The 288,358-nt window shown below is 38.9% G+C and overlaps 17 protein-coding genes, 2 long non-coding RNA genes and 1 pseudogene across 23 annotated transcripts; 8 read left to right on the top strand and 12 right to left on the bottom strand.

Moving 5' to 3' along the window:
* Nucleotides 1-1,327: 1,327 nt before the first annotated feature.
* LOC122660600 lies at nt 1,328-18,885 on the bottom strand. Its single transcript, XM_043855978.1, has 4 exons — nt 18,810-18,885; nt 17,727-18,085; nt 17,011-17,345; nt 1,328-1,597 (listed from the first exon to the last, which is right to left on the bottom strand). The coding sequence occupies exons 1-4, from the start codon at nt 18,883-18,885 to the stop codon at nt 1,480-1,482; spliced, it is 888 nt and encodes a 295-aa protein (XP_043711913.1). The 3' UTR covers nt 1,328-1,479.
* A 5,425-nt stretch (nt 18,886-24,310) lies between these two features.
* On the top strand, nt 24,311-25,097 carry LOC122659598 (protein LURP-one-related 5-like). The gene is made up of 2 exons (XM_043854697.1): nt 24,311-24,847; nt 24,942-25,097. Exons 1-2 carry the CDS (start codon nt 24,311-24,313, stop codon nt 25,071-25,073), a joined length of 669 nt encoding a protein of 222 aa, XP_043710632.1. The 3' UTR covers nt 25,074-25,097.
* A 2,902-nt stretch (nt 25,098-27,999) lies between these two features.
* LOC122660498 (dormancy-associated protein homolog 3) lies at nt 28,000-29,273 on the bottom strand. Its single transcript, XM_043855829.1, has 3 exons — nt 29,072-29,273; nt 28,748-28,906; nt 28,000-28,114 (listed from the first exon to the last, which is right to left on the bottom strand). The coding sequence occupies exons 1-3, from the start codon at nt 29,184-29,186 to the stop codon at nt 28,008-28,010; spliced, it is 381 nt and encodes a 126-aa protein (XP_043711764.1). The 5' UTR covers nt 29,187-29,273; the 3' UTR covers nt 28,000-28,007.
* A 5,450-nt stretch (nt 29,274-34,723) lies between these two features.
* LOC122659599 lies at nt 34,724-35,424 on the bottom strand (annotated as a pseudogene).
* A 27,691-nt stretch (nt 35,425-63,115) lies between these two features.
* Nucleotides 63,116-70,068, bottom strand: LOC122658634 (uncharacterized protein C57A7.06). Its single transcript, XM_043853674.1, has 11 exons — nt 69,639-70,068; nt 69,022-69,199; nt 68,456-68,931; nt 66,780-67,001; nt 66,274-66,603; nt 65,801-66,151; nt 65,629-65,709; nt 65,436-65,519; nt 64,957-65,328; nt 64,058-64,189; nt 63,116-63,782 (listed from the first exon to the last, which is right to left on the bottom strand). Exons 1-11 carry the CDS (start codon nt 69,963-69,965, stop codon nt 63,618-63,620), a joined length of 2,718 nt encoding a protein of 905 aa, XP_043709609.1. The 5' UTR covers nt 69,966-70,068; the 3' UTR covers nt 63,116-63,617.
* Nucleotides 70,069-72,228: 2,160 nt separating this feature from the next.
* LOC122659966 (O-methyltransferase 1, chloroplastic) lies at nt 72,229-74,635 on the top strand. The gene is made up of 7 exons (XM_043855131.1): nt 72,229-72,409; nt 72,515-72,684; nt 72,822-72,942; nt 73,482-73,606; nt 73,739-73,867; nt 73,969-74,133; nt 74,397-74,635. The coding sequence occupies exons 1-7, from the start codon at nt 72,229-72,231 to the stop codon at nt 74,466-74,468; spliced, it is 963 nt and encodes a 320-aa protein (XP_043711066.1). The 3' UTR covers nt 74,469-74,635.
* Nucleotides 74,636-79,806: 5,171 nt separating this feature from the next.
* Nucleotides 79,807-113,827, top strand: LOC122659964 (outer envelope pore protein 16-4, chloroplastic). Of its 4 annotated transcripts, none has more exons than XM_043855130.1 (7): nt 79,807-79,813; nt 96,332-96,437; nt 96,684-96,735; nt 96,872-96,903; nt 97,020-97,053; nt 98,212-98,279; nt 100,794-101,418. In XM_043855130.1, exons 2-7 carry the CDS (start codon nt 96,366-96,368, stop codon nt 100,926-100,928), a joined length of 393 nt encoding a protein of 130 aa, XP_043711065.1. In that variant the 5' UTR covers nt 79,807-79,813; nt 96,332-96,365; the 3' UTR covers nt 100,929-101,418. The 4 variants fall into 4 exon arrangements, 3 of the variants coding, with proteins under 3 accessions (XP_043711065.1, XP_043711064.1, XP_043711063.1); XM_043855129.1 differs by lacking the exon at nt 79,807-79,813 and adding an exon at nt 93,688-93,693; XR_006332589.1 differs by lacking the exons at nt 79,807-79,813; nt 96,332-96,437 and adding exons at nt 96,513-96,608; nt 113,816-113,827 and having other exon boundaries at nt 100,794-101,031.
* On the top strand, nt 84,346-91,105 carry LOC122659962 (blue-light photoreceptor PHR2). Its single transcript, XM_043855126.1, has 4 exons — nt 84,346-85,423; nt 88,288-88,502; nt 88,598-88,696; nt 90,982-91,105. The coding sequence occupies exons 1-4, from the start codon at nt 84,431-84,433 to the stop codon at nt 91,061-91,063; spliced, it is 1,389 nt and encodes a 462-aa protein (XP_043711061.1). The 5' UTR covers nt 84,346-84,430; the 3' UTR covers nt 91,064-91,105.
* On the bottom strand, nt 93,747-95,647 carry LOC122659961 (pentatricopeptide repeat-containing protein At3g62890-like). Its single transcript, XM_043855125.1, has one exon. It carries the CDS (start codon nt 95,579-95,581, stop codon nt 93,863-93,865), a length of 1,719 nt encoding a protein of 572 aa, XP_043711060.1. The 5' UTR covers nt 95,582-95,647; the 3' UTR covers nt 93,747-93,862.
* On the bottom strand, nt 104,906-107,528 carry LOC122659963 (UDP-glucuronic acid decarboxylase 4-like). The gene is made up of 4 exons (XM_043855127.1): nt 106,702-107,528; nt 106,441-106,604; nt 106,282-106,356; nt 104,906-105,281 (listed from the first exon to the last, which is right to left on the bottom strand). The coding sequence occupies exons 1-4, from the start codon at nt 107,474-107,476 to the stop codon at nt 104,967-104,969; spliced, it is 1,329 nt and encodes a 442-aa protein (XP_043711062.1). The 5' UTR covers nt 107,477-107,528; the 3' UTR covers nt 104,906-104,966.
* A 9,884-nt stretch (nt 113,828-123,711) lies between the features above and the next one.
* On the top strand, nt 123,712-129,026 carry LOC122659600 (pectinesterase inhibitor 6-like). Its single transcript, XM_043854699.1, has 4 exons — nt 123,712-123,869; nt 125,761-125,839; nt 125,944-126,160; nt 128,404-129,026. Exons 1-4 carry the CDS (start codon nt 123,712-123,714, stop codon nt 129,024-129,026), a joined length of 1,077 nt encoding a protein of 358 aa, XP_043710634.1.
* Nucleotides 129,027-132,662: 3,636 nt separating this feature from the next.
* Nucleotides 132,663-141,790, bottom strand: LOC122657860. Its single transcript, XR_006332378.1, has 3 exons — nt 141,719-141,790; nt 134,815-134,819; nt 132,663-132,674 (listed from the first exon to the last, which is right to left on the bottom strand). It is a non-coding gene; the product is annotated as an uncharacterized LOC122657860 (long non-coding RNA).
* Nucleotides 141,791-143,522: 1,732 nt separating this feature from the next.
* LOC122659601 (pectinesterase inhibitor 6) lies at nt 143,523-148,180 on the bottom strand. The gene is given in 3 exon segments (XM_043854700.1): nt 143,523-143,744; nt 143,746-144,147; nt 148,064-148,180. Coding segments are annotated over 3 exon segments (741 nt in total).
* Nucleotides 148,181-149,330: 1,150 nt separating this feature from the next.
* On the top strand, nt 149,331-158,761 carry LOC122657857 (peter Pan-like protein). The gene is made up of 7 exons (XM_043852651.1): nt 149,331-149,363; nt 149,468-149,644; nt 151,551-151,781; nt 156,902-156,994; nt 157,173-157,360; nt 158,027-158,220; nt 158,532-158,761. Exons 1-7 carry the CDS (start codon nt 149,346-149,348, stop codon nt 158,582-158,584), a joined length of 954 nt encoding a protein of 317 aa, XP_043708586.1. The 5' UTR covers nt 149,331-149,345; the 3' UTR covers nt 158,585-158,761.
* Nucleotides 158,762-160,008: 1,247 nt separating this feature from the next.
* On the bottom strand, nt 160,009-164,329 carry LOC122657859. Its single transcript, XM_043852656.1, has 2 exons — nt 164,055-164,329; nt 160,009-160,290 (listed from the first exon to the last, which is right to left on the bottom strand). Exons 1-2 carry the CDS (start codon nt 164,218-164,220, stop codon nt 160,226-160,228), a joined length of 231 nt encoding a protein of 76 aa, XP_043708591.1. The 5' UTR covers nt 164,221-164,329; the 3' UTR covers nt 160,009-160,225.
* Nucleotides 164,330-166,813: 2,484 nt separating this feature from the next.
* LOC122657858 lies at nt 166,814-184,921 on the bottom strand. 2 transcript variants are annotated; one of them, XM_043852652.1, is made up of 3 exons: nt 184,892-184,921; nt 171,637-172,418; nt 166,814-167,076 (listed from the first exon to the last, which is right to left on the bottom strand). In XM_043852652.1, exons 2-3 carry the CDS (start codon nt 172,361-172,363, stop codon nt 166,964-166,966), a joined length of 840 nt encoding a protein of 279 aa, XP_043708587.1. In that variant the 5' UTR covers nt 172,364-172,418; nt 184,892-184,921; the 3' UTR covers nt 166,814-166,963. The 2 variants fall into 2 exon arrangements, with proteins under 2 accessions (XP_043708587.1, XP_043708590.1); XM_043852655.1 differs by having other exon boundaries at nt 166,951-167,076; nt 171,600-172,418.
* LOC122659602 (DExH-box ATP-dependent RNA helicase DExH8) lies at nt 176,888-213,353 on the bottom strand. Its single transcript, XM_043854701.1, has 14 exons — nt 212,939-213,353; nt 212,021-212,198; nt 210,668-210,841; nt 210,124-210,271; nt 208,316-208,630; nt 191,736-191,882; nt 191,477-191,657; nt 181,570-181,853; nt 181,359-181,478; nt 181,021-181,165; nt 180,671-180,939; nt 180,385-180,579; nt 178,678-179,208; nt 176,888-177,112 (listed from the first exon to the last, which is right to left on the bottom strand). Exons 1-14 carry the CDS (start codon nt 213,093-213,095, stop codon nt 176,888-176,890), a joined length of 3,069 nt encoding a protein of 1,022 aa, XP_043710636.1. The 5' UTR covers nt 213,096-213,353.
* A 14,038-nt stretch (nt 213,354-227,391) lies between these two features.
* On the bottom strand, nt 227,392-247,925 carry LOC122657345. The gene is made up of 3 exons (XR_006332296.1): nt 247,820-247,925; nt 233,981-233,987; nt 227,392-227,423 (listed from the first exon to the last, which is right to left on the bottom strand). It is a non-coding gene; the product is annotated as an uncharacterized LOC122657345 (long non-coding RNA).
* Nucleotides 230,051-247,958, top strand: LOC122657344 (NADH dehydrogenase [ubiquinone] iron-sulfur protein 5-B-like). The gene is made up of 2 exons (XM_043852015.1): nt 230,051-230,238; nt 247,625-247,958. The coding sequence occupies exons 1-2, from the start codon at nt 230,089-230,091 to the stop codon at nt 247,724-247,726; spliced, it is 252 nt and encodes an 83-aa protein (XP_043707950.1). The 5' UTR covers nt 230,051-230,088; the 3' UTR covers nt 247,727-247,958.
* A 24,031-nt stretch (nt 247,959-271,989) lies between these two features.
* On the top strand, nt 271,990-284,819 carry LOC122659669 (NADH dehydrogenase [ubiquinone] iron-sulfur protein 5-B). The gene is made up of 2 exons (XM_043854768.1): nt 271,990-272,182; nt 284,514-284,819. Exons 1-2 carry the CDS (start codon nt 272,033-272,035, stop codon nt 284,613-284,615), a joined length of 252 nt encoding a protein of 83 aa, XP_043710703.1. The 5' UTR covers nt 271,990-272,032; the 3' UTR covers nt 284,616-284,819.
* The last annotated feature ends 3,539 nt before the right edge of the window (nt 284,820-288,358 follow it).

Consider the following 288,358-nt stretch of genomic DNA (forward strand, 5'->3'; position numbering starts at 1 on the left):
TTGACACCAAAAGCTAGATGCATCTTGCATTGTTTGCAGCAAGCGATGGCAAAAGGGTATCAAAGAATAGAGATTTGGGATGACAACGGTGAATTAATTAAGTGGTTGAATCAGGGTAACATCGGTTGGCCTTCGGACTTGTTTAAAATTATATTAACAATTTCGTCTTTTTCTTTGATGATGGATGTAACTATATACATCTCTTAAGGATGCATATTTTGTGTTAGTAGACGATAGGGTGGCCCCAAAAAGGCTAGGTCGTCTAAGTTAACAAATAATTTAGAGGATGATTTATCTAACTTCGTTTTTAGTTAACTTTTTACTTGAGAAAAGGATCATGTGCCTCCCTTTATTAGTACATATTCCTTATTACCCTTCTCATATAAAAAATAGTAGGGTCCACACTGACACACCATCTCCTGTTCTGACCATGTGGGTCCACATATGTTTAATACCATTTTCCAATCCCTCATTGGTATAACATGCTGATTTTCTTATACTGCCCTTGGAAGAAACCACATCTTTCTCTCTTTTATTATCCACAAAAAGAAAAAACATTGAATCTCTTATGTAAAAAATGTTTCATGTGGGAGAATATACCAGTACCACCCACACCCAGACACGGGGGGTTAAATGACCCCCGAAAGGTGGAAATGACTACCTGCTTGATGCTTCTGTGCGGACTCCTATTACGCACCCCCAAAATAAACACTTCACAATCTTTTTTATGTACAATTTGACCTCTCACATATCCTCTTATACAATTCCTCATCTCAGGAAATTAATTTCTAGTTTTTATTTTTATTTTTTAAAGAAACAGAAGCTCCTTATGCGCAGAAACATGCGACCCATTTGTTTGTCTTAATTTTTCTGATCTACTATGGTAGGAGATTAGCATAAACCAACCCATTCTTGTCTCATAACGAAGTTCTACTTTCATTATGATATTCCATTTTGTGCATCAGCTAGTCATTAGCCACCTGACCCGCATCATCAAATCCATTGCCTTAATATTGTGGTGTCCTTAGTTGGCTTTCAGTTTGGGAGAAGCAAAGCAATAAGTGCTTTCTTAACCCCCTTTTTTCCCAAAGAAATTTGGCACACACTTGTAAAAGAATGAGAAAAGTATTCAGACAAAAACAAATCGTAGAACTTCATTGGATGATTTTATAATCTGATCAGTTTTTCTTTATTGACAGATTCTAAAAACAAGAAGAACTTTGTGCTTGTCCTACAATGCTTTATGAAATTATATCAGTGGAAGGAAACATACAATGTATAAAAAGCTTGCAGTCTGGACATAGTTAGTGTCAAATGACACATTTTCTTGAACCAAAATTGAAAAATTAAGCTCTTAATTAATCACCGATACTGTGTAAGAAAACAACACTATAGATGATAATGAAAGATTGTAAGGCTAACCGATAAATTAACAGAGGAAATGTTTGCGGAGTGTCACAAAAGATCTCGGTGTCTTCTTCACTTCCTTTTCCGTTGACTAGTTGGAGTCGGCTGCTGGCTCATCTTAGCTTCCAGTCTCTTAGCAGTGCGAAGAATTGCTGCTTGCTTTTGGTGCTTGTTGTGGCTCTTCCTTTTGCTGCACAAACAAGCATAGGCATATAAGGAAAACATAAAACTGATTTAAATAAAAAACAAGACAGGTAAAGCTTCATCTCCAGCTTTTTCAAAGAACTGAAGGAACTTATCTGCACAAAAAGGGTAACAGTTCAATGATTGTAAGATAAACAATATAGAGGACTGAATATATATATATATATATATATATATATATATATAGAGAGAGAGAGAGAGAGAGATGAATCACAAATACCCACAGACATTCACAATAGTAGTGCCATCAATCTAATTGAATTGTAAAACAATATTCAGTAGATTTGAACTGCATTCTAAATCATCTGATTAAAAAACGGAAAGAAAATCGTCCAAAATGAAAAAGAAGAAAACTTTACCCATCAATGAAAAGATTAGCATCACCTTTTAGTCAGTCAATGAAATATAATCTCATAAAGTGAGGCTCAGTTGTATGGAAACAAAACATTTAATTTAGTAAAAATTTTATATCACCACCAACATAAACAGCTTGTTGACTAGGTACGCAAATTTCACAAGCATCAGCTCTATGACTCAAACAAGGGTGAAACCAAATGTAGGACAATTTTGACAAGTCAAACTTCAAACCTCTAGACAAACATTATCAATATCATTTTAATCATCTACAGTATATATCATTGCATAAAGTGCCTCTGATTCTGTAAGAAAACAAAGCATCTGATTTCGGAAAATTTTATATCATCACCATCTTAAACAACTAGTAATGGAAGAAAATTATGCAAGTGATGCAGATTCAAGGTTCCAATTGCAATATGCTTGCAGGAAGAAGAAGACCAGGCTTGCAGGAGGGAAGAAGACCAGGCTTACCAGAGTAGCCTGCGGTTTGGTCTGGTTTCCTTTTGAACCAATTTTTAGTTCAGTCCAGACCATACGGTTGGTGTTTTCTGGTTCTCCTCAAAACCAGAGTCTTGGGGCTATTTATGTTTTATTTCTTTTCATTTTATAGTTTACAGAAGGCCGGAATAGCAGCTATAAGTTCCAGTCATTTTTTGTCACTATAAAATTTTAATTTAAGAGTTCTATTGTGATAGGATTTCTCCTTAGCCTACGCATCTAATTCCGTTACCTCTTAGTTCTATAAATAAATAGAAGGGGTTAGTATACCCCCCCTACCCCCCCCCCCCCCCAAAAAAAAAAAAAAAAAAAACGATTTTGAAGTTCAGCATGTAAGAATTTCCAAAGTTGAAATTAATGGGCTTAATTAATTATTGCGCCTGGTCCATATGCTGGTTCAAGCGTGTCACCCGGTTATTGAGATGAGCCAAGCCCAAACGGGTTTGGACCAGCCAGAAAACGATTTCGTCTCGGTTTCGACCATATCTTGGTCGAAACCTAGGACTTTGTCCAGGCTAACTCGAACCTTGGTTTCGAGGCCCGAAAGTTGTTTTTTCGCCTTAATTCTTATTGCGTTGCCTATTTTTTACATTTTAAACTCAATCCATGCATTAGTTTCACATAGAGAACACTAAAAAAATTACTTGTGGTTTTGATCCAAGTTTGATAGTGTATATTGTTCTTGGACATGGTATCGAATGAGGTTTGACCGGAACATAACTCCTTCACTATAAATGAGATTTAAGCAATCTTGAATTTATTAGAAAGCTTTGTTTTTATAGTTTTCCAACAAGTCCAAGATTGCTTAAATCTGATTTATATTGAAGGAGTTATGTACCGGTCAAAATTAATTCGGTGTGCGCGAATGCTGTCAAAATCGCTCTGAAAGACAATATTTTTTTGGACATCAAAACAAATGAATATTTTACCGCACTTTTGGCTTTTAGCAATGTTTTACCATATTAAGATTTATGGAATTTTTAGATTTGAGAAAAACCTCAACATTAGAAAGTTGAAAATAGCACCTATAGTCGAAAATTCAGTTTTTGTTCTTGAACTGGGGGGTTGATTTTTTTTCCTTTTGGAATTTGATTTTTTAACTATTTTTATTGGATTCAAATATGGGGTATTTGCTTATTTATGAATAATATCTGTTGAAATAGGCTGCTTACCCGACCTAGTTTGATTAGGATTAGTTCTACTAGTCCTAACTGATTAGGATTAGTCCTAGTCATGTTAGGAGTAGTACTAGTCAGATTAGATTCTTTTCTTTTCTTTTATTTTTATTGTTTTACCCTCAGCCGAGTCCTATTCTGGCATTCCTAGTTGTATTAGGAATTCCTAGTAGGACTAGGACTGAGGTGTTATTATTCCTATTTGTACTTTGATCAGATTTACTTCAAGTTATTATAAATAAAGGGGCTTGGGTGATCGATTCTAATCACTCAAGCATTCATATCAAAGCTGTTTACATGGTATCAGAGCCATCTCTGATCTGAAGAGCAGCCTCCCCCTCGATTTTTTCTGGTTTTCTTCCCCAACTCTCTCGGCTACTGGTTTCCTTCTTCTCCAACTCTCTCGGACTCTCTATTTCATTCAGGGTAGCATCTTTGAGGTGATTCAATGAAGAATTAGCTGCTGCCCTCAATGACACCTCACTGAAGATTATACAAACACTGGTGTGATCTGAAACTGCCGCAGGTTTCCTCCAACCCTTCGAGATCAAGCTGCTACATTATTCAAGCTGGATTTCTGTTTTTTTTTGTAGATTGATCCCTGCACTAGCTGATCTACACCTTACATATTTCAGATTGCAGATCTGAATCCAATCCACATCTGATTCGAACCTGCAATTACCTACATTCAGATATACCTAAATTTTTTTAAAATTTAGGGCTTTTTATTGGCTCATCCAAAGGGGCCGATTTTTGGAGGGAATCTTCTCCACTACAAGGGAGATACTCGATCCTTGTTTCAGCCTGCTCTGACGGCTGAAACTCATACAGTCTCAAAACCCAGGGTTTCACTCGATACTGTAACCAGCCCTATTAGGGTTTCGTATTGCATCATCAGAATTTTCTGATTTTTTGCAGGCTTATTCTCCACCACTTGCAGGGCATTCGACCCAAGTTTCAGCGTATTCTGACGGCTGCAATTGCTGCCACTTCGAAACCCATACTTCAGATCTGATTCAGTTTTTTGAAGATTTGTTTTTTTTTTTCAAATTTGTGGATCGGTTTCTACCTAAACTATGGGTGATTCAAAGACAACTACTGCTACTTCTGGAGGGGATGGTCAGTCTAGGACATAGTCCGAAATCTCGCGAGATCTCGCCGAGATTCTCGGTTTTTTAGAAATCCGAGTTGAGATGGAAGGGGAAACATAACAGTGAAAGATCTCGGCGATATCTCGGCGAGATCTCGACTCGAAAAAGCTTCAAAAATCAGTGAAAAAACAAGAAGAAAAATGCAAAATCTCGCCGAGATCTCGGGTCGAAAAGTGGATCTCGGGTATGGGCACCATGATTTGACCCAAATGACTTGTTTTAAGTCTTAAAACAAGTCTGTTTTTGCCTATTTTGTCGACAAAGAGCTCTCCAACACTCTCTTCTTCTCTCTTCTTCTCTCAATCTTGTCTTCCCATATTCATTTTTTGGTTGGATTGAAACATTTGGAAGCTGAATTTGGGGGCAAAGTGAAGATTGCAGCTCAATTTTGGAGGAATGCTCAAGTTTGTGAAGGTTTTTTGAAAGGTAAACCCATTTTCCCTAAACCTATTTTTTTGAAAAAAATTTGATGAAATCTTGGTAGATGGGTGTGATTTTGAGTTATGTTATATAAGTTAGGCCGATCTATCACTTGATGGAGGCCGAATTTTTTTTGGGTTATTAAATTATTTATTATAATTTCTGGAAAAAAAATGATTTTTTTTCAAAAAATAAGATAAATACTTATTGTTTGGATGTGATCTTGATGTATGTTAGACTAGTTTGCATGCTCTACAGCCTCATGGAGTCATTATTTTTTTTTCACCCATTAAAAAATATATTTTATTTTTCAGATTTAATAATTATATTATTTAAATAGTTAAAAAATATATAAAATTAAGGAAAAATACCTGTTTTTGTTGGAAAATTATGCACAACAGTTGTACATAATGTCCAACTTCAAATGATGTCAAATACATCATTATGTTATAATATTTTATATTTGAAGGTATAATTATTTTTAATAAAAATTGTAAATATTATTTTTAATTAATAAACAAATACTAGGGTTAGGGAATAAATAAGAGATAGGTATTTGATTGTTCTAGTAACTTCATATTATGTGTAATAGTTATAAATACAATACTTTAAGTGTTTATTACCTTACTTTAAGTCTATAATAGTTACTAAGACATGTTTTTTTATGTAACAATGTAAAAAATCAGACAAGGGTTACACAATGGGGGATATAGCATGGTTACATGGAGTCCCAATGTCTGAGGACAAAAAGAAGTCAAAGTGTAACTACTGTGGGAAGATTTTAAATTCTGGAGGAGCAACTAGGTTAAAGGAACATTTGTCTGGTCTGGGCAAGAATGTTGCCAAATGCCAAAATGTTCCAAGCCAAGTGAAACTGGCAATGGCACAAAATTTAAGAGGAGTACGGACAAAGAAAGCTGAGAGGAAGAGACAACAAATAGCTTTCGATGAAGCAGTGCTAGAGAGGCCTGGTGTAGACATCCTTGGGGGAGTAGGAGATGATACTGAATATAGGCCTACACCTGGTGAGTTCCTATCAGAGGATGAATGGAGGATTTACCAGCAAACTTTGGCAGCGAGTAGACAAAGTTTTCATTTTGACAATATCAGATCATATGAGCAAGCAAGAGGAGCTGGTGGATCTGGCTCAGCTGCACCAGTGCAAGAAAATGAGAGGAGGAGAAGCACTGGCACAAGAGATATCCCACGGCCCCAAGCCCAACCACGAGCACGTTCCCCAGATACTATTTTTTAGCAGGATCCATCTACCTTTAGGCAACAAGATGCCTTCCAGCCAACCATCCCACAAGTGTTTGGTGGTAAACAAGAGGATGCACGGAAAGCCTTCAGCAAGTTCATGCTATACATTGGCATTCCAGCTAATGTAGCTCAAGGAACCTATTATAATGCATTCCTTGATGCTGCAGGGAGGGCTGGCCCAGGATGGAAGGGGCCTACACCATATGAGTTGTATAATGTATATTTGCCTAAAGAGGTAGAGGAGCTGAAAGAATACATAGAGGGTCTAAAGCCATTGTGGGACACATATGGGGTTACTCTTATGGCTGATGGTTGGACTGGACCTATTAGACAGTCCATTATAAATTTCATGGTGAGTTGTAATGGGAAGACTGTCTTCTTGAAGTCTGTTGATGCATCAAAGCATGTCAAGGATGCATCATACTTGTACAAGCTACTGAAGCAAGTGGTAGAGGAAGATATAAGAGCAAAGAACGTTATCCAAATTGTGACGGATAACGGTTCTAATTTTAAGCAGGCTGGAGAGAAACTGATGAACAAGAAGAGTAAGAGGATCTGCCTCTTTTGGACTCCATGTGCAGCCCATTCTATTGATCTAATGCTGAAGGACATGGAAAAAAAAGCTTTGGTGGCTGGTGTGGTCAATAGGGCAAGGCAAGTGACCACCTTTGTGTATAACCATGGTTATGCTTTAGCCTTGATGAGGGAGAAATGCAAGGGGGATTTAGTGAGGCCAAGTGTCACTAAATTTGCCACCAATTACATTGCATTGAAGAGCATCCAGTCAAAGGTGGTAGGTCTGAGGTCATTGTTTGCAAGTAACCAATGGTTTACTTGGCCAGGCTCTAGGACACAAGAAGGGAAGGCAGCACAAGAGACCATTGCAAGTAACGGATTTTGGAATGACTTATATAAAATTGTTGCCATATTAGAACCAGTGGTGGCAGTACTAAGGATAGTTGACACTGAGAAGAAGCCTACCTTGCCCCACATATATGCTGCCCTGCAAAAGCTGAAGGAAATGGTCCAAGCTGCAATACCCCGAAGTGCTCGCTTATACATTAACATCATTGATGAGCGATGGGAGAAGCACTTGAGTCATCCCTTGCATAAAGCTGGTGAGTTCAACACTTCAACATCTATACACTTTATGTGAGTTTTTACATTTATATATTCAAACCTCTAAAGTATTAAGTCACTAACAACTTATATTTGTGGTTTCCTCTTTACTAGCATACTATTTGAATCCAAAGTACCAGTACTCACATGATCTTGGGCTGGACACGGATTTGTTACTGGCAGTTGAAGCTGTTATTGAGAAGTTGGAGGTCAATCCCAAGACACAATCTGACTGCAATGATGAGGTGAGACTATGGGACTTTGGTATTTTGCTAGTCAGTAAAGGAATATAATTACTAAATAGCAAACACTGATGCCTCTAACACTGTTTCAAATTTCAAATGTAAATAGATCAAGGCCTTCAGAGAGGCCTCAGCAAGTTTCGGTCGAAAATCTGCAGTGGAGGGTAGACAAAAGTCAGACCCTGGTAGGTGGCAATGTGGCATGATTTTACATATATGACTTATAATTTTATCCCTTTACAATTTACATATTCTTAATATTCTTTGTTTATAATGCAGCTGACTGGTGGGTGCTGTATGGTACAAGTTCACCCAACCTGAGGAAGGTAGCAATCAAAGTGTTGTCACAAACCTGTTCATCCTCTGGCTGCGAGCGCAACTGGAGTACATTCGCCTTGATACACTCAAAGAGGCAGAACAGATTGGATAGTCAACGACTAGAGCAACTGGTGTATGTGCATTATAATATGAGACTAAGGATGAGGCACATACATGAAGAATTTGAGAAGAATGACAAAGAGCCCATCGAGCTAGCCAACATATTCCAGGAGGACTCTAATGAGGATGAGGATCCCCTATTCCAGTGGGTAAGGGATCGTGGTGCACCAGAGATGGATGAGCCTAGATGTAGGCCTGATTCCACTATTGCGTCCGTAACCGGCACAGATGTTGAAGACTATATGTCGCAAGAGGGGCGTGCACATTCTCAGTCACCAAGACCATTTGAGGCTGCAACAGGAACTCCTCCTGATGGTGATGGTGATGGTGATGACCCTGCTGGTGGTGATGACCCTCCTACTGGTAGTGGTGGTGGTGGTAGACGTGGTGGTGGTACTGGTGGTGGCATGCCTGCTGGCGGTTATTATAATGATCATCATGAGGGGATGCGCGACCAATACCAGCAAGAAGTGGGAACACAGCAGGACCCTGTGCGTTTCATAGGTGAGTCTCAGTTTACACATGCCACACAAGATCAAGACCATGGTGGCCACAGCAAAACTTACAAGAGAAAGACGGGTCGCAAACAGAACCAACCTCAGTATGATGACACGAGCATGAACACCATGGTAGCAAGTTTTGGAAGCATGAGTATGGATACTGGTCGTCAGCATCAGCCGTGGCAATCATATCAACCTCATTATGAGTATGATTATGGCCAGCAGAGCACCGGTTCTGAATATAGTTCCTATGGTCAGTTTGGGCAGCCAACACATGCGTATGACTATCAAAGTAGTGAGTCTGGCATTGGGTCCAGCATTGGGTCCATCGATCCATCCACATTCCAAGTCCCAGGCATTCCTCAATATGACAGTAGCATAAGCGGTGCATCTCATCCTTCATGGCAACGGTCTAACTCCACTGTGGAACAGTTATACCCTAGGTTAGGGATGTTGGCATATGTGGATGAGAACTCTTATATGAATGCTGTGGAGGACTATACACAACAGTTTAGCAACAATATGTCATGGGAAGACTATGTGGTACAAATAGGGAATGAATATGCCATTCAATCTCATTTTATGTGATGAAGTTGTAACTTGTAACTTAAACATTTGTAATGCATATTAACTTATTTCCTATTAATTGAATATTTTGTTTGAGTTCTACGTACATAAATTATGTCATTAATGTATCTATTATGCTATTTTAATATGTCGTCACCTAGCAACTAAGGGTCCGATGTAAAAGTCATATTTGGACTTTGTTTTTACAAAATCTAATAATGCCATTGTGTTTAAATGGCCTAAAATAGGCTGTGTACCAATTTTCAGACCCAACAGAGCCCTAAAACCCACCGAGATGGGCCTTCGAGTCAAAAAAAAAAAAATATTTGCAAAAACTCGCCGAGATCTCAGCCCAACTCGATTTTTTCGTGGGCCGAGTTGGCTCTGAGACCCGAGTTTTCGGACCATGGTCTAGGAATGACTTCCTTCCCTATGCTGCTGCCATCAAGCTTGATGGTACGAATTATTTAATCTGGGCCAGATCACTATCCTTGACTGTGGCTGGTAGGGGATTCACTGGCCATCTTACTGGCACCACCAAACAACCAGCTGAAGAAGGTGTTGCCCGTACTAAATGGGCTGCGAACGATGCTATGGTGATGTCATTTGTTTTAAATTCTATGACCACTGATCTATCCAGTCAATATCTCCTCCTTGACACTGCTACTCAGATATGGACTGCTGTCAAGGGAACTTATGGTCGATCAGGAAGTGGTGCTCAGGTTTATGAAATCAGGAAGACACTCCAAACCACTACTCAGAAGGAGATGTTTGTTACTAAATACTATGCTGCCCTCAAGTGTTTATGGCAACAATTGGATCATTATGCTCGATTCCAGTCTACTACTACTGCTGATATTATTGCCTACCACACCTATGTAGACCAATTCCGTGTCTATGATTTTCTGGCTTGCCTCAATGATGACTATGACCCTATTCGGGTGCAAGTCCTTGGATAGGTTCCTTTCCCCACTTTAGAGGAGACTTTTTCTTATGTTCACAGTGAAGAGACACGAAGGGCTGCCATGATGATGACTCCTAAAGTTGAGAGATTAGCCTTACAGACTGCTGGTCCCACTCCTGTTGCTTCTTCTGATAGTGTTGCTGCTTCCACTACTACTACCAAAGAGCCTGTTAAGTGTGAGCATTGTCACAAACCATATCACACTAAGACTCAGTGTTAGAAATTACATGGGAAGCCAGCTGATTTTGAGGCCAAACGTGGTCGTGCTAAGTCTAAAAACAAAGCCAATCATACTGAAAGTGTAGCTCCAACTCCCACTGCTAACATTGGTTTCTTCCAGGAAGAACTCCAGGCTTTGCGTCGTATGTTGAACACATCAACTGCCTCTACTACGTCTGCTGCCAATTCAGGTTCCTTCTTTACCCATATAGGTATTTCTTTTGCTGGTCATTGTGCATCAGTAGTATCCACTCCATGGATCATAGACTCTGGTGCTACTGATCACATGACAGGTTCTTCTAGCCATTTTAATACATACTCTCCTGCCTCTGGTAAGGATAAAGTCAAAATTGCTGATGGGTCCCTCTCCTCCATCTCAGGGAAAGGATCCATTGGTTGTTCTCCTTCCCTTACACTGTCATCTGTGTTGCATATTCCCAAATTTACAACTAACCTTCTTTCCATTAGCAGTATCACTAAATCCCTGAATTGTAAAGTGATCTTTTTTCCCACTCAATGTGTTTTTAGGAACTGGACTCGGGGAAGACGATTGGATCGGGTAAAGTGCATGGCGGATTGTACCTGCTTGATGGCGATCCTACTCAGGCTTTACCTTCGGCATCTTTCTCTTTTGATTTACATAAATGGCACTCTAAACTAGGCCATCCCCCCTTAGGTACTTTATCAAATTTATTTCTAGCATTAGTTAAAGACTGTAATAAGGAAGAATTTTTTTGTGAGCCTTGTGTCTTGGCTAAACAGACGTTTCAACTTATCCTATTTCTAATAAAAGATCCTCTTCCTTATTTCATATTGTTCATACTGATGTGTAGGGGCCTAGTCGGAAAGCTTCCCTGACTGGCCATCGGTGGTATGTCACTTTCATTGACTGCTATTCTAGGTTCACTTGGGTATACCTTATGCACACAAAGAGTGAAGTTTTTTTATGTTTTCAACACTTTAATCAACTGATTAAGACCTAGTTTAATGCCACTCTTCAAATTTTGAGGAGTGACAATGGGAAAGAGTATATGGAAGGTCAGTTCCAAAAATACCTTGCTGCACATGGAATCCTCCATCAGACCAGCTATGTCGACACTCTAGCCCAAAATGGTGTGGCTGAGAGAAAAAACCGCCACCTCCAGGGCCCTTATGTTTGCTCGCAATGTCCCTTCCCTTTATTGGGGGGATGTTGTCCTTCCTGCAGCCTAATTAATTAATAGGCTGCCCAGTCGGGTTCTTCTTTCAAGAGCCCCTATTGAGCTATTACTTGGCTCTTTCTCCTTTATAGTCCCACCTAAGGTGTTTGGCTGCGTTTGTTATGCTAGGGATACAAGGTCCCCTGGTAAACTTGACCCACGTAGCCTCCGATGCATTTTCTTGAGTTACTCTGCCACCCAAAAGGGGTACAAATGTTACTACCCTCCATCCCGTAGGACTTTTGTCAGCATGGATGTTGTCTTTCATGAAAATGTTCCATATTATGTGTCCCCACCTCTTCAGGGGGAGAGTGTAAGTGAAGACGTGCTGACTATTGACTCTCCACCTCCACTTCAGTCTGTTTACCATGAGTCTAAACCAGTTCGGCCTGCCCCTAGTACTCCCCCTGAGTCAGGGGGAGAGGTTCCTATACAGGGGGAGACCATTTCTATTCAGGGGGAGCAATCTACCCCGGTCCAGACTCCTATCCGGAGGACTATTAGTGAATTTCAGAGGAGGATTGATGCCAATAATGAGAAGACCTATGCAAGGAAACATAAGCAGGTTCAATCAACTGTTGCTCCAGTACCCATCCAATTGCCGAACCCGGATCCAGAACCTGCCTCTCCACCTGGTAATGATTCTGACTTACCTATTGCTCTTCGCAAAGGTGTCAAAACTTGCACTCAGCATCCCATATCTCATGTTGTTTCTTATGATTCCCTTTCCCCATCCTTTCGTGCCTTTGTTTCCTCTCTTTCTTCTGTTCGTATTCCTAACAATTGGCAAGAAGCTTTATCAGACGGAAAGTGGAAGGCAGCTATGATGGAAGAAATGGACGCCTTGAAGAAAAATAACACATGGGAGCTTGTGGTTCTTCCACCTGGGAAGAAAACCGTTGGATGTAAATGGGTGTTTGTGGTGGAACAAAAGGTGGATGGCACTGTGGATAGGTATAAGGCACGACTCGTGGCCAAGGGGTTCACTCAGACATACGGCATTGATTACCAGGAAACTTTTGCACCTGTTGCAAAGTTAAATATTGTTCGTGTGTTATTATCTTGTGCAGTCAACCTTGGATGGGATTTGCAGCAGCTAGATGTAAAAAATGTCTTCCTAAATGGAACACTGGATGAGGAGGTGTATATGGACATCCCACCAGGGTTCTCTTGTGACAGAAACCAAGGAAAAGTATGTAGACTGAAGCGTGCATTTTATGGTCTGAAGCAGTCACCTCGAGCATGGTTTGGCCGGTTCCACAAGGCCATGATTTCTGTGGGCTATAAGCAGAGTAATGCTGATCACACACTCTTTATAAAGAGAGTTGGTGAAAAACTCATTGTTCTTATAGTCTACGTTGATGATATAGTGGTTACTGGCAATGATGGTGATGAGATCAGACGGTTGAAGACCTTCCTTGGACAAGAATTTGAGATTAAAGATCTAGGGAAACTACGATACTTTCTTGGGATTGAAGTAGCCAGATCTTCTAAAGGCATTTTTCTCTCCCAAAGGAAGTATGTCCTAGACTTATTGGCTAAGATCGGGTTGCTAGGCTGTCATCCTTCAGACACTCCTATGGACCCTACTGTTCGACTCAAGGAGAAAGAGGGTGAGCTTGTTGATAAAAGCCGGTACCAAAGACTTGTAGGGAAGCTAATTAATCTTTCACACACGCGTCCTGACATTGCTGTCGCCATGAGTACTGTGAGCCAGTTTATGCATGATCCCTACTCTTCTCATATGGAGGTTGTTCTTCGTATCTTGCACTATTTGAAGTTAGCTCCTGAAAAAGGAATTCTTTTGTCTACTCATGGTCATCTACGGATAGAAGCATACACTGATGCTGATTGGGCTGGTTCTGCAGATCAGAAGTCTATTTCTGGGTATTGCTCCTTTGTAGGTGGAAATCTTGTCACATGGCGTAGCAAGAAGCAAAATGTGGTTGCTCGTTCTAGTGCCGAAGTTGAGTTTCGAGCTATGGCACAAGGTATTTGTGAGTTACTATGGCTTAAAGGTTTGCTACAAGATCTTGGTGTTCCTATTCGTCTTCCTATGATGCTGTACTGCGACAACAAGGCTGCCATCAGCATAGCACACAACCCAATACAGCATGATCGTACCAAGCATGTTGAGGTGGATAGGCATTTCATCAAAGAGAAGTTAGAAGCTGGGCTGATTTGTATTCCCTTTGTGACATCTACGGATCAACTTGCTGATATCTTTACCAAGGGATTGTCTGGAAAATTGTTTCATCCCAATCTAGTCAAGTTGGGCATGATCGACATCTTTGCTCCAACTTGAGGGGGAGTGTTGAAATAGGCTGCTTACCCGATACCCCAGTCCTAGTTTGATTAGGATTAGTCCTACTAGTCCTAACTGATTAGGATTAGTCCTAGTCATGTTAGGAGTAGTATTAGTCAGATTAGATTCTTTTCTTTTCTTTTATTTTTATTGTTTTACCCTCAGCCGAGTCCCATTCTGGCATTCCTAGTTGTATTAGGAATTCCTAGTAGGACTAGGACTGAGGTGTTATTATTCCTATTTGTACTTTGATCTGATTTACTTCAAGTTATTATAAATAAAGGGGCTTGGGTGATCGATTCTAATCACTCAAGCATTCATATCAAAGCTGTTGACATATCTTAAGTAAATGAAATACAAAATTCATTTACTTAAATGATATTAGACATAACTAAGTGTCTAGCCTGGTATCTGGTAGTTTCTGACATAAATACCTGTTTGTCCTAGTTTCGAGCCAAGTTTCCCCTAGTTTTGATGGACATATGTGTCGAAACCACCTCGGTCGAGTTTTTCTTCCATGACCCAAACCCATTGTGGAAGTGGGTTAGGGTTTTGGGATAGTACTATAAGTACCATAAAGAAAGGTCCCTGCAGTTACATTATTGATTATTACTTTTCTCCCACAAGAAAAGGGTTTTACTCTGGGTGAAAAACGGGAGACTACAGAAGATCTCTTCAAAGCTTGATTAGTCAAGATCTACTTGGGATTATTGTTTTATATTGTTCTTCGTCAACATACCGAAGGTGCAAGGTACATTCACTGTCTCTGTTTATCTATTTACATTAATGGTTGTGTTCTAGAGATCTATACGGGTAAATTGATTGGAGTTTTCTTGTATAAACTCAAAGATTACTAACACAGCAATGCATTGCTTTCTTTGATTCTATGAGAATCAGACCTATTTCTGTTGTGGGATTCAGTGGAGAGCCTGGTGAGATTCGAGGATTGGGGTTTGGAGGGAGATCCCTGCCTTGGAGTTCAGGTGGGGTCCTGAACATATCTTTCTTCCTCTTCTCTTCTTCTCCAATCGATCAAGCTTAGTTATATGTATCTCTCATTCCTGTACAAACCAGTTTCCAATTCTGCTTTGTTCTACTGAGGTGCTATTCTGTTAACTGACTGCTGTTCTGTTTTCCTTTCAGCTTTCACATCAAATTTCTAGTTCTGGTGTAGTATTCAATTCCTTCCATCGATTTCTTGTTCTGTTTCTGCTTTCAGTTTCTCTATTAGCCTTTTGAGTTATGTTACAGCCTTGGATTCTAAATTTTGATTGCTATTTTCTGAAGTTTCTATTTCTTAATCAGGTTTCTAAAACTGAGAACTGAGTTTCTATTCTGACTATTGGTTTCTGTTAGCTACTTTAAACTCTGTTTTCTGCCTTAATCATATTCTGGTTTTGGTTTGTCAATTCCTGCTTTTGGTTTCTATTTCTGGGTCTCTGTCTGGATTTCAGTAACCTACTATTTTTGAGACTTCTCAATATCTTGGAATCTGGCTGTCAGATTTCTCTCAAATGTTACTGGTTTGTTACCTACACCATTTAGCCTACTCAACCAGGAAATAAAGCCCTCCTGACTTGTCTTTGTTGAGATGTAATAAATCTCTGATTTTGGTCCTATTCCTAATCCCTGCAATTCTGGAATTTCTTTTGGGATTATAAAAGCTAATCTAGGAGACCTATAACCCCATTGGCAAGCATCAACTCTGTGGCTGGAGTAAGAGTGGAAACAAGTGTAGACCATTTTGTCAAGTCAAAATACAAACCTCTAGACATACAGTTTTAATCAGACGTAAAGGTTAGACCTTAGTAAGGAGGAAACCATAACCCTCCTCATTTTAAGAGAAGCTTGAAGTTCCAGTGGAGCAACCTAATTCAGGACGGTAAAGTGTCCATAAGACAGCTATGCATATTTTCAACTTCATCAGTGGTCTGTTACTACAGCCATTTTGTACTTATGACAAATTTCTCAATCCTCAAACTCTTTTATTTCCTGTGCCAAAGCAAACCCCTAAGAGGGGGAAAAAATCTCTTTCATTTCATTCCTTCTTCCAATCTGTAAATCATGCTCACATAGAACCTAAGGGAATTCATTCTAAAATTGTGGAAGCCAGACTTCTGAAGATTAAAATTGATATTTAGCATCCAACCGGAAAAAAAAAAAAACAAATTTAGTCATGGGCTAGGAAAGTTAAATCAGTTAAATCAGGACTAAGAAGAGGGTGCATGGACCATGGAGAGGAAACACAAAGTATGAGAGGGTAAAAGGCCGTACCCACTGCACAAGGCTCCCGCGTTTAGCAGGGTCTAGGGAGGGTCAGATGTTCGCAGCCGTACCCCTGTTTCCAGAGAGGCTGTTTCCAGGATTTGAACCCGTGACCAAGCGTTCAGCGAGTGAGCACTTAACCAACGCGCCAAGCACGACCAATCCAGACCATTCCCTAGATATCCAATTGTTGGAATCGCCACATCATCCTTACACATGGCACGACAAGGTGTTCAGTCAAGCCAGAAATCTATGAACAGGCCATCCAACCAGGAACCAAGCAGTTGTTTGACTGATAATTCCCAGTCATAGTAGTTTAGGGTTCTCAGTCAAAAGGATCATGACAAGGATTGCAGAACAGTTAAGAACTAAGAGTGAAAGTATATTAACAACAATAGAAATGAAATGTAGCCATGATCAGAGTGATAAAATCTCTCCAAGGAGATTCAGATCAAAGATTGAGATAACTTAGTATAAAATTCGATTTGAATAAAAGGACTCAAATGTAAATCATAACATTAGAATGTCAATCCCAGACACTTATATGATCACAACATACAGTTGTGATCTGCAGAAAAGACTTGAGGGAACAACATAAGAATAAAGAAAAAAGAATGAAAAACATCGTTAACTATGCAATTCCAAATAACTCAACAGTTAAATGATAAACCCAAAAACTAAGGAAAGAAAGGAGTATAAAAGTATGAATAAGAGACTCACCTCACAAACAAAAGTCCCGTTGTGAGCGCCATCCCTCCAACTGCCCATGATACTCTTTCACTAAATGGCATTTCCCTCAACCACTGCTTAAAATCTTCAAATAACCCTGCGTTCTCAACCTTCTGAGACACCCCAGATTGTGAAGCTTTCCATGAATCTGCAATGGAATCTAAACTGGCTTTCCCTCCGTAGCAAGATGGTTCCTCAGTACCCTGGTGGCTTTCCTCAGACGTTTTAATAGTAAAACCTGCATGTTGGCAGAGCTCTGTACCGTTAGAGGCCCACTCAGAAGCTCTACCACAAACAAAGTCACTTAATCCGCATGGAGACAGGACCTGACAACACAATGATATCATTAAATCAGAAGAAAAAATCTGTCAAGCATCTAGGAAATTCAAACTACATTATCCAGGGGTAGGATGCCAATACACTAATAAATAATGGTACTTGTTGGGCACAAGAAGGGTTAGAATCCATCACTTGATGGGTCCTGTGTCAGGTATCTCCAACACATGAATCAACTCAATCAGATGACTGAAATTATCCATTCTATGACCGTTCTCTAGAAATTTCACAGTCAACAATTCTCATTGTCCAAGAATGTGGCAATAAGGTAGTTGCTATAATCCAATCAGGCAAATTTTTAGAGTAGTTCTATAAGAACAACTATATGATGGTTCTCAGCTTCTACTAGCTTGTTGCATTTACCCACTCACCAGGGTCTTTGGATCCATAGAGAAATACGCATTTGAGCAAGCCTGAAAGACCCTATCACAAAAAGAAGCACATACAACAGGAGGTCCAGGCTGAACACCAACATGTGGATCACAGATGGAGCATTCCAAAAGCTCCCATAATTGCATGCACTCTTGGCTGGCTTCTCCTGCAGAAGCCAACCTTCTTATAGATAACAAAGCTGGATGTGTTTGGGCAACATCACAACATGTGTTCCTACGGAACACCCTGCAAAGAGTCAAATCTTTGGGACCCCTATTTACTTTTCTTGGAGGTTTCCCTTCAGATGAGAATGGAGGAAACCGGCCACCCGGGGAAATGCACACTCCATCAGGTTTACCTGTATTTCAAAAAATTCAAAGAAATATTTTTTGTTAAATCTAACACAATAAAATTGGCTAATTAATTATTGCATCTTTTTTATTTCACATCATGAACAAAAATCAAATATAGGATACTTAAAGAATGGTAATTAAAGACCCATCAAAAGCACTAAATTCTACACAAAATTCTAGCATTTTGAAGCATTAGGCTTCTAAGATAACTGAATATTTTTCATGATTACTGTTTATAATTTACTCAAACCCATTATAAGTAAGCCTTATCACAACAGTAAACAACCAGTTGTTGAAAATAATGATCCTGTTCTTCCAACTACACTATCATAGGCGCCAAGTTCACCGTTTCTAATTTCTAAACTATTAATTAAAATTGAACCCCGAATTGCTCGTAAATTTCTGATCTGTTAATATAGAATCGAACAATTTCTGCTTTGTTCTTCCAGAGTTCCAGTTTAGAATTTAGATATGTTTGAGCTAGCATAAAATCCAAAAAAAGACTAAAAAGGCATACACCCACGAGAAATTGACTGAGGATCATAGTCCCGAAATAAAAGAGAACAGCTAAAAACCAAAGGGTAGGGTTTTTTTAGCATGTGATCAACAACATCGAAAGAGAAGCTTCAATAGTTCAGTTTGCAGTACATATAATGTTTTTCTGTACGTGAAAGCCCTAACCCTTGAACACACCCACCCACACACACATACACAAACGTAGAGAGATACCTGAAGAAGGAGAAATTAGGAAGCCGAAGAGGAGCAAAGAAAGCAGAACACCAAAATCCATATTCCATAGTGCCATTCGCGGAATGGTTTAGCCTTCACTTGTTCTAGCCGGTCCTGAGGATTTGCTATTGACCAGAGAGGCATCGACCATTGACCAGTCACCGGTGGAGGTACTCCTAGTGCTTACTCTTTAGGTTGCGTTTGTTTGTTTGTTTTGGTTTTGTGAAAAAAATAGGATTAAATACGAATACGCTCTAAAATGCACCCAATATTCTTCATGCCCCCCTAAGGTTCTGACAAGTCCACACGCACCCCCTGAAAATCCCACATACCACCCCTACTTTATCCCCCTAAAACCATTTAAGTTCACACAAGTTAAATGCTAAAAAAATAACCATACTATCATTTCTTCTATTTTTTTCTAAAATTTGAAAAGACCTAATTGCCCTGACCTATTTGCTAAATTTTGAAAAGACCAAAATGCACTCATCTTCGCCAAATCATCATCTTCTTTTATAATGTAGATACCCAATACCACCATCACCACCGTGAAGGCCCACCTCCATTACCATCTCCAACTCCTCCACCCTTACCAATTCCACCACCGAGAGGGGTTCCCCCTCCCTTGCCTATTCCTCCATCAACACGGTGGAATTGGTAAAGGTGGAGGAGTTGGAGGTGAGGCTTCACGGTGGTGGTGGTGGATATTTACATTGTAAAAGAAGATGATGATTTGGGGAAGATGAGGGCATTTTGTTTTTTCAAAATTTAGCAAATAGGTCAGGGCAATTAGGTCTTTTCAAATTTTAGAAAAGATAGAAAAAAGGGTAGTTTGATCATTTTTAGCATTTAACGCCTGGTGTGGACTTAAATGGCTTAAGGGGGTAAAGTAGGTGTGATACGTGGAATTTTCAGGGGGTGCGTGTGAACTTGTCAAAACCTTCAGGGGCATGAAGAATATTGGGTGCATTTTAGGGGGTATGCATATTTAACCCAAAAAAAATAGAATTTAGATTAAAAAGACTAGGCAAAAAAAGAGAGTTGATGAGGTTCTCCGAGGGAACCTCGAATGCCATTCCTCCAGTTAATGAAGCTGTAAGTAGCCTTGTTCTATTTGAAACCATCTGTAACTTGACCATTTTTCCCACAATTGATCTTGAATATTTCACCAGTAGTGTCAATCTTGCATTCCTTCCATTACAAAAACAAGAAATGATATCAGTAAAAGTAAAACCATTTCCTCTCACTAAAATCTTTCAAACTTCATGATACACAGTCCTAAAGAAATTTCATTTTCCAACTGGTAAGTAATTTGCTTCTGTTTTCTTTTCTTGAATTAGGTAATACCTGTTTTGGTTGCAAGTGAAATTTTGAAGCACCAAAAAATAAAAAAACACTTTTGTAATCATTTTCCCAGTGATTATATCATGACATTCAAACCATTCCATATTTGATTATGAAATTTACTTTACTTTGCAAATAAATCCCTTAGATTTGGTTACCCAAAAAAAATCCCTTGGATTTGAAAAGTAAAATTTTATCAATAAATAAATAAAATTACATCTAAAAGCATTATTATCAGATATGATAAGAAATCTAAATAGTTTATACAATCATGTTGAATAATGATTACTAAAGTTCTTTTGTTAAGTTTAAAAATTTTCACTTCCCTTCGCTTTATTTCCTTTGCAACCAAACAGTCACTACTCTCTAAGTGTGAAATAATATGGAAAAGGAAAATCCTCTATAAGATTAATCCTTAAAATCTCAAATGCAAGTCAATATCCGTTCAGTGATAGAAATTTTCCAAAACATAAATAGTGGAACATACATGTAACAAGGGTAATAAAATGCTTATTTTTTAACCATAGGCAAATTCAATCTATCACATCAACAATAAACACCATATAAAACATCATGAATCTCAAAGCAGAAGAAGATGCTTAAGGAATCGATGAGACTGACTCATGTTATCGGTCAATCTACTTAAGATTGTAAACACCTCCTATGGTGCAAACTAGGTTCTTGCAAATCAACCTCTAAGATAAAAATTGTCTCGCAAGCTCCTCAATAGGTGTTGCATGTTGGGGGTCCAATGCCTTGTGTTTCGTCGCTTGCATTTGTGGGTTGATAGTGAAGCAAATCTCATCCTAATGTGGACATAGGCAATCTTGCAGAACCACGTAAATCCTCATGTGAATTGTGTGATTGTTGTTTACGATTTTCATTATTTTCTATATTGTTTTAGGTTCTCATTATTCAACAATTGCACTTTTTTTATTTTATTTTATTTTTTTCTGATGAATTAGAGTTCCACTTATTTCATGGGCCACGTCAAAACATTTCAGAGTTGTGCTCAATTGGACGTAATACAAATAATGAATAAAAAAATCCAAAACAAAACAGAGGTTGGCATTGTCTACAAATTGTTAAAAAAAAAAAAAGAAAAAAAGATACACCACCAAGTGTTGTCTCCTAAAGACATCAAACATCATATCTTTTCCACAAGACATGTCTATTAAATATTCAAAAATGTTTTCCAATAGTCATAAGTATTGATTACTTAAGTGCATATTTGGAAAAGATGTAACCCTCAAAAAACATATTTTGAATCATCAATTTTAAAAGTATTTAAAGTTCTACTATTCAATCTTCATAAACCAAAAATTATCATAATTCTGGAACTCTGGCTGGAGATTGATGGTAACCTGTTTGGGGAGTGAGCAAGCAAATAAGAAAATAAGTCCTTTTGGGTTTTTAGTACGCAAGGTTCCTTCCTATTGGAAAGTCGAGATGGATGGAGCTATGGATAATAAAGGATGCTCACATGTCAAGTTTCAGTCGGAATAGAGTTTGCCAAATGAAAAAATAATGACCACTAAGAAGCTGAATGATCATAGAGAAGATTAGAGAGTTTCAAAGGGTGGTTAATAATTATGGAATTAGGTATGACATTTTACACATGGCCCACCTAAATCGGATTAGATTAGAGAGTTTCTCTAATCCAACACAAAGTTTTACCATGAGAAAGGGTGATATGGTAATTTTGACCAATTGGATATTTAGGAGATGATCTACATTGGCTATACGCAAATTTAAATTCATTTTTTAATCATATAATAATATATCTCATGCATTTTTATCTGACCATTTCTTTTAAAAGAACTTCATTTTTTTCAGTGTACCTTCAAAGTTTTATTTCTCCACTTGAACAACTCCATTTTGATTGAAAACTTAACATGAGAAGAAGCCTTTAGGGGTCTACTGGGACACAAAATTTTAGTTATATCCAATCCGTCATAGGGAAAACATTTGTGCCATGCATGAGATATTACAAGATTAGAAAAACCTTTTAAAAAAATACATAAACTGCATAAGAGTTCATGGAACTTCATGCCAATTGTGGGTCCACGATATCATTTTCTATCATTTTTCCAAGGCAAGATCCCATTATTGTATGAGAACGTACAAGAATGGGTATGAGCCGCCCAGATAGCATCCACCATGTGAGTACGAGAATAGGAACCCGGCTCCATTTTTCCTATGTTGTGTGTACGAAGATGGGATTGGACTTGGTTGGTCCGAGTTTGGAGGGATTTTGGAGTTGAACTCTGGTATCTTTGTTCCACTTTAGAATAAGTCGTCCCACATGGTGGATGCTATCTGGGCAGCTCACACCCATTGTCGTACGTTCTCGTACGAGTACGAGAACGAAACCTAGCTCCATTTTTCCTATGTTGTGTTTAAGAGGATGGGATTGGACTTGGACTGACTCCGGAGGGATTTTGGAGTTGGATTCTGGTCTTTGGCCCACTTTTGAATAATAAGGTTCCTTAGCCCACCACCAGAGGTTCTGACTAGATGAAAGGTAGCCCCTGGAGACTTAAACCATAAAACTGAAAAGAATGAAACATTCCTGGTTAGTTCCTCGCACCCAAAAAGAATGTTGTTGCCATGCTAGTCAAAGACTCAAAGTACCGTTAACCTCTAATTACTCCCACTATACGTTGAAGAGTCTGAAATATGAGTCCGGTAAGTCTTTACGTACGTGAGCGACTCACAGCCATTCAGATGGAATATTCTTACATATTAGATTTCATCTGAACGAGTGAGTCATTCACGTACGCTCATGTGTGTAAAGATTCCCCGCTCACCTGAAATATATATAAGACGTGATTCAAATACAACCAAGTAAATACAAATGGGAAGTTAAGAGTTTGATTATGTTATACGTATGATCAATGTTCAACACCTGTCATTTATACTTTGAAAAATACCCCTTTATGTATCTTAAATGATAGTGAATGAAACATGTGTCAATGATTGAGCATACATACCGGGAAATTGGACACGAAATTTAATGCAAAATCAGACATGAGGGGTACTCTTTGATACCTCTTGAAACAGTAGCAATTGGTAAAATTTGATAACCACATCATGGCATCAGCAACTATGTATGATAATTGAGAAAGTAAGAAGAGTACTTTCAGTCGTTCTCCTTCCAGTAAACCAGATAGGCAGATATATTCCATTTTGGGGGTTGTTCTTAGTCAACAAAAGAAGCTTTATCATCCTCAAATATTAAATCTCCTCTAATTAGACTACGAAGGGTCCAAAAAATTATCTCCTCCAGTTTCCCAGTCCCTCTAGTAAAAGGGAGGGGGGGTGGGGGGGGACCTCACTTGGACAGAGTGTTCAGGTAGGGGTAGGGTGGTCATTGTGCCCCCTTGATAGGAGGACTGGGGAACTGGGTCGGGCAAGGAACTAGAGGGGATAAAGATCCACATAGCCCCTGCGTGTGCGAAAGCCAATGAGATCGTGCATTGGCATTATGTGGATGGGGTGGTCAGGATTTTATCCCCTCCAGTTCTCTGCCTTGCCTAGTTCCCCAGTGCCCCAAACAAGGGGGGCACAATGACCACCCTACTCCTGCTCGAACACTTTGCCTGGGTGAAGTCCACCCCTCCTTATTAGAGGCACTGGAGCAATTGGGCCTGACAGGAAACTGGAGGAGATAATTTTCTATAATGGTCATTTCACTCCATCGCTTTGTATCTGCCATGTGGGGGTATACTGCCAATTTGGATCCTCTACTGCCGAGTTGCCCCGTAGGACCCTACAACTAAGACACAGCAAGGCAGTAAATGACCAGCTTACCCCCACTCGGGCAAGGCACTAGGGCAGGGGTAAGGTGGTCATTCCCCACCTTGCTGTGTCTTGACAGTAAGGTCATGCCGGGCAGCTGGGCAGTAGAGGAACAGGATCCGATACACTGCCCCTACACAGAACTGTTCTACTTCAACTAATACAGCCAAACGTCATCTATGCTCAGTCGTGACCGTCACTAAGATTCCACAGAGGTCATAAGACAACTCACGTCTCCCCTTCTTTCCACAAGCCGGCACCAGTCTAAATTCCAAAATTCATCACGTGCGTTTAATCTTTACACTATAAGAGGTAGATCGTTCGTCGTCCAGTAATTGAGGAATCAACCCCCTTTAATGGTTTCTAGTACTTCTGTGACGGCCATGTCTAGTTCATCATCAGATGATCAAGAACAGAGAACAATCCTTGATTCTCTAATGGTTTTCTCTAATATTACTAATACATCTTCCCCTGCTCGCCTAACCCTTTGGCGTCAATCCTTACTCTTTAATGGAAATGGTTACACAGTCTACGATGATTTGGGTGGTAGTTTAGTTTTCCGAGTTGATAACTATGCCTGTAACCGGAAGCAGGAGATGTTCCTTATGGATTTCGCCGGCCATGTCTTGTTTACAATTTGCCGCCGTAGCCGCTGTCACCGAAAGGTAATATTGGAGGGTTGGGAAGCATTTAAGGGTGATAAAGAGGAAGGAAGATATGGTACTGGTCTTCATAAGCCTTTCATGGTAGCAAAAAAGGCTTTCAACAACCCTTGTTGCAGTATAACAGTAGTCACCGGCGATAAGTACCTAATTAAGTGGTCAGGTCGAGAGGGATGGTCAAAGATCTTCCCGGCGGCAGCAACAGCAGCAGCTACATTACCAATAGCCCAGGTAAGAATTTTGAAGAAATGGGTCCCACAGTTTGATGCATTATATTGATTCCAGTTTCATTGAAGTTAATAGAATTTATATTTTTGTGATACAGATTAGCAGGAAATTTGGGACTGCACCGGAATCTTCTTCGCTGGGAAAAGATGTCTTTAGCTTGAGTGTACAGCCAGGGGTTGATCATGCTATAGTAATGGCAATGGTTATGATCAGTGATGCTATGAGATGAGTTTCTGGCCTGTACCGAAAATGTTTGATTAATTGCCCAGCTGCCAAGTATTTGACTCAATGGGGGGCATTCGGATCCAGATCTTCTATGGCGCAGGCTGCCCGTCCTACCGTGCTGCGCAGACACAAGGTGGCACGCATTGACCGTCTTACCCTGCCCGAACGGGGTAAGGCGGTCATGAACGCGCCCCTCTATCTGTGCAGCATAGACAAGACAGGGCTGCATTGGATTTATTGTACTTTTAGTTCATTCTTTTGTTCTTTCATGTGTGAAACAAACACACCACCCAGTTTGAGAGAGAGAGGTCGTCTGCGTAGTTTAGGTTTTACTGTATTCTGTATATATAGTAGCTGAAAGCCTGAAATCTCATAATGATCAATAGAAAACTTGTTCCAATCTCATAAATAATACTGAGTATTAGGTTAATTTTTTTTGTCATTTTTAGTAAAAGATTTTTTATTTTCAAAGCGGGTAAATCCTGCCATTTCACATAAAAACTGCGTTAACTTATTTCAAATTTTTTGAAAATCCTTTTTAATGCCTTGCTCTCTTTTTCCTAGAAGTATTTGCTCCAAATTTGATTCATTGAATGCTTAAATTGGAGAGGTTTTCTGATTAATGCAAAACTTATCTCTAATTTCATGGAAGAGTATGTGTAAGCCGAAAAATTGATGAAGGTTTGGGGGTTAAGGCTTAACTCTATTCATAATGAAGTCCTCCTTCTACGTCTTGGTGGGAGACTTTTGATTAATCCTAACTCTTTACTGTGTAGAGTGCTTAAAACCAAATATTTCCCAAGATCTAGCGTCTTTTCTCATGATTTCAAACCTAAAAGAAGTTCATGGACTTGATTTAATATTACGTATATCATTCATAAGTCGATAAAGCTATTCTGCTAGAAGGTTGGGAGTGGATCATCCATCAACCTTTGGGCAGAGCCTTGGATCCCAAGATGGCTCTATAGCTTTTTATGTGATGTTATGAATCATGTTCCTTTGGTTGAGAAGGTGAATGAGTTATTAGTTGGTAGATCATGGAATATATCTCTGATTACATCTCTTTTCCACCTAATATTGCATCAGGCCTTATTGCTAAGTTACCATTTACTAAAAATGTTTATAATGATTTTTGTTTTGTCACTTATAAGAAAATGGTTTGTTATCTTACAAAATAGAAACTAGGCTTCTTACCGTTGAAACCTTACATAGTGATCCATTGGTTTCTACTATGGAGCAAAGTTGTAGGTCTTTTTGAAAATTGTTTTGGAAAGCCAAGCTACACCCAAAATTTAAAATATTTTTTTGGAAATTGTTAAATGGGGTGTAACCACTATGTTCTTAGGAGAGGGAAACAGATGGGCATTTATTCCTCTTATTCTTTTTCCAAAAGAATATGGACAATCGGGTTATTAGGTTTAAGATTTGAATGGCTCCAAGTTTCATCCTTATACGATCTTATGTGCACCTTGTTTGTTCTAATGATTCTCCAACTAAAGACACAATCCTATTTCTCTCAATATTCTTTATTACTCGTAACTCATTGCAGTCCAAATCCTCTTAGAATCATTACTAATATCTACAAGTGGATGGGAGACCAAAATCTGCTTGGAGCTGACCCTATACCTAAAGTAGATCCTTGCCTAATATCGTCTTTGTCCTTATGGGATATCCTTGAATCTACTCAACCTGATCATACCACTGTGATTTGTGATGGGAGTACGTTTTAAACATAACACCAATGAACAGGATAGACACTCATTATTATTACTCATCGAAAGGCCTCTATTGCCTACATGGATTTTGGTTATGCAGAGAGTGCGTTGGAAGCTGAAGCAAAAGTAGTGCTCGAGGGCTTACAACAAACAATGTCACTAGGAGTTGAGCATGTAGAGATTTGGACTGATTGTCAGATTTTAGTGAAGTGGATGGAACATAAAAATCAACAATGGCCTTGGAAAACCTATACGATTGTTTATGATATTATGTTACTTATCAAATGTTGTTGTGAAAGTTTGTACTATTAAGAAGACTAGAGACAGTTTGTACTATTAAGAAGACTAGAGAGTATGTTACCTTAAGCTCGTATCTTGGTTAATCATGCTAGAATATCTAAAAATAGAATTACTATATTGGACAATGTAGATGATTTCTTTCTTAGCTTTTAATATATATATATTTTTAGGAAAAAAAAAAAAAAAAAGACATATATTTGAGACGCTAAGGAAATTAGGACCTTTTAGAGGAGTTGAGTTCATCTTCCAAAAATAATCTATAACATTGAAGAAAGTCATACACACACACACACACACACACACACACACACACACACACACACGAACCTCTTGTTATCTGAGCGAGGGGGTGAATGTTCACGCACATGTTCACGTAGGTGAACGATTTACAGCCATTCAGATGGAACATTCCTCCAAAGTGGATTCCATCTGAACGGCTGTGAGTCGGAACATTCCCTGCCCTCGTGGATGCTCAGCTCAGTTCATCTTCCAAAAATACTCTATGTAAACAGAGAGAGAGAGAGAGAGAGAGAGAGAGATTCTTTTAGTTTCCAAAACATTACAAAGCTCTCAGACAACTCAGAAACCAGCCCTAAATACATACATAATATAAACAACATTACACAAGCACACACATACATCTCGTCCTATTATTTCCTCCTTTCCACCTCACCGAAGCTTAAGATTTACCACACCTGCAGTGACCTGACAAGTGAGGACAACACTCATCTATGTTATTATATTGCAGACACAAACCATGTCACACTACACTAAGCAGTACTTGAAAAATTCACATATTTATACTACAAAGCTGAGTTTCTGGTCTCGTCAAAGGAAGAATTCGCATCGGCCGGTAATTAAGAAAAAGCTGTAGAACGAGCCCTCATTATCGTCATCATCGTCAAGTAGTCTCTCACTCGTATTCACAAATCGTAAGGAGAAGGAGGGCTCCTGGCTCCATCATCCTTTGCTGCTCTCTCGTACGCATCCGATGTTGACCTCCGTCGGAACCGTTTCGATCCCCTACTTCCTGCCCACCACCACCACCACCATCAATAAATCATTCTTTTCGATTTAATCCACACTCCCTCAAACAAAGAAAATCTCAGAATAAACATTCGATTTGCATAAATACGTTCTTTTAGTAAAAAAATTAGTACTAATTTGAGATATCCCCTACTTAGGGTTTCTACATTACACATCATCATCACTTGTTCTTTCTTAATTTTGATTTTGGAAATGCGAGTTCTGAGAAACGATAAAAGAAGTTCCATCACTTCTCAGAACCAGATTCTCCCCTGGGCACTCCCTGGGTGCTGAGCTCCCTGGAGAGGAGCCGGATCCGAAGTCCGGCCGTCGGATATGGGAAAGGGGACATCCAAGGCTACCGGAGCACGTCAGGTCACGGTGCCTGTAACTGTAATTTGAACACATGCACAGGGGCAAATTTGTCCTTCTACGAAAAACCAAATAATCTACAACAGTACAATGTTAATCTAATCTGCCAATTCTTGATTCTCCGTTGACGAGCTTCCCTAAATTTGAAATACCGAAATTACCCACGATAGTATACCTCAGGCTCACTCCTTTCAGAGTTGTTGTCCATCGGTGCTCAACAGACACACCGGAAAATGGAACAACATAAAAGAAATAGCAGGCTTACCGGAAAATGGTGATATCGAAGGAGTAGATCCGGCCGGTGAAACCGGCGGTGATCCATAATTTCCAGGAGGCTTTACTATCATGATGCTGCGTGTAACCCTCATCGCTTCCTCTGTACTATCATCACCGTATAATCTTCCGTTCCCTCCCTCCGACACCTCTGCAAACCAAAACGAACCCAAACAAATCAGCAATCTAGGATCGATTTGGCTTAATATTTATAAGCTACCGAAGACGAAGTCATCGGATCCATGGATCTGAGCTGTTCAGATTAATACAGAGCTCAAGACGTATCAATCATCAGATAGAGACAGCATCTGCATACCCTTCCCGGAATTAGATCGGAAACTGAAGGTAGAGTCTTTCCGGAGCTTGCCAAGACCGTTATCCGGCCGAGGTCCGGCGACTGTGTCGTCCCAAAGCTTGTCCAAGAGACCCATGATGGATATTAGAGTGTTCCCTTTCTTCTGAGAGAGCGAGTTAGTAGAGTTCAGACCTCAAGAGTCGAGAGTGTTCTCCACAGAAGTTTCCGGAGACAGAACAAGAAGGATGTGCTCTCACTACTGCTACCCAAAATGGAGGAATGGCAATTGGCAGGTCCTTTTGCCTGCAAGCCGCAACAGATGTTTAATAGGAAACAGGCCTTAAATGTCGAACAAGTCTAAAAGGATAACAATGTTTTGGACCGTCGATAAAGATCTCTAAGGTGGGTGGAATGGTGGGGCCTTTGGATGGGACATAGACGTCGTGGGATAAGAATGAATTGACAGGGTATCCCAATTTCTTTTGAGTAAAGCACGCAACAACCCGCAACGTGGCAATTTTACGGATCTTTATCACCTCCAGTTTGCTGACCGGCCCAGTTCCCAGTTCCCAGTTCCTCTAACAAAGGGAGCTGAAATGACCTCTTTACCCATGCCCAAACACCCTACCCGGGTGGGATCCACCATCCCCCTATTAGAGGAATTGGGGAACTGGATCGATCAGCAGACTGAAGGTGATAATTTTCCTATTTTTACCCAGTAGAGGGCAAGAGGTGGTCACGTGATGGGATCCCCCTCCTTTAAAGTAGGCTTGTAACCAGATCGGATTTGGTTCAGATACGGATCGGATGTAATCAGATCCGGATATTCCTTTATCGAAAACGGATACCTTTAAATGGATTCGGATTCGGATGCGGATCGAATTCAGATTTTTAACCATCCTTCTGTCTTGTATAACCCAAACTTTTCTCCCCTTAGTGGATACAATTTACTCTCAATCCATAGTTCTAGATCATGATTCTCTTTTCCTCATATTCTAGAACCTGTTGAACCTTCAAAAACCCTCAAGATCATTATTTACTTAATTTTTTATAATTAAGTACTTGGATTCGGATTTTTTTTCCGGATATCTCTAAATGAATTCGGATGCCCCTAAACGGCTACGGATGCAGATGCGAATCGAATTTAGATTTTCGATTATCCATTTACAGCCCTACTTCTAAGTAGTGGCATTTAGGTTTAGCCCCCCGAGACTTGTGTTTCCTCCAGGCTCCGTTTGGTTGCAAGGGAAATTAAAGGGAAGGGAAGTGAAATTTTCATACTTAAAAAAGGAATTTTTTTAATCATTACCCCATGTGACACCATGTGACAATATATTTAACTCCAAATTATTCTATATTTGGTTAATAATTTTCACTTTACTTTGCATCCATTTTCCTTTGGTTTAAAATATAAAATAAATATTATATGTAAAATATATCTTTACTAGATATGGCAAGAAATTTAAGTAGTTTATACAATCACATGGGATAATGATCACAAAAGTTTTTTTTTTAGGTTTGAAAATTTTCCCTTTCCTTCCCTTTAATTTCCCTTGCAACCAAACGGAGCCCTAGGGATTTGGGTCTTCTACAGTGCGACACAGCGTGTAGCGCACCATTCCACGATCTGCAGCGTACAGATATGTAGCCCAACAAATACGTGGGTTGTTAGGCTGTGTGCCTGTACGTTGTAGACTACCAAGTATGCACTACACACTGTGTTGCGCTACAGAGAAGCCCTGCGCTTTCTCCAACTGTGGTGAGAGCAAAAGATCAGCCAGCCAAAACAGGAGGGTTTGGGTCATTTCACAGGGTGGAGCCCACCTTAAAATGACCCGAACATCCCTATTTTGGGTGACTTGATCCTCCAACTTCTGCGATGGTTGGAGGAAAGTCGAATTCCATCCCCCCCCTTGGGGAAAGATTCTCCTAACTTAGAACATTTTTTGTTAATGAAATTATTTATTTATTTTTAAATAATAATAATAATAACTCTTATGCAATGGGAGGTAGACAACACCCTAAGTTTATAGATATTTTTCCCTTCTGTTTTTTAGCAAAATATATATATTAATAGAAAGTAAGATCACTTCTAAAGAGTCAAGAGTTTTTTTTTTTTTTTTTAAATTATTATTAGAAGCACCCTTTGAGTGCTCAAAAAGTGCCATTGATGACATCGAAAGTGGTGGGTGAAGAAATCCTTAGGTCATCACAGATGGAAAATAACTCGAACTTGTATAGTATAATCGAAAAGCAGGTTTAATGATTGTATCACATAACTAGGTCTAATTAGAGCTTCTACCAAAAAACAAAAACTAGGTCTAATATTTATCTTTGTTAATATCGATCCAATGAATACGATAAAATACAGAATCCAACCAATCTGATATCGATTCCTCAAACCATGAATAAGAGTTAAAAAGTTTTGAAAAGATAAATTCAAAGATTCCTTATTCACATATTAAACTTTAATTCAATTAAAATTAGTCAAGTGGAAAAATAAAACTTTAAAATCGCAGGAGACCGAAATGGTGACTGAGGATTCTTCCATGATGAAATGGAGGGTATTACCAATCTACATGGCACACACAACAAGATGGGTTACCCCAAAGATAGTCTATGGAGGGACCATCCATAAAAAATTATCTTATTATTAAACCCTATATGGTGTAGGGTTGGGCCCAACTCAAAAAAAAACCCTCTTAGTGATTTCACTTTTTAGAGTGCCTTCCAAATTTACCTACTTTTTATTTTCGTGAGAAATTGAAATCCCATCGCTATAACACATCTATATGTATGGCCTGTATCAATTAATATTTAATGAGAATTAAATAATATATCCATATATCAAATAATATTTAATGGAAATTAAATAACATATCCATGTCTTAAAATAAACTCCCTCTATGTGAAAAAGATTATCCCTTCTGAAAAATACCTATATTTTAAGACTATAAATCTTGTTTCCAACATTATCTTTATTGGTTTGAGTTATATAATAGAGATGAATAATTTTTTATTGGTTTAGCATTTTAGAGAAGACACCCCAAACCCTAATAATAGTCATTGTCATAAAGATACTTAGAAATCTTAAGCTCATATTTTTTTATTAAAGACATGGGAAAAAGAACTCTGCTCGGGAGTGTGGTCTGCATCAGGACTTTCATGAGTTTATTTCTCTCCTACCTATATGAAAAGACATCTATGTCCCCTTGTTTTGAAGAGGAGAGAGATAAACACATGGAAATGTTAGTGTAGGTCACACTCTTAAATAGAAAACTCCTTCCCTAAAGATTTTGATAAGCCAGAAATGCAACATGGAATGCAAACTATGAAATGACAGGTTACACAAAACAAAAAGAGAGAGAGAGAATTAAAAATGTCAGTTTTATTATCTAATCAAAATCAAAACACAAATGTGAGCATGTGATTAATCATCTCAGCTGCAAATTGCAATGGACACTATGAAAGCCAACCAAAAAACAACTAACCCTCATTTCCTCATCGCCTAAAGCTCTATTCTGACTGACAATACACCTCCACAGAACAGGATCAAAGGGAGAAGTGATATTTAGAAGAAAAAAAAAACTCGCACTGGTCAGGTTTGATCAGGCCGAGTCACAAGATTTTCTAAAAGACGAGTCGGATCAGAAAACCTGATTTTTCAATTATTAAACAGTAAAATTGTGAATAATTAAATAACAACATTATAGGGAATCCGACAAAACTTTATATCTTAACTTTAAAATGGATCAATATTTTGGACAATGAAAAACCTCAAAAAGCTAGTAATGTGAGACAAAGGATTTTAATTAAAAGTTTGTGAATCGATTTTTTTCATAAAAAAATTATAGATTAAAGATTAGGGGTGTAAATTAATAGTTAAAAGCCGTTTCCGTATTCGTTTAGCACTATCCGAATCCGTCCGAAAGCTAAACGGATTCGGATACGGATAGGCTATAGCTATCTGAAAAGCAATATTTACATGTAAACGGATAAAATATCCAATCCGTATCCGTTTAGCACTATCCGAATCCGTTCGAAAGCTAATCGGATGCGGATGCGGATATAGCACTATCCGAGCTGAATCCGATCCGTTTACATCCCTATTAAAGATACGTCCAAAGTAAAGAAAATGAAAAATAAAAATAAAAAAGTAAACCAATAAATATACATACTTTAAATTTAGTAGTCCAAAATAAAGAAAATGAAAAATATATATAAAAAATTAAACCAATAAATATACATACTCTAAATATGATAATATAAATAAATAAAATACAAACAAAATCTAATAGCATGGGAGCTAAGGGTACTCAGTTGTAGAATGTAGCAAGTAAGGTGGGAAAAAGAGCTGGTCTTGCCCGTAAGAGTGGGGATGGAACAAGTATTAAAATCTTCTGCAGTACCGACGGGGCGACAGTGCACATTCGACGGCATAGCAGAGGCCATGTGTGCCATGTGTGCCACCTGGCCATTGCTATGCCGTCGGATGTGCAATGCCACCCCGCCGGTACTGCAGAGGATCCTGGTCCATGGAACAATGGCAAATCACATCCCCCTTGCATCATTAGTAGGGAAATATTTCTCCAAGTGTGCACTTGAATATCTGCCACAGGGGTGAGTGATACGATAATTCTAACCATTGAATTATTCTGAGAGCAGTGGTATCAATTGACCATGTTATAAATTTTGGAACCTAAAATCCTTTCATTCTGAATTAAATAAGGCATGCCGTTCTCTTTGGTTGAGTGTGACCCTTACACCCACGTGGGGGGCCATTAAGAATGTGCATGTTAGCCCATTGGGGGGTGAGATTTCCGCCTTCTAAGGGATAGGGCAGTTGTCTGGATGTCCACAGTACACTCCCCTACAGAGAATTTTTCTCCTTAAATTAGCTGAAATAAACAAAGACAAGCAAATTTATAGATAAAGGAAGTGGTAAAGAAATACTAATCACTTTTAATGTCCGGTCGATATCATGGCGAACAAGCCAAAGTTGAGGACTGGCTCTCCCATTCCCATTTTAATGGGGAAAATATGGTGTTGGTTGGGTGTCCCATCTCGAGACCAAAAGACGGTTCATATATGTTACCTGATGACTCGGGCCCACCCCACCCAAGACGAGGGTATTCCTGTAATCTTATCAATCTGCAATACTGCACAAACAATTTAAGAAAGGGTTTTTTACAATTATCACCCAAAAAAAGGTTTTTTACAATTATCACCCCAAAATCTTTCATATTTATTATTATTCTTCCCAAAAACTTTGAAACAATTATTATCCTTCCCTGTTGCAGACTAATAACTAACTGACCCCCACCAATCATAACGGAGGAGGTTAGTCGTGAGAGTGTGTTGTTGTCATGGATTTTCTAGAACCAAAATGCCCTTTAAAGGTGATAATTGTAAAAAACTCCCATCCCATCACCTACTTCCTCTTCTCCTTCTCCTCCTCCTACTTCCTCTTCTCCTTCTTCTTCTTCCTGCTCACATTAATCGTACAAGCCTTCACCCCCCCACCCCCAAACATCCCGTCTTGCCTATGAACTTCCATCGATGTACTTCGCTCTTTTTTCTTAATTAAATTTCCATTCATCCAAGAAATCAAAAGCTCCAAAACATCAGATTTTTAGTCTTTAATTCACTCCATTCTGTCTATACTGTGTTTGAATCTGAATATGATAACTGGTATGCATAAATATACAGATTACAATGTGTACATTAGTCACATCTTTTCAAAAAGAAAGGGAAATAAGAGAAAGGGAGGTCCACATAATCATGTCACACGGCGACAGCGGCACCAGAAAGCTGTTCCACCACCTCTTCCTTGAGCCACAGCAATTTCCTCATCTAAGTAAAACCAGATGAAAAAGGGATCTTTTTTGGTGCTTGGCTCCCTCTCATCTTTTTGCCCCAAGCTTATCTGAGTGGAACATATGGCCCAACCTTTATTCTGACACACTCAAAAATAAAAGCCAATATTCTCTTCTTCCATGAAAATCTCCCTTCAAAATCTCCATTCTCAATCCTTTTTCCCTGCAAATCAAATTGACAAACTGTGAGAACTTTTAGTACACTTAAGTATGTGAGGAAAAAATTGCTTCCCGCTGCATCAAATCGTTGAACAGCAGTAATAGGGAAATAAGTACTACTCTTCAAACGATCCTACAAAAACCTCACCTGAAAAATCTGTGAGTACCCAATAAGAATAGTAACCCTAGAAATCCAAAATCCATAACCCACCAAGAAAGGGAAATTAGTTAATTACCAACCTTAGCAGTGAAGATAAGCATCCAGGTTCTTCCAGGTGATTCAGATCCTCCAAGCATATTGAGAAATTCAGAAGGATCAAGCTTGGAGGTTCGTACGGTTAATGTGAGCAGGAAGAAGAAGGAGAAGAAGGAAGAGGAGGAGATGGGTCGGTGTTTGGGTGGGAGTTTTTTACAATTACCATCCAAAAAGGCATTTTGGTTTTAGAAAATCAGTGACAACAGCATACTCTCACACCTAACCCTTTCTGTTACGGTTCTGTAACGGTGGGGGTCAGCTAGTTATAAGTATGCAACATGGGAGGGTAACAATTGTTTCAAAGTTTTTGGAAAGAGTAACAATCAATATGAAAGATTTTGGGATGGTAATTGTACAAAACCCTTTAAGGAAAAATTACACTAAGTACTAAAAAATTGGGGTTTAAAATTTTCAATTGGCCAAATCATTCGATTCTTTTTAATCAAACTATCCAAAACTTGAACATGTGCCTAGTGCACTCAGTAGCATGTGGTGTGTCGAAGCCCATTGCTATTAGGAGGTCTGGGTTCTAAGTCTTCTAGTTCACATCTCTCCTCCCCCATAGAATAAGATAAAGTAGGATCAATAAAATAATAATATTAAAAAAAAAAAAACTCGATACCTACACCTAAGCGAATTTTCCAATCTCAAGGACAGAAAAGGAAGAAACTTTGCGCCTTTGTTTCTTCCCATGGAGAACAACTCCTCCACGATAAACTCCAATTCTACCAAATTTTCCATTTTCGAACTCAGCATTTTGGTACGTAACCATAGCGAAAAACCCACAAAAGAATACTTCTTTTTTTCTCTGGTTTTTTTTTTCCATTTATTTTGATATAACTTGATTTTCCATTTTTTAAGGAGATTATGTAAAGGAGATATATATATATATATATATTCAAACCCAAGCTTTTGCAAGAACTCGAACCATTTATTGATGCAAAGAAGCTAGCCTTAATTCATTCATGAATCAAAAAAGAGGGGAGAGGGGTGGGGAATAATTACATGAAAAAATTTGGGCCCCACTCAAAAGCACAAACTTGGAATAATCCTTTTCCCCTTTCGGTTCATAAATACCCTCTTAGGATTTAGTATTTTTCAAAATACGCTTTTAGATTTCAAATCGGAGCCTATGATTGGGATAGCATGAAGATAGCTGAAACCCAGGCAACAACCAATTTTCGTCCTCTATAATTACATGCCTACACAAGGAGATCCTAGGATTATATTATTCTTCTTTCTTTGCTCATCAGTGTTGTGTTACACTTATGGGAGATGGGGTGTAATTCAAATATTTAGGGAGGATGTAGAGTGTTTTAAATGGCTTATGTACGGGTAAGTAGTGAAGGGAAGTTAAGGAGAGAAGTGGAAAGAAGTTTGACGAGTTGATAGGGAATGGGTAGTTCGTTAACTAAGAAGTAGTTGTTATTGTATTTGTTTATTTATGGCAACGATAATCAAATAGAAGGCAGTCTTTGAAATCCCTAATTTATCTTTTAAGAGATGAAGTAGGTTTCTTCACCAAAATTGGGACATTATCTTATTCATGCAGGTATCATACGAGTCATATTATAGTATTGAACTATTACAAAGGAAGATCCATGCAAATAGCTTTTACCTGTTAAGCAAACAACCTTTCGAGTTTCGATAGAGGGATACAAAAGAAACAAAGAGATAGGCAAGGAAGAAAGAAGGAAAAGAAACACTAAAACAGACAAGGATGAACATAAAAAATTTACAGAACTATTCATTCTTCACCATTTAAAAAAAATTATAATAATAATCCTCCATTGATTGAAGCTGGTGGCCAACTCTCAATAATCTTATTTTGTACTGTTTCTACTTTATTTCTCTCATTGAAAAAAAAAAAAGAAAAAAAAAAAGAGTCCATCTACGCATATCACATCGTTCATCAATAAATATCTGTTTTTTTTGACCTTTTTAAGAATAAATATCTGCATTCACTATTGCCATAAAGATTATCAAAAAAAAACTATTGTCATAAGGATGCTAATAATGAACGTATTCTTATCCTCTCCAATTCCTAAAGCTTGACACAGCTAGGTGGAGATGTGGACACATGGTAGTTCAGACATCTAAGCACTGCCATGTGTTAGAGCTGCCACATGTAAGCATCTTCAACTAGCACTGGTGTAGCCACCAAGCTTTAAGGAATTGGAGAGGATAATTTTCCAATAATGAACAACTTTCACATCCAACAAGGACACAAAATCAGGGATTTGGATCCTCTATTGCCGTTGCCTATGTGGCCAGCATGCAGCTTCACACAGGCGGGGACGAAATGACCGCCCTACCCGCTGCCTGAGTACCTGTTCGGGTGGGGCCCACATGGGTCCACACCTGCCTGTGTGAGGCTGCACATCGGCCGCACAAATAGGCAGTAGCAGAGGATCCCGATACCAAAATCCAACATGCCACAAGATTATAAAACACGTAATCGGATTTTGTATCGCTCAATGTTGATACTGACACGGACCAATAACTGAATCAGGGTTGTATGATATATTAGATTGATTCGAGATTGAAAAGTCACTTTTGAATTTAAAAAAAGGGGGAAGTTTTCATACACAGTCGTGTCCCCTCTCACAAAGAGTTGGAAAAGTCATAATCCCCCACCCATTAATTAATGCCTTGAAACTCCCACCCTCTCACATACACGGCTTACACAACCGTGTATGAAAACTTTCCCCTTCTTAAAATAAAAAAAAAACCACTTTTTAGCCAGTACAACCAATCTGTATTGGTACCCTAGTAGTAGCGATGGATCTTCGATGATACCAATACATATCGGCCAATCACGATACCTATAACACTATCTATCTCTTTAAAGCATGGATAATAAGGGGTGCAAGTTTGGCCTAACGAGCCTGAATATAACTGAAAATTTCAGGCCTAGGTTAGGCTTTTTAACCCGTGGGCTGAGTTAAGATTGGGATTTCAAAGCAAACAGTTGGGCTGGGCTAGGTCTATTAACTGAGGCTTGGATTGAACCGGGCCTAGCATATGCATATGTTAAAATATATATCATACATGTATACATGACTCCGTGGTTTACTGGTTTAGGTATCATAGTTCATGTTTAATGTGCAACATTAACTTAATATTTCAAAGGTAAGCGTCTCTTGGCATGGTGGTGGTTGCCAGTGCATTATAGCGCTGGCCTAAGTCTACGGAGAGGTCACTTGTTCGACTCTCCCCCCGTCGGATCTATTACATCCTGGTATTCCCCTTGCCTCTGCCATAGCAAGAAAGATTAAGTTTCCCTCAACCCATAGAGGACGGTTCACCATCATCCTAAGGTTCACAAACCCCTCTTAGGGTTTTGGTATGTCCCAAAATACCCTCTCATACCCTTTCCTGCCCTCTCACACCCCTCGGTGAATGGGATCCGTGAGTGGAGGCAACAAATACTCATAGACGCAATTTCTCGTCACCTATAGTGAATAGAGAATCTTCTCACATGGATATTTGAATCTTTTGATTAGCATGGGGAAGGATATTTTTGACCTTGTACAATAAGGGTGAGAGTTAATGACGACATAAAAATCTAATCACATGGTCACATCACTAGTGAAAAAAATATTCTTCTGACACCATTGGTGGATGAGATTCCTTGGATACTGCTAGGCTTGGGCTGACTTTGACCACACTTAATCCACGTAACCATGGTTTGAGGTATCGGATCGGATGGGCCGATTTTGGTCGGATCGGATCGGTATCGGCCGAGAATGATCCCGATATCGATCCGATCTAGCTGTACGGACAGGGGTAAAAATTTAAATAAATAAGAAAACAAGGACAAAAGTGTCATATTTTCCTGAGTTTGGGCGATCCCGATCCGTATCAGCCGATCTGATCCAGCCGATACCGAGATCACGAACCATTCACGTAACACAATAAACCTTGCCCTATACGAGCTTTTTGTGCTGGTCGTCTATATCACTGGATTAGAGTAGCTCACTCAGCATTTTCCATCAGAGACCTATAACGCCATCATCATCTGGGTCCACTATCGGTTCTATAGGCCTTATGGGCCCTGAGGCCCATCCACCTTCTAAGCCCAAGGCTTAATCTGCATCTCCAAAATTCAGTTGGCCCTGTCTGGTGGCAAATACGGTGAAGGGAAGTGAAATTAGTTTGGAAAAGAAAATGAGAAATTGTATAATTATTAGGAAAAAAGATCATTATTATTATAAAATTATCTTAAACTCTTACTAAATATGGAAATCATAATTTTCAAATAGAAATTTTCTTTTACTTCTCAAAACCTAGGAATTCAGTTGCAAACTATGGCTGAGTTTGGTATGCATCGCATTCTAAAATGATAAAAACAAGGGAAAATTATATATACCTCCCCTGTACTTTGGCTTAATTACATGTTCCTCCCCTCGGTTTTCCCATCTTATATTTTGACCCCTTATGACTAACGGTGTTAAGGTGCTGTTAGTTAATGGTTTGAAAAGACAATATTACCCTTGTTCTAAAACACCACAAGTAGAATTACAATGATACCCTTTTCATCATCTTCAAACTTAAAACACCTATTTCTTTCCTCGTCCACCGGCGCCATCACCACCACCACCGCCATCACTACAGCCGCTGCCTCCTCCTCCACTGCCACCACTATCGCCTCCTCCTCCTCCTCGGACTCTTATACGGTAACACTAGAGGTCTCCTACAAAAAATTGTTGATCTCACACATGCCGGAAAGAGGGTTCTGAGGACCAGTCACCAAACAGATAATCGAATATAAATGATGAAACGAGAGCCCTGCAATTGCTGAAGTTGCTCGCAAGAATGTCTGGTACTGCTGGGAATTTTCTCAGGAAAGAGATTTCAGAGATTGTTTTCACGGTAAGCAACATCAGGAGATGATGAGAATGCAGGGACAACACGAAAAGGTATCCCTTGTTTTCATATAACTGCATTCCCCAGATAATTCACTAATTCAGTAACTCTATTGGACCGTTTTTCATTTGTTTACTTTCCTCGTTGTTGTTGTCATTTCTTTCTTTAGAATTTTTTATTGGTGGATTGATCTGGACAAATTCGGTAATAATGTCTAGTGAAGATAAGCTATTGGGATTGTAAAGTGAGATAAAGCCAGAATCTCATCTTGTGGTATACTGGTATCTCCTCCTTGCTAAAATGCTTGTTTTCTGATCATATCGGGAAAAGACCGTGTTGTAGGTGAAGTATTAGTGAAGTCACTTCAGAACACGAAATATTCAGTTGATGAAAAATTAGAAAAGAGCTTCATTACACTTTTTGGTGCGAAACCTCCTGTTTCACCAGAAGATAAGGGTGAGAGCATGTTATTCTGAAGATTGTGTTATGGATATGGTGCATATGGATGGCTCATTTGCTTCTGAGAAAGCTGAATCAGGGGAAGATGGAACAATTGATACTGACAGTAAATCTGAATCTTCAGAGCAAGGTAAGTCAGGGGAAAAACATGCAGTTGCAGAAAATGAGGTTGATGATTCTGATGAAGAAGGTGACGATGAGTGGGAAGAAGATGGAGATAAAGAGCGGCAACCTACTCCAAATTGTGATTTTGAAGAAAAAATTGAGTTTCACAATGGAAGGCTGAGGAGAAAAGCTGTCTCAGCACGCGATGTTCATGATGGAGATCTGAAGGTAATCTTTGGATATGCCTTAGGTGTTGGTTACAATTCCCGTCCCATTCCTCCCACCCCCACAATGCAAAAAAGAAAAAAGAGCCGTTTGCCTGTGATTTCAGTGTGCCTGCTTAGTTCAACTATTCCTGAGAAAATGTTATAGTTTTTTCCATTTTTGATATCGTCTCTCTCACAATCTCAAGCTCCCCCTCCATCCCAAGGGCCCTAAAAGTACAAATCGTTGCTTTGTTGTTTTTCATCATACAAATTGCTAGCTCGATAACCTTTTTATTCTAGGAACTTTGATTGATGGGTATTGATAGAATTTTAGAATTTGCAGAAATTTCGTTGCTAATTTGATCTCATTAATTCCAGTTCGATTGAACGTGATACTTACCTCTCAAGGAGTCATGAACTTGAAAACCTGTGTTGCAAGCCCTAGCGAACATTATCGTCTTCAACACTTGTTAATTGAGTTCACAGGAATCCAAGGACCAGTTAGAACGATTCTTAACAAACCCTAGAAAGCAAGATGAAATGGAATAAGGGTAATAAAAATATGAATTTATCCATGATGAGGTGGGTGTGGGTGGGGGCGGGTGGGATTGCAGCATGAAGAAGAAGAATGGTATTGTTGGGTTCAGAAAAGTTTGATTCAATGTCAAAATCGGAAGTTGCTGGAGCATGGTTGGGACGAAGTTGCAAGAGGAGGAAGAAGAAGAAGGGTAAAAGGGTCATCTCACAATGACCAAGGTTTAGTTTGGGCATTATAAAAAATTTAACTATGCCACATCAATACTTAACAGACAGATGCTAACGGCAGGGGAAGACTTAGTAATTTTTCGAAAACTACAGGGAAATCGTATGTAAGGTGCAACAATCAAGGGGAGGAATGTGTAATTAGGGCAAAGTACAGGGGAGATATATGTAATTTTCCCTAAAAACAACTATTTTTTTCATCCAAGAATGTAAAATTGACCTAGAATGCATGCATACCAAGAATATATATACCAAACACAATTCAAAGTAAACTGTAATCGAATTTAAAATATTTTGGAGTTTAATTACACAATTATGTCAAGTAACAATTACAAAATTTTTTATTTTAATGTTGACCTGATTTCAATTCCCAACCCTTTATTTCCATTGCCACCAGTCAAAGCCGTAGGGTGGTAGGGGTACCATCTACATTCTCTTATGCCTAGCTTTGAATCCCGCCTTCATTCTCCCTCTCCCCCAACCCACAGATCCGGCACCTCTCCAGCGCACTTGTGCGTGGCACAACGTTCAGCGCACATCGTACTGTTGGGGAGCTCCAATCCACACAATTGCACACATCCCTATGCATTGACGTGTGGATCGAGGACTCCCTAGTCGAACGATGTGTGCTGCACACTGTGCCGCGTAGGAGATGAGCTCAATCCCCAATCCACCCCACTCCTGCAAAGGAACAACAATAACAAAAGAAAAAGGGGGAGAGGTTCCATGTATATCCATGCATGTGACACGGTTGTGCTTTCAACCATTGGATGGATATGATTGTGTACAGTACATGATTCCTCATTCCCACCCAACGGTTGCAGGCACAGTCGTACACCATACACAATAGTGCATGAAACCTTTTGCCAAAAAACAAAATAGAGAGTTTCGCTGCCCAGGGTGAGGTGACGCAATCTTATGATTGGACTCTTGGACAATAAATTTCATCATTTAACTCCCGCCCCTTATTATAGCAAGTTAAAAATACTCTTTCTTAGTCCAATCAAGGGGTTAGATATGGTGGCTTATTAGGTTCTCTCTTCATCGGAGGTTAGGGAAAATCGATCCAAATGAAATTAGTTTAGTTAATATAAGATCAAACACTAAGAAGATAGAAAATAAGCTACATCATCCACTACAAACTAGCTAATTTTATCTCTCCTTGCCCTTGTAGCTATATTATGGGCTATAAGTATATGAGTTGGCGATCCTATTTTAAAATAGACACTAAAAAATTCTTCAAATGCATTCTTAATATCCAAAAGAAAAGTAAATACAAAATCATTAGAATTACTCTCATCACATATAATAATGTATGATCTAGATAAAAACAGCTTTTTACCAAAAAAAAAAAAAAATTCTATAAAAACAGCTCATAGTATTCAATAGAGTTAATATTATATAAGTCTTATTTTTCATACACGCTCGTGTCTGTACATGATCACCCTTTATCCTTTATGAGGGTATAACTGGTATCAAAAGTTGTCACTTCATGTCCACTGTTGACTAAAGCAACAACCGCAGTGTTCGTATAGTATATATATATATATATATATGTAACTATTTAACATATTTTATTTTTTGTTAAGAAGGAGATTTCATACGGTGCTAGAGTTAAATTTTTTTTTTTCTTTTCGAAAATCACTATTCACTAGAGGACAATTTTACACCAATAAGAAGGAAGCTAACGAATCATTCAATAAGAATGTGTTTATTGAAAACAGAAGGTGTGAGATCCATAAACTTTTCCCTTCTTGTTTTCAACTCAACTTTCATCCTTTCAGCCTTTATTTTTTTTATTTTTGGTAGACGAAATGGGATATAGATGCAAAGAGAAAAGTCAAACAATCTCTCCCACTTTAATCCACTAGTTGTCACGTGTTGTGGGCTCCTTTGTAACGCGCAATGTGAAGTGTGGGGCACATCCAATGACCTGTAGTGTTTAAATACACAGCCCAACACCGCCGCCTGTCTGTTTGACTGTCATGTATCAAGTGGTGTGGAAGTTAGTGTTTGGAAAGTCATTGTGTTGGGTACTTTTCATATTTGAAATCCAGGTGTGGATAGGACAAGTGGCATGGCCCACCTGCAGAGACACTCCTACCAGATACCTTTAGATTGGAATCTTTTTGTATACGATTTTTCCAATCTACCATCTCAACGCTCAGGGCTCTCTGTTTTTTTTTTTTTTTGATAAGACTGAGGGCTCCAAATCCGGCTCTCTCAGTTACAAGTAGGAAATTTCATAATCTGACCTCTCTCTCCTCTCTGTTGTTTCTCTCTTTTTTGGGTTTTGCAGAGCTGGAGAAAAGGCAGAAGGAAATCTATTGATTGGATTGGAACGGATTGACCAGAATCAATGTTCTCCCCAAACAAGACATGGGTGACGATTGCTTTAAATTAATCACTAAACACCCAACTACTGATCTCTATCACCTCCAGTTGGCTGCCCGGCCCAGTTCCCCAGTTCCTCTAACAAAGGGGGTTGAAATGAACTCTCTGCCCATGCCCAAATGCTCTGCCCAAGTGGAGTCCACCATCCCCCTATTAGAGGAACTGGGGAACTGGACCGGTCAGCAAACTGGAGGAGATAATTTTCCACCCAACTACCCACCTCCACTCCACAATCCATGGTACACCAATCTGTATCTGATCTGTGTAATTAATTAGTCCACAGTTATTTGATGGGGTCTCCTCTCAATATAATCCTTAGCTGCCATTCCAACGATAAAGATCGATGGACATCTACAGCATTCTTGTCTTTTCACAATGCACTCCATATGTTTGTTTAATTGCGCAGGAAACATATATTAACTAGAAATGCGTCAGAGGGCCAAAGCCAAATCTACCATAAATTTTTGAGAGAGACCTGAGAAAGAGAATCATATCAACATGGGAAGGACACGCAGGGGAGACTGGATAAGGCTTCCCTGATTGTCCAAAACAACATAACCGCAGCAGCAGGGGCAGGGCAGGGCACACACTGGCACAGCCACAGCAACTTTCATCAAACACTTGCGCCCAACACGCAACCCCCACCCCCTCTGCCCCATCGTGCAACACTTTTCACATAAATTTCTGACGCAATCCGATCCAATCCAGAGTGTCAAACATCCATAATTCATAAAAAGTACTCCACAATGACCTTTTATGGTCTTCCCGTGGTTCCACCACCACCATCATCCTCGTCTTCATTTCATCATCTTAGTGCTGAGTTGAAATGTATTTGGGCTAGGTACAACCCACCCAATATTCCACTTGTCCTTGTGATCCCACAGAAATTAATTAATATTATCACTACTAGATTAATGAGCAACTATAAAATTTAAATAAAAAAGATAAAAGGAACACTAACCGATCATTAGGCGTGGCGTGTATCTGTGCTCAGACACAGCTAATGCAAAAAGGCCGATGTATCCTCCTGGAAAGACAGAAACAGAGGTGTACCATTCTGTTCGCGCTAGGCTATGTCTGAACACAAATACACACAGAGGCGCAGCATTGATTAGCAGTCTTTCTCCTAAACCAAAAAAATAAAAAAAAAATAAAACAGAAACACCACTTCATCAACAACTGAGTCTGAAAGCAAAGACCCCACAGCACAAATTCCAAGAATCAACAATACCTGTCATAATTTTCCTCACCTACCCAATTTATGCAAGAACGTCAGACGTCTCATGCTTGTGGCTCAATCTCAAATTCTCAATCATCACACCGGGATTCTTGCTACTTTGCTACTGCAATTTCAATGGATTATGACCTCATTGGGTAGTTATCCTTACCTTTGTTTGAAAGGTTTGAATTACTGTTTTACAACCTCATTCCTCCTTTGGGATTTGCTTGGCCAAGGGAGCTCGATCAATAAGCCCTCATCTTCCCATGATTAAGATTCACTACTATGCCTTAGAAAGCAAAAGGGCAAAAAAAATAATGAAAGATATCTTCTTTAACATGTTTGGAAATGGGCTTGTGGGGGTTAAGGCAGACAAGGCTGTGGTTGTCATTTTTCCTTTAATATTTGTTTTGTATGGACTATAAAGAAATGGAGAATTCCATATTTATGATTTACTATTTGAATGAATTTTGTATAGCAAAAGTCTAAAGGAAAAGAGCAAGCACTGGTCTTCTACTCTGTTTCACTCAAACACTTAAAAACACAATACTTGATTGTTTTTTTCCGTCCTGTTATAACTTTTGAATTAAAGATAGATATCCCACTTCAAGACTCCATCGATCCTTGCTTTTAATTTCTTCCCCTGCTCTCCACTCTCCACTATGTTCAGTTCTCTACTGATATAAATAGAGAAGCTTTCTTCCCCATCTTCTCCCATCTCATCAGAATTTTGGTAATTGGGTTATTGAAGGAGCCTGGTTTTTAGTCTGCAACTTGGTGAGTAGCTCCTTGTTGGAGAAGCAGGGCACGTGCAAAGCATCCCAACCTTGCACATGCTCCCCTTCTCCAACATGGGTTCCTCACCTCTCTCTCAGCAAAACCCAGTGTTCTCTTTCCCAAACTATGGTGCAGGATTTTGTATTCAGAAGTAGAAGTCATTAGCTTGACTCATGTGGATCCATCTGATGATAAGATAACTGGTTTTGACTCCATAACTCCATTGCAGTTTCTGATCTTTGTACTTCATTTTAAAGTCTTAATTTCTAAGGCAGATTATATCTTTTATCTCTAACTGATCAGTTCTTGTTTCTAACTTTCTTACCTTTCACAGGCTGAGTTGTTCCGAGTCCCCCTAAGAGTTAATGGAGAGATTGAATTGAAGGGTTCAGATGAAGTAGATGCAGAGAATTGAAGGGGAGAGGTAGGGCCATGAGGCCATCCATATAAAATATTAAAATCATGGCCTGTGGGCCTGTGATTTAGCCATGAATGAATGAAGGACCGTAGCACCAGTGGTGAGGGCTCTGTCATCTGCATGGAGATTCATTGGTTGGACTTTGGAGGGTGTTAACCGGTTCGGTTCGGTTCGATTCGATTCAACATGCTTAGGGGATAGAAAATCCGAAACGTTTACTAAACGGTTTTATTCAAACAACTTTTTTTCTTTTTAATTCTTTATTGAGATGGATGTAAATTTAACATTGAATTAAATTGTTTATTGTTATATGTTTTTTTTTTTCAATAATTGTAAGGTTATAGTTGTTTATATATTTTTAATAAGGAGAAAAATTCTACGTGGAGAATGTACTGCCTACACCTAGACACAGAGGGAGGTGAAATGATCGCCCCACCCCCCATCCCAATATGCCAAGTAGTGCACTCTCATTGTGCAAGGGCCACATTCCCCCCACAGAGAATGTCGGCCCTTTTAATAATTATAAAGTTATACCTGTTTATTGTTTATTCTAATCATGAATTACTTAACTTACTATATATACATTAATTCATTTTAAATAATTACTTTAATGTGTTTTTTTTGTAATTACTTAAACGGTTCAGTAATAATTTTTAAGAAGTTTAATTAAATGATATCAATTTTGAAACCAAATTCTACTATTTAACGATTTCAGTTTGATTTTGACACCCTTTTCATAGGACATCACGTTTTGAGATGGCCTAAGAGAAGGAAGAAAAAAATGAAATTTCCTGTTTGGGAGTCAAAGCAATGGAGGACGGGGACATGGGTTTTTCAAATGTTAGAAAAACAAATTGAGATTTCAGGGAAGAAACGGATGAGAAAGAGAGAGAGGGGGACCGGGGGGCAGCCGAGGTTTTCCAAGCCAACCCCAACACGCAACGCAAAGCAACGCACATCGAGGAGGAACTTTGATTGTCCCGGAGAGTGGAGATGATGGGGACGAGTGACTACTGGAGAACAGAGAGAGAGAGAGAGAGAGAGAGAGAGAGAGAGCACTTAAAGGCTAAGGAGGGAAGGGTGACCACTCTTTGGCCTTTTGCTTTCACAATGCATCGTAGTCTCTTCAAAGTCCAAACTTCCAAGTTCAAAGCTTCAAACCATGCCTCTCTCTCTCTCTCCGAAAAATCCCTTTCTCCTTCAAATAGTTTCTATCAAGAAAGAGTCAAAAGTTACAGGCTACCCAAAATGAAGGAAAGCATTACCCGCAACTAACAACACAAACCAATTTGTTTACCAAAATTGCATTGTAGGTAGCCTGCCTGCCTGCCTCTCTGCCATACTGATGCCCCCATGACTGTTGGGCCGTTCAAACACAGAATTTGAATCCGGATCTATTTACTTCGAGGAACTCTCATGGTTCAGTCAAAGTCAAACACAAGTTTATATTGAAATCCTCCTTCCTTCATAATCCCATTTATGCCGGACTTGGCTCCTGTCTTGCAGTGGCGGGAGCTAGAGCGTCCAACACCACCTAAGATTAAAACACCTGGCATGTTATTTATCCAAAGATAAAAAAGGCATGGGCAATCTGTAATCCACTTTCATCTGTCACACTCTCGTTCTGCCAAAAGCCGACTCAAAAATTTTGAAACCCATCCTAGATTAAGGGCGTCTTTGGTATAGTTTTTATTTTTTATTTTTATCTTAAAAAAGGCTTTTGGTTGCATTTGGTATCATTTATAGAGCCTGTTTCTATTTAAAAAAGATTACAAAAATAAACAAAAACAAAAAATAGATCGAAAGCCATTTATGGTTTTTGACAAAAAATCACTTTTGACCATTTATGCAGAGACTTTAATGAGCACGTGTTGTTCATAGATCTAAAAATCAAAGGGTAAAAATGTCATTTCCTTGTTTAATAAGGAATATCGACCATCCTCCATTTTCTTCTTCTTCTTCTTCCTGCGACCCCATTTGCCACTTCTCATTCTTCTTATTCTTCCTGCAACTCCACCTGCCCTCTCATCTTCTTCTTCCTGCAAATCCATCACCTCTGAAAATAAAGAACAACAACTACTGCCCCTCTCTCCACCACCTATCCTGAACCCCAATGACCTCTTGCTTGCTAATCCAATCGTCTGGGATATGAATTTTCTAGTCTTATGACACTATTGTTTTCATGAATTGTTCAATTCCGGTGGAACACAATTTCATGTACATACCCTCTATCATGGGGTGAGCCCTTATATTTATGCAGAGTGTGTCGGGCTCCTGTGGTCGACTGTATTCTTACTGACATTCAGGATTATCCAAATGATGGTATTCAATACAATAGGGATTGTCTTTCTTACTGCTACGACTCGGTTCTGAGTTTATGCTTTGGGAAGGTAGAGGTGGCATCTCTCCACCCACCCACTTCAAAAAACTAATAAGCACATAGGTATGCCAAACATAATTCTTTGTCTATAATCTATTTTGAGTAGTGATTACCAAACGATTTTTATGTTTTGATAAAATAAAAAAAAAGGGAAAATATCATCCCCCTCCCCTCTAAGTTTGCCTAATATCAATCCAGTACCCAAGTTTTGAAAAATATCTTCCCCCTCCCCTACTTTATAAAGTTACTATCAACCGTACCCTAAGTATGTAACGCTGTTAAAAAAACATGTGTAAAGACAAAATTACCCTTTTTAATATCTAAAAAACCTATTGAATGTTTTCTGGGTAGGACACGTGTAAAGCAATATATCTAATGGTTACTATTGAATTTTTCAAAATTTCTTTGTTAAAAGCGGTTGAGAGAAGCAACACAAGCTGGACCGGTCAGACAAACCAAACATGACCTGGCCCAGCTCGGTTTGCACTAACAAAACCCGGACAAACCAACCGATTGCGTTTGGTTGTGTAAATTTCTGGATGTCTGCATTGATTCATATGTAACATCCATAGATCAGAGTATCTGTGGATGAACGAATATGATAGAATAACTGTTTGGTTACCCTGATTCTGAAACTTGAATCTACTAGAATAACTGTTTGGTTACCCTGATTCTGAAACCTGAATCTACTAGAATAATTGTTTGGTTACCTTGATTTTGAAACCTGAATCTACCTAAAATGTGATAAAATGTAATATGAAATAAATTATTTATACTAATTATTTTATAATTTAGTAATAATAAAATATACTCACAATTAGAATATAAGTATTTAAAAATTTTAGTATTTCTACTTAATAATTTAATTATGTGTGCACATTTTCTTCCATGCAACCTCTTTAATTAATTATATGAAATTTTAATTATATGATGCTTTGGTTGAATGATTTTAATTATATGATGCCTTAGTTGAATGATTTTTTCCGACAATAGAAGAGTTAAATAGAATTCAGTCAAACATGTTGGTTCATATTTTGGTGTCACTTGATTCAAGTACATAAAACAAAAAAAGAGGGTCTGACAATGCCTTGTGATTTTGTCACATTCTCTTCCTTCCTCCCAAGATCTCGTCCTACTTGTTAATGTTTAGTTTTTTGCTAATGTCCAGGATATCCTCCAAATCCTTTGTATGTTTTTGGGAAGCTGATATTTTTGCTTCAACAATGCCTTGCAGATAGTTTGTGTCAGGACTTGGTGTTGATGTGACAGGTGTAAGATCCTCGGTGGTATTCCTTATTTGCTGGTCTGAAGATGAAGATTCTCCTTCATCTATAAATTTGAAATATCCACAACCTTCTTTTTTCTCCTACAAACAAATAAATCAATACTTTGTAATTAATTCAAGGGTAAAGTACACGTACCCCCCTAGAATGCACCTAATATTCCTCGTACCCCCCTAAGCGGCTCAATATTCCACGTACCACCCCTCAATATTCCACGTACCACCCCTGCTTTACACCCCAAATGCCATTTAAGTCCACACCAGGTATTAAATGCTATAAAATGACCAAACTACCCTTTCTTCTATCTTTTCTAAAATTTGAAAAGACCTAATTGCCCTGACCTATTTGCTAAAATTTGAAAAGACTAAAATGCCATCATCTTCCCCAAATCATCATCTTCTTTTACATACCCCCACCATCACCACCACCACCACCATCACTACTCCAAGTTCTGAACTTCTTAATCGCACCTCCCTCCCCTCCCTCAACGGCTCAACCTTCTCAACTTTCATAGGTACCGATCTGTGTCACCCACCATAGTCCGTAATCGAGAAAATTGCCAGAATCCACTCCTTCACGGGTTCAATTCCTTTACTTCCTCAATCTCCTCTAGATTTTTCATCTTTCGAACCCCACAATCTCTTGATCATGCTCTGCAAAGATTCATTTTTTTTCCTTAAGAAAACTTAGTCATTTGCTACTTAACCCAGATCTGCTTGATTACCAGGATCAGGAAAAAATTACTCAAAAGGGGAGAAACCCTCACCTCACTATGTATTCTTCCTTCGAAATCCGAATTGAGAGCAACCGATGCACAGACTAGATAAACACCATCAGAATGGCCTCAGCGCTAGACTTTTCAAGTGGAATCGAGTGAATTTAACAATTAACACCACCCACATCCCTATTTTGAAGCGAGCATCTCAGCCCAGTTAGGTATTGTGTCTTATCTCTTCATCAAGATTCAAAACCTAACTAATTAACCAGAGATTATCCCCTAAATGGCTTTGATCGCAGCCAACGTGTCACTCGATGGCTGTTTAGGTATAGCACGACATCAAATTGATTCTCACCCACCCGGTAATATAGCATATTCGAAGCTTATCTTTCCACTTTCCTCCCCCCATCACCTGCTGCCTAAACCGCTAACTGCAACTCTGCCTGACGAAACAGTAATTTAAAAATAAATAAAAAACCACTCTGTACTCATCATTTACATGCCTTACTGTCTGAGCATAAGCATCTCAGGCAGTACTGAAAAAGATCTCTCTTTTCGTTTTCTTTCAAATTTTGAAGAAAATGGAACATTTTATTTCTAGTGTGAAAGGAAAAAAATTATGTATAAACGCAACGGAAACTGCTTCCTCTCTCTCTCTCTCTCTCTCTCTTTCTTCTTTCTATTCCTTTCAAATTTTGCACAGAAAGGTGGAGGAGTTAGAAGTGGGGCTTTACGATGGTGATGTGTTAATGGTGGGTGGTGGTGGCGGCGGCGGCAGCGCTGGTGGTGGTGGTGGTGGTGGTATTGGGTATCTACATTGTAAGAAGATGATGATTTGGGGAAGATGAGGGTATTTTAGTCTTTTCAAATTTTAGCAAATAGGTCAGGGCAATTAGGTCTTTTCAAATTTTAGAAAAGATAGAAGAAATGGTAGTTTGGTCATTTTATAGCATTTAATACCTGGTGTGGACTTAAATGGCATTTGAGGTGTAAAGCAGGGGTGGTATGTGGAATATTGAGGGGTGGTACGTGGAATATTGAGCCGCTTAGGGGGGTACGAGGAATATTGGGTGCATTCTAGGGGGGTACGTGTACTTTACCCTTAATTCAATGGGGTCTAAACAAATTATACATTATGGTAAGCGTAGTCATACCGGGGTGGATTGTGGGCAACACCAAAAATCTCGTCCTTTTCCAAGTCCTTGCTTGCACCTACGAACCTTGCATTGCCCTTGTCCACATGGGCAAATTCGTAAGTGGTCCACCCACATAAAAAAATCTTTGTGCACACGGCATTTATAGAATCGTCTTCCCGGGTTAGTCGCCTTATTCGACGTCAATATTATACATTTACGACCACAATCCTCACAACTTGTCACATTATCCATCTACATTGAAAGATAAGGTAAGACCGACAAAAATCTCAAGAGTAATGTGTAAGCTCAATTAGAAGAAAAGTACCACACATTGAAGATGTATGTGGTAAATAAATATAAGTATGAATGTGGAAGAAATGTTGGTGATGTTGGAAAACAAAAAGGACATATTCCTTATGGTATAAATCCACTTATTTTGTTGAAAGGCAAAAGAAAATCCCCATACATGAGGCACACAATGAAATTGTCCCTACTAAGGGAAAGGGGATGAGAAAAAGAAGGGGAGGGGGGAAGGGAAGGTAGCTACATCACTTGTCCTTTGAAATATTAGCAAACAGCTGTTAAAACTATTCCAAAATCCACCTATTCCTAAGGGCATCTGAACGTGTCATACCTGATCTTATTAACCAGATAAGCATCAATCAAGTGTCATACCAGATCTTCACACTCATCAGATTGTACACTCGAGAGGATTATATACCAAACTATCAGGTCTCATATCCATCCGTATATAACACCGATAAATTGAACGGAATCAGACAATAAAATCTACCTAGGTAAAGTAAAATTAGAGAGAGATAAAAAAAAAAAATGCCTTACTTCACAATTCTACACAAAATGAAACCCCCTGGTAAGATGTTATCTTGTTCTGCCTAGTACAAGCATTTCTTCTAAAAACTGAGAAGCCAATTAATCCAAACTAGGCTAGTCCTTAACATTGTAAGAGTGTGGCGGAGAAGAAAAAATTCTAAGATTCTTCAGGGTATATAACCACTAATATTTTGTTAGAAGGCAACAGAAAATCCGTCTATTTCCAAGGGAAAAGATACGAAAATTCAATGCCTCAACAGACCGGTGTAACAATAATAAAGAAAAACACACCCAGAAAAAATTTTGAGGACAACCTCTATTTCCCAAGAACAATTTTGAAGCATGACAACTACATGTTCGAAGAAAACTCATCCTTCTACAAAAACTCAACAATAAGCATTCCGGATCAAACCAAAAGATGAAACAAATTCAACAGTTCAACACCAAATATAGTATCACAAGATTGAACAAAAATCTTAATCAACCCCAAAAAAAAAAAACGAAATAATGGCCACTAAAATAATTTTTTCTTCACCTAGTCCTAGCACATTTAAAAGGCTTTAAGATTACCAAAAAGAACAGTAAAATTTTCCTGTAGAATATAAAGACAGTAAATATTTTCAAACCAAGCACATGATCACAGATCTGAATCCACATAAAGCATCTATTGTAGCAAATAAAAGAGACACATCAGTTTTGTACCAAACAGAAGAGAAATCAGTTTTAGAGCAAATAAAAAAAAAATCCACAACCAAACAGTTTTCAGCCTACTTTGTCTAGCATCTTAAACTGGCAAATATATGTCCAATATTGCCATCCTTTCTTCTTCATTTTCTTCCATTAATATGTTTGCTAAGGTCTTGTTGTCCAGAAAAAATCTTTTGGCAGCACATTTCTTGTTAAAATCTATGCCTGAAATTGCATTGATTGTAGCAAACAGATTGCTACAAAATTAGCTGGTGAGTCTTTCTTAACCATTTTATTGATTGCTTTAGCTATTGCCTTTAAAGGACTAGCTACCTTATCAGCTCCCCCCTTTTTTATTCTTCGCTTTGCCACTTGTGGCATCTGAACGTGGCCTACGACCACTACGATTGCTACTTCCCACTGGAATTCCACTGGCATTTAGTTGGGCTTGACCGTCTTCATAAACATCAAAGTCCATGTTGTCTAAACCATCAATTGGCACAGAATCAATATTATCATCATGAAGTGAATCAAATGGGTGAAAAGAACCACGCCGTGTCGCAATCTCATTCCCCATCCAAACTGCAACATCCAAATGCCGTTGAAGCACTCTATGCTCTCTCCAAAATTTTTCTTTCTTTCTCGGCCAAGAGACAATTGGGAGATAATGTTAATATAATATAATACAGTAGATTATGACCTCTGAATCATGCATAGGAAAATATCCAAAACATGTTCAAATGATTAAAACTTAATTACAACCAAATTAGAATATATGAAAATGTCCAAAACATGTTCAAATGTTTAAAATTAAGATTACATCATTAAAAAAAAAAACCCCATGAAATAGTTCAATCGTCAACATCTGTCATATAATCATCATCATCATCATCTCTTGCATTCCAACCAGCCCACATGTTGTCCGCCAATTTCTCTCGATATTCATCCCAATGATCATCACCAACAACAACCCCTTCATCATCAATGGGAACAATATCATCATCATCATCTTCTTCCTCATCTGTTTCATCATTGCTGCTAGAAGATTTATCATCGCTGCTCTCGTTTTCTAAAAACTCTTCTTCTTCAAGAGTATTTTGAGTAAGAATATGATTATGAAGAAGAACACATGCTACTACAATCATTGTTTGCGTCTTAAAAGGATATTCTGCCTGATTTTTCAATATCTTGAATCGTGACTTTAGTAGAGAAAAGGCATGTTCAATTATATTGCATAGCGAAGAATGACGCAAGTTAAACAATTCCTTTTTATCAGTTGGATGCATATTAGAGTTTTGCCACTCTTTCAGATGATACCGAACATTACGGTATGGCCTCAGGAACCCCCTCTGATTTGCAAACCCAGCATCAACAAGATAGTATTTATCTGGAGGGACCACCATCTTTGTTTCTCCATTTCTGCGAAGGGCTTCATATAATACTCTAGAATCTGATGCTGATCCTTCCCAACCAGATAATATGTAAGTAAACCTCGTGTCAAAATCACAGGCAACTAATATATTCTGAGATATATTTCCCTTCCTATCGTAAAATGTCTTATGTTTATCTACCGAAACCCACGTTGGGACATGTGAACCATCAATGGCGCCAATGCAATCCTTGAAGAATGGGTAGAACCTTCTACTACCTGATATTCGATCATGAATTCTTCTAGTTGGAGGCTTCAATAAAATTGGAGCCAATTTAATTGTTGCACCCAGCACAATATTGAAGTATCGACTGATAGTCTCGCCTGAATGGCCTAAATCATGTAGAACCTTACGGTTCTTAAGGTTGTGGCCAATTGTTTGTAAAAAAATTACCAGCTGCTCCTCCACTTGCATTGATCTGCTATCTTGTAGAAGGCCCCTCTCTCGCATCATTTTACTTAAACTAAAAAATGCTCTTCTGCTCATTCTTGTAATGTTTCGACATGTGGTGTCACATACCCCTATGATTCTTTGTGTCTCAAGATAGCCACGGTTTCGCTCATCACGATATGATTGTCTAACCAAATACGTTCTTTTATAATACTCCGCTCCTAGAACAGCAGCAACAGTTGCTAATACAATTATTTTTTTCTTGCGCTCTTGGTAGGCCTCATCAGTCTCATGTACAGTATCCATGTAATATGTATATCTACAAATAAAAATGTAAAGACACTAGAACTCAGAACTATCCTCATGCAAAACTCACTGTTTGCATTAGAACTCCTATAGGTGGATGTACTTCATATTGGACTGATTGGAGGATGATAAGAGAACAAAAATATACATGCAAATTCAATAAAATTGCAACCCAATCATAAGGCTGTTCAATACACAATGTTTCCACAGAGTTTTGACTTTAAATATGGTTTATATTCACCCAAGTTACAACATGAATTGCAATTTCAGTACACCACACTGAATTGATCTTAGATATGCATATGGTTTCTTAAGCATCAAACTATTCAAATAAGAAATAAAAGAGTTGAAAATTACAGCAGAACCATTTAGGAATGGACCTCTCATGAGCAATACAATTGCATATGAACAAGCATTTAAGAATGAACAAGTACATAATTATGAGAGGTTGATGGGTTTTAAACACCATAGCACAAGCCTCAGCTGCCATTTATTTCTAAGGCTACATCTAAGATGCAAGGAGGAAGGAGCATAGGACTCCTCCCCCCACCCCTCCCTCCCAATCTCCCTTATTCTAGGTGTCTAAAGGCTGAAAATAAATCTGATAATATGACGCAGACCAATGCTGCACAACCATATGTAAGATTCCAACCACGAAAAACATGACGTGATCATAAATGATGGCTGGAGGCAACAGAGTACCAATTTTGATGATGCATTAATAGTAGTTAAAATTTCGTCTGCATCATTGATTTAAAAGTGCCAGAAACAAGCCAATGAAGCAATGATTTGGAAGGGGATGCTGCAGCTAGCCAAACCATATTTAGTCTGGAAAATGTATTAAAACAATTGAACAATTCTGGAAAATGGAAATCCTAATATTTAATCTTCAGTTTTCTCCTATAAAGTGATGCCTCTCTTTCTCTGATGTTCGGTTTTCTCCTAGAAATCCTTCATTCTTCGGTTTTTTTTTTTTTTCTTTCCCATTCTTGTGTTTCACAGAATAAATCATGAAACACCATTACTCTATCTTGGGTAGTATCTATTTTAGTAAGGTTATTTTCATGGACTGATGAAGTTAGTATAAAACGAAGGATGCTGGCAATAACATGTTGAGATTAAGAATAAATAAATTGAATACAAAAAATTTCATGAGAGTTCTCTGAGTTTCATCTAATGACCCCCAAGCATGAGGTACCGAAAACCATTACAATGTATAATCCCCAACATAAAATCCAATCCAACATTAACTACCGAAAAACATTACAATCAGCAAAACCACAAAATACTCAACATAAAATTCAGAAAATCATTAAGAATAGATGAAATTTGTGAGATTTATGAAATCTAGGGTTCAACCATGAGAGAAGAACGAAGGGAAAAATGGATTTTTTGTGCAGATTTCGAGTCAATAATGGCAACAAAACTCGCAACCTTCTGTTCATCGTTGAACCCTAAAAATTTTGTGGACCAAGGAACAGGGTTAGGGAGAAGACGGGCGAAGAGAGAGTGAGGACCAAGGTTTCGAAGCAATACTTGGAGAGTTCAGCAAGTCGATCGAGTAGCAGAGAGTTCAAAAAGTTGATTGAGTAGCAGAGATTAGCCTGGGCTTTGAGTTCCATTGAAGAAGATCTTCCCAGAGAGAGCGAGACAGAGAGAGACGGACACAGAGAGATACAGAGAGTGAGAGCAAGAGAGAGGAAGGAAGTACCTGCTCAGGTCTTGCTTGCAAATCTTCGAACGATTGCTCTTCAGGTCTTCGCTTGCAGAGATCTTCGAACAGTAGATTTTTAGGTTTCAAGAACAATCGATTTTTTACCCGATAATTTCTGCATCTTCAAATACATGACTTTTTATACCCTGCCCCTGTAAGTTGTGCATCTTTAGATTTCATCTATTGAGGTGGAATCTCAAGATTCTAATTTTTACACTAAAATGATACATCTCAAGATTTTGTGTATCTCCGGCAAATCTATTTTTTCAACCAAACTGGAAAAAAATTTGAGATTCATACATCTGCGGATATAACACCTACAGATTTATGCAACCAAACGCACTCTTAGATTTTCAAATCCTTAAGATTTTCAAAATCCAGCTCATCGTCTTCTTCCTCTGCTATCTGTGGCTCTGCTTCCTCCCTCTCCATGAACCTTTGGAACTTCAAATCGTTGTGGTTTTCTAACATAAGCCCTAACCCTTTCTCTCCCTCTCTCTTACCAAACCCTCTCCCCTCACCGCTCCTCTCAGCTCTCACGGCGACGGTACTGTGTGCTCGCAGGCGACGGCGAGGGCTACGCCGATGGTACACAACCTACTTCCTCTCTCATCTACTCACCCTGAACCTTCGTCATTGCATCTTTCGACTCAGGTGAAAAAACAGCCTCAAATCCGCCTAGTAGGATGATCGGAATCTAAAGTTGCAGCAGAGTCGGCGGGTTTGATGGTGGGAGAGAATGGGTTTGATGATTGTGAGATAAAGAAAATGAGAAAAAAAAAGAAACAAAAAAGAAAAGAAAGAAGACATTAGTAGAAGAAGAAGTGCATCAGTCGTTCATCCATTTTTGTTGTTGACATTCCTTTTTCCCAAAATGGGTGCTCCTCCCTTGTGGACACCAGGAACTTGATCAGGGATTAATAAATGAATCATATTGGAAAGATGTAGTCCATTTATCAAATTTATATTTACTTGATTAAGTTCTATCGACTTGAAAACTTACAGGTTGCCACCTCTTCAATTCATATCAGAATCCTATTTGCAAATGGTGATGTGCAATTAATCCAACCATTAGAAAAATAAGAAATGGTTTGAGTTGGCCACATAAAACAAGGAGAATCTCATATTGGACTTTAGATCAAGGAGGAAGGCATAATACTGCCGGCAAGTTGCAGTTAGATTTCAGTAAAACTTATGATCTGTAGCTTCATTGTCAGGAAAGCTTAAAATCATACAAACAGAGCACTTTAAAACAATTTAATTAGGGAAAGCAAGAATTCAAGCAACATCTCCCAACCTCATAATCATTTTCAAAGCCTAAAACCTATTCACCCACTTATGATTCTTCTTCATAACCTTTCCCAGCCTTAAGAAAAGGTCCCTGAATAACAGATCATTTTCCAAAGAAATGGCTACATTTACACCAACAGCTTTTCAAGCCTTATTTATCATAAATTGCATGCATCCACAAGAGCTCTTCTGATATACCCAATACGAATCATAATGGCAAAAACAATGGCGATTTAACTATTCTGAAAGAATGAGATGTTGGTGATAACAACATCTCTTAAAATGTTAAAACTGCAATATCTTTCTGTCCTAAAGCAACTTCTATACCCTACCCTACTGGATACTAAAAGTCCAACTAAACCAAACCAACAATAATTCCTTTTGGCATCCCATTGACTGAACCATGTTTTCCTTGATCCCTACGTCTGATTGATCATCATCCATCACAGAAACAATCACAAAAACTTTTAGTATAAAGCTTGGTTGAGTTGAGCCATTAGTTTCACCAAAAAAAAAGTTGAGCCATTAGAATGAGATAGAAGCATAAACCAAAGAGCGAGGAATATGTTAATAGCACTTGAAATCTTGTGGAGTTCACAAGCAACTGATTTTAAATACATTTAAGGTACGAACAAAATATTACAAATTACATAGGAATTTTAACAGGGGAGGGGAGAGCACCCATTTCGGGAAAAAGGAATTTTAACAACAAAAATGGAAGCCGAGACAATGTTGCCGGCCATGGACGAACGACTGCTGCACTTCTTCTTCTACTTCTTCTACTAATCTCTCCTTTCTTTTTTTTCTTTTTTTTCTCATTTCCTTTCATCTCACGATCATCAAACCCATTCTCTCCCACCAACAAACCCGCCGGCTCTGCTGCAACTTCAAATTCCGATGATCCTACCAGGCGGATTTGAGGCCGTTTCTTCACCTGAATCGAAAGATGCAACGACGAAGGTGCAGGGTGAGTAGATGAGAGCAGCAGCAAGTCGTATACCGTCGTCGTCGCCCTCGCCGTCGCCTGCGAACACATACTACCGGCGCCGTGAGAGCTGAGAGGAGCGGTGAGGGGAAGGGTTTGGTAAGAGAGAGAGAGAGAGAGAGAGAGAGGGAGGGTTAGGGCTTATGTTAGAAAATCAAAACGACTCGAAGTTCCAAAGGTTCACGGAGGGGGAGGAAGTAGATCCACAGAGAGGAGAGGAAGAAGACGATGAGCTGGGTTTTGAAACTCTTAGGGTTTTGTTAGTGCAAACCGAACTGGGCCAGGTCAGTTTTGGTTTGTCTGACCGGTCCAGCTTGGGTTGCCTCTCAAGGGGATTTTGGGATTGGAGGGGTAAAAATGAAATTAAAATAAATTAAAGATAATTTGGGGTTTTAGATAAAGCGGACCTGTCCACATCATCAATTAATGGTAGTTTTTAACTGTTTGGGTACGGTTGATAGTAATTTTATAAAGTAAAAAAGCGCGAAGATATTTTTCAAAACTTGGGTATTGGATTTAGAAGGCAAACTTAGAGGGAGGGGGATGATATTTTTTGTTTTCATTAATGATTTTTGTTAAATAGGTAAAAATAAAAAATACACATGATACCAAAGAGAGCCTAACACCTCTCATTTTTTGGTTTCTCTCGGCTCTTCCCCTTTTCTTTTTGATAGTCTCCATCTTCCCTGGAGAAATGAAGCTCAAACCCTAGGCGAAGGACTCCATCTTCCCATTTGAACGACGAATGGCGACCGACAACGATGAGGCTAACCAGGTAAGCTCTTCTCCTTTTCTCTCTCTTTCTCATTTTCGTTCTAAAACCCTAACAAATGGATTTTGTTTTTGGTACAATATGCATGTCTTGAAGCCTAAATACTCACCCAAGAGGCTAGAGGATTCACTCAGTAAACTGCAGAAGGGAGTGTACGATAGAACAATTTTTACACTTATGAGGGCAACAAGGTCATTTCATTTGAAAAGAAAAACAAAGAGAGAGTACACGGTTTTGGATCGGGTATCAGTCACCTTCAAAATCGATACGAATTGATCCATATTGGACAGTTTTGTCCCTGGTTTTTCTGAAAAATCGAATTTTTTATTATTTTACCTTGATCTATACCATTTTACCAATATAATATCAGCACGACATCGGGATCAATGGCTAACGATACCCATACAAATCATCTGATACGGGTGATCTGATATCAATACCTCAAACCATGCCTCCCTGGCGTCTTAGAGAATCTTTTCCCAATAAATAAATGGGTGAGGATTCCCCACAACATCAATGTGGGGTGGGGGGGGGGGGGGCAATCTCCCAAACCACATAAATGGCAGCATAGATAATGGTATCACACACATGGAGATGGAGCCCATAGGTTGAGACAAGTGAGAAAAAAAACTCATGTAAAAGGACTGTAATACACTGGCATTGTGAGGAATTTTTTTCTAAATAAAAATACATTCAATAAAATGAGATAGACATAGACCCATGAAAAGGGTGTGACCCCAGGGAAAATTATCTCATCAGGTTCTTTGCCCGGTATACTTCCCTAGTGCCTCTAATAAGAGAGGGTGAACTCCACCCGGGCAAGGGGTAAGGTGATCATTTCTGCCCCCTATGAGAGGAACCGAACAAATTGTACCAGGCAGGGACCTGAGGATAAAGATCCGTGACCCCAACAGTTTGTAATACCATACGGTGATGCCAACACATTTTCCTAGATGTGTATACAAATGTTTCAATTTCAGAGCAGGTACTATCTGATCCATTTAGATCTAATTATAAAAATATGAATACATAATAACTTTAGGGGGAAGTTTTCATACACGGCCCTGTAAGTATGCACGGTCATGTCCCCTCTCACAAAGAGTTGGAAAAGTCATAAACCCCAACCCATTAATTAATGCCTTGAAACTTCCACCCTCTCACATACACGGCTTACACAGCCATATATGAAAACTTTCCCCATAACTTTATAAATTATGTTTTACAATACTAAAATACCCTTATACAAGACATTAAATAAGAAAAAAAAAAGATTCATGTAAACATCTATATAATTTCAGATGACACTTCAACACCAACCCTAATGAGGTATCAATTCAGATAATGAGAACCAAACACCACTTTCTAGATGTGCAACTCCACTCTCCAATCTCCACTAGGGATATAAATAGATAATCGAAGAACTGTATTTGATTCATATTTGTAATTATTTAAATGAATCTATATTCAAAAAATTACGATTCATAAACTAACATAATCCACTTAACAGATAATCGGATGGAGATACGCGGTATGTTATATTCAATTTGAATTCGATCCATTTACATCCCTAATTATGGGGACTGGGATGGGGATATGTGCAAGATTAAGCACACCTGAGGATTTTTATTCGATTTATAAGTACCATACAACAATTCAATTGGGATCTGAATTTTGTCGACATGTTCAAATTAGCTTCTATCTATCATCAAAATTTTAAGGGAAAATCCAACATCCCTACGTACAGCAAACCTAAAAAAAGAAACTTTTGTAATCATGTTGGATAATGACTATAACAGTTTCCTCTTTTAGATTTGAAAATTTTCACTTCCCTCCCCATTAATTTCCTTTGAAACCAAAGAGAGTCATTAATGAGAATTGCATAAAAAAAATCCCACACATATGACACAAATGTTTGACATTAAGTCACCAAATTCAATTGTTTACCCTTTCACCTATCCTATACCCTCCAATGCACCCTCTAGTTTGTCCCACAGTTTTCAATTCCTAATTTTACCACTTGCCAAATTTCGATCATGGTTTAAGGAATCAATATCGGATCAGCAAGATCGGTGGAGTCAGACCGATATTGATTCCTGACCAATCCCCGAACAGATAAAAATGTAAAAAAATTAATAATTTTTTCAAAGGAAACAAGGATAAATCTGTCCAATCCGGACTGATTCAGATCGGTATCAACCGAGACAGATTACTAAACCCTGATTTCTATTGATCCAAAAATTGACATAAGCAAAATTCCTTAGGATCTATCCATTCACAAAACTACAACCTATCCAAACTGTCACCACACAAAACTGCGTCCATCCATGGGTTCCTTGGTGAGGTGGCCATAAGCCAAAATCGACCTATATATAACTCCAATTTCTAACCAAATTTATGAAAATGCATTAATTTTATTCTTCATACACTTCCAATATTTGTTTGGGGAGAAAACAACAATGCTGTCCATCCCATGGATTTGGTGAGAGAATAAATGTAAACAAGCTTTGTTTAAATTTAGATTTCCCTGAAATGGATGAAATTTCTAGTTTTCTTCCTTAAAAAATTGACTACTAAAACTGGAAATGAAAAAAGAAAAATTTAATATAATGAACACTCCAAGATAAGATGCCAAGTAGATGCATAGTACTCAATAGTAGGACTACAAATTTAAAAAATTGGCGTGTGTTGTTTCAACAATTTTAGAAGAGAAGATTTGCAAAAACTTTTTCAATTTCTTGAAATACATAGAGTGGCTCCATGGTTAAATTATTGAGCTACAAGAATACAACCTTCTTTTCTTTTTCATACTTCTAGACTTGTTATCCATATCATTTTTGGATTTAAAGGATAAGAATAAAGCTGAACATATTTGAACTCAGATAGCTCTTATCACATACGGCTGTAATGATTACCTGAGTGAATTGAGATGGTTAGTCATTACCTTGATCAAATTGTGATAAGCATCAACCACCAAGTATAGCAGACAAACCATCAGAAGGATTGATTTGGAGCAAAAGTGAAGGGGAAGGACATACTGGATACGGGCACCATCAGCAGAGCATCCTCCTTACACCTACAGTGAGCTCAATTTGAGAACGAATAGACCACATGATGATGACTTCAAGACAAACAAGATTAGAAGCAGTCAACTTTTCTTTTTCACTTGCATCTTGGTGGCTTTCTCACCCCGACTTTTACTTCTCTTCGCCTTGGGTGCCCGTCCACTTTTCTTCTGTTCCTCACCTTTCTCATAAGGATTCACCTCCTCAAACTTAATTGGTTTGATTATGACACCAGGTCTCTTCACCACCTGAATTTAAGGCACCCATAGTGAGAAATGTAACAATGTACAACTCGATACAAACACCTATGTTTCCAAGGAAGCAAGTTATTATTACTGATCATAATAATAATAGTAATAAAAGGGTCATCATGAGTTCATAAATTTAAAATGCCCTATGTTTTTTCCCTTCTTTGTTCTCCCTCACATCTTGTTTGTTACATGCTACCATTTATTTCCATTTTAATTTGGTGGAGTAAAAGCAAAAGAAAGAAAATTCAATTCCAAAGCTCTAACCCACTTACTTCTGGCCGATTAAGTGCACCAACTGATGTTGCTGGGTTGAACTCAGGTCCAATAGGCATTCTAATACTCTGTTCGAAAACTTCCTTCGATGTGTATGGATAGGGCAATGTCTTTGTAAGCAACTTCTCAGCCTGCCAAATAAAATAAAGCAACCCTCAACAACTTAAATGTCATGCAAGAGAAGAGCAGTAATGCACATGAAGCAGGATATCAACCAGTTTATTAATAATATTTATTAGAAAAGAAAAGGATGAACTGAACTAGAGATCATACACATAGTTTGCATTGTGATATTTATTGTCCCCATAGTTTGCATTGTGATAAAATGGTCAATGTTGCAAGAGAAATAAGGATGAAATAGTTATAAAGAATCATTTTTTTAACTTTATTGGATACTAAAATCTGTATCACAATTAACCTCTATGCCAACACTGAGAAAGAAAAGGAGGATGTTGGGCAATCATTTTTCTCCATACAAGACTGCTATTTCCTATTTAACTTCTAGACATATGATACAATGCTGAGTTTAGCGAAAATCTTAAACACTTAATGAAACATAAAACTTGATATTCTCATTGGACTGGATGGTAGATAGGCATTGGCTACTGAAAGTTAAAAGAGACTTTCTGTTAATCTAAGCTCATTTAACTAGTTTCAAGTTTTTGGTTTTTAACCAGGCAGAGGCAAGTCAAATTAATAACTTTAGTAGGCACTGGAACCTGTTAAAGCAAAGTAATTCTTTCTTTTTGGGTTGGGGAGGGGGCGGTGAAGCAAGTAGGATTAATGTAGTCTAGACCATTAACAAATTGTTGACTATAGATTTTGGGGTTTGAAAGGGAAAGAGGAGCACGAGGGAGAAAACAATGCAAATTCAATTCTAAAATCTTAAACTACTCACCTTCTTGTCAATCTTTTCAGAGATAATAACATGTTTAAGATGTGCATCCTTCCTCTTCTTAAGGGCTTCTTCTCTCTTGTTTTTGGCATTTGCATGCTCTTCAAGCATCCAAGGAGGCAAGCCTTTCTTCTGCTGAATATGAGTCCATTGGCCCCAGCCTGGAAGTAATACTGGCTTTTCAGGTTCTGGATTCTCCTCTTTCAGAATTTCCAGCTTATCGTTCTCAAACTCTTCCTCAACATTGTCACCAGCAAAAGCACGGTGTATAAGATCTGCTTGAGATGGAAGTTCATAGCTAGGTTTTGCACCAGAAGATAGAATCCCATCCACCATCTCTTCTTCACTCTCTGAATTGGTGTCCTCATCTACCTCCTAAAGATTTAAAAGAAGAATAAAACGAAACAAAGGTAAGAGGAACAAATAAGAGAGAAGTTAACCATAAATTATGCTGTTATGTAACTAATGGATGAAGGTCAGACCTTCAGCTCCTGACGAGGCAAACCAGGTTCTACCACAACCGAAGACTTGCGATTATTGCCATCTACCTCTTCTCCATTTTTCATCTGGTGCTTATATTGTTACGAAATGAGCGTTTTTAAAAATTAAAAAAAAAAAAAGAAAAAAAAAAGATATTTGTTGCTGAGGAAAAATGAAAGATGAGGTGAAAGCAACCTTTCTCCAGGAGCCTGATGCAAAAATAGCCACTTCAAATGTAGTTTTGGGCCCAGGGTCTTTAACAATATCATCAAAACTCTGTGGATCAGAAAAGCAACAGATATTTACATAGGTGGGGGGACAATGCAAGACAAAGAAAAGATGAAAATAACTCAGAACTCAATATCACCTTAAACACAGGCTGCAGACCAACACCAGACTCTTCATGAAGTGAATTTGGATCAATTTGAACATCCTTTTGTACAAGACTAACATTGTTCTGACCCCCATCAATGTTTTCGTCGGCCTCTAATTCGTCTTCACTGTCAGTGTAATCACCTATAGTCTTTGGTTTCTTATTACTTATTTCTCGGGTATTTTTACTAGCTGTTCCAAATAGCCGTCTACCACTTGAGGTTCCTATTTTTGGATTTTCTGACCCAATAGTATCATCAAGCTGCTCTACCATGGACTCACACTCTCGAAGAGTGAGTTCTGCCTCTCTATAAGCTTCTGCCTTTCTCTTTTTATCTGCATTAACCTGCATAGAAGCAAATCAAAGATAGTTATGGAAAAAGACATCCATGATAACAATCAAAGCCACAGAATATGCCAGGTAGAATCAAGTGAAGTTGAGAGAGGTGAGAATAAATAAACTTTTACCATGAATGGCATCGAAAGCACCCCTGATTTAGGCTGCTCCGCATCTTCCACAAGTTCAAGTGTCTTCTCTTTCACCTTGGTTAAAAGCTTGGATGCCCTGTCCTGACCTGAGCTCAACAAAAGATCATCATCCTCCTCCTCATCCTCATCACTACTACCTTCACTGTCACTACTATCCTTCACAGAATTCATCTTTCTGGTCAAAAGTGCATGTTGATGGAGTTGTTCAGAAATAGCGGCTCGAGTTCCTTCATCTTGGGTGTTTAGACCACGTTCCAAAATACGTTTTGCCCACTTGGAACTGTTTTTGTGTTTCAGCGTCATACGTTCCTGCATTTAATATTAAAGAATAAACATGAGTGTGTATGCATGCACGCACAAAAGAGAATGAGAGGAATAAGAAACTGTAAGCATGATGAAATTTGGCCGAATATTGCAACTAATTATGTAGGATGCAACTAATGATATATATATATATATACATTCTAGACAGAATGTACAATCACCTCAGCTCGTTTAAATTCTTGCTTAATTGCTTGTTCCTTGGCAGCTTCAGGATCCATTTCCATTCTAGCAGATGCTGATTTCAGTCTATCCTTCTTCAACAACCGATGGTACACCTTGGATTTAATGTTCTTGATGTGTTTTGCCTTCATTTCATGACGGAAAAGAAGGCTACGCATTTTAGCAAGACGGTTTTGACGATCTTTTACATCTTTGACTGATATCTGCCACGCATCAGCAGCCAGAGCAGCAAAGGGAAGCGTCAATAACAAGCATATTGTGCATAATACAAGTATCACTCAGAAAGGTGACATAAATCATCCAAAGGACCTAGGAAAGTAGACATCCACACAGAACAGTACTTTAAGGCAGAAGTTCAAAGATCTGATAAAGAAGATTTAATAAACTTTAAGTGAGTTCCTTCATAAACAATCACAAAGGTTTTCTCTCACAGTACTATAACCAAATAGGATAGAGTCTATTTTTCCTTTCATTTGGTTAGGGGGCGGGGGAGAGAAGAGATAGAGAGTAAAGAAGGTTGTTCCAAATAGGCAAGCGTCTGGATTTGTACTTGGGAGATAGACTGTCCTGGAGTATCATCACGCTTGGAGGGAACTTAATCAACCAGTGGATTGCATTGCCTCCAAGATTTCAAAAAATGGAATTGGGAATCGAATCGGTCAGTGCCGATTCCGATCCGAATCGGCTAGATCATTCACGGCCAATTCCAATCCAAATTAGCCGATTCACAATTCTTAAAATTGTGATTGCATCTATGCCTTCTGGGGATGTTAAACTATCATTTACTCTTCTGATTTTCCAGGTGGCCTTTGTAAACTTCTTACAAATAATTCTGCCCAGTGTATTTATTACCGAATGTAAAAAAAACTTCCCTCATCAATGAAATTATCCTTACCCATCCAAAAAAAAATTTGTTCCTTTTGAGAAGCTAAAAAAGTAATACTATTACATATTTCTGATTTTAGCATTTAAAAAGCAGAGCAATTGAATTAGTTGTTTGTTAACAACCTCGCCCCACCCCCCCAACCCAGGGAAGGAAAAGCAGAACACAAAATTTTCCATTTGTCATTTCTCTTCTCTTTCCCATCTCTTCATTCCCTTTTTCTTGTTTTGACCTCAGTTTTCCCTACCTTGTTTTGTTTGGATCCATGTAGCCGACCCCATTAAGTTGGGATAAGGCTGGGTTTGTCGTTGTTGTTGTTGTATTGTCTCAGAAGAAAAAGCAGAACAACAAATGCAAATAACAGAAACATTCTCTTCTTTTTCCTCCTGCTCCTCGGAAAAAGTGGACAGATGTGACTTTAAAAGAGTATAATAATTTGGCAGTGATGGCCATCTAAACTTCCCAAAATTCCCGAGATACTCCTCTAGTATCAGAAAGAACTATTTTGTGAATGTAACCAGACAACTAACAATCGATATAATCAAGTTTTACAGAAGTGCTTTTGTGCTAAAGAAGATTTACCAGAAAGCGCATAGAATATATTATCTAGAAGGAAATAAAAAAAGCAACTGACCAACATTAATTGGTCAACAATTCAAGACTACAAGTAAACAACAGAGGGGCAATGAAAAATTATCATTATGAGACAGATATCATATACTACAATTCTATACAGAAGATCAGAAGAAATAAATTTTTGACGGAGCTCCATACCTTGTTGAGCTCAAGAAGCCTTGAACCATCCTTGTTGTGCGCTTCCATAACCTTGGCATCCTGAACTAGGGAAGCAATCTTCTTCTCAAAATCAGTTTTAGGTTCAAATTCAGATGCAATTGCCCCCACAGTCGAATACCCTACATTTATATCTTCATCAAAATACAGAGTTGGCGCTTCCCGATGCTTTTTGACTAACGGCTCCCACTTAGTGATCTCCTTCTTTGATTGTTCATACACAACTTTCCTCTCCACCCTCTCGCGATCAACTTTTGGAAGAGGAGCCTTAACAGTCATAGACTTTTTGTCCACTTGATGCACTCTCTTTCGGATCTTGCTGTAGCCAGGCATCCCCTGGATACTTTCTAATAGATCCTCAATACTTAAGTTTCCATCACCATCAGTAGCACCTCTGCTCGGATTGTACTCTGATTCTGGGTGTGCCTCCGATACAACATTGTTCTTCCTTTTTTTACCTGAAAAATATTTATATATCCTATTCTCCTCAGGTGTCTGATTTTATATAAGAGGACCCAAAAAAAAGATACATCTTTACAACTCCATACCTTCAAAGGCCTCACTCGAGAGTCCAGTAATTCCTTGCAGCATCTTTGCATGCCTTTTGTCGTCATCTTCTTCAACTTCATCATCCAATCGATCTGAACTATCTCTACTTCTACTCCTTTCACCATTATCATTATCCTCATAATCCTCATCATCATCTTCTGATGGCAAATTCTCATCCTACATAATGTGTACATTGTCAATGAATAAACAGAGTATAAAAGAGCATTGAACTATATAGAGGAAATGTTTTAAGGATCATTTACTGTTAGTTTACTTCAATCAATAACAGATACTCCTTTTTGGAACAAAGAAGCCAACAATCTTATTTTCAATTTAGTGAGCAATTATTTCTTTCAACTGATAAACCACCATTCCATAAAAATCGTATTGTAATTAAATCAGCATCCTGACTAAGCATAAATATAAGTAGAGCAAAATATTCACGCAGATGGAAATCAAGCGATCTCAAAACTGATAACTTTATCAACCTTCGGTAGATGAAACTACTAGAGAGAGAGTTTTAATAAAAGGGTTATGTAATCAATGGCGGAAAACCTGAGAAAACGGGATAAGAAAGTAGAAAAGGAAACAGACAAGGAAGAAAACCCTAGAGTACCTCAAATTCGTCTGGAAGCTCGTATTCGAGGTTATCAACAGGATCGAATCGCCTATTCTTCTTTGACTCCTCTTCTGGCTTACGCTCTTCGTACTCATACACATCATTATCGACAATTCCATCTGAATCAACCTCTTCATCATTATCGAGCTCACGTTTCAACGCAGAGGGCAAACGAGGACCAGTCTTTTTGTGCTCATCCTTCTTCTCGTTGAAGTTGCTATGCTTCTTCGGTCTCTTCTTCTTATCTACAGTTAGAGATTTGGCCTGTAACTCATTTCGCTTCTTATCGCTCGCATCCTTCCTCTGTTTAGTATCCTCTCTCATCCTTCACTTCTTCTCCACCATTTTCTGTGTACGAACGGCCTTTGGCTCCGACGGCTGCGAAAGGAAGAGCGAACGAACTGTTTTTCGGCAACAATTCTTCTCTTCTCAGGCTTCTGCTATCGATGCTTGGTTACAGATATATGTTTAACCTGATGGATCAACTGGCCTGATTAGAACGTTCCCATTTGTGTAAAACGAATTTTAAAACGTTATTTAACCTATGGGTTTTTCTAAAACCCATCCCCAAACCCTAGTAAGGTCGGGAACGGCAATCAAACGGATTCGGATGCGTATTGATATTAAACGTGGCATATGCGTCATAGATGTAGTTGGAATTTAAGCTAAAAAGTACCCATGCATAATTTCTTGGGGCCACCCGCCTGAGGCTCAGTAGGGCCCAGAAGCTCCCGGTTCGTGTGTGGTGCGGGGGTCATATACGAGCTCAGGGGGGATTTAGTCTGTCTAAAGTCGGATACCCCTCCTGTCTCCAAAAAAAAAAAAAAAAAAAAAAAAAAAAACCCATGAAGTTGAAACCAATCCTAAGGTTAAATAGTGCTTGCATATTAAAAGCATTCTACACAATCACACGAGGGAGAGGATCCCAAAGAGAATCCACCAGGGCTGCAATAGGATCGGGTTGGACCGGGTTTTTTAAAACCCCAGCCCAACCCTGAGTCTCCTTAGTAGAGCTAGGCCCGGTCCGACCCTGACTCAGGGCATGGAAAATTTTACCTTAACCTGCCCTCATGGTCAGGTCGGGCTAACCCTAATCATGGAGTGGGAGAAGGGAGAGATGCATGGCTTGGACTGAGTTGGACTAGATCAGTAAAAAAATTATCAATTTTATATAAAATAACACTATAATAAAATTCTCATCAAAAAAAAAAAAACACTATAATAAAATATATATCAATTATTATCTTCATATATAATATATTATATAGCAAAATACAAGGCCATTTAAGTTTATAATATATAAAGTATATCAATATATATTTTAAAATATAACTTAAAATAGGATCAGACTAGGCCGGGCCGAGTTCATCCCGAAACCTCAACCCTGGCCGACCCAACCCCGACTCAAGGCCACAAAATTTCCAGCCCTGACCTGTCCTCAAGCCAATATCTCAACCTAGGCTCTGTTTCGACTCAAGGCGGGCCAAGACGAGTTCGGGCTGACAAGGCGAAACTTGTACCCCTAAAATCCACATTCCAACTCAAAAGCCAACATTGTCACCACTTTTACTCCCTTTTTAAAGCCTACATTGTCACCCCCTTCAACTATGTCCCTTTTTCATGTACACCCCCTCATCTTTAAAACCTGTCAAACACACCTCATCATCGATTGAAAGCATATAAATTAGTTCATCAAACTAACTACCATTTAGTTTTAAACGACAATACTCACCCAACCATTTTTTTAGGATTAGATTGCCAAAATTAAAAGTTTGAAGATGAAATATAAATACAACTACCTTTTCAGTTTCTGTTTTATAATTTTGAATTCTAATAGAAATTCTAGGTTCCTAATACTAGTCTGACTCTGAAAAAGTTTTAATCATCAAGAGATTTTTAATTGATTGCTGTTCTGAAACCTGAATGCCTGCATCGATTCTGAATTTTTTGGGTTGAATATAGTTTCCTAGTTCGAGTAAGAATGCCTCATAACTTGAGATCCAGCCATCAGATCTGGATCATGTTTTGCAACCTATTCCACCTCTTGAATAGACCCTTCGAACAGAGTTTCAGATTCATCCAATATATCTTGAATAAGATATTCACATTTCTCTAAATCTGTTCTTTTTCCCTTTGCTCTGGAAATTGTCATATTTTGAACAAATCTAAGACTTGAAAATTAAGAGGTGAACTATAGAAGTCAGAAAAACCTTCTTTTTTAAGTAAAACAGAGAAGGATTTTATTTCGAAAATGCTCTTGTGCAGCACCCTGCCCGCGCTGCACTTGCAGCGCCAGACACAGCAAAGCATGCAAAGACCGCCTTACCCCTGATCGGGCAAAGCGCTCGGGCAGGGGTAAGTAGGGGAAGTGGATAGTGAATAGTGCTAACCAGGTTCTGACCGGGCCCGGGTACGGGTAGGAGAACTGCGGCTATTGCAGTACCGCTCAAACGCTAGCCGGCTCCAGCTGCCACCACTCGTCCACTCATGTGGGCTGTGCGTACTGGGAGCGCAAGGCTGAGCTCCCGAATGGTTTACAGAGAGCAGAGTAACTGGATTGGTCACGAGACTCACGACTCACAAGCAAATGGAGTCCTTGTTCGTCCTCCCGGCAGCGGCCGTTACTCTTGTGCGACCCCAACTGTCTCGCCTCTCTGCAAAGAAGAGGCATGGCCGATTGACAGCCCAGCTCAGAAACCATGATGATCCACTCCTCCAAGCGGCCATTGACGCTGCTTCTCTTCGATTTGAAGAAACCTGTAAACCAGGTAAGCGAAACGTTTTCATATAATTTGCGAAAATTATATACTCGCCTTACAAGAATCAGCCTTATTCTGCTAATCTAAACCTGTAATTACTCCTTGCACTTGCAGAGCCTCTGTTTCTAGACCCATACGCCGGTTGCTTAATTGCTTCTGATACGAATGAGGATATGAAGCAATCCCCATTGTCTAGTGCATCCCTCCACCACTATTGCCTATCTACAAAGTTCATTGATGATAAGTTGCTTACTACTATCAATCAGATGGAAGGGCTTAGACAGGTACCTCTGCCTATCTATCTTCTCTATCCAACGTCCTCGTACAGACTGAGTTGCCCAAATCTTGCCATTACATATCTGCATAGAAATTCATAGAAGAACATGGTTACGTCTATGATTTCTGTAATAATATCCTGCAGATTGTTCTGTTGGCAGATGGTATGGACACACGGCCGTATCGGCTCAATTGGCCAAATTCTACCATAATATTTGACGTATCCCTGGACAGAGTCTTCCGAACAGCTGCTCAAATGCTTGAAGGTGCGTGCCTGTGTGTGCGGGTGGATGTCTTTTCTGATTGTGTTTATTATCAAATATTTCCTTCCTTGGTTTTTTCTTCTTCCTTTTCTTTTGTGACTGCATCCTTAATTCCTTGCCTTCGGGTGTTATTTAATTTAAAGTGGGTCTGGAACTTCCTTCATGACCCGTGGAATTTCATCTTACTGCCACTTGGTATTGCTCTTCAGTGTTCCCTGCATTTCTTAGAAGATGGCAGCAGAGTCCAAGCGTGTGCAGCCCTTTTCTCTGAAGCTATTGTAATGTGTATATTATCCAATCTGATAAAATTAGATCCTTATCCCATATACCCTTCCATCAAATTGTAAATTTCCACCTTCATGAACTTATTGAATTGGGAGATCATCAACAGAAATATCCTCCCCCCCCCCCCCCCCAACCCCCACTTCATCCCCCTTCAACTGTTTTTTACTTATTCAACTTGTGTACACTTCCTTTTAGGCTTTTCCAAAGAAGTCATTCAACACATCCTCACAGTTTCTTTTCCACGAAAAATAATTCAGGTGTTGGGGCTAAGATTCCAAGAAATTGCTTGTTCCTCCATGTTCCGTATAAGTACCCTGATATACAAGAGATCTTGCAAGGAAAAGGCTTTATGGGTAACCAGCCTAGTTTGTGGATATTCCAGGTAATCAAATTCATTGTCAACACCATCAACTAGTAGTCACCAAAGTCTTCTTCCAAGTATCTTTCTTTGGTTGTTCAACAGTGTAGAGTATGACTAGATGCTTAAGTGGATTTTTGTTAAATGATTTTGCAGGGATTGCCTGTGTTGAACTTGGCAAGTTTTAATGAGATTTTATTCATTATCAGTAGTCTAGCGATGAAAGGAAGCCTTATTTTAGGAGAACTACCCATTTGGTTGACTGAAACTGAAGTTGGAACCAAGGTTAGCTGGCAGGAGGCCCACTACAGTATTTTAACATTCTATTGCTTGCAATTCCTTTTCAGAGAACGACAATATCTATTACTTTTACATGTCTAATGCAGTCTACTACGCAGAAATGGATGGACAAGTTGTTCATGAGCAATGGTTTCCAGGTGGAGATGATCAGCTTTGAGGATGTCGCAAGGAGTGTGGGCAGGGATCCACCATCAGGAGGGTACAAGAATATACTTTTTGTTGCAGAACAATTGCGGTTGTCTGATGATCAGGTAAAACTCATGGTAATATTTAGATGCAAAAGCATCATTAGTTATGGTGGTCGATAGAGGAGAAGATGGACAATGGAGGCAAGAAGAACATGCCTTATACAAGGCTGGCTGAATGCTTCCTCAAACCCATGCCACCTGAGTTTTGCCATATTTCCTTTGGTCATGGTGGCTAGTCCTTGGTCCTTAGTCTAATATTCCACAGATATGTACTGATGCTTACGCCTTTTGTTTATGTCTTTGAGTGATGGTTGTTCTCTGTGCAGATGGAAAGTTGGAGAAGAGAATACCACAGGCTTGAGGAACAAGCAGATGAAGAGGGTTTTGAGGAACTGTGATTAAGATTGTGAGTTCCTTATGTGACACTACAATTTTCCTCTCTCCCTTTTTATCTAGAATACATAGCATATTTATATATGCTTGATATTTCAATATTTCAGGCTGATTACTTTTTTATTGTGTTAAAAAATTTCTGGTTTAGATAACTGAAGAGTTGCAATTATAATGGCATGGACCAAAATGAAATGAAGCTAGATTATTCTATTAATGATCTTAATTGGTAACAAGAGAAGTCGAGGAAGTATCATGGAACAGGATAGCACATATTCCCATTATCTTTGCAATTCTCAGCTATTTATAAAGATGGGTGAGTCGAATGTCACCTCCCTGTTGCATGATCACATAGCATTTGTCAAGGCTGAAAATTTAGTGTCAGATTAAAGAAGCTGTTCCATTATATGACCTTCCCATGGGTGATCACATGGCGTCAAGTTGGAGGTCATGTTTAGGTCAAAAAAAGCTCTCTCCTTTTGCATTCATGTGTCTGTGTTTTGAGATGGTTGAATGGAATATATTTCACTTGTGGACAGATGACGTATTACAGTTGAAAGTTTTGTTTTGGATTAGGAAAGCTCTACCCCCCCGCCCCCAACCCAAAAATAAAAAAAAAAATCCCCAGTGTGTAACAGTACCGACACAAACTAAGAGAGCACATAGAAAATCAAAACATGAAAGAGTGCACTCCTACAAACTCATCTTCCATCATGTGAGGACCTGAAGATCAGGACCATTGGGGCCTGATACCATTCTAAAATAGGTAGTGAAAACCTAAAGTTGTGAAGTGTTGGGTGATAAGCCATGTCCTTCATTGGTGTTAAAATACCCACCTTGTTGCCTGGTCTACTTGCATTTTAAATTGTTAAAGACCAGACACAAGTAGTCTTGAGTTATAGGGTTGATGGTTACATTTAAGTCCCATTTAGTCTACCACTGTTCGTGTGGTTATTCTGTATTGACCAAAGCACCTCCATTTTAATCTCCTTGGAGCTCTTGTTTAGTTGTTTCTTTCAAACAGCAACCTTTTGGGGCTTTGGCTTCTGCAACTGCTTGCGGACTAAACTGCCTCATGTTCACCATGGTGGTTAAACATTTTCTGCCATGGAATACATGTGAGAGAGAGAGAGAGAGAGAGATCTGTAGTGTATGCTTCTAATGTACCGAAAAAAAGAAGAGAGCTTTGGGCTGAGCTCACCAGTATGGCAACTGCTCCTGATAAAGCTTGGGCTTTCCTCGTGACTTTAGTTGTGTTAGTGCTACTTCAGTCCCTAGAAAATGAACCCAGCAGCTTGATACACAGATGTAGATGTCAACAAAATGTCGTCGTATTTTTTTCCTGCCACTTTAATTGGCAAGTCTTTTAGAATGCAAAATTGCATTGCAAACTCGCTGTACAACCAATATCGCTAAGCTATTAACCGAAAAATCTAATAACATCCATGTCACTCCAGGTATAAATAATAAATAATTTCCCAGTTAGGCACACACACTCTCGCTCCATGTCACAACCCAAAGCACTGCCAGACTACCATATTTTGTCCATTGGAGAGGAAACCAAGGAATCATTGCTCATCCGCTGATACACCTGCGACAAATGAACAAACACAAATTTGCATCAACCTATTGGTGCATCATCCCAGGTCATAAAAAATGCAGGCATTTGTAATTTCATATCATTGATGCAAGAGGGGAAGTGTTGGATGGGATCTAACAACATTCATGGCTCCCCACACAGTTCTGTTGAGCATTTTAGTTGTACTGAAATGGATGCTGAAAGTAGAAGCATCTGCAGGCACCAATGATATAGAATTACCTCAAAGAAGGAATTGAAGTTCAGGCGCAAGAGGAAACGTCTTAGAAATGGGGTCCGCTGACTGCCAGCAAGTCTGCTACTGCGAAGTATAGTGTACAAGGAATTGGATTTCTTGCCGAACTCTGAAAAGGGCATACAAAAAATTAGAAAGCTAATCAAACTAGAGGCCCCAGGAAGAGTCTACAGAACATGAAAGAGCTCCACTTGAGCAGCTTGGAATTCATAGTTACAACAATAAAATGTAACATAAAATAGAAACCCTGCATTATTAAGTCTAAGTATCCCAAACATTATTTTGAAACATTACACAAATATAAGAAAGAAAAGGAAGGGAAAACACAAGCCGATGGAGGAAAAGTAAAATATATTTTAAAACATTTTTCCATATGAAATAAGTATGGAAGTAACTTGTAATCAATTACCATTACTCTATACTACAGAAGTAACTCATTGTCAATTACCATTACCTTTAGGACCATGATTCCAGATCCTCTCCAATACAGTACATAGGGACCATTGCCGCAAGGCACAGCATGAGACTGAGTACATCAGCCAATGTAATCTAGATTGTATACAGTGAGTGATTATCATGATATGGATTGATCAAAATATCCTCAGATGTTTCTGGCCTCATGATTGAGCCCATTGTGGTAATTCCCATGTACTGGATTTGTCACCCATCAACCATGTATAACAAAAGGCACTCTTAACATGCCTCAGTTATATGTTCCAGTTCAAATGTACTTGGACTGCTTCCATGTTTTCAGGATTCCAGCAGGACTACAGGCAAAGTTTCGTTAAACTGTCTAGTTTTCCTGAAACAGATCCAATGCCCAAGAAAGATTGTGAAATTAATGCTGATAAGTATCTGCATATATGTCCAATGTCCACAAAATTTGTAAGCGTTCACAACCAACACCAGACCTCAGTTTAGTGTTATGACACTATAAACAATTACAGAAATACCAGCACAAAAAATGGAGCAAAGGTAGCTAAATTTTGACATTTATTTTGCAAAAGGTTGCTTGTTGGAACCATTTACAAGAAAACAATGAGAAGTACCGTATAATTTACCAATACATCACTATTTGTTCTGAAACCAGATTTCAGTGATTTTGAAGCCTGAACCAGATGAGAAGATGGGACTGTCAACCAGCCATGCTTTCAGGTCAGCCCGATAACAAAATGTGAAGTGCTCCAAAATTTGACCGAACATGATCCATCCAGTTTTTGCAACAAACGTCTAGGCCCAGACAGTTGAACATTTTCAGTCAAGTTACTGTTCATTCATATGAAGAACAATTCGAAAACCTGTTTATGGAAAAGGAAAGAATTTTATGACATCATTTAATGAGTGGACAAAAATGTACGGATGTCATGAATTGGCTTTGAGTAAATGACAAAGAATGTATACTATCCCCCCCCCCCCTTTCATATCAAGTTGAATCGGATTGGCTTTACCTAGTTTTCTTTCCAGGTCTGTTTTCTGGCCAGGTTATAGAACAATGCAGAATTCTATTATCATAGTCCCAGCCAGTTAATTCTTCTTATGGCATCTTTAGCGAGGAATTATGAATCATTGAGACTCCTTTATACAGGATATCACAATAAGGTGATGGCAACTAGATATTTTTGGCATGACATCGGTGTGGCTATCATTTTTCCGAAGGGTGTCCCTGCTATATTTGATATTTCCTATTGATAAGTAGGTCCAGTGGCAATTACATCATCTGGCAGTCTAATGGGAGAAGTTGTGCTCAACAGTTAGGGGGAAAAAAACTAAAATAACTAGGTGATGAAGACAGTATACTGCTTTCCTAGAGTTGCTTGAGAGTTGCTGGTGCAGCTACGAGGATGATGACAAGAGGATACGGAAATGGGAGGGAAATGGGGCCTACACCATGAAACCTCCATTGCCATCATTAAATCAAGGAGATATCCCACCTGATCTGATACAGGCAAAGGACATACCCTGTGGTTGCAGTTCAGACAACCTACAAAAATGGCATTCCCACTATAAACCATTAGATTTCCTGAGTTCATGTGTTTCCTAGTGTATGCTTGTTTTGTTTAACGGATGCTGAGAGCCCGAGACATTTTTGCTTCTCTGTAGCTGTCCTCTTGCTGATCAGGTATGGAGGGAGATATTGCTTTCACTGTTATTGTTTGGGTGTATTCAGGGATCTTTTTATTTTTTCCAGATATGCAGAAATTACAAAAGAGTTTGTGAACTTACTATTCCAGGGATTATTATTTAGTGCCACTAGGAAGCCAAAAACAACAGGTGTTCAACCACCTTGATGTTCCTGTTCATGTAATGGTTAATTGGATTTAGCATAACCACTCAATGTAAGCTTTATAACTTCAAAGTTTGGAGACGTAAACCTTCCATTATTATAATCAATGCAGAGGGTGTAGCTTGGTGCGATGGTAAAATGACTGGGCTGCCAGTGTGCATGATGCAGTATCCAGCTGCTGGTAAAAAGAAGAGAAAGAAAAGAACCTGCAGTTCTGGTTTGTGTTAGTTTGGTCCAGTTTTCTGTTCCAAACCTGGCATGCGGTCCAGATCTGGTTCATCCAGAAATCTCCAAGTTGTGGAGTCTTGTTTGGAGTCTTTATTTTATTTGCTATTTAAGTGTTATTAGTTGGCTGGATTAGGGAATATAATTCCAGCCTTGCATGGATTATTTTATTCAATTGGTTGGTATCTTTAGAATACCCAAACAGTTTGGGCAATGGAGGAGGTTTCCTTCACACTTGGGGTTTTATTTTAATTATTTTCTTTAGTATTTGAGTCAGTTAGGGAGTCTCCAACATAACCTGCAGTTGGAGAGTCCTGGTCAGTTTGTTTTTGTCTGCTTCTTTCCTGTTTTGAGTCTTTATTTTAATATGTAAAGGCTGAAAGCCTACCCCACAATTTGAATGAATGAAGATGAAGCTTTGGCTCAACTGTCTGTGGATTTCAGACTTTCTTCTCTGGATTCAGAAGATGCATTTGTGGATTCAGGTGTGAATGCTGTGGATTCAGCAGGGGTACTGGTGGATTACATGTAATACCCTGTCCCCAGAAAGGTATTTTAATTATTTATATTATGGTTTACAGGAACTTGACGGATTCGTTTTGACGGAATCCGGTTTGAGTCAGCCCAACAGAGAAGTACTGATAATACAGGTAAATATGGATTTTCACCAATTACAAGCATTAAGTAAGTTAGAATGAACCTAGGTATAGTGTGGACCCTACCGGTGTTCCACATCAAAGAGAAAAGAATGGAAATTGTACAGTTTTAGGTGAAGTGTTGACTTCATGCAAGTTTTAGAGGACCTTATAGTCTGAATTTGGGGAAGCCCAAAACATGAAAAACATAGGTAGGGTTACCTGCATTTTGGAAAAGAATCGGGTCAAACGGAGTTAAGGCGAGGAAGTTATGGTGTAATCTTCAGACGTAGCATGGTAGCTGGATTCAACTGTGAATGTACTTCAGTTAGGTTTGAACCCAATTTCGAGAACCTTACACTCCATTTGGGTCAAAAGTATTCTTCTTATGAAACGTAGCCCTTCGAGTCTTCTTTCCAACACAACTAGAATCGTATCGTTCTGAGTTTGAATGAAAGAGACATGTCCATTTGAAGGAGCGGAGGTTGGGCTGCAGAGCCACAACCGGCTAGCCAAAAAATTCATCTGGCGAGCCGGATCAGGAGCGCCGGTTGTCACTGGAACTTTAGTATTCACCTCCAGAAGCAACCAGCTAGCCGGTTGCAGGATCCGGCGAGCCGGTTTGGTGAAAAGTAACCGAGTTTTGGCTTTTAAAAGGGGCTGTTAGGCTTGTGATTTGGGTTGCAAGCAAGGGGGAATCACACTGTTCGACAAGAGGATCAAGATTTTGAGTTGGAATTAGGTTTTGAGCTTCGAAATGGTAAACCCTAAGTCCCTTTTCGATTTATTAGGTGTTTTGTAATGATTTGATCCGTTAGAAAGCTCCATGTTAGTGTTATGATTGTATTAAAATGAATTTCATAGAAAAGGGATAAGATCCCACAAAGTTATGGAAGAAAAGGTAGTAAAACCCTAATTTAGAGTTTAGGTTTTCCTAGTTTGGACCACTAGTTCGATCAGTGGTGCCTAAATGCCCAAGTAGGGCTATAGAGATAAGGTTAGTCAAGTATGGGTGGTGGGGAACCTTACCCACTATTCCAAGAGTATAAAAGAGAAACCTAATGATTATTAAATGTCGTGTAGGAGTCCAGTTTGATCCGAAAGGCGGCAGTAGAGGTACTATTAAGTATAGGTGAGGGGAATACTATCATATCTTTCATTTTTTCCTAGTATTCTTTATATTATCATGCCTCTGAGATTGTTTATGTTTTTATATAGAAATCAAATGTTGTTGTTTTTATAAGTTGTTGAGCATAGTGAGGCATGATAAGAAAAGGAACAGTAACGTACAGAAAAGAACTGAAATTGAAGGTTGCTAATGTCTGTTTCAACAAAAGGAATGAGAGGGACAATATAGGGTCCCTCAATGTCTACTACACAGTAGGGAGGGGATAGTAGGGATTCTATCAATGTCCAGTCTACCCTGGAGTTATGATAGATATTGTGGACCAGAAGTGGAGGTTAGTAAAGAACAGTAAAGGAGCACTTGTGCTCGAGTAAAGTAAAGTACAGTAAAGAAAGTAAAGGAGCACCAGTTCTCGAGTAAAGTAAAGAATAGAAAAGAAGTACTAGAGGGTTGAGAATAGAAAAGCAAAGTAAAGAATAGAACAGTAAGACCCTGTGACTGCCAACCCTTTCCAATAGAGGTTTAGCTATTGGATGAGACATAGATATGTCTCCCTTCCAGCATGTGATGACGATACGTAATGGTATGTTGGGGGCGTACGGTGATGATACGAAACAACACGAGTGAGATGTGTCTCTAGTATGCGACGATGATACGTACGGTAAACTGGGGATAGCTATCAGGGTGCGACGATGATACTTAACAATACACTGACAGCGAGACAAAGACTTCGTAGTTATAAGATACATAGTGGCAGGTCACTGAGATAGCTGGCCAAACTTAAAAATAAAGTAAACGACAAGTTAAGCAAAAGACAAGTAAAATGTGCATTGTTTTAAATGCAAGCATGATAGTTATATGATCAAATATCATATTTCAGATTTATAGTATTATAGTAGCATGTTCATATCATGATTTGCTAGCATAGCATGATTGTTTATATTCATGAGCATGATATGAATTGTATTCTTTCTCGTTGAGCTAGTTAATTCACCTCATAGATGTGATTCTTTTTACAGAGCATGTGCATATGGAGTGCAAGTGTGCAGAGGGCCAGGGGGAAGGATGTCAGACCCTCTGAGTAGTTGATGAGAGAGATCACTACATTTTGTGTAGATGCACTTTTTGAGTAGTATACAGTTTTCATTGTCTTTAGCTGTAATTAATAGCAGTTTCAAAAATGTAACAGATGACACATGATATAGTATGCGATGGTCGAGGCCAGATGTTTGTAGATGTTTTATACAGAGTATTTACAGTTTTCCATGGTGATATTGACGTCTCTGATGCTATTATAGTTTCCGCACATAGTAAGTAACAGATTCAACAGTTATTTAATGGCGGTTGTGCGGGCCTGCTCCATATCCTTAACCCGGATTTGGAGGCGTTACATTACAGACCTACATGTCAGGTGGATTCTTAATCATATCTTTTCCCTTTCTTGTGCTATTCTCCATCAATTACTGGTCAGTTTCTGAACTCAATTATTTCCTTTTCTTTCTATTTGTGGTCTTCTTTGGTTCTAAATTGTTTTGCTGGTATGCTGTCCTGATTCTCAAGTTTCCATCTCATTTAGCTTCAATATTCTATACTGACTTCTTCTTCTAGGTTTTTGCTTCAATTTTTCTTTCAAAACTCCTAAAACATATTGATTTTGGAGTTCTTACTGTAAGTATACTTCTTCAAATTCCCAGATTTCAATTCTGTTATTTTGGATACGATTTCATAATACTGTTAAGACTTCAGTATGCTTTTATTGATTAAAATAGTTCAGTCATTGAATCAGTTCAGAACCTATCAATATCTGCAATAGATTGCTGTTCTCAGTGTGAATTTTAGTTTCCTATTTCAAGAAGGAAAACTCCATCAGTTTTCAATCATCTTTTGCAGAACTCTTCTATTGCTTGGATAGAACTATTGGCCAGAATTTCATGCCCATCTGATTTGGTATCATTGAATTTCTCTGATTGCTAATTTGGTTCCTAATTTCCTACGATTCTGGTTTATTGAGGTTTCTTAACCCAAAAATTCTTTGTTCCCTAGAAATCCCATTAGTGAAGACACAGGCTTGCGTCTTGAGAGCAGACACTTTGTGAAAAAAAAAAAAAAGAAAGCCAGATGTCAGTATCAATTCCAATCGCCGTTTAAAAAATTAGGATCGGATTGGTTGAATTGGCTGATTTGGATTGGAATTGACCGTGATCGATCCCAATTGTGGACGTTACAGAATGGTCAATCTAGGGTTTTTGGGACTGGATCGTTGTGTTAGCATTTTAACAGAAAGAGTTATTTTGGGTTCAAATTTAGCTCATAATTTAGGGCAAGTCCTGCCCAACTTGCACCTGCTCTATATCTATCAGAGAAAATAGTTGACAAAACACTACATCCGTGAGGCCTTGAAGGGGATGAACATAGAGGTGATGACCCGTGATGATATGGCCCGGTTAGCAAATATCATAGTCCGACCATTTTTCATGGATAAAATCAAGGCAAAATAGAACGAGGATCAATTGTTGATAAAAATCAAGGAGGAGGTGCAAGATGGAAAAAAGAAAGATTTCGGTATTAGTGTAGACGGTGTACTTACATCCGGGATGCGAATTTGTGTTCCGGTTAGCAAATATCATAGTCCGACCATCTTTCATGGATGAAATCAAGGCAAAATAGAACAAGAATCAATTTTTGGTAAAAATCAAGGAGGAGGTGCAAGATGGTAAAAAGAAAGATTTCGGTGTTAGTGTAGATGGTGTAGTTACATCCGGGATTCGAATTTGTGTTCCAGATGATCACAAGCTAAAGGAAGGCCTATTGAGGGATGTGCATCATTCCCCATACATAATAAATCTGGGGGCACCAAAATGTGTAGGGAAGAGAACGCTATTTGATCACGCAGCCCGCCCCTGCATTCTGACACAGGGTGTGATGCGTGAAATGACCACCGCACCCCCTAGAACCTCGAAAATGATCAAGGGTGTAGTGGTCATTTCGTGTCCCTTCTGTTAGGGTGTAGGGGTGGCGTGCATTGTGTAGCTTCTCCCTTTAAAAATTTATAAATTTTATTCGATTTTGGTTTCCAAAGTTGGAATATTTTGTAGGTTTGGTTTGGTTTTGTTTCGATTTTATACCTAAAACCGTTAAACCAAATCGTATTACCTATTTTCAAACCAAATTAGGAACTGTTCATATAAAATTATATTCCTTTTTAATTATTTTTTTTGTTTTTTATTTAATCAAATGTAGATGTCTAGATGATAAATTCTTTTCCATTTTTGTTTTTTGGAAAAGTTTGATGAATTATGATCCTAGATGTAAAAAAATTGGTCAAACATTTAAAATAGAATCTAAATCAAATTAAAACTCACTAAGAAGTTAATTACAAAATTACAAAACTGAATAAAAGTAGAAACTGAACCGAACCTAGTCGATTCAATTTTGGTTTCGAAATGTATTCCTATTCTCGGTTCAATTCTGGTTTTTATATTTTGTTTCTTAAACCGAATCAAATAACTGAAACCCAACCGTTTGTTGATCCTTTGGCATATACGCTGCAGTGGCAAACAATGGATGAATGGACGGCCAATTGCTTTGGCCTCAGATTAAATGGAAACGAACGGTCTATGTTGCAAGACAGCAACATCCTCGATATTGATGAGAAGTTGGAGAACTACCGTCTGAAATCGGATAACGAAAATCTATAATTTAACGATTCTAAGGGTTGGTGCGTGGTGGTCTGGTGGGGGATTGGTATTCGGTAGCAGGTGGCAGCGCCGAGCACTTCAGACTTCAGAGTGAAAGAGTGAAAGAGAAAGGGGAGAAGCAAGGAAAAAGGGAAGTTCTTCCAAGTTCCATTGCCGAAGAAACCCTTAAAATGGATGCCAATCTACGAGCCGTAGAACAACTGGAGACCAAGGTGGAAGAAGAACAGGAAGAAATTGCACATTCATCCTCTAAAGCCGCCTCTGTAGTTACTCCTCCGTTATCCACAGCTTCAATCTCTCTCTCCCTCTCAACCATCCTCCCCACTCATCTCCTTCTCCCTCCCAAACCCTCCTCTCTACTCCCTGCTCTTCCCAACAAAATCAAAATCCCCTCTCAGGTATCCTCTCTGTCTCACCTCTCCCTCTCTTCCTCCTCCCAATCTCCTCCCAAGTCATCCTTCCGCTCCACCTTTTCGGCCTCTCCACTCCAAGCCCCTCTCCCACGCGCCCCCCGTCGGTCCTCTGAACCGTCCAACCTCGCTGGAGTCCGTCGTTCGTCCATCGTGTGGTTCCGAAATGACCTCCGTGTGCACGACAATGAGTGCCTCAATACTGCCCAGAACGAGTCCATTTCGGTCCTTCCCGTCTACTGCTTCGACCCTCGCGACTACGGCAAGTCCTCCTCGGGATTTGATAAGACAGGGCCCTACCGTGCTACTTTCTTGATTGAGTCCGTCTCTGATCTACGGCGAACCCTCCAGTCCAGAGGGTCCGACCTCGTGGTCAGGATTGGGAAGCCGGAGATCGTTTTAGTTGATTTGGCGAAGGCTATTGGGGCCGATGCCGTTTATGCACATAGGGAGGTATCACACGATGAGGTTCGTGCTGAGGAGAAGATTGAGGCTGCAATGAAGGAGGAAGGTGTGGAGGTGAAGTTCTTCTGGGGGAGCACCTTGTATCACCTCGACGATTTGCCGTTCAAGCTGGAGGAAATGCCGTCCAATTATGGTGGGTTTAGGGAGAAGCTGCAAGCCCTGGAAGTGAGGAGTACAATTGCGGCTCTGGATCAATTTAAGGGTTTGCCAGCCAGAGGAGATGTAGAGCCCGGTGAGATTCCAACCTTGCTGGATCTGGGGCTCAACCCAACTGCAACAATAACTCAGGTTCGGCTGCTCAGTTTACTTGATTTCTCAATTTCATTCATTTTTAATGAAGCCGTACTTTTCCTTTTTCATTATGTTAAGTTTTTTTTTTTTTTAAAAAAAAAAAAAAGAGGAAATCTGGTTAGTGGTATGTTTGATTGAGGTCAGACTGGACTGAACCCAGATTGTGATACGATTGGACACTGACTTTACCCATTACCGACTTAACAAAGTTGCATCTTCATAAACAGTGAGGAACTTTCAATCTGGTATCATGCAATGAAAGACATTTTTTTTTTTACAAAAAAAAAGAAGATTCTTAACACCTACACTTACGATTAGAGCAAATTAGAGTTGGTTTAGTCATGTGTCGAATCCATACTTTTTCTAAGCCAGTGTGCAATTTTCTTATTTCAAAATCTTTTAGTTGTGGTTTGAAACTTTCATAATACCTGCCAGTTGGTATAACTCTTGTTGTGTTATGTGATATTTAAATTTGCGAGAACAGGGTTGATTGTAACAATTCCATGTGCAGTAGAGCGTACTTACTACTACTTGGTCAAAATTTATACAATTGCTGCATATTGTCATCAATCCATGGAACACAGAGTGTGAGCAAGCATGTGAGCGCTTGTGATTGAACTATATATAAATCTACTCCAAGACTATGATGTCATTAAGGCGACATAAAATATACACTCGAAGCAGAACGGACAGATAGGATTGGAATAATTAACAAGTTTTTGGTATGTAAAATCTTCTTGGTGATTCCATTTATGACATGTCTGGATCCAAAAGGTTCTACACTAATTGAATTTACAGCCTCATATTGTCATACTTTTGATTGTAAGAAATGCCTTGTGGATCCTAAAGGCTCGGGGAAAAAAATTTCATGATCAAAGCATTATTTCATTTAAGCTATCAATTACCTACTATCCACATGATGTATTTTCTTTATCAACTTTGAACTGCCAAATCTATGGTTTCTATCTACTAGATATCCGGACCTAAGATTATCTTTACTACATGACCACAACTATTGAAAACAGAACTATTATATTATCAATTACGCTCAAACTTCAAACATGTTCTTTGGTCTTTGACCATAATCATATATGGCAAACTGAATTGTCTGACAATTTCATGATCACTTATAAGTTATAATCATCGTTTTGGATGTTACAACTGCTTATCTCAAAAGCTCGGGCTGTTAAGTAAGGGCCACAACAATGTATATCAATACACAACAACCCCCACACGTGAAGGTACTAAAACTCGGAACTCGGTACCAACTCGGCCCTTAGAAATACCGAGTCTAGTCGAGATCTCGATCTCGCCGAGTTGGTGTAATTTTTTTCTTCCGACTCGAAGCCTCAACTCGGTGGGTTTTAGACCTAGTTTGAGTATGAAACTTGGTATTCAGCCTATTTTAGGCCATTTAAACACAATGACACTAACAAATTTTGCAAAAACAAGTCCAAATATGAGTTTCACTTCGGACCATAGGTTGTTAGGCAACGACGTACTAAAATACCCTACTCTACACATAATTTAGTAATAGAAAACAATCAAAACATTCAATTAATTTAAAACAACTTAAATAAGCATTAGAAATGTTAAAGTGTACTATACATCAATCTTTAAACAAATGTTACATAAAATATGATATGTTAATGTAATAAGTTCCAATACGATCCACATAGAATTCCCATGTCATAGTGTTGCAGTAGTTTTGCATATAGTTTGCCACAACACTTATATAAGTGTTGTCATCAATATATTCCAAGTCCCCTATTCTAGGGCACATGGGAGGCGGTTGCCATGAGGCGTGAGATCCACTGCTACTATCATATTGAGGCATGTATGGGTATTGCTGGTTTGGGACTGGGAATATGAGATTCCGTCAAGTGATAGATCGTCCAAAGTTATGTAACATATCTTAAAATGACATGAATCTATCAAGGATTGAACAATTTTTTTTGAAAAAAATAGATTTTGGGGAAAAATAGTTTACCTTTGAAAAATCCTTCAAATTTGTGATGAATCTTGAAGATGTGTAGTTGAATCTTCAAATGTGAAGCTGAATCATCTCTCCCGAAGTTAAAGTTTTGAAATCCATAGGTTAAATGAAGGAGCTTCAAATGGGGAAGAAGCGAGTAGTTTTGGGAGTTTTGGACAGAATTCGACCGAGATATGTCGATTTCTGTCGAGTTAGGTAAGTAAATAAACCAGTAGATGGGTAATTTTCTGGGTCAACCCGAGATCCGAGATCTCGACCCAAGATCTTGTACTATTTTATATCATATTCCAACTTGTCTCGGTTTCTCAAAAAAACGAGAAACTAGCTGAGATCTCGCGAGTTCTCGAACTATGCCACACGTGCCCACCCCCCCCCCCCCACCCAAAAAAATAAAAATAAAAAATACACACTGCTTTGCATGTGACACCATCATGTAGTACGAAGGGGGCGCAATGCGTAGAGACACAAGCACAACAACACATAACACAAACCCCTCGCACTTTTCAGGGATCGAACACCCGACCTTCTAGCTCTAATACCATGTTGCAACTGCTTATCCCAAAAGCTTGGGTCACAACAATGTATATCAACACACAACAGCAATGGACATGCTTACACTTACCCATTGTGCTATACTAATCAAATCCAAGGTATAGTGGGACATGAAATATTGAAGACTTGGACAATTCTGCATGCTGTACGAGAAAATACTTTTTGGGTTTTAGATATTACCACAGTAAGTGCTGAGTATGATTTGTCATTGATAAATCAGCACTCTTCTTCCATCCAGGATGGAAAGAGAAAATATTTTTTTCTACTTTAGCTAGTATTGCTATAAATGATGTGGTTGGTTCTTGTTAAGCAGGGTGGAAAGCCAGCTGCGAACGCTTCTCTTGTGGGAGGGGAAACCGAAGCATTACAGAGGCTTAGAAAATTTGCAGTGGAATGTCAGGTACAGCCAAACAAGGGAGATAGTAGCATATATGGTGCCAACTTTTCCTGTAAGATCTCTCCATGGTTGGCCATGGGATGCCTATCTCCTCGTTACATGTTTGATGAGCTAAAGAAATCTGCCACCAGGTGCTGTAGTCTAATATTTCTTATGTATACAATTTTCTAATTATATCAGAGTTCCACAAAGATTTTTCTAACTTGAACAAAATTTTGAATTCTAGAATAATTTCTGCTTCAACCCGGAAAGATGGTGGTTCTGGCCCATCTGATACTGGAATGAACTGGCTGATGTTTGAGTTGTTATGGAGAGATTTCTTCAGGTAACTGATATATCCCGAAATCTGACCTTTCTATAAAGTGGGTTTACTTGTGCCTGTGTCCCATGCAATAGGAAGCAGGTATTTTCTCCAAAAGAAGTAGTGTTCATATGCCTTGACTATGATTTTTGGCCATGAGGAAATCTAAGATTGCTGTCCGCCTGACTGCAGAGGCAATCTCCCTGCAGCATATCAGGGAATGTTGTTCAGCTTCAGTGAGGAGGCTGACAGTGTAACATGTCCCACCTCTAGGATACCTGACGTTCCAAGCTTTTTTACCTTTCTGGTTAAAGGTCCTGTGCTTTTCTGATTGACCAGAGGTGGTTCTTGCACTATTAAGCCTATTTAAAGGCAAGATATCCTGGGATCTGTGCTCCTAAGTTGTATGATATAGTCGCAAACCTAGACATACATCAAATAGGGACTCTTTCTGAGTCAAATTGCTATACATATTCCATAGTTATCTAGGCGACACCTAGGTGTCAGGCTCCTTGGGCGCCTTTGCCCGCCTTGTTGGTGTCGCCTAGATTTTGGACCCTCGCCACCGCCTTGGTCGCCTTGCCGCCTTGATAACTATGATACATAATTACATATTTGGTAAATCAGAAGTGATACTTGCTCTATTATAGCCTATGTATTGGCCAACTGTCTTGGGATTGGATCTCTAAGTTCGATATATGCCAAATGACTGATAGAGTGCCTCATCCAGTGAATTGAAAAAGAATTGTCCTGAATCTCCTTTAAGGCACAGCTGATTAAGGACCGAGATAAAATTGATCCAGCTGGTAAGCAGTTGCAATGACATAGAACTGAGTTATTTTGGTTCTACTTTAGGGAAGCTGGTGTTCGTTTACCTTCTGCTCTGATGGGGGTGGGCCAACTCACTCCACTAACAGGATTGATCTCTGGTCTGAATGCTAGAACATTGATTACATGTACTAACCATATGATTGATACTTGATAAATCTGGAGGAGTAATTGAACCTTGTGTGTCCGTCCTGGACCAATTTGGTTTCCAAGAAAAAGACATTATGGTCTTAAATGAAGAAATAGCATACTTGGGTGCTTAATAATGGAGAAACATATGATTGAACTAGCAATTAAACAAAGTGGGCCGAAGTGCAGGTTGATGATCCTGAGGTTCAAGCTGGATGCAGAAGGATCAATGGAGGATTGGTGGAAAAGGATGAGGATGGTGGATGGGTTGCGGTCAAAATTTTAGGAAGGGTAATTATGCTGACGAAGATCTTAGGAAGGAAATGGAGGACTCGATAGATAAGGCAGAAGGCATAGGATATCAGTGACCTTTCTGATTGGATGTTTGTATGGCTTTGGTTTTATAGTATTTGCACCTACCTGAAAATTTCATCTAGATATTCAAACAAGCAGCAGTGAAAATCTTCTTAAATAAGACCTGTATGGTGAAGAAGGGTCTGAGAATGTTCCTAGGGTTAACTCTTTAAAATTCAACTAAAAATACACCACTTCATTCCCCGTGCAGATATTTTTGAAATTCTCATTATTTGCAGTTAAAATTAAACTTAAAATATGTCAGTAAATTGCTCATGCACGTAATAATGAACTCTCAAATTTATAATCTAGGCTAACTTAGTTTTCATTGAAGCTGCTATTACTAAACTAAGCTCACTTATTATTATATTTGCAGTCATACAATAACAGTCTTCTTGCTATGGAAAGAAGAATTTAGCTAAGAGTAAATAAAACTGTATTCTGGTCCCTGGACCATTTCCTAGATACTAGTTTATTAGTTGAGATTTGTGAGATCGACACAACTATATAGGACCAAGGATGGCAGTGGATGAGCCAACTTCTGTAGAACCATATCCCAAATTGGATTTGGTTTATCAATCAGGTGAAACATACCCCAACTTGTGGGTACTTGTTGGGTTGGGAGTTTCTTTAGTAAGATTTGGTGTTAAGTTGTTTGAGCTGTGGTGTTCAATCTTGACCTTGTTCTGTTTTTTATCAGGTTTGTATGCTATTCTGAGCCCTCCATTATCAGTCTGGATCATTGGGTGAGTATAGGAATGACCACCATTGCATGGTCAGTAGCACTAAGGTTCATAGGTTGTCCAGCAGTTGGCGAGAGTAAATCTGACAACCCTACTTTAGAGTCTAGCCTTTGCTTGTAATGAACCCCATGACCATGCCCTGATTAAGAACCAGCCAGGGTTCACAACAACTTAAAACATGCTGTTTCGCAGAGCCATCTGAGGTCTGTTTCGCGGGCTTTCTTTACTCATGCTTTTCTTTTATATTTAATTCAGATTCATCACCAAGAAGTACAGCTCTACCAAGAAACAGCTTGTTGGTTCTGCAGCTACAGCTTGCACTGGTGCCCTTGCTTGAGGGAGAACTCTCAATAGAGTTGGAAGGAAATTTCAGATGTGAGTTGAAATTTTCCCTTCTATGTTAATGATATGTCAAGGAAGGGTAGGGGAAATGCCACTATTCTGTTTCTGTCTGAAGACATTTTGTAACTTTGTATATCCTCACAATAAGAAAATTCTGGGATCAACTTGGGGGATGCATGGCACTTTACTAATGAACTTTACGTTCTTCTCCATTTCAAGTTTATTTCTTAACCCACCCACCCCCAAAAAAAAAATAATAGAAAAAAAAATAAAGTTTATTATTGTGTGTCGATTTTCTGCATTTGTTGCTGAAAGGGATCTTTCTTTAATTACCAGTGAGAGGTCAGAAGCTGCTCATGAAATCTGAATGATCCATGTTTGTGCATGCAAATTCTCTCTCTCTTGCTGAGTCCTTTTTGTTGTTTGTTAAACACTCCCGATATCAACGAATTGTAATATTTAAGACAGCTTTTGATATTTTTGTGTTTGAATGATGTTCTAAGTATTACTTAAAAGAATCCACACAAAAAATTACTTAGAGAAATTAAAAATACCTGAAAATCAAGAATGCTTGTTATTGGCAAAGGATCGTGCACCTCATCCTTGTGTGGGTCTTGGCTTTTAAGAAGGATGTTGATAATAGAGAATTCAGTTAGGAGTCATTCTTCCTTTTTATATTTTTTGGAAGAGATCGTTGTCAGGTTGTGCAGTTGCATCGATGCGGGGGCCAATGAGAACGCATGCAAAGGGATTTGTCTGAATGAGACTTTTTATTTTACTAGGGGTTGAATGGTAAATTCACATGATCCTGTGTTTGGGTGCAGGTATCACGTGGCCAGTAGTTTTTTTTCCTATTAAAAAATTGGACAAATAACTTGCGCATCACATTAGCAGCCTGATATTGGTCAGTCGGACGGTGGTGGCATTTTCAGCATGCAACTTGTTCGCACCTTTAGAGGACTAATTTTGTGCAATAGCAAGCTGTTGTGACATAATGGTCACGGGTTTGAGTTAGAAACAGTCTTTCTGTGAAGTGGGGATAAGACTGCTTAATTATGAACCTTTCTAGACCCTGTAGTGGAGGGAGCCTTATGCGCTAGTTACATCCTTTTAGTTGTTTTCCACCCTTTTCTAGTCCATAACCTAACCAAAATCGATCTCTTGGTTGAACCATTTATCATTATGTGGGTGGTACTCTTTTTTATTGTAAAAATCATGCTTTAATTGTTATCTGAGAACTGAATTGGTTAGAATGAAAACCCTATTTTGATCCTCTCTTTTTTCCAATGCTTTTGCTGATGGAGTTGGTTTTCACTCTATTTTCATCGTTCCAGCATGGCTTTGATTTGGCATGTGGTGTCGGTTCATCTCGGATGTCTATAACAAGGTTATAACCTCCAGCCATGGGAAATCATGTCATATCTCCGATCAAACAGCCCACCATGACACCATCTATCCTGGCCATGCTCATTCCGGTAGTCCCCTTTGTGATTCCTGTTGATCTTCCTCGCAACATCCTCCTCACTCACCCTCTCCACTTTTATCGAGAGAAACCCCACTTTTCTTGCCGTGGGGCCGAGATTTTTGTAATTGTGGCGTGAAAACAATTCACCATTAACGGGGTGAATTTTGAAAATCAGACAAAGAATCCTCCATCGCTCCGTTGCGCGCATGGTTTTCTTTTCTTAACATCCAAACACAGTCTAATGTAAAATATGGACATTCATATCCTATTTTCAATATACTGGAAGCATCATCGTTACTTCACGGTAGAGCCTAGCACAGAGAATTATAAGTTCAGTACATGCAAAAAGGAGACGGACTCTCATCAACTTGATTGTTGAACAGACTCCGGTTTCAAGATGGGATGTTAAAAGCTAAAACTGCATATCTTACGGATGCTTCGGTTGAGAGCTTCATCAATGAGGTTTCTGCAACCGAAACTCATTCCATTTTGACTTGCCCATAACTGCCAAATTTTGCACAACTTTCATGATGAATTCTGAATCCTCTTTCAGGCTTTGTTTTGCGAAATGCAAATACAGATGTTGGATCTATACATCTTTACATCTTTGTTACAGATTTTCTTAGACCATTCCAATAGGCAAAATGGCCTTTGAGCAGCCCACCTAGGAAGGCCTTCCCCCATGCCATTCTCATTGTGCCACATGAATGTATAATGCAGCTGTTCCAAACATTTGATATTGAGGACATCATCTGGATTAGCCATGTGTTAAATTTCATAGCTCTAATTCAATCATCAAATACCCACCATGGGAGTTAATCCCACCAAAAAAAAATAATAATAAAAAATTCATGCATCCCCATGTATGTCCATGCACGTTGACTATACTCCGTCTAGTAATGTGCACTCTCCCATAGCCTGATTTTTCAAAAGCTCTGTTTTTCCAATTGACAAACTCTGTTTGAGCTGCAATTTGACATGTGAGCAGGGGACCATAGGGTCTACCGACTACCGGTCCACAAAATTTGGGCCCAACTAAGCTGCTGCCACATGTTAGATTATTGGGCACCCCAGGAAGGCCTTCCTATGTGGGCCCAACTGAGACCCTGTTTGATAAAAAACAAGGGTGCAGGCCTCCTATGTGGGCCGTGCAGGAAAAAGTGCCTCATCTCAATATCCTTGCTACAGTTTGGTGAAGAATGAAGCCAAATATTCAACTATAATATGATTTGGGTTGCTCTCCTCATTCTGCTTTCTCCGCCGTAACTGTCTAGTGTCTCTTTAAAGTCAGAAATGAATCCCCAGCCCCCTGGAGACTGGTAGATGGAATCACCAATAATCTTTACAAGAGCATAGACCATGTGTGAAGTAGTGAAACCGATTGCAATCTCTAATAATGACCTCTCGGTCAAAAATCCTAGATACCATCTTAATGAAATCATGACAATCACTGCATATCCTGAGGTTCTTAACAATACGTATTGGTGTACCAGGACTTGTCTTCAGAAAGGCGAAGGCAACTGCCAGCTTCTCACTATGGAAGGACAGGGCTAATTCCCTTCCTTCCTCATCCAAGTCCAGCAATACCTCCCCAGTTTTTCCTACATAACCTTCCATCTTCAACCTTTTCATCATCTCCTCAAGCATCAAATAGATCTCACGGGCTTCTGGGTGTGATTCATCTCCAACAAGAAACTCATGTAGGATACCTCCCACCTCAACCAGGCTACATCCAGGGAGCTTCTTTATCCCCTTTGCTTCCATTTGATCTCTCACATATCTTACATCTTCCCACCTACCCATCTTTGCATAAACATTTGATAGAAGTACATAGGCTCCACTATTACTGGGTTCTAACTTGATCAGTTGTTTGAGGGAAAGCTCACATGTCTTGATGCTACCATGCATCCTAGAACTACTGAGAAGGGCTCCCCACACAGGGACATCAGGTTTCATAGGCATAGATTTTACCACATTCAATGCCTCATCTATCAGCCCAGCTCTTCCATAAAGGTCCACAATGCAACCATAGTGTTGGATCAGGGGAGTAATACCAAACTCCTCACTCATCCTCTTAAAATAGGCCTTCCCCTCACTCACAAGGCCCCCATGTACACAAGCACAAAGAATACCCAGGAATGTTACAGCGTTAGGCCTTATCCCTTGATCTTGCATCCTTGAGAATATGGCAAAGCACTCTTCTCCCAACCCATGCATCGCCAACCCTGAGATCATCGCACTCCAAGCCATCACATCCTTCTTAGGGCCCAAATTATCAAACACAGACCTTGCCTTTTCAATACTTCCACATTTTGCATACATATCTATCAAAGAAGTTCCTAACACCACATTCATTTCCATTCCACATTTGTCGATATAAGTATGTGCCCACTTACCATGCTCTAGAGCACCTAACCGTCCGCAGGCTGAAAGAACACTAGACATGGTGAACTCATTTGGCCGCACAGTATCCAATTCCAAAGACTGCATCTCTCGAAATAATGATAGTGCTTCTCTATATTTACCGCATCTCATATACCCATTTATCATACAACTCCAAGAGATTACATTTCGTTGAGGCATTCTGTCAAAAATCTGCCGGGCGGTACTAATAAGACCTATTTTGACATTGGATGCAATGATGGAATTCCAAGTGGGCAAGTCAGGATTTGGAATTTCATCAAAGACTTGGTGGGCATAATTTGAATCGCCACAAGAGGAATACATACAGATAAGAGAAGTCTGGATGAAGGGGTCAGAGACGAGGCCCAAGCAAAGAATGTGAGCATGTACTTGCCTTCCAAAGTGGAGATGAGAAGGAGAATCGAAAGATTGAAGGAGGAAAGGAAAAGTATGGAAGTCGGGTTCGACGCCATGGCAGCGCATGCGCATGTAAACGGATAGGGAAGAAACGGCAGAGATGGCCGGTCGATCCTCGGATTGGGCATGGGCTCGTATGAGGGTGTTCCAGGTGAAGGAATCAACGGTCGGGTGGGAAAGGTGGAAAGACGGGTGAGTCAATGATACGAGCTTCGCGTATACTCTCATTGCAAGCTGTGGAAGGCGGGAAAGTTTCCCTAACAGACTTGCAAAGGGCAACGGTATTTTGAAATCAGAAATACCGCTTAGAGAAGTTGCTGTCGAAGGTAACGGTGATCTTGGTCTTCTCTCGGGAGACGGTAACGGTGTCACCAAGAACGCCAGCCTTGCCGCCAACCTTTATCCTCTCCTGGAGGAACTTCTCTAGAGAAGCAATTTCCATGATCTTATCCTCTACCGGCTTAGCACAATCAATCGTGAAAGTCGTTCCCTTCTTCTTTCCCTTCGGCCCCGGTGCACTCCCCCGACTCATAGTCGTCTCTCAATCAATCCCTACCTATCTGTTCTGCAATCCAGAAAAAGAAACAGATGACCAAACCCTCGTTAGCTTCGGTCTTCTTAGCCACTCATTTCCGAAATCCAAAATGCTCTTCACAGTTCAGACTTCAGATACACACACACACACAGCGATCTCTAGCTCCAACGTGCAAGTTTGTCACGGCAGTAATGGAGGAAAGGGAGTTAAAAATTGCAGGTTAATAGGTTAGGGTTTCTTTAGGGTTTTAGTTTCTGAAGAGGTTAGGTTGAAGAGGACAACTTAGGATATCGAGGACAAAGAACGTTTCAAGGTGTACCTTTACCAAGTACTACGATTCCTGCAACATCTGACCTGTGTGTGATGATACGAACGGCTCGGATCTCTTACATTCAGTGGGACCCACATATAAATAACTCCTTTTTACGATCTAACTGTCGTAGAGGGTCGAGGAGGGCTAGCGAGCCAAAACGGAGCATGGAGGAAGAATTCGAAGACGACATTCCCTGCTCTGCCATTGCTGTTGATTCCATCACTCGTTTGGCAACGGTAGCGATTTTTCCATTTTCTTCCTCTTCTTTGTGATCTTATTGCCACTCGAATGAAACTGTGTTGGCGTTTCAGGCAGGAACCGAGCGAAAACGGAGCATGGAGGAAGAATTCGAAGACGACATTCCCTGCTCTTCCATTGCTGTTGATTCCATCACTCGTTTCGCAACGGTAGCGATTTTTCCATTTTCTTCTTCTTCTTTGTGATATTATTTTCACTCGAATGAAACTGTGTTGGCGTTTCAGGCAGGAACCATCTGGGGTTTGTGTATAGGTCCATACGATGGTCGGAAAAGAGGTAAATGAAACACCGGTGCTCTTCGATTTTACAAATTACGGTTTTTCCGCTTTTTCTTCCTTCTTTGTCTTTTTTCCCAGGGATTCCATTTTTCTGAATATATGAGATATGAAATTACTTTCTGTTTTGGTTTTAGGTCTCGCTGGCGTTGCTCGGGCATCTTTTGTGGTAAAGACTCTTTCTGATTTCAGTAGTTTTGCAACATTATGTTCCATTGCAAACTTTGATCATTTATGAACTTCATATTTATCTGGGGGTTGCCCTATGTGACCCAACTTTTACAGGTAAAGTCAGCTGGCAGATATGGCCTACAATCTGGTAATTCCATCACCATAGAATCTTGTAATATAGTGATGTGGTTGTGATTTGTGAATTTCTTTTGGTTTTTGTGCTATTGATCTCAATTGTAATCAGAAGTGTCGTACTTGGCATATAATTGGGTATCTTACAGGCATTTCTGATGCTGCCTTGTAGAAGATTTTTCGGTGGCAGCAGCTTAGCATTCTAGAGTTTTTTCTAGTTTCTGGTTTTGTAACTAGGTTTCTATTTCTGTTGTTCATGTTCTAGAAGCTTGTTAATAGTTCTACAGAGCTTTCTTCAATTGCCATTGATGAGGTCAGTCTTCTTTCCATCCCCAGCAGATGCACTATTTTTTGGCAAGTTTTTGTCAACCTGCAACTCTTTATTTCTCTCCCAATCATGTTCTATTTAGCCTGAAATGTTACCCATAATCTCTGTTTACCTCTCCTCATAGTCTCTACCAGCGAACCTTTTGATTTCAACTCTGATTTCATACCCATCTCATTTTCTTGCTCTGTTCTGGCCACAAGGTATCTTCAATCCAATCGCACCCTACTAGAATCCTCTGTTTTCTTTAATATTTCAGCCATTAATCCATTCCTCCAGAGCCTCCACTTGACTGGAAAGTCACCCTTTTCTGAACCCTAATTTGTGAATTATAAATTTTCTCCCATTGAGACTTAGTTCTGCACTTATTCCAACTCTATTGAATTCCCGTGTTTATGTCAAAAGAGAGGAAACAACAAAATATCTAGTATCAAGAACTGTGTTGATATTTAATTAATACTTACATAGGAGTTAAATTTTCTGAACCCTAGTTTGTGATTAGCTGATGCACCATCGTTTGTGCAATATGTAACTAGTATGATATGTACAATAAAAATAATAGGCAACTGAATCAAAATCAATGAGAATCTTTGTTGATATCCATTAGGAAGCTTAAGCGATGTACAAATCCTCTTTTCTAATGTTCTCCCACTTCCTTTAAATCCTTCCTCTCGACTATGTGATTAATCTTTTGCTTCCATGCATCTATGTCAGTTGCTAGTTGCTCCTAAAGTAGTTTCAGCTATCAAGTTTTGGTTCTTTTGTTGTTGTCTTATTGGAGCCTATGTTAATCCCTTTTTTACTTCCCAAATTTGATACTATGATTTTCTCTTCTATGTTTGATATTAGGACTTTTTGCCGGAGTCTTTTCTACTACACGCTGTGGGATTCAACAATACCGCAAACGGAAGGATTGGGTCAGCTTCCTGGTTTTATTTTCCCTTCTTTGTAAACAATTTCCTTATTGCCCAATATGTCCTATGAAATTTTAGTAATTCCACATTGGTTACAACTAATGAGTTATGCTATCACATGTTTTGAGAATGAATGTTTTTTATGGTAGGCTTCCATGTCCTGTTTAATTTGTGTTAATCCATGAATTTTCTATTTTGTGAGGTGAATTTAATGGATCATTTTTCCCGGAGTTCAAAGATAATGTTCCCATGTTATCAACATTAAAAAACTTTACCGACTTCATCTACCAGGATATTTTTTTATTTTTTTTTACCCATTCAATCAGAATTTCTAGATATTCTAAGTCCTGACAGTGGTTTGGCTGTTGAGCTACAAACCTGCAACAGTGTCTACATGTTTCTGCTTCACTATATCAGGTGCCTCAAAATATTTTTCAGGCTGAAAGAGTACTACAACCTTTGCTTCCTTGAATGGCACCCAGTAATTTGAGAATTTTAGGGAGGTTTTGTTATTTAAAAAAAGAACAAGAAGTATGCTTTTCTGGGCCTGAATGGACTAACCAAAAATATAGGAGAGACTTTGTAAATCTAGGTAGAGATTGGGGGAAAATAAAAAGTTCTCACTTTATTTTATTGTATAGTGTTTAATGGCCAGTGGTTTTCTGGTATTAGCTAATGCTTTCATTCAGATGGCCAAACATTATGGGAAGATTTGTTACATAGCTTGCTTGCAAAGAGCCGAAGATGGGGATGCAACATGCAATAATGGTCATTTCACTTCGGAGCGCATTGTGTTTGATCACAATATTACTAGCTTGGGAACTGGACAAGTGTGATATGAGCTGTATGGTATTGCATCTGTTAGTAGCATGTATGAGAAAAGTTCTGATGATGCCTTGCATCCATGAATGTAATTTCTCCATGATAATGTCTTTTTGAGGGGACTATCACTATAACACATAAGTATGGGCATTGCAGGATGAAGGGTTGATGGTTGTGGATTTTGAATTTTCATATTCAAGTGATCTGTAATTAGAACCAAGAAGAAGGAAAAAGATCAATTCAGAAAGAAAGCCATAAAGAAAAAAGATTGGGGATTAAAGATTTGGACTTTCTTATTTAAAGAAAGGGAAAGAAGAGGCAAGAGAGAGGTAAACAGAGGAAGTTGTCAGTAACTACTCCACACTGGACGCTAAAGTATCAATCACATGGGTTAAGATAAATTATGATGCACCGCTCTTTCTCTAAGCACTGCAACTAAGATTCAAATATAGCTTTTAATTTGGATGATTTGACTCTTCTAACACCATGGAAGCATTGGTGTCCAAATACCATATGAAAAAAATTTGGAACATAAATGTTCATGAGTAAAATACCCTGCTTTAAATAGTTGCATATGTGGGATCTGTACCATTGTTTGCTATCCTCAGCAATGAGACCCATTGTTCAATTCGATCATCCCGGGTTCACATAACGGTTCCTAGCTCATGAAAAGATTCCTCTCTTGTTCAAGTTTCTCCAGGTTGTTACTGGAACCAAACAAAGTGGCTAAAACTGGCAGATGAAGAATGTGAGCTTTACTTGATTTTCCTTCTTGCAAAAGAGATATAGTGCTGTTGCTTGAACATAGTCATTACTAGGAAAGGTTGCTTACAGAGTATGCAGTACTTTTAGCTTGGTTACAACGGGATAACAGTCTTGTAGTGTGAGATATTTGACATGGTTGTTGAAGATAAATTCTGCCAACCACCAGGAACCATATTGTGTTCTGAATTCATATGGTGAAATTTGTTTTAAATCTGGAGAAAAGAAATTGCATGGGTAAAAATAGTCTATCGTGTTTCCATGTCCTATGATGTGAATTAAATGAGGTTGGAGAAAATATCAATCGCCTTCTTGGATAATTACAGCATCATGCTACCTGGAAAGCTTGTATTTGAAGCATGGCAATTGTCTTGCTACAAAATCTCTTAAAAAACAGATTAAACTATTTGATTTTAAGGTCTCTGGCTCATGTAAATAGGTTCTTGCAATGGAAGCTGACCAGAAGGAAAATGGAATCATAGATCATAGCTCCAGTTTTACCTTTTTGTTATCCAATGCAGCATGAAACATGATAAGATAATCTTTGCGCTCTCAATATGTGAAAGTCGGTCTAGCTTTTACCTACTGATTGCATTGCATTCCCCCCTTCCATTTTTGGTGTTTTCACATTCAATTATCACATGAAATTCACTATTTGATTGAGAAATGGAGAAACTTGATTCAGGTTCTTCAGTTTATCCTACACATGTTTTCTGGCCTAAATGATCTCTAATCTGAATCCATCAAATACTTATTGCTAGACCAGTCTCGTAGATGGATTGGCTAATCAAGGGGCTTCCCACATTGGAAAGGTGGGTGGCCCCACCCACATTACCTATTTCATATATTTTTATGTCGTTATAAGTCATCATCTTTTGTTTGTAAGATGGGGCTTGATGTTCTGCTAAGACATGTCAAAGTTTCCTTTTACAGGTGAATGCTTCAATCGCGGGTGCCATTGCTGGGGCAGCTTTTGCTGCAAGGACCCGAAGCTGGATTCAAGTATTTGGGATGGCAGCTCTGGTGTCCACCATATGTTCTGCCGCTGACTACTCAAAAACAAGCTAACTCATCTCTAGCTGGGGGGGTGCCTAAGGTAGGAATGAATGTTGCCCATCCATCTCCTACTCCTTATTTCAACTGTTCATCCCTATGATCTGGCAATCACATGGTACTACTGTAGAAGTGTAGATAAGAAAAATCCATATTTTACTATATGCTTCAATTTTTCACCTCTTGGTAATTAAATTTAAGAAGTTTATGTCTTTGGACTTTTGGAGTTGTTCTGAGTTATTTATTTTGGCCAGCCCAAGTTCGAAATCTCCCAGCTCTTCTCCTAGCTCAAGACTGCAATTGTATTATCTAAACCAAGTTATGAAATCTTTTGAGTTGTTAAAGGGGAAGTGACTCTGGTCAGAATCATGAAGATCATTTCTATTTTGTTTAATTGAGAACAATAAAATTTTAAAGACACTGGTGATATTCCCGCATACAAAGTGGGTCACATGGTTGAGAACTTGAGATGCATTGCAGAAGTTGGCTTTTAGCCTATTCAAAAGTCCCTGAGCGTATGGTAGGTGAGGCGTTGGGTTTGAAATTAGCTTCAATTTGCTATTGATTGTTGTGCAACTACTGTTATTATCAAACCAGATTGCTTGAGCTTGGTAACAGCTTTGAATCTATCACAGCACCCTCCTAGAGAAATCCTAGCTACTTCTCAACTTTCATATTGTGCTTATTCTAGTTAAGCAGAGATGTAAGTGTTGAAGCCAACAGACTTTCAGAGGGACGGCACTAAATCGTTGTAATTGTTAAACAAAATTGTAGAAAAGAATATCACATGATGAACACAAAAGAATCTTTTTTGGGATTGGGGGGGGGGGGGGGGAATGTCCAATGAGACAACGAGGTTCCTGTGTCCCCAAATAAAGCAAGTCGTAATAGCCATCACACTAAACACCCATTTCCGATTAGTTTTATCTAAAGCAAAGGAAAGAAATAGATTAATGAAGAGAAATTGAGAGAAGTTGTCGGAAATTAGATTCTCGAAGAGTGTTACAAAGGGGTATTCAAGTCAATCCATTTAGAATTTTAGATAAGAGTAGTTCGAACCGAAATACCATTGTTAAGAATTCTCCAAATAAACATCTTAAATTTATTTTGGATGGATATTCAAATTCCAAAAGAATTTCCACCAATTGGAAGAGTGAGTTTTCAACATAGGAATTTCAAATATTGTTCCTTTGATGGGGCAATATTTGTCTGAGTAGAGAGCCTGCATCATTCCAATTCACAATGGATGCCACTGTAGATTGACCTAGACACTTTAGAGACTTTTTGTCAATTTATTTGTGAAGCCTTGCAGAAAAGTGTCCAAAAGGTTCAAGAAACACAATTTGATCCAGGTGAAAGATTTTCTTCACTTGGATTAAAGAGATTCTCTCTTTAGTGATAGTGATTTAACATTGTCCTATTGTCCAAGGTCTAAAATATCATTTATTAGTCTAATTGATCTTGTGGATTAAGAGATTTTCTCAATATCATTTTCTAATCTAATCAGAGGGTCAGATCTTGTGGATTAAGAGATTCTCTTTTCATGAAGAAGGAATACTTGTTATTTAAAATAAAGGGTTATTTTCAAATGTCCCTCTGAAAATGGCCAAATTTACAGTTGTCCTTCTGAGCTTTCATTAATTTTATGTGTACCCCTGCTTTTCAAACTAAGTACCACTATAGTCCCTGCCGTTAGACAAAGACGTTATAACATAACAGATCCTAGTTTTTGAGCTTTGATGGACCATTCTGCCCCTGGATAAGGTAAAATGACCAAAATGATCTTACCTGAAAAAAATAAAAAAACTGCAACTCATCTTCCCCAAATCATTTAGGGTAAACGGTTTGATTTGGGGAAGATGAGTTCTTCAATCAAAAATCAAATTGATTCCTCCTTTCGTTTCGCCTTCGTTGGGTTACCAAATCCATCAATTTCAAAACTTTACGGTAAAAAGTCGGGTGATGGAAAAAAATATATACCAAAACGAGAATCCAGGAGATACAGAACAAGGCTTCCAACAAATCAAACAGTAAGCGAAAAAAAGACGTAAACCCATACTTATTCGTCTGCTCTATTTCCAATCAAGCAGAAATGGAACGTCGAAGCCTTGTGATTCATCAATTGAAGCGTCAGAAAACCTAAAACACGAAAACTCATACTCCCTTTCAAATTGAAAGTGAAATTATGCAATCAATGCGTCAAACCAGAGGTCTCACGTATCTGCAAATTCAATATTCATCATTTATTCTTCTACTCTATTTCCAATCAACCACAATACAAATGTTGAATTAAGAATAAGGTTTTCTGACCGGTTTCCGTCGAAGATTCTGCAGTTTTCCAGTTGTCAGAGACGTGAAGGAAAAGCCACACCGAGTGAGATGCAGATTGCAGAGGATTTGCCGATGTGGAGGGCGATGTAACTTGGAAGCATAGGGTGACTGTTTCAAAATCTAATCTCCACGATTCGTTTGACCAACGGATCGATTGCCGTGTTCTTGGTTTTCTTGAATTAGACCTTTCCTGCTACCACCTCCTTGCTCCCATCCTACATGTACAGTCTAAGTTAAATCACTTCCATTCGTGATTTCCATTCTTGATTTCTGATTCAAGAACTCATCTTCTTAAAATCTTAAACAATTTGGGGAAGATGAGTTGTAGGTTTTTTTCTGTCTAATGGCAGGGGCTATAGTAATACTTAATTTGAAAAGTAGGGGTGTACATGAAATTAATAAAAATTTAGAAAGATAATTGTAAATTTAACCATTTTCAAGAGAACATTTGGAAATAACCCTAAAATAAAAAGGGGAAATCTTCCAAGTGTGGATGTTTGGATGGCCTGTTTTTGGCATTTTCCCTTGGGCGGTCAAGTGATGATCCGTCATGCTAATGACACCTGATAGTTCCATGGACTTCCCCGAATTGAAAAACATTTTTAGAACCATTGCAATATACTTAGGATCTAGTGCTTTGAGTTTGCTTTGTGATCTAGTTTATCAAGTCGAAGGTTTTAACAGTGCAACACACAATAGAGATGTAAACGGATCGAATTAAGTCAGATAGTAACATTATCATATTTGTATCCGTTTATATTCGGACAGATTTGGATAATATCCTATCGATTTTTGGACGGATTCAAATAGTAATTTTTTGAATACTGATTCTCCTAAATGTATATGAACGTTGATCGAATAACTATCCATTGACATCTTTACCGCTTTTATGATGAGGATTAGGGTTGAGACTTGAGAGTTCAACAACTACCCTTTCTTCTACTTTTTTAAATCTTTGATTTTTTCACATAGATATGTGATTCCATGTATCACATTGCATAAAACAATATATATATAAACCAATAGAAAATATAGAAAAAAAATCACATTATCTTAACTTATAAAATAAAAAAAATAAGATAAAAAAAAAATCCAATAAAGTAACTTAAAAGGGCAGAAGGATATAGAGATATATTTCAAATATTTTATTACCATCGGATTACTAAACGAATCGGATAAGAGGATTATCATATTTGTATCCGATTAGTTTCGGACGAATTCGGAATCTCCTAAACGCATAAGAACGCGGATCGAATACGGATTTTTGAATATTCATTTACATCTCTATCTTCGCCTTTCACCATTACATATCTAAGTAATGATCTATCTGGATTGAACTAGTATCAAAATTTAGAATCAAATTCAATAATATGGCATTCTTTTTTTCTTTTTCTTTTTCAACTATCCTCGCAGGAAAATTTGGCCAATTGGCACTCTTGGAAGTATGCCAACTATGATGATGATATATAAAAAAAAATATACCCAGGAAAAAAATTACAGAATAATGAACGAAAGATTAAGGAAAATAAATGTTATAAAAGAACATCTAGAAAATTAGGACAGGGTGAAATAGAAGAAGATTCAAAGTGAAAAACTGATGCTGTTGCTGCTACTACCACTGCTTCTAGTCTAGTTTAAGCCAGAGAGATAGAGAGAGTCTTAAAAGCTATGAGCAAGAGGTGTCGATGATGCTCATGGTGATAATAGTGAAGAAGATGATGATCAAGCGGACATGTTGTTGCTGGTGTCCTCCTTGTGGTCGCCGAAGATGCGCTGACGGAAGTCGGAGACCATGAGTGGGAGACCCTTGCGGAGAGGGATGTTGGGCTCCCAGCCCAAAAGCTCCTTTGCTCTGGAGATGTCAGGTTTCCTCTTGTGTGGGTCATCCTCGGTGTTGGGCCTGAACTCAATCTTAGCATTTGGGTCTATGGTCTCCTGCACCACCTGTGCCAGCTCCAGCATTGTGAACTCCCCTGGGTTACCTAGATTGAATGGACCCACATGTTCCCCTTCCATCAGCCTCATCAACCCCTCCACCTGTTCTCATCAAACCAAACACCACAAAAATCAACAAATACCCACATCGTCACACCACTAATAATACAATTTTTTTTTTCCTTTTTCCTTTTAACCCCAAAAGAACTAAGACCTTACCACCAAACCAAGGGTGGCACCTCAATTACTAATATAAGTTTGGAAATTGAGACTGCTTTATACATACAAAGGATCTGACCCTCTCTGATTAGGATTGGAGAATAAAAGTCCCCACCATCACCTGTCTTTCCAAACAACAGGAGAAAAGGCGCCTCCCCCAAGTCTCACCTGACCAACTCTTCCCCCCAACGTCCCTATTCTAAGCAGCCTCCACTTTGGAAGGAATCAACTTTTGGTTTTTTGAAATTTAGAACTGTTTGGATGTTGACTTCTCATTGTACACCCTTCCCCCTGTCTCTCCAGCGTACCAGTGAGTGCAGTGAACAATTTGGTTTTTGTTGTTTTTTTAAGATCATAACACCTTATCAATCAGGTTTCGATCTGGGACCTGGTTTTCCTGCAGTCATGGCGGGAGCTGGAGGATCCAGCCCAGCCAAAACGGGGGGAATTTGGTCATTTCGTAGGGTGAGGCCCACCTGTGAAATGATCCAAACACCCCTGTTTTGGTTGGATCCTCCGGACCCAGCTCCGCCACGATTGGAGGAGAGATTTGACCCACTCAATACATTCTATCGATTAAAAACTAAAAATTCTTTTCCATTGATAAATTCAATTTGAACTAAATTTTCCTTCACTCACGGCGAACTTCCTTTGTTTCAATGCAGGGCTCGAGATTGCTAAGATGGGACTAGGGTCTTTTAGATCCCTAATTATAAGGGGAGTAATATGATGGTGGGGAAACTCCTCAACAGCCACAGCCACAGCCACAGCCACATGTGGAGGAAAGCTGTCCCCAATTAAAAGGAAATTTAGTAATTTACAAAGAAATAATAATGGAGATAATAATGAGAGGAATAGAAGAGGTTATTGTGATGTTACTCACCAGATCGGACACGTATTGGAAACTCCTGGTTTGCTTCCCGTCGCCGTACACCGTCATTGGCTCCTTCCTCAGTGCCTGCTTGCATCCGTCACAATCAATAACAAACAATACGAAATTTTGAGAGAGAGAGAGAGAGAGAGAGAGAAGCCAGTTACCCACCTGAGCAACAAAATTACTGACGACACGACCATCGTCGATGCACATACGAGGACCGTAGGTGTTGAAGATACGAGCAATCCTGACCTCAACCCCTGCTCCTCTGTGGTAATCCATCGTCAATGTCTCTGCTGTTCTTTTCCCCTCATCGTAACAGCTCCGTACACCTATTGTTGTTGTTATTGTTCCACAGTGTTAAATTAATCTCTTTCAAGTAAGGATTAGAAAGAGAGAGAGATAGATATGGAGAGACATGAGACGTACCAATGGGATTAACGTTTCCCCAGTAAGTCTCAACCTGAGGATGTTGCAGAGGATCACCGTAAACCTCACTGGTGCTGGTGAGGAGGAAGCGGGCACCGACCCTCTTGGCGAGCCCAAGCATGTTGAGGGTTCCCACCACATTCGTCTTGATGGTTTTGACAGGGTTGAATTTGTAATGAACAGGGGAAGCAGGGCAAGCCAGGTGATAGATCTGATCTACCTCCAGAAGCAGTGGCTCCACCACATCATGCCGTATAAGCTCGAATCTTGGGTTCCCAAAATGGTGCATTAGGTTCTCCTTCCTTCCAGTGAAGAAATTGTCCACCACGATCACGCTATCTCCTCGATTGATCAACCGGTCCACCAGGTGACTCCCAACGAACCCTGCTCCACCCGTCACCACGATCCTCAGCCCCTTCCTTTTCAGCCCTAGCGGTACCTTCCCTCCCGAATTCACCATCCCAAAAGCCCCTTTCTGTTCGTAAGCCACCCTGTGTGAAGCCAACCCGTTCGATCCCGATCCCGATCCCGTCGGGAAATAAACATCATGGATCGGCTCATACTTGTGGCCGAATTGCGATTGGTTTGAGGATGGCAGCAGCGTGAAGAAGAGAGTTGCGATTGCGATACCAACGAGAACGAACACCAGGCGCTGCTCCCGAAGCATGTACCTGATTGGGCGAATCACCGATAGCCATGGCTTCGGCTGCTTCGGCAAGTAGACATAAGCCTCAGGTTGGCTCTCGTGTCCTCTAAATATCAACTCCGAACTCATCTCTCTCTACTTCTTCTTCTCCTCCTCCTGGTTCTTTCTTCAACAATTTCTTCTGAAAGGAAAAAAGGGAAGAAATTTGAAGGGTTTCTGTAGAAGATCGAAAGAAGAGGAACCCAGAAACTGATCTGAAAGAGGAAGATACAGATCCCCAGAACCCTTTTATGAGGAAAGAGGGATCTGGGGGGAGTTCAGATGAACTGAACCTACAGGCACATCAGGCCTATTGCAGAAAATTTCGCCGGAAAATCGGTTTACCGCTGCGTGGCGAATGCTTCCTTCTTCTCTTTTTGGCATTTAAACCTGTAGAAACCTTCTTCTTAAATAGTAACCTGGGTTTATACTGAATTGACCGGAATACCCTCATTTATAAATAAATAAGGGCATCGGTGTCCATGTTCCTAATTTCAAGTTCCAACTTTACCAAAAAAAAAAAAAAAAAAAAAGTTTCAAGTTCCAACCTTGTTGGGCCGAAATGACAGGGCAATGTTTCCTTCGTTGGGTACTCTGTGTTTCCATGGGTATTTTGGTAACTGACACCTGACAGCTTCCTCTTAACGAAACAGCAGTTACCTTACAGATAAAAATAAATAAATAATACCAATTAAGAATAAAAAATTAAGGCCAAGTTGTCCAAGTCCCAAATGGCAAGGATCCATGATGGTGCTCTTTTGAACCGGTCCAACCAATATCAGATGTAAATTATAAACTCGATCATATTTTGTATTATTGGTGAAGCCTCATTTCAACTTAAAATTCAAAAAGTATTTGTAATTCTCCTTAATTCTGTATTTTTGGGGGTTAGGGTTTTTCTATATTATTTACACAAGATGCCAAATATAGGGGGATTAGGATTTATATTATGATCATCGAAATAGTGGAACTCAATTTATTGCTCGACCATAAACATAACCCACCTTGAGTGAATCACTTAAATTTGTGTTTTATGCGTGTGTGATCTTCTTCTATGGTTTTCTTTTGCAAATTATTGTTCTGCTACGTTGTTAAATATTAACATATCAATACTTAGAACTATGGCTTAACCAAAGTGAAAGGGTCCATCCATGCTTGGCTAGGTTTCTTGTTAGCCCAATTATAGCACAAGTTTAATGGCTCTTTATGATGCAACGTGGAAAGGCCAAAGATAGAAATGACACTAGAGTCTATTACAATTACATGGTATTTTTATAATTTTGAGAAAAAGATCCCTAAGACGCCAGAGTGGGCATTCCTTTTCATGTTCTCTTACATAATAAGTTGTGGGATCCACACTAACATTTTCGTTCCATTAATTTGTTTTTAGTATCTCTCATCAGAGTTGTTTTTCACTCTAGTGTCGTGGGCAATCTCTGCCCTACAATTTTATTCAACTTAATAATTCTACAACTCTTCAAAATATGTATTAGGTTAAAATTTGATATGAGATGGTTGTAATGTCCTTTAAAAACCAATATTATCTGTCCACATTTATTGTGTGGCATTAGAACATGAGTATTGATTCGACAATGAGAATGAAATCATGAAATATCAATAGTCCTTGTTACAGGTAGTTTTTTCCATATTTTGTATTTTAAAAAAAAAGAAATTAATAATTGAGGATTTATTCACAATGTTTTGGATACAGTCTCTAAGGACTTATTAGCCCATTTATCAGTTTTCAAAATAAAAGATTCCAATCATATGGTTTATATGGATAATTTTGTACATAGATGATAATCAGTCATTTTTTACCATGAATATAGTGTATGTAATATTAAATTAAGGGAAAAAGAATGCTGCTCGATCACGCATCTCTACGCCGAGGCACAGCTGCACAGGGGTGGCAAAATGACGATCCCACCCTCATGTTGGATGTCTGGGTCCTAGCTAGGCATGCATTCACATTAAATTAATCAATGAAAAGGAAAGGATATTTTGGTCTATGGGAAAATCACAATGACATTAAGAGATAATTAAAACTCTTTCCTAGTTAACTTGGGAATATTATGGGTTATGTGACTGTGGGCCTGTGGCCCTTAAAGGATTAGTTATATTAACATTTAATGTTTAGGACATCATTAACACTAAAAGAGGACATAACTAATGAGGGATTTTCTGAGGACATCCTCTAATTAATGTGCCAATTAAATGCAACCTTACTCTTTTATTCTTTAGTGGAACATTTTTTCGTAGTGAGGTTAAATCCTATCATTTCAAATGTGTACTCGAAATTATACAAAGACAATGATAGTATTTGAAAATGACATAATAACAAGTCAATTTAAATTATGGGAGAAAGAACGCCACCTGGTCGTGCCCTGACATAGGAGCACACGAAATAATCGCCACATCATTAGTCATTTCCGGGGTTTCAGGGGGTGTGACGATCATTTTGAGTGTTCCTGTGTCAGGGCGTAGAGGCAGCATACACTGTGTGACCGGATGACGTTCTCTTTCTGTTAAATTATTTTGAAATCCATTTTTTACTTTTAACAAACTTTTACAAATAAACCAAACAACAATTAAGTAAAGTCATTAGAACCAAGTGCCGAATAGTGAATAGTGTAGCTCATTATTGTACGAGCAAGGCTGGATCCTTGAATGGAAATGGGGCCAATGGGGGCAAATGGAGCCTGGCCCCGTTGTGCTGTGTCCATGAACCATGGCTACAAAAAGTACATACTACAGTTGGTGTCCCTTGTCTATTAACATAACGTAGATATACACACTCCAAGAGTGAGTCCTAGCCTGGGCCAAGAGTGTCGTGGCAATTGGTTATATTGATTAGTATAGTAATGGGATCTAGTTCTCCTACTTGAATTTAGCTCGTTGTCAGGGAGCCCAGCACGCCCAGGGTGTTGCCAGCCATTGAGCTATGCCGTACACATCCCTAGGTGTGTGCCGAGATGTGGGTAGCACAGCTCAACCGTTGGATGCCCCCTAGGCGCTGAGCTCTTTAGAGACGATCCTAATCCCTTCTACTTCACCTGGGAAAAGTAAAGTGCTCATAGTTAAATATAAGGAAGAAGGTTTCCCACAACATCTGTGTAAGAAAGAATCAACACACTACACCAATTAGGGTTTGGAGAATATTATCATTCTTATGGGGTTCACATGATCAAAATATGAGAGAGTGTTAGTGTGGGCCCTACTATGTATTTATATATTGATACCTTCTTTTAAATGAATTTGGTTCCTCTGCATGTACATGTAGGTGCACATACATGTGAGAGGCAACCATCTGTCTTATTTTTACCATTTACAAGGAGAGGAGGGGTATTTATGGAAACAAAATAAACATATGATTGGTTCTGAGATGTACGTTCACCTGCACATACGTGTAGATGATCCATGTTACTTTTAAATTGCCTTTTGTCTTATTTCGAAAAATGTTTTTGAGATTAGCATAAGGATTTTCAATAATAAGCTGAAAGTGAGGTGTCATTATCAGACACATTTTTCTAGCATCCTATAAAATGACATTAGAGGGCGGGCCTTGCTGATGCAATGTTAAGGTTGCTCCATTGTGACCAAATGGTCATGGGTTCGAGTCTGAAAACAGTCTCTTGGCAAAAGCAACGGTAAGGTTGCGTACATTATTACCCTCCCTAGACCCCGCAATGGCAAGAACCTCATGCATTGGGTACGTCTTTTACTATGAAATGACATTATTATCTTCATTTAAAAAAATGTGTAATGCCATAAAGGAAAAAAATTAAGATTACAATCTATTTAACACATTGAGGGATGTCAATAAAAAAATTTCATTAAAAAATATCTTCTAAATTTGAAATGCTAGGACCACACACCAAATAATGTGAAGATGCAATTCACCAAGTAATGACATTGTGACAACATGCAATTCACCTCTGGGCTGGGATGGTGGGATTTCACACCCACAGACCCACTTGATACCAAGCTCCTCTTTCCTCCATTATGCTTCTCCTTTGGTCTACACATGTACAACAATTGAGTGCAACACGTGTACCGAGATTTGTATATTTCAACCTTAGTAAGTTTTATATTACATGTCAAATATCGACTTAATTGAAGTTTATCAAGTGATAAAATAAAGTTTTCAAAAATCTAAGGACCATCAAGAAGGTGACTATCAAGAATATGCATGATAATACATGAAAGGGCATATGATTGAGTTTAAGAATAGAATTTTGTAAGTGACTAATCTAATTCAACTCTAAATGTCTAATGGTTAAAATTGCTATATCACCATTTATATAGCACAATTAGGAGGGTTACCCATAGATTCTCTGTGGAAAGACTAAATATTCACCCTCATCAAGACTTTTTAACAATGCTATGTTTTTATGGAGAAAATTTTCCTTGACCACACGTACAACAATCAATGGCCAAAAATATCTGCCTGTATTTATGAATGGTTGAAAAATACGTCATCCCCCCCCCCACCCCCACATTATTACACGATACCCTGTAGGCATCATCTGAACCCCTCAATCCCTTGATTGTGGGTAAAGGGTAAGTCGGTCTTATATTTATTGGGGGATAAACCTATACACTAAAGTTGTATATTGACATTGGATATCCAAATTTTTATCCTCTCTTGTTAAAGCACGGTGCTGTAATGCATCGTGCGACACTACAGAGGCCATGTGGCACGGTGCATTACAGCACTGTGCTGTACCAGGAGAAGATAACGATTCTAGATATCCTATAGAGAAAATCGTCTCTCTAGATTGATATCAAAGTGAGGTCACAAATATTAATGATGAGAGAGGAGAGAGAATGTGTGAATAGGTGTTGCGTATACATTGTTTTTTCTATTTTATTTCTCTCACCGCGTAAGATTTTCTTAAGGCCCAACCAGGCATGTTTCACCATATTAACCTAGGTTCTTTATTGTGATATTATATAGGATTAATAATTATGGATCGACTATTTACCAAAATATTTTTTTTATTATTGATTGAGGTTATAAAGTTTCATTGTCTGATACTCTGATAGGATGGAACTCCATATTTAGGGTCGACCTTCTTAGTTCGTACAATAGTAGTTGATGAGAAAATTTCTCCAATTATTATCTAATAAAATACCATCTAGAACTACTTATGCTTGATAGGTATCAATTATGTACTCTTTTTAAATTTCCCCTTATTTTTTTTAAAGATGAACCCAAGGTATAAGAAATTACAACATATTAATGCATTTAAGAATAAATAAAGTAGTATTAGAAGAATAAATAAACAATTACAAAATGTTTAATCATTAATTAATTAAAAAGAAAAATTAGTAAAGCATGTCCATGTGTACCATAACACTGCATTATGTGGATAAATTATTTAGCTAATTACTCGTCAAGATGTGACACTTCTCTGAGGAAAGTGCAACTCCTGACACATACATATTTTAGTTTAGGCAAAAGTTTTCCTAGACCAGTCAACTTCGAGAGTTTTTCTAAGCTGGCCACCTATTTCCACCATGTCAATGCGTGATCTAGCAATGTCAACATTGGATATCGAAGGAATGGTTTAGAATTAGATTGACTATTTTTTTAATTTTTAGACTCAAATTCAATCAAATACCCCATATATTTCCAAAAGAATATCTATCGCATATCACTGTTCATGTGAGGAGGTGATATATCATAAATGTCTCTCTCCCTTTTATCAGATTCCAAAAAGAGTTCCCTTATTGGTCTGAAACTGCAATTGGGCAGTATGGTCTATTTATTTCCAATCACTTGCATTTGTCTAACAATACCCAATAGGTCCTTAACTTGTCACAACCCTCCAACATATCAAAATATCTTCATGGAATGGGACCCAAGGTCTATAAAACCAAGTAAACATCATTATTTTGGAACATATTTAAGCCCAAGGGTTTCTACCCCAACAATGTGGAAAACCATTCCCACTCAGTTTTGGCCTGAAGTGTCTCTAATGGGACCAGACTCTATAAACATGCTGTCCGTATCATTACCTAGTTAGAGGTGAAATTATAAACCAATTTAATTTTTTTAAGTATTAATATAGTGTTTTAAAAATACTTAAAAAATTAAATTAAATTTGTTTAAAAAAATTTAATCATTTAAGTGGTATATGATTAATTAGAATATTGAGATGAACCACCAAATTTGACATTTAACTTACCTTGTTAGAATGTCAAAATTACTATCCATGTGATAGAACAATCTGTCCTAGAGGAATAACTCTCAAACTTAGATAAAATTAATAGAAATAAATAATTTTAAAATTAGGTATGTAATATGTTTATGAGTTTTCATTTTTCTCTTATATCATTTTCGTGGGTACCAATAAAATATCTTCGTCCTCCTATTTGTCTCTCTTCTCTTACCCAACTTTTTTTTTTTTTCATTTTATTTTGCAGTACAAATATAGAGGTAATAGTAATACTTCTTTGTGGGAAGTGAAAATATCATTTTAAAAAAAATAAAGGGATGGATAGAGTTACTTTGACTTTTTGATCACTTTGAAAACATTTGTTAGTACTTAAATTTTGTGGGTTTTGTCCATTTAATTACGTGTTAATTTTCAGTTTAATTTAGTAATTTCACAAGATAGGATACTGCAATAACAATTATTTGAAAGAAAAAAAAAAAAGAATTGTTGAAAAAGGGTTAAAAGAAAAATGGGTAAAACCCTCTATACATGATGAATTGTCTCCTTAAAATGAGATAGGCCACAAACATTTGTTAGTACTGAAATTTTGCCGGCAATGCAGTTGTAAGGACTTTTACATAAGATGCATTGTAGTCTGCAGGTGGCAAATTTTGTTCTTTATGCTATTATGTCGCAGCACAGGCTGCGCTAGGCTCATGGGGGTGGGCGCAATGACCACCCTACCACCCTGCACAGGCTGCCCATGTGCCTGGGCACAACCTGCACTGCGGCACAGAGAACATTCTCCCTTAATAATAATAGGGTAAAACATTTCTACTTGGTCTCATGGTTCTACACTAACGTTTGGGGCAATAGGGGAGCACGCCAGGGTATCTACCCAAGGGGTAGAGGCATCTCTCACAGTGCCCTGTGAGAGGTCATAGGAAACATCACCAAGTACAGATCTTTTACCCTAATAAAAAGGTTTCATCTAAAAAGACGAAGGGAAATTATTTTATGACCTGCTAAGGGAGGGTATGTTAGCACCTTCTCTCCATCTCTCTCATCCTCACATGAAATGACCTCCGTTCTGTCCAATGTTTTGAAAATTAGAATTGGATAGGTTGATGTTGTCAATCCCAATTCTAGGCGCTTCAGAGCAGCCGATTCTAGGGTTTTTCGGGATTGAATCATTGGGTTTCAAATCCAAGGGGCCAGTTTTTGGATTTCCAGGACTAATTCCAAGTTCAAATTGGAATCAACAGATACCGATTCGATCCATGATTCCAAGTTTAAAATCCTTAGTTTCATTGCATCTCATTGGTACGTTCCTCTATATCATTTGTTCAATGAACCCTCTCTCAAAGCTAAATTATAAATGGGAGGGGATCCCTCCCAGACTGCATGACCCTTGTACCAATACGGGAGTCAATGAGAATGTGTGCAAGGACATCCAACATGGTTAGGATTTTTCATTTCATTAGGAATGGGGCAATTATTTCATCCTTCCATTGTTTGTGCACAGGCTCCACACAGCCTTGGCAGCCTTCTTTTCCCATTATAAATTAACCCCCTTCCATAAAAATAAAAATAAAAATAAAACTAAATTATAAATCCATATTATTTTAGAGAAAACTTCCTTGTCTACATGCAAATATGCAATTCAAGTGATTGAATGGATGTAGGTACTGCACTTGCAGAGCATATACAACAAAAGTGAAAAATCTTGTTGGTTAAGAAGAGTGAGAGAATATTAAGAGGGTAGCTTGTTACAATCAATAAATTGATCAAACTATAGTTAGGAGTTTGGACTAGTTGTGCTTTAATTTTTATTTATTTGGGGAAGGTTCTATCTGAAACCGAAAAAAAATTTAAAAAGCATCCGCAAAGGGTGGCAAGCAAGTCAAAACTCAAAAATTAAAGAGAGTGGCTTTACTGGAAGTATAAGATTTTAATAATTATATGATCTCTTAGGTATCAATCAATTACATTGTCTGGTTCTGCTTGGAAGATTTGAAACGCTTTTTAACTATATCAGACTGATCGAGACTTGATGATCATTTCTAATTTGTTTTTATTTTTATTTTTATTGAGGAGGAAATAGTAGAGAGAAGTGTCCAAGACGAAATCGTTTTTATTAGCTTCATGGAAACGACAGCCCCTGTGCTTATGAAGCCATCTCTCTCTCTCTATCGACCCAAAAAAAAAAACTCTCTCTCTCTCTAAAGATATTTTAAAGCAATTTGGATCTTCTACTGCCAAGCTGTTCAGTAGGACCGTGTTGCTCAGATACGGTGTTGCATGCAATGTTCGCCTTACCTTTGCCCAAATGCCTTGCCCGAGTGGGGGTAAGGCAGTCATTGTACGCAGCATCGTGTCTGGGCAGCGTAGTCCTGCCGGGCAGCTCGGTAGTGTGGGTGAATCCCAACTCACTTAATGCAGGCTGGTGGCCGGTTGAAGTAGGGGTGTCAACCGGTTGGGTTCGGATGGTTTCGATTGGGTTTAATCGATTTTCAGCAATTTAAGGCCTTAAATAGGTAATCAACCTCATAAGCCAGGGCATAGACACATTTCTTTTTAGTCAGTAAACATGCTAATTGACTAATCGGGCCATGAACGGTTTTTGAACAGGCTATAATATGGCTAAATGGGCTTAAAAAGACTAATTGGGCTGTAAATGGTCAGCTATATCTAACGTTCACAGTATTCAATCGGTCCCTATCGGATGACTATCGGGACGACTACCTTGCACTCTATTCTTAATTAGTAGTTGTTTGAGCTTGACATGTTTAAGTAATTGGTTGGGTTCGTCTTGAGCTTCAACTGATCGATTAAGATTGGGTCTATCAATGCTGGACAAAATTTGACACCCCGAGGTTGCAGGTTTCAAAAATCGAGATCAAATTGATTAGATCAATCAATTTGGATTAGAATTGGCCAAGGCTGATCCTGATTCTGATTCTGGCCTAATACAGCTTAGGCAATCCTCTTCCAAAACAAGGGTTAAGGCATATTCTTATAGATGCATCATCGATCAGGCCAGAACCAATCTGGATCTCGATTCTAGGTTTTTAAACTCTGGCCCGTTCTAATACACCACTCCAAACTAAGAAAGGGAATTGATTTGGATGCTAATCCAATGAACATTAAACATTGGTGGGTGAAACTAAATAAGGTAACAACCAGGAGATTTGAATTCGAGACTTTCCAATGACCATGGACATGAAACGCACCACAATTCACCAACTGCACTAGGCAGCTGTTGCTAACATATGATTAGTTGGTGGTGAGAAATGCTAACCTCACGAATCTGTGATTCTATGAGGAAGTTTTTATGCCAAGGAACCTTCCACCAGGCATTCATCTTCGTGGGTGAGGTTTGGAGAGAGAGGGTTAATAAAGAAAGAAAGAAACAAAGAAAAATTAGACTTTTGGGTCTGAATGAAGCGACGTTGACGCTTCACCCTACACGTGCCAACACAACACTCAAAAGAGTATCTTTTAGTCCCCACTGTTTCCCACTTTAGACAGTTCATACTTCTCAAGCCACTCAAGCCATTCACCGACAGTGGAATGGTTTTGAGGTGCTTCATGGGGGGAAAAGGATTCTCTCCAAGTGTGGCGAAATGACCATCCCACCTTTGATTTTGCTGTTGTTTAAAAGGGACTGGACGATCCAGCTCCCGCCACTGTTGGATAGGAGTCAGGTCTTTCATGGGAAAGCTATTTTCCTACTTGAACGGTCGAACCCACAACAGTTGGCTCACAATGGAGCAACATTATCGTTGCACCGATGAACCCGCAACTGTTGGCTCACAATGGAGCAATATTATCGTTGCACCGATGTCATCCCTTTATTCATAAAAAAAAAAAATAGGGAAGTAGTTTTCTGTCCGGGAGTGTTGGCATAGTGTCTATCTCTCTCCTCCTTAAAATAAGGGGGTAGAGGTGTCTTTTCACATGTGGAGGAGAGAGATAGACTCATGAGAGTGCTAGTATAGGCCATACTCCCGGACAAAAACCTTTTTCCCAAAAAAAAATTAGTCAAATTAAGGGTAAAATCATCCGATACGACTGATTTGCATTGATATCATCAACCGAGATTAATATAGATCCCGATACCCATTGTTAAAATCGTGAATTATTTTTGTGAGCAATGGATACTAAGTGCGATCTTGTTTAAGGTCTCAGCTTGACATAAAGGGTGACAAAATGTTACCATGGTAACATGACGGTTCAGGTTAGAGATGTTAATCCACCGTTTGGTAGAGTTTTAGTCAGGCTGAATCGGTTTTGGGGTGAGAAAGGATGAATTTGAAATCAAACCAATAAGAGAATGTTTGATTTCGGTTCGATTTGAATTCAGTTTATTTCAGTTTTCTTTTATCGGGTTGTTATCAATTTGATATCAAATTTGGTCCGCTTTACGTTGGATTTGCCATGTATATATACATAATTATGGGGGGACAATATGTTCTTTTAATGGTTTTTGGATTGTTATCAATGTCTTATTGGTTTGAATTCTATTTGGCTCTGATTATCCATGTTTGGTGTAATTTTCAACTGATCGGATGCAATCTGATTTTCAACCGGTTTCATACTAAAACAAACCAAAGACGACCGAATAAAGAATCAATTCAGTTTAGTTTTGCCTTTTTCAGTGGATTTTGATGGGTTCAACCAATTCAATTTAGGGTTTGACACCCCTAGTTCAAGTACCATCCCCTAAGACTATAGACTTAGGGAGGCTGGATCAGGTTCGTATGAGAACCATTCTCATACACTTAAGGGCGCGCAAATGGAATCCAAGACAGTGTAGGTGTACAAAAATGGTTCTCATACGAGAACTTGATCCAAACTCGAAAGATATAATCCATAAAAAAAAGATAAGGGAAAGAGAACGTTTCCTGATCACGTTTTCCTGTACTCGAACACAAGTAAGTGAAATGACTATCATACCCCTCCTATTGAATGCTTCTGTGTGCCCCTCATTGGCCCCCCACTAGGGCAATAGCCACACAAAAGGGTAACAAACCTTTCCCAAAAGATTATTGTAAATGAAACATGCCATGCCTTTCCCATCAGTTCCCCAATAAAAATAGGTGAATCATATTATTGTCATTCGTTTGTTTGTTTGTTAAGATGATACTTGTAATTACTCCTAACAACCACAGAGGGATTCATGATTCATCAGGTGTAACTAACTTATTAGCTTAAATATTTTCTCTGTTTTTTTCTGTTTCAACCGTTTTGTTTTCGAACATTTTAATAAAATTAAATAAAACTAGACATTTCGTATCTCCTTTAAAAAAAAAATGAGATATAATTAATAATGGCACGAGAATCATGCATCTGATTTAAATAATAGCCAAATCACCTCTTTGTGTTAATTGGCATCAAACCTGTCTTACCATGGAACAATCTTAAGTGTCTTAAGGACCCCCTAAAAAAAATCATAATTTGAAGAATAGAATCTTATATTTAAGAGAATCGAGTTTCCTTTCATCCATGATTAAAAAACAAACTACATTAGGTAAAGTTAAGGTGAAAGTGTAATGATGATATAAGACTTCAATTTTAAGGTCACACAATTTGGATCCTCTACTGTCGAGTTGCCCGGCAGCACCCTATTGCCAAGACACAACAAGATGGTAAATGATCACCTTACCCTCACTTGGGCAAGGCGCTTGGGCAGGGGTAAGGCGGTCATTCCTCACCTTACTGTGTCTTGGCAGTAGGGTCCTGATGGGCAGCTCGGCAATAAAAGATCAGGGTCCAAGGTCACATCACTTTTATGAATGCAGGAAAACCTAATCATGTTTAATAATTAGATAAGTTAATTGTTAATCCATGAAAGTGTCTTACAAATTGTTCCTTTCTCTTGTTGTTAAGGTAGTGTTTTGTTGGATACAAAATGAAACATCGTTTACACCGACAATAATCGTGTAACTAACCAAAAGATTTATTAAAAATAGTAATTAAATATTTCAACTAAATTGTGAAGTTTTTTAATTCAATAGGTTTAGAGAACTCTAGATTGGCACAAAAATCTGTCACGTGGTAGATTGGAAAGAGTTAAAATTTTGTGAATCAGTGGTTGGTGGTCGGTGGACCTCAGGGTCCCCTACTTTTATGTTAAGTTTCACCCAAAACATAGTTGACATAGTGACAAAAATAAAATTTGAAAATCTAGTAGAAAAATGAAACTTTTCTAAAAAAAAAAGGACGGCTAAAATTACAAGGAAATATGTCAATATATAAGTCTGTATAGGGTGTAAATAAGTTTGAATATGTTAATACAATGAGAGGATATTTATCTGAAATTTAACATGTGCCTAATGTAGATTATTTTCTAGATATTCATATTGCCATATCACCCTTCCATGGGGCAAAATTGCAAAATATGGTGTTAATCTAAAAATACTCTATAGTCTTGCCAAACTAGAATAAGTATTACAAGAGAAATAGGATGTGGAAAAGAGAGAAAATATTATTTTACTTTTTTGGAAAGAAAGAAAAAGAAAAGAAATTAATTCAATAAAAATTGAAAAGTTGGAGAGAAAAAAAAAAAACATAAATTAATTATTGTTTGCATCATGATTTTGTCGTTTTATGTTTTTTTTTTCCCTCTTACCATTCAAACAAAGAAAAATTATCAATGGTTGTATGCAATTTCAAAGTTGACTCCTAAAGAGTAAGAAATTGGAAATGACCATAATTTCCCTTCGTTTCTTTTCTAAATGCCTATTTAGTATGATTTATAGGGATGGAGGGGGGAGTCAAAACCCATATATCACCCAAGTTTTGATATAAGTAGGGGTGCAAGTTCGCCCGAACTTGCCCTGAGTCCGAACAGGGTCTGGGCTGAGATACCTAACCCTGAGGGCGGTCAGGGCTGAAAATTGCTGACCCTGTATCAGGGTTGGGTTGGATTAGGGTTGAGGCCTCGGGTTGAGCCCACAGAAAATGCACTTTAGATACCTGATACCCTCTCTGCTTCTACTGCTCTTCTTCTCCTTCTTCTTGTTGCCACAGCCACAACCATTATCGAAATCATGACTACAACCCACATCCGAGGTAAATCAGTCACCGTACGGAGGTTGGACCATGATGAAGCTTCACCAGAGCTTCGTGACCGTTCGCCAATCATGTTCATGGCTGGAATCAACTCTCGTAGGGATTGAAATCGAAAATGTTGTTGTGGGCATCGGTGCTATTGACTAATATAACAAACTGTAATAAACCTTTTGATTAAATCAAAAATCCTAAACCAAAACCAAAAAAAATCAGGCTAGTCGGAAACGAAATATGGCTGGAGGATCATCCATCAAGAAAACCCTAAACCTTATATTTTTCAAAAGCCCAAGAAGCAAGAACTCCAACTTCCCCAATCCACTTCAAATCCCATGAATTCGATCACTCTCTTGTCTGGAATATTTTGCACGGAGCCCATAACTCTGAGTATGCTCTGCAATTCTTCAGATGGGTCATTAAAGACTGGTTACTGCCATGATCGATTGACCCACCTAAAGATGATTAAAATCTTGGGCCAAACTCGGAACCTCAACCATGCGAGGTGGCATTCTCTTTGACATGCCCAAGATGGGTGTTGAATGAGATAAAGAGTTTTTCATTATTCTAATTAGTAGTTGTGGAGAAGCTGTGATTGCTCAGTTGGCCTTCTAATGACATACTAAAAACTTCAACATTATTTTTTGTGAACAACTGTGTGTTGTTGCAGGTTAGATTGAACCCTTTTCTATAACACTTTTGATCTCCAAAACCAAATGGGTAGGGAACTGAGATGTTGCCACATTTATCTTGGCAACTTGCAAGAGCGATTGATGAATCGAAAGCAGATGTTGTAGCTAGCCATACAACGATGAGGAGGAGCTCGTAAAGTACCACAACATGACCCATGGCTTAGTTCTTCATTCTTATGATTTTTCTCTGGTTACCTAGTATCTATATTTTTGAGTCGGTTTCAATACAAGAAGAGCAACTTCTTGATCTGTAAGCAATAGTTACAGGGATTTCTTCACCAAATAGGGAAAAAGGGATTTTCGGGTTTTTTTTTTTTTTGTTGGGGGTTTCACCGGTATCTGAGGCCAAGGTTATGACCGTCGGACCTTGTCGTTCGCCATGTCTGAGCTTGGCCGCCGACCTCTGGTTTGGTCACCGTAAGAGACTGTTGTGGTGGTTTTCTCCATTTTTGGTTTAGCTATTTGGGGAAGAATTGGATATTCCCTCTCGGATTCGTTGTTTTAAAAAAAAAGTAAGACCTCACATATATTTTTAGGGTTTTTAGATAAGGGTAAAAAAATAACTTTATATGATCAAGCTGGGTAGTTAAGGGATTTAAAAATATTTAACTAACTGACATCATGACTTAATAGTATAAAATTAACGGTAGGGACTAATTTGTCAAATTGGGGCCTAAATCAAGGGTGATTTGAGTATTTTTAAAAATTAGGGGGTGATTTGAATTTTGTTTGAAAATCATGGGACGACGTGTAATTTACCCTACTTGTTTTTAGGAGTTTTTGTGCACAATTGGTTGCAAATGCCTAATCTGATGCAGCAGTGAATATTAAAGTAAATCTCTAGAGCACTTAATGGAAAACTTTCTAAATCTAATTTTAAGAAATAACACAGCAACAAATAAACTACAAAGCCAAAGCCCAGAGCAAAAAGAAGATGCAAGAAAGGAGAACAATGGACTCCGGCGCCAGAGGTACATAGAAACTATCAATAATAGGCTCCAAAGGTATTGTGAAACTAAAATGCTAGCATTAGGTTGCACAAAGACTAATAAAGATGGACATGTATCAATTATAATATCTGAAGTTAAACGTGTATACAAGTATATGAACGAAGACCCGAATTGATTTACCCTTCAAACTATAACCCTCATCTAAAAACTTTTAGTAATAGGAAAACCGGTTCTAAACATTTCCCAAAATTGATTTTCCTTTGTAAAAAAACACTGCACACTGCTAGCATAGCATGACTGATTGTCCCGCACAAGGCTACCCAGCATGATTGCACTGCCACATACAAAGTTGGGCTATGCGCCATGCCGGTCGTAGTCATCACCACCTAGAGGCAGACCCCGATAACAATTACTAACCTTGACTTAGCCTCTCTGACCCTTCAGACATATCAGGTGCTCCGTTTACCCAACACTTAAAACCCTGTTGGTAAAGATCGTAGCATAGAAAATAAAGTCCTAACTGCAGTTATATTACATGCTTTCTAACATGCCGAAAGATAACCTGACCTTTTTTATTTCCATTCCTTTTTTGTGATAGTAAAAGGATAAAGGATATCATCAGATCAGATGGACAGAGACAATGACACGGTTCGTTTCCCGACACCACCCAAGCCCCCATTTGGCTACGATTCCAACAACTCCAAACAATGCAGCATTTCAATGAAGCGATTGCCAATAGGGCCACTATTTCACCGGCATAACAACCAAATTCTTTTCCCTTCCAATCTGAGACACGCCAGGATTAGTTCCAAGAAGAGAAACTTCTCACCCAAAACTCATTAACAGCAAAAGAAAAGCTCCTGCAGAACTAGCAACAGCAGCAACAGTGGAGTGGAAAAGGCTTACTCACCTCTTTCGAGGTGAAGATAAGATCCACTAGACAACAAACTACAAATCCACAAACATAACTATATGAACAGAAGAAGATGGATGGATAAAATAAACAAAAAAAAGAAAGACAGAGATAGAGAACGAACAGTTGTGAGGAAGATGAACAAAACCATCCGAAGGGATTTTGAAAAGTGGGTTCGGCCTGGATTCAGATCCTCTACTGCCTAGATGAGTCCTGCCATCGTCGTGCCATCTGCGGTGAGAGTGACATGTGGAGATTCCTTGATCTAACGGTGAGAGGACATTATGAATTTTTTTTTTTTACTTCAGCTATAATTTTTAAAAAATCTAGGTTTACAATTGCAGTTTTTCTGTGAATTGATTCACCAGAGCTATCTGGAAATGTTTAATGTACAGAATGTGGCCCATTAAGTAGTTGGATTGCATTCAGGCTTGTGTTTCAGTAAAGTTCTTTTAATGGTTTCTTCAGATTTTACAAAATCTTTCTTAAGTCAATCAAAATTCTGACACTCGTATTATACTAGTTGCATTTGATCTTCATGGGGTTGCAGCAGCGCCCTTTCACGGAGAGGAGAGATGGAAGCAGAGCAGGAGGGGAGACTGAGAAGAAGAAGACGATGGATCGGTTTCACACTCGACTTAGGGTTGGTTGCAGCGGCGCCCTTTCACGGAGAGGAGATATGGAAGCAGAGCAGAGGTGAGATCGAGAGGAAGAAGACGATTCCATTCTCGACTTAGGGTTTTGTCTTGGGATTCAAGATCGATTCGGTCCTTTTGATCTGTTCGAACCGGTCTGTGTTGGTTTGGTAGGAGAACCCATCCTTTTAAAGGCAATTTAAACCTCCCCGTTAGATCGTGGAAACTCCATGTGTCTCTCTCACTGACGATGGCAGGACGATGGCAGGACATCATCTAGGCAGTAGAGGATCTAAATCCTTCCATCCACATTAACGATCTATGTGAACCCCTACCATTAAATATCGACGCTCCAATTGTAAGCCATTTTGGCGTTCCCCAACCGTTGATGTTTCTCCCAAGTACGCAATTCTCCTTTTTTTCTACATGTTATCCCCAACCCGAAGGCCCAACCCACCTTTCTAAATCCCTTCGGATTGCTTTCTTCGTCTTCCTCTAAACTGTTCTTTCTCTATCTCTGTCTTTTTTTTCTTTTTTTCTTTTTTATTTTTATCCATCTATCTTCTGTTCTGTAGTTATGTTTGTGGATTTGTAGTTTGTTGTCTGGTGGATCTTATCTTCACCACGAAAGAGGTGAGCAAGACTTTTCCACTCCACTGTTGCTGTTGTTGATAGTTCTGCAGGTGCTTTTCTTTTGCTGTTAATGAGTTTTGGATGAGAAGATTTTCTTCTTGGATCTCTGGCGTGTCTCAGATTGGAAGCGAAAAGAATTTGGTTGTTATACCGATGATGTAGTAATCTTTCTGTCGAGGTAGAGCTTTGTTTTTTTGGGTATCATAAACCCATATTTTGAAGCAAAAAATGAGAGCCGTATTGCCAATCGCTTCATTGAACATGTTCCACATTCCGTTTGGAGAATCATAGTCAAATGGGGGTTTGGGTGGTGTCGGAAACGTACTAGTAAAGTGAAGTTAAAAAGCAGGTGCTTGTATTCTCAACCCAATTTGGATTGGTGGAAGCCCAACTGCTGTGGGAAAATACGAAAAGTGCTTGAAACAGCAATATAAGTTTTCTCTCCTTCCAAAAACTTCATCAACCTCAACAGACGCATACCTTCCACCATCACAAAGCTCAAAATCCTCAACACACTCCTACGAACAATCTCTCTGGTCAATCCCTTTTTTACTCGGCTAACCATGTACTTGTGTTTCTTGTCCCCATTCTTTATGTTTAAAAATCGTATTGTTGAAAAGAATTTGGTTGCACTCAACTTAAATCTATAGTAAAGCCTTCTCTATACAAGTGATATATGCATTGAAACAACCCCTCCACAAGGGCATGCCAAGATTAGAATCAAGGCATTCCATCTCTGTTTATGAATAAATGGAAACAAGAAAAGAGACTCTGTTGAAGCTTGTAAGGATTGATTTCAATTCATTGCAGTCAATTCACAGGCAGGAGCTAAGCAAAGATGGATTCAATTCATTGCAGTCAATTACATCTCTGTTTATGAAGAAATGGGCATCCTTATTATCTTTTTCCCTTTTTTTTTTTTGTGTGGTTTGATACATGTATCTTTCTATGTATATATTTATTATGAGCATTAGTCATGTTCATATACCCTATTAATGCAGATGGTGGAAAGAATTGGACTTTGCAACTAAGCTCCCTTATGCTAGAGACCGAACTCGTGGAATGCTATTTTTGTATATGCTTTTACTCAAGTGTAAACTAGTGTTCAATATAAGTTGAGAAAATGGCCATAGTGGTAATGAAATCAAATCCGTTAGCTCCATGTTGGTGTCAATGTCTAAGAATGTAAAGGAATCTCCTGGAAACTCATCCATGTACTTTGAATTACAGAGCTTCTCAGAGAGAACCCAAAAGGTGTTTAAATAAGGAGTAGGGGAGTGTGTGAGAGCAATTTGTATTTGTTTTTTTTTTTTTTATAGATTACATACACACTTGAAGTTGAGAAAAATTGGGCGATTGCAAGGAGGGCATGTGGGTTCTGTTCCTAATAGAGCCCCTGTAATTGTTTAAAATTTGCTGTCAAATGGGTAGCTTCCAACTCTCAATTATGTGGTCAATATTTCATCCCACAGTCATGATATTTGGTCCCTGTAACTTCACAGGCCGTTCAAGCTCCAACTGGTCCACCTACCCAAGCAAGCAGTGGAAACTTGTATGGGCAGTCAGTATTGACAGCACCAGTCGCCTCACAAGTAGCACTTCAAGCTCCGTTTGGAGCATCTGTTCAAGCTCTATTAATGAATCAGAATTGCAGACCTCTTGATTTTGACATTGTTGCCTACAGTGTAAGAGTGGTGTTTACAGTTCATATACAAAGAAGTATATGCTTATTGGGTGTTTATATGTTTTGACCAGATTAAAGCATATGTAAAAGGTGAACCACCATCAGAGCAGCTTCTTCTATGTAATCACATCCTGGAATCAATAAACATTAAAGCTCTAGAATTTCAGGTTTTTCTTTTTTTTTATTTATTTATTGTTTTCCCCCTTCTAAAGCTATTCTGGAATTACCAACTCTCCCAATCCCAATCATTTGCTGTGCCATATTTCCACAAGTTTTGAGATTCATCCAAAAGCTACATAAGTGAGCTGATCCTTAACAAACATATCCTTGTGAATCATTTGATCCACCATAATGAGTCCCAACTCATAAGGACTTGGTTCCAGAGCTCCAACTGTCCACACTAAATAGCCTATTTCCTCCCAACCTCTGCATGTTTGGGTGAGGCCTTCTTGGGAGAGGAAACTTAAGATGGCTCATAAAGAGCCAACCCTGCATTATAAGCATGTAAATCAATCCTGCGTAATCAATATGTCCTCATCTGCAATCAATGCAAGGAGAAGCTACTCAGTCTAAAATGCAACACAAGGAGAAGCTACCCAGTTGACATAATTTACCAATTTTTTGACAAATATTACAGGACAGTCCATTACCATTTGCATGGTAAACCATTATACCTAAATTGTGACTGCTCAACAAGTCTTGATGGACTCGAACCATCATTTCCTGGGAAAAAAACCCAGGTGCTCTTCTTTTTTGAGCTAAAGACTCGCTTACCTCCATAAAACATGTTAGATTAAATATAACTAGTCATAGGTTTTTCTTTTCCTATAGGAATTAAATAAAACATTAAAAATACCAAAGGATGGACGCAAAGGGTAACTCAAATCTGGCTAACTAAGCAATTCAAACATGTAATAATAACCCAACTGAGGCAAAGGAAGAGTTTAGATGTAAAATAGGGAATAAGAAAGGCATACTGAATAGGACTAATATATGATCTTCAGAATAAAGCAGTGATCTAAGGCTCAGATTAAGACTAATTAGCAATTATCTGTCATCATGGTTGGCTGGTGGTTGGACTTAATTATCTCTATTAATTAAGCTCCGTAAGGTGACAAGGATAATTATCCAGACTTGACAATGCTCAAGACTTATATGCAATGGTGTTGTCACTCTGTTCCAGCAAAGATTAATTTCATAATTTATTCCATTAGTTCCAACTGAATGCATTAATGGCAGAAGAGTATAGATCTCTGAACCCTTATTGCAGGGGCAACTTACACCCTTCAATTGAACATAAACCATAAACATAGTTATGCCGGTCAATAAGGCACAGTATCAATACGGTGCCACTTGTCACACTCTCAGGGTGGAAATAATAGGAAATAACCGATCATGAGGAATAGGATTTCCTGATCACTCTCTTTCTCTCTCACACATACACACATGTTTTGGTAACATTGCCATATCCATCCCAACATCCTTATTTCAGCCGCAATAATTCTATGTATATGCGGTTTCTTGACAGCCCAAAGCATGAATGTTCTTATTAAATCTTATGGGAAAAAGAACGCTATTTGGTCTTGTGTGGCATGCGGTCTACATCAGACAAATGGCCGTGCAAAATAACTGTTGAGTCTTCAGGGATTTTCGCATTTTAATGGGGGGCACGGCGATCATTTTACATAACCCTACGTCTGGACTCAGGGTTTACGCGCCGCACCGTGCCACACACGACCAAAGTAGCGTACTTTCTCCCAAATCTTATTTACAAAAAAAAATGGAAGAAGAAATTGATTTAAAATGAATGAAGTTTCAAAGCAGATAGAATAGAATAAAAAGCACTTGATACATAACAGATTGTAACAACTATCACATAATCTGACAGCTCTCTCTGGCTCTGTCTCTGTCTCTGTCTCTCTCTCACTCTCACACACACAGTCTCTCGGATGTTCTGAAGTTCTGTCTGAAGTCTGAACTTCACGAGGTACTCACCTGCCCATTCACATCTTATGTAACATATCATATCCTGACCCTCACCTATTTATTCCAATCCCCCACTCTCCTCTCCAAAATTAATTTCCTTCTCTTTATTACGGTCACCACTCTCTTGCCTCTGTAGAACCTCACCTGCAAATTAAAAAAAAAGCCACCGTTTCTGAGCTACCCCAAACTCCAAACCCTTTAATATATATAGTCAACACAATAGAAGCTCTTTCCAACTGCAAGGAAGAATCAGAACCAATTATGTCTCTTTCCTTCCTTCCACACTTCTTAGTTTCTTTACTCTTCGCGTTCCATCTGAACGGCTGTGACTTGTTCACTTACGCTCACGTACGTGAACATTCCCTGCACTCGCAAGCCATAGCTCGGTCCAATAGATGCGGAGATGACTATGTCAAAGAAGCATGTAATGCGACTCGCTACAAAGATCTCTGCATCAATTCACTCTCACCCTTTTCTAACTCGGCGAAAAGAGACTCCCATAGATGGGCACGAGCTGCTGTATCAGTCACAGTGGGTGAGGCTAAGAGGGTTACTCAGTACTTGATCAACCAGAAGCAAAATAGGATTTTAAGAGGGAAGCAGCGAATGGCTCTCTTAGATTGCATCGAATGCTTCCATGACTCGCTGGATAACCTTTACAAATCGCTTGGAGAACTAAGGAGCTTGAAGTTTAGTACATTTGATAGGCAGATGGAGAACGTTGAGACATGGGTGAGTGCTGCCTTGACTGGTGAGGATACGTGCTTGGATGGCTTCAATGGTGGTAATAAAGGGAGGGAAGTGAAATCTCTCATCTGTAATAGGGTTTTGAATGTCACTTACATGACAAGTAATGCATTGGCTTTAGTGGTCAATCTCGCATCAGCTGGTGAAGGGAACTTTACCGGTCCATAGAATTAGATGATATGTAAGCGTCACCATTGCAAAAACCTCTTAATGAATCGTTGTATGTATGGGATATATAAGCTTGATTTTCCTACTCCTTTTTATCGGATGATACTTTATAATTTCCGGATCCAGATCTTCTACGGCCCAGTTGCCCGAGCAGCCATAGCAGCACAGACCATGTGAGGTGTGTTTTTACCACCTTACCCCTGCCCGAGCACCTTACCCAAGTAGGGGTAAGGCGGTCACTGCACACCTCATTGTGCCTGTGCTGCTATGGTAGCTCGAGCAACTGCGTCGTAGAGGATCTATTTCCATAATTTCCCTAAAGCTTTGTTTGGAACGCAATATATGAATTGAACAAAAAAGAAGAGTAGAATAAGATGAAAGTAATGAGTACCATAAAACAAAAAGATGAAAGTAATGAGAAATGTATGTCTTTTTTTTTTTCTCCATTCCAAACATAGCCTAAACACCCTCCATCTTACCATGGAGCCAATTTTCTTTCATCCACAGTTAAGGGATTCTCCCAAGGGTTTGGACGGTGTGCATAAGGTATAGAGAAAAAGTGGAGGTATTATCGACTTCATATAATATTGAGGCAAAGCATTTGTGACTTCACCCATAGTGTAGGAAAGCTTTTTCTTTTTACATTGTGAAAAGATGTAATATGATAAAATTGCATTGAAATTATGATTGACATCCTTCCATGTTCTATGAGGTTAGCAAAACTCATTGAGAGGTTGGACTAAGTAAATATTTTCAGTTTGATAGGGAATGCATGTTTCGGATTAAAATCCTCTCCAATTCCCTAAAAATGCAGTGTGGTACAGTTCAGGGCTAAGAGCTCGACACGTGGAAGCTAGATGCTAAATCCAATGGTGCCGAGCTCAATTGACCCAGTTTTTTTCTACTTTCTTCTCAAGCTTGGCACCGTTGGATTTAACATCTTCCATGTGTCGAGCTCTTAGCCCCGAATTGTACTGCATTGCCACTTTTAGGGAATTGGAGAGGATTTTAAATCCGAAACATGCACTCCCTATCAAACTCAACCCAGTCCCACCCTAATTGACCTTGATCGGGCCGGGTTGGATCGAGTTGGCCCTGATTGACCTTGATTATTGTTAGGGCCAAATTGACCCTGTTTGACCTTTTCTCTTTTTCTTTTTTTTTTTTTATCATTTTTGTCTTCCTATGAATTAAAAAATTGTGAAACACCTGTTCTTTAAATCACAGTAATATATGTCCAAAAAATCACAACGAATCAAATAATACATAGTCCTACCCTAGCTATTTCAGTACAAGAAAAATTCAATAGATGAATAGCACAAGCAATATTAAAACTTTAAAGAATATCAAAACAAATACACCCAATAGAAATTCAAGGAAGCAAGACATACGAAAGTAACAAAATCAAACCATAACATCCCCCCATAAAAATAAAAAAACTAAGAAAAACTTAGCTTAAGAAGTAAAAGAAATTAACATCTTGAGTACACTAGATTCACTTTCTGTTCATAGATTCATGAACCTGCATAAAATCTACTAGACCATGGTTTTAGTGCACGGTATCGAAATGGGTATCAACGACCTGCAAAATTGATACGATACCGATACGGTATCGCCTTGGAGCAGCTGTATTGGACAAAAATACCCCTAAATTTCCTTTAAAAAAAGTTTTTTAACCATTTTACCCCTCATCCATATTGTACTATCAATACAATATTGATGTCGCTGACTAGCAAAATCGATACGTATCGCCCGATACAGACGATACGATACCGATACTTAAAACCATGTACTAAACAATGCTAAAAAATCCTACACAATAAAATTTATTGGTTTTTATCACTAATTCATTATGTCGACATATATCATGAAGGATACAGAGGATATGCATGAAAGACAAGACCCTTCAAGGGAACACAGCAACAGAAAGACTCTCTTTCAAGGAACCCCCTCCAAGTCATTTCAAAGGCTCATCTCATCTGCTTTGAGACCAGGACCTTTCAAGGATGAAAGAGGAAAAAAGATAAAAGACTAAAATTTGTTGAAGATTTCCTCTTGACAGAAGGAACCAAAAATGGAATGAAAAAGAGATTAGTAGAAACAGAGCCCAAAGTTCCGGAACAAAAAAGTAGACAAATAAGGAAATTTTCCACTGCAAATTGATACGAAAAAAAAAAAGAAAACGTATTAGCCCTCACCTAAATCAAAGCATTCCAAGGCTCAATTGCGTAAAGAAAAGAAAGGATCAGTGGATCTGAAACTCTAATAGAAGCAGAAAAAAACTATAAAAAAAAGAGAGAGTTGCAAGAGCTACCACATGTGAATCATGAAAGGGATCCTATGAATGACTCAGTCTGGAAAGTCTTCAAAGTAATTCACCACACAAAAACAAAAGACTAGGAAGTGGAATTCCACTTGAATTTTTCGAAACCGTTCACGTAGTGAAACAAATGACATATACGCCCCCTGAAGCAGACTTTTGTGACTGGTTTTGGCTTTGGACGCATAAAGCATTAACCCAAAGAAAGAGAGTTGCAACGAAGAAGCGCCCCAAAAAGCTACTAAAACAAGGAACTCGAGAAGCATCTGGATTCTTCCGAGTCTAGAACACACAGTCTCGTCTACACCAGAAAACTTTAAATGTAAAAAGGTGGCAGCGCTCGAGCACTGCTATTGTAAATTACTAATAGCAGCGTTCCATCAATCCTAATCGTTAAATTATTATAATTTGATCTGAAGCGTTCAATTATTAAATCACTTTACCTGTTGTTTATCCATTTAATTGGTGAATTACATAGTGTTCCGTCTCTTTCAAACACAATCCCCAATATCCTGATTTTTACCTTAAAAAAAAAAAGAAAAAAAATATTTCCCAAAATCTCTTTCAAACACGAGGAGAGATGACAGTGAGGAGGAACACTGGGATCCGACTCTCTACTTCAAAGTTGGTACTTCCATCTTACTTCTATAAGAGCTCAGCGTGCCATCTGGCCTAACAACCATCCAACGGTTGTACTTGAAAATTTCAAAATATTGTGAAAACCGAAAGAGAATTGTTAGAACCACCTCATACGTCAAAACAAACCCATCCGATCGGTTCATTTACATCAAACCAAACCCATTTCACAACTCACACACTTGGGTAGGGTTTCAAATCGATTTGGGAAATCTAAAGAAAACGTCCATCGATCCCTTCGTCTCTGCTTCACTCCCTGCTACTCTTCTTCCTCTCACAAAACCATATTTTCTCATTTTCAAATGGCTTGAAGGAAGGTGATACCTGCACTTTTGAACTCACTCGCAAAGGAGACCGGAAGGTCATGGATTTCTCCTTGCTTTGAATCCCGCCATGAAAATACAATCCAATCTCATTGAATCCCAGGAAAGCATTCACAAAAATGCTTAAACAAATTTGATGGAATTTGACAATATATGTTTTTCGTTTATTTTTTCTGTTTTCTTATGAATAGACCCATCTTTATGGGATTAACGATAGAATGTGATTATTTGAAACAAATTTGAAATCAACACAGAGTGTCATGATTCGTTTCTCAAATCTGAAACAAATTTTGTTATACTTTAACAAGAACCCGTCTCAACCACAGCACCAACGAATTCACCCCGAAAGCCTAGAAACCAGATCACGATCTGAAGCTTGGAGGTCTGCTACTCAGGTCGGACAAACCAGATCTAGATCTGGGTATTGTTTCCCACCTTCGTTCTTCGCCAGAGGAAGAAGAAGCTCGGCTTGGGACTTTGGGCAACGAACAAATAAGTGAGATTATTGTAATGACCCAGCCCCTCTATTGGTATGACATTGTCATCTACCAGTCTCGAGGTTTTAAAAGCGCGTCATGTATGAGAAGATTACTCTCTTTATCAATAGCTCAAGATCTCCCTCCTAGTCGATATGGGACTAAATTTGCACAATGTAACGCCCCAAGAATATGGCCTAGTGCCGGCCTGTCTGGGAGATCGTTGAGGTGTTCCCACCAAGACACGACTAAGTACCAGGGGGTTTGGGAGATCGATGAGGGGGTGCAAACTTAGTCCCATATCGGCTAGGGAGGGAGATCCTGAGCTATTGATAAAGAGTAGCATGCTCTACATAGCATGACGCGTTTTAAAGCCTTGAGGCCCATTGGGCCAGAGAGGACAATATCATGCCAATAGAGGGGCTGAGTCGTTACAGTGGTATCAGAGCAAACTCCCGACATCGGTGGTGGGGCCACAGCGGAGACGTTATACCCGTAAGGGAGGGAGAATGTAATGCCCCAAGAATACAGCCTAGTACCGGCCTGCCTATACCCGTAAGGGAGGGAGAATGTAATGCCCGAAGAATACAGCCTAGTACAGGCCTGCCTAGGAGATCGTTGAGGTGTCCCCACTAAGACACAGCTGAGTACCAGGGGGTTTGGGAGATCGGTGGTGGGGCCACAGCGGAGACGTTATACCCGTAAGGGAGGGAGAATGTAATGCCCCAAGAATACAGCCTAGTACCGGCCTGCCTATACCCGTAAGGGAGGGAGAATGTAATGCCCGAAGAATACAGCCTAGTACCGGCCTGCCTAGGAGATCGTTGAGGTGTCCCCACTAAGACACAGCTGAGTACCAGGGGGTTTGGGAGATCGGTGAGGGGGTACAAACTTAGTCCCATATCGGCTAGGGAGGGAGATCCTCAGCTATTGATAAAGAGTAATCTGCTCTACATGGCATGACGCGTTTTAAAGCCTTGAAACCCATTGGGCCAGAGAGGACAATATTATGCCAATAGAGGGACTGGATCGTTACAATTATTTTCAGAAAAGATTCAGAGGATTCAAAAGAGGAAGAAGCCCGGACTTGGGTTCGTTGGGAAGAAGAGATCTGGTTTCAGAAAGGAGGACGATGAGAACTTTGGTTCCCCAAACCATGAGAAGAAGAGATCTGAGTGACTGAAATGGATTTGGTTTGATGTTAATGAACCGGTTGGTGGGTTTGTTTTAGGGTTTAAGGTGGTTCAAATAGATCTCTTTTGGTTTTCAAAATACATATGTTTATTCAGAGTTCTTCGAAACAATCATTCAATAGAATCATCCTTCATATTACCGGACTGATTAATTCGATTGAAATTGATCTACCCAAAAAAAGAAAAAATGATCAAACTCCTAATCAGTTCGGTATTGGTTTTGATTTTCAAAAAACCTTTAGAAGATCAAAATCGGCCAATAATGGATACCTATAGGTTTTGATTTAATTTTTTTTAGATCAAACTTTGTATCGGCCCAAAACCGGATCAAACTGATATATGAAAAAAATTCAATCATTACCAAACCAAATTTTATGTTAAAAACTGACCCCACTGCATGTGGTAAATAGATAAAAAGGGAAAGATGGTATTAAAAAAAGAAAGAAGAAAAAAATCATAAAATAATGCAATTAAGCCACTAAATAAACATCATGTAACCAAGACCTGCCTCCACTCGACAAATACGATTTACTGTCAATCCATGTCTCTTAGTGGATCGAACTCTCATAATGCTCATTTCACCATTCCTTAGATCGGATACGAATCGGATGTGATCGCCTCATAAATCTCATTTCATCAAACCTTAGAACTAGTTGAATCATCAAAAACCATAATGATCGCGGTCAATGATTAATTTTTTATTATCACTATATCATCGGTTGAATTTTATTTTTCTTTCTTTTTTTCGGATTATTCATATTTTTCTCCCATATATTATTAAATAGATAGAGATATCCCTAAATGATGACGGATGCGAATCTTTAAATATCTACTTACGACGGTTGCTATACCATACTGAGATATAAACAGATCGGATATGATCGGATCCAGATATTCTACGATCGAATGATATGGATGAGAAATTAACCAATATAGTGATTTTTTCAAATATTTTGACTTGTTTCCCTGATTTGTGTAACCAAGACCTGCCTCCACTCGACAAATTCGATTTACTGTCAATCCATGTCTCTTAGTGGATTGAACTCTCATAATGCGCATTTCACCATTCCTTAGATCGGATACGAATCGGATGTGATCGCCTCATAAATCTCATTTCATCGAACCTTAGAACTAGTTGAATCATCAAAAAACCCCTATTGATCGTGGTCAATGATTAATTTTTTATTATCACTATATTATCAGTTGAATTTTATTTTTCTTTCTTTTTTCTTCGGATTATTCATATTTTTCCCCAGATATCCTTGCCGATCCTGAATCAGTGGGTATCTCTAAGACCGATGCAATCTAATTTTAAAAAAATTATAATACCTAACAGATGCAATCTAATACCTAACCGATGCTATCTAATACATATCAACCAATACCAACAAGGTTATCCTATGTTCTTAAAAAAATTACTTTTTATTTTTATATATTTGTATCCTTGTCTATACTAACCCACCATTACAAGATCGCCCAGAAATCGGTTTTGGTCTCAGCCGATATCGATCTAAATCAATCTATCAGTTATTCAATAATTCTTTTTTTTTTTTGTTCAAAAATTAGATTTTTTTTCATATTTTGACCCTTGTCTGTACCAACCCATCAATAGGGGTCCGATATTGGTATTTGCTAAGGAATTGGAGAAAGAGAGAGATTATTTAGAACAAAAATGCCCATCTTGGGATTGGCTGAATTTGGCTGAATTTGGCGCATCGTGTTTGAAAGGGATAGAGCGAAAGAGATTTTGAGAGTTTTTTTATTTTTTTTATTTGGTACAAATCAGATTTTGGGATCGAGTTTGAGAGAAACACAACACTGCTATTATTAATGTAGTTCACCGGCTAAGTGGGTAAATAGCAAGTGGTATAATAAATTGGACGATCCAGATTAAATTTTAATAATTTAACGGTTAGAATTGATGGAGTACTGCTATTATCAATTGCGCTGCTACCGCTCGCCCAACTTTAAATACAGAAAAAAGAAAAAGGCAGAGACTGCAAATATACAATAGAAATGAGAGTAATAATTTGGAAGGTAATAACTAGCTGTCCTTTTCCTTGGTCCCTCAAAATGCTAAGTTTGTTAAACAGGAAATTATCATTCAAGTCTCAACACAACGTTATAGGGTAATGAGTGGAAAAATAATTAAAAACTAAACATTTCTTTATGAAATCCTTTTGGTTAAATTCATACCTTTCTTGTATAATATATATATATACTAGCAAACTATATGTTGGGGTTGAGAGGATAAGGGCACAGGGGAGATTGTGAAGAAAGGGGAGAGTTTTTGGAAGGGAGAAGAAACTTGTGGGGGGAGAGAGAGAGATCATTGGATTTTAGGGTGTCTTCTCTTCTGGACAACAACTCCAATTGAGAAAATTGTCTAATCCACAATAATTGATTGTGGCATTAAGAAACTTTTTGTTTCTTCCATTAAAAACTTCTCTCATTTCAAGTTTCTTCCATTAAAAACTTCTCTCATTTCAAGTTAATTTCCTTGTCTCTATATCCAAATCACCATTGACATGGCCATGAACATTACTAATTAAGAGATACCCAACCGATAAGTATTACATTGTCTAATCCGCAATAATTGATTGTCACATTAAGAAAGTTTTTGTACCCCTTTGTAGGTATTTCATGGTTTTCAGATGTCAAAATCTCTGGGCCTCGGCCATTGTACCTACAATATGCTTACTCCATTCTCATCTACCCAATTGCATCATAGCTTCTCTCTCCAGGGGACATGAAATATCTAATGTCCTACAAGTTGTGCTCATTACATGGAACAAAAGAAATTTGAGAGGGGGGGGGGGGGGAAGAGGAAGGACAAATCACACATGTTTGAGCAAGTAAAAAAGCAAAGTTTCTTAAATAATACACTCAATTCACTAATACTATATAAAACCTCAAAAGCAAGATGAAGGACCTAAGAATGGTTAAGTTTGATAGATTACAAGATTAATCAGGCTGCGGAATCCTAAAAGGAAAAATAATCAACATCCTTACATCTATATTGAGCTAGATAATATTCGAGCCAATAAGAGCCACACTTACACGTTAGGATCAGCTTACTGCTTTGCATAGTAAAGGGCAACATTCAACTTCCTCTACTCACTATCCTTGCAGTGGTCTCCACACCAAGAGAAAAGAATATCTTTCCATAACTCCAGAAGCAACTCAACAACCATGTTTAGAGTCTCCGACAATTTACAATCTACACCAAAGTTTTCAGAAAGCTTTCCGGAAATTTACAATCAGTGTCCAGAATATCTCTGCAAGGGTGAGCAGCTTCTGCAAAAACCGATTGGAAAGAAGGTTTAGATCTGTAAAAATGTGGGGAGTGTAAAGTATGTCTATGGAAAAGTCATTGCACACGAATTAAGAAAGAAATGTTTTACAATGATTTTTATGTTTAATCCTTGACGTCAACTTTGTCATAATGTAAAGAATCAGAAGATTATGAAGGTTGGATGTTGCGAGAAATTGTTGGTCCCATCAAATTGTGTGGACATGAAATGTAATTGATCAAACAATGAGAATGTCATGTTGAGCTGAATAGTTCCCTGTTTAGGCTTCTTCCTTAGAATAAATAATTAAATAAGCTTAAACATACTATTTCACAAGTTGAGAAGACTTAACTAACACATATTTAGAATCAGGTCCAAAAGTGAAAGAAGGTACTACTATTTTTCAAGGCAACAATTCTGGCCTAATATACCGTTTCTTCTTGGTTTCTATCACTCATTAGGACATAATTTTTGGGTCCTGAAGTCATATATTGGAATTTAATCTATTAAATCAACACACTGTGCAGGATAAAATGCTCATCCTGGGATGCTCTAGAGAATGTGTATTGCAGATCATAGGAACTACATGATTGAATTTGTTTTAACATCCACTCCTGTATTCCTTCTTATAAAACTCAGTGAAAGCTAGTGGTGAAGAGGTTAGGATCACCCGATCGATCTCTAGTATACTTGCTTACTATTATCAGTAAGCACAAACAATAACAGAGGTACAAGTCTTGGTCCAATTTGACTACAAAAATGATCACGAAAGCATTTGATATCTAATAAATAAGACACTCCATTTTTATAGTTTGCATTTCAATTGAGATGGACACCAATAGGTCTAATTTGGTAGCATGGATACAACATTCATAATGATTCTCCTAAATAGGCTAACTTCATCTATTCAGAATGAATTTTATTATTACCTTGTGCTAGAAACTGGAGATTCTTGTGTTCTCTGATCACTTTGAAAGTGTCTCACTGCTTTGTAGCAAAAGCATATGAAGCCAAACCAATACTTCTATTGTTCATCCTTTGCCTCCTTTAAAGAAACCAAATCACCCATTAGTAGTTGCTGACACATAAAAATTTAAATAGGGCTGAAATTATCACAATCAATAAGCAACGATAGCCATGCTCCCCCCGCTGGTTTTCCCATAAGTAGTTTCGGTATGACTCTAATGGAAAAAAGAAATAAGGTTAAGTGAAAGAGAAAGGGGTAGAGTTTGAGAGACAGAAGGAACTTGGGTAGTTATGGTTTGACCTTGGGTAGTTAGGGGGTAGAGAGAAGAGAGAGAGAGAGAGAGGAATCTTACAATTGTACCAATTAGACAAATCCATCGTATGAGAACCCACACTCATGGTAAATTTCCCAACATCAAGCACCATTTTTCTCCACAAGAAGGAAAACACCTAGATTGAACTGAGCAAGTAGCTCTTATTCGATATTAATTTTTTGAATGACATCACAGACATTCAATTTCTAAATTCTTAAAAAAATAGCTTGGGCAAAAATCTCGAATGGTGAATTATGAAGGAACATATACGATAAAAAAAACAAATGAAGTTTTGGGAAGAACATATACAGTAAAAAGAAGTATACCTAATATGTATGGGCAAATGAGAAAAAAAAAAAAAACAGGGCTCTCCTTCTACATAAGATTTGTTTACTATAGAAATTATTACCGTCTTGTTTCCCATTGAAACTTGTTCCAGAGCTGTTTTAGTATCATCCTTTGGAACATTCATGGTGTTCCAAAATCCAATGGAAGTAATAGAGCAGCCAATGTTTCAATTTCTACAGAAAATGAGGAACTAAAAGAAGGAGAGTGAGGATCCTTACCATGTTTAGTGATAGGCATTGGTATTTTCGGAATGGTGAGAAAACCTGTTGCCTAAAATAATATTTGTAGTCTGCCCAGGAACCACAAACTTTTACAAGTACATATACAATTGAGTTGGCTAGGCATTGAAAACAGTATACTGAGTTTAATTACATGAAATTGTGGTCAAAACCAATCACATCAAACAGAGGATACAGTTATTCCAAATTACATTAGATAAAAGAAATCCCTTTAATTGAGAATCCCTCATGCAATACCAAGCAAGAGGTACAAAAAAGTAACTTTTGAAGATTCATAGATCAGTTTTGCAGCTTTGATTCCTTTCTTAGGATTCATATTCTTGAAATTAGAAGAGTGGAGAAATATAAATGACAGAAAAAAGAAACACCAATAGGGAGAGCACTTCTTACAAGTACAACCAATAGGCAATATCCAATCGAACATGCCCAAGTTTAACATCATCCATTTGAAATCCTAATGTCTAGAACAGAGCATATGCAGCAGCAGCATATATGGTTATTTTAACAGAAATTCTGCATAGGGTTTTGTCAATTCAGTGGGTACCTTCTTGGGTAGTGATGAAGTTGGCGTAACCGTAACCAAGCAATCTCCAGACATTGAGTCTCTGCAAACCTGACGGATGCAAGATTCTCATAATGGAGAAACATCGAAGAGTTGTACACCGGTGATGTCAGGGTGAAGGTCCCCAATGTGAAGCAAAGGCACAGGGATGGTCTAAGGTACAACCATTGACACCCACACATGCAGGAGGAGATGACACAAAGAATTTCTAGAGAATAAAGAAATGCTAGTGGTGGCATTAGGACATGTGCACTATTACTCAACCTTCTCTCAATCATCAATCCAGATAGGAAACTTCAAGTTTGGACAGTAATAAATCCCACATGGTTACCCCTATAATCTCAAAATCAAGAAATAAATATCCATTTAAGATGGACACAAATCCTTACCTTTGAAACCCAAATCAGTGGCTGTAGCAACAAATCCACCCACAGATTCATTAACAAAGTCTCTCTTGATCCTGTATTTCACTATTTCTGCACCAACTACTCCATGCCTATAAAATCCCTCTAATTGAAGCAAAGGTCAAACCATAATTACCCAACAGGTTTAGAGTCCTTATCAGCCCAGGAAGCACAACACTTCTCTCAACATGAGGCACATTGTACCAAGTCACAACAACTGTTCCACAAATAGACCCAGAAACCAAACTCAAAGTCGGACCCTTAGTCGCCTTCATCATTGAAGTGTCACTGTCCTCAAAATATCCTACTTTTGAAGGATCTGTGGTTCTCCTCTAATTGGAAAAATAAATAAATGATCCAAAACGCTCCAAACACAAAATCATAAGAATATGGATGAGAGAAATACAATTTATACTAACACTACCCAGAGCTGATCATCACATATATACAAAATGGGAGAAAACCATCAAATTCATAAAAGGCACATTACTCAAGATTTCAAAATACACTCAGAAATCAATGAGAGAGATAAACAAAATAATCACTTTGTGTTATTCGTGCAATTTTTTCACTTAATTTAACAACATTGGACTTGAATGTGTCCAAAGGATTCAATTGTTTCACTGATAATCCATTCTACATATATATATATATATATATATATATATATATTTTGGTAAAAATCAATTCTACATGTTAGAACTGGTAAAAGTTTTGCAAAGAAATTTGGAGAGATTAAAAATACAGTTGGCAAGGAAAAGGTTCCAAACTCCAAAGAAAGAGCTCCAAATTGAAGTCACAGAGAGAGAGGAATAAATGTGATGTTTCAGATAGGGATGTGTCTAAGGGAAACGTATGAGTAAAGGAAATAAAACCAAACCCGAAGTCGCAACCTTAATCGTCTTCATTATTGGAGTTTCACTGTCCTCGAAATATCTCAGTTCTGAACAATCCATGGTTCTCTTCTAACAAAAATAAATAAATAAAATGGTTGAAAACGATCCAAACTCAAAATCACAAGAATATGGATGAGTAAAATATAGTTTATATTTACACTACCCAGAGCGGATCATTGCAAATATACAGAGGGGGAGAAACCCATCAAATTCATAAAGTGCCATTAATCAATATTTCAAAATAAACACTAAAATCGATGAGAGATATGGACATAATAATCAAATTTTCACTTAATTTATCAACATTGGACTTGAATGAGTCCAAATGATTCAATTACAACAACAAATGAGAATAATCCATTCTACTATCAAATCATGTTAAATTTTTCAAAGAAATTTGGAGGGAATGAAAATACAGTTAACATGGAAAAGGTCCATACTCCAAAGAAAAAGTTCCAAATTGAAGTCTGTTTATAAGTAGTCCGTGAGGGCGATGTTGCGAGGGTTTGCAGCAGTGTGGTAACAAGCAGAACTTTAGAAGCCCTAAATGAAGATAGGAGAACTGAAAAGTAAAAAAGGGGATCGATCCCATTAGGTGTAAATCCTAAGATAAACCACCAGAAATACAATTAGTTAATGAATCCTATGGAAGCAACCCATTTCAATCATGCAGGAAATTCTACATGAAAAAGAAAATCAATACAAACCAATTAAGATATTACCTAATCTTCTTCAGTCGTTCCAAATCATCTCACAACTTCATATCCAGTACGTTTGACACAACCTGTGAGAGACAAAGAAATAGATTAGGAGAGAGAGAGAGAGAGACAATAAAAAGAAAACTCCATCCTGAATAAACAAACAAAGCATTAAATCCAAGCGGTTGGGTGTCTTGATGGTGAATTTCATCTCCAGGGTCATTCGTGCTCCTCTGTTTTCAATTTGAGAGAGAGAAAGAGAGAGACCCACATTATCTGTGAATTCCATCAACCACCAGGCAGATGGATGAGCAAGACAGATGCTTTTAAGAGGCAAATTCGAAATTTAGGGAAATAGATAACAAACAAAAAACAATACATGCAACATATCGGATTAGACACTGCTAAAAAGATTAATCTCTAAGACAGCATTGGCGGTTTGAGGACGGAGACGAAACACTATAAGCAATGGGGTTGCAGAGGCCCGTAAGAGAGAATGAGATTACCAAGCCACCACAGCCAAAACCTCCATATTTAGCAAGAATGACAGACAAAGAGCGAAAAAGGAGGGCGGAGGTAGGGCAAGGAGAGGAGGGCACAAAAATTCACAACCGTTACAGTTATTGAGAGGGGAGGCGAAGGTTCGTATCTGCAAACCTGGAAGAGTGGCCACGGTAGGCTTCTATGGATCTCTGTTTGTTGGGTAAGGGTCCTCTAGTGCATAGAGATGGTTTGCGCGCGAGTAATTTTTGAGGGGGTTATGGGTATTTTTGTCAACTGAAAAATTTGACAACAAAAGTTGAGAGAGAGAGAGATAATGCATGCACGAGATAATGCATGCACTTATGGTTTTACCTCAGGGAAACATACAGAGGTGCTCCATTACCTCCACTGCTCCGTGCTCTTAAGTTGCAGAAGCTAGAAGACGAGATGCAAAGAGGAGTTGCAGAAGCCAAAAGCCGAGATTGGGAGAGGAAGTAACGCGTAGCTTGATCTTGAATCCTTAAACAAGTAAGGATTTACCCCATGGAAACACAGAGCGGCAGATGTTGGGACTTGCGACTAAGGATTCTACGTGTCGAACTCTCAGCCCTGAACTGTACCACACTGCACTTTTAGGGAATTGGAGAAGATTTTAATTCAAAACTTACATTTCCTATCAAACTCAAAATATTTATTTAGTCTCACCTCTCAATGAGTTTTTCTTGTTTTTTTTGGAAAGATGTCAATCCTAATTTCATTGCAATTGCATCATATTACATCTTTTCACAATGTAAAAAGAAAAAGCTTTCCTACACCATGGGTGAAGTCACAACTCACAAATGCTTTGCCCCAGTACTATATGAAGTTGATAATACCTCCATTTTTCCTCAATACCCTATGAACACCATCCAAACCCGTGGGAGAATCCCTTAACTGTGGGTGAAGGAAAACTGGCTCCATGGTAAGATGGAGGGTGTTTAGACTATGTTTGGAATGCCAAAAAAAAAAACAGAGAAAGACGCATAAATGTCTCATTACTTTCATCCGATTCTACTTTTCTTTTTTGTTCAATTCATATATTGCGTTCCAAACATAGCTTTAGGGAAATAAAATAGTATTATCCGATAAAATGGGTTAGGAAAATCAAGATTATATATCCCATACAACGACCCATTAAGAGGTTTTTTTCAATGGTGACGCTTACATATCATCTATGTGATCTATATTTCGATCCAGATCTTCTATGGCATGGATTGCCCGTTCTGCCGTGCTGGGCAGATATAAGACGACGCATATTGTCCGCCTTATCCCTGCTCGAGTGCCTTTCCCGTAAAGCAAATTAATGCTATGGACCGGTAAAGTCCCCTTCACCAGCTGATGCGAGATTGACCACTAAAGCCAATGCATTACTTGTCATGTAAGTGACATTCAAAACCCCATTACAGACGAGAGATTTCACTTCCCTCCCTTTATTACCACCAATGAAGCCATCCAAGCAGGTATCCTCACCAGTCAAGGCAGCACTCACCCATGTCTCAACGTTCTCCATCTGCCTATCAAATGTACTAGCTAGACTTCAAGCTCCTTAGTTCTCCAAGCGATTTGTAAAGGTTATCCAGCGAGTCATGGAAGCATTCGATGCAATCTAAGAGAGCCATTCGCTGCTTCCCTCTTAAAACCCTATTTTGCTTCTGGTTGATCAAGTTCTGAGTAACCTTCTTAGCCTCACCCACTGTGACTGATACAGCAGCTCGTGCCCATCTACGGGGGTCTCTTGTCGCCGAGTTAGAAAAGGGTGAGAGTGAATTGATGCAGAGATCTTTGTACCGAGTCACATTACATGTTTCTTTGACGTAGTCATCCCCGCATCTACTGGACCAAGCTATGGCTCGCCATGTAGCACACGCGAGGAGTAAGGAAACTAAGAAGTGTGGAAGGAAGGAAAGAGACGTAATTGGTTCTGATTCTTCCTTGCAGGTGGACGGTCATTTTGCCCTTAACTGTGTGAGGTTGCACGCCGTGCAGGCAGCAGCAAAGGATCCCGATCCTTCATCCTTCAATTTACATCAGAGTTTAGAAACCTGGAATCAGGATTTGGATTGGTTTAGGTCGATTTCGATCCAATCCGATTAGGATCAGTGAGGAATCAGTTGGCATCGATCAAAACATGTTTTAATCTTAGTTTTCGTATAAGGATTGGCCGAGGCAGATATGTCACAATTAGGGTAAATCGAACAATCTACTCCCAATTTTCGAAACCCTGCTTTACACACAAACGAAGACATGGATTCAGGATTTAAAAAGGGCAAAAGAAAGCTATCCGATCGTATGGCCCCTACGCCCAGGCACAGCCCCCTAGAATGACTGCCCCACCCGTACAAAATGAAAATCCCCTCTAATTGATGTCTCCATGCATCCCCTCTTTGGATCCACGCAGGTGTAGGGGTCACCATACGACCCATCAACATTCTTCTTTCCTAAAAAAATGTCTAACAAAAAGTATGTAAAAAGTTTTCTGCCACCCAAAGTGAAGAGAGAATCTCTTCATCTCATGTTATTTGACGTTTTATTAGACCTTGATTAGTGAATGTCATCTTGACTCAAAATATATATATATAGTGAATGTCATAATGAACTCGTGCTTTTATTTACAAATATCCTAAAAATCATATTCCAATCCAATCGGTGGGTCAACTCCAGGAATTATGAGGTTCTATTTTCACCATGGGTGAAAGGAAACTCATTCCAAAAGGTATTGTATAGAATCATAAACAAATTCTATTTGAGTATTGGATCAGCTACAAGTAGGGGAGGTCATTTCAGCCTTCTTAACATGGGCACAAATGCCTCGTACCCTGGCATTCTCTTCTTTTTTGTCAAAAAAAAAAAAAAAAACTCATTTTTCATAAAAAAAGGGAAAAAAAATTGATGAAATAATAATACAAATACGGGAGAGGGTTCTCTGCCTACTAGCATGGCCTGCCAACACAAGAGCTATACGCATGAGCATCAGCATGAGTGGAATTTTTTGCATTCACTGGGAAGGAGGTCATTTTGCCTCCCTTGGTGTTTGAGTGTAGGTGCCACACTGTCGTAGACGTTCTTTTTCCCTTCAATTTCTTTTCTTTGAAAAAAATTAATAAAACTAAAAAACAATCGATGGGATCCTTGATTTTAATGCAAGAAGTAGTATAAGGTCAGGTAATTGGCCTCAGGTTTATCCTCTAAGGGATCTTGGAGGGCTTACCTTACTTGTAATTGGCTTCAGGTAGAGGGATGTCAGGTAATTAGCCGAAGATTTATACTCGATGAATTGGTCAGGTAATTGGCCCAAGGTTTATTCTCATTGGATTTTGGAGGTCTCTACCCTAATTGTAATTGGCCTCAGGTAGAGTAAGGTTAGGTAATTGGCTTTTGGTTTATTCTCCAAGGGATATTTGAGGTCTCTACCCTACCTATAAAGATTTGCTCTTACCCTTGTTGTATTGGTTGTGGGTAAAAGATTCTATTACACAACATATAAATGGATGTAAGTAATTCATCATTAGTGTTTCTTCAACCTATACTTACCCATAAAAAAAAGGTTATCTACGACATCTGGGTTGGGGATATAGGGTCATTGTTGTTAAACCAAGTAGAAAAAGTTGTTAGAATAAATTATATGAACGAGAGAGAGAAGCATAGTCAAATTCCTGGAAAATTAAGGCAGAGTGTTTGGGCATGGGTAGAGAGGTCATTTCAACCCCCCTTTGTTAGAGGAACTGAGGAACTGAGCCGGGCAGCCAACTGGAGGTGATAAAGATCCCAAATTCCTAGAGTGTGACGAAGAATCCTCTACAACCACTTTCGACCCACTTTGATCTTGTCGACCCCCTTCTCCATAAAATTGCTAGGGTTATCAACTAATTGGCATTGCTACCATTATACAAATTGGAGCAAAGACCAACATTGTCATACTATACAACTAATGTCTTTCCCATAATGTGCTCAGTTTTTCACAGGCTGACACATGAAACAAGCTTTACACATTTGAACGAATTAACGGGAAAACTCATTACCCATTAAGGAAACCATCTCTTGTATTGAGATCCATCCAACCAAACCCATTAGTTAACAACATCAACTAATCCATATACATACAATGACTGGATGTTAGTTCATACATGGTGAAAACATTACACAAGTAAACTGTATCTACCTAGAACTCAGGTTTCAAATGTTACATGAACCTAAAGGAGTTTGGCGATTTTCTTTTCTGAGAGACAATACATTGCACATGTTTTTGCTAATAGAAATAGACATTACATGTGATCTATTATTGAACATGTTGTGTTGGAATTTTTTCAATAATTGTGTGGACGGTTTTGGGTCATTCTTTGATTCAATATTGGCGTGGTTTTTTTGGCTAAGGGACATGTATCTTCAAATGGACATATCCATTTATATAGCTACATTCATAGCACTTGGATTGGAATCTTTTAATTTAATCAATGAACCAAGAGACACACCTACACCATGAGGTATCTTCAAGAGACACTTACATATAAGTGTTTGGATTATAATCTTTTAATCCTATCCACTCATGTAAATGGACACACCCATTTCATGAGGTGTCTTGAAGGGATACATCCACCACAATAAATAGAGGTGAAATGGACAGCCCAAATCATTCAATTTTTATGGTACGATTTCAGTCAGTCAAGCATTAACAAATTCTCAATTTTCTGATAGTTTCAAGTGGGAACATATCAATTGCTTCTTTTCTTATATCCCTAGGGACACCAATATGGATAAGCTTTGTCTAGCTTTGTCACACATGATTTCAAGGAGGATAAGCTGAGTAAGAAAACTTGGTTTTCCAACAATGTAATCGACTATTGTTTTGGACATTAAATTTCTAAGCTCATGTGTAATTAATTGCTTCTTTTCTTATATCCCTAGGGACACCAATATGGTGGCTGATTCTCTAGCCCAAAGGCCTTGTCATTGTCGTGTATAACAGCATGGTCGAATTTGACTCAGTGGTTGAAGGAAAGTTGTAATCCATTAACCACAAGCCCTCACGTGATAATCAATAGACATTCTTTTACCCCCCAAAAAATGTGATACGCTATGAGCACAATATATGAAACATTGGATTAGCATTTATATCAATGGGTAAAAGGGGAGGACAAAAAGTGAGCCCCAATTACTCTAGTCTCTTGGTTTTTTTTAAAGGGTAATAGACTAATGGACCAAAATTCCCTTCACCCATGATGAAGGAAAGAAAGTAAGCCCTTTTACCCCTTTCTAATCTTTATTAGAAAGGTTATGGAGCATTCAAAAAACACAGAGAACACAAAAACTGTGATAGACTCAAAATTGTTTTAAAAAAAAAACAGAAACGTTGCCATATAGAGCTTAATGGACCAATTTTCCCCACCCACGACAAAAGAACTTTCCTTCACTGCAGAGCTCGAGGGTGTTTGGATGGAACCCAAGGGCATTTTCAATCCAAATAGTAGGGGCTGCGGAGTAATTAAGGTCCCAAGATGGTGGGTGAACGGATAAAGATCCTCTACGGTACACCATCGGGCGATACGACCTCCACTGCACGCCACGTGGTGTCCTAAAACCCAACGCTCTAAAATGCTTCACCAATTTTCAAATGGAAATACCCATTTGACACAAACCCGACTCCCTGAAATGATCCGTTTCTAATTGTAAAACGGGTTTCAATAATTTCCCAGTGCACGAGCGAAATAGAAATTCTTCAGTGTCCTCTTCTCCTGCGCAAGGGTTTTTACCCAACTGATAAAACTTTTGAACTCCCCAACGCCTTCCACTGGCGGCGATCTTTGTGCTTCGGACGATTTGTAGAGAGGGCAGGGAGGAAGCATTTTTTACTTCAAGGTTTGTTTCTTCCCATTCATCTAAGACAAGATAGTTTAAGATTTTAAAATCATAAGCTTCAGCAAACTCATTATCTGTAGAATTTGTGGATTGGAAAGTGGAAACAGACATTTGGGGATATGTTTATAGTTGCATCTTTTATTTTATATTAGAGACTTGGGGGCTACTAGTACTGTCCAGAACAGGACATCAAACTGTCAAGAAGGAAGGGAGAAGAAGAAGAACAGAGGAATTAGAACTGAAGGAAATATAATAGAGAATAAGAACAAAAGAAAGGAGAAGAACTAAGAGGAACTCACCTAGAAGATAGGACTGGATCGATGGAGAAGGGGGAAGAAGGCCACTAGGGCAGCAAGCAGTCACACGACAGCAACAATAAAAAAACCCATTTTTTAGATGGTCAATACCTTCAATCGTAGGTTACATGAAACTATATAAAGATAAAGAAAAGATTTTAACCATAACCTACTAGATCAGCCCAATGTAGTGGCAATGTCCCTTACTTAAAAGAACACTAATAAAAGAAAGAGAATAGAGTGAGATTCCTAGTCGAGTTGCACATCCCCTTTCTGAACTGGGTTGTGACTTGTGAATAGTGACAAATATCCATACATTGTTGTTAGGACCGAGTAAAATAAAACCACGGTGAACCCTTGCGGCCTTGCACGCTGGAAATTTGAGATCTCATTGAAACCAAACCCCTAAACCCTCCCCCTTCTCCCAATCTCTTTCACGGTACACAAATGCCACGGCGTAGTTCTGTAAATTTTGGTCCGGGGAATCGGTACGTCTCTCTGTCTCATAGTCTCATTAACGCCTTGATAGTTTCTTCCAGTTTAATATCTTCACAACTGAATTGAACAGAGAAGTTGTCTTCTTGTCTTTCACCCCTTTTTTCTAAGTTGTTATTTTGTTTAGCTTTCTAAAATGGTTTCCGTGTTCTCGGTAAGGTATTCATAGAGAGTTTAAAATTTTAAATTATTAGTGTTGAGCAACGTTTTCAGGAAGCATCATGGAAACAATACATTGACAGCTTAAAATCACTATTCAAATATCTAAAATGACTATTATCTGTACAATTACTTTCCTTCAGTCGCATCATAGTTTGAACTATTCTTCGTTCACTTCTTTACCTGCTTTTGGGGATTTTAGATGGAAATTTACATGTAGTTTGGTTCATTTATAAGCATTTTGGTCTGACTTTGCTGCCAAATTATCCTTTCAGGAAGCTATCTAAGATATAATAAACCCTAAAGTCGAATATTTTCTAGCTGAAATGGCCCGCTTCCCAAATGTAAGTTAGTAGATTTGTTCCTGTTGTTCATTCTTTGAAATATCCATATTAATTTATTTTTCCACATTGAATAATTCGTATTCCTGTGAACTGAAAAAAAGAAGAAAAAGAAGAAGGTGTTCAGTAAGCCGGTTCTGAAGAAGCCCAGTGTTGATCATGTCACGGGAGATAAAATACCCAAGAGCTTTGTGTTTTCAAGAGGAAAGCTGCCGAGTTCTCTGAGAAAGCTGCAAATGGACTTAAGAAAGTTGATGCTCCCCCATACTGCACTTAAGCTAAAGGTAGCTGATATGCTCCATTATTCTTTCTTATTTTCCCACTGTGTTTTTGAGAATTCACAATTGTCTAAGAAAGTTCTCTTTGTTGGTATTTATCGGTCAATATTATTTTTCTGGCATAAACATATGTAACGGAGGCCTCTGAATGCTCTACTAGGGGGGGTTTGATTTGATTCAGATTGAAGAAGCTAAAAGAGCCAGGTATAGGGCTAAAATGACTCTAGGAGAAGTTGAAAGATATGCATGGCTTAGAACTGGTAACTAGTATGGTGTTGAATAGCGCTGATTGGAGAAAAAGGATCCATGTAGCTAACCCCATTTAGTTGGGATAAGGCTGAGTTGAGTTGAGATGAGACATTTCGTGGAATATACGCTATTTAAGAATTTGACTAATGTAAGGTCAGATTATAGACAACCTAACCCCAATATTACCCACAACATTGTTTGACAGTCCCAGCAATAAAAATCAACAACCAACCACTAAACAAGGCTGCCGTAGGCCAAAGTCAACCAGAAAAGTAGCAAACTCAGAATTGCTTGATATGACCAATGGATGGGCATAACCTTATAATCAAATAGAGGTCCAACAGAAGGGATGAATCCCAAAAAATTACAGACCAAACTAATGGTCAGATGTGAAGATATCAACAGGTCACCAAATTAGAAAATAAACTCAGAATTAGAAGTTTAATGAAAAATACCAAACCAGCCAACAGAACAGGCCAAACTGGGATCGATGGTAGCCCTCAATGAGTAAGATTGATCCTCCAAATTTGAGCTGATTCCAAGTAGTGGTTGTGGAGATATGGTTCCTTCAAGTTGCAGCAGCAGCAGGCTTCAAACAGCCCAACCGAGCGCACAGAACAGAGGAAATAGATGGCTTCTGTGTGATTGATCAGCAAGGTCAAGCCAGGACCAATATAGTAGTCGATTGAAGGCCTTAGGGAAGTCAACTAAGCCTCAAAATATTAGCACAATAGGGTCTTTGGTTGCTGAAATAAACTAGAACAAACACCAGCACATAATTAGTAACTGCACCGCAGGTATGCTGGACCTTCTCAACCAGTGGTCTATCTTCCAGCAGTTGCTAGCCTTATTGAAAAGTTCTAAACAAGTCTCTGATCGCAACAGAAGGACACGGTTGCAGTGTTGCAGACAGGGAAATCAAAATAGAAAGTAAGAGAAGAGAGGGGAGTTTGAATAGAAGAAGGGGGGGGGGATAGATGGGTATCTCAGCCTGGGCATCTCACCCTCACAGCCTCTATGGGACAATAGTTGCACAAGCAATCAATATTCAACTTCATTTAAATCGTGGGGAGGCCTCTAAGGGCCATTACATTATATAGACTCAAGGATTGAGCCCAAAATAGAAACAATGAAAATAAGAAGTCTTCTAGAAGAACTGTCCTTGAGTTACAAGTAATTCAACTTTGCTAAGAAATAAAATTGGAAAGCAATTAAAATAGAAACTCTAACTTAGCTTAGACTAAAGGTGTCAATGTGTACTGAGTACCGAATACCGAAACTGTTTCCGTACCGAATCTGAAAACAGGAAAGGAAATTTCAAACCTTGGTGGAGACAGAGATGTGCTAAAAACACCCTTAGAGAGTGAGATCAGCCGACTCCTTCATGAAGAAAACCATGATTCTGTGAGGAATTCTCACATGCTTTGACTTCTTATAGTGAATAGAATTTGTCTCAACATATCTACTGCTTAAGATTAACAAATTCATGGCTAAAAAAAGGTGGTAAAGTTAGGCTTTCTATAGATGTAGAACAAATTCAGATGTTTCATCTTTCCATTGATACCAAGGCATGGTCTGTTATGGCTAATCATTGTGCACTTTTGTAGTTTATTTGCAAATATTTCTGAATTAGCTAATTGATGTTTCTCTGTTTGCTTGGCAGGAAAAGAAACAGAATAATCTTAAGGATTTTTTGAATGTTGCTGGGCCAATGGGTGTTACTCATTTCCTTATATTATCAAAAACAGATACAGCATCCTATCTGAGGGTTGCAAGGACCCCCCAAGGCCCTACCCTTACATTCAAAATACATGAGTATTCATTGGCAGCTGATGTTGCTCAATCTCAGTTGCGTCCTAGATGCCCTCCAGAACTTTTCAAGAACTCTCCTCTGGTGAGCTTCTAACCAAAGTTTCCACTTTTTTTTTGTGAATTTGAATGTTTTCTTGTTCTTGGTGAAAATATGGAAAACAAGTGAGGGCCTATACAATCCTCAACAATCCTCAGAGTATCCTTAACTGCCTTCACTTAGAATATAATTGCATTCTTGGATGCACTCAGATTGCGATCTGCTATTAAGTTGACTTGATAAAGCAATGCCCTCAACAAATAACCACGGCATTGGCCTCTATAGGCTTGATAATAAATGGAAGAAAGTAGAACATGTCTTAGCCAATGTGACTGCCTTAAATAAGGTTCCTTACTTTTCACAAGGGAGCAATCATAGTTATCAAGCTGGAAAGGCAACCAAGGCGTTGGAGAGGGCCCAAACTCAAGCCGACACAGCAAGGTAGGCCAAGATGCCCAAGGCGTCTGGACGCCTTGATAACTATGGGAGCAATGCTTAATGTAGTCCTAGATTGGTAGAAGACTAACTAGGAGCCAGTAAACCAGGTGAATCGGCTAGGTTAAAAATAGGTTTTTGGCGAAATTAGGGTTAGGGTTTGATGTATGGGTTATGTCAAGTTGAGGTAGGGGAGTCTATCAGTGAAGGTCCTGAGATGTTATGGTGGATGGAAGTGTGTAAACTTGAATGGGCAGCAAGTTAGAGTTAGGGTTTTGGGTTTTGGAAAAGAGGAAAAGATGGATTTCTAGGGTTTGGCTGGACAGAAATTAACCAAACTTGAATGGTTTTCTTAGGAGGGTATGAGGGATAATCGGTCAGATTTGTAAACTGTTCTGACGGTTGGTTTGTGCTGGGCAGAAATTAGGTATTGGGAAAAGTGAAAACTAAAGGGGGAATGTTAGGGTTTGGTGGTTTAGAGGATTAGAAGAAGAAAGGTTATCCTTAAAAACTTGAGATTATTTACTGTTTTGCCATTCAACTTTGGATTTGAGTGCTGCTTTATTTGGGTGGGCCCTTGGATCCGCATCACATTATAGTTGCTTGGATGCTGGCTCTAAGGGTGTCAAATTGAAACCGAAACTGAAAACCAAAATAGGATCCAGACTAAATAACCAGAACCAAACCGAACCAAACCAAATAGAATTTGGTTACAACATGGAACTGAGGAACAGAACCGAGGCGGGACTTGGTTACTTTCTGAATCCAACATAGGAACCAGCGGTTAGAACCGAACCCGAACCGAATTTGGGTACCAATAATATATTATAGTAAATGAATATAGTATAATACTAATATATTATAATATATAGTTTTCCAGTATCATTATTAGATTATACTACTATATTATAGTTTAATATATTATACTATATGTATATATATAGTATAGACCAAGTGACCAAGTGACCAAGTGGTCACGGGTTCGAGTCTGGAAACAGCCTCTTTTCGAAAGTAGGGGTAATGCTGCGTACATAATGTAATTCTAGATTGGTAGGAGACCAACTAGAACCAATAACCAGGATCTTCCATGGATTGGGAAAATCAGCTAGGTCAAATTGTGTGAAATTGTGAAATTAGGGTTAGGGTTTGATGGGACCCAGGGTTAGATGTTAGGGTTAAGAGAGTGTGGATTATATGGGAGAGAAGAGATGCTGAAAGTTATAGTTAAATCAGATGACTCAATCTGAAATTATTGAGGAATCCTAGTAGAAATAGGATTGAGGGCATAGTTGGCAAGGCGGCAAAGCGACCCAAGGCGTTGGAGGGGTGTCTAAGCGCTTATGCAACAAAACGTCCGCCTAGGCGACCAAGGCGCCCCCAAGTGTTATTTTTATATTTCCCCCTTTTTTAACATTATTTAGTTTGCTACAATATTTTAATATGCTACAATTTATACCTTATATCATCAAAAACCAACATTAAGCCTTCTCAAGTCATCAAAAATCAACATTAAGCCACATTAAGTCACATCAAGTCATCAAAAATCAATATTAAGCCATATCAAGTCATAAAAAATCAACATAGAACTAGAAGACAACAGAACTAAAGAAGCAAGCTATTGGAAGTTTGAAACAATCAAACATACATTTGGTTTATACTAGTCTCACATTTGGTTTATACTGTTCTATCTCACATTTGGTTTATATTGTTCTAAGAAAATATGATCTTATCTATGAGTAATTAAATTGTTCTCGATTTAGAGAAATGTTCTTGTTCTCTAAGAAGTTTGACTAGTCAGATGATTTTATTTTACATGAGATTTTTAGTATTCGGTAGAGCACAAAACCAGCTTTCCATCAAATCCCAAATCGCTTAAATCTGATTTATATTGAAGAAGTTATGTTCCAGTTAAACCTTATTTGGTATGCGCGAATGCTGTCAAAATCGCTCTGAATGAAAATATTTTTTTAGATATCAAAACAAATGAGTATTTTACTATATTTTTGGTTTTTAGCAATGTTTTACCATATTAAAATTTATAGAATTTTTAAATTTGAGAAAAACCCCAGCATTAGAAAGTTGAAAATTTTACCTACCGTCAAAAATCCAGTTTTTGTTCTTGAACTGGGGAGTTGACTTTTTTTCCTTTTGGCATTTGATTTTTTAACTATTTTTATTGGATTCAAATAGGGGTTATTTGCTTATTTATGAATAATATCTTAAGTAAATGTTTTATACCAAATATAAAACATTTACTTAAATGATGTTTGGCATACATAAGGGCCAATACCGGGTTCGATACCAATACAAACCAGTGCAAGGCGCCTTGAAATAAGGCGGAGGTCACCTAGGCCCCAACAAAACCGCCTTGGCCGCCTTGACAACTATGATTGAGGGATAAAAGTGTAATTTCAGATAATTGGCTGGATGGATGGTAATGAAATTTGAATCAAGTCTCTCTTTAGGGTTTGAGGAAGAATATTTCAAAATTTCAGCAGGTTCTAACGGTTAGATTTTGCTGGGCAGACTTCTCACGAAAATCACCTTGCATGTGACCTTCTAGAAGAGAAGAAGAATAAATGCAGAATTTCAATTTCAGACTTATTTGAATATGTTAGATATATAGGCCAGAATACCGTAGGGGTATTCTGGTCCTTTCCTCCTCTTGTTTTATTCTCTTATGTTTATTCTTTCTTTTACTATGTAGGGGCATATTTGTCCATGTACTTTTGTCTTATTAGTATAAATAAAGGGCTTAGGGAATCAAATCGATTCACCTAAGCATTAATCCAATTCTGTTTTGATTACATGGCATTAGAGCCACGATATCTCTGATCTGTTTTCAAAAACAAAACCCCACCCTCCCCTTGTGTTATCCTCTCTTTCCCTTCTCTCTCGATCTTTTTTCTTCCCCTTCTCCTTGCTTCTTCTCCTTCTCTAAGGGCAGCACTACAAGAGGTGATCACATGATCTAGTTGCTGCCCTCTTCCCACCTCTTTTTTTTCATGACCTATTGTTCCTGTTCGATGGCTGCTGCTGGTTCTTCCCTGCGGTAATTGGAGTTTCCAATTTTTTTTGAAGATCAGGCCCTGTGATTTGTTGGGATTGTTTCTCCCTATATTGGAGACCTTCTGCGACAATGGACTGCTGCTATCACACTTCATATAGGTGCTGAAGACCCCTTCTCCCATTCGATCTCTTTCTTTCAAGGTTTTTCTCCCACAAAACCCTGTACATTCTCGATATTGGGACTAGGGTTTTTTTTCATCGTGTTAGTATATCTTGACCCTTGCAGAGAAATTCCAGCAACTGAATTTGTTTCTTCAAGAGATCGGCTATGGCAGAATTGAAACTTGAATGGAGCTTGATTGGAGATCGGTGGAGGGTGTTGGGGAAGGGGATGGCTATCTCAGATCACCCTAGGCATCTCACCCAACCTATCTCAAGATTTTTAACAAAGGCTGAATCCAATATTTCATTAATCAAATTCGTGTTCAATGCTGGCCTCCCTTACAAATGTATATAGAAGACTCAAAAATAGACTTAGACACTAAAAAGGAAAGGCCTAACCCTATCCTTAACTAATAACCTAAATAGACTAAGAAAGTGAAATAATAAAGAAAACAGACTTAAAACAGGACTCTAACTAAACTAATGAACTAAATCCCGTATTTTAGGCCCATTAAATTGGCCAATTACAAAGTAAACCCATGGGATCAAAAGTCCAACACCTACATAACCCAAACCAAAGCTTATTTTTAATAAATAAGCCCTCTAAGTGACTTATTTACATCAGTACATTATGATTCTCCCCAGCCTCGGTAGTGGCGGGAGCCTCATGCACTGGGTACACCCTATAGACCAAGTACAAGAAGCGGAATCGAACTGTGTAGGAACCGAATAAGAACCAGAACCATACAGGTTCGGTACGAGTTTCGACGTTCAAAACCGAGGCAGGCCTTGGTCCGGATCTTTATCACACTGATACTCCTTGGAACCGAACCGAATATCCCTGGTTCCAGACCGATTTACACCCTTAAATACTGCTACAAATCCCAATCCTGCTGGGTCTGGGGATACCAAGGGCACATTTGGCAATGTTTCTGTTCAGCTGGGGTGATTTGGCCTGCAGAACACCCTAACTGTTTCTGTTATTCGAGAGTAACACCCTAACTGTTTCTGTTATTCGAGAGTATTTATGAGCCATGTGTGTCTCTTGAGACAATTTTCTGTTACCCACTTTTTTGAAGAACCACTTTTGTTCCTGTGGAACACAAAAACAGATCAGTGTATCCAATTATGATTCTGGTGTTTTTGTGTTCCTGCATGAAAATACTGGAAACAAAAAATAATACTAGAAACACCAGAACGTTACTAAGCATGCCCCGAAACTATCCCACCATTTTTGGCAACTGTCATCAGATGGGCCAGGCCACAAAGTAATTTTTATGGGTTACACGTAATTGATTTTCAAGCGAAAAAGGCATGCTGGTTGGATAATTTCAGCCCCTTGCTTACTATGACAATTAATTGCTGTATTTTTTAAACAGAAAAAAGAAAATGTTTATGTTGACGATTCTTGTACTTATAGTTAATGTTTATGGTTCTTGCACCCCAATTTCTTTTATACCACATCTGAACCTAATCTGTGGTAGTAAAATGTTGTACTTTCTTGTTGTTCTTGTTACATGATTCTGTGGCTTATTATGGAATGGAAAATTTACTGGCAGATTGTCCTTTCTGGTTTTGGGACTGGAGATCAACATCTAAAGCTCACAACTATTATGTTTCAAAACATATTTCCAGCCATCGATATCAATACTGTGAGTGCTAGAAAAGTTCTCAACTCACTAAGCTGTCTCTCTGCCATTTGTGGTCGGCTGGCTGTTAAAATAATTTCTTCACCTGATTCTTTATATCGGACATGACTTCTGTTTGATCACTCTATATCTTCTGTATTGTATTTTTGTTAATTTGTGCACTGTCCTTTTTCTGGTGCAGGTTAAACTTGGTTTATGCCAAAGAATTGTGTTACTTAATTATAATAAAGAGACAAAGCTTATTGATTTTCGGCATTATTCCATCAGATTACAGCCTGTCGGTGTCTCCCGTAGACTTAGAAAATTTGTGCTGAACCATCAGGCACCGGATTTGAAGAGTCTACAGGATGTCAGTGACTTTGTGACTAGGTAATTTATCTTTCTCTGTTTGAATTTGTGCTAGAATAAATGATTGAATCCAGGTTGGACACAGGAAAGAATGATGCTCTCTCTATTCTGTTTATTATAGTTTTGACAGAGTTGATTCTAACTTAGTTTTATCCCCCTTTATCCTTTATAACATCAGTTTATAATGCTCCTTATGCTTTATACCATGGGGTTGGCCATTTGTTAATCAATAGAATTTGAAACTTTCAACCAAAACATCACCACAAGTAAAGTGGATACCAAATTATTTTTTGGGTTATCTTTCGTTTCAATTTAACATTTCTGTTTATCATTACGGTTTCCTTCAAAGTACTACCAGTGTCTAATTATTAATTTTCAGATGTTAATATGTTATGGCATTGTTTAGTATTCAAATTAATTTTAAACATATTGAGCCAGTATGGAAGTAATTCATATTAACAGAAAGCTCATAAATAACTGTGGGAAACATGGTTTTGGTTAAAAAACAATGATAATTTAATCTGTTCATGTGACATCACATATTTTTCTTGGAGTTATATTTGTTTAGTGGTTAAATTTATTTGTTGCAAGTGAGGCCATATACACAGTGTAGTTCTACTTGATATTTTACCTTCCTGATGCTATCAGGTACCTAATGTTATTTGATTATAAATTGTAATTTTGCAGGGCAGGTTATGGGTCAGAAAGTGAAGGAGATGATGAAGCGGCAACAGTGAGTCTACCAAGTGATCTTGGTAGAGTTAATAGAGCTTCAACGAAAAGTGCTGTCAAGCTTCAAGAGATTGGACCTAGGATGACTCTTCAACTTATGAAAATTGAGGAAGCATTAAGTTCTGGTGGAGTCATCTTCAGTGAATACGGTAACTTGATTACATCTTGCAGTCAGTGCTCATTAATAGGGGAGAAATGGTAACCTAGGAGTCATTCTTTCTTTTACATATTCTTGCATGTGCCATTTTTTTTTTCCTGGGGTTCTCACAAAAAAAAAAAGGTAAAATTAAAATAAGCGATCTCTAATCCCAACAAGATGTATAACATAAAGAATGAGCAAAAATTCTTCATGCACCTGTTGTTGGAGAACAAAGAATGAGACAAAACAGAGATGGAATAAGTACCATGAAGCTCTGTATTTGTCTTTTTTATTTTAATTTTCTGTACCTTCTTATTTCAGGAAGTGGAGAAGATGCAAAAAAGCAGGAAAATCAAGAAGTCGATGAAGGTTAGTCTGGTCAAGTAGTCATAGCCCGGCCCTAGAGACCAAAAAAACAAGATCTGTCTGACTTGATGCTTCTTTTTTTGGGGGTGAGGGTGGGTTTTGGGTTGGGTGTGGAATTGGGGACACTAAGGTTGATATTGTCCATGGAAACGGCATACAAAAAGTTTTGGATGGGTTTTGGCTGATCTCTCTCCGAGTCTATACAAATTTTTTATTTCTTTAAGGTTATATGAGTTTTTTCTTCAAATCAAATGAACGATCTTTGAGCAGGGTTATATTTCCTGTTAACATTCCATTTGTGTCCAGATAAATATTTCTAAGGTTTTTACTTCAATATTCTCCTTTCCTGTGGGTTTTGTCTGGAAAAAAAGTGGTCTTAGGTGAACTCATCTATGTTGTCAGATAAGATAGTTCCTGTGATTGCTTATCTGGAAGCCATGTTTGACATGTTCTTGCTTTCCATTGGCTTCGCTGGCGAAAAGACAATCCATTTGTACTGCTTCTGAGATTATGTTCGTTCTTTGACACATAAAGCTTTTAGGTTAGAATGGCCTACAACATTTTTTCCTGCTCTCCTCGATTTCACAAAGAATTTAGTGGTATGGCAAGCGCTACCTCACCTCTTCTGTTCGTGCCAAGGTTCAGTTGCACCATCTCCGGTTCTTGGTAATGCCATCTGTCTTTTGCGCTTCATACGCCAGCTCCACTGTCGTCAACTATCGATGGCCTGCCTGAGGTGTAATGAGGGTGTGATTCAATGAAATGAAACAAGGTAACTGATGAGAAAAACTCAGTTTTGTAGGACATAAATGGAGGAAAGATGAAAATATAATATCCTCCTTTATGCTTCTTTCTTCATCTCCAAAAAAAAATCTCAAAAATGAGTCTTATCCTGCAATATTCTTTGAATCAGCAAGGTAAAAGTAGGCACAACCGATCAAGTGGGAGTTCAAGATCCCTGAATCCTGTGCTTCCATCTTTGTTAAGAGGAATAGAAAGTTCACTTGCAAAAGTTTCAGTCAAAATCCGAACTTCCCTAGACCTTTAGCAGATGGTCATGAAATTAACAAAGAAAACATTCACAATTTCCATCTTGTATGGAAGATACAAGTGAGAACGGCACAAAAGAATGAGATTCAATCGCCACAACTGTAACCAGAAAACTGGAACCAGACCTAATAAATATAATTGATGGTTTGTTCCTTGCATCTGTGACTACGAAAATATTCAGGAGGGCATGAGAGGACTACCTGTGTTATCAATCTTGAACATTATTTCTTCTCTTTTGAGTTGGATAATTGTGACACTTATGACTAGATTGCATTCAAATGTAAGACGTTCCTTCTTAAAATCATATCAAGCCTTTGAATCTTAAGTGTGATTAAACATTGTGTTACTTCAATCTTGCTAGTAAAGATTTCTTATGAGTGGAGAGATTAAAAACCCTCCTATTTCTAAAACCTATGGAACAACAGTTGGTCAATAACTTCCGTTGATATATGCCTCAAAATCCAAGTACGAAGACACTACCAAATTCAGGGCTTCTTAACAGAACCTATAATTAATAAAGTCATCATTTAGCACACAATGCCCAAAACCTGAAGCATGAATGCTTCACAGTCCGTCCATTTCTTCTCTCATACAGGCTTTCAGAGAATTTCCTCGGAAGGAATCTCAAATGTTGCTCCAGCATGCTCTTTCTCAGGCTTTATCACTGCAACACAAATATTTGTTTGGGATGGTCAGGAACGTTGTTAGAAATGGAACATCAATAGCAGTAGTAATAGGAAAGGATCATCCTAAAGCAAAATAAACACAAGCATAAACTATGGAGATAACACACACTCATATTTAACCTTTCAAAGACTACTACATAAGAGAAAAGCTTTATCCATGGCTGTTACGTGCACCTATGTTAGGCACATGATGCATAAGAACTTAAGAAGTTAAGTAGGTAGGGGTTAGTTTCCTTATGATTAGTATATCCAAGTAGTGGTGTTAGTATGGGAGAAGTTAGTGTAGTACAATGAGTAGTGGTAGAGTGGAGGGAGTTGTAACTAAATAGTTCGGATGACGGGCAAGTTGTGTAATGGTTGCCTCCATTATGCAAGCCTATTAATTAGTAACTAGCAATCAAGAAGGTATCTGGAATTTGAAAAAAAATCTCTTAGAGAAGGAGGCCGGACTTCCTCCGTAAAGCCTAAATCCCCACAATTTCTCTCTTTTCTTCTGATCTATCTTATCCACCAAGATAGGGAAACAAAATCAATCTACGAACCTATCAGCTTGGTATCAGAGACAGACATGGCGGAGGAGCAAAGACTTAGTAAGTTGGAGGCAAATGTGGCATCCCTTGTCATCGGACAAGAGAAACTATGGGTGATGTTCACCCGCCTTGAGCAGATGTTTCCCTACCTTGAGCAGTTGGTAGCCGGCTTCAACGGTCAAAATGAGTCTATTCAGGCCAGCCACTCCTTTCCAGACTCCAGTGCTACCCAAACTGGACAAGCTAGAACTTCTCCATTCCAGTGGCATTAATGGTGAACCAAAATCTCTTCCTATAGATGTGCAAAGCGAAACCCCACAGAATGGCTCACTTCTTGTGTGCTTTGGGGAGATTTTAATTGACTTTGTTCCAACTGTTGGTAGAGTTTCCCTTGCAAAAGCGCTGCATTTAAGAAGGCCCTTGGTGGTCTTGCAAATTTTGTTGTTGTGAATTCAAGACTTGATGGCTTGTCAGCATTTATTGGCAAGGAAGGTGAGCGTGAGTTCATGTTTTCCCTCCATCCTAGTGCACATGTGCTTTTCAAGAACAATTCCAAGAGGAAGAGATCCTTCGATCATTTGACCAAACCTTTTGGTGGAGGGCCAATAGGGAAGAGGGGAAAAATCTGAGAAGAAATTGTAGCAGGGGAAGGGGAAGGGATCTCATGCACAAACTCACACATAGGTGAGCACCAACAATTTCAATATTCACTACTCAATCTGTCTTCAACATTGGTTACAATGCAAGTATTTAAAGAGAAAAAACCAAATACAAAACCAAAGACTCAAGGACTCCTAGTTAGATTCTAAAACTGAAATAACTTGCAACTTGCAATTCAAACTCTATCCAATTCCTACGTATTCAACAAATAAAAAACTTAAATAAATAAATTACTTCCAATCCTTAGTGGACCAAAAACCCAGGTTGGACTGGTTCCGACTGGGTTTGGGTCTCCAAAGCCTATCATGTTGGTCCAACAAAAGACAATTTCAAGGAGGAGAGAATTTTTATGTGCACCTATGTTAGGCACGTCATGCATAAGAAATTAAGTAACTATGGGTTAGTTTCCTTGTGATTAGTATATGCAAGTAGTGTTGTTAGCATGGGAGAAGTTAGTGTAGTACAATGAGTAGTGGTAGAATGGAGAGAAGTTGTAACTAAATTGTAGGGATGATGTGTAAGTTGTGTAACAATTGCCTCCATTATGCAGCCTATTGATTAACAAATAGCAATGAAGAAGGTATCTGGAATTTGCTAAAAAATGTTTCTTAGAGAAGGAGGTCGGGCTTCCTCCATAAAGCCTAAATCCCTACAATTTCTCTCTCTTCTTTTGATCTATCTTATCCACCAAGATAGGGAAACGAAATCAATCTACGAACCTATCAATGGCCCTCCCAATGCACGGGGAAACTTAGGAGTGTGAGGAAACTACAACTAGGATAATCAATTACAAGTTGAATATGCAGGTTGAGTCACTAGGATGGCCAACTAGACTATCTTCTGACACAGGAGAAATCCCATGTGAAACCAGGATTCATCACATGGGAAATCCAACTAACAGTTTATATTGTAAAGTGTGGAATCCAACAAGTTCAATGTGACCAATATGTACACTTAGGCTTTTAATAACATAATGAAGGCCTATAAAGGGACTTACAACAACGACAACAACTCAGCCTTATCCCAACTAAATGGGGTCGGCTACATGGATCCTTGCCCCTCCAATTAGCTCTATTCGAGGTCATACTTGATACAAAGCCTAAGCTATGCATGTCTTTCCTCACCACTTCTCCTAAGGTCATTTTAGGTCTGCCCCTGGCTCTTTTAGTTCCTTTAATCGGAATCAAATCACTCCTCCTTACTGGATCATCCAAAGGCCCCCGTTGAACATGGCCATGCCACCTCAAACGACTTTCTCATAGCATATCATGTATCGGAGTTACTTCCAAATCACCTCTAATATGATCATTCCTTACTTTATCCTGCCTAGTTGTTCCACTAATCCATCTAAACATCTTTATCTCCGCTACACTAAAAAACTCCATAATTCAAAATTGGGTATGATCTTAGAGATAATCAGAGTCCATTATGTGGAGGAAGTGCTATTAAAGGAATAGATGAGATTGCCGTAAAAGGTGCAAAGGCACCGCTGCTTCCACGACCAAAGACCAACAGTGGTCTTTTCTGAGGTTACTTATTAAGGCCCCATTCGGTGGAGTGAATTGAAAAACAAAAATTTCATTGCTTAAGAAATGAAATGAAAAAGAAGAAGACAGCAACTTTGTTTCGATGTACCAAGTCCCCCCCCCCCCAAAAAAAAAAAATGTTGATTTCATTCCACTTTTGACCACTGTCGCTTACTTTACTGTTTACCCAAAGAAATAGAACCATGGCTTGTTAGTTTGGCCCAAAATTACACCCAAAAACTCCAAAAGCAAAGGAGGAACCCCTCCCACAGAAGCAAATCCTAAAACATGAGCCTCAATTGGATGGTGTTCTAGCTGTTCTTTCAGGTAAACTTCTTTAGCAATTTCAATAGACCCTTCCTATTTTTACCAAAAAAAAAAATAGACCCTTCCTAGCAAAACTCTTCCATTTAGCCGGATTTTATCTGATCCTTCATTTGCCATAACAATGCATCATGACCTAGTAGTTATATCTAGCATCCAATTCTAATACATCTCCCAAGCCGCACCCACCTTCAGTTTCTCCACCTCGGAGATACTAAAAAAGAACCAAATTGCAAGGGGGCAACATATATGACATTGTAGAGGATCTTTTTTTTTTTTTGGCTAAAAGACATTGTAAAGGATCCGGGTAATCGTTGGTGGGTCACTGCCAATTCATTAATGAAAAGCAATTTTCAGTTCTGAAATATCTTTCTCGCAACTGTTCTATAACCCACGAAAAAAAGATACTCTACATGAACCCAAGATGCATTCTTTGTGGAATCTGGAGAAATACTAATAAATTAATCAGGTAGTTTCAACATTCCTCTTGTCTGGGTTATCAAAGATTGTTAATAACAAGAAAACAGAAAATTCAAATACAGTAGATGGAATTGACGAGGAAATTGATCAAACATATGATGCGCATGGTAAACAGACTCGAACGAACGGAATTATATATCGAAAAAGTCCATGAACGATAGAGATAATAAAAGTTCTACATGTGTCAAAGTGAGAAGGTGGGGGAGAAAAAAATTAATTTACCGTAACCGCCACCGGAGGGGTTGAGTTTGGCCTGGACAATCATAGTGGAGATGAAATCCGAAGCATCACGAGCGTCGTCAAGGAGCTTCTTTATCTCAGCTTCGGATGTAACGTTCCGACTGTCCTCGAATTTGTTCCTGACCTCAATTGACGACTCAGTCCACATCAGCGTGTCACCAGCAAATGATTCCCGAGTTGCTCGAAGCAACGCTCTGTATGCGTTCAGTACTTCCGCTCTTCCTCCTCTCTCCCTCTCTCTCTCTCTCTCTCTCTCCTCTCTTGGTGAATCGTTTGTTTTTTTATTTTTTTGTCTGCAAATGAGCCAGGCTCCGATTAAGCGCCTAAAATAGAATCGGTTCAGGAGTTTATCGGGCCTGGTTCAAGGAACTTGTAAGTTCCAATATCCAGGACAAGCATCCAGGGTTTCAAAAATCAGTGCCTTGGATCGGGAATCGGTCGGGATCAATTCCCATTTTGAGCGTTTTGAATCAGAATATTCATGCCCAGATTCCCCCAATTTTTGCCGCTTCAAGCTGATTCTAAGGTTAATATGGACCGATTCCAATCGGATCTGAATCAAGAATCTTCAGGGATCGATTCCTCACCCATTCTTGGTTTTAAAACCATGGCATGCAAGCATCATACCAGTAACCATAGTTACTTCTTTTTAACCAATCAGTCCTATTGAAATTAACTCCCCTCTATTGGTGAAGGTCCGAAATACCCTTTTGGGTCAGATCCCATGGGTAAAGGAGAACTCCATGGGAAAGAAATTGACTTTTGATTTACAAGTATGTCTACTATTCACAGTATTGGATCTAGTATTAATCACCATCGATACCGATATGTATTGGACAATATGGATTGGAATTAATTGCAAGTTTAAAAAACAAAAACTTTAGGTATCATTTCAATGTCTAAAACTCTGACCTGTGATGAAGGAACCACCTACCATCATTGTTATTTCCCCCCGTCCCTCGCCTCCCCTCCTCGCTCTGAAATACCCCTCACAGTCAACAACACCCACCCATCCAAGCACAATGATGACCAACGGTGCTCGTTTACCCACCAACCGTAGGGTGAGGAAAACCTGGTTCAAAAAATGAGAAGATCATAGGTGGTCCGAATAAGAACACGTTTTTTCAAGGGGAGTGTTTTTATGCACGACCAATTGACCAAACATATATTTTAAAGGGTAAAATTTAAAGAGAAAAAATAAAAAGAAAGGTATTATCAACCATTTGACAAATACGGAGGATTTTGTTCCATTTTTCAAATTTAAAATGTTCTGTCCTATGCGATCCCAACCACATTGTTAATTACCTGATCCACCCACCAAGAAACTTCTCTCCTTTTTCCAAATTTAAAATTCTTTCTACATGCTTATTAGCTCCATCTTAAAAAATAAAATACATAAACATATGGCCAATGAGAGCGCCTGCTCAGGCATTCAACATGGGGATGAGGTGGTCATTTTGTCATCCCCTATGTCTGGACGAAGGAGCAAGCAACTTTCTTTTTTCCTATAAAAAAAATGGGGGAAATGCTGTCTAGTCACGCCTAGACATAGGAGTGTGTAAAATTACAGCTCAGCCCTCCTTCAAATAAAAAATTCTGCCACATGTTGATGTTCTTGCTTTGCATATGCTCTCATTGGCCCATGTCCTGGTGCAGGGCTACACACAGACAATGATCTCTTGTAAAAAAAAACAAAAAAACCATTTAGAAGAATAAGAAGCAATTTAAAACTTTCATTACATCAAAAGATCAAAACTGGAGAAAAGACTTCAACACAAAACCTACTTGCCTAGAGTATATACAGGTGACCTCCGAATCTCACTCTCTCTCTCTCTCTAAATCTTCAGCCGCTCAATTGGCCCAAAGAAGCAGGAAGCCGAGAACCCAAGCTCCTAAACGATGCATGAGTTGAAGGATATTACTTGCTGTTAATAGAAATGAGGAGAAAGAGGGTAATAATCAACTTCATCTGAAGCTGCCATCTTCATTGCTCAGTTCTCTTCGCCACAGTTGTTTCCGGCAAGAGAATGTTATCAAAGCGCATGAATCTCTCATCCATCAATCCTTGGAATTAAGCTCTTAACATATGCAACCATTCCTGATTCTTCACTCTGACCTCCCTCCCACCAACCAATTATCGATGCAACAAACTTGATCCAAAATAATTCAAGTTCCAACCATTGATCAACCCCCAAGCTGCAAGTGTTTCATCAAATCATGATAGCAACTCCCATGTATCCAAACAAAAACATTAGAACAGATTGAAGCCAGTTCATACATCGTCACTTTCTGGGGGTTTATCAGTGAGATTAATAGGAGCGGTAACCCAGTGTAAATAAATAAATTAAACAAGGAAGCTGGGGCCAATCATACAAGAGAAGCATGCATATCTGACCCCATTCATCCCTGTTAAACATCCAAACCAACCTGAGTACCAGCATGCAAATTCCCTAATGGCAGGGCCACACTCAGTTAATCAGGTTCCTTCAGGCAGAGCCAACCCATGCTTTCTTACTGACCTATACACCAACTCATCAGGCCTTGCAATGGAAAATATGGTTGATCTACATATGCCCATCATCTCCATGCACAAAAGGGAAAAGGCCCATTAGGGATAGCTCTTTGATTTCTTCAGTTATTCTATTTCTTTCCTTATCCAAAATGTACAATAGCACATATAGTTGATGTCCTATACATATATCATGGGAGAAAAAGGGGTGGGGGGGGAGGAACCACCAAAATGCCACATCAATGAAAGAAGACACTGTACAGACCTAAACATAAGTCCAATGAAGTGTCACTGACCAGAATCCAATAATTTCAGCTGAATGAACAGCAAATACTGGATATAAAGTTACAATTTAATCATATACGTTAGGAAACAGTATTGATCACCTTAGCAGCTCACTCTCCCTCCAGTCTTGCTTCTTACGCCTACACCTGTGATAAGCTTTTTGCTCTGAAAATGTGTTCTCCCCAACCATCTCCATATTACGATCAGTATCTGAAGGAGAAAAAGTGACAAGACCTGAGCAAAATTGCTAGTCCAATAAAATTAAATCAGAGAAGATCTGGGCTACCAAATGTCCCATAGTCAAATCATGGAAATTTATCTCCCCATGGTGAAATTGCATGGACACTGCACTGATCAGCATTCCCATTGTGCTCAAATGTCCAGCAATATGATGATGAAGTCAACTAATAACCTTAGCCAACTTAGGAGATCATGCCCTTATACAGAGGTGGCATCAAATGGTAAGAATGACTCGATTCCCAGACGCTGGTGTATCGAAGTTTGAAATTTAGACTTTTAGCTCAGCTTTCTGGAGGCTTCATGACAGTCCACGTTATCAGGTTGTCTAATGATATCAGGAACCACTTATGGAATATAATAGAATTGTCTAAATGAAAGAACTCATGCACTAAACATCTGTCTATCAACATATACATACATTTATCAGGAAATATATACTTCTTAACACCATGATTATTTGAGCCTCTTTCCCAATACTTAAAGTCAGCTACATGAACAGTTTCTGCCATCCAGTCTATTAAGAATGAGCATATAACATTGACTCAGGATTCACAAAAAGGAACTGGCAGATGTTCTTTTTTTGGCTGCCAACCTGACAACACCTTCTGGCTCAGCTTGCAACAAATAATGCAAGGCAAAAGAACAGTATAACCAAATCAAGAAATTGCCTATATAGATGGAAATGCAAGATCTATGAGCATGTACAAACTATGTATGTACATGGCCTATTAGGTATGGTATAATTATGAATGAAGAATGATATTTCATATCTAAGTTCAACAGAAAAACCTTTTTTTTGTTTATTATACGCTTAATAATTAATATCCACAGGCATAACCCCACAATATCTCTGACATTAAGATCTGTTTACATTTGGATAAATATAACATAATAACAATGAAAATAGCAATGAACAACAATACTAAAATGTGTTCCATGCAGTAGTCATATGGAAGGTCCTAAGTCATGTTATACTATATTTGAGTGGCCAAGATATCGTGAGTCCTCGTGACCAGTCATAACTCATAACTGCAAATGGGTTTGAATCTAAACCCTATATTGGACACACACCCCTTTTAAAAACTTTTTAAGATATAACACCAATAAAGGGAGTACCCAGTGCACGAGGCTCCCGCCATTGCAAGGTCTGGGGAGGGTCATAATGTACGCAGCCGGATTTTTATCTGCTCCATTTCCCCCTTAGATGGTTGACACATGGCATGTTTAAATCTGACGGTCAAAAATAAAGATAATTCAAAACTCAACCAATCCAATTCTAACCATGGTTTTCAAACCCAATCCCCATCTCGCTCCTCCCTCCAACTCTAACCTACTCACTTTCCTCTCTCTCCCTGTCTGTTCTATCATCACCTGCTCTTTTTCACCCCTTTCTTAAAATCCTACTTTTCATCAACCAGCAAACCAACTTCTCTAGCGAATCAAAAATCACATACAAGATAGATCGAATCTTTATTGCGAAGAAATCAGATTTAACGTATTCCAGATCAGAGCAGCCCCTTCGCAGCAAAGAAAACACTAAAGGAATGGATTCAGATTTGGGTTAACAAATAACAAGCTCTGATGATAACAGGAAACAAAAAAAAAACACTTTTTGGCCCGCATTAATCCAAGAAATAATATAACGAAGGACATAAGAGGTTTCGCTGTTACGGTGTGAGAGCAGAAAAGTTTCTCACCATTAACCTCAATTAAATAAAGGAAATTGCAAGCTGTGCTTATCCAATCTCAATCTCTCTCTCTCTCTCTCTCTCTCTCTCTCTCTCCTTCCTATCTCTTCCTTGAAATCTTTGTCATTACAACTAGTATTTGTCCTTGAAATCTTTGTCTTTACACGTCAAAAGCATGTGTTTTCTTACTGTGTTACAATTTAATTGATTTCCATTAACGAATAGCATGAAACAGAGTGAGGGAATTCGGTAGCTAACTGTAGCTTAGGAACACGAGTATCAGTCTTGAAATCGTATTGAACAGTCTTAGGCTTGACGATCCATTGGTTGGTACCGTTCGTGTTCTCGTGAACAAGCTTGGTGGTCTTATAGCTATACACAGATTGAATCTCATTGTATGAGTATTTAACATTAGGGCTCTCAACCTTGAAACTCTCAATGAACATAGATAATGAGACTACTGAGCTCGACACTAGAAACCCAAGAACAGAACAAGGAGAAGATTTCTTAAGAACCCTTAACCTCTCTGATGGCTTCTCTGGCAGCAAGAGATTGAGAGAGGAGAGGAGGGTTGGGTGGCCGCCGCAGTGGTTGCTGTCCCCGAGAGTTGCAGCAGAGAGAGAGAGAGAGAGAGTAGGTTAGAGTTGGAGTGAGAGAGATGAGGGTTGGATTTGAAAACCATGCTTAGGGTTAGCGTTAGGGTTGGGTTTGAAAACCATGGTTAGAATTGGGTTGGTTGGGTTTTGAATTATTTTTATTTTTGACCATCGGAATTAAACATGCCATGTGTCAACCATCTAAGGGGGAAATGGAGCAAAATGGAGGATGTCAGAAATGGAGCAGATAAAAATCCGTACGCAGCCTTACCCCTGCTTTCGCAGAAGCTGTTCCCAGACTCGACCCCGGGACCACTTGGTCACAATGGAGCAACCTTACCGTTGCACCAAGGCCCGCCCTCTTAAGATATAACACCAATGGAATTGCAAAACTAACACTTAGTTTTACCCTCCAGTTAGGTTCAACATGATAGCTCAAACATCAAATTGAAAGTATGGTCCACATAGTCAACAATGTCACAATACATTACTCTTAAAAGGATGAACTTATATTTCATTTGATATAAACAGTAAAGATTGAAAACCACTATGAACAATTGGCAAGCAATTCATTTATCAACGAATGAATTTAACTTTTTCTGAATGAGGTGAAGCACCAACGAATACCACAGAAAAAAGAAAATGGATTAAAGTATCATCTTCTGATTCCATTATGACTTTTTCATACCAAATACAATCTGTAACTTCCTACTGCATCTTTTATTTTTTTTGGGGGGGAGGGGGGTGGGGAGGATGGAAGGAGATAAGCATTATGAATCTATGATATCCATGCTCTTGTTAGTTTTTACAAATCTATGTGGAACAGATTATGTCAGTACAGAAGACGAGCTTCCTCATTTTCATGGATGTCAAAGAATTTGAGAATAGTGACAATCAAATTATTTCATACTCCTTTCACCAGTATAACTCAAGAACATCACAGGAGGAGCCTTATCCCCACTATTTGGTGCATACTGAATGGATAAAAAGATCAAACTAATGGCAGGACAAGATCCTTGCTGAGTGCTGACCTTAAATAGTAGGATGTCATAAAGAGAAAGATCTGTAAAGCCAAAGTTCTCATGATCAATTTTGACTACAAAAGGAAATAAAAGGAACACAGGATCCTTGGTAAGACTCCACAAACTAGGTTGCACAAAATAAACAAACAACAAATTTCTAGACCAAAGTAATCAATTTCCCTCAAGATCCTTCTACAGTTATATTCTATCTTCTTAACTCTCAAGGAAAAGATAGCTATGTTATGAAAAATACATAAGTAAAATAAGTTCATTAGTTTTGATAGAACACCTAGTTTATGAAAGAAACTAATTTTATAAAATTTCTACTTCACGTGATATAGCCTATGATACTAAAAGAAAACCCCAATGACACATTAGATTTTTCTTGTTCTCCTTGGAACATTAAACCATACACCAGCGTATATAAAGGATTTAAACTGTCTTTCAATCCCTTTCTTTATAACAAATAAATTGCGGTCTCTACTTCAAGTTGACTGCATCATAATGTAAGATGCTCGCTTCTTAAGCATGTTCTGGTATGGTCTGGAACTGAGTCAAAGCCATCTCCACTCTACAAAGCAATCACTGGCTAACTTTCAAATCAATGAAAACCACACAGTCCTCTTTCTGATTCCTGTAAATATTTTCACACAAAAGTATTTTCATCTTCAGACAAACTCATGATTAGGTCACTTCCATAATTGATCCTATTCAATTCCAGTCCCAAAGAAATAGATAAATCAAGGGAAACCAGACTCTCCTCTTTCAGATTCCTGCTAATGATTTTTATACAGAAGTATTTCATCTTTAGATAAACTCATGATATGGTTACGTCCTTAATTGATCCTATTCCATTCCACTCTCCTCTTTTAGATTCCTGTCAATGATTTTTACACAAAAGTAACTCAGACAAACTCATACTACGGTCACTTCCATGCTTGATCCTATTCGACTGCACTCCCAAGGAAATAGGGAGTGAAGAGAATTTAACTGAGACATGCGGGGTATCAACTATCAACTGAACTAATTTTAAAACAATGGTTCCAATCAACGTGTTTCTTATGCATCCAATAAGTTTAAAAAAACAGAAAGTGAGGAGTCGGGGAGGAATTACAATGCTCGAACAGGAAACGATCCTTTAAACAAAGGAAAAAAGAAAAATCCGATTACTTATTGAATTAAAATACCAAAATGAAGGAATGGAAACAGTAGAAAGTTAAGTACCACCAAATCGATTTCCCCATGAAAAAGGCCGGCCGTCGTCTTCTTCCTCGTCGAGTTCATCACCGTAGCCGAATTCTGCATCCCCTCTGTAACCCGGTTCACTCCCATAACCTGATTCGTTGCCTTGAGATTCAAAAACCCCAGCTTGCCAAGTCCCAGAACCCAAATTGTCCCTCTCTCCACTCCCAATATCCTTCCCAGTCCCATCCCTTCTGGAATGCTTATTAGCTTCACTAACATCCGACGCCCAACTAGCATCCCCATTACTCACGAACAACTCCCCACTGGAATCCGTGCCGGCAGCAATAGGAAAATCGGAGCAAGTAGCGTAAGCTGCAGACGCCCCAACCGAGCAGCAACGACGAGTACCACTCTTGTCACTACTCCGGCCGGAGACGGATCGGGACCCGCGCCGCCTCCGCTTCCTAGCGATCCAGCCGAAGCTGTCTCTCTTGTGAGGAGCCCTGGGCATCCTCTCTTCTTCCAACAAACGCAGCTTGGACATGTCTAGACTGTCAACAGAGAAACTGGTGGCGCGGTTGGAGAGGCAAGGCCTCTTGCTGTGAACAACGCCATTAGGAGTGGTGGTAGAGGAGGGTTTGGTAGTGTAGAGATCAGGTTCAAGGGTTTTGGAAAGGTTTTGAGACTGAAAAGGCCTCCAGCTGTGGAACTGGAAAGTGCAGGACTCCAAGGCATAGCGAGAATTCAGGGAGGATTTGTGTGTCATCGCTGTTGTGGGAAGTTAGACAACATTTTTTTTTTCTTTTTCTGTTTCGATCGTTAAAAAGAGAATAACAATAACCAGAATTTTAGGGTTTCATCAATTCGGGGAAGAGATCTTAAGGGAGTATCTGAATTGTTGAGAGGTTTTTTTGGGGGAATTTGTGTTGTAATTGACGATCAGTATTATCCACTCGTTGAGCGCAGCGTGTGTGACACTGTGTGAATTGACTCCGTGAGACTGTCTCTGTCACCTCGTAACCCCAAACGCGTTATTGTATGATTACAGTTGATGGTTGGTTGGTTGACTGGCAAGAAATAGAATCTTTGTCCACCGTCCGTTGCTCCATCCGTAGAGCTTTGGCGTCGTCTGGTCTCTGTCTCTCTCTTTCCATTTTCCACTCTAACTCATCTTTTCAATTGTGAAGAGTGAAGATACAACCAATGTGATCGGTATCGGTATCGGTACCTGTATCGGTCATATCATAACCGATACAGCCAGGTCACCTTGGTTCCGAACTTCGGACAACAAAATGAAAGATCTTTTTTTTTTTTTTGGACTGAAAAAGTTTACTTGGTTTTTTTTGTTATGAATAAGAAAAAATATTAATTACATTGTTTTAGTCCCCAGAGGTCAAAAGTAAGGATGTAAATGAATAGTCAAAATCCATTTTCGTATCCATTTAGCACTATCTGAATTTATTTGAAAATTAAACGGATGTGGATACGGATAAGCTATAGCTATCCGAAAAGCTATATTTACATGTAAAAGGATAAAATATCCGTATTTGTATCCGTTTAGCACTATCCGAATCCGTTCGAAAGCTAATCGGATGCGGATGCAGATGCGTATATAACACTATCCGAACCAAATCCGATTTGTTTACATCTCTAGTCGAAAAAGATAATTTACGACAATTTGTCTTGAAAGATGAACAGAATGGTGAGATGAGAGATAACATGATGTCCAAAACCATGGATGCCTCTAGTAACATATCTTGTAATTCCTATGAGACATTCCAAATATGAAGATTAGTCCATCCTAAATTAGATGTTATTGTTATCCCTTTTAGAAGGTATCTGTCTTCGGCCTCAAAAAAATTATTTGATAAAATGTTATGTAATTCTATAAAATCCAAAAAAATTAGAAAGAGAAGACCAACAGCCCATCATGATGTGGTTAGTGATCTTTTGGTATGTCCTACACAAATTAGAATATGATACGTTATTGAGAACAATGAGAAATAAGCAGATTGCAGTTATAAGTACCACATTGGTTTGATAAAAAAAAATGATCCACATCATTCACCTACTGGGTTGGGTGGGTGAATGATCAAAATTAAAATTTGACCATCAAATTAAAGTCTGCTATGTGTCGGTTTTTTAAGGGGGGTGCTTGAGATGAATTGCGAGATGGGGAACTTGAGAGGATAAAAATCCTTGAAATTATCACATGTTAATAGGGATGTAAATGGATAACCGAAAATCTAAATTTGATCCGCATCCGTATCCGTTTAGGGATATCCATATTCGTTTAGAGATATCTAGAAAAAAATCTAAATACTCCGATAAAAATCCATCCGGAAAAAACTTTGAATAATTAATAATAAAAAAATTAGTAAATACTAATATTGAGGGCTTTGAAGATTCAAAAGGTTCTAGAATATGAGTAAAAGAGAATAATACATGGGTGCAGGGATGAATTTTTTTTCTTTCAGGTTCGCTGCCCGGTATGGTTGTCCGGTTCCCCTCATAGGGGGCGAAAATGACGACTTAACCTTACTCTGGCAGTTTTTTCGAGCAAGGGGTTAGGTCATCATTTCCGCCCCCTTACGAGAGGAACCAGACAACTGTACCGGACAGGAACCTGAGAGGACAATGATGAATGTAGGGATAGGCGAAGCCAACCCAACTCCATTACTAGATTAACTAACATTGGTTTTTGGTTTACAAAATTTTTTTTGCTAACATTGGTTTACAAAATTAACTACTAGTGTTTACTTATAACCAAAAGATAGATTGGTATTACAAATGTAGCTAGAACAGTCTCCCTCTCTCACCCAACTATGCTTTTTTTTAAAACATTTTTACCCCTCGTCTTTTTCCCCCTCTTCCTTCTGTTAGGTTTGTTGAGGGGAGATTGCGGGTGCAGGGGATGTTGTGGGGGTTATTATTGGGTTCAAGTGATGTAGGATGCAGATTGTCGCCGAAAGAAGATTGAGTTACAGGACGTAAAAAGGAGAGGGGTTGAAGGTCATCGATGGTAGGTTACTTGCGGGATGGGCTGAATCGCTGAGAACAGGTGGTGGTGGTGGTGAACATGATTTGTAGTGATGGATCGGATCGTAGGAATGGTGTTGCGAGATGTTCAGGGGGGTCGCAGGACTGGTAGTGTATGGATTGTTGGAGGTTTTTCAATATAATGGCATTGGGAATAGTCCCACATCGGGAACAGAGAATATGTTTTACTACAGGAAATAGATTTCTCTGCTATTGACTTTTCTGTTTTCTTAGAAGGCTTTCTGGCATCGATCTTGGCTTCGTTTGTGCAATACGCAACCAAGATAATCAACAAGTTTGGGTTTCATTGTATCTTGAAAGACAATTCGTCTGCAATCTATTTGCATACAAGAAATAAGGACGAATTTCGTCTTAAGGAAAGCGACACTGTAACCCGCCTTGAAGATTCAAGCCAATTTCTGTTTCTAACATGGATGTTGGGCCGCAGCAAGGATGTGGTCATGGTGGAAGGGAGTTGCTGGGGGTGATTATAGGGTGTTGGGAGTTGAGTTCCAACAGGGATAAGAATGACAGTCGGGTTTCAAAGATTAGGTGGTGATTGAAGGTTGGATGAGCAGGTCGTAGGGATGGGAAATTGCTGGATGTTCAAGGATTCAATAGGTTTTTGCGGGGGTTCAAAGGGGTTTAGTGGTGTTGAGAGAGGTTCAGGTGGTCGGGCAAACGGGGTTGGCACGCAGGGGTGGCGGTCCTGTTTCAAGCTCAAGTTCATAACGGCCAATATCGCCATCCTAGAAGCCACGAAGACAAGCTCATCGGAAAGGGCAACCAGTACATGACTCTCATTCATACCATTGTGCTGCCGACGAGGCACTGTCGATGAATTTTGCATTCAGGTTGTACAGAACCCAAACAAACCACCGCTGGTTCCTCATTAAACGGGACAGATCACTGATCAGGGCGGAGACGGAGAGTTGAGGCGAGCTGGGTTTGAGATTTCCGATTCAGACAAGTTAGAGGTAGATTATGGTTATTACAGGGAGGATGGGAGGGAATCAGAGAAGAGAGTGGTGAGAAGGAAATGGGGTTTGAAGAGAGAGAAAGTTGCAAGTGTTAAACGAGCTCACAGGGAAGGGAAGGAGTGAGGGCGGTTATAGGATGATCGAGGGGAGGAAGAGGTATGGACAAAAATGTCAAAAAATATGTGGGCTGAACATGAGGTACTATTTTGGGAATTTTTGTCCGGACTAAGTTTCCCTCCACCCATAGAAGACGGTTCACTGACCATCCTTGGTTCACAAAGACCTTTGAAGTTTTAGTATGTTCCCCAAAAGTCTTCCCGATACCCCCCTTCTGCTTTGCAATAAATGGGATCTCATTCATCATGGGTGGAGGGAAACTCAAAGTCCATTTTGTAATATGCAAACTCAATCTGACTAGTTTCGTTAACATAAACATTGGGTGGTTAATTTTGTAAACCCAAACCCAATGTTAGATAATCTAATAATTTTTCCTAATTCATTTTTGTATGGCCTTGGTGCAACAGTAAAGGTCCTGCTCCATTGTGACAAAGTGGTCACGGGTTCGAGTCTGGAAACAACATCCTCTTTGCAAAAATTGGAGGGGAGAGGAGAATTTAAAAGACGAGATGAGGAAGAATTGTGTTCAAATGAAACATGTAAAAGCTACAAATATGGATGCAGGAACAAGGATCAGATGGACGTTTGTACATAAAAAGTACAATAACTATACGTCCAATACATGGATCCTTTTTTCGTTTCTCTTGAATTTTTTTTTTTTTAAATGCGTATAAAAAAGAAAGTTCATCAAAAATAGGTGTATTAAAAAATAGAAGTGTTTACATCATCCTCTGAGATCATACTAACATTACGTTACTCTTGTCAATGATAATTTATGTTTCACAGAACAATTAGATCTGCAAAATTCGGATCTGTAACATACAGCCATACCCTGATCCATGCAAAAATTTCTAATTAGTATAACACTATAAAGTCTTCTTTTCTTGATGGCCTGTGTAAAACTACCAACTGCACCATGGAATCCATATGTAATAGTAAGCACTCTGAAAACCCTTTACATCAACACTGATCAGAGTTCTACCAAAAAAAAAAAAAACTGATCAGAGTATCAGACCCTGTACAACCTCAGCCAAACTTTAAGAAAAAAAGAGAGTAAAAATCACACTACGAACCCAGGCAGAATGATCCACAAATATTTATAAATTTCCACCAGAATCTCTCTTTTGATCTTATGAACATACAAGATCAAACTTTCAAACTGGTTTACAATTATTGTGTAGACACTTACTTAGAGCGGTTGCATAATCTCCAAATTGGATGTCAGTGGGTGGGTAAAGATCAAAAACATATGAGACAGGTCTTGATACCATAATTGGATTCTTAGATGCAAATGTGTCTGAGAACTCCCCAAAGCTTGATGTATCAAATGGGAATGACTCCGTCAAGAAAAAGAAGCAATCCCTTGCTAACTTTTCCACCTAAATCAACAATAAACACACCATTAACAACCATTCTTGACATAACTAGTTTAGTGATCAATGTCACCTGTTGCCACAAACATCCAACCTGACCAACAGTCTGTCAAGAAGTTGAAAATTATCATCCGACACAATAATAGGATCAAACTAGCAAAAGGTTAATCAAGTGAACAAAAAACATGCAAAACATTAGACATGTGTAGCTTGCAGTTTACTAGGCAAAGACAAAGCATCAAACACTTCCTGAAGCTGTTAAGCCAAAATGGTCTTTATGAATTGAGAGAAACAAATGGAACCACTTTTAGTGAAACTGTAAGACCAAGAACATCTTTACTATTTATAGGATAGTTTAGGTACCCAATTAAACATGGAGCAGCCAATTCCATTTCATGTGGCACATGCACGTGAATCAGAACACCCTATAGTTCAAAATCCCGCCGCCGAGATCTCGGAAAGCTCGAGAAACTCGAGCTTCTCGAGACGAGTTATTATACAAAATAAAAAAAATGTCAAAACTCGAAAAACTCGACCAAGATTTCGAATATTTCAAGAATCTCAGTGAAATCTCGAATATTTCGAGAATCTCGGCGTCCTCAGTACTCAGTCGTAGTATTGTATTGTTGGGACTTGTGAGTTAAGACGTGGAAGACTAGGTTGTAAGGTGTCTATGACTTATGTATTATTCATTGTGCTTAGGTTGGGTGTCTATGTAATATGCATCATGAACACTTCATTGTATCTTGTGGTTTGTAGTAGAAACTTTAAGTATTTAACTATTTCTTATAATTATTCAATATTATGTGCACAATTTACTTGTTTTACTTGCCAATTATGTCTCTTTTTTTTTTTGGGTAATCCTTGCCAATTATGTCTCATATCATTCAAACAATGTGTAGAATGGGCAATATTACATCAAGGGTTTGGCCTTTACTGCCAACCAAAGGTGTAAATCTAAAACACCAAATTGGGTGCTTTTTTTTTTCTAGTTTGAACCTTTAAATAAGTTTATTTAGCCTAAAACAAGCTTACCTTAAAGTTTCGGAGCCAACTATGGCCATATGCCCACCGAAACATAATTCCGAAACATTAAAAAAAAAAATACATTGTCTCGCCGAGATATCGGCGAGATCTCGAGATCTCGGAAAACTCGACCCAGTCAAGACCGAGTTTTAAACCCTTGGAACACCCCTCCCTCCGGGACACCATGGGACCAAAAGTTGCTAAACAGTTTGGTTATCCTAACTATATGATGTATTGTTAATGTTTCCATGGTTTCTTCTTCCAAAGGAATGCATATGATTGCTTGCCAAAAGTTTTTGCCCCAGCTACCATCAAGGAATGGTCCAACAATATTTATAAGCACATGTACCTCATGCATGGGCCTGTTCCCAGAACATGTAGTTTTGCTACAATCAGGCAAATGGTCCAACAATATTTATTGTCAACAATTCCATCCTTTCAACCTGTGCATATCCAGGTTTTCTAGCAACATGATTTACTTTAAGCAACTACTCATAGTATGCAAGCACTCAAAACAAGAGAAATTTAGCCACCACCTTCCATACCTGTAGATGTGAAAATCTCATGCTGTTCATTGTAAGGACCACCCGCAGTCCATACAAGGTGTCTGCCAAAATCCTAACAGAAAGATATTCAAAAAACCTCTGCAAAAGGCCCTTCTGTCCTTCCAAGTCGTCACTGTTGACAGAAAAATTAGCAAACCACATTACACACTGCACTTCTTCCCATGGGATGGGGTTCTCAGTAGCCTCTGAGATTATAGTATGATACGGATGACTCAGGCCCCACAGTATTCTGATATTTTCCAGTGAGGGATCAAATATGGAGGTGTAAGGCAGACATGTTGTGCAAATTATCGTGCTTGAACCACAGTGGAGAGATAGATTGGAGGAGAAATGAAAATCGGTATCATCCAAGATAAGAATGCATTCATCAGGAGCTGTGGGTAAAAGACGCAGAAGCAAAGTGGCATCAGCGATTTCATCTTCAGGCAAACATAAACTCGGACTGCTAAATGATGAAATGGAAGAGCCGAGGTCATGAGAAAAGAAACATGAATTCCCATTACGACATCCCTGCCCATCCACATTGATTAAAGGTTAGAATTAAACTGAACAAGAATGACTTGCCCTGCATAGCCTGCATATCAGCTTAAGGGAGAATTCTATCAGGTCCAACAGAAATATACATACAAAACTATGAACAATATATTTGTAATCATAATGCATAACATAATCGACACAAAATTTGTTAGTATGCTATGTATAATGCATATGATCACCTATAACAATTTAGGTCAACCTGGATTCCCATGCAGCCATAAGGAACAACTGCAAATAGATGAATAGAATGCTTCTACCATTCATGATATTCTTCTTTTATTTCATTACTGCAACAAGATGGCATTCTTGGACTGCAACATGGCTCTTCCTAATATCCCCTAAGAAGTTATAAGAAAGCATAAAATGTCAAGGATAAAAGAGTGTACTAGAAGAGAAGAAAGAGTTCGCCGGTTTCAGGATTGAAAGCATCAAATAACAGGATGAAATAGGGCTAAAAATGTGTGAAACTAGGAGTTTCTTGTAAATTTATTTCGGTGAATGATCAGTACAAGTAATGGGGATGCAAAAATCAACAAGCCCCTAACTGAATTTCAGTTTAAATTTTTGAGAAGGGAACCAAGTGGAACTTGACCTTTAGGAAGAGAAGCAAACATCAATGAAATTTGTACCAACCATGATAAAAGACAAGTCACTAGCTAATAATCTATGGTTTATATTCATAAACCACACAAATACTACAAAGAACCAGATATACATTTTCAAGCAAGGGCTGGCAATCAGTTTAAGGCGTTGTCCCAATTTAATCCTCAACTGCCCACTCTTTTATGAAGACTTGGCCTGCCAGAACGGTTGAAATTTTGGCATGATTAGATGGGTGCTTTTAGGCCTCCAGTCGGTGAATGAATAAATGTGCAATCCAAATCAGATACATCAGTATGATTGAGACATTCTCACCAGAATATAGGAAAGCAGGTAGGACTTTACAGAGAGAGAGACACTTGGCAGGTTTAGGTAGTTGACGTCAGCCCTAAGTTGGTGAAGGAATGAGCAACCCAAATCCAGTATGTTTAATGTGAAAAATCAGAAACGAGTTTTAGGAGGATTGGCAGGAAGTGTAAGAACACACTTCCCCTACTCTCCAGAACATGAGGTATACAGTACAACATTGGACCAAGGAAGGTAATGTACCTGAAAGGATAAGAAAAACTTGCATGTAGGCCTTTTGGCTTGTAGGGAATGGGAGAAGGAACATTGGCTGCCTTTGTTGCATGATCCATTGATGAAGAATTTGCATAGAGAAGCTTGACTAATGACAGAAGAGCCCACATCATCCAAATGTTTAAACATATCCACTGAAGTGTCTTCTGAATGGTTAACTCGTATCTGTTGAACAAACGCACGGGAAAAGGCAATTATTATTAATGGCCACAATATTGCTACCACAAGACGTAATAGATAACACAACAGACGATACCTCTTTGATACTTTCCACCAGCTTTTCAGCAACAGCTTCAGCTTGAAATTGTTTGGGAGAAACAAATGGTACAGCAATGCAGTTCCTTGTTTCAATAGTTGAATCAGTATGTTCATCACCAGTAGCCAATTCATCTGTGTCTCCATTTGAATGAGACTGAATGAGGCATGTGTGTTCAAATTCATAGGGATCATAATAAGAAGGTAGTCCATTAGATGTAGACAGAAATTTGGGGCGGAACCGGTGCATTGAGTTCAATACATCTTCGTCTGCAGGGAAAGACAACCAGAAGTTTCAGAACATATTTCATATATAAAACGTCTCTTCAGTAATGTTTAGAAAAAGCATACATATTTCTGAGATATGTTGTAGAGATGACCGCACAAGATTGTGGAAAGAGCACCATTCCTCCTCGAGCTTAGGGACCTGAATTTGAGTGGCTTTTGGCTCATCAAACTTTATAAGTTGCTTCAGCCGTAGAAGACGATGTTTATCCTTTAAAATGGCAAAAGCAAATATTCTAAGCTATAATTAGAAAAGGACAACCCAGAAATGTGAGCAAACTGAAATATGAATACAAATAACATTGAAAAACCTAAAAGCTTCCCCACCCCTCTTTCCCAGAAGAACCCCCCCTCCTCCCAAGAGATGATTCATGCTTACCTTATGGCAAAAGATGAGAGTTTACCTTGAAAACACGTTGCCAAAACTCATATGCACAGAGGTTCCCCATGAAGACAACTTCCTTTTTCCCAAGGACCATGTTGTCACTATTCCCATCAAAGTAGTTGTCTACATACGCAGAAAACTAACAAACAGAAACAATCAGGAAAAAGAGACTGTTTGACCACCATGGACACAAAAAATACAACATCGTCAACGCACTCAATAGAAAATACCAAATCTTCCTGCCCGAAAGGATGATGAATGGGAAGAGGCTGTGTGTCCATCATTATGCCAATCAGAATGCCATCTCGGAGCAGTCCAATATCTCCAAACTTGAGTATGAGGACAGATGCATCAAAAGACAAACACAAACTGGAGAGCAGCTGTCCATAAAATGTTGGCTCATGCCGAACTCTATGAGAGTATGATCTTTCCAATGCATTGATGTGAACAAGCAAACTTAGTGCGTCTTCAACAACTTCAGAATCTGGCGGATCAAGAGCTTTCTGCAACAAGACTAATGTCAAAGTACCATAAATTAGGCCCATCTTTTGTTTTTCTTGGTAGAAACTAATATTGAGTCATGCTCATTCGAAGAACAACTGCTGGAATAAAACTGTTGATCAGGTATGCATAAATTTAGCTGAGTAAGCAGCAAACTCATAAGATTTGTTTTTGGCAACATAACTACTGCTTGATGCAGAAATAAAGACTAAACAGCATAGCAAGTCCAAGAACCAGGCCTAATATGGCCCATTTCTAGTTTAAACAGGCTTAACATGGCCTGGGTTCAATTTTTTATTTTTTTTAGTGTTTCACGTTCTGGTTGAGCCAGTGGTCCAACGGTTCAGTTTAAATTGTTATATTATTTTCTTTCACAGCCTAAGTTATGGGCCCACATTATCTTGTTTTCTTTTAGAGCTTTAAAAGGGATGGGAGTATGGGACACCTTGTAAGGGGGGGATGACTAGGGGGTTCCTAGTAAAACTGTTTTTACTTGCTGTTATAATAAAGGACAGGCAGCAATTGCAGCCCACGTTTTCGGCTTCAATATTGTTTTTTTTTTCCCTCCTGCTATGAGAACAGTGTGGTCTTGTGGTGATTCAAGATGCTGGATTGCTGGTGAACCCAATCACACCTTGCGGCAGGAAGCCCAAGTTACAGATTCCTCTTCCTTTCTTCTTCAATATTAGTTTCATTCAAGAGATTGTCTGTTCCTGCATATCAGTATACAGAATCAGCAGTACCTGCGATTTTTCTCTCCTACTTTCTCTAGGATTTTCTGGTTATCTAGTATCACATCATACACAGATAAGAATTATGTTCTGTTTCCACAAATCATATTCAGTCAGTGCTTTAAACCCCTTCCTATAATCAAGTCTTGATTTTGCAGATTGAATGCTGTAATCCTAGTCAAAGTTGGAATCATCACTTGCTGATGGATATTCAAGAATCTATGTTTTAGAATTCTGTTGAGTCAGATTTATTTTTTGGCTAAAGTTGAGTATGATTTCTGTGGTGATTATATATTTGATAGTACTGACATGAATTCTGAAACCTGATCGACGAAAATATCAATTGACTAGTCAAACTTGAGTTTGACTACTTCAACAATGAATTGTCAGATTCAGCAGATCTGACCCTCGGATCTTGCTGAGCTTTTCAGCATTTATTCTAATCTTAAAGGGGACCACTCAACCAGAGTCATTCAACTATCTGACATCTGGCATTTGCTTGGTGAATTTTCTCCTAAATTCAGGAAATTTTCTCTGTTTTGTGATCCAGTTATGTTGGTACTGATTTATACATATCAGAACCACATTACTACCGTAGAGTGCGTTAGCCCTAGAATTGTATATTAAGTTTTGATGATAAAATGTTAGTGTTTCTTGATAACCAAGCATTTGGACATCAATGGAATAAACATGTCTTAGTGTGGAACTAAGCATGTTACTACTTACTAGTTGATGAAAAGACTTCCCCAAAAATACTGTCATTACTCATTAGAGGCAAATAATTAGTAAACAGCTGGAGGCTCCTAAAGCATGCTTGTGATATCTAACTAGTATATTATCCTGGAGATTCAGTAATTAGTGTAAAATGACATATACTAGTTTGGATGATCAAAGCATGTTCTTGATGAACATTCCATTTGCTTTACAATGTATACGACAAACTATGTTTTGTGCAATTTTATGAATGTGTGCTGATATGGAAATAATCATAGTTCAAGAATCTCCGTTTTTGAAAAAACCGAGACAAGATTGAAGGCGAAATGAAAAGTTACAATGTCTCGGCCGAGATCTCGGTGGGAATCCTTGGTATATAGACACCTATTTACGCAAACCTTGGTATACTTATTTATGCCTGAAAGTAGGACAGACACTTGTTTATGCCTAATATCATTTAAGTAAATTCATTTACTTAAGATGTTATTCATAAATAAGCAAATACCCCCTATTTGAATCCAATAAAAAATAGTTAAAAAATCAAATTCCAAAAGGATAAAAGTCAACCCCCCCCCCCCCCCCAGTTCAAGAACTAAAATTATATTTTCGGCGGTAGGTGTAATTTTCAACTTTCTAATGCTAGAGTTTTTCTCAAATCTAAAAATTCCATAAATCTTAATATGGTAAAGCATTGAAAGCTTTCCAACAAATCCAAGATTGCTTAAATCTGATTTATATTGAAGGAGTTATATACCGGTCAAACTTAATTTAATGTGCGCGAATGCTATCAAAATCGCTTTGAATGAAAATATTTTTTTGGATATCAAAACAAATGAATATTTTACCGCACTTTTGGTTTTTAGCAATGTTTTACCATATTAAGATTTATCGAATTTTTAGACTTGTAAAAAAAACCCCAGCAGTAGAAAGTTGAAAATTGCACCTACCGGCTACCGCAGAAAATCCAGTTTTTGTTCTTAAACTAGGGGGTTGACTTTATTTTTTAACTATTTTTATTGGATTCAAATAGGGGAGTATTTGCTTCTTTATGGATAATATCTTAAGTAAATGAAAAATATTTACTTAAATGATATTAGACATAAATAAGTTCATGTCATGGTTTCTAGCACAAGTGTCTGTCCTGGTTTCCCACTAAGTCCAACTCCTATTTGGACTTTGATTTGTCAAAATCTTATAGTGTCATTGTGTTTAAATGGCCCAAAATAGGATGTATACCAACTTTTAAAAACCCACCGAAACCATCAACCGAGTTCAAAAACAAAAAAATGCACCAACTCACCGAGATCTCGGTCCAACTCTATTTTTTTGCCAGGCAAAACCAATATCAAAACCGAGTTCTCGAACCATGGGAAATATGCACTAACATGTTTGTTAAGTGATGCCTAATCATCATACCAAAAATGGAGTCATCTTTCTTCTCTTCATTAGTTCTGGTTGATTAGTGCTCTGGTTTTGTCACATGGTATCAGAGGATTACAATCCAGTGCCTCTCACATCTTCTTTCAAATTTGAGAGTTCTTCTTGGGTTTTCCTTTTATGGTCCACAGCAACCAATGCTGCATGTTTATTTTGTCTGAAACCCTACTTAACAACATAATGAAGAACTAGGGTTTCATATTGCTATGAAGATCCCCCCCCCAAATCATTCTTGATTGATGCTTATAGAATGATGCTCGCGGTACCTTGTTTTGGGAGACTTTTGGAGTAATTTGAATCCTTGATTACTCCTAATCCATTCATCATGTTACACTGATCTTTTGGGGCACTGAAGTCCCTCTTATACAAGTCCTTCAATATCCATATGGTATTGATTTGAGTTCTGGATGTCAAGTAATTGAAGTTTTCAAATTACCAATGCAGTTCGAGATATAATTTTTTTTCTGGCGGAACCTATTTCTGATATTACATCCAATTTGTTTTGCGGATCTGGTTGATCTTTTGAGGCTTTTAAAGGTCATCTAGAGCTGCTTCCTTTACCTCAATTTGGGCCTGATCTGAGCCCTAGTTTTGCTGCAAATAGAAATTTCTTCAACAGGCTGGTGGTACTCTGTGTTGGCAGTTTTGATGCCTTCTTTGTATCTTCATCTGATCATATCCAGTCTCAGCACTTCTTTAGGGCAATATCGTCTCTCTCGACAGCTTGTTTTGATTGTAGTTTGAAGATCATCTGGTGCCTCTTTATCTGTTGCTATTTAATACCTAAATTTTTGGGTTTCAAGTTTGCCATTGGTTCCTTTATTGCTGGTGATTAACCCCTTCATCGGCTCACTATTATATTACCTTCTAGTGCTTTATTTGCTCCTGCCCTTCTGTTTACATCCTCATGGCAAAGTCCAAACGTCCAGTGGACAATATTAATGTCCAGATCACCACTATCAAGTTGAATGGCGCTTCCAATTATCTTCTCTGGGCACAGGCTGCCGAAGTCTATAGCACAACTAAACGTAAGATGGACTATTTAACTATGACTCCACCGGCTCCCACTGTTGAGAATTACAAGGATTGGCAACCTCAGAATAAAACTACACGTTGTTGGCTTTGGAATAGCATGGAAACCTCTATCGCTGCCAATGTGATGGTTCATAAGACTACAAAGGGTGTCTGGGATGAATTCAAGGAGTGTTTTTCTCAAGACAAAAAATATGTCAAGGATATATGATCTGTAAAATAAGTTTTTCTCCTTCAAGCAAAATGAAAAATCCGTTGGCAACTACTACAGTACCCTTAAAGGCATGTGGGAGGAACTCAATGCCTATCCGCCACTCTCCACTGACATCAATGTTCTCAAATCTAAACTTGTTGAGTTTGTTGTGGCTAAGTTTCTATCTAGATTGAACTCCAATCTTCAACCTGTCAAGAGTCAAATATTGGCTAGTGAGAAGATCCCCCCTATCAATGAGGCTTATTGCAGAATTCAACAAGTTGTCTCCTTCTTTGGTCAAACCTGATTCCACTCCCTCCAAGGATAATTCGGCCTTTGTTGTTAACAATGGTGGTCGTGGTTGTGGTAGTGTCTCTGGTAGAGGTCATGGGCGTGGCATGGTAATCCACCTACTGATCTTGTTGTTCGTTGGTGTACTAATTGTGGCCGTCCCAATCACACTATTGATAAATGTTGGATGAAGAAACTCAATGGGTATAACAACAGTTTGCAAATACTACTGTTTTTTATGGGAATGCTGAAGCGGTGCCCCCTACTGACACTAATCATGGTCCTACACCTGGTATCATCCCATACTGATGTGATCAATCAATTTTTGAACCGTGCTCAACAACTTGAGACATCTTCTACTACATCCACTGCTACGTTAGCACTTTCAGGTACACCTACATGTTTCACCTCCTCATCTTCTATTCCCTAGATCATTGACTCAGGCACGTCCTCACATATGACTGGTGAGCCTAACTTGTTCTCTTCATTCAGCAATCTGATTTTCTATCACAAGTTATTCTTGCCAATTGATCCTTTACTAGTGTTACTAGTCATGGCATTGTTCTTCTTTCATCTACACTTTCATTATCTTCAATTCTTCATGTTCCCAAATTGCCTCTTAATCTCTTATATATGTCAATTGATGAAACAACTTAATTGCTCCATTACATTTCATCCTTCTCATTGTATTTTCAGGATCTCAAGACAAAGATGACGGCTGGTGACAGACATGAAAGGGATGGCTTATACTATTTTGATGTTGCCTCGTCATCTACCGCAGCATCTGCTACCTCTACTGCTGTTACCCTTTTGCATTGGCATTACCGACTGAGTCAACCTTCTCTCTCCAAGCTATAACATTTGGTACCTAGTTGCAAGTCTATTTCCCGTCTTGAATGTGAAGCTTGTGAGTTTGGCAAGTATCACCATACTATTTTCTCTTCCCATAGTGAGTCTAGGAGTCAGTCATTTTTTTATTTAGTTCATTCAGATACTTGGGACGCATGTAGGGTCAAGCATCAGTCCGGTTTTTATTATTTTGTGGCCTTTACAAATGATCACTCTAGCATGTCATGGTTGTATCTTTTGAGAGATCATTCTGAATTTGTTTCTGCTTTCAAACAATTTTATAATAAAATAAAAGGTTCAGTTTGGTATTTGTCTGAAATTTTTGCGTACCAACAATGCGTTTGAGATTACTCAACGTGAGATTTCAATGTTCTATTCTGGCAATGTCATCCTTCACTAGAGCATTTGTTATTATACACCTCAACAAAATGGGGTTGTGGACGTAAGAACCGTCATTTACTAGATATTGCTAAGTCTTTAATGTTCCATATGAATGTTCCTAAATTTTATTGGGTCATGCAATGTTGACTGCTTGTTTTTTGATTAATCGGATCCCATCTTCTGTCTTCCATAATCATACTCCCTTTTCTGTGGTTTTCCCTAACAGTTCCTTGTTTAGTTTACCTCCTCGTATTTGCGGTTGTCAATGTTTTGTCCATAATCTTCATCTTGGTCTCGATAAGTTGTCTCCAAGGTCTACCAAGTGTATTTTTTGGGGGTACTCTCGTACTCAGAAGGGCTATCGGTGTTTTAACCCTATTTCTCGTCAACAATTTGTTAGTGCTAATATCACCTTTTTTGAGAACAAACCCTGTTTTGGTGGCTTGATTCCTGATTTGGGCCCTGTTACTTCTACTCCACCTCCTCTTCTTCAGTCCATTCCCCTTGAGGCTTCAAATCCAAAACCTTAGGCACCTCCTACTGACACCCCAAGGGTGCCTTTACAAGTTTACAAGCACCGTCCGAAACAACCACCATCTGCGTCGATCATCCCTCTAACATTGATCTTCCTATTGCTCTTCGGAAAGGTACTCGTTCTTATACTCAGCCTACCTTGGTTGCTTATCCAATAGATAATTATGTGTTTATATCTCATCTCCCCACTTCTCTTCATCAGTTTGCTATGCTTATCACTTCTCACTCTGTTCCTCCCCATTATAAAACTCCATTGACTCACCCTAGGTGGAAAACTGCAACGGATGTGAAAATGGATGCCTTGCTTTCTTTCAAGAATTGGACTCTGGTTACTCTACCTCCTGGTAAGGACCTTGTAAAGTGTCGTTGCATGTGTACCTTAAGTATTACTTTGATGGTTCAGTAGAGCAGTTGAAAGCTCGACTGGTTGCTAAGGGCTACACACAAACTTATGGGGTTAACTACTTTGAGACTTTCTCGTCTGTTGCTTGGTTAATTTTGTGTGAATCCTTGGTTCTTTGGTTGTTAATCTAGATTGGCCCCTTTACCAATTAGACATCAAGAATGCCTTTTGTACGGGGACTTACAGGAGGAAGCTTATATGGAGCAACCTCCTGGGTATATTGCTCAGAGGGAGGACACTAAGAAAGTCTGTAGGCTATATAAATCCATTTATGGGCTCAAACAGTCCCCACGAGCATTGACTTGATAAGTCTCAGTTTGTCTCAACAAAAATATGTTCTTGATCTTCTCAATGAAACAGGGATGTTAGGCTGTAAGCCTGTACATACTCCTATGGATCCTTATGTTAAGCTTTGGGCATCTGATTATCAAGATTTTGAAGATAAGCATCAGTATCGAAGACTTGTTGGCAAGCTTATATATCTTACTATATAACCCGACATAATATATCATATGTTGTTGATGTGATTAGTTAGTTTACATATACACCTAAGCATGTTCAGTGGGAGTAACCTCTTGTATACTAAAGTACCTCAAAGGCGCTCCAGGAAAGGGACTTATTTACCATCGTCACGGTCATACTAATATTGTTGGTTATTCAAATGCTAACTGGGTTGGAGCTGATACGGTCAACTACGGGGTATCGTACTTTCATTAGAAGAAATTTTGTTACACAGAGAAGTAAGAAACAGACTACTATTGTTTGTTCCAGCTGAAGCAGAGTATAGAGCTATGGCTCACACTGCTGCTGAGCTGATGTGGCTTCGATCCTTTTCAAGAGCTTGGTTATTCTACTAATAAGCCGATGGAGATGTGTTGTGGTAACCAAGCGGCCATTTACATTGCTAATAATCTTGTTTTCCATGGGAGGACGAAGCATATTGAAATAGATTGTCACTTTGTTCGGGACACAGTAATGAAAAAGCTAATCTCCACTTTGTTTGTCAATTCTCATCAACTTGGGCATTTGATTACCAAAGCCTTGTTTCGGGCTCTTTTTCTACAAGGGTGTTCCAAGCTGGGCATGTGTGATATATCTATGCTCCAACTTGAGGAGGAGTGTTAAGTGTATTGGTCTCGGTTTATACTTGTAAGCATAAGTTAGTGTGGGGGTATTTTAGGTACTGTCAATTTTTTATGTTCAGTCGGTTGTATTAGATGCTGGAATTATTATAAATAAAGATTAAGGCCCACGTTTTGCATTATGCTGCACATATGTGGGCAGATTACTCCAATTCTCTCGATCTCTCTCTTGCTTCTCCTTCTTCTTTTTTCTCTCCATTAGTGCGAGTTGATTAGTGCTCTGATTTTGTCACAGACTCTTAGGAGTCCAAGAGGACTTAATACCTTGTAGAGAAAAGAACATCTACTTGGGCTTCATAGGTGAGAATCAAGTAATGTGTGCTTCATTTGTATATCTACCTAATTAGAACTTAACAGGTTTGAGGACTTATTTGTATATCCGCCTACAAAGAGGCATTGAGTAAGCATTATCTTGTATATCTGACTATCAAGAGGCTTGTATTTATTGGGTTGCAAAACTCAAGAACTTGAGTATGAAAAAACTCAAAAGAACTCTTGCGTGAGTTGAAAGGTTATGTATGCGCCTGGGAACATCAAGATTTGGTAAAACTATTGGGTTGGTAAGTGAACCTGCAAAACTGTTGGGTTAGGTGTGATCCTTGGAAACACCCAGGTTTGGTTGTGAGCCAGGAAAAAAAAACTATGCTTGCTTGTGATCCTTGGAAATAATTGGCTTAGTTATTATCCTTGGAAAGACTGTAACGGCTTGGATAGCACAGGTAAAAGCTATGCAGAGTAAAAACCTGGAACGGTCCAAGTAGTGGATGTAGACATTTGCCTAACCACTCTAAACTCTTGTGTGTTAGTCACACAATCCTCCAAATGAAGATCAATATCTGAGCATTTTCCAATTCAACCCCCTATGAGCTACATCTTACTAATCCAACAGAGTGGTGTAGCTCTTTGAAGCAATTTACAAGTGTGGACCTGCCATTTTTCCTTTTATGAAGTTGGGACAGCGGGGTTGGGCGATTGGGGGGTCCATTGTCTAGGAATACAATTCTCAGGTATAGAGTTTACTTGGGTATAGAACAAAACTTATTGTAATTGTAAAATAATAATAATAATAACATTAATACAACTTCTCCTACTTTGCTAATTAAATCTCCCCCCCTGTAAATAATCCAAAATAAAATAAATAGATTTCCACAAGGATAAATACATGAAGGGTTTTTGCAGAATATGAAAATACATTTGATTTAAAAGGGCAGCAAAATTATGTGTACATGATTTTATCACCATCAAGGACACCAGGAGAAACTATTCATAAATATATTACACCTAGAAAATGGGGGAGAGGATTTTCTACTTTTCAACAAAATAAATAAAATCACAAAAAAGATGAAATAATAAAAATATCTAAACCAAAATTAGTTTGTATTTCATTTCCAAAGGCCTGAGCATAACACATACCATTCAATGATTACAAGACGGATCAAATGGTCCTACACCTGGTATCATCCCATAAGAAATCTGGGTGGCCCAAGCACATCCCCATGTGAGATTCCTCAAATGATGACTCCAACCATCAAATTTAGATGTGTTCCAGACAGTATTCCATACAAATTAGATGGGTATGATCATCCAATTGGGAAAGTTTTTTGAAAAAGAAAAATGGGCCAATATTTCGACAAGCAAACCCTTTTGTGAGTCATCAAACAATGGCCATGAACCTCTGCCATTTGTCACATTTGTAGGCCTAGTCCCCATGCTAGCAGGATTTCTTTCGGTTCATAATGACTTTAGCGTTTTTGTAGTACACTTAAGAGATGCAAGAATTCCATATAGTTATACCCATCCATAGATAAGCCAGATCTGATGATATGGCATCTACCCAAGGCTTGACATAAGGGAATCTTGTCTTTCATTGGACAATCGAACAGGCTAAGAAACTTAAAATATCTAAATATATTTAAAAATTAGATATACCTTTGGGATCATTAATAGCTTTGGATTCAGCACAACAAATCATAAGCACTTGTTGCCTCAATGACAATCTCAAGATAGCTGGACGTTCAAACTCATTCAACTTATTGAAGAACGAACGAGTAACCAATCGATAAATCTGACCGTCACACGTCCGACCTGTCCGCCCTTTCCTCTGCTCAGCCTACGGCATATTATTGGAAACAATTAAACAGGTACTAGAAGCAAAATCAGAAACCAAAACAAAATATTTTTCGAATACCTGTGATTTGGACACCCAGACAAGCTCTGCAGAATCCCTTCTCCTAATGTTGTCCCAAAAGATTTGTAAAGATCTGCATGAGTCAATCACAAAGGCTACTCCAGGTATTGTGACTGATGATTCTGCAATATTTGTGGCTAGTATAACCTATACAAATCCAAAAAATTTAGAGAAAAAGATGAGCATTCAAGATGCATAACATAGTATAACCAATCTACAGTATCTAAAATATTACGACTTGTTTATCGAAACACTATAATGAAAAAGAAAGCAACAAACCGAATAAGACATCAAATTAACAGCTCGGTACAGCTATAAGTAACATGGAAAAGCTTGTATCCTCTAGTTTTAACATAAAAAGTGAATAATTAAAGGATAATGCGAGGAACCACTCAAACATTAGATATCTCACCAAATTTTCAGTAAAAGAGAAAAAATAAAGGATGAACCAAATACCAATGGACCTCCAGCAAGGATTTAGTTCACAGTATCGATACCTAGGTTTTTTTCCATTTACCCTCCCCTGTACCAATACCACCAATATGGTATTGGTCAGGTACCAGGTATTGTAATGCAATCCGGGGTTCTGAAAACCCAGTCTGGATCGCTTATGGGCCCACCCGCTTACTCGATAACTCAATCGCAAAAATGAATGGCAATTCCATAATTATAGCAACTTTTAAATAGGGTGGCAAATCTGGAAGTTTATATAAGGGGCAGAGTAGAAACAATCTATGAAAGGAGGGGTAATGAAGTTTACGGTAAGTGAGGGATGAATTTGTAATTTCAGAATTTACCCTTCTTCAACCTTCAACCAAGAGAAAGGGGGGTAGAACCTGTGCCTGAATCGAGAGAGATGTTTCTCAAATACCACGGACCTGAGATTTAGAGTGAAGAGTCGTAACTCACAGTCCTATTAGGGATGACCAACACTCTAACCAAAAGCCCAGGTAACATGAAAATTTCGTTCTCCGCAACTTGGTTCGACCGTAGATACAAAGCCAGTATTGATTTCTGATATATATCACTCAACAGAATAGCCCTTGACACACAAGATACATGAAGGGATAGGTATTTGCGCCCATGCTTTCAGACCAATTGGGACTGGTATAAGGGTTCCGTGAGCGGAATTCTCAGTCACCACGGTAACTTTAACAGCTTAACAGCAACGATAACCCAACGAAAAAAGGAGAAACAAAGAGTAAAGAACAGAACAGGAATAGAGATCGATGGCCAGAAAGGGTACTGTTGGTATCGTTAGGCCGAAGAGTAACGGGAAAAGAAGACATATAAGAAGGAAGAAGAAAGAGGGACGAAGGTGAGATGAGAGAGAATTCAGAGGAGAGAGAGAAAGGAGGCAAGCACACACTCACAATTCCCAATAACTAAAGTGTATCATGCCTGAATCTAACTGAAGTTTGTGGTGGTGGAGGAACCGGATCGGAAAAAAGAGGGATTCTAGTTGTAAGATAGCTAATGAAACCATAGCTGGAATTGAGATCTCATTCAAAGAGAAAGATATCAAATATCTGGAGTTTGTTTTTGTATCTTTATACGGATGATCCGATCCGCAAGGACCATGATTGAGAATTGTTTGATCGTCTTTCTCCGAGGAAGAAGCGAAACATAATCAACTTGAATTCGGGACAGCTATTCGAAATCTTAGCGAAACACTGGATTTGTTATCTCATGCATAGTTATCAAGGCGTCGCCATGGCGTCCAGACTCCTTGGTCGCCTTGGACGCCTTGGGCGCCTTGCCGCCGTGGCGGTGTCGCCTTGCTTTTTCTCCCTCTAAAATGCCATGGTCACCTTCCCACTTTGATAACTATGATCTCATGTCTGCTTTTTGTGAAAAAAGACCAATTGAAGTGGAGGGTTTCTTCAAACAACAAGGAGCTGAGTCAACTATTCAATCAAATGATATTGAGCACGTTTCCTTGGTAACCAGCAGGTAAACCCATTCTTCAAATTCAATTCAATCCAAATCTAAAAGGTTTTGTGGGTTACAACCTTGTATTTAAAGAGGGAAAAAAAACTCCTAGCAAAACTCGAAAACTGAAATAAATAATAATTCAAACTCTACCACCACTAGCCTATTAAAACTAAAACAGAAGATTAGAAGATAAATCCAAAAAATAAAAATCTCAATAAATAAACTAAAATATCCTATTGGACCCAAAAACCAATTGGCCGGTTCATCTCCATCTAGGCTTGACTTGGGCCAGTCCAAGGAATTGCTCCTTCATCAACTCCTCCGGTGTTGAGAAAAACTCAACCACGAGTTATAAAATGAGAGGATTAGCACCACTTGATCAGCGTCCACAATCATCGGCTTTGATGGGGCGACAATCCAGCACATCTCACAATCAATCATCACGACCTCCTAATGATCATTAGCAAACGACGTATCTCCAATTGGAATCTGATCGTGGGGTTTCACAACTGTAATTGGACCTTTGGTCAATTCCTCAGCTGGAACCTTAATCGGACTGTTCAATTCAGCTTGATCGTCACTTTCGTTGCGCACCTTTTCTGCCACCTCTTATCTGTCCTCTGAAGCTTCTATTCTATCATACGAAACAATTTATGACAAGCAATTAGTATCATCGACAAGCTCTCGAAAATCTGATCGAAGATCCAACAATCCATCCTCAAATCGCTTCATAAACCTCTCCGAAAAAACAAGCAAATCATGGTCGATCATCATCAAAAATAAAGGATTTCGCTCGGATACCAAATAATACAATCAGGGATTCCAAAAACCCGATTTGGATCGCTTATGGGCTCACCCACTTACTCGATAACTTAATTGCAAGAATGAATGGCAATCCGTAATTATAGCAACTTTTAAATAGGGTGGCAAATCTGGAAGTTTAAATAAGCAAGGGGCAAAGTAGAAACAAACTATGAAACGAGGGGTAATGATGGAAAACAGCAAGTGAGGGATGTATTTGTAATTTCAGAATTTACCCTTCTTCAACCTTCAACCAAGAGAACTTGGGGGTAGAACCTGTGCCTGAATTGAGAGAGATGTCCCTCAAATACCATGGACCTGAGATTTAGAGTGAAGAGTTGTAACTCAGTCTTAATAGAGATGACCAACACTCTTAAACAAAAGCCCAGGTAACGTGAAAATTTTGTTCTCTGCAACTTGGTTTGATGGTAGATACAAGGCCAGTATTGATTTCTGATATATATCACTCAACAGAATAGCCCTTGAGACACAAGATACGGGAATCTGAGTATATTAAGGTAGAGGTATTTGCACCCATGCTTTCAGTCCAATTGGGACTGGTATAAGGGTTCTGTGAGTGGAATTCTCAGTCACCACGGTAACGTTAACAGCTTAACAGCAATATAACCCAACGAGAAAAGGGGAAACAAAGAGTAAAGAACAGAACAGGAATAGAGGACAATAGCCACCAAAGGGTACTTTTGGTACCGTTAGGGCCGAACATTAACGGGAGAAGGAAAAATAAAGAGAGACGAAGGTGAGATGAGAGAGAATTCAGAGGAGGAAAGAGAGGAAAGGAGGCGAGCACACACTCACACTTGGTAATCAGCAGGTAAACCTATTCTTCAAATTCAATTCAATCCAAATCTAAAAACTTCTGTGGGTTACAACCTTGTATTTGAAGAGGGAAATAAAGAGTCCTAATTTAACTCTAAAACTGAAATAAATTATAAATCAAACTCTACCACTACTTAGCCCATTAAAACTAAAACAAAAGATTACAAGACAAATCCAAATAATAAAAATCTAAATAATTAAATTAACTAAAATATCTTAGTGGACCCAAAAACCAATTGGACCCGGTTCATCTCCATCTGGGCTTCCCAATGGGCTTGGGCCGGGCCAAGGAATTCCTCCTGCATCATATCGGTATCGGTCAGGTATCAATATCTATACGAATCAGCCGATAAGGGTGATCCAATACCGATACCTGAACCATGAACAGTATGTGACTATATATATATATATATATATAAAGGACCAAGTACATCATACCATTATAAGAAAAGACCAAAATGACATTAAAATTTAATTCTATGAATTATTTTGCAACATAGAAGTCCAGAATTGCAGCACAGTTCATGCTTTGTTTCTGATAAAATAAATTTAAATAGAAATGAATTCTGCTAAAAGGGCCCTATAACTTATTATTCCAGTCATATAATTTATAAGCATTACCCAACATTTTCCTTTTGTGACAATATCATCCATCTTAAATGTAGTTTATACTGCAAAATATCACACTGAGAACTTAGGAATTCTATTTTCCACTATTTCTATCATTCCCTTTGTTCTTCCAAAGTATCAAAGCTGGTTGACCACCGAAATTTCTAATTCATGACCAAAAAGCAACTCGCCCAATTCTTTAACGACAAGAAATACTGGCAGCTATCTTCTATAACAACAACAACAGCTCAGCCTTATCCCACCTAAAGGGGTCGGCTACATGATCCTTTCAAAGACGAACGAAAAAAATAGTAGCAAATAGAAAAGAGCACAACAACAGCGACTGAAACTCAGGAAAATCCCACCTAAATGGGGTCGGCTACATGGATTGTTGTCCTCCAATCACTCTATTCGAGGCCATTCTCGAGGCAAGGCCCAGACTAAGCATGTCTTTCCTCACTACTTCTCCTAGGGTCATTTTAGGCCCGCCCCTAGCTCTTTTAGATCCTTCAATCTGAACCAAATCACTCCGCCATACTGGTGCATCCCCAGGCCTCTGTTGAACATGACCACGCCTCAAATGACTCTCTCATAGCTTCTCATGTATAGGGGTTACTCCCAACTCAACTCTAATATAGTCATTCATTACTTTATCCTTCCTAGTCTTGCCACACATCCATCTCAACATCCTCATCTCCCCCAAACTTAGTTTATCTACGAGCCTCTTCTTCACTATCCAACATTCCGCACCATACATCATAGCCGGTCATATGGCAGTCCTATAAAATTTTCCTTCGAGTTTTAAAAGAATACGTCGATCACATAGAAAGCTGGTTGCACCTCTCCACTTCATCCATCCTATTTTAATTCTTTGGGATACATCATTCTCTATATCCCCTTATTTATTTACTGTAGAGCTCAGATATCTGAAATAATCACTATGAGGTATCTCTTTATTATCATATTGACCATCTCATTAACCGTCATAGTGTGGTTAAAGTTGCACACCATGTACTTTGTCTTTGTTCTATTTACCTTAAAACCTTTTAATTCCAATGTAGATCTCCATAACTCCAACTTGGCATTAATCTCTGCTTTTGTCTCATCCACCAACACAATATCATCAGCAAAAATCATACACCAAGGAATTTCATCTTGTATGTATCTAGTTAAATCATCCATGATAAGCGCAAACAAATAAGGGCTTAAGGTTGATCTAGTTGGAAGTTAAGGAATGCAAGGGAACAAGGGAAAGATGTAAGTAGGAGGTTGAAGAAGAAGAAGAGAAAATGGTGCAATGTTGTGTGTTGGAGCATTGCCTCCACTACACCTATATTACTTCACTAATAATATAAGAGGAATTACATACACCTCCCTAGGGAGGTAAAAGGTAAAAAAGGAAAATTACAATATAAGGTAACTAGACAATAAACTAGTTCCTAAAGTACCCTTATTACATAAACTCTAACACTCCCCCTCAAGCTGGAGAATAAATGCCATGCATTCCCAACTTGCATCATAGGGTACTAAACTGAAGAGAAGTAAGTCCTTTAGTGAAGATGTCCACCAATTGATCACTAGTCTTCACAAAAGGGGTGCAGATGCAGCCAGAGTTTATCTTCTCCTTGATGAAGTTTTTGTCCACTTCGATGTGCTTTGTTCTGTCATGTTGCACCAGGTTGTGAGCAATGCTTATAACTGCTTTGTTATCATAGTAGAGTCGCATAGGTCCTTCAGTCTCAAACCCCAACTCTGGACCAATCGTCTCAACCATATGAGTTCGCAAACTCCATGAACCATAGCTCCAAATTCTGCTTCTGCACTGGATCTAGCTACAATTGTGAAATAACCAGATGTAGACCTTCTGTCTGAGATGGATCCACCCCAATCAGCATCTGTGAAGCCTTCTATTCTCAAGTGATTGTGCCTAGCATATAATAGTCCTTTCCTGTAGAGGACTTCAAGTATTTGAGAATGTGGTATAAAGCATCGAAGTGTCCACTCTTAGGAGCATGCATAAAGTGGCTCACCACTCCCATTGCATAACAAATATCTGGGCAAGTCATTGACAAATAGATAAGCTTCCCCCTAGCCTCTGGTCCTTCTCGGCATCAACAAGAGAGGGACTGCAATCTTCTCCTAGTTTTTGGTTCAGCTCAATAGGAGAACTTGCTGGTATACAGCCCAACATCCCTGTCTCTTTCAACATCTCAAGCACAAGCTTCCTTTGACACATGTTGATTTCCCTCTAGGACCTTGACACTTCAATTCCCAAGAAATACTTCAAGGGACACATATCTTTAATCTCAAACTATTGAACCAAGTAGGTCTTCAGCCTATCTCAGCTCTGTCGACTGTCGTCTCCAGTCACGACATTGTCATCAACATCGACAATAAGGGTTGTGATGGTACCATTACCTCGCCAGGTAAATAGAGTGTGATTAGCTCGACTCTGGGAATACCCATTCTTCATAATAACATGCCTGAACCACTCAAACCATGCCTTTGGGGACTCTTTGAGACCATATAAAGCCTTCTTGAGGAGGCACACCTTCCCTTCAGTTGAAGGAAACTTGAAGCCAGAGGGCTGTATGTTTACTTCCTCTCTAAGTCAGGAGCATAGTTATCAGCGTCCCATAGTTCCGCGTCCGCGATCAAGTCGGTGGAGGGGCGATATTCGACATGCGCCCCGTGCGTCCGTCGTTCACCATGTTTTATTTTTATTTTCTCTATTTTTAATGTGTTAATAGATGTATACTCAAGCCATGTTTTATTTTTCTCTATTGTTTCTCTAAGAAAATTCAGAAATCAAGAAGAAATCGAAGAGGAAAGAAGAAATCGAAGAATGGAAGAAATCGAAGAAGAAATCGAAAGAAATTGAAGAGGAAAGAAGAAATCGAAGGGAAGAAGAAATCAAAGAAGAAGAAATCGAAGAGGAAGAGTCGGAGGAAGAAATCAAAGAGGGTCGCCTGGCGTAGGTCGCCATGCAGCCCTCTCGGTGCGAGACGCCTGGCGACGCCATGACAACTATGGCGTCGCCAAGGCATCCAGGCGGTTTTAGAGGGTCTAGGCGGTTGGACACTTTAGTGTGTAACAGAAAGCACCTTGGGACACCTTTTCTTCTGGGCGGTCGCCTTAGACCCTTTTTTTGGTTTACTTTTGTTTTTTAATTTTTTTTATGTTTTAATAAGATATTCTAATTGGAAATATCTCATTGGGGGTGTATTTTTAGTTCCATGCTCTGAGAAGCATGGAATCATAAGTAAGAAGTTAAAACAAAACCTAAAAAGTAACTTATCAAATCGAATTCCTTCACATTCCAAAATCGAAAGAACAAAAAAAAACGAAAGAGAAGAAGCAGCGGCAGCGGCAGCGGCGACGGCGACTTGCAGCGGCGACCTTGAGACTTCCTTCGAGGCTTCCCGAGTTCTCTCTCGTCCTCGCCCGGTCCTTCGACCCCTTTATTTCCGAGTTGCAACATCTCAATATCTCATTCTCAATCTCCAGAGAAAAGAAGCGCGGCAGCGTGCGACTTCCGGAGTTGCAGGCTTGCAGCGGCAACTTGAGAGTTGAGATTTCATCACTTCCCTCTCAGTCCTCAGTCCATCAAGGTTTCTAAAATCTGTGCCCTTCATTTCCGACATCTCATTCTCCATCTCCCCCCCCCCACCGGTTTCAGCGACATCCCCGCCTCCACCGGTAAGTATTGTAATTTTGTGCACTTATGCATTCTTTTTTTCTTCTTCTTCTAATATCCAAAGTCCAAACCCTTTTCTTCTAACCACATCTTTCTATTTCTTCCTTTTGCATGAAACCAGCTGTCTTCTTTTACTCCGCGACAAATTCCGGCCAGCACTGCTGTAACTTCAGTAAGTGTTTTGATTTTTTTTTTTAATTTCAGTTCTCTTTTGATTTCAGTTCTTTGTACTCCCTTTCTTTGGTCTATTTTGTTAATGATTAAAGATAAGGTGCTGAATCCTGTTTCGTTGCCCATATCTTCGAATCTTTGTTTCATTGCCCATAATTTTTCTTTGAAAAGATAAGGTGCTCCTACACACGACTTGTATATTTATTCCTTCAATCACCAGAAGCACCTTTTTACTTCATCCATCCCTTCGGCCCTTCCTAATTCTATTGGCAATATCTTCTTTAATATTTATTTGGCAAAGAAGTAGAATTATATAATTTTTAATATGCTATTTGTGCCAAATAAAATGGTTATATAAAAAAAAGAACACTAGAACGCCTTGTTCGCCAAGGCGACGCCTTGTGGCCGCCCTATCGCCAAGGCGCTTAGGAAGGCCCTCAAACGCCGTGGTCACCTTGCCGCCTTGATAACTATGCCATGGAGGAAGGCGTTCTTCACATCTAACTGATATAGTAGTCAATCTTTATTGGTTGCCAACGATATAAAAACTCTTATAGAGTTGTGCTTAGCTACAGTGCCAAATGTCTCCTGATAGTCAATCCCATATACCTGACTGTACCCTTTGGTCACCAACCTTGCCTCGTACCTCTCAACCACACCATCAAACCAATACTTGATTGTGTAGACCCACCTGCATCCAACTGAAACTCTACCCCTGAGAAAATCTGCCAATTTCCATGTACCATTCTTCTCAAGAGCCATCATTTCATCAAATATGGCTTGCTTCCACTTTGGGTCAGACATGGCCTCCGTGACATTCTTGGGAATGGAAACAGAAGAGAGGGCAACAACAAAAGCAAGACCTGTAGGAGAGAGAGCATCATAGGAAACAAACTAGGCTATAGGATTAGTACAAACTCTCTTTCCCTTTCTAAAAATAATAGGAAGGGAAGGGATGTAACCTGCTTGAAGATGGTGGAGCTCAGGATGGGGATCCAAAGAGGACTCTTGGCATGTCTTCTTCTTCTTCCTCTATCAGCCTCTTTTGTACACAACTGGCTCCTTCTCATTACCAGAACTACCACTTGACTGATCGCTAACTTAAACCACATCTACTTCTTTGTGTTTCCCAATGTCAAGCATAAAAGGAGAAATAGGTAAGGAAGAAAAAAAGTGAATATCATCAGCAGCCTTTTCACTCCCACTATTCTCCCCCTGAAGAGGATGTTGATGAAGAGCACAGAAGGGCATAGATTCAAGGAAGGTGACATCTGAGAGGAGACGCCGACAGGAGGAACGATGGTAGCACCTATAGCCTTTGGTAGTAGAATACCCAAGAAAGACGCATTTGAGAGCCTTTGGGTCAAGTTTAGTCCGAGAAGATTTGTTAACATGGACATAACAAACACACTTAAAGACCTTAGGGGGAAGAGAGAAAGCAAAAACCTAAGGAGACAAGGTTTCCAAAGGAGATTTGGAACCAAGGAGTTTTGTAGGCATGCAGTTGATGAGAAAGGATGCAGTAAGAAGAGCATCAAACCAAAAAGTCTTAAGAACCTGCATACCAAATAAAAGACTTCGAGTAACCTCCAATAAATGCACGATTTTTCCTCTCAGCTACTCCATTTTGTTGGGGTGTGTCAACACAAGCTAGCTGGTGGATAATGCCATTATCAAAGAAGATTTGGAGACCCCCAAACATGTACTTCCCCCCCCCCCCTTTATCAGAACGGACAATCTTGATTCAAGTTTCAAACTGAGTAAGAATCATCTGATAAAAATTTTTAAATGCATCATTGACATCACTCTTATGTTTCATCAGAACAGTCCAAGTAGTACGGGAATAGTCATCAACAAATGAAACAAAGTAGCGATAGCCAAATAAAAAGGTAGTAGGAGAGAGCCCCCAAACATCAGTATGCACAATATGAAAAGGAACAGTAGATCCATAACTCTAATATGGATAAGAGGAACAACAATGTTTGGCAAACATACATGATTCACATTGAAAAACATAGGAAGAAGGAAAAGAAGAAAAGAAATGAGGTAACGATTTCATCATTACAACAAAAGATGGATGGCCAAGTCGATGATGCCATAGCATTACAGAACTGATCAAATGGATCCCAGATTTTGGTCGAGAGTTCTCATCCGTCAACTCTATCCATTCCCAGATTATCTCAGTTTTCTCAGCTCATCTGCAAGGTGCGATGGGACTACAACTGGAAATCCCAGAAAACAGAGCATATAAACCAATTCTGTGGAAAGGAGTAGAATAATAGTAAACTATAGACAGAATTCATGGAGAAGTGTAGCCACAACGTTTCAGAACAATCTAGTTAGTATTGGATGAGTTATGACGGCAAAAAGATGGTTGAGGCTCAAGAAGACAGAGCCCTTTCTCCTCACGTCCACTACAAATAATCCTCTTCGTCACCAAATCCTGAAAAAGACAGTGAGAAGGAAAAAATGTGACACAACAATTCAGGGATTTAGTTAAATGACTCACAGATAAAAGATTAGAGGCAAAGTTAGGGACATGAAGAACAGAATCAAGAGAAATGGCAAATGTAATAGGTATACTACCCTTACAAAAAATGGAGGAGAGGGAGCCATCAACCACCCTAACCTTATCCCTACCAGAACAAATGGTGTAGGAAGCATAATAGTAAGACGTACCAGTCATGTGGTCAGTGGCACCAGAGTCAATGACCCAAGGTGGGGTTGTGGTAGGAGCTGATGTGGAGGCTTGCAAAGCTGAGGATGATGAGGAATCTGCCACTGTATGGGTAAAAGGTGAGCAGCCCAGATGTGACATGACCTTGCGAAATGTTGCAATGTCCTCTTTGGTAAGCTGGAATCAGCCTGTATGCTAGGTGGGTATTGCAGAGTATCAGTCTCAATCATCATAGAAGGTGCTCTAGCTCCCCCTCTACGGCCACCATGTGTACCAAGAGGACAGCCATGAAGAGCCCAGTACCTCTCTCTAGTATGCCCAGGTCTCCCACAATGGTTGCATCTGGGCCTATCTCTGTCATCTCCACGGTGTGGCCCTTGGCCTCTGCCACCACCATGCCAATCTCTCTAGAAGCTAGAAGAAAAGGCATATAGCTTAAGGGAGGGTGCAGGTTCTACGGCTACCCTCCGAGTCTCCTTACTCCGCAAATAACTGCACACCTCATCTACGGATGGAAGAGGAGATCCGCCCAAGATTTGTATACGGATGGGCTCATACCCTATGTTCAAGCCACCAAGTAGATTAAGAACACGCTCCTTCACAAGGGTGCGATAAACCTTTGCTTCATCTTCTGGGCTGAATAGTTGAAGATCCCTATAATGATCATACTCTTCCCAAGGACCAATCATAGTATTATAAAATTCAGAAATAATTCTATTCCCTTGCTTCATTGTAAGGATCTTCTAGAGAAGCTGATACACCTTTGTCGAATCACCAAGACAGTCAAAAGTCTTGGAAACACTGCCCCAAATATCTTTAGTAGTTTCCTTTCTCATCAATCTCCGATCAATCTCAGGCTTCATAGAGAAGATCAGCCAAGTCATGACCATAGAATTCTCAACCTCCCATTTTGGATATGTTGGGTCAATTGGATTGGGGCTTTGGAGGTGCCATTAACATACCCAAGCTTCCCCCTACTCCGGAAAGAGAAAGAGAGCTTCACAGAATGTGTCCAGTCCAAGTAGTTGGTATTGTCCAACTTCACAATGGAAATTTGGGTATTTGGGTAGTCAAACACCATTTGAGTAGGAGAAGTAGTACTCGAGACCACCTCTGTAGTGTCGCTGCTTCCAAACATGATGAAGAAATACACTCACAAAGTAGGGATAACAACCAAGTGAAATGGGGAGTCAATAGTCAACCCCCCCAAAAAAAAAAACTTTCAAACAATGGTACTCACAGTCCAACAAGCAAACCAGGCAAATACTTGAACAAAATCCAACTCCACCATATGCTTCATGGCACCATAGTACTAAAACTCGCAAAATTTCGATCGAGATATCGAATATTTCGAGTATCTCGACCTGTCCGAAACGAAACGCAAGTCCGATATGAAAAAATGCAATATTTCGAATATTTCGGACGAAAATTTCGGTCATCTCGTTTCGAAAATTTCGGAAATCTCGGTCATTTTTTGCAATTTACACCCACAGAAAAATACCATATTTCGACCGAGATTTCGACGAAATTTCGGTGTCTCGAAAATTTCGGTCAGACCAAAACACCGAAACGAAACGAGATTTAGTACCATGCACGGTACAATTATCTCATACAAGAACATGAAGAGCTCAAACAACACAAATCACCAAAACCAAACAGCATAAAATATCACAAACCATCTTTACAAAAAACACAGACTGAAACAGAGGTTGGTGGTACCCTATAATCCAAGAGAGAGGAGTTGTTCTACCAAAAAAAAAAAAAAGAGAGAGGAGTTGTGGAGCAACAACTCTTAGAGACATGAAATGAGACCATGGGGGTGTAAACACACCCTAGGGCGATCCAAATGAGCTAAACTCCGGCTCCTAAAACAGCCGGATGAAAAGAGAGAAAAAATACCAAGAAGTGGGCAGTAACTTGCTACTTGGCTGGGTTGTTTTAATTTGAGCCCCAAACCCTATTTCTTCAATTAAAATCCTCTTTTGGTGTCTTCATGGTCTTCATTCATGCTCCTTGCAAGATATCTTCAAACATTTCACATAATAGTTCCTTCCTTGGAACCCCTTATAACCTAGGGTTCCAAAGAGAGGAAAGAAAAGAAACAAGAAGGTGACTCGACTCTCAAACCAACAAAATGTGCTCTGACACCAAGTTGGAAGTTAAGGAATGTAAGTTAAGAAGGGAAGAGAAGAAGAGAAAATGGTACAATGTTGTGTGTTGGAGTATTGTCTCCACCACACCTATATTACTTCACTAATAATATAAGAGGAATTACATACACCTCCCTAGGGAGGTAAAAGGTAAAAAAGGAAAATTACAATATAAGGTAACTAGACAATAAACTAGTTCCTAAAGTACCCTTATTACATAAACTCCAACAGATCCTTGATGTAGCCCAAGCGTAATTGGGAACTCACTACCTTAACTGCCCACAAATCTTACGCTAGTCACCATGCCATCATACATATCTTCAATTATGTCCACGTACTTACGTGGCACCATTATCTTCTCTAGTATACATGGTTCGAGAACTCAATACTCCGATTACCTTCATAGTCAATGCAGAGTGTACTGATGATGGATAGCCAAAGTTCGATGTTTCCTGAAGTATCTCCGCGCAATCCGGCGATTTTTCCGTCGAAAAATGGGATCAAAACTAAGTTTTTGGTGTTTTCTGGAGCTTCTTTGTCAAAACCAACGAGGCGACCAAGAGCAATCAAGATCTTGACTAGTCTCGATCGAGTTTAAGTCCATTTTCTATAAAGGTTTGGTTCAATCACAATCAAATTGCCAAGACAATGCATTCCTTCTATTTCGCCTCTAATCTCGTATCGGTTGTGCAACAAAGCAAGATATTACCTAGATCTCGCCGAGATATTATCTCAACAAGTTCTTGTTCCATGCTAGTATGTACCAGATTAGCTCTCAAGGGACTCTACCATAGGTTTTTCTAGGTCAATAAAGACCATATGAAGATCCTTTTTGCCCTCTTTATACCTTTCCATAAGTCTCTAAGTAAGAATATAGTTTCCATCATGGATCTACCTGGCAAAAAGCCAAATTGGTTCTCCGAAATAGCCATTTCCTTTCTCAAGTGGGTTCCAATAACCCTCTCACATAACTTCATCGTATGGCTCATTAGCTTTATGCCTCTATAGTTATTGCAGCTTAAAATATCACCTTTAGTTTTATAAATTGGGACCACAATGCTTCTCCTCCATTCATCCTGCATTTTCTTTGTATTCAAAATCTTGTTAAACAGCTTGGTTAGCCAAGCTAAACCACATATTCCAAGGCTCTTCCACACTTCAATTGGGACTCTGTCTGGGCCTGGTATCTTGCCTACTTTCATACTTCTTAAAGCTTCTTTGACTTCAGACACCCTAATTTTGCATATATATCTACGACAAGTGGTGTCACGATGAGTAATACAGCCCTCTAGGGCATTATTACTCTAAAATTCTTCATTTAGGAGACTACAGAAATACTCATTTGATTGCTTCATAATGTCTCCGTCCCTTATTAACACTTCGTCATCTTCACTTTTAATACATCTAACATGGTTGACATCTCTACTCATCCTTTCTCTTACTTTAGCTATCCTATAGATAGCTTTTTCCCCATCCTATGTGTTCAGATTACTATAAAGATCATCATATTTCCTCGCCCGAGCATTCCTCACAATCTTCTTCACTTCATTTCTAGCAGATTTATAACTTTTTAGATCCTCTAACCTTAGTAATGTCGTCCTAGATAGAAAAGGGGTCTGCTAGGAGCCATGTAAAACTGGATCTGCTAAGCTACTGGTTTGGAGGGGCTGATTTGGGGAAATTTGTCAAGACTAGGGTTACAATTGGGGAATTGGGGGCTGATTTTTATGTAGTAAAGCAGGGCAGGTGTAGGGGAGGCTAATAAACCAGATTTGGATTGATTTAGGTAAGAAATTAAAAATCAGAAAATTAGGTTTTCGGATTTTAGGTTTTGAGGAAGAACATGAAGATTTTAGGGCTTTTAATGGAGGGTCTGATGCAAGGTTTGGATCGAGTTTCCCAAAGGCTGAGCAACACTCGGCCAAGGTTGGGCAATGTTTGGGTGGTTGGAAATGGCTGAGTGGAAATCTAGGGTTTTGGGGTGGGAGAAGGTGGTCATTTTGGGGAAGGAAATGGGACACAACATAGGATCGAGTTGAAGGGTTGATATGAAGGAGCTGTGGTTGAGAGATGAAAGGATTCTGATGGCTGGAAGTGATGGACAGAAGTTGAATCTTAAGAAAGAAATTGCAGAAAAACTGTAAACACTTACTGATTTGCAAAGAGTGCAAGACAGCAGCTTGAAGATGAGCTTGAACAAGACCTCCCGATCTGAATAGATGCAAAGAGTCAATTGGAGTCCACCGATTCCTTCACCTTGAGATTCACAAGGCCTTCTTGAAGTAACTCTCAAGGAACACTCACAAAGGGAGCATGGCAGCAGCCACAACAACAAAAGCTGATTCAGTTTTTTAACAAATCAAAAGTGGGCAGCCTCCCATGATTCTCTTAGCTATTAATAAGATGGCCAAAGGCCCAAACCCTAATACAAGCTAAGTAGATCCTCTAAGGACCAATAGCAATACAAGATCCTCTAAGGACCAATAAAAATAGAAAACATAACTTAAACTGAACCAAAGGTTGAACCAGATTGGTTCAACTTAAAACATTAAAAAAAAAAAACTTAGCTAAAAACTAAGTACGGAAAACAGAAAATAAACTAAGATTAAAAATAACTAAAGCCTAATCTTAGGGCTGTTTTATTTGCGGATGCTTGGATCTCCATCACTTAGTCCTTTGCCATGTTTTAAAACTAACTTTAGTCCTAATGGCTGCTTGGACCCATGGAAAAAGAACTCGCCAAGATCTTGGTAATATCTCGGTATTTTTACCGAGACGAGATGATAGGCAAGATAGGAAAACTGCATTGTCTCGACCGAGACCACCGAGATCTCGATGGTTTTAGTCATCTCGGTTCAACATCTTGGTGGTCTCGGTCATCTCGGTGGGAAACTTTGGTATACAGACACTTATATATGCCAGAAACCTTGACAAAACACTTAGTTTATGCCTAATATCATTTAAACAACCTAAGGCGTTGGAGGGGGCCTAGACGCCTTGACAACTATTCTTTTCCCATTCCAAAATTTTATGAAACATCTCACTTTTCAACCACTTTCTGAGTATCTGATTTTTTTTTTTGGGGTGAATAAATAATTCATTCCAAAAGGGAGAGCAAGAGAAAAGGGGGGGAATACACAGGGAAAAGAGGGGGGGAACCTATACAAAATAAGGCCCTAGGAGGGGCCCGAAGGAAGAAGAAGAGAAATAGATAATCCCCAGGTAACAACAATATGTCTGTTCCCTGAGGAGGCATGTCTGCTTTGATACAAGGCAAAGTCTGATTGTGCTGAAGTTTGACATGGATGGAAGGCAATGTGGACAACAAGTCCACAAAATTTGACCGACAAACCAAAGCTGCCACATTCCAGATATAGTCACCAATTATAAAATCCATTGCATCAAAGGGTAGAGGAACAACACTTCCTATTCTTTATTTGTATGAAAATTTATATCTATTTCTTATCCTCTAAAATCTCAACTTACAAATATTTCTGCTGATATTGATGCTTTGTTTTTACAAGCACGTTATAACCAACATGGCTGATACTGATACTTTAATTTTGGGCATCAATAACCAAGTGAAAATATCAGAAATAAACACTTGGACTGCAAATTTATAGTGCAATTTTTTCTGTTTTTTTTTTTTTTTTTTTTTTGGGGGGGGTGGGGTGGAGGGGGGAGGGAAGAAGTAGCAGGATACCTTACGGTGAGATTTCCATATTTTCATGGCCATGAGAGCTTGTTCGGTGTCAATGCTGCGGTGCAGAATGTGAACTTTGAAGATTGAACTAAAGGACTTTAGACGGAACCATTGCTGCTCCAATGACTGGTATGTTGGAAGAAAAACTAAAATGCTCTTTTCAATATCTGGCTCATTTTCATGAATGTGCAAAACAAGATCATGAATAAGGTTGTGCACTACAGGCTGGATAATAGCATCAGAAGAGCAGGGGCTGGGGCCAGAACAGTATTTGGCTGGCAAGGAATCTGCACTTTCTCCAAGAAGTTCAGCAACCTGTTTAGCAGTCAATTTTATCATTACCACAATACAATCAAATATTATTTTATCAAGTCAAGAACATGCCACATAAACATCAATAGAAAAGAAAAAACTACGAGAAAGATATCCAATAAACAATAAGATTTTAATACATGTTAAAGAATCAAGACATAAGCATATTTATTTCAAGAAACTGTTAGCTTCTGCATTCTAGTAAGCACAAAATGTGTTTGCATAGCTGAATGTAAACCCTCCCCAGACCCTGCTAAACGCGGGAGCCTTGTGCACTGTGTACGGCCTTTTTTATAGCTGAATGTAAACCCATAAAGTCCACATCAACCATTGGATTCAAGATCAATGTGCTCTACATTGGGGTTTTACCTGCAGACTCAATGTTGGTCTACTCAGTGCACATTACAGAACCACAAAATATCCAAAAGTATGTTGGACTTTGGCTCATAACTAACATGATTCAAATACAAGGAAACAGATGGAGCAAGGAGTTTTTTGAAGGACAGGACCATCAGGTGATGTCAAGGCCAATATTAAAAAATAAGACCTCCAATCCTAAAATAACACAGCTAGTCATCTGTAAGACACCACAACATGTTAATCAGTTTGGTCTCCAGTTAATGGGCACATTTCATTATCTTCAGGTCCTACAGACTCAAAACTCACTTCCTTTATCAAAAAAAGGTCACTATTCTCATATAAGGAGCTTGGGCATGACATATCCATAAAAGGATTTACTCAAAAATAAAAGATTTAAATATATATACATATATGTATGATTTATTAGACAAAGATAAACAGATATATTTGTAACTTTAATTATGATTTGAAATAAACCCCCAAAAAAAAGGATTATGATACGAAAGATGTAGGTTTAAAGATGATAAGTTGTTACAATAAATCATATGCACATAGGATTTAGACATATATACAATCTTGTTCCCTGACTGAAAGTTAATCATAGGGTACCATAAAGCCAGAAACCAAAAAATCCGCCCAAACCTGATCCAACCTGTAGTGGTCAACCCAACCTAAGCCCACGCATCAGGTTGAGCATTGTTGGACAAGTTAAAACCCAGGCTCCTCTCCCATGTGCCTGATGGCCAGCCCTAATCATCTCTCTAATACCTCCATTATATCACAAAAAAAATGCCTGCTTGTACTTCATCAAGTCGACCCTTTTATAGAAATTTTATAGGCCTTGCCGACAAGTATGGAAAATTCTTTGACTGAAACAAGCATCAATTTGAAATGCACAGAAACCAGATCAACTGATACATGTTCCTTACGACCAACTTCCAGGCATACAGCATGCACTTTGCAAAAGGAGTCATGCACTAAGTTGTGAAAATTTTAACAATTGCACCACACATCAATCTGATCATGATTATTAAAACTGATGACTATAGTCAACCAGATATGGCAATCAAGCTCCCTGCTTCATAACAAGAAAAAGGATGCACAATCTAAACATAAAATTTAATAGAAGTCATTGCCTGTTCAAGATATAAAACTTTTCGTTGGAAAATTGTTTGTTGGTTGGGACTTGGGATTGCAAGCACTTCTACCCTTTCAGCTCGACCAAGATCCTTGAAGTAATCCCTGTATCTTGAAATATCTGCTGTGGCAGACATCAATACCACCCTATAAAAAGAATGGATATCAAACCCTCAGGCAATTATCAAATTTCATTTAAGGCATGACACACACTATCAATTGAAAATTAAAAGTCAGAATAAATAAAATATGGGAGAAAGTTCTCTGTCCGGGAGTGTGGCCTACGCCAGCACTCCCATGAGTCTATCTCTCTCATCCCCATACCTCTGCCCCTTTGTTTTGAGGAGGATAGAGATAGACACATGGGAATGCTGGCGTAGGCCACACTCCCGGACAGAAAACTAATTCCCATAAAATATACTTCACTATAATAAAATTGGACCTAACAGGAGGATGATGAAGATACAAACTCCGTATGAACAATAAATCAATGACCAACTATTCAACAAGGAAGAGTAAGGTAAGGGAAAAAGAAGTGTGAACCTTAAATCATGGTTTTTCAGCACAAACTGCTTAACACATGCAAGAACAAGATCAGATTCCACAGATCTTTCATGTACTTCATCAAGAATGATAACCTTATATTTAAGTGCAGCTACCCCCTTATCTTGCATTTCATCCAATAAAACTCCAGCAGTTTTAAATACAATTTTGGAGCTGTGACACAAAAAAGGAAAAATGTGATAATGTGACAGGAGAGTACAAAATGCTACCAATGAAAGAAAAAAAATGTATAAATCATATGGTGCAAAAAGAATGAGAAAAGCAAAAAACCACATTTTTCAAACAGACTAATCATGTTTAGCACATTTCAAACAACATAAGAAAGGCAGGGGGGGGACCCTAAAAGAGACGAGGGATTGAGAGAATTGGAAAGTTGGGCTGATTGAAGCTGGCCATACAATCAAATAATGCAAAGAGTCCCATGCACAAAAGAAAACCTACCTGAGCATAAAGCAAAGAGAATGCTAGGGATCAAGTAACACTCTACTACAAGGACAAGTACAACAATCAAGCCATGTCACATAGACACATAGACACAAAGACAACATGCAATACTCTACAATAAAAAGGCATTGGATAGGTTGGGGACCCCATAAGTACATGAAGGGCTCATCTACGCAAACCAATCGTTGGGTAGGTTGTGGCTCCTATTGATAAGACAACTGTCAAATTAGGGATCCCATCTAAAGCATATGGCACCCATTCTTGAGCTTTAGAGCTTGGATTCTCAATGATTGAAAATTATCAACCAAAGTTGAGTATTTCAACAAATTTTCAAAGCTTTATACCTCTACATGTATGCACTGCCTGTACTAATATGAAGTGTCTCCATTAATTAAAAATATAAAGAAAGAAATGACAAGAAAATAAACTAATACGAAGCATCAGACAACTGAGATTCAATCAAACCAAAAAACTCTCACATATCTATGATTGGTTCAAATATATAAATGTGAAAAAGTAACCACTAAAAAACTAGCAATGCATGGCCACAAAAATTTGTTTCAACAAAAGTGTCAAACATCAGCAATGCATGGTCAACAAATTTTATTCATGCATGTAAATGTGAAAATGTAACCAATAAAAATCTAGTGACGCATGGTCAATAAAGTTCTGTCCCACCAAAAGTGTCCGACCCCTGAACACAACATAACATCTAACACAGCCAAATATCAGAAATGGGATTATCGTTGCAATAATAACCTTGCATTAGTTGTAGAGTTGAAAAGTGATTATGATCTCACTCTCTCACTCCCTCTCCAATTAGTTGCTGTTGTGATGCTAAAACATCATGGAACAGGGACAAGTCAACAATGTCATGGGTGAAAATACCTTGCCGAAGCAACCTTTGAGTGACCAATGTGATATCCAACCTCGCCTCCCACATCACAATTCCGAGCTTTTGCTACCATTTTAGCAACTGCTACAACTGCAAACCTTCGAGGTTGCGTACATAATATGGGGTGTATACCTTCGTCCAGGAGAAACTGTGGAACTTGCGAGCTTTTCCCTTCAATTGAATTTTTAAAATGAAAAAATTATCCATCAAAAGAAACAAACGAGAGAGGAAAGTAAACTAGCAAGCAAACAAAATCACTTGCTTGCAACAGAGGCCCAAAATAATCGTGAATGACTACATTTCTTCAATAATGCAAAGAGAAACCAATTACGACATGGCAATCACTAAGAGAGGATAGGACAAGATTCTGCATATATTCCCCTACATTTTAACATACACGGGTGATGATCAGTGCTTTGTCATACAGTGAAATTTCATTTCAACGCCAGCGAACATTTTCCAATATTAAAATTTCAGAGCTCCTTTCTAGGTGATGATATAGTAAATAACATCCAAAAAAACAGAAGCATCAATATGACACATTTGCAGAATTCACTGTAAAAGATGTGAATATGCTTTGCCCTAGGATGTCATTCCAGATTACAAGTGGAACTTAATTCAGTTCCCAACTCTTTTCCGACAAAACCAGCTATAACAGCAATGAAATGATACCTATTTCACAGTGTTCTGCGACAAGAAAGTCGATCACTAACACAAAAATATGAAAACAAAAAAGACAAATGGAAGTAAAGATTAAACATAACTGATATAGCATTTCAACAATAAACGATTGAAAACATCGTAAACAGTACTCAAACGGTTAATTTAAGTAAAGCAGAAGATAAAAAGGAGACCTAAAAAAGCAGATTGATAAGAGATACAGATAGATTTTAGAGGTTAAATTGAAGTACCACAACCAGTATCGCCAACAATCAATGTTACACGATTCTCTAGTATTTTCTCGACGATCTTATCTCTGAAAGCCATGACCGGGAGAGATGAGAATGGCGATGAAGAGAACGAAGTAGAGTAAGAAGAGGAACAGGGAGACGGTGGAGGAGACGCCATTGACGACTTCTCCGTCACTACTCTTTGTTGGAAGTTCACCGATCACCACCGGACTCGAAGGAGAAAGCGTCGGGATTTTAAGGAGCGTTCACTTTGTAGTCAATACGCTGAAAGACCAGAGTCCAACGAAGTGTTTTTTAACTTTCATACCTCCACCCGCCAACAATGGGTATTGTGCTAAAAGCGGTAACTGAGAAATGACGCTAAAACACGCATGGTGCGACAGGTGCGTAATATACACATCCCCAGTTCCTCCTCTTCTTCCGGGGTTTCTTCCTCCCCACGCAAGATAAACTGAACTAGTGAAATGTTATTTAGGTCCCACGCTCCTCACTTCTCTCACTCTCCTTCGAAAATGCCACCTCACACTTCCCGTACGATTTGGTGACCACGTGTGTTTCATAACTGTTTATACTGTTATGTTTGGATTGATTTATGCTTTTTCTATAATTTCATGGTCATTCAACTCCAATTGTAGCTTCAATAGTTTATTAATTTTGTGGGATTATTTTCTTTTTCGTTATCTTTTTGAAGTTTCATCATTATTTTCAATCAATTGGAAAACACATTGTACTCTTTGGGATCCTCTTTGGAGATTTTTGTTCATGTTGGAGAATCCAAAAATGGATTAATTTATTGTATTGCAAATCTTGATGGTGAAATGTATACAATTTGGGTGTATCTGTCCACATAATTTATACAATCTCATAGCGTAAGAATTGATGGGCAACATCCATGTGGGGTTGTCGTGGGTGGTGCATAAACTGGCTCAAAATATTGACGACATGAACGATATCAGGGCGAATCATAATGAGATAAATCAATCGTCCCACCAGAGCCAATAAAGGGAGGGATCTTAGAGAACATCACCCATGTCATTATACAACTTCAAATTTAGCTCCATGGGCGTATCAACAAGGCACGCACCAATGTAACCACAATCATATAAGATGTCAAGCACATATTTACGTTGAAAAAGGTACAAACCTTGTTTTGTCTGAGGTCCTTGATATATTTGAAATTGACGATGAAAAATACTTTGAACATCAAGTATAAAGGAGGCATTGGATCCAGTGATAACTACATCATCAACATACAAGATGATGAATATTGTGGTGGAACCGTGGTGTAATATGAAGAGGGAATGATCCACATGAGAGTGGTGAAAACCATAAGCACATAAAGTTGTAGAAAACTTGGAATACCATTATCGATAGGCATGTTTAAGGTCATATAAGGACTTGTGCAAATGACAGACAAACATCTTCCCCTTTTTGCGATATCCTGGCAGAGGGGTCATATAGACCTCGTCATCGAGATCCCCATGTAAAAATGCATTATTGGCATCCATCTGATGAAGGGGCCGCCCCTTAGCATTTGCCAAGGCAAGGAGAATTCGAACAGTAACAAGTTGGCCACAGGTGCAAAATGTCATGATTATCCACCCCTTCAATTTGGGTGTACCCCTTGGCAATAAGTTATACCTTATAACGCTCAATAGTGTCACCTGAGCGACGCTTAATCTTGTAGACCCACTTTGAACCAATGGGTTTCTTCCCGAGTGGAAGAGGAATAATAGACCATGTGTGATTTTTATATAAAGCTTGAATTTCGGTTTGCATAGCATCCCTCCATTTCTGGTGTTGCATGGCTTTGGTGAATGTGGCAGGTTAATTTTCAATAGTGACAGATGTTAGAAATGCCTAATGGTGGGGTTGAAACGATCATATGCAAGGTAGGTGCTCAAATAATGGGGTGTGGTTGAACCTGTAGCTGTGGAAGACACATGCGACATAGTAAACAAGTAGTGGTAGTCTTGGAGGTAGCGAGGGGGTTGATGGGTACATTGGGGACGGGAAGGAGGTGGCCAGTGGGTTGGGAGGTGCAGGAACAGCCGATGGTAGTTCAAGTGGGGGGTAGGTGTAGGGTCATCCAGTTGAGACTCATGTGGGATTGTAGAGACAGGATTTGGCTCATCAGTGGGAACAATGGGTAAAAGTAGCACTGAGGAGCCATGGGGCTGGGGTTGGGTAAAATGGCACAAGGAAATATGTGTTCGTGAAATACAATATCTCGAGTCACATAAATCTGTTGTGATTGGAGGTCAAGCACCCAATAACCTTTCTGACCATAAGGATAACCGTTGAAACCCCCTGGAGACGCACGTTTATCAAACTTGTGTTGAAAAATGAGACAAGAGAGATTGGCTGGCATAGGAATTTTTATCCTATGTAGTTACTGCATGGTGTAGTACTGCATCGTGCGGCAGCTGCAGAGGCCATGTGCACCATATGGGGCCCACTGTGCCACATGGCCTCTATTGCGCCGGACGATGCAGTACTGTACCTTGCAGTTATAGGAGAGGATAACAATTCCCCGGCATAGAGTATTTCATACGGAGTTTTTCCTTCTAAAATGGGGGTGGGAAGCCATTTGATCAAATATGCGGCAGTTAAGATGCATTCCCCCCATAGTGCAACTGGTAAATTAGATTGAAATCTGAGTTTTGGAGCCACATTAAGAATGTGCCTATGTTTACGCTCCACGATACCATTTTGTTGTGGAGTAGAAACACAACTAGATTGTTAAAGGACCCCCACGGTTTGAAGATATGAAGAAGTTTGTTGGTTAACAAATTCGGTGGCATTGATAGACCAAATGCATTTCATAAAGGTATGAAATTGATTGTGAATCATGGCAAAAAAAATTGGAATTAAATGATTTACTACATGTTAAATCCGTGCCTAAAACCCAGTTTAAAACCCGATCTGACCACCGGTCTGGTTTGAACCTTTTGTGTAGAACCGAGAGTGGAGTACGCTCATGAACTGTAGATCATAATACTCAAGCCATCACACAAGATTGTCGACCGCGAAACAGGGGAAGTCCTCGAGGAAAGATCCACCGTCAGAGACAGGGGAAAATCGCCCACGAAAGCATATTCTCGGAATTCTCTTATGATGGGGATCCATGGGGCCAGCACATGAATCGCCCTTATCCACTTAGCGATGACTGGGAGTAAGTCACTATCCGAATAATTTATGCCTATGCATGACCATTAATAATAATAAGAACTAAAATGGGTTTGGGCTTAGGAGCTTAGCCTCTTTCTATTTGTAACTAAAACTTAGGACATGGGCCATGGGCCATAGGCCCAAGTGGATCCAATGGCCCAATGACTTAAACTAGACCTTGGGCTTATACCTAACCAAATAAGCTCCTAAGCAAATGGACCTAAGGACTTGAGACTAACCAAACAAGACCTAATGCCTAGATGGGTTATTAAAGACCCAAAACTACTATTCACCTCACATTACAATCCTAAATCGTGGAGAGGAGAGAAAAAGAAAGAAGAAGAAGAAAGAAGAAGAGGAAGAAGGAAGGAGAAGGGAGAAGTACGGTGGAGCACAAGCTATCATCATCAACCCTTGGTGAGTCTCTTTCTCTCTCTCTCTCTCTCTCCATCTCTCTTTCCCTAATTCTATTACCTAGGGTTTGAATCGGTTGAGCACACCTTGAGTGCTCCATCTACTCAATTGGAAGGCCATTAATGGCTGACCTTGTGTCTCGTGGGGGTACCTAACCTCACATTGAGCCTCTCTCCCTCTACATCTATTCCTATTATCTAGGGTTTTGGGAATGAACTACCATTGATGGATCATTACTTACCTAAGTAAAGAAGCCATGAATGGATAGTATCATTCTTAAGTAATGAGAGCCAATGAACCCTTATGATTTCTATTTCACCTTAAACCCTTCCCCATTGATAAGCCCTAAGTGGGGTTTTACCTCCATTTATGGGTTTCACCAACCATTTATGGAAAACCCTAGGTGTGAGGTAGAAATCGATGAGTTTTCTTAACAAGGAAAACCCATCTAAGCATTGGATTCATGAACCCATGTGGGGGATGGCACCTTTAATGGAGTGGAACTCATAGCCAAGAACCCCTAAATAACCCTAAGAATACCCCATTTTACCCCAAGGTAAAACCATTCTCAAAATGGCATGAACAGCAAGACTGGCACATGGACAGGCACATGTAAGTGCCTGCCCCTGAGAAACTAGATCTGCCGGTGAGAAGTCTGAGAGGGACAAGCACATGGATAGGCACATGCAAGTGCCAGTCCCTGAGAAACTAGATCTGTCGGTCCCTGAGAGGGACACTGGCACATGCAAGTGCCAGTCCCTGAGAAACTAGATCTGTCGGTCCCTGAGAGGGACAGACACATGGACAGGCACATGCAAGTGCCAGTCCCTGAGAAACTAGATCTGTCGGTCCCTGAGAGGGACAGACACATGGACAGGCACATGCAAGTGCCAGTCCCTGAGAACCTAGCTCTGCCGGTGGGAAGTCCGGGAGGGACAGGCACATGGACAGGCACATGATATAGCCTTGTTGTATGTGTCGGTCCCCTGTTTTCAGCATTGTTTGATAACTTATGGGGCCCAACTCTTTTGTCCCTAAGACACTAACCTCTCCCCACGTTGTACACCCTCTTTAGGTTGACTGACCCGGCTCGGGGGCGTATTAGTACGTGGGACAGTGTACTTGGCATCGAACGCCAATTTAAAAAACTCCGTACTGACGATTGACTGAGAATCAAGGTGAGTGAGTTAAGCAAACGTCTTAATTTATGGAATGTTTGTGTGTCGTGTCTTGCAAATGCCATTCATGCATGTGTGCTATAATATATAATTATTGGTAAGATATAGGACGATATAAATGTTTAGATGTTGATAGGACTATACATTCTTGTCTTGCGATATTATTTATTTTATTGCACTATGGTGCGAATGGTATTAGATTTAGTTATAGGACTCAGGTGCCAGTTGGGGTTGGACCTGGGGATTCCATAATATGGACTCACTCATGGCATGTAGATCTAGGGCTTCGGAAGCGGGATCCAAGTACCGGTGGGTGCTGGACTTGAGATTGCCGTACTTGAAATTGCATTAGAGTTGTCCATTGCATTAGGTGGAAACGGGATGGTGACCGACCGACTACCTTCGGTATTGACATCTCGTACTTGTATATGTACGTATGGGCTCGAGGGGCGAGAGGATAGCCGACCGACCATATTTTGGTATCTATGGACTCGGCCTCTGGCCTATGCACATGCGAACCTCACTCATACAATAGGTGAATGTTGGCTAGGATAAATGTTTACCCAGTACTATGACCCTTATCGACAGGGGGTTAGGTGTCGGTCAAATCCGTGGGTTTCGACCGTTATTCGAGTATACCCACCCGGGAAGTTCGGGCATCGACTGTATTTTGGGCCGAACGCCAGGATGGGATTTGACTTGGGGGTTTGCGTATATCTCTTGGTGGAGACCGATACGGCAGGCTTTCAGCACAACTCGGGTTTGTCATCGCCGGTATACCATCCGTTTATGGTACCGATGTCGGGGATGCTACCAAAGGTGTTGCTATAGTACTATACCTGACTTAGTTGTGTGTTAGGTGGATAATAATAAAACTATACATCATCATTCATTCATGTAGCATGATTGTAAATTGTATGTGATGTACGGTCTACCTTGGTGGTATGGGACACCTTGGTATCCATCCATCATGTATGGTTTGCAGTCAATCCCATTCATTATTATTATTGTGTATGCTTGTGTGGCTTAGCCACTCATTGGGCTCAGTTGGAGCTCACTCCTCGAGGAAACATATTTTTAGTTGATGCAGGTACATTCGAGCAGGATGGTACAGAGTTCAAGACTCCTGAAGAAGGTCATGAAGAGTGGTGGACTCCGGAGTATGAGGATCATGGACCGGAGTGCTACTGTGAGATGTGTTCCACGAGGGAACAGTGATTCTTGGCTGGTAGCCATCTTTTGTTACACTTTGATAAACTATCTTTTGTTTCAAAGGTGTATTCTTTTTATTCATTTTTGATAGGTGTATTTATTATACAGTGATAATACATAGATCCTGATTGGAACGAATTGTACGTGAAGGGGTAAACTTGAATAGACAATATTTTACATGCTATCACCTAGCTTCTGCTAACTCGATGTTATTAATATTAATCCTTTCCTTTTACCTATTATTTGTCATTGTGAATGAGTTAGTCTTGGATACTGCATCAGTGATTCTGGTGGTTGGAGAGCGTAGTTGTATGCTTCGATTGCATTTCCCGTGGTTCAGGGATGGGGGTGTAACACTACAGATTTAGCTGTTATGAGAAATAATCACAAACTGTTTGAAAAATCATCACCACAGTAAGAAACTAACGTGCACTAGGATAAAGAGGTGGTCCAATAGGACCCTCATACATCAAAATTTATCAAATCAAAATAAGATATTGTAGTTATTTTGCTAGTGGGAAAGGGAAGACGAGTCTGTTTGGCCAATGGACAAACGGTGCACTTATTAGAAAAGGAAATAGTAGAATCAAGACGATAGAAATGAGGTGTATTAGATGAATCAGGGTGATCCAACCCCTAATGCCATAGGTCAAAATGGTGCCCAAGAACAGCAGCTAAAGCAAAAGGAGAGAAGTAAAGACCACCAGTCTTGCTACCTGTCGCTATAGTCTTCTTCGAATGCAGGCCTTGAAAAAAAAAGAAGCAAGAAGCAGTAATAAAGGTTACCAAAAAATTAGAAGAAGTGATAAGTGTACTAACAGACAATAATTTATTCGTTAAAAGAAGGAACAAGGAAGACCCTATCGAGGGTAAGACTTGGCAACAACTCAATGGAACCAATGTGAGTAACATATGCAAAAGAGCCATCAGGTAATATGATCAATAGGGAAGAGGTATAGGGAGTGAGGGATTTGAATATAGAGGCACCATATGTAATATAATTTGTCGCTCCGAAATCAATTATCCAAGTTCTAGGGGTAAGAGAATGGAGGGTATTACCTGCAATGTGGACCATAGGATGACTACCATGAGGAAGCAAATTGAGAAGTTGTTGGAGCTGATTGGCAGTGAGAGAGGGTACGGTGGCCGAAGAGGTGGGTGTAGCCGCTGCCACGAGAGGTCGTGAAGCCAAACCGCGGGAAGTCGAATCTGAAGCATTGCGCTTAGGATCACGATGAGAAGTCCATCATTCCGGGATCCATGCTTTTTGAAACACTGGCTCTCAATGTGACCATCCTTGACACAATGGGTACAATGAATTGGGGCTTCGTAGAGGAACAATTAGATTTAAAGGATCAAGATGAGTCAATGGAAACACGCCCAACAATCACAACAGCTTGATCAAGCAATAGGGGTGGGTATCATGGAGGGTTCGTTGTTGTTCCTCTTGAAGTAATAAGGCATAAGCTTTATTTGAGTCTGATATGTTTAGTAATGGTTGGACCGGTCTAGGCTTCAATCGGTCAGTATAAGTCAAACCTATTGCTGCGGACCAACTTTTGACACCTCTAGTTTATAGGATATATATAGGGAAAAAGAACATACATTGTCACAAAAATCGTATGTAAAGAGTTGTTACTCGCCATTTTTGTTTATACCCCTATGAACAAAAATCAAATTTAGTTGGATAAATGATTTTTGATAGGACAAGTTATTAGAACAATCCAAACATCTATATCATTTAGCAAATCAGATAGGGATTCAAATTTTATACATAGGTAGACTCTAAAGAGTTTGGTTCCATTGCACGTAAAACTCATCACTCGGTACATGCCTATCCAGTGCCATTTAGAATGCCATGAGGGGCATTTCTCGAAGCAAAATATAAGTGTTGATTGTTGAGCGTATGTGCAATGTTAAGCATGTTTTGAGGCATCGTCGGTATTGATGGGCATGTGTCCATTAAAGTGGACCCACCTTTTGACTAGATATGGACGTGAAATTTTGAATTTTACATTCAAACCCATGTCCCAGATTAAAGGGATTTGATCCCAACTACTAATGAGTGGGTTGAGTAAACCTGGTCATGATAAAGGGAAGAGAAGAGTTTGTGCAGTTTGGGAGACTGCAACCTCTTTCCCTTGTTAATAGGATTAAAAATACTTTTTGGATTTTTTAAGAAAGAGATTCTCTCGTAAGATAAAGGGAATAATCTTTCTCTCTCTCTCTCTCTCTCTCTCACAAGAAAAAAGTGTTCCCACTTCGTCTTCTTTGATAAAACTTGAAAATGATTATTAACTCTGTCTATGTAGGAACGCAACGAAAAGTCAATTGATTGTAGAGCGTGAACTTGTCGCCTGAAGGACTAAGTCCAAATGGAGGCTTCATCACAGCAAATTTATAGGTAACCTTCATCTCCCTCTATTAATGTTTCATTGAAAGGTCATCCCCATCGGTAGGATGATCTTGCATCATGTCTTTCAATGGTATCAGAGCCTCCCTAATAGTAGTGACTAAATAGGGATTAAACAAATGGAAAGGAAAATGGCTTCAGAGTTGGTAGACAAAATGGGAGAAGTTGCAATAGTAGGCAGTGGATGCTGCCAGCAAAGGCAATGGGGATTGCGGTGGATAAGGAAGAGGCTGAAAAGTAAAAAATGTGACAAAGGAAATGGAGAGCAAGCAGACAACAGTAAACAAGGTTGAGTTTCAGACAGTGTGGGAGGAAGTTCTGCAGGTGAGCGAAGGCGGCAACAACAAAAAGGTTACAAATTGGGACATATGATGGCCAGCGGATTTCATGTCCAAGAAGACATGACGGATTGTTGATTGTGGTGGTGGAGACAATAGCAAAGGTGGACACTTGCAGGAGCTGAGTTGTGCAATAGTCGGATCCCAGGGGCATCATCCAATCGTACTTAAAATCAGATTCATTAAGCGCATTGAATTATGGTGATAGAGCAGGTAGGATGTTAGCATTCAGTGGTTGGGATAGTACTAATAAAGGTAGTAGTGCTTGGTGGTGTTGGATGGAAGTGCGGGTGCTGTCATTCACTAAATCCCTAGAGCTTCGGCAAAGTCCCACCGAATTGGAGTGGGCCGGGGTGGGATAAAGGCCATGTGAGTTGACAGGAAAATTGTAGTTGTCTACTCAAATTTCTACCCCAAAACAATCAAAACACCTTAAAATCCTATTGGGTGGAACAATTCGTACAATGGTCAAACCCCAACAACCCCACCCCATCAATCAAATGTGGCCTAGATGTTCAAAATATGCTTTACTAGAAAACAGAGAGATACATATGTAATGTGGAAAATTACGAAGTGAGTATGCGTTATAAAGGCACATTTTCACGTACAAATACATACATATTGCATTATATGGTCTATAGTTTCTTGTTAATTGCTACTTACGTTATAAGGTTTTACCAATTTGCATTTTAGTCATTAAAGTTCGGAGGCAGTTTTCATTCACCCATGGCGAAGGTTTGGGTGTCTTGGGATGGATATTGAGAACAGTGAGAAGGGCATTATTGACTTTGTACAATAGGAGCAAGGTAATAATTGCCCTAGATGGGTGGGTGAACCTTACTCCATTGGTAGAGAACTTTCCTTAAAGTTAATATTTAAATCACTTTCCACAGCACTGCGTGGGAAAAAAAATTTCTAATTTCATTTTGGTGAAAATTTTACTTCACCTTGGAGAAAGAAAATCCCCTCACCACATATTATATAAAATAGAAAACACCCCTTCCTAATCCAACTCGATGGGACCAATGGCAGTAGTAAGGTGAATTGACATTGTGATTAGATAGAAATCTAATCATAAATTTCCATCCCCTACTATATAAAATCGAAAACACCCCTCCCTAATCCAACCCGAAGAGACCAATGACATTTGTGAGGGAATTCCTTCCTACTGGGTGAATGAAATCTCGATCCGTTAGGTTTTATAAACATAGAAACAAACAAATATAGCCTTATTGATTGGGCCGCTACACAATTGTCCTAATTGGGCTGGATTAGCTGATCCAAATAGTACATCACTAACTGGCTACCACATAGGATTGAGCTTCTCTATGGCCTGGAGTGGAGCGGCCACCGTGTTGCGCTCAACCCACAAGCCGTCATGTGGATTTCATGCTGATCCAATGGTTGGTAGAACAAGCTCAAATCAAAATTCAAAATTACAGATCAAAATTAAAAAATACAGACCCCAAACCCGGACAGGGTAAAAAGTCTGCCCTCACAAGCATTAATCAGAAATCACCCTTTCACATTTGCATACTTAGTGCCTTGTCAATTTTATTTTTTGTTGCCTTGTTGGGGATTAAGTATGCAAAGTATGAACATGTATTGATGAAATGAATGTGATGTTATGCATCTATATGAAAGGAAATGAACATGTATATGAATGAAATCAAATATGAATGAATGCAAGGATAGAACATGAACAAGTGAAGTGATAAGAATGTAACATGATATGTTTGTATGAAATGAATGTAGAACCCTTGTGACTGTCATCCTTTCCACTAGGGGATTAGGTACTGAATGAGGGAAGATGTAATACGTAACACGTGATACGACTAGTTGGTTATAATCCTCCCCAGTGCTACGGTGACTAGAACAAGGAGTAGACCATTAACCATAAATTGAGAATGAGTGATTTACTAGTATATAGTGCTCCCCAGTGGTTTGGTGACTGGATTATGGAGTAGAATAGACGATTGTGGGTGGCCAACAGAACCTCAGATTATTGTGCACATTGGCAGGACACCAAGATGACCAAACTTAGGTTTTACTTCAGATATGATGTTTATAACTATTCAAGTGTGAGAATATCTTTATTAAAATACTTGTTTTCCTTATATGTAAATGCCTAATTGTATTTGTACACTGATATGAAAGCACATGAACACTTGAATGTATTGTAACATGATTTCCGCGCGGAGCTGTTGGCTCATCCATGTTATAAATATTTTTTTTCAGATGATGAGTTCAGAGGAGAGGTGTATATAGCTTCAGCCTCTTTAGATTGTGAGTGTACATTGTTTGAGTTAAAATAATACCGCAAGCGTACGGGTCAATCGTAGCTACGGGTCGAACACGAGGAGATATATGCCACTCTATTTAACTAACTTAAAAGTAATGCAAAGTGAACCAAATTAAAGTGTTAAATTAAACTAATTAAATTAATGAAAATTAATGCATCCTAACTCATAAGCATCTAACAAAATTAAGGGATTAAATTGACGTCCTAACACGTGAGCATCTAACCTATCAAACTAAAGCGAATTGAAAGGAATAACAAAAACACAGCCACACTTCATAATCACATAAAAAAAAATAAGGGAATAAAAGTGCATCCACATACCACAACCATATAAAAAAATAAAAGAAATAGAGGGAGAAGAAGAAGAAGATGAGAGAGATAGAGGAAAGGGAGAATGAGATTAAGGGTTTAGAGAATGAGATACCTTGATGTGCTTGAATACTAGAATAAACTCACCATGGCTTCCTCTTCTAAATCTCCATGTCTTGTCATCAACATAGGAACTTAGACTAGGAAGCTTTAAACTAAAACTATTACAACCATTAAACTAGACTTATGAAATCAAAACTAAGAACTTGAATTCAAAACTAAGAACTTAAGCCACAAATAGAAAAAGAAGAGAAAATTTCACTAAGTGAATGAAATAAAAATTACACTAAAAACTGAATTAAAATTGAACTAGAAACTAACTAAAAACTGAACTAAAAACTCACTTCTTACAACCCAAAGGGCAAGGGGGTATTTATAGGGGAAGAGAAGAGAAGGGAGAAGAGGGAAGTGTAGGAGAAATATTCCCTAAGAAAAGAGAATATTCTCTTCTCCTTCCTCTTTACAATGCCTTGAATCCTAAGAAAAAGAAAAAAAAGAAAGAAGAAGAAGAAGATTGTTTACATGTAGGCCTTCTATTTCAGAAAGTAAACTTCCAATCTAAAGTCTTCCTTTTCTTTGTAGATATCTTCTCCAAGCAATAAAATCAAAGCATCTTTGATTTTTCACTTTCCATAGGTGAGAATGTCTTTCAAAATAAGTCTATCCCAAGTAGAATTCCAGAAGTACCCTTGAGAAGTTGGAGGAGAGAGAGAGTAAGGGTGATGACTAGGATTCCTTCAAGAATAAATAAAATATCCATTCTGTCCTTCAGAAAACGTGGAGCATGGGGTGCTTATATAGGCCTCACCATTGTGTTCCTTGCGAAAAATCACCCAAAATAGACCCAAATTTCGTCCAATTTGGAGTTCGGGAGCCCAAGATATCTCAAGTTGAAGTTGGACTGTCCAGAGCCCTCCAAATGGAATCTTTCGGGTACAAGAAATGTAACTTCTAATAATTCTGCTAAGGCCCCTGCAATCTGAACTTTCGCTTCACTTTGTCCCCAGCCGACTGTCAATAATTACAAATAAACCCCTATAGACCATTTTCGGTAGCGTTTTAAACGGCCGTAACTCAAGCGTTTCAACTCGGAATCATGTGCTGTTTAAACCGTTGCGAAGCTGACTCGATGGGCTACGCATCTAAGCCATTAACACCTTTAAACACCTTAAAAACATTTACTTAGCATCATCTCCTCCATTTTCACAAGAATTCACCTAAAACCTGAAAAGCATAAGAAAGCACCGAGTAACTCTGTCCAATATGGTAAAATGTATGCTTTATGCCCTAAGATTTCACACATAAATGTGCTCATCATACATGGTACACCAACCTAGGGAACAAGATTGAGAGAAGTGTTTGGGAACAGTAGGAGTTATGATGTGAGAATGACAAATAATATGTTTTGCAATAAGGTTTAAATTCATAGAGCTTTGTAATATTTGTTCAATTGCCACCAGTGTTATATATATGTCATGTATTAGTCTTAATCCCAACTCCAATAGTGTTAAGTCTTCCGCTGTATAAGTATGAATTCTATGGGAGTTGGGTTATTTATACAGATGTAAAAGGTGATTTCTGATCAATGCCTATGAGAGCAGACTTTTAACCTGTTCGAGCAGAATTCAAAATTACAACTCAAAATTAAAAAATGCAAGGCCGCCGAGGAGGTCATCTACCAACCATTAGATCTGCATGAAATCCATGTGGCGGCTTGTGAGTTGAGCATAGTACGATGGCGCTCAACCCCTAGCCGTAGACGAGCTCGACCTAAGGGTGTTAAACGGTGCGGTTTTATTTAAATGATTTGGTTCGATTTAGGTAAAATTTGAAACCAACAGTTTATTGAACAATTCCAACTTGTGAAAACCAAACCATTTTTTTAAGGAAAAATTACATGGAGACCCTCTGAGTTTTGCTTTAAATACATGAACACCCCTTGTGTTTCTAAAACCTACACGAACCTTCCCTATGTTTCCAAAATTTGTAACACTTTAGTCCACTCCGTTACACTCGTTAAGGCATCCCGGCAGTTGCTGACGTGGTCTATTTCCCAAAATTTTAAATGGCCAAAGTACCCTTAACATGATGTAAACTTACCAAAGTGCCCATGACCTGAAAAAAATTGGGGATGAATTGTTAGGGCTTGGGTTTCACTCTTTGCTTATCTTCTTCTCTCGATATAAAGCCATTTCGAATGCAACTGTGAACAATTCAACCTAAGTTTTTGCGTCTCTCGACGGCGACCATACGACCCAAATGGGGGCGAAATGTTAAGGCTTAGGTTTCACTCTTTTGCTTCTCTGTTTCTCCCATAGCCTGCATGTTGCTTTCTCTCTTCTTCCTGAGTTCTAATCCTGGTTAGCCCTCGAAATCCCCAAAAGATGGGCCTAGTCAGATCATGGGTTCAGTCTGCTGTTATTAATCTTTTAACCTGAAATAGAAACTAAAAATAGGGTACCGCTGGTTCTAGAAATCTGGGAATAATGGAGTTTATAATAGCAAAGTTTGTTCTCCAATAACTGTAGACTAGTCTAAGGGCTTAAACTTAACAAATCAGAGCATAAAATTTGCAAATAGAATAGTCAATCGATTGTTGAAAATAACAATACCTAATCTTGAAAAACTTTGGACCATTAGTTGCAGAGTTGAGGTTTAAAAATCGAATGAGTGTTTTCATTTTTTCCAATGAGAAATGAGCGTTACTATTTAAAAGTCAAGAACCAAAGTTAAAAATGGGGAAAAAACTCTACGTTTTCCTATGCGCCTAGGCACAAATCAATGCCTTTGGCCTGCTATTTTGACTCTCTTAGAGAGAAGGGGTCGGCTTCCTCAACATACTTACTATGGAGCTCGATTGAGTCGCAGATACGAAGATATGTAGTTCGATTGAGTCACAAATATGCTCAATTGAATTGTAGGCACCAATATCGGTTGAAAACGAAGAGATTGCAAGAATTTTCGCTATGGAGCTGCAAGCATGAAGATCGGTCGAGCTTGGAAACAACGAAGTTGCAGGAAGTTTGGCGGGGTTGGAGAAGATGAACCGACAGGGGATTGATTTTAGGGAGAAAGGGTTTGCTTTTTGCTAAAGGGAAATGGGTAATTAGTAATTTGTGTTTTTTTCATTTTTTAACAAAGGGTTAAAATGGTAATTTGCATTTTTTCCGTTAACACCGTTAGTCAAAAGAGTTAGACTATAGGTTTTGGAAACATAGAGGGTGTTCGTGTGTTAAAAAGCAAAACTCAGGGGGTCTCCGTTTAATTTGCCCTTTTTTTAGTGGTTTTGGTTTCCGGGGTTGTAAACGATTTCAATCTAGGTTTTGTTAACGGTTTGAGGTGATAGGTTCATAATGATTCTTAAATGTCTTGTTCACGGTTTTTAAAGGGTTTCGGTCTCAGTTTTGTGACATTTTTTTTTTGTAGAAAGAAAGGCTATTCATGCATGCACGTCCAACGCCAAACAAAGGAAAGCACAATACATAAAACCGATAGATAACATGATAAATGCGAGGTATGGATATACGGTATCCAAAATCAAGGAGTGGAAATTGACCCGGTCTCACATGCCATTGACCGGGTCATCCAGAGTAGGGGTTGGTTCAGGAACATTTCCCTAGAGAATAGGCTATAAACACAGCTAAGTTTAATCGCATACATAAACATGCCAATTAGGGCTGCAACAGGGTCGGGTTGGGCCGGGCTTTATATAACCCTAGCCCAACCCTAAGTCCCCTTAGCTGGGCCCAGGCCCGACCTGACCTTGACTCAGGGCTAGAAAAATCCAACCCTGACCAGCCCTCAGGGTTGGGCCGGGCTGACTCTGAATGGCCCTGATCATGGGGAGGGGAAGGAAATTCATGGGCTAAAATGGGCTAGGGAGAAAATTATCAATTTTACGTAAAATAACACTGTAATAAAATGTATTATATATTTATATCACTTATTGTCTTCATATATAATATATTATACAATAAAATGTGAGTGACGTTTAAAGTGTATACTATATATATTACATCAATATATATTTTATAGTATTAACTTAAAACAGGGTCGGGCTGGGCCGGGCCAGGCTTAGCTCGAGGTCTCAACCCTGGCCCAAGCCGACCCTAACTCAAGGCCAAATATCGCAGCCCAGGCCCTGTTCTAGCTCAGGGCGGGTTTGGACCGACAGGGCCAAACTTGCACCCCTAGTGCCAATAAAGGGGTCCCCATACGTGGCAAAAAGAACAAATCCACACTGCCCACGAGTGTCGACATACTGTCACAACCTACTTTCAAACAGACTTATCGGATAGGCAAAGGTCTGATGGATTGGCGAGTGGAGCTTCGATTGACGGCAAGAAGACCGCCAGATTCGTTGCCACAACCTACTTTCGAACAGATCTACAAGGATTTGTTGGGTCGGCGAGTGGAGCTTTGTTCGGCGACAGAAGATGGTTGGTGAAGACTGAATAAGCAATGGGTCATCTGAGCCGGCGATAACCACAGTGCCACCAACACCAGAGTCGAGTACTTGCAATAACACAAATAAATAGAAAAGAAAAACCTTCCTTCACTGGTAGCCCCCTCGGTGTTGTCCACATAGGACCTCAAAACTGAAACCAGTATTTGGATAGCAAAAATGGAGGTTGTTTGCCGGTAATGGCAAGAAACCCCAACAAACCACATTGCGGGGAGCTTTAGGGGAGGGGAAGGGGAAGAGGTAGGGATAAGGCTGACAATATCGACGGTGGTAGCCAAGGTGGGAGCAGGGAGGCAAGGGTGTGAATGTAGGGGTAGGTGGAGGGAGATGGACTGAAGGTGGGTCTGTTGTTTCTCCATGTTGAAGCCCCTGGTTTGTGTCCTTCGCAACAACGACAACCCCACAGCCGCAAACAGATTCCACCAAAGATGGGATGCGATACAACAAAGAATATAAGAGAGACGAGGGATTGGGTGATGGGAGCCGGGCGGAAAGGAGATGGCCACAGAGGGCGAAGATCACCTTCAACAGGCAGGAGTGCCATTGTCGGCATCGTCATCGTTGTCGACATCTTCTTCGTTGGCGAGTCCGATGATCATGGCGGAGAAGCTGAGGAGGAGATAGAGAAGGAAACACGCACTCTAGGCGGAGACAAAGACTCGCACAAAGGCAGAGATCAATACACGCACGACGACGGAAGTAAGTTAACAACAACAAAAAAGAGAAAAGCTCTAATCGCTGTCTACAGAGGAGAAACCCTTGGACATTGGAACTCGAAGAGACGAGATAAGGATGGAAGGAAGAGATAATAGGTTCATAAATGGCCTTAAACGCTTTATACACTGATTCAATTCATATTCGATTTAATGGTTTGACGCTGGTTGAAACTGTTAGATTATAACAGGTCAAATGCAGAATCGAACTGCTTAATAAGTATTTGGTCAAATGTTCTCTGTGCCGGGGGCGCAAGCTGTGCCTAGACACACAGAGGTGGGACCCTGACCCCACCCCTGGGAATGGCAGAATACCGCCTCCATATGTCTGGGCGCAGCCTGCGCTGCGGCACAGAGATTATCGACCCTAAGTATTTTTATTTTTAAATCAAAACCGAGCCAATTATTGAACGGTTTACTGGTTCCAATTTAAACGGTTCGTAGACAGGTTCAATTTGGGAGTTGACACCTCACTACCATCCTACGGTCAATGTTTTGATACAAGTAACAGATCCGTGGGGGAAGAGCGAGAGAGAGAGAGAGAGAGAGAGGGAGAGAGGGAGAGAGAGAGAGAGATGGCTTCTGGTTGGGGAATCACAGGAAACAAGGGAAGATGCTACGACTTCTGGACGGACTTCAGCGAGTGTATGTCTCGTTGCAAGGAACCCAAAGACTGCGCTCTCCTTAGGGAAGACTATCTCGAGTGCCTTCACCACTCCAAAGAGGTCCGTTCATATCCTCAATTTTCTTATCTATTCGTTGTTGTCATAAAATCGTATGCCCTTCTTATTCCCTCGTTTCTTATAGGTTTTGCATAAACACATCGATCCACCGATCTTCCAATTTTGTTTTTTCCTAATAAGATTAAAAAAGTGCAATGATCGGAACCCTAGGATTTGGATTGTAGTAAGTATTAATTTTAATTTAGCTATCTCCACAGTTAGGTTTTCCAAACAAAGAATACACCATAATGTCAAAGGATGACGATACACTACAATGTGAAGGAATGATATTGCGAATCAGATTTATCATTCATGCAGTGGACGGTATTCTCTATATGCCATATTTGCAGAATTGTTTGGCAAAACTGATGGATAATGAGATGGGCTTGATGCTGACCCAAGGGCCCTGGGGGAGGTTCATTGATTGTTTGATGTGGTTGTCAACTGATGCAGCCTGGCCTTAGAAAAACCAAACGTGTAATTCCAAACCCAATATGAAGAGACTTAACAAAACAAAGCAGTGAAACAGTCTAGTGTCCTCCCCCCCCATCCACCCAAAAAAAAAATGTACTGATAATTCTCTTGCCAATGCAAGGGGAGTCATCACTTCCTGGCTAAAAAAAGAGATGGATGAAGAGTAAGAAGCCTCGATGAACTTTGATCCCATGGGTTGGATCATTATATGTATTGGGACTTTGATCCCATGGGTTTACTTTGTAATTGGCCAATTTAATGAGCCTAAAATATGGGTAGAAAGTAGGAAAACGGGATTTACTTCATTAATTTAGTTAGATTTCTATTTTGAGTCTGTTTTCTTTATTCTTTCACTTTCCTAGTCACTTTAGGTTACCTTATTAGTTAAGGATAGGGTTAGGCCTTTCCTTTTTAGTGTCCAAGTTTATTTTTGAGTCTTTTATGTAAGTTTGTAATGGAGGCCAGCATTGTACACGAGTTTGATTGATGAAATATTGGCTTTAGCCTTTGTGAAACTCCTGAGATAGGATGGGTGAGATACCCAAGTTGAGATAGCCTTCCCCAACTCATTTACATCGATCTCCATTCAAGCTCCAGTTCTGCCCTAGCCGATCTCTTGAAGATATATACTCCGCTGTTGGAAATTTCTCTGCAAGGATCAAGAACAATTCATACAGGAAGTAAGTGCATCATCCCCAATTCAAACCCCCCTTCTAATCCTCTAAACCAAACCCTAGCATCCCCTCCATCTCTGAACATCATCCCCATAACCTAAATTCTGCCCAGACCAAACCAACCATTAGAAACAGCTCAAACTTGGACCAAATCTCCCTCTCTCCCCTAGGGAAACTCAACTCAAGCCCTTGCCCTAAACTCCCATCTTAAACCCTAGATTCCCCCATTATTCTCTTTTCAAAAACCCAAAAACCCTAAACCTAATCTACTGTCCATTCAAGTTTACATACCTAACTCCATCAAAACTCTCAGGACCTTCACTGGAAGACTCCCCTACATCAACTTACCCTAACCCTACCATTAAACCCTAACCCTAATTTTACACTTTCACCTATTTTAGCCTAACCAATCTACTTGTCAGATCAGATCATGATTATTTGGTTTTTAGTTGGTCTCCTACCAATCTAGAACTACTATAGATTGAGCCTAGATACCTAAATAATCACTATATGGAATCTCCCTCTCGTCAATTTTCACCACTTCATTATCCATCCTAGTGTAACTAAAGTTACACATTACTTTTCTTAAAATATTTTGATTCCAAGATCTCCATATCTCCAACTTGGCGTTAATCCCTGCTTTTGTCTCGTCCAACGAACAATGTCATCATCATCAAAAAGCATACACCAGGGAACCTGATCTTAAATGTCTTTGGTTAAACCATCTATGATAAGTGCAAACAATTAAGGGCTTTAAACTGATCCTTGATGTAACCCAATTGTTATTGGGAATTCACTACCTTGACCCCCCACAGTTCTTACAGTAGTCGCCACGCCATCATACATATCTTTAATTATGTCCAATATTTACTTGAAACACTTCTCTTCTCTAGTACTTGCCAAATTAACTCTCTAGGGACTCTGTCATAATCTTTTCTAGGTCAATTAAGACCATATGGAGATCGTTTTTGCAATCTCTAAATCTTTCCATGAGTCTCCTAAGTAATAGCTTATACCATGGATCATCCTGGCATAAAACCAAATTGGTTTTCCATAATAGTTGTTTTTGATGCAGGTGCACTACCTTGGACCAACCCAAACTTGTTTGGGAACCCAGACCGGGAACCGGGTCCAAATCTGGGATTTAATCTAGTAGGATATTTAGAATTATTTGCTTGGATTTATCTTGTAGTTTTTTATATTCTTTTACTTAGTCGTATAAGGTGAGTACGAGTCTTTGTTTTGTGGTTATTTGGATTTATTAATTGGTAGATGATGGTAGGACTTAGCAAGAAGTCAAGGTAGTGTCACTTTTAAAGTCTTTTTGGTTTTAGATTTCTATTAGGATTATGGATTGTTTCAGTTTTAGAGTAGGAGTCTTTAATTATTTTCTTTAAATACCAGATTGTAGTCAAACGATTCACATATTGAATATAATGAATTGAAGTTTGGTTGCTGCCTGTGTTTCATGTGCAGGCTTTCTTCCCCCCCCCCCCTTCATGTTCTTCTTCTTATGTGATTTCTTCCCTTACCTTGCAACTCTGAGGTCCCTCTCAGGTTACCCCCTTCTTCCCTAGCGGCCCTCCACCAAGTTTCTTGTCTCAGGCGAGTTTCAATAACTTTGTCCCACAATTTTGTAGTATGACTCATTAGTTTTATGTCTCTATAGTTATTGCAGCTTTGAATACCACCTTTATTTAATCGGAACCACAATGCCTCTCTCCATTCATCTAGCATTTTCCTTGTGCTGATAATCTTATTAAACAGCTTGATTAGCCAAGATAATCCATAGTTTCCTAAGCTATTCCACACTTCTATTGGGACCCCATTGAGACCTTGTGCCTTGTCTACTTTCATCCTCCTTACAACTTCTTTTACTTCAGGCATCTTAATTTTTTGTATATATCTACGACATGTGGCATTTTGATGGGTAATGTAGTCTTTTGGGACACTAGTAATCAAAATGTCTTCATTTAATAGGTTGTAGAAATAATCTTTCAATCTCTCCTTAATGCCTCATCCCTTATTTGTACTTTACCATCTTCATTTTTAATACATTTAACATGTTCGAAATCTCTATTCTTCCTTTCCCTCATTTTAGCTATCTTATAGATAGCTTTTTCCCATTCCTTTGTGCTTAGATTGTTATAACGGTCTTCATATTTCTTTGTCCCTTGCTTTTCCCACAATCTTCTAGCTTCATTTATGACTAATTTATACCTTTTTAGATCATCTACATCCGTAGTCTTTAGCCATGTCTTAAAATTACCTTTCTTAGCCTTAGTGGCTGCTTGAACATTATCATCCCACCATCAAATCTCCCTATAGGAATGATGTTTTCCTTTCGATTCACCTAGGACATCTTTAGCAACCTTCTTAATACAAGCTGTCATTTTGTTTCACATTGTATTAGTGTTTCCATCAAAGTCCCACCTTCCTTGATTGACAATATCGGTAAATGGTTTGGAGATATCTCCTTTCTAGCTCCACCACCTTATCCTAGGGAAAATAAGCTCATCTTTCTTATGATTCGCAATGAGACGCATGGCCATGACCACTAATCTATGTTGTGTGGTTAGACTGTCCCCCGGTATAACTACACTCCTTACATAACAACCTATCAGACCTTCTACTTAGAAAGAAATCTATTTGGCTACTATGATGCTCACTTTGGAAGGTAACTAAATGCTCATCTCTCTTTTCAAAGTATGTGTTTACAATGGATAAATCATAAGCCACAACAAAATCTAAAACTGAAGTCCCCTCTTCATTCCTCTCTCCAAAACCATATCTTCCATGTACACCTTCATACCCTCTATGATCTCTCCCAACATGTCCATTCAGATCACCCCCCTATAATATTATTTTCCGCTTGACTAAAACTTTGCACTAATCCATCCATGTGTTCCCAAAATTGTAACTTACTATTTTCTTCTAATCCTACTTGGGGTGCGCGTAAGTGCTAATTATATCGACAACCTCTTTATCCCCCGTATACCAAAGTTTAAAGTCGTCAGACTCCTTAGCTTTTCAACCCTTCCATCTAGTCTCTTGAATTTGTTAACAGGTCGATGCATCACACTCAACCTATATACCATCTCTATCAATGGCTCAGGTTTGAATTTGGTTCATTGCATCACCCATGGTGTGGGTGCCAATTTTAGTGTTGGTTGTAAACGTTGGAGTTGTGAAGCTGCATAAGGTGCTCTGTCAAATTAAGATGCGGGAGCCAGTTTTATCAATTTTTGTGACTAGAAATGTGTTTCCTTCTAGCAAGGGGTCAAGCTTTAATCGTTTTAACTTTTAAGGGGATAGGTGTGCTTAGTGAAACTTTGGTTGCTTAAGCTGTTTATGTCACATGAAGAGCTACCATATAGACACGTGGGAGAAACCTACTTAGTTTTGAAGGGGATCATCAGATTTCTTGAATATTGGCCACTTGTAAGAAAGGGTGCTCAGCGGGAAAAATAGGCAGTGTTCTGTACGACCTGACATTGGTTTTCAGATTGTGTTATGCACTAACTTTAAGTGGAGGCTGTCTAGCTTTCATTTGATTGGGTATAATCTGTGCATGATTTCTCTAGAAGGCATTGATATATGCATGCACATTGATCAGACAATTCTAGACACAGGTCATCAACTTGAACTTTTATAGCGGATGATTTCTGTGGATCAATCATAATCTTCTCTATTGGTTGCAATTGAAACACACTGAAAACTGGTGCACTGCTAATCAAACATAAAGACTTACATATAAATAGAGCATGTAGGTTCTGGTATTATATTTTATGAAACGAATTTGTCTTTCTTTTTTTGTTTAAATTTTGGGGCCGGGTTCTCTATACAAGTGGGCTTAGAGGCTTAGAGGGTATCTCTACACCAGCACCCCAAGATATGCCACATGGCATATTGGATAGGGCTGGGATTATCAGGTAGACCAGAAAGTCTCGTGCTCACATGTCAATTTTTAACCCAAGTAGAGTTTGCTAATTGGCAAAATAAAGCATTGAAAATTTTAAGTATGGAGGGAGGGTGCATGGAGCCTATTGGAGGGCATGCATGGTCTAGGTCATGTACTAAGTATGACCTCGAATAGAGCCTATTGTTGGGCAAGGATCCATGTAGCAGACCCCATGTAGCTGAGATTCTTCTGACTTATTAGGCTGTGCCTCTTTGCTCTTACTTTCATCTTTTATTTTCTATTTATTTTTCATCCTTCATTTGTTATTTTCTGTTTTTCATTTCTCATCTCTTTCCCCATCTCTTCATTCCCCTTTTTTGATTAGACCTGTTTGGATCCAGGTAGCTGACCCCATTATGATGCTGGTTCATCATAGAAATTGGCTTATTTCTGTAGAAATAGGCCTAGGGTTGGGTTATATACATGTTGGGCCTTTGTTCCCAAGGGTTTTCTATGTGATAGGCCACTTTAATGAGCCTAAACTAGGGTTATATAGGTTGCATACGGGATTAGCCTAATAGTTAGTTTATTTATATTTTTTTTAATTGAACCGGTTCAAATTGGTTGCATCCAATTGGTTTAATTTAAGGGATCATGTGACTTGGTTAAGTGGTCATGTGACAACTTAAGCGGTCATGTGATGTAAGTTGGGCTGGATTAGGACTCTATAAGTCCAGCCATGTTTTGAGTATTTCCTTTAGTATTCTAGTTTCCTAGTCAGTTTAAATTACCTAATAGGTTAGGGATAGGGTTAGGCCATTCTTTTGTATTGTCTAAGTCTATTTTTGAGTCTTTTATATAAGTTTGTAAGGGAGGCCAGCATTGAATACGAATTTGATTAATAAAAATTATTGTTTTGCTGCTGTCTTTGTTGCTGCTGCTGCTTCTCTCTTCAGAGACTGTCTTGTGTGTCATATCAAGACCCCCCCTTGTGAGCAATATCAAGGTTGAAGGACTGGAATCCCTAGTGACTCCTTGCATTTTGTAGATCGGGAGGTCCTCTCTTAGCTTTTCTTCAATCTGCTACTGTTGGAGATCAGTGTTAATTCAAGTAAGTAGTTTTATAATTCTGCAATTTAATTACTCTTCTTAATCCTCCACTTAACCCTAGCTCGAAACCCTAACCCTAACCCTAATTCTGCCCTAATTAGCCCAAGCTGTCCCAATCGGCCAGCCTTGTTTGGTGATCCTATTAACCTGGTTCCTAGTGGGACTACTCCTACCTAGGACTACATTACATTAAGTTGGGATAACGCTGAGTTTGTTGTTGTTGAGGGAGGGTGCATGGACTTACATGGAAGGGTATGCCATTACATGGGAGGTTTTATGATTGAATGTGAGTCTGGAATTTTGTGTGTGTGACCAATTCATACCATTGCCTAGATATCCATATGATTCAAATTGCCACATCATCTTCCAAGTGGCAAAAATTTGGTTGCTCGTGTATAGATACATCTACAGGCGCTGGTGTAGAAAAACTTTTCACTGAAGTTTAATGAACATGGAATTAAATGTTTGTGAACACTATCGCGCGCTGTCTGCTAGGATGAAAAAAAAAGAGGAAATTAATCTAAAATATTTTAAGAAGAAAAGACTAATAGCATAACCGCAAACTATCGCTCTGTCTGCTAGGATGAAACAAGATGTAAGTAAATCAAAATATTTTAAGAAGAAAAGACTAATAGCATATCCGCAAACAGTTGCAGTTAGAGTTAGGTAGTAATTGAAAGTTTAAATAAAATGTTTTTCCTGTCTTACTCTTCAATGAAATCTAAGTAAATTGGTTGAAGATGAAGTAAGATTTCGGTACTATATTCATTTTGTTTTTGAATGAGCTATACGATTATTTTGGTTAATGATTTACAAAAGTTCTCTATTTGTTTTTTGTTTTGACTTTACATTACAAAATTTACATACAACCAGATGGAGCAAATTGAGCTGCCACAAAATTTACATGCTGATGCAGTTAGATGTTGGGTTAATTAGGGATTGTTTTGTAAATTTTTCTTTTATTTATTTTATTCATGGTATAGGGTTGTAGAAAGGTAAAGTCCTATTAGATTTGTATTTGTTTTCAGTTTAGATTGCGATAGAATTTGAGTCCAAATTTTATTTCAGTTATAGAGTTTCAATAGGTTTTTGGAATCTTGTTTTCAACTCTTTAAATAGATGCTCGTAGTCCATCGTTGGGCAGGGATTTGAATGAGAATTTTTTTTTTTTGGGGTTGAAATTGATGGCTGCCATGAGTACCTCTCTCCTCTGAATTTTCTCTCGTCTTAGGTACTCTCTCTCATCTTCTATCCCCATATCCTGTTTCTTCTTATTGCTTCTCCTACTTCCTGTTATTCCTTTTCGTTCCTATTTAATTCATCAGAAATTTCTTACCGTATTCTGTTTTCTAGGCGGTACTTGCATCTCCCAATTGTTGACATCGTTCTCTGCTAATATTCTTTAAATTAATTGAGATTTATGGGATCATACCTGTGATAGCCATCGTACAGCTTCGAACTGAGGTTTGATCTCTACAGGAAGTTCTCACTAAAACTTAAATCTTGTTCTTTTCTTCCGTCAGTTTAATTTCAGAGTCATACCCCTTTCACTAATTGGTTGTTTGGTTGTTTGGTTGTTGTGGGTTGCATTCAGTAGGGTTAGCATCCTTCGCCAGAAACCTTGAGTCGATTGAGTTTCATATGAGAGAGTTCTTTCATTTGATATGATTCTGGTTTTTTCGCCTTATGTTCTGGTTGAGTTCGAAGGAAGAAGATAACCCCCTTCATCCCATGATTATTTAGTCTTTTTATTTTATTCCTTGTGTTTCCAAAATGCCCCTCCTCCTCTCCTTTATTTCCCCCTTTCGCTAATTGTTTGTTTGGTTGTTGTGGGTTGCATTCAGTAGGGTGTTGGGTTAGCATCCTTCACCAGAAACCTTGAGTTGATTGAGTTTCATATGGGAGAGTGCTTTCATTTGATATGATTCTGATTTTTCCGCCTTATGTTTTGGTTGAGTTTGAAGGAAGAAGATAACCCCCTTCATCCCATGATTATTTAGTCTTTTTATTTTATTCCACTCCTCCTCTCCTTTATTACCCCCTAGCCTTTACTTAGTTTTACTCAAGGTTCTAAGACTCGGGTCTCGGTGGCATCTCGGCCAAGCCAGAAACCGAGTCGAGCCGAGATCTCGGCGAGTTGGTGCAAATTTTTTTTTTTGACTCGGACCCTCAACTCAGTGGGTTTTACACATTTTTTGGGTCTGAAACTTGGTATCCAGCCTATTTCAGGCCATTTAAACACAATGGCGTGCCCAGATTTGCCAAAAAACAAGTCCAAATATGAGTTTTACTTTGGACCATAGGTTGGTAGGCGACAAGTCGTACTAAAAGTCTAAAACAACCTACTCTACATATAATTTAGTAAAACTTAGCAAATTTAGCAATCAAAACATTCTAGTTAGTACATATCAAATTATCAATCAAAACATTCAAATAAAAAGTACATTGCATCAATGTTCACTGAATTTGTTACATAAAATATGATTGAGTAATATATTCATCCCCATATTGATCCACAAAAAATTCCCATGTCATGGAATTGCTGCAGTGTTGCACATAGTGTGACACGGCTGCCATATAAGTCTTCTGATCAACATATACCAGTCTCCCTATCTTAGGGTACATGGGAGGCTGTTGGTATGAGGTGTAAGATGAACTGCTAATGTCATATTGAGTTTGAGGCATGTATGGCTGGTTTGGGATTGAGAATATGTACCCGAAACCTGACCCAGAGCTTTGATTGTCATACTCAGTTGCTGACTGCCCATATTAACCATAGGCACTATAATCAGAACCGGTGCTCTCCTGGCCATAGTCATAGCCATGATGATGCTGAGATGATTGCCATGACTGATGCTCACTAGTAATATCTATACTCATGCTTCCGAAACTTGCAAGCATGGTGTTCATCCTGCTGTCATCATCTTGAGCATCTGACTGATCTGAGTGTTGGCGACCCTTCTTTCTTTTGTATGTTTTAGGGTGGCTACCATGGTCTTGATCTTGAGTGGCATGCGTAAACTGAGACTCACCGGTGAAACGCACAGGGTCCCCCTGCGTTCCTACCTCACACTGGTACTGCTCGCGCATCCCCTTATGACGATCATCATAATAACCGCCACTCGGCATGCCACAACCACCACCACCACCACCACCACCACCATCACCACCACCACCATCACCATCACCATCATCACCATCACCATCACCAGTACCATCATCATCATCAGCAGGACTTCCTACAGTAGGCTCAAAAGGTTTCGGTGACTCTGCATGTGCACGCCCCTCTTGCAACGACATATAATCCTCAACATCAGTGCCGGTTACAGACGCAATGGTGGGATCGGGCCTACCCCCAGGCTGATCCATATCAGGTGTACCACGATCCCTCACCCACTGGAATAGGGGATCCTCATCGTCATCAGAGTCCTCTTGGAAAATGTTGGACAGTTCAATGGGTTCTTTATCATTGGCCTCAATTCCTTCACGTATGTGTCTCATCCTTAATCGCATATTGTAGTGCACATACACAAGCTGCTCCAGTCGTTCGCTACCCAACCTGTTCCGCCTCTTTGAATGTATCAATGAGAATGTACTCCAGTTGCGCTCACATCCGGAGGATGAACAAGTTTGTGAGAGCACTCTCACTGCTACCTTCCTCAAGTTGGGTGAACTTGTACCATAAAGCACCCACCAGTCGGCTACATTACATATATAGAATAGTAAGAATATGTACATTCTAAAGAGATAAAATTATAATTCATAAATGTAAATATGTAATATCATGCCACCTACCAGGGTCTGACTTTTGTCTACCCTCCACTACAGGTTGTTGACCGAAACTTGCTGAGGCCTCTCTGAAGTATTTGATCTATTTTCAATTTGAGGAATTAGTATTTCCTATTTAGTAATTACATTCATAAACTAACTACCAAAGTACCAAAGTCCCATACTCTCACCTCATCATTGCAAGCAGATTGTGTCTTTGGATTGAGCTCTAACTTCGCAGTAACAGTTTGAACTGCCTATAACAATTCTATGTCTAGCCCAAGATCATGGGAGTAGTGATACTTTGGATTCAAATAGTATGTTGGTAAAGTAGACACCACAAATATGATTTGTTAGTGACTTTACTGACTTAATGCTTTTGGGTTTTGAATATGTAAATGTAAAAAAGTTACAACATTTAAAGTGTAAAGTATGTTGAACTCACCAGCTTTATGCAATGGATGACTCAAGTGCTTCTCCCACCGCTCATCAATGATGTTAGTGTAGGACTTTGCACTTCGAGGTATAGCAGCTCTAACCATTTCCTTCATTTTTTGGATGGCAGCATAAATGTGGGCCAAGGTAGGCTTCTTCTCTGTATCAACCATCCTCAGTACTGCCACCACTGGCTCTAATATGGAAACCACTTTCCCCAAGTCCTTCCAAAATCCATCACTTGCAATGGTCTGTTGTGCTGCCTTTACATCTTCTGACTTAGAACCTTGCCAACCAAACCATTTATCACTTGCAAACATAGACCTCAGACCTATCGCCTTAGTCTGAAAGCTCTTCAATGCAATGTAATTGGTGGCAAATCGAGTGACACCAGGCCTCACTAAATCTCCATTGCATTTCTCCCTCAACAAGGCTAAAACATAAGAATGGTTGTACACAAAAGTTGTCACTTGTCTTGCCCTATTTACCATACCCGCTACCAAAGTCTTTTTTCCCATGTCCTTTAGCATTAAATCAATAGAATGGGCTACACATGGGGTCCAAAAGAGCCGGATCCTCTTACTCTTCTTATTCATCAACTTCTCTCCAGCCTTTTTAAAGTTGGAACCGTTATCCGTCACAATTTGGATAACGTTCCTTGGTCCTACCTCCTCCACCTCTTGCTTCAACTCCTTATACAAGTATGATGCATCCTTTACATTATTTGATGCATCGATAGACTTCAAGAATACAGTCTTTCCATTGCAACTCACCATGAAATTTATGATGGATAGTCTAGTAGGTCCAGTCCATCCATCAGCCATAAGAGTAACCCCATATGTCTCCCACATTGGCTTCAAACTATCAATGTAATCTTTCAGCTCCTGTACCTCCTGAGGCAAATATACATTGTATAATTCATGTGGTGAAGGTCCCTTCCATCCTGCACTAGCCCTCCCTGCAGCATCAAGGAATGCATTATAATGTTCCTTTTGCTACATTGGCTGGAATGCCATGGTAAAGCATGAACTTGCTGAAGGCTTTTCGTGCTTCCTCTTGTTTACCACCAAATATTTGCGGGATGGTAGGTTGGTAGGCATCTTGTTGCCTAAAAGTTGTGGGATCCTGCTAAAAAATCCCAGTGCTTTTCCTCCTCTCATCTTCTTGCACTGGTGCGGCTGAGCCAGATCCACCAGCTCCTCTTGCTTGCTCATATGTTCTTACATTCTCAAAATGAAAACTTTGTCTACTCTCAGCCAAATTCTGCTGGTAAATTCTCCATTCAGCCTCTGATTGAAACTCACCAGGTGGAGGCCCAATGTCAGTATCATCTCCGCCATGGACCTCTACACCATTCCTCTCTAGTACTGCCTCATCAAACTCTTGTTGTATTCTTTCCCTCTCAGCTTTCTTTAATCTTCCTCCTTTAAAGTGTTGTGCCATTGCCACTTTCACTTGGACAGGAACATTTGGGCATGAGACAACATCCTTGCCTGTACCAGACAAGTGTTGCTTTAACCTAGTAGCTCCTCCAGATAGCAACTTCCCACAATAATTGCATTTGGACTTCTTTTTGTCTGCGAACATGGGGACTCCATGTTGCCATGCTATATCAGACATTGTGTACAAAATGTCTTATATTTTACACTGTTACATAAAAAAGCATGTATTAATAACCATGGATCACTTAAAGTAAGGTATTCAAGACTTAAAGTATGCTATTCATAACTCTTAAACGTAATGTTAAGCAACTAGAACTATGAAATAACTATCTCTTATTTATCCCCTAACCCTAGTATTTATTTCTTAATTAAAAATAATATTTTGAATTTTTTTTAAAAATATTTATACCATAAAGTATAAGAAAAATATAATGTAATGATGTATTTGACACCATTTCAAGTTGAATATTATGTACATATGTTGTACAGAATTTTCCATAAGCAACAAGTATTTTTCCTTAATATTATATATATATTTTTAAATTTTATAATATATTTATTAAATCTGAAAATAAAATAATTTTTTTAATGGGTGAAAATAGAAAATTAATCCATGGGGCTATAGAGCATCCCAAGTTGTTTAACATATATCAAATTCATTTTCAAACAATCACTATTTATCCTATTTTTTTCATTTTTTTTCTTCAAATAAATCATTTATTTTTTCAGAAATTATAATAAAAAATTTAATAACTGAAAAAAAAATCCGACTCCATCAAGTGATAGATCGGGCAAAGATGTTTAACATATATCAAAACCACATGAATCTAACAAGTATTACACAAATTTTTTTGAAAAAAATAGATTTGGGAAAAATTAGAAAATACCTTTGAAATCCTACAAATAGGTGATGATTTGGAGTTGAATCTTCACTTTACCACTTGAATCTCACTTCAAACATCATAATCCTCCAAAGATTTGAGAGAAATAGGAAGAAATTTGAGAGAGAGAGCTCTTGGAGTGTTTTTCTCTAAACTTTAGAGAGCTTTGGACAGAACTCGAGCTCGAGATTTCCGAGTTCTGTCCAGTGCTCTCTTTTAAAAAAATGGGCATATGGGCATATGGGTCATGAAAACAGGGTAAAAAACCATATAACCCGATACCGAGATCTCGGCGAGATATTGAAATTTTACAACTAAAAAAAACAGAGAAATGTGTATCGAGACTTGGTCGAGATCTCGGCGAGATCTCGCCGAGAAATTGAGTTTTAGGAACCATAGGCCATCTCAACTCGCTATCTCACGAAACCGAGAAACTCGGCGAGATCTCGCGAGTTCTCGAACCACGGTTTTACTTCCAGGTTTGCCCACACTGTATATATACTAATTCCTCTCTTGTCCATTCTTCTATTTAACTATCAAAGTGCCCCTTGAAAGTTATTGTTTATTACTGCCATTTCTTTGAATTGTTGAGCTATTTAGTATCTGGGTAGGCCCATAGTGAACCCAATAGCGTCAAATAACCGGGTTCTGCATCAATTGTTATCACAGCGAATTTTCTGGCAATTGCGAACCATGACAGGTCAATCTCACATCACCAATCCCGAGTTGCACAAGTTATATTGGGAAAATTGGCTGAGAGCCTAAGAATCAGCAAAAGACTGAGGTTAAGCTTGGCAAGTTAATAGAAGAAACACACAACCTCTTTACATAGTTTCATGCTTTCATGAGAAGGGGTAGCAAACAAGAAGCTGGACCGTCTATGCTAGTTCAGTTTGGTGCCTTACGGATCGAAGATATACCTCTGAGACGGCAACCCGATCCGGCTATACCTCATGATGTCACACGACAATTTTCCGACAGGGACTATGGCATCAAGGTTGAGGTTCCAGAGTTTGACGACAGTGAGAGACCCGAAGATTTTCTTGACTGGCTTACTAAACTCGAGAGGATTTTCACTTTCAAGTCCTTCCCAGATGAAAAAGAAGTGTAAGCTCATGCTCACTAAATTTACTGGTTATGCATGTTCATGGTGGCATGACATACTACATTCGAGACTTGTCAGATGACTTGGACCCGTTATTAATTAGGAGACCATGAAGTAGATTTTGAACGAGAAGTTCATTCCTCCTAATTATGAGAAGGTACTATTTCATAAATTGATCAATTTTCAGCAAGGCAACAAAGATGTGGATACCTACACAATCGAGTTCCAATAATTATCTTTGAGGTGCCGACTTCAAGAGACAGACCAATAACGGGTTCTGAGATATATCAGTGGACTGAGTACTGAGATTCAACTCGAGTTTTCCAACAATGATTTCAGGTCCGTTGATGTGGCAGTTGCTTATGCCAAGACAGTTGAAGAGAAGTAAGAGTTATTTGAAGAATATGCTCAAAACTCCTTTAGTTTATAGACCACCCTGAATTGAAGAAAAGGTGCCTGAATCCCATTGAGTGGAAGAAAGAAGCCAGAGATTAATAGAGGCAATGATTGGTTGAAGAACATTGTGTGCCGTAATTGTAGCGAGAAGGGTCACTTCAGCAAAAAATATCCTAATAGGTCTCATCCCGTGATTGTAGCAGAGCCACAACCTACAGATAAGCATAGTTGTCACGGCGTCTAGGCGACCCAAGGCGCCTGGATGCCTAGGCTACGCCTTGACAATTGTGCAGATAAGGATGACAATGATGATCCAGATTGATTTGGTAGCTGCTTATGCCAAGACAGATGAAGAGAAGTTACGGTTATTTGAAGAATATGTTCAAAACTCCTTTAGTTTATAGACCTCCACCCCAAATTGAAGAAAAGAAGCCTGAATCCTGCTGAGTGGAAGAAAGGAAGCCAAAGCTTATCAGAGGCAATGATTGGTTGAAGAGCATTGTGCGCCGTAATTGTGACGAGAAGGGTCACTTAAGCAAAAAATGATCTAATAAGTCTCGTCCCGTGATTATAGCAGAGACGCAACCGACTGATAAGGATGACGATGATGATCTAAATTTATGCGCTTATCCTTTAGAGAATGATAGTCCTGATGATGACGAAGTTGAAGCTCGTTCCACTAGTCTTACATCATTCTCAAACAGACTAGTTGATAAAGCTCCCTTCTTCATACAGACTGGTGTTCTTCTACATGGTGTTGGTTCAACAGACGTTCATACAGTCGTTGATATCGGGGCAAAAGCCTATGGTATCTCTGCTGATTTTGTTCGAGCACACAACCTTTCCACAGAAGCAACTCTTCAAGAAGATTAATGTGCGAGGTTTTGGACCCACAACTCGAGAAGAGGCCACTACAGTAGCTCAAGTGCATTTACAGTTTGGGCCATATAGTACCATGTGCCTTGCTTAGTCACCTCGTTGGCACACTGTGACATTCTTTTAGGGCGATCTTGGTAACGACATGCTGGTATTCTCTACGATGGTGCGCGGAATACCATTAAGGTTAAACAAGGAGGTTGTACATACTTGATGTTGCTACATGCGTTATCAGACATGCTTCGTCGGTGACAATTCCCTCCTTCAGTTATGAGTCACTCTCTCCTCCTCATTATTGGAGTTGCGGTTCGATCATCTTCTCCTAGATATGTGTCACCCCAGTGTCGAGATAATTACAAGGGCATCTTGGATTCGCAACCAAACTTGACGGATCCAGTTCTTTTAAGACCGGGAGAGTTGATGCAGTTAGATGTTGGGTTAATTAGGGATTGTTTTATAATTTTTTTTTCCGTTTCTTTATTTGATTCGTATTAATAGGGTTATAGGAAGGTAAAGTCTAGATTTGTATTTGTTTTCAGCTTAGATTACGACAGAGTTTGAGTCCAAATTTTTCTCAGCTATAGAGTTTGAATAGGTTTGGGATTCTTGTTTCAAGTCTTTAAATGGATGCTCGTAGTCCATCGTTGGACAAAGATTTGAATGAGAAGTTTTTTTTTTTTTTTTGTTTGAAACCGATGACTGCTGTGAGCTGCATGTACCTCTCGCTCCTCTGTATTTTCTTTCTCGTCTCAGGTCTCTCTCATCTTCTCTACCCATATCCTGTCTCTTCTTATTGCTTCTCCTACTTCCTGTTATTCCTTTTCCTTCCTATTTAGTTCATCAGAAATTTCTTACCGTATTCTGTTTTCTGGGCGGTAATTGCATCTTCCAATTGTTGACATCGTTCTCTACTAATATTCTTTAGATTAGTTGAGATTTAAGGGATCGACTTCGAACCAAGGTTTGATCTCTACAGGAAGTTCTCACTGAAACCTAAATCTGGTTATTCTCTTCCGCCAGTTTAATTTCAGAGAGTCATACCCCTTTCGCTAATTGATTGTTTGATCTGTTGTGGGTTGCATTTGGTAGGGTATTATTGGGTTAGCATCCTTCGCCAGAAACCTTGAGTCTATTGGGTTTCGTATAAGAGGAGAGTTCTTTCATTTTTCGTGATTCTGGTTTTTCCACCTTATGTTTTGGTTGAGTTCGAAGGAAGAAGATAACCCTCTTCATCTCATGATTATTTAGTCTTTTTATTTTATTCCTTGTGTTTCCAAAAATACCCCTCCTTCTCTCCTTTATTACCCCTAGCCTTTACTTGGTTTTACTTCTTAGTTTGCCTACTCTCTATACATACTAATTTCTCTCTTGTCCATTCTTCTATATAACTACTGAATTGCCCATTGAAAATTCTGGTTTATTATGAGTTTGCCATTACCTTGAATTGTTGCGTTATTTAGTATCTAGGTGGGCCCCATAGTGAATCCAATACGGTATTTTGACCCAGGTTCCAGCATGGCACACATGGGGTTGGGTAACCAATTCGGACTTCAGCAGTTTCCAATCATCTGCTCTTTTGGCGTTAGCTGTTGGTGGCACTTGCTTGAAGTCCCAAACTGAACTGTTGTGGCCACCTTTGATTAATTGACCTCAATATTTGTTTGGTAGGCCGATCTGAGACCTTGTTTGTGTGCAACAGTTGTTGTATTTCTTTTAAAGGTCCATGGACAATTTGCTCTTTGACATGTAGAGGTGACCAACAGTGTCTCTTGAGTCCTGATCCTCTGCTCTTGTTTCTTGTTTATGTATGCTATATTGGATTATGTAGGTTAAATAGCAAGGTAATGGAAAATCAAACCGAGGGAAAATGGTACACATATTTTGTTGCATTATAATTCTTGTTGGGAAAGAGAGTTAGGGGGGGGGGGGGGAGGAAATGTAAACAGTAAAAGTTATAAAGAACAGTAGGGAATCTTCTGACACTGTCTATTTGAAGCAGAGTGACGTCTAATTTTTTTTTACTCTCAAGAAGCACAACTTTATTTAGATACATGTCTTTTTGTTCATATCATGGACACTTGAGAACTCAATGGGGAAATTTTCTCGTGAATCATAGAATGTACCTTCTGACAATATTATGTACCAGAGGAAGATTATAATTTTCCTATAGATAAGAATATTTGGACATTTCTTCTGAGACCTGTGGTTTATAATGTTATGGAGTAATTCTAAAGGGAATATGAATGCATGTGATCATTTTCATTGTTGGTTGAATTTTTGCCTAGTTGTGGTGATTCTTAATGAACTAGTGGACCTTGTAATTTCAGTTTCAACGGAGAAACCGGGTTTACAAAGAGGAGCAGCGTCAAATAAGAGCGGCTGCACGGAAGGCCAAAGGAGGTGGAGATGGAGAACACGATCATCATTAGGATCCAATCATTAGTCATCGTTTGGACTTCATAAATAAAGATTGGGTTGCCTCGTTACATTTTGAGGGGGGGGACCGGTATGATTTTGTAGACTTTTGTTGCTTCCAGATTGAGTCTAGCTTTCTTCATCTATACAAAAATGCATAATATCAATCTGTACTTGCATCAGAACACTGATACTGCATGATGAGACCTTAAGCTTGCTTTGTAAATTCTGTAGTCGTTTCTTTCATTTATGGGTTCATGGTGCTTGAGTTCTAATGTTAAGTAGGTTTTGGATGGGTATGAGAGAATTAAACTGTTAAACATAAACCGAAAAATTAATCTTGTCCATCTGGAGAATTTGAACTAGGACATGGTATACATCTCCTAGGTAGTTCCTTTTTTAACTGTTGAGCAGATGACCATCAACAATGTGGCTGAGTCGAGACCATTTACTATATAAGAAACGACAACGTAGTAAAACTACATCATACCCTTCAGAAACATCTAAAAAAAGGCTTGATAGTTCATTTTCTACAATTAATCTATGATGGCAATACTTTAGTAGAACTTGTAGTGGCAAGCGTGCTGGTCAGATGCTGAGATGTTTCGGTTTGACTCTTTTGATGTAATTGTTGCACGGATCTTAAGCTTTATTGTTCTGCTTATTTTTTAAATGGCATGATGCTTACTCCTCCATATGAAGTTTGAAACTTTATAACTCTCCATGCATTGTAAATTGATTGAATCTTCAGTCCTATGATGGAAGAAATCCATCCTTACCATATCTCAACATGTTTCCCATGTACGGTTGGAGCTGATCTCTGGATATGCCTACAGAGATGTCTGGGTGAAAAGGGCAGAGTGATCAAATGATTTCTAACCATCTGATGTGGCCTATTCTTTTGCCTTTTTTTTTTTATCAACCATGTGTGAGGAAGTCACACATAAAGACAATCATTAAGAATCTTTATACAAACTCTAGATTTCAACCCTTCACCCCTTTCGCCTCTCCCCTTCAGCCAGACTCACGTCTGCTGTCCCAGATAAAGTGACCTTTGTGCTGTGACTACTTATTTTACTTGTGTGGTTCAACTGTATTCTGTACTATATTTGGAGTTGCACCCATTGATGGAAGAGTGTGTGATGCCGACTTCTGTTCTTTAGTCTGTTTCCTGTTCAAGGATTGGACATTTGAGCAAAGAAACCCAAAACCAAGTTGTGCCATTTAAATTATTACTTGAGAGACAATACCAGAGCTTAATGAACCAGCAAACCAGGGAGAAGAAGAAGAAGATGAAGTGAAGGAGGAGAGAGAGAAAAAAGAGCAGTGTGATAGATTTATGATAATTCTATCGCACAAGCCTACCTGTCTATATTAACATAATTACCTACTCTTAGTAGGAAACCTACTAAGAGTGGAAGACTTGTTACAATAGAAACAATTCCTTATCTAGTCCAATGCTTGCCCCCCTTACAACCTTTTATAAAATACTCAAAGATTCTTACACTGAAAAGGAAAGGCCTAAGCCAATCCTTAACAATTAAATAGTTACATACTCACATGACCACTTAAGTTGTCACATGATCACTTAACCAAGTCACATGATCACTCAAGTGATCACATGACCGCTAATTACATAAAAATAAAACTAAGAAATTAAAACAGCTAATCCCATATGCAACCCTATTTTCCATACTTTAGGTCCATAAAAATGACTATTACATTGGAAACCCATGGGATCAAAGGCCCAACATGTGCCTGGCAGTTATATACATGCTAACAGCTTGAGCCCAAATTAACTAGTTGGATGCACCCTTGAGTTTAGTAGAGGTGATTTGGACATTGAAGAAGTCCACAGGGGGTTTGGAATCACCCATGATGGAATCCCAATATTCTCAACACAATAATTAGCAGTCAGCGACTATCAAAACCTGAAAGTATATTAGTAGCAACAGCCATGGTGCAATCGAATAATAAGATCAATAGTAGCAAACTAGTAATACGATCTACTGATTCCAAATAGAGCTGATTGGAGGGAAATGATCCATGTAGCCGACTCCATTTAGTTGAGATAAGGCTGAGATCATGTTGTTGTTGTAGTCAAGGTACTAAAACTCGGGTCTCGGTGCCAACTCGGCCCTTGGAAAAACCGGGTTGAGTCGAGATCTCGCCGAGTTGGTGCATTTTTTTTTCCGAGTCGAAGCCTCAACTCGGTGGGTTTTAGACCTAGTTTGGGTCTGAAACTTGGTATTCAGCCTATTTTAGGCCATTTAAATACAATGACATTATTAGATTTTGCAAAAACAAAGTCCAAATATGAGTTTCAATTCGGACCATAGGTTGGTAAGCGATGACGTACTAAAATACCCTACTCTACACATAATTTAGTAATAGAAAGCAAGCAAAACATTTAATTAATAGCTAAACAACTTAAATAAGAATTAGAAATGTTAAAGTGATACATCAAACTGTTTAACAGTGTTACAACTATCATCACATAAAATGACTTTGAATTAAGTATTCAGTCCCCTCTAGTGTCACATAGTCTTCCCATGACATAGTGTTGCTGTAATGTTGCATATAGTGCTCCACAGCAAGCATATAAGAGTTTTCTCGAGTTAGGTAAGTAAATACATAGTAGATGGGTCATTTCCATGGGTCAACCCGAGATCTCGACCTGAGATCCGAGATCTCGCCGAGATATGTCGAGTTAGGTAAGTAAATACATAGTAGAAGGGTCATTTCCATGGGTCAACCCGAGACCTCGACCCGAGATCTCAGCGAGATATTGCACTTTGATGTACCGTATGCCATCTCGTCTTGGTTTCGCAAAAAATCGAGAAACTCGCCGAGATCTCGCCGAGTCGAGACGAGTTTTAGAACTATGGTTGTAGTAGTAGTAGTAATACGATATGGGCAAACCTCAGCAACAGTAATATAATCTGATAAAAAAATCCAGAACGATCAGCAGGGTATAAATTCTGATCTACAGATCAGAAACAGCAATAATCTATCTGATTAAAAAAATCAGAAATAGTAGTAGTGGCAATAAAAAATCTAATTGAAAGGATCACAGGCAGCAGCAGTGGATAATGGTCTAATCAATTGATCAGAAGCAGCAAATAAAAACAAAAAATATGAGAAATAACAGATTCAGAGACAATAGGACGGTACTGGGGAAAAATCCAGAATAATAAGAGATTGCAGATACCACAAGATCAGAAGACCTGATCTGGTGAAGATCCTGATCGAGGCCAAGTTTCTATATAACAACGACAACAACAAAAAACTCAGCCTTATCCCAACTTATTGGGGTCGGATACATGGATCCAAACAAAACAGAGTTAGAGAAAACTGAGGTCTAAACAGAAAGGGAGGAAAAGAGATGAGAAATGGAAAATGGCAAATGAAAGATGGGAAATAAAAAGAAATTGAAAAAAAATAAAAATGAAGGATGAAAGATGAAAGTAAGAGGGAAAGAGGCAAGTTTCTATGTACCCTTTAAAATCGATAAAATCTGGAGGTTATAAAAGATAAAGCTTGTGATACAACTATACAGTTCTCAAAAGTACCACAAAGTAAAGCTATACAAGAACTATATTATAATTATACAAAAGTGTTATAAACACAAAAGAGTGGGGAGATAGCCTGGTCTGTCAGGCCGAGATCAAGAGAATGCGCAATCATCACATGCGCTCGAAGCATCGTGCACTTCATACTCCAGCGCCGCAACTCCACCACCGGAAGTGACCAAATCATCTGAAAAACAAGGATATCCACAGGGGTGAGCTCCACTGAGCCCAGCAAGGGAAACGCACAAGCAAGTGCAAATAGTCCATGATGAATGACCTAGAACTAAGAATACTACTAACATCAATGTCTAGGTCTCATGAGGTATAAATGTTACTATAGTAGGTATGATATTCCCAGTCATGGAATGAACTCATCGGTCTTCCCAAGAAAACCACTCTACCACGGTAGGGACCCGCCAGTTTCGGAATATACACATCAGACCCCGACGAACCCCCAGTGATAACTCTACTGTTGTTCCCATTCCGGTATGTACTCATCAGACCTGGGATAATGAATAACATTCCAGTATTAACCCTTCAGACCTGCCACGGGTTATCCAACATCTCTACCCCTGTTAGCAAGGGTCGTAGCACTGGGTTCGTGTCAATCCTAACCATATGCATACTATCATGATGACATATGAATCATAATAGATAATACAACAGTTCTGTCCAACATCATCATCATCATAATAAATTCCAAGAATGAAGTAATAAATGCAATGCAATATGGAATGCAACCTAATATCATGCACATCTAATGCAAAGAAGTTAAAGCTAACAAAAATACATGATCGGTGTTATTAATATGATGCATGACATGACAATCATAACAAACCGAAATTAAATATCATAAACACGCCAAAATTAAAGTCAAAATCCCCTTACCTGATATGATTGACTAGCCTAGGGCAGTAAAACTCCAGCAATCCAGTTAGAAATAGTCATAGACAGACTAGAACAGTCCTAAAATAGAACAAAATGTCACATATTAGGGTCAAAAGTAAGCTCAGGTCAAACCCAAGCATTGAGGGGCATTTTCGTCCAAAAATATTGGATCGGATTCAGAGGGCAGAATTGGGGGTTTTGTTGTAGGCCCTGGATCTTGACATGCATGAGTCCAATTTCACTTTTTGGACAATTTCTAAGGTGGGTCAATATAAATTGAAGGTTAATTTCAAAAACATATTAAATTTGGGGGTTTGGGCAAATAAACCCAAATTACCATCCTAGGGTTTAATGGAATGTATAATTCAGCTGTAATTTGGTATGTAACATGTAACACACAAGTTACGACAACATCTGAACCATAATTTGGTCCAAATCAGGGTTAAATCATAGGATTTGGTTAATTAAACCTATTAATCTATGGTTTAATGGCTGAAATGGGTTTAGAACCCAAGTAGGGACAAGAGAATGGAGAAGATGAGGAAGAGGACAACATAAAATTCACAGCCTAATTTCATGTCTGAACCACCATTGGGTCCAATTTGGTGTTCTAGGCCTATTCTAAGATGGGTCATGTCCATTTAGTGAATCAATTTCAGAATTTTGGTTCTAATTTGGGGATTTTTGTTAATTAATTCCAATTACACATTTAGGGTTCATGAATTAGGCAATTCAGCCAAGAATTGGGTTCCTAAGATGGGGAATTCAGGTCACAGCCACATCTGAACCACTAATTGGTTCAAAACAGAATTTAATTGAGCATAATTTAGTTAATAAAGCTTGGTTCCTAAGCTTTAATGGCAGAAATGAGTGTAGGCTGAGATTAGGCTGAAATTAGACTGAAATTGGAGAAGAAAGAGATGGGAGCAGCAGGGATCTTCAAGGTTTACCTGAAATCAGCAATGAGAATAGTGTATAATCAGCTTTGGAATGTGCAGCAGGGTGTGCAATTGAACTTCAAAGCTCAAATTTCAGGTAGAAGATCAAAGCCCCATGGTATGGCCCTTTCTTCCCTTCTTCTTCTTCTCTTTTCTCCTTCTTTTCTAAGCTTCCAAAGGCTGGATCGGTTTTGCTTGATTTGGTTATATGTTTTGTGAATTATGAATAGTGAAATGACTTATATATATATAATGCTTAAGTGAAGGGCTGTTTGCCTAATTAAAGCTAGAATCAGTTTTAGAAATTAGTTCTTAAATCTGATTTTTAATAGAATTTCGTACCTAATAGTTTATGCTAATTATATAATGATGTCATATGACATCAGGGGTAGTCTGGGTACGGGTAACTATTGGAAAAAGGATTTCCCACTGGGGATGTGGGTCCCACAGAGATAAATTACTAAATTGCCCCTATAAACTCTATTTGGTCAATACAACACATTATAAAATACAAACAAATCGTACTTACAATAGGTTTAATTGACGGAGAGGTTCTACATGCTATCCAGCCAGTAGATCCGACACAGGTAGCTTTGGTGCGGAATATCAACGGGGTCCTCTAACTCCAGAAGAGCAAGGTAGTTGGCTGTTCGAAATGCCCTTTATAGACGAATCATGAGATTGGTCTAAATTTCTTATCGAGACAGCCCACAACTTAGAGACTAGCTTGGGCAATGAACCAGAACCTGAAACCGCACAGGTCCCAAAAGTTTAAATTTATTGCAGGTGTCACATTCCCCCAACCTTATAAGAATTTCGTCCTCGAAATTGATGCACCTAGTAATCTGAACAGTTGAGGTTACTTCAACTGCATCATGACTTACGTTCTTAAGTTGTCTCCTGTTTTGTGTAGTATACGATCTATTAGTCGATGGCTTTGGTTGACTAGTTTCGGGTTAGACAGCATTTTACCCTGACCAAAGATACTATTCTCATTTCCAAACTCTCCTATTCTTTCTTTAAACACACAAGAATAGGACTATTATAAGCTCTTCTTATTATAGGTGTTAGAATAATAAGCTCTTCTTAAAATTTTTGAATTCCTTCACTTAAAACATAGTGCAGTCAAGTCAAGAACACCTGATAATAGAAAGGGACTGAAATGGAAAGATTTGATAATAATTTGCTCAACAATAGGTATAAGTGGAGTAATGGGTCCCCGAATGTCCCCTCCGTTATTGGGAGTGAGCGATAGGGATCCCATCAATATTCCAATTCATCATACAGTTGAGTTAGGTATTGCAAAACCAGAAGTGAAAGTCTTCATAAGGAAAAATATATAAACAAGAATTGTACAGACTTATACACTACAACCCAAACCTCGGAATATTGTTAAAAGTATAATAATCGAATTATATGAGGATATAATGAACAGAATGGAATTTAAATAAAAGAAGAACAGAAACGAACACTAAGGAGTAAGAAGAACAAAAATAATGATAACATATTAATAATAAGAATGAGAATATTTTCTTTGGATTTTTAGGTTTAGATACTTACTTTGTTGATATAGTGAGTGAGCCTTGTAATGGATTGTTCCCAAGTTACCTTAGATACTCTAGGACCCCCCCTCTTGTATATTCTTGTGTGTTTAGAGAAAGAATAGGAGAGTTTGGAAATGAGAATAGTGTCTTAGGTCAGGGTAAAATGCTGTCTGACCCGAAACTGGTCAACCAAAGCCATCGACTAGTAGATCGTACGCTACACAAAACAGGAGACAACTTAAGAGCGTAAGTCATGATGCAGTTGAAGTAACCTCAACTGTTCGGATTACTAGGTGCATCAATTTCGAGGACGAAATTCTTATAAGGTTGGGGGAATGTGAAACCCTCAATAAATTTGAACTTTTGAAACCTGTGTGATTTCAAGTTTTGGTTCATTGCCCAAGCTAGTCTCTAAGTGTTGGGCTGTCTCGATTAAGAAATTCAGACTGATCTCATGACTTGTTTATAAAGGCATTTTGAATAGCCAACTACCTTGACCTTAAATTTGTCTGAGGTGTCTAGCGGAAGACAACACATAAGCTTGGCATGCTGGATTGATGGCCTGTGGAGCCTCTGTCTGTCTTAGGCCGAATGCTAGGTAAGGATCCCATCTTGTTAGTATATATATTGTATAATTACTTAAAATGAATTATAGGGGCAGAATAGTAATTTCAGCCTGTGGGACCCGTAACCCCAGTGGGGAATCCTATTTCTAGTAGTTACCCATACTTGGATTACCCCTGATGTCGTGTGACATCATTTTATAGTTAAAAGAACTAATTAAGTATGAATTTCTAATTAGAATCACTTTTAGGAATTAAGTTAGAAAATCAGATTTTTTTCTAATTAAACAAACAACCCCTAACTTAACCACTACCTCCAAATACACCATAATTAGTTTTAAGAAACCAATTTACAAAACAGATTTTTGGCTTATTAAAGACAAACAGTCCTTAGTTAACAACTATATATATATATATAAATCATTTCACTATTCATAAATCACAAAACATAAAACCAAATTGGGAAAAACCGATCCAGCCTTGGGAAGCTTAGAAGAGAAGGAGAAAAGAGAAGAAGAAGAAGGGAAGAGAGGGCTATACCATGGGGTTTTGATCTTCTACCTGAAATTGGAGCTTTGAAGTTCAATTGCACACCCTGCTGCACATTCCAAAGCTGATTATACACTACTCGCACTGTTGATTTCAGGTAAACCTTGAAGATCCCCGCTGCTCCCATCTCTTTCCTCTCCAATTTCAGTCTAATTTCAGCTTAATCTCAGCCTAAACTCATTTCTGCCATTAAAGCTTAGGAACCAAGCTTTATTAGCTAAATTATGCTCAATTAAATTCTGTTTTGAATCAATTAGTGGTTCAGATGTGGCAGTGACCTGAATTCCCCATCTTAGGAACCCAATTCTTGGCTGAATTGCCTAATTCATGAACCCTAAATGTGTGATTGGAATTAATTAACAAAAATCCCCAAATTGGAACCAAAATTCTAAAATTGATTCACTAAATGGACATGACCCATCTTAGAATAGGCCTAGAACACCAAATTGGACCCAATGGTGGTTCAGGCATGAAATTAGGCTGTGAATTATATGTTGTCCTCTTCCTCATCTTCTCCATTATCTTGTCCCTACTTGGGTTCTAAACCCATTTCAGCCATTAAACCATAGATTAATAGGTTTAATTAGCCAAATCCTATGATTTAACCCTGATTTGGACCAAATTATGGTTCAGATGTTGTTGTAACTTGTGTGTTACATGTTACATACCAAATTACAGCTGAATTATACATTTCATTAAACCCTAGGATGGTAATTTGGGTTTATTTGGCCAAACCCCTAAATTTAATATGTTTTTTAAATTAACCATCAATTTATATTGACCCACCTTAGAAATTGTCCAAAAAGTGGAATTGGACCCAAGCATGTCAAGATCACAACAAAACCCCCAATTCTGCCCTCTGAATCCAATCCAATATTTTTGGACCAAAATGCCCCTCAATGCTTGGGTTTAACCTGAGCTTACTTCTGACCCTAATATGTGACATTTTTTGCTATTTTAAGTCTGTTCTAGCCTGTCTTTGATTGTTTCTGACTAGATTGCTGGAGTTTTACTGACCTAGGCTAGTCAATCATATCAGGTAAGGGGATTTTGACTTTAATTTTGGCGTGTTTATGATATTTAATTTCGGTTTGTTATGATTGCCATGTCATTCATCATATTAATAACACTGATCATGTATTTTTGTTAGCTTTAACTTCTTTGCATTAGATGTGCATGATATTAGGTTGCATTTCCATATTGCATTGCATTTATTACTTCATTCTTGGAATTTATTATGATGATGATGATGTTGGACAGAACTGCTGTATTATCTATTATGATTCATATGCTATCATGATAGTATGCATATGGTTAGGATTGACATGAACCCAGTGCTACGACCCTTACCAACAGGGATTGAGGTGTTGGATAACCCGTGGCAGGTCTGAAGGGTTAATATCGGAATGTCATTCACTGTCCCAGGTCTGATGAGTACATACCGTAATGGGATCAACAGTAGGGTTATCACTGGGGGTTCATCAAGGTCTAATGTGTATATTCAGGAACTGGCGGGTCCCCACCGTGGTAGAGTGGTATTCTTGGGAAGACTGATGAGTTCATTCCGTGACTGGGAATATCATACCTACTACTGTAGCATTTATACCTCATGAGACCTAGACATTGATGTTAGTAGCATTCTTAGTTCTAGGTCATTCATCATGGACTATTTGCACTTGCTTGTGTGTTTCCCTTGCTGGGCTCAGTGGAGCTCACCCCTGTGGATATCCTTGTTTTTCAGATGATTTGGTCACTTCCGGTGGTGGAGTTGCGGCACTGGAGTATGAAGTGCACGATGCTTCGAGCGCATGTGATGATTGCGCATTCTCTTGATCTCGGCCTGACAGACCATGCTATCTCCCCACTCTTTTGTGTTTATAACATTTTTGTATAGTTATAATATAGTTCTTGCATAGCTTTACTTTGTGGTACCTTAGAGAACTGTATAGTTGTATCACAAGCATCACAAGCTTTAACCTTTATATAAATGAAGTATCACTTAGACTTCTCTTACTATTGATGTTACCTCTATTATTTAAATTGTTTCCGCTGCCTCTGATTACTGTATTTGTGAGATATGTTTGTAAATGGAGTACTGCACTTGTGATCCTGGGGGATTGGTTGGATGTCAGAGACATCCAGTCACACTTGGCCCTTATTAACCGGGCCGGGGTGTGACATGTAAGTGGTATCAGAGTAATCGTGCTCTACTCTTATTTACAATCAATTCACAGTACAGCAGCTCTTAGACTCATTGATCTGAAGGTGAGTCTACTTAGGATGAATAAAAAGCTTCAACTAAAAGCTACAACCAAAGTAAAAATTTGATTGTACAACACAAGAGATATTAAATAGAAAATAAAAAACTTTATAAATAAGCTGAGTCATTAGTACAATATTTCAGCAAAAAGTGTTGATTTGGGTTACATTTGGTTAGTTAAACACGGGTAGGAGGATATGGTCCTTACAAAGAAAGAAAGTAGAAAGCTAAACTAAGCTATGTGGGGACAACATGTCTCACTCCTGTAAACCCTTGTGCCATGGCCCTCTCCAATCTATCTAGGCGACTGAAGAGCTGTCCCCAAGTAGTACCATCGCCTGAAGTGTGCGGGGCAGCAGAAGATGAAGTGCCAGGGTATCCAAATGGAACTGTGGGCTGAGTACCGGTAGGGAGATCACCAGGCATCCCCATATGTTCATCCTCATCCTCCTCCTCAATGGGTATCCCCTCGGTCTCTCTGGACTGTGCTATCTTCGTGCAGTCTGGGTGGCCAGGCTATGGAGAGAATGGTGAGAACCTGCATGTTGGAGAGCTCGGTGCGGTGGCCTGATTTTGGGGCAACGTTATGGCCGTAGATCCTCAAGAGCACATGAGCTAAAGGGAGGCAAGTCCTCTACCACTCCTGCGTTCTTCCTCCTCGGTTCTGTCCATGAACCACTCCCCATACCGCACCTTTATTTACACTTCTAATGAAGAGGGGCTCCAATTCGGCCTCAAGTGTGGGGCACCTCTTCCCCTACCACCCCTCCCTCTACCACCACAACCTTGAGCTGCAGCCATTTTTGCTTAAGGGCTGCACACATAAAAAAAAAAAAAAGGAGACCAACAGTAAAAAGAAGATAAGTACAAGAACATAGTAAGGTAATAAGACAAGTAATGTGGGACAGCATGCTTGTATAGGAAATTAAAGGATTAGATAACATAGGAAGTAGAGGACTTAGTATAGAATAGATTTACACATAAAAGGAACACTAAGGAGTCTTAGTAAACCTGTCCAGAAAAGTATGTTTTTACAGAGTAGCGCCAGCTTTTTTGTGAAGATACATAGCACCGCAGTATGTGCTTGGATCAGGTTGAATAAAGTACTGAAGGACCTCTTGATGATGTATACTCAAACCCCAGAAGCTTCAAAGAGGATTCCCACTCGATGAAGAATAATTGCAAAATCCAAATCTGGAGAAAAAAGATAGTACCGCCATGTTGAATGAGTAATAACCCAGATTACACCTTGAAATGTGGATGGATCCTTCAATATAGGACAGATATATGTAGTTCAGATCAAGAAACCTCAGTTCGTCTTCGTAGCAGCAGAACTAGGCCTCGCGTGTAGTATGTAGGGCAGCATAGGTTGCTGCAACCCCCCCCCCCCCCCAACTGAAATGACTATCAAAGCACGGATAAAGAAGCACTGATCAACATTGCTATGATGCCATGCCAAAATACCAGAGCTTAATCAATCAGCAAACCAGAGAGAGAGAGAGAGAGAGAGAGAGACTACTTGTTTATATTAACATAATTACCTACTCTTAATTGGTTTCCTACTAAGAGTCCAAGACTTATTACAATAGAAACAAATCACTTATCTAGCCTAAAGCCTAATTGCAAAAGGAAAGTAATGACATACATTACCAACTTCCATTAAAGAGTTAACTTAATGATCAACAACTAGCTGGATTTGAGAAGTGCAAAATCAAGTTGAAGACAGCTTGGTCATTTAGATGGGTGTTTCAATCTCATTTTCCTAAAGATGGTGTTTATTGATCAACATGTAACCAAAGTTTGAATTCTTACATCCCTTAACAAAAATGCTTCTGTTTAACCCTCAATTCTCAAGGGCATAGTTGCAAGAGAGAACATATTCACTGGTGGAGTCGGTGTTTTTGGAAGTGAATTTTTGAAATGGTGCCACTATTGTTTCGGAAACACATTGTACAATGTCAGTTTTAACTAGACTTCCACTCTTCACTCTTTCCCATTGGCTTCTCTTGCATTTTCGCCTTTAGACAAAATTTCTCTAATTCCTGTGCTGGCCCAAGAACCTTTGCTTTGATGGTTGATTGACTTATGTAGTTGCACTCTGCATTTGCTGTAATATTCCGATAGATCAATTCTATTACCAGGGCACGTTTGAAGCGATTAAAATGTAGAAAGAACAGTTATCAAATGATGATGCGTTTGCACTAGCCGGTATTCTGTTTCTGCTCTGATTTGTGATCTGATTGGAGAGCAAGGATTCATGTGGCCGACCCCATTTAGTTGGAACAAGGCCTTGATGATAATGATGATGGTTCCTGAGACAACTGTGTGATTGAGCATTCTCTACTGTGTAGTTTGCTAGCTGGTAAAAGAAGTTTGAGAAACCAAGAGACCCAGAAACTGAGACCCTAATCTACACTTGTCTTGGTCAGTGGTGCAGTTCTGGTTGAGTTGCTGCAATTTTTTTCCCATAAAAACTTTTGCCACCTTAAGCAATTCCCTAATCTATAATTTGGAGATCAAAGGATGACAAGGGAAAGGTGAAAACTCTGGTGCTGTGGTGAATCATGGTAATATCAGATCCTTAATGATGAAAAGAGAAAATGGTGGTCTCAGTTCTGGTGGTTGATGTCAATATAAAACTGAGCAGTTTCGTGGTTCTCAACGATTTGCAGGAGGGAAATGGTAAAATAAATTGAACAGATACAGAAGTGAAAAATAAAATAAATAGATACATTATTAAATGTGTTCTGCTCTATGTAATGGCAAAAAAAAAGAAAAAAGAAAGAGAGTTTTCCTTCACCACACCATCCTAGGGTCCACAAACCCCTATAGGGTTTTACATTGTACCCAAAATACCCTCCCAATACCCTCCAGTGCGACGCATCTGAAGCCCTGTGTTGAACAGATTTCTATTCACCATGGTCGAAGGGAAAACTTGGTCCAAAAAATAATGTCTATTTTCTCGATAGCCTGCATCTAACAAGCAAGGCTCCAACCAACTGGGCTTGTTAGATGGAGCCTTGCTTGTTAGATGCAGGCTATCGAGAAAATAGCCCAGTTGGTTGGAGCCTTGCTTGTCTCTTCTTCACACTAGCTAAGAGCCTTGCTCTTCTTCAACCGATTGAATGTTTTGTGCACTGCCATGTAACCTATTCTTAGCAAGGCTCCATCTCACAAGCCTGCATCTAACAAGCAAGGCTCCACCTCATCCAATGTCTCTTCTGCAACCGATGGAATGTTTCGTGCACTGCCATGTATGGTGCCACTTCAATTGTTGGATGTAGAAAGAGGAAACGTGTGTAATACCATCTCTGTCATTTAATGGATGAAGAGCTAAAATACTATTAGATTATGCACGAATCCAAACCCTTTATTATTATGGGAGTGTTCTCTAAGCAAGTGGTATAGAGGAGCACACAGATGAAGTGCAACGAAATGATTTCATATATGTGAAGAGTGATGTAGAGATAGGGTGCTAGTGTACCTTCTCGGCTCAAAGAACTTTTTCCCTTTTATTATTTTGGTGTACAACAAGAATGTGAGAGATTGGTAGGATGATCTAGCGGGCTATACACGTATACTTGACTTGTCAACTTAAAGTAAAAAATTATAAATAATAATAAAATAAAAATAAAAAATAAAAAAGAAAAGAGAAAAAGACACATAAACTCATCATTACTTTTGTGGAGTCGACAGTTTTTGCATGCAACTCCTACATGAACCATGCTTCCTAATCTCTTGGTTTTCGCCCGAAATGCGATAAGGAAGATGATTTAATATAGTAATTTTATTATTACTAAAAAGGAAAAAAGAATGCTTACCGCTTGGTTCTTACGTTTAGAAACAGGATTGTGAAATTACTGCTCAACTTCTAGTGAACTAAAAATTCTCATGTAGTCAAATGCCAGCACATGCTCTTATTGACCCTCGTGCTGATGCAGCTGCTACACTAACAAACAATTAATTCTTTTATTTAAGTAAAATAAAAATTAAACAATTAAGAAGGTCCACTTAGATTGGTTTCCAGGTCTTATGTTCCCCCATGGCTTAATATAGTAATGTTGTTATTAATAATAATAAAAGGGACAGTTATGTGCATGGCTGTTTTTTGGGAACAGATGACGATGAATCAAATAAACAGGGTTTTTGATCATTTTGATTCGTAGTTGCCCCATTGACGTGCATGAGCATGGTGGTGCACTTGCATGACCTTCCATAGAAATTTTTATCTTATTATTATTATTATTATTTTGGAATTGGAGAGATTTAATAGGGAGAGGGGGGAACAGAGGATGGGGATAGGTCCCAAGGTGGTTTGAACTCAAAAGAAAATAGTAATGTGTCGTCCAGATTTTTTTTCTTCTTCGTATCAAAACTCTCATTAATTAGTAAGGGATATTTCTGACCAGACAAAAAAATTAGTAACTCCCACATGCCTCGGGTCCAAAAGTCAAGAATACCCTTTACAAGAATTGTTGACGTAAATGCCAATTCATGGGCTTGAGCGCTCGACCCCATTACAGTACAACAATCCAGCCCATTATATGCTACGTATCCTTGAGCAAGTTCCATATCTGATTCCAACCTCGGATTATCCGCCACGTGTCCTTAGATATTTTCCATGTTCGTGCTTCCTCGCGTGCTAGTGCAGCTACTAAACCCTAAAAATTCTTCCTAAGATATTTTTTCGATCCTGATTTGATTGGAATCGTCACGCACCCATAGGAGAGGAGACCCAAAAAAAAGAGGACACCAATCCCGTTGCAGATTCTGCTTCTATAACAATGGTTGAAAGTGGATACTAACCTTGGTGTGGGGCGCACGCACAGACAACGTTTTTGTTTTGTAGTCCCATTATTCCTGTTCTTATCATTAGTATGTGTTTGGGAGATATAGATGAACATTTTTAGCATTTATTTCTACGAAGATGTGGCCTGTGAGAAAACTCAGACAAACGCGTCTTTAGTTGTAGCTATAACTTTTAAGAGCAGAGTCAGTTCGAACACCGAAGTGCGAAGAGGAAAAGAAGAAACGGAAACGGAGGACGAGAAGATAAACACAGAAAGCAAGTAAGCGATCGAGAGAGAGAGAGAGAGGATGTTTGAAGGAAGAGGAGTAGGAGCGGTGCATGGAGTTTTAATAGCGGGGGTGGTTGGGGTAGTGGTAGGGTTAATGCTTCCATTCCTGGTTGGGGAGACGGGAGAAGTCATAGCTGGGGTGTTCTCGGAGATGATGAGTCCCATGGGTCTCCTACTCATCCTTATCGGAATCCTGGTGGTAACACAGTTCCTGTCGTCGGATCGAGGGACGTTTCGCACCGGCATCTTCAACACCGGCGAACCTGATTCCATCCACCGCCTCAGCGGATCTCCGGTAGGTGTAGGTCTCTTCCTTATCCTCATGATCTTCCTCCTCTACAACCGCATCTCCCTATCTTATGGACTTTGGAGGACATCGTAATCGTAGATGCAATGGATGAGACTGATGGATGGACATGGAGCACTTCTCAAATGTCCTTTATTATTAGTATATAGGGAAAAATATCTCTGTCCCGGAGTGTGGTCTACGCCAGTACTTTCATGAGTTTATCTCTCTCCTCCTCATGTGAAAAGACATCTTTGCCCCTTCAGGTTCGGTAGTCATTTTGTAGATCTGTCAGGGCGCAGGAGGTGTCATGTCTTCTTATATATGTTTTTGGAATTATGAAAATACCCCTGGGAGAGTGGCGTTCTCTCAAACTGTAGGCTGTAGCTAACGTAGAGTATATGTATGTATGTGTATGTTTTTGAAATTATGGAAGTATCCCTGGGGGAGAATGGTGTTCTCTCAAACAGTAGCTAACTAGATATATAGAGTATAGATGGTTTTTTATGATCTATCTTCTCAAAATCCTTTTAAGATGAAGGGTCTTTTCTTTCTTTTCATCTACAATTCTTGTTTTCATAATAATTTTGAAAAAAACAAAAAACCCGAACGATGGTTTTAAGTATCGGTTGTATCGGACTATATGTACAGGTTTTGCTAGGCATTGATACCGTATCAATATTGTATGTTTGATATGGATAAGGGATAAAATGGTAAAAAAACTCATTTTTTAAAGGAAATTCAGGCATAATTTTATTTGATATTATGTTGTTGATTGTATTCAAATTCTTCAACAAGACTTGTTTGATCATACTGCCTCCTTGAATCTTCATCGCTTAAGCACTTGAAAGCTTTACAAACCGTCTTAAATGCCTCTTCTGAACCTGGTGCCTTGTTCTTGTCAGGAAGAGCGGGTGCTGTCATTCACTAAATCTCTAGAACTTCGGCAAAGTCCCATCGAATTGGAGTGGGCCGGGGTGGGATAAAGACCACGTGGGTTAACAAGAAAACCGTAGTTGTCTATCCAAATTTCTACTCCAAAACAATCAAAACACCTTAAAATCCTATTCGGTGGAACAATTCGTACAATATTCAAATCCTAACAACCCCACCCTATCAATCAAATGTGGTCTAGATGTTCAAAATATGCATGTTTTACTAGAAAACAAAGAGATACATATGTAATGTGGAAAATTACGAAGTGAGTATGCGTTATGAAGGCGCGTTTCCACGCACAAATACATACATATTGCATTATATGGTCTGTAGTTTCTTGTTAATTTCTACTTACGTTAGAAGGTTTTACCAATTTGCATTTTAGTCATTAAAGTTTGGAGGCAGTTTTCATTCACCCACGGCGAAGGTTTGGGTGTCTTGGGATGGATATCGAAAACAGTGGGAAGGGCATTATTGACTTTGTACAATAGGAGCAAGGTAATAATTGCCCTAGATGGGTAGGTGAACCTTACTCCATTGGTAGAGAACTCTCCTTAAGGCTAATATTTAAATCATTTTCTACAACACTGCATGGGAAAAAAAAATTCTAATTTCATTTTGGTCAAAATTTTACTTCACCTTGGAGAAAGAAAATCCCCTCATCACGTATTATATAAAATAGAAAGCACCCCTTCCTAGTCCAACCTGACGGGACCAATGGCAGTAGAAAAGTAATTTGACATTGTGATTAGATTTCTATCTAATCATAAATTTCCACCCCTTGTTATATAAAATCGAAAACACCCCTCCCTAATCCAACCCGAAGAGACTAATGACATTTGTGAGGGAATTCCTTCCTGCTGGGTGAATGAAATCTCGATCCGTTAGATTTTATAAACATAGAAACAAACAAATATAGCCTTATTAATTGGGCCGCTACACAATTGTCCTAATTGGGCCAGATTAGTTGATCCAAATAGTACATCACTAACCGGCTACCACATAGGATTGAGCTCGTCTATGGCCTAGAGTGGAGCGGCCATTGTGTTGCGCTCAACCCACAAGCCGCCATGTGGATTTCATGCTGATCTAATGGCTGGTAGAACGAGCTCAATTCAAAATTCAAAATTACAGCTCAAAATTCAAAAATACAGACCCCAAACCCGGACAGGGTAAAAAGTCTGCCCTCACGGTCATTGATCAGAAATCACCCTTTCACATTTGCATACTTAGTGCCTTGTCAATTTTATTTCTTATTGCCTTGTTGGGGATTAAGTATGCAAAGTATGAGCATGTATAGATGAAATGAATGTGATGTTATGCGTCTATATGAAAGGAAATGAACATGTATATGAATGAATGAATGAATGCAAGGACTGAACATGAACAAGTGAAGTGATCAGAATGTAACATGATATGTTTGTATGAAATGAAATAAGAATGACAATGAAATGAATGTAGAACCCTTGTGACTGCCATCCTTTTTCAATAGGGGATTAGGTACTGAATGAGGGAAAATGTAATACGTAACACGTGATACGACTGGTTGGTTATAATCCTCCCCAGTGCTCCGGTGATTGGAACAAGGAGTATACCATTAACCAGAAATTGAGAATGATATTTATACGAGTGATTTACTAGTGTATAGTCCTCCCCAGTGCTACGGTGACTGGAACAAGGGAGAAGATGGTGTACCTAGGGGAGTCATCGATCACATTCACATCGTTCCTCCTCAGTGCTTTGGTGACTAGGTTATGGAGTAGAATAGACGATTGTGGGTGGCCGACAGAACCTCAGATTATTGTGCATATTGGTAGGACACCAAGATGACCAAACTTAGATTTTACTTCAGATATGATGTTTATAACTGTTCAAGTGTGAGAATATCCATATTTTCTTGATATGTAAATGCCTAATTGTATTTGTACACTGATGTGAAAGCACATGAACACTTGAATGTATTGTAACATGATTTCCTCACTGAGCTGTTGGCTCATCCATGTTATAAATATTCTTTTCAGATGATGAGTTCAGAGGAGAGGTGTGTACAGCTTCAGACTCTTTGGATTGTGAGTGTACATGAAGGGAACAAGATTGAGAGAAATGTTTGGGAACAGTAGGAGTTATGATGTGAGAATGACAAATAACATGTTTTGCGATAAGGTTTAAATTCATAGAGCTTTGTAATTTTTGTTCAATTGCCACCAGTGTTATATGTATGTCATGTATTAGTCTTAATCCCAACTCCAATAGTGTTAAGTCTTTCGCTGTGTATGTATGAATTCTATGAGAGTTGGGTTATTTATACAGATGTAAAAGGTGATTTCTGATCAATGCCCATGAGAGCAGACTTTTAACCTGTCCGAGCAAGATTCAAAAATGCAACTCAAAATTAAAAATGCAAGGCCGCCGAGGAGCTCATCTACCAACCATTAGATCTACATGAAATCCACGTGGTGGCTTGTGAGTTGAGCGTAGTACGATGGCGCTCAACCCCTGGACGTAGACGAGCTCGACCTAAGGGTGTTAAACAGTGCGGTTTTATTTAAATGATTTGGTTCGATTTAGGTAAAATTTGAAACCAAACCGTTATTGAACAATTCCAATTTGTGAAAACCAAACCATTTTTTTAAAGAAAAATTACATGGAGACCCTCTGAGTTTTGCTTTAAATACATGAACACCCCTTGTGTTTCTAAAACCTACACGAACCTTCCCTATGTTTCCAAAATTTGTAACACTTTAGTCCACTCCATCACACTCGTTAAGACATCCCGCTAGTTGTTGACTTGGTCTATTTCCCAAAATTTTAAATGGCCAAAGTACCCTTAACATGATGTAAACTTACCAAAGTGCCCATGACCTCAAAACAAATTGGGGATGAATTGTTAGGGCTTGGGTTTCACTCTTTGCTTATCTTCTTCTCTCGACATAAAATCATTTCGAATGCAACTGTGAACAATTCAACCTAAGTTTCTGCGTCTCTCGACGGCGACCATACGACCCAAATGGGGGCGAAATGTTAAGGCTTAGGTTTCACTCTTTTGCTTCTCTGCTTCTCCCATAGCCTGCATGTTGCTTTCTCTCTTCTTCCTGAGTTCTAGTCCTGGCCAGCCCTTGAAATCCCCAAAAGATGGGCTTAGTCAGATCAAGGGTTCAGTCTGCGGTTATTAATATTTTAAACTAAAATAGGAACTAAAAATAGGGTACTGCTGGTTCTAGAAATCTAGGAATAATGAAGTTTATAATAGCAGAGTTTGTTCTCCAATAACTGTAGACTAGTCTGAGGGCTTAAACTTAACAAATCAGAGCATAAAATTTGCAACTAGAATAGTCAATCGATGGTTGGAAGTAACAATACCTAATCTTGAAAAACTTTGGACCATGAGTTGCAGAGCTGAGGTTTAAAAATCAAATGAGCGTTTCCGTTTTTTCCAATGAGAAATGAGCGTTACTGTTTAAAAGTCAAGAACCAAAGTTCAAAATGGAGAAAATACTCTACGTTTTCCTATGCGCCTAGGCACAAATCAATGCCTTTGGCCTGCTATTCTGACTCTCTTAGAGAAAAGGGGTCAGCTTCCTCAACATACTTACTATGGAGTTCGATTGAGTCGTAGATACAAAGCTATGTAGCTCGGTTGAGTCGTAGATATGCTCAATTGAGTTGCAGGTGCCAATATCGGTTGAAAACGATGAGATTGGAAGAATTTTCGCTATGGAGCTGCAAACATGAAGATCGGTTGAGCTTGGAAACAACAAAGTTGCATGAAGTTTGGTTGGGTTGGAGAAGATGAACCGACAGGGGGTTGATTTTAGGGAGAAAAGGTTTGCTTTTTGCTAAAGGGAAATGGGTAATTAGTAATTTATGTTTTTTCTGTTTTTAACCAAAGGTTAAAATGGTAATTTGCATTTTTCCGTTAACATCGTTAGTCAAATGGGTTAGACTGTAGGTTTTGGAAACACAGAGGGTGTTCGTGTGTTAAAGCAAAACTTAGGGGGTCTCCATTTAATTTACCCTTTTTTTAGTGGTTTCGGTTTCCGGAGTTGTAAACGATTTCAATCTAGGTTTTGTTAACGGTTTGAGGAGATAGGTGCATAATGATTCTTAATGTCTTGTTCACGATTTTTAAAGGGTTTCGGTCTCAGTTTTGTGACTTTTTTTTTTTTTAATTTTTTTTTTGTAGAAAGAAAGGCTATTCATGCATGCGCGCCAACGCCAAACAAAGGAAGGCACAATACATAAAACCGTTGGATAACATGATAAACGCGAGGTATGGATTACGGTCTCACATGCCATTGATCGGGTCATCCAGAGTAGGGGTTGGTTCACAAAAATTTCCCTAGAGAACAGGCTGTAAACATAGCTAAGTTTAAGTGCATACAGAAACGTGCCAATAAAGGGGTCCCCATACGTGCCGAAAAGAACAAATCCACACTGCCCACGCGTGCCGACATACTATCACAGTCTACTTTCAAACAGACTTGTCGGATAGGCAAAGATTTGATGGATTGACAAGTGGAGCTTCGATTGACGGCAAGAAGACCACCAGAATTGCTGCCACAACCTACTTTCGAACAGATCCTTGTAGATCTGTTCGATTGGCGAGTGGAGCTTTGTTCGGAGACAGAAGATGGTTGGTGAAGATTGAACGATCGATGAGTCATCCGAGCCGGTGATAACCACGGTGCCACCACTACCAGAGTCGGCAGTACCTGCAATAACACAAATAAAGAGAAAAGAAAAACCTTCCTTAACTGGTAGCTCCTCGGTGTTGTCAACATAGGACCCAAAAACTGAAACCAATATTTGGATCGCAAAAACGGAGGTTGTTTGCCGGCAATGGCAAGAAACCCCAACAAACCACATTGCGGGGAGCTTTAGGGGAGGGGAAGGGGAAGAGGTAGGGATAAGGCTGACGATATCGACGGTGGTAGCCAAGGTGGGAGCAGGGAGGCAAGGGTGTGAATGCAGGGCTAGGTGGAGGGAGATGGAATGAAGCTGGGTCTGTCGTTTCTCCATGTTGAAGCCCCTGGTTTGTGCCCTTCGCACAAGGTGCTCAGGCGGCAACAACGACATCCCACAGTCGCAAACAAATTCCACCAAAGATGGGATGCGATATAGTGAAGAATATAAGAGAGACAAGGGACTGGGTGATGGGAGCAGGGCGGAAAGGAGACGGCCACAGAGGGCGAAGATTGCCTTCCCTAGGCAGGTGTTCCATTGTCAGCACCGTCATCGTCGTCGACATCTTCTTCGTTGGCGAGTCTGATGATCATGGCGGAGAAGCTGAGGAGGAGATAGAGAAGGAAACACGCATTATAGGCGGAGACAAAGACTCACACAAAGGCGGAGATCAGTACACGCACGACGGCGGAAGTAAGTTAACAACAGCAAAAAGGAGAGAAGCCTTTATCGCTATCTATAGAGGAGAAACCCTTGGACATTGGAACTCGAAGAGACGAGATATGGATGGAAGGAAGAGATAATAGGTTCATAAATGGCCTTAAACGGTTTATAAAATGATTCAATTCATATTCGATTTAATGGTTTGACTTTGGTTGAAACTGTCAGATTATAACAGGTCAAAGCCAGAATCGAAATGCTTAATAAGTATTTGGTCAAATGTTCTCTGTGCTGGGGGCACAGGTTGCGCCCAGACACACGGAGATGGGCCCCTCGACCCCACCCCTGGGAATGGCAGAAATACCGCCCCCATGTGTCTGGGCGCAGCCTGCGTTACAGCACCGAGATTATCGACCCTAAGTATTTTTATTTTGGGAAAATTACACTGTGACCCCCTGAGGTTTGTCCTAAATACAGAGCGACCCCCTGTGTTTCTAAATTATACAGTCACACCCCTTCTGATTGGACAATGTTAAATAATACAATGTAAAATGCCAATTTTACCCTCTTCTAATATTATTAATCAAAAGCTGTTAAATAATACAATGTAAAATGACAACTTTGCCCTCTTCAAATCCTCTTTCCTCTCTAACCCTTTCTTCTTCTTCTTGATTGTCTTTTTTTTTTTTTTGGCTTCTTCTTCTCCTTGGTTGCCGTCGTTGCTTTAATCGCTGCCATTCCGGCCAACCCACAGCTCCAGGAGGATGAGGAATGCAGAATTCCGAGGAAGCAAAAACCTCTTCTCTTCTCCACGCTCTCCTTTACCCACTTCTCTCTGTTCTCCTTCCTTCTCTTCTTGATGAAGACAACCACTTCCAACGCCGCTGCTTCTAATTTCTCTTCTCCATACCATCCAACTGAGATTATCTCTCTTAGCTGCAGCTCCTCTTCAACGATTCCAATCTTATCTCTTGATCTCACTTGGAGACCAGCGACACCGCCTTTAAGTTTGGTCCATCACTTATTTCTTTATAACCAAAAAGTTTCAAGAGTATTGATTTCAAGTTGCATGACCAAGATCTCCAATGGGTTCCTACATAATTGGTTCCTTCCATCTCTGGATGATGGTTTATGAATCTTTCAGTTTCTATGAGCTGTGGAAGACACCAAAGCATTCTCTAGTGCAGGAACCAATAGAATAATGGAAAGGTTCCATTTTTTTTCCCTTTAAAAACCTGGAATTGGACTGCTACTGTCTATTTCTATCCCAATCAAATCGAAATGGGTATAGAATCAGCTTGATTCATATAAATTAGAAACGAGAAGAAGCAAATATTTTCCCAAATATTCACCAAAAAACAATATATTCCCAAATCTATACTTTTTTTTGTAAATATTGTTACAAGATATAAGTTTCAGTGATATTTTGCCATTTTACTCACTGAAAAGAAGGGGGGAAATGACAAAAAATGAAGATCCATGCATTCATGGGTGACTCAACGAGGATTGACGGAGTGGATTAGGATCGAAGTTTTAAACTATGCCCCAAAACCTGCAACCATTTCTGGATCAGAAGATAAAGGGTAAGAATATGACAGTAGATTGGAATCGTTGAAGAGGAGCCGCAGTTGAGAGAGATAATCTCAGTTGGATGGTATGGATAAGAGAAATTAGAAGCAGCGGCGTTGGAAGTGGTTGTCTTCATCAAGAAGAGAAGGAAGGAGAACAGAGAGAAGTGGGTAAAGGAGAGCGTGGAGAAGAGAAGAGGTTTTTGCTTCCCCGGAATTTTGCATTCCTCATCCTCTGAACTGCTACCCATCACTCTTGGGTTCAAGCCGCTCCACTCTCTGTACCTGGAAGAAGCCTGGAGCTGTGGGTTGGCCGGAATGTCAGCGATGAAAGCAACGACGGCAACCAAGGAGAAGAAGAAGCCAGAAAGAAAAAAAAAAAAAAAAAAAAAAAAATCAAGAAGAAGAAGAAAGGGTTAGAGAGGAAAGAGGATTTGAAGAGGGCAAAGTTGTCATTTTATATTGTATTATTTAACAGTTTTTGATTAATAATATTAGAAGAGGGTAAAATTGGCATTTTACATTGTATTATTTAACACCGTCCAATCAGAGGGGGTGCGACTGTATAATTTAAAAATAAGGAAGTTGCAATGTAATTTACCCTTTTATTTTTAAATCAAAACCGAGCCAATTATTGAACGGTTTACTGGTTCCAATTTAAACGGTTCGTAGACAGGTTCAATTTGGGAGTTGACACCTCACTACCACCCTACGGTCAATGTTTTGGTACAAGTAACAGACCCGTGGGGGAAGAGAGAGAGAGAGAAAGAGACAGAAAGAGAGAGAGAGAGAGAGATGGCTTCTGGTTGGGGAATCACAGGAAACAAGGGAAGATGCTACGACTTCTGGACGGACTTCAGCGAGTGTATGTCTCGTTGCAGGGAACCCAAAGACTGTGCTCTCCTTAGGGAAGACTATCTCGAGTGCCTTCACCACTCCAAAGAGGTCCGTTCATATCCTCAATTTTCTTATCTATTCGTTGTTGTCTTAAAATCGTATGCCCTTCTTCTTCCCTCGTTTCTTATAGGATTTGCATAAACACATCGATCCACCGATCTTCCAATTTTGTTTTTTCCTAATAAGATTAAAAAAGTGCAATGATCGGAACCCTAGGATTTGGATTGTAGTAAGTATTAATTTTAATTTAGCTATCTCCACAGTTAGGTTTTCCAAACAAAGAATACACCATAATGTCAAAGGATGACGATACACTACAATGTGAAGGAATGATATTGCGAATCAAATTTATCATTCATGCAGTGGACGGTATTCTCTATATGCCATATTTGCAGAATTGTTTGGCAAAACTGATGTATAATGAGATGGGCTTGATGCTGACCCAAGGCCCCTGGGGGAGGTTCATTGATTGTTTGATGTGGTTGTCAACTGATGCAGCCTGGCCTTAGAAAAACCAAACGTGTAATTCCAAACCCAATATGAAGAGACTTAACAAAACAAAGCAGTGAAACAGTCTAGTGTCCCCCCCTCCCCACCCACCAAAAAAAAAAATCTACTGATAATTCTGTTGCCAATGCAAGGGGAGTCATCACTTCCTGGTTAAAAAAAGAGACGGATGAAGAATAAGATGCCTCGAGGAACTTGGACATTGGGATTCCATTGAATAGTCCAATTTAAGATGGTCTCTACTAATGAAAGTTTTCACACTAATTCTACCTTAGACATGTTAAGAATAATTGATGAACAAAATAATAAGGTAATATTTTTGAATTAAGGAAATGCAGACAACAATAACAACTCAGTTTTATTCCAACCAAATGGGGTTGGCTACATGGTATCAGCTCTATTCGAGGTCATATTTGAAACAAGGCCCAAGCTATGCATGTCTTTCCTCACCACTTCTAGAGTTATTTTAGGTCTGCCACTGGCTCTTTTAGCTCCTTCAATCTGAATCAAATCACTCCTCCATAGTGGAACATCGAAAGGCCTCCATTGAACATCCCCATGGCACATGAAACGAATTTCTCGCAGCTTATCATGTATTAGAGCTATACCCAAATCAGCTGTAATTTGATAATTCCTTACTTTACTCTTCCTAGTTTTGCCCCACATCCATCTCAATTTACTTATCTCAGCTACATTGAGTTTATATATATGATGGTTCTTAACTGCCTAACATTCCGCACCAAACATCATAGCCGGTCGTATGACTGTCCTATAAAATTTTCCTCTTAAGTTTTAAAGGAATTCGTCGATCACACAACACTCCAAACACACCTCTCTACTTCATCCATCCTATTTTTATTATATGTGAAACATCATCCTCTATATCACTTATTTATTTATTTATTTATTTTTATTTTATGATTGTGATGTAGATAAGTCACTTAGAGGGCTTATTTTATTGGATATAAGCTTTGGGTTGGATCATTATATGCATTGGGACTTTGATCCCATGGGTTTACTTTGTAATTGGCCAATTTAATGAGCGTAAAATATGGGTAGAAAGTAGGAAAACGGGATTTACTTCATTAGTTTTGTTAGAGTCCTATTTTGAGTCTGTTTTTTTATTATTTCACTTTCCTAATCAATTTAGATTACCTTATTAGTTAAAGATAGGGTTAAACCTTTCCTTTTTAATGCCTAAGTTTATTTTTGAGTCTTCTGTATTAGTTTGTAAGGGAGACCAGTATTGTACACGAATTTGATTAATGAAATATTGGCTTTAGCCTTTGTGAAAATCCTGAGATAGGATGGGTGAGATACCCAAGTTGAGATAGCCTTCTTCAACCCTTTTCCATCGATCTCTATTCAAGCTCCAGTTCTGCCCTAGCCAATCTCATGAAGATACATACTCCGCTGTTGGAAATTTCTCTGCAAGGATCAAGAACAATTCATACAAGAAGTGCATCATCCCCAATTCAAAACCCCCTTCTAACCCTCTAAACCAAACCCTAGCATCCCCTCCATCTCTGAACATTATCCCCATAACCTAAATTACGCCCATACCAAACCAACCATCAGAAACAGCCCAAACTTGGACCGAATCTCCTTCTCACCCTTAGGGAAACTCAACTCAAGCCCCTGCCCTGAACTCCCATCTTAAACCCTAGATTCCCCCATTATTCTCTTTTCAAAAACCCAAAAACCCTAAACCTAATCTACTGTCCTTTCAAGTTTACATACCTAAATCCATCAAAAATCTCAGGACCTTCACTGGAAGACTCCCCTACATCAACTTACCCTAACCCTACCATCAAACCTTAACCCTAATTTTACACTTTCACCTATTTTAGCCTAACCAAACTACTTGTCAGATCAGATCCTGATTATTTGATTTTTAGTTGGTCTCCTACCAATCTAGAACTACATTAGATTGAGCCTAGATACCTAAAATAATCACTTTATGGAATCTCCCTCTCTTCAATTTTCAGTAATTCATTATCCATCCTAGTGTAACTAAAGTTACACATTATATACTTTGTTGTCTTTCTACTTTTCTTAAAATCTTTTGATTCCAAGGTTGATCCCCATAGCTCCTACTTGGCGTTAATCCTTGCTTTTGTCACGTCCACCGAAACAATGTCATCATCATCAAAAAGCATACACCAAGGAACCTGATCTTAAATGTCTCTGGTTAAACCATCTATGATAAGCGCAAACAATTAAGGGCTTTAATCTGATCCTTGATGTAACCCAATTGTAATTGGGAATTCACTACCTTGACCCCCCACAGTTCTTACTGTAGTCTCCACACCATCATACATATCTTTAATTATGTCCAAATATTTTCTTGAAACACTTCTCTTCTCTAGTACTTGCCAAATTAACTCTCTTGGGACTCTGTCATAAGCTTTTCTAGGTCAATAAAGACCATATGGAGATCCTTTTTGCAATCTCTAAATCTTTCCATGAGTCTCCTAAGTAATAGCTTATGCCATGGACCATCCTGGCATAAAACCAAATTGGTTCTCTGTAATAGTTGTTTTTGATGGAGGTGCACTACCTTGGACCAACCCAAACTTGTTTGGGAACCTAGACGGGGAACCGGGTCCAAATCTGGGATTTAATCTAGTAGGATATTTAGATTTATTTGCTTGGATGTATCTTGTAGTTTTTTTTATTCTTTTACTTAGTCGTATAAGGTGAGTACGAGTCTTTGTTTTGTGGTTATTTAGATTTATTAATTGGTAGATGATGGTAGGACTTAGCAAGAAGTCAAGGTAGAGTCACTTTTAAAGTCTTTTTAGTTTTACATTTCTATTAGGATTATGGATTGTTTCAGTTTTAGAGTAGGAGTCTTTAATTATTTTCTTTAAATACCAGATTGTAGTCAAACGATTCACATATTGAATATAATGAATTGAAGTTTGGTTGCTGCCTGTGTTTCATGTGCAGGCTTTCTTCCCCCCCCCCCCCCTTCATCTTCTTCTTCTTATGTGATTTCTTCCCTTACCTTGCAACTCTGAGGTCCCTCTCAGGTTACCCCCTTCTTCCCTAGCGGCCCTCCACCAAGTTTCTTGTCTCAGGCGAGTTTCAATAACTTTGTCCCACAATTTTGTAGTATGACTCATTAGTTTTATGTCTCTATAGTTATTGCAGCTTTGAATACCACCTTTATTTAATCGGAACCACAATGCCTCTCTCCATTCATCTAGCATTTTCCTTGTGCTGATAATCTTATTAAACAGCTTGATTAACCAACATAATCCACAGTTTCCTAAGCTATTCCACACTTCTATTGGGACCTCATTTAGACCTTGTGCCTTGTCTACTTTCATCCTCCTTACAGCTTCTTTTACTTCAGGCATCCTAATTTTTTGTATATATCTACGGCATGTGGCATTTCGATGGGTAATGTAGTCTTTTGGGACACTAGTACTCAAAATGTCTTCATTTAATAGGTTGTAGAAATAATCTTTCAATCTCTTCTTAATGCCTCATCCCTTATTTGTACTTTACCATCTTCATTTTTAATACATTTGACACGTTCTAAATCTCTAGTCTTCCTTTTCCTCATTTTAGCTATTGTATAGATAGCTTTTTCCCATTCCTTTGTGCTCAGATTGTTATAAAGGTCTTTATATTTCTTCGCCCCTGTGCTTTCCCACAATCTTCTAGCTTCATTTATGACTAATTTATACTTTTTTAGATCATCTACATCCTTAGTCTTTAGCCATGTCTTAAAACTAGCTTTCGTAGCCTTAATGGCTGCTTGAACATCATCACCCCACCTCCAAATCTCCCTAGAGGAATGACGTTTTCCTTTCGATTCACCTAGGACATCTTTAGCAACCTTCTTAATACAAATTGTCATTTTGTTTCACATTGTATTAGTGTTTCCATCAAAGTCCCACCTTCCTTGATTGACAATATCAGTAAATGGTTTCAAGATATCTCCTTTCAAGCTCCACCACCTTATCCTAGGGAAAATAAGCTCACCTTTCTTACGATTTGGCAATGAGACGCATGGCCATGACCACTAATCTATATTGTGTGGTTAGACTCTCCCCCGGTATGACTACACTCCTTACATAACAACCTATCAGACCTTCTAATTAGAAAGAAATCTATTTGGCTACTATGATGCTCACTTTTGAAGGTAACTAAATGCTCCTCTCTTTTCAAAGTATGTGTTTACAATGGATAAATCATAAGCCGCAACAAAATCTAAAACTGAAGTCCCCTCCTCATTCCTTTCTCCAAAACCGTATCTTCCATGTACACCTTCACAGCCTCTATCATCTCTCCCAACATGTCCATTCAGATCACCCCCATATAATATTATTTTCCCCTTGACTAAAACCTTGCACTAATCCATCCATGTGTTCCCAAAATTGTAACTTACTATTTTCATCCAATCCTACTTGGGGTGCAAAAAAATTGCTAATTACATTGGCATCCTTTTTATCGGCCGTATACCAAAGTTTGAAGTCATCAGACTCCTTAGCTTTTCAACCCTTCCATCTAGTCTCTTGAATTTGATATCTTAACAGGTTGATGCATCACACTCAACCTATATGCCATCTCTATCAATGGCTCAGGTTTGAATTTGGTTCATTGCATCACCCATGGTGTGGGTGCCAATTTTAGTGTTGGTTGTAGTCGTTGGAGTTGTGAAGCTGCATAGGGTGCTCTGTCAAATTAAGATGCGGGTGCCAGTTTTATCACTTTTTGTGACTAGAAGTGTGTTTCCTTCTAGCAAGGGGTCAAGCTTTAATCATTTTAAGGGGATAGGTGTGCTTAGTGAAACTTAGTTGCTTAAGCTGTTTATGTCACATGAAAAGTTACCATATAGACACTTGGGAGAAACCTACTTAGTTTTGAAGGGGATCATCAGATTTCTTGAATATTGGCCACTTGTAAGAAAGGGTGCTCAGCGGGAAAAATAGGCAGTGTTCTGTACAACCTGATATTGGTTTTCAGATTGTGTTATGCGCTAACTTTAATTCGAGGCTGTCTAGCTTTCAGTTGATTGGGTATAAAATGTGCGTGATTTCTCTAGAAGGCATTGATATATCCATGCACATTGATCAGACAATTCTAGACACAGGTCATCAACTTGAACTTTTATAGCGGATGATTTCTGTGGATCAATCATAATTTTCTCTATTGGTTGCAATTGAAACACACAGAAAACTGGTGCACTGCTAATCAAACATAAAGACTTACATATAAAAGGAACATGTAGGTTCTGGTATTATATTTTATGAAAAGAATTTTTGTCTTTCTTTTTTTGTTTAAATTTTGGGGCTGGGTTCTCTACACAAGTGGGCTTAGAGGGTATCTCTACACCAGCACCCCAAGATATGCCACATGGCATATTGGATAGGGCTGGGATTCTCAGGTAGACCAGAAGCTCTCGTGCTCACATGTCAATTTTCAACCCAAGTAGAGTTTGCCAATTGGCAAAATAAAGCATTGAAAATTTTAATTATGGAGGGAGGATGCATGGAGCCTATTGAAGGGCATGCATTGTCTAGGTCATGTACCAAGTATATGACCTTGGATAGAGCCTATTGGAGGGCAAGGATCCATGTAGCAGACCCCATTTAGCTGAGATTCTTCTGACTTACTAGGGTGTGCCTCTTTCCTTTTACTTTCATCTTTTATTTTTCTATTTATTTTTCATCTTTCATTTGTTATTTTCCGTTTTTCATTTCTCATCTCTTTCCCCATCTCTTCATTCCCCTTTTTTGGTTAGACCTCAGTTTTCCCTACTTTGTTTTGTTTGGATCCAGGTAGCCGACCCCATTAAGTTGGGATAAGGCTGAGTTTGTTGTTGTTGTGGGAGGGTGCATGGACTTACATGGAAGGGTATGCCATTACATGGGAGGTTTTATGATTGAATGTGAGTCTGGAATTTTGTGTGTGTGACCAATTCATACCATTGCCTAGATATCCATATGATTGAAATTGCCACATCACCTTCCAAGTGGCAAAAATTTGGTTGCTGGTGTATAGATACATCTACATCTGCTGGTGTAGAAAAACTTTTCACTGAAGTTTTATGAACATGGAATTAAATGTTTGTGAACACTATCGCTCTGTCTGCTAGGATGAAAAAAAAAAAGGAAATTAATCTAAAATATTTTAAGAAGAAAAGACTAATAGCATAACCGCAAACTATCGCTCTGTCTGCTAGGATGAAAAAGATGTAAATAAATCAAAATATTTTAAGAAGAAAAGACTAATAGCATAACCGCAAACAGTTGCAGTTAGAGTTAGGTAGTAATTGAAAGTTTAAAAAAATGTTTTTACTGTCTTACTCTTCAAATAAATCTAAGTAAATTGGTTGAAGATGAAGTAAGATTTAGGTACTATATTCATTTTGTTTTTGAGTGAGCTATACGATTATTTTTGTTAATGATTTACAAAAGTTCTCTATTGTTTTTATGTTTTGACTCTACATTTCAAAATTTACATACAACCAAATGGAACAAATTGAGCTGCCACAAAATTTACATGCTGATGCAGTTAGATGTTGGGTTAATTAGGGATTGTTTTGTAAACTTTTTCTTTTATTTATTTTATTCATGTTATAGGGTTGTAGAAAGGTAAAATCCTATTAGATTTGAATTTGTTTTCAGTTTAGATTGCGATAGAATTTGAGCCCAAATTTTATTTCAGTTATAAAGTTTCAATAGGTTTGGGAATCTTGTTTTCAACTCTGTAAATAGATGCTCGTAGTCCATCGTTGGGCAGGGATTTGAATGAGAAGTTTTTTTTTTTTGGTTGAAACTGATGGCTGCCATGAGTACCTCTCTCTCCTCTGAATTTTCTCTCGTCTTAGGTACTCTCTCTCATCTTCTCTCTCCATATCCTGTTTCTTCTTATTGCTTCTCCTACTTCCTGTTATTCCTTTTCCTTCCTATTTAATTCATCAGAAATTTCTTACCGTATTCTGTTTTCTGGGCAGTACTTGCATCTCCCAATTGTTGACATCGTTCTCTACTAATATTCTTTAGATTAGTTGAGATTTAAGGGATCATACCTGTGATAGCCATCGTGTACAGCTTCGAACTGTGGTTTGATCTCTACAGGAAGTTCTCACTAAAACTTAAATCTGGTTCTTCTCTACCGCCAGTTTAATTTCAGAGTCATACCCCTTTCGCTAATTGGTTGTTTGGTTGTTGTGGGTTGCATTCAGTAGGGTTAGCATCCTTCGCCAAAGACCTTGAGTCGATTGAGTTTCATATGAGAGAGTTTTTTCATTTGATATGATTCTGGTTTTTCCGCCTTATGTTCTGGTTGAGTTCAAAGGAAGAAGATAACCCCCTTCATCCCATGATTATTTAGTCTTTTTATTTTATTCCTTGTGTTTCCAAAATACCCCTCCTTCTCTCCTTTTTATCCCCTTTCGCTAATTGTTTGTTTGGTTGTTGTGGGTTGCATTCAGTAGGGTGTTGGGTTAGCATCCTTTGCCAGAAACCTTGAGTTGATTGAGTTTCATATGAGAGAGTTCTTTCATTTGATATGAGTCTGGTTTTTCCGCCTTATGTTCTGGTTGGGTTTGAAGGAAGAAGATAACCCCCTTCATCCCATGATTATTTAGTCTTTATTTTATTCCTTGTGTTTCCAAATACCCCTCCTCTCCTTTATTACCCCCTAGCCTTTACTTAGTTTTACTTCCAAGTTTGCCCATACTCTATAAATACTAATTCCTCTCTTGCCCATTCTTCTATTTAACTATCAAAGCGCCCCTTGAAAATTATTGTTTATTACGGTCATTGCTTTGAATTGTTGAGCTATTTAGTATCCGGGTAGGCCCATAGCGAACCCAATAGGGTCAAATACCTGGGTTCTGCATCAATTGTTATCAGAGCGAATTTTCTGGCAATTGCTAACCATGACAGGTCAATCTCACATCATCAATCCCGAGTTGCACAAGTTATATTGGGAATTGGTTGAGAATCAGCAAAAGACTGAGGTTAAGCTTGACAATTTAATAGAAGAAACACACAACCTCTTTACATAGTTTCATGCTTTCATGAGAAGGGGTAGCAAACAAGAAGCTGGACCGTCTACGCTAGTTCAGTTTGGTGCCTTACAGATCGATGATATACCTCTGAGACAGCAATCCGATCCGGCTATACCTCATGATGTCACACTACAATTTTCCGGCAGGGACTATGGCATCAAGGTTGAGGTTCTAGAGTTTGACGACAATAAGAGACCCGAAGATTTTCTTAACTGGCTTACTAAACTCGAGAGGATTTTCACTTTCAAGTCCTTCCCAGATGAAAAAGAAGTGTAAGCTCATCCTCACTAAATTTACTGGTTATGCATGTTCATGGTGGCATGACATACTACATTCGAGACTTGGCAGATGACTTGGACCCGTTATTAATTGGGAGACCACGAAGTAGATTTTGAACGAGAAGTTCATTCCTCTTAATTATGAGATGGTACTATTTCATAAATTGATCAATTTTCAGCAAGGCGACAAAGATGTGGATACCTACATAATTGAGTTCCACTAATTATCTTCGAGGTGCCGACTTCAAGAGACAGACCAACAACGGGTTCTGAGATATATCAGTGGACCGAGTACTGAGATTCAACTCGAGTTTTCCAACAATGATTTCAGGCCTGTTGATGTGGCAGTTGCTTATGCCAAGACAGTTGAAGAGAAGTTACAGTTATTTGAAGAATATGCTCAAAACTCCTTTAGTTTATAGACCACCCCGAATTGAAGAAAAGGAGCCTGAATCCCGTTGAGTGGAAGAAAGGAAGCCAGAGGTTGTTAGAGGCAATGATTGGTTGAAGAACATTGTGTGCCGTAATTATGGCTAGAAGGGTCACTTCAGCAAAAAATATCCTAGTAAGTCTCATCCCGTGATTGTAGCAGAGACACAACCAGCAGATAAGTATAGTTGTCACGGCGTCTGGACGCCTAGGCCACGCCTTGACAATTGTGCAGATAAGGATGACAATGATGATCCAGATTGATGTGGTAGCTGCTTATGCCAAGACAGATGAAGAGAAGTTACGGTTATTTGAAGAATATGTTCAAAACTCCTTTAGTTTATAGACCACCCCGAATTGAAGAAAAGAAGCCTGAATCCTGCTGAGTGGAAGAAAGGAAGCCAAAGCTTATCAGAGGCAATGATTAGTTGAAGAGCATTGTGCGCCGTAATTGTGACGAGAAGGGTCACTAAAGCAAAAAATTAATCTAATAAGTCTCGTCCCGTGATTATAGCAGAGACGCAACCGACTGATAAGGATGACGATAATGATCCAAATTTATACGCTAATCCTTTAGAGAATGATAGTCCTGATGATGACGAAGTTGAAGCTCATTCCACTAGTCTTACATCATTCTCAAACAGACTAGTTGATAAAGCTCCCTTCTTCATACAGACTGGTATTCTTCTACATGGTATTGGTTCAACAGACGTTCATACAGTCGTTGATATCGGGGCAAAAGCCTATGTATCTCTGCTGATTTTGTTCGAGCACACAACCTTTCCACAGAAGCAACTCTTCAAGAAGATTAATGTGCGAGGTTTTGGACCTACAACTCGAGAAGAGGCCACTACAGTAGCTCAAGTACATCTACAGTTTGGACCATATAGTACCATGTGCCTTGCTTAGTCACCTCGTTGGCACACTGTGACATTCTTCTAGGGCGATCTTGGTAACGACATGTTAGTGTTCTCTACGATGGTGTGTGGAATACCATTAAGGTTAAACAAGGAGGTTGTACATGCTTGATGTCGCCACATGTGTTATCAGACATGCTTCATCGGCGACAATTTCCTCCTTCAGTTATGAGTCACTCTCTCCTCACTAATGGAGTTGCGGTTCGATCGTCTTCTCCTAGATATGTGTCACCCCAGTGTCAAGATAATTACAAGGGCATCTTGGGTTCGCAACCAAACTTGACGGATCGAGTTCTTTTAAGACCAGGAGAGTTGATGCAGTTAGATGCTGGGTTAATTAGGGATTGTTTTATAATTTTTTTTCTTTTCTTTATTTTATTCGTATTAATAGGGTTGCAGGAAGGTAAAGTTCTATTAGATTTGTATTTGTTTTCAGTTTAGATTACGATAGAGTTTGAGTCCAAATTTTTCTCAGTTATAGAGTTTGAATAGGTTTGGGATTCTTGTTTTCAACTCTTTAAATAGATGCTCGTAGTCCTTCGTTGGACAGAGATTTGAATGAGAAGTTTTTTTTTTTGGGTTTGAAACCGATGGCTGTTGTAAGCTGCACGTACCTCTCTCTCCTCTGTGTTTTCCTTCTCGTCTCAGGTCTCTCTCATCTTCTCTACCCATATCCTGTCTCTTCTTATTGCTTCTCCTACTTCCTGTTATTCCTTTTCCTTCCTCTTTAGTTCATCAGAAATTTATTACCGTATTCTGTTTTCTGGGCGGTAATTGCTTCTTCCAATTGTTGACATCGTTCTCTACTAATATTCTTTAGATTAGTTGAGATTTAAGGGATCGTACCTATGATAGCCATCCTGTCTAACTTCGAACCGAGGTTTGATCTCTACAGGAAGTTCTCACTGAAACTTAAATCTGGTTATTCTCTTCCGCCAGTTTAATTTCAGAGAGTCATACCCCTTTCGCTAATTGATTGTTTGATCTGTTGTGGGTTGCATTTGGTAGGGTATTGGGTTTGCATCCTTCGCCAGAAACCTTGAGTCTATTGGGTTTCGTATGAGTGGAGAGTTCTTTCATTTTTCATGATTCTGGTTTTTCCGCCTTATGTTTTGGTTGAGTTCAAAGGAAGAAGATAACCCCCTTCATCTCATGTTATTTAGTTCCTTGTGTTTCCAAAATACTCCTCCTTCTCTCCTTTATTACCTCTAGCCTTTACTTGGTTTTACTTCTTAGTTTGCCTACTCTCTATATATACTAATTTCTCTCTTGTCCATTCTTCTATCTAACTACCAAATTGCCCATTGAAAATTCTGGTTTATTACGAGTTTGCCATTATCTTGAATTGTTGCGTTATTTAGTATCTGGGTGGGCCCATAGTGAACCCAATACGGTATTTTGACCCAGGTTCCAGCATCGCATGCATGGGGTTGGGTAACCAATTCGGACTTCAGCAGTTTCCAATCATCTGCTCTTTTGGCGTTAGCTGTTGGTGGCACTTGCTTGAAGTCCCAAACTGAACTGTTGTGGCCACCTTTGATTAATTGACCTCAATATTTGTTTGGTAGGCCGATCTGAGACCTTGTTTGTATGCAACAGTTGTATTTCTTTTAAAGGTCCATGGTACTATTTCCTCTTTGACATGTAGAGGTGATCAACAGTGTCTCTTGAGTCCTGATCCTCTGCTCTTGTTTCTTGTTTATGTATGCTATATTGGATTATGTAGGTTAAATAAATGGAAAATCAAACCGAGGGAAAATGGTACACATATTTTGTTGCATTATAATTCTTGTTAGGAAAGAGAGTTGGGGGGGGGGGGGGGAAGTGTAAACAGCAAAAGTTATAAAGAACAGAAGGGAATCTTCTGACACTGTCTATTTGAAGCAGAGCGACGTCTAAAATTTTTACTCTCATGAAGCACAACTTTATTTAGATACATGTCTTTTTGTTCATATCATGGACACTTGAGAACTCAATGGGGAAATTTTCTCGTGAATCATAGAATGTACATTCTGACAATATTATGTACCAGTGGAAGATTATAATTTACCCATTGATAAGTATATTTGGACATTTCTTCTGAGACCTGTGGTTTATAATGTTATGGAGTAATTCTGAAGGGAATATGAATGCATGTGATCATTTTCATTGTTGGTTGAATTTTTGCCTAGTTGTGGTGATTCTTAATGAACTAGTGGGCCTCGTAATTTCAGTTTCAACGGAGAAACCGGGTTTACAAAGAGGAGCAGCGTCAAATAAGAGCGGCTGCACGGAAGGCCAAAGGCGGTGGAGATGGAGAACACAATCATCATTAGGATCCAATCATTGGTCATCTTTTGGACTTTATAAATAAAGATTGGGTTGCCTCGTTGCATTTTGAGGGGGACCGGTATCATTTTGTAGACTTTTGTTGCTTTCAGATTGAGTCTAGCTTTCTTCATCTATACAAAAATGCATAATATCAATCTGTACTTGCATCAGAACACTGATACTGTATGATGAGACCTTAAGCTTGCTTTGTAAATTCCGTAGTCGTTCTTTCATTTATGGGTTCATGGTGCTTGAGTTCTAATGTTAAGTAGGTTTTGGATGGGTATGAGAGAATTAAACTGTTAAACATAAACCGAAAAATCAATCTTGCCCATCAGGAGAATTTGAACTAGGACATGGTATTATCTCCTAGGTAGTTCCTTTTGTTTTTAACTATTGAGCAGATGACCATCAACAATGTGGCTGAGTGAAGACCATTTACTATATAAGAAACGACAAAATAGTAAAACTATATCATACCCTTCAGAAACATCTGAAAAAAAGCTTGATAGATCATTTTCTACAATTAATCTATGATGGCAATATTTTAGTAGAACTTGTAGTGACAAGCGTGCTGGTCAGATGTTGAGATGTTTCGGTTCGACTCTTTTGATGTAATTGTTGCACGGATCTTAAGCTTTATTGTTCTGCTTATTTTTTAAATGGCACGATGCTTACTCCTTCATATGAAGTTTGAAACTTTGTAACTCTCCATGCATTGTAAATTGATTGAATCTTCAGTCCTATGATGGAAGAAATCCATCCTCGAGTAACATATCTCAACATGTTTCCTATGTACAGTTGGAGCTGATCTATGGATATGCCTACAGAGATGTCTGGGTGAAAAGGGCAGAGTGATCAAATGATTTCTAGCCATCTGATGTGGCCTATTCTTTTGCGTTTTGTTTTTTTAATCAACCATGTGTGAGGAAGTCATACATAAAGACAATCATTAAGAATCTTTATACAAACTCTAGATTTCAACCCTTCACCCCTTTTGCCTTTCCCCTTCAGGCAGACCCACTTTTGCTGTCCCAGATATAGTGATCTTTATGCTGTGACTACTTATTTTACTTGTGTGGTTCAACTGTATTCTGTACTATATCTGGAGATGCACCCATTGATGGAAGAGTGTGTGATGCCGACTTCTGTTCTTTAGTCTTGTTTCCTGTTCAAGGATTGGCCATTTGAGCAAAGAAACCTAAAGCCAAGTTGTGCCATTTAAATCATTACTTGTGTGACAATACCAGAGCTTAATGAACCAGCAAACCAGAGAGAAGAAGAAGAAGATGAAGTTAAGGAGAGAGAGAAAAAAGAGCAGTGTGATAGTGTGATAGATTTATGATATTCTATCGCACAAGCCTACCTGTCTATATTAACATAATTACCTACTAAGAGTGGAAGACTTGTTACAATATAAATCACTTATCTAGTCCAATGCTTGCCTCCTTTACAACCTTGTATAAAAGATTCAAAAATAGATTCTTACACTGAAAAGGAAAGGCCTAAGCCAATCCTTAACAATTAAATAGTTACATATTCACATGACCGCTTAACTAAGTCACATGATCACTCAAGTGATCACATGACCACTAATTACATAAAAATAAAACTAAGAAATTAAAACAGCTAATCCCATATGCAACCCTATTTTCCATACTCTAGGTCCATAAAAATGACTATTACATTGGAAACCCATGGGATCAAAGGCCTAGCAGTGATATACATGCTAACAGCTTGAGTCCAAATTAAGTAGTTGGATGCACCCTTGAGTTTAGTAGAGGTGATTTGGACATTGAAGGAGTCCACAGGGGGTTTGGAATCACCCATGATGGAATCCCAATATTCTCAACATAATAACTAGCAGTCAGCGACTATCAGAACCTGAAGGAATATTAGTAGCAGCAGCCATGGTTCAGCAACAGAAGAGCAGATCACCAGGCAACCGAATAATAAGATCAGTAGTAGTAAACTAGTAATATGATCTACTGATTCCAAATAGAGCTGATTGGAGGGAAATGATCCATGTAGCCGACCCCATTTAGTTGAGATAAGGCTGAGATCATGTTGTTGTAGTAGTAGAAGTAGTAATACGATATGGGCAAAACTCAGCAACAGTAATATAATCTGATAAAAAAAAAATCCAGAACAATCAGCAGGGTATAAATTCTGATCTACAGATCAGAAACAGCAATAATCTATCTGATTGAGAAAAATCAGATTGAGTAGTAGTGGCAATAAACAATCTAATCGAAAGGATCAGAGGCAGCAGCTGTGGATAATGGTCTAACCAATTGATCAGAAGCAGCAAATAAAAACAAAAAATATGAGAAATAACCGATTCAGTGACAATAGGACGGTGCTGAGGAAAAATCCAGAATAATAAGAGATTGCAGATACCACAAGATCAGAAGACCTGATCGAAACCAAGTTTCTATAGAACAACAACAACAACAAACTCAGTCTTATCCCAACTTAATGGGGTCGGATACATGGATCCAAACAACAGAGTTAGAGAAAACTGAGATCTAAACAGAAAGGGGGTAAAAGAGATGAGAAATGGAAAATGGCACATGAAAGATGGGAAATAAAAAGAAATTGACAAAAATAAAAATGAAGGATGAAAGTAAGAAGGAAAGAGGCAAGTTTCTATGTGCCCTTTAAATACCCAAAACCATGATCTGATCTGAAGGTCAGATCGATAAAATCTGGAGGTCAAAACCTGTCCAGAAAAGTATGTTTTTACAGAGTAGCGCCAGCTTTTTTGTGAAGATACATAGCACCGCAGTATGTGCTTGGATCAGGTTGAATAAAGTACCGAAGGACCTCTTGATGATGTATACTCAAACCCCAGAAGCTTCAAATAGGATTCCCACTCGATGAAGAATAATTGCGAAATCCAAATCTGGAGAAAAAACAAAGTACCGCCATGTTGAATGAGTAATAACCCAGATTACACTTTGAAATATGGATGGGTCCTTCAATATAGGGCAGATATATGTAGTTCAGATCAAGAAACCTCAGTTCGTCTTCGTAGCAGCAGAACTAGGCCTTCCGTGTAGTATGCAGGGCAGCATAGGTTGCTGCAACACCCCCCCCCCCCCAAAACAGAAATGACTATCAAAGCAAAGATGAAGAAGCACTGATCAACATTGCTATGATACCATGTGTCAATACGGTCAATACCAGAGCTTAATGAATCCGCAAACCAGAGAGAGGGAGAGAGAGAGACTACTTGTTTATATTTACATAATTACCTACTCTTAATAGGTTTCCTACTAAGAGTCGAAGACTTATTACAATAGAAACAAATCACTTATCTAGCCTAAAGCCTAATTACAAAATGAAAGTAATGACATACATTAACAACTTCCATTAAAGAGTTAACTTAATGATCAACAACTAGCTGGATTTGAGAAGTGCAAAATCAAGTTGAACACAGCTTGGTCATTTAGATGGGTGTCTCAATCTCATTTTCGTAAAGATGGTGTTTATTGATCATCATGTAACCAAAGTTTGAATTTTTACATCCCTTAACAAAAAAGTTTCTGTTTAACCCTCAATTCTCGAGGGCATAGTTGCAAGAGAGAACATATATAATGGTGGAGTCGGTGTTTTTGGAAGTGAATTTTTTAAATGGTGCCACTGTTGTTTTGGAAACACATTGTATAATGTCAGTTTTAACTAGACTTTTACTCTTCACTCTTTCCCATTGGCTTCTCTTTCATTTTCGCCCTTAGACAAAATT

Source organism: Telopea speciosissima, chromosome 4, assembly GCF_018873765.1.
Source record: "Telopea speciosissima isolate NSW1024214 ecotype Mountain lineage chromosome 4, Tspe_v1, whole genome shotgun sequence".
NCBI lineage: Eukaryota > Viridiplantae > Streptophyta > Magnoliopsida > Proteales > Proteaceae > Telopea > Telopea speciosissima.

Coding starts and splice junctions, on each gene's coding strand:
- LOC122660600 (XM_043855978.1), bottom strand. CDS start 18,885: ATGGCACTATGGAATATGGATTTTGGTGTTCTGCTTTCTTTGCTCCTC. Junction 18,086..18,809: donor CCTAATTTCTCCTTCTTCAG/GTATCTCTCTAC, acceptor TTTGAAATACAG/GTAAACCTGATGGAGTGTGC. Junction 17,346..17,726: donor CTATGGATCCAAAGACCCTG/GTGAGTGGGTAA, acceptor TTGTGTTGTCAG/GTCCTGTCTCCATGCGGATT.
- LOC122659598 (XM_043854697.1), top strand. CDS start 24,311: ATGGTTTCTAGTACTTCTGTGACGGCCATGTCTAGTTCATCATCAGAT. Junction 24,848..24,941: donor CTACATTACCAATAGCCCAG/GTAAGAATTTTG, acceptor TTTGTGATACAG/ATTAGCAGGAAATTTGGGAC.
- LOC122660498 (XM_043855829.1), bottom strand. CDS start 29,186: ATGGGTCTCTTGGACAAGCTTTGGGACGACACAGTCGCCGGACCTCGG. Junction 28,907..29,071: donor CCGATCTAATTCCGGGAAGG/GTATGCAGATGC, acceptor TTTGGTTTGCAG/AGGTGTCGGAGGGAGGGAAC. Junction 28,115..28,747: donor TTCGATATCACCATTTTCCG/GTAAGCCTGCTA, acceptor GGTGGTGGGCAG/GAAGTAGGGGATCGAAACGG.
- LOC122658634 (XM_043853674.1), bottom strand. CDS start 69,965: ATGAGAGAGGATACTAAACAGAGGAAGGATGCGAGCGATAAGAAGCGA. Junction 65,329..65,435: donor TGCCTCGTCAGGAGCTGAAG/GTCTGACCTTCA, acceptor TTAAATCTTTAG/GAGGTAGATGAGGACACCAA. Junction 63,783..64,057: donor GTGCACTTAATCGGCCAGAA/GTAAGTGGGTTA, acceptor CCTTAAATTCAG/GTGGTGAAGAGACCTGGTGT.
- LOC122659966 (XM_043855131.1), top strand. CDS start 72,229: ATGGAGTCCTTGTTCGTCCTCCCGGCAGCGGCCGTTACTCTTGTGCGA. Junction 73,607..73,738: donor CTAGTTTGTGGATATTCCAG/GTAATCAAATTC, acceptor ATGATTTTGCAG/GGATTGCCTGTGTTGAACTT. Junction 74,134..74,396: donor TGCGGTTGTCTGATGATCAG/GTAAAACTCATG, acceptor TTCTCTGTGCAG/ATGGAAAGTTGGAGAAGAGA.
- LOC122659962 (XM_043855126.1), top strand. CDS start 84,431: ATGGATGCCAATCTACGAGCCGTAGAACAACTGGAGACCAAGGTGGAA. Junction 88,503..88,597: donor CTAAAGAAATCTGCCACCAG/GTGCTGTAGTCT, acceptor TTTGAATTCTAG/AATAATTTCTGCTTCAACCC. Junction 88,697..90,981: donor TTATGGAGAGATTTCTTCAG/GTAACTGATATA, acceptor TATTTAATTCAG/ATTCATCACCAAGAAGTACA.
- LOC122659961 (XM_043855125.1), bottom strand. CDS start 95,581: ATGAGAGTATACGCGAAGCTCGTATCATTGACTCACCCGTCTTTCCAC.
- LOC122659964 (XM_043855130.1), top strand. CDS start 96,366: ATGGAGGAAGAATTCGAAGACGACATTCCCTGCTCTGCCATTGCTGTT. Junction 96,904..97,019: donor TTGCTCGGGCATCTTTTGTG/GTAAAGACTCTT, acceptor CAACTTTTACAG/GTAAAGTCAGCTGGCAGATA. Junction 97,054..98,211: donor CAGATATGGCCTACAATCTG/GTAATTCCATCA, acceptor GTTTGATATTAG/GACTTTTTGCCGGAGTCTTT.
- LOC122659963 (XM_043855127.1), bottom strand. CDS start 107,476: ATGAGTTCGGAGTTGATATTTAGAGGACACGAGAGCCAACCTGAGGCT. Junction 106,605..106,701: donor GGGAAACGTTAATCCCATTG/GTACGTCTCATG, acceptor CAACAACAATAG/GTGTACGGAGCTGTTACGAT. Junction 106,357..106,440: donor TCAGTAATTTTGTTGCTCAG/GTGGGTAACTGG, acceptor GGATGCAAGCAG/GCACTGAGGAAGGAGCCAAT.
- LOC122659600 (XM_043854699.1), top strand. CDS start 123,712: ATGGGGTTGCAGCAGCGCCCTTTCACGGAGAGGAGAGATGGAAGCAGA. Junction 123,870..125,760: donor GATATGGAAGCAGAGCAGAG/GTGAGATCGAGA, acceptor TTTTTTTTATAG/ATTACATACACACTTGAAGT. Junction 125,840..125,943: donor CTGTTCCTAATAGAGCCCCT/GTAATTGTTTAA, acceptor GTAACTTCACAG/GCCGTTCAAGCTCCAACTGG.
- LOC122657857 (XM_043852651.1), top strand. Junction 151,782..156,901: donor TTTTCAAGAACTCTCCTCTG/GTGAGCTTCTAA, acceptor ATTTACTGGCAG/ATTGTCCTTTCTGGTTTTGG. Junction 156,995..157,172: donor CAGCCATCGATATCAATACT/GTGAGTGCTAGA, acceptor TTTCTGGTGCAG/GTTAAACTTGGTTTATGCCA.
- LOC122657859 (XM_043852656.1), bottom strand. CDS start 164,220: ATGTGGACTGAGTCGTCAATTGAGGTCAGGAACAAATTCGAGGACAGT. Junction 160,291..164,054: donor CCCCTCCGGTGGCGGTTACG/GTAAATTAATTT, acceptor TTTGTGTTGCAG/TGATAAAGCCTGAGAAAGAG.
- LOC122657858 (XM_043852652.1), bottom strand. CDS start 172,363: ATGACACACAAATCCTCCCTGAATTCTCGCTATGCCTTGGAGTCCTGC. Junction 167,077..171,636: donor ATGGGGAAATCGATTTGGTG/GTACTTAACTTT, acceptor TTTCTCCTTCAG/ATACTGATCGTAATATGGAG.
- LOC122659602 (XM_043854701.1), bottom strand. CDS start 213,095: ATGGCGTCTCCTCCACCGTCTCCCTGTTCCTCTTCTTACTCTACTTCG. Junction 210,842..212,020: donor TCAAAGGTTGCTTCGGCAAG/GTATTTTCACCC, acceptor TTTGTGTCACAG/CTCCAAAATTGTATTTAAAA. Junction 177,113..178,677: donor TGAGATTTTCACATCTACAG/GTATGGAAGGTG, acceptor TTGTTGATTTAG/GTGGAAAAGTTAGCAAGGGA.
- LOC122657344 (XM_043852015.1), top strand. CDS start 230,089: ATGGCTTCTGGTTGGGGAATCACAGGAAACAAGGGAAGATGCTACGAC. Junction 230,239..247,624: donor GCCTTCACCACTCCAAAGAG/GTCCGTTCATAT, acceptor TTGTAATTTCAG/TTTCAACGGAGAAACCGGGT.
- LOC122659669 (XM_043854768.1), top strand. CDS start 272,033: ATGGCTTCTGGTTGGGGAATCACAGGAAACAAGGGAAGATGCTACGAC. Junction 272,183..284,513: donor GCCTTCACCACTCCAAAGAG/GTCCGTTCATAT, acceptor TCGTAATTTCAG/TTTCAACGGAGAAACCGGGT.